This window comes from Xenopus laevis, chromosome 1L (genome assembly GCF_017654675.1).
Source record: "Xenopus laevis strain J_2021 chromosome 1L, Xenopus_laevis_v10.1, whole genome shotgun sequence".
Taxonomy (NCBI): Eukaryota; Metazoa; Chordata; class Amphibia; order Anura; family Pipidae; genus Xenopus; species Xenopus laevis.
The window spans coordinates 129,170,031-129,458,388 of record NC_054371.1 but is presented as its reverse complement, the minus strand read 5'-3'; the positions used below and the strand labels follow the sequence as shown (position 1 = coordinate 129,458,388).

The 288,358-nt window shown below is 38.8% G+C and overlaps 5 protein-coding genes and 1 pseudogene across 10 annotated transcripts; 4 read left to right on the top strand and 2 right to left on the bottom strand.

Annotated features, from left to right (window-relative positions):
- The first annotated feature begins 74,267 nt into the window (after positions 1-74,267).
- Positions 74,268-204,685, top strand: LOC108695376 (sodium/potassium/calcium exchanger 2). 4 transcript variants are annotated; one of them, XM_041563630.1, is made up of 13 exons: positions 74,268-74,549; positions 75,633-75,765; positions 91,174-92,257; positions 147,877-147,990; positions 152,451-152,483; positions 156,770-156,878; positions 169,072-169,122; positions 193,303-193,401; positions 195,424-195,542; positions 197,952-198,095; positions 201,073-201,162; positions 202,012-202,178; positions 204,417-204,685. In XM_041563630.1, the coding sequence occupies exons 3-13, from the start codon at positions 91,319-91,321 to the stop codon at positions 204,664-204,666; spliced, it is 2,115 nt and encodes a 704-aa protein (XP_041419564.1). In that variant the 5' UTR covers positions 74,268-74,549; positions 75,633-75,765; positions 91,174-91,318; the 3' UTR covers positions 204,667-204,685. The 4 variants fall into 4 exon arrangements, with proteins under 4 accessions (XP_041419564.1, XP_041419559.1, XP_041419571.1 ...); XM_041563625.1 differs by having other exon boundaries at positions 75,627-75,765; XM_018223854.2 differs by lacking the exon at positions 74,268-74,549 and having other exon boundaries at positions 75,429-75,765; positions 91,174-92,230.
- A 9,930-nt stretch (positions 204,686-214,615) lies between these two features.
- On the top strand, positions 214,616-214,961 carry LOC108713825 (annotated as a pseudogene).
- Positions 214,962-216,629: 1,668 nt separating this feature from the next.
- On the bottom strand, positions 216,630-245,750 carry acer2.L (alkaline ceramidase 2 L homeolog). Of its 2 annotated transcripts, none has more exons than XM_018257461.2 (6): positions 245,609-245,750; positions 230,439-230,553; positions 225,800-225,941; positions 222,859-222,996; positions 219,108-219,245; positions 216,630-217,924 (listed from the first exon to the last, which is right to left on the bottom strand). In XM_018257461.2, the coding sequence occupies exons 2-6, from the start codon at positions 230,512-230,514 to the stop codon at positions 217,738-217,740; spliced, it is 681 nt and encodes a 226-aa protein (XP_018112950.1). In that variant the 5' UTR covers positions 230,515-230,553; positions 245,609-245,750; the 3' UTR covers positions 216,630-217,737. The 2 variants fall into 2 exon arrangements, with proteins under 2 accessions (XP_018112950.1, XP_018112944.1); XM_018257455.2 differs by lacking the exon at positions 245,609-245,750 and adding an exon at positions 236,868-237,375.
- A 187-nt stretch (positions 245,751-245,937) lies between these two features.
- rps6.L (ribosomal protein S6 L homeolog) lies at positions 245,938-252,394 on the top strand. The gene is made up of 6 exons (NM_001086702.1): positions 245,938-245,973; positions 247,986-248,117; positions 249,063-249,273; positions 250,760-250,906; positions 251,927-252,084; positions 252,258-252,394. Exons 1-6 carry the CDS (start codon positions 245,968-245,970, stop codon positions 252,351-252,353), a joined length of 750 nt encoding a protein of 249 aa, NP_001080171.1. The 5' UTR covers positions 245,938-245,967; the 3' UTR covers positions 252,354-252,394.
- Positions 252,395-255,557: 3,163 nt separating this feature from the next.
- opn3.L (opsin 3 L homeolog) lies at positions 255,558-263,474 on the top strand. Its single transcript, XM_041563606.1, has 4 exons — positions 255,558-256,519; positions 257,898-258,217; positions 261,440-261,691; positions 262,894-263,474. The coding sequence occupies exons 1-4, from the start codon at positions 256,192-256,194 to the stop codon at positions 263,155-263,157; spliced, it is 1,164 nt and encodes a 387-aa protein (XP_041419540.1). The 5' UTR covers positions 255,558-256,191; the 3' UTR covers positions 263,158-263,474.
- Positions 263,475-269,931: 6,457 nt separating this feature from the next.
- Positions 269,932-276,557, bottom strand: plin2.L (perilipin 2 L homeolog). 2 transcript variants are annotated; one of them, NM_001088491.1, is made up of 9 exons: positions 276,434-276,453; positions 276,017-276,070; positions 275,560-275,755; positions 274,327-274,409; positions 273,742-273,994; positions 273,283-273,464; positions 272,195-272,308; positions 271,492-271,782; positions 269,932-270,239 (listed from the first exon to the last, which is right to left on the bottom strand). In NM_001088491.1, the coding sequence occupies exons 2-9, from the start codon at positions 276,050-276,052 to the stop codon at positions 270,108-270,110; spliced, it is 1,287 nt and encodes a 428-aa protein (NP_001081960.1). In that variant the 5' UTR covers positions 276,053-276,070; positions 276,434-276,453; the 3' UTR covers positions 269,932-270,107. The 2 variants fall into 2 exon arrangements, with proteins under 2 accessions (NP_001081960.1, XP_018090920.1); XM_018235431.2 differs by lacking the exon at positions 269,932-270,239 and having other exon boundaries at positions 271,089-271,782; positions 276,434-276,557.
- Positions 276,558-288,358: the final 11,801 nt, after the last annotated feature.

Genomic DNA, 288,358 nt, shown 5'->3' with positions numbered 1-288,358 from the left:
TTGTGAATTTTTATTACCTATCCTGTGCATATGTATATATTTATTCTTTACTTTGTGCTTTTACAATACATGCATTGCATAACACGATAACTATTCACATTCTGGATATTTTTGCATTAACGACTTTTATTCAATTTCCATATCCATTTGACAGTGGCGGATTTTATTGAAAGTTACCTCTTGTGCCAGACTTGCCTTTGCCGCCTTTAGACCAGACGAAGTGCAATAGAGTAGATAGGAATTCCTCAAAAAATAATTCCCAAAAAACGTTGGAATATTTTCTTTTTTTCAGGGTGATAGGCTGCAAAAGAGCGTAAATTTTTTTGGGGTAACCAGCTTCCCCTCTACATATCCTAACATAAGGCACATAAACTATACACTGGGCTCATGTATAGGGCATTATAACAACTTTATTTCTATTAATGTATTTGCTGCAACATATACGTCCATTGAACTTTAACTTCCCGCCGTATGCAAATTGGGCATCGCTAGTGCAACTTCGCTTCGCTTGGTGCAGTAACGCTAGCGCAACTTCGCCATCGTTCGGCGCCATGGACAAAACTTTGGATTTTAGTGATTTAGCTTTGTCCTGGCGAATCTATGTCTGGTGAAGTGTTGCGCTGCAAGCTAAGCCGTCGCTGGTGAATTTTCGGAGTTTAGTGAATTTGCCCCATAGAATGCTTTCTGCTGACTTGAATAATCATATTGAACTTAGTTAAATGTGAATTTCAAAATGTAGAATTGAACTATTTTTCCACTCAGACAGCAGAGGTCTACTCTTGTAGTTGTGTCTTGGATCAAAACCAGACTTCTGAGTCTAGTCTCTTACACTGGTGGTCAATAATCCAGTGACCTTCAACCTGAACCACTTCAGAAGCTAAACCCTTACATGCAGGTGCAAATCACATTATCCCTTACTTTACTTACTTTACTGCATATGTATTAGACTCAGAAACGATGACAGGCACTTGATTAGGACCTTTAATAAAGTATTAGTAGCATGCAAGACTTGTATGCTGCATGTTGCACAATTACTATATTTTGAGCCATATACAGGCACTAGTGATAGGCTGATCTACTAGGATATTAAAATATTTACTGTACTACCACTGCCAGCATCTGTTGTGTGCTATGCAAAATGGGCACCGTTTATTTAACCAAACTGCCCTCAGAGTGCTGAGAATCTAAGTAGTAGTTAATTTTTTTTAAGCATGTATTTAATAATTTTATGTATGCCCAAGAAGCTAAGTTTATTTAGTACATAAAGATTCCATACATGAAATGTACAAACTGGAAATATAAAACTACCGGTAGCTTTTTCATGCCAAATATTGTGTTCCTCATTCGTAGCTTACATGAATATTGAAAGTTTGCCAAAATCACAGAATCAACAATTAATAATTCAAATTTTTGGTTTCTTTTTGTTTATTGTATTTTTATGGAATTAAGCCTTCAACACCGGACTATTAAATATTGTTATTAGAATTTGTTTCAATAAGTCTCAAAGCTTTTCATAGTGCTGAGACTATACAGAATGAAAGAAATAAAAACAATGCAAACTCGGGGCACGGGTCAAAACAATTGATCAGAGGACCCATATTGTACAGAACTGAGCAGTAAATCTCTCCTTACACCTCAAATCCACCAGGAACCAAAACCTCTTTACAAAACACATTCCTTTCAGTTGCAGACTTTTAGGATGAAAACACTTCCCCTATTTTGTAGACCCTAGGCACTGACACTGCCATATATTTTTTTAAATGCACACTTTTGACTTCATTATTGCCCATTGAATAGGCGGCATTACTCACAGGTTCTAAAAGTCTTCAAAATACATAAAGAAACAACAGCCCAGTCTTTCTGGATTAAGTTAAGCCATCCTGCGTGGCTCACAGAGCTGATGAAATGGAGCCTCTCACAGCCTGGGACACCAGCAGGACATCCTGTTTTAGTTAAGAATGAGCCAACTTTCTCCCCCACCCAGCCATAAAACAAAGAAACCTGAGAAATAATCTCAGACAGAGGAGACTGTTCAGGCAGTGATTGTCACACTGGCAGAATGCCAAGGTTGGTGTGCCAAACACACAAAAAAAAACGCAAAATGAGAGAACTTCTGGACCATTAAACCTCTACCCCCCATCTCAAAAACTATATTAATTGTGAGCCATATTCTAGCTTTGTCTAAAAATAACACAAATAAAGAAACACTCCTCCTTCCGACTAAGGACAGTGACATGTTAGAAAACTAAGGACAGTGACATGTTTATAAAGTTACAAGGAAGTGTTCGTTTAAAGAAAATACTTAAAAAATTTGATATTGGTAGGTATGTGGAATGTTACTTTTATACCTTCACAATTGTATTACCTGATTGCATCTCTAAGAAGTCCATTTATTAAACCTCGAGTTTATCTGGTCAAGGTTTTTAAGGGGAAAACTCGAATTTTTCGTGGGAAAAAAACCCTCAAATTTTTAGAGATTTATTATACCTCCAAAGTGGCTAAAAATCTGAATCTGAAAATACTTCATCTCAAGGCCATGTATAAGTTAATGGCTGATGTCCCTGAAGTGGTTTCTTGACATCGTGATCTGTTCCAGATAATCTGATAAAATCAGGGCTTTCATCCGATAATCCAAAAAAGTTATGTTTTCGCATTTTGATAAAGTCGAGTTTCCAGAGCGTCAGTCGTGTATGATATGAATTGGATATGAATTTACTCAATTTGGTTGCAACAAAAAAAATTATTGATAAATAGTAAAGAGCGAATGTTTTTGGCAGCCATGGATTTGTGGCGCATTTTGGCTTTCTGCACATTTTTTGGCGAAACTGTGGTAAAAATTTGTCAAGACAAAACGACACCATAAGAAAAAACACCCATTGACATTTATGCATTTTGACAAAAAAGTCACAGCCGGCAAAGCGAAATGGGACAGATTGGCTCATCACTATTGATAAATAAGTTCAATTCGTGGAAGGGAGTTTAGTTGACTTTGTTTTAATAAAAAACTGAGATTAATTTAGTAAATAACCCCCTTAAAGTTTATAGAACAGGCAAGGGAGTATGTGCTAATATCAAAAGTAAGATCTGTAAATAAATTACAAAAGGTGGCGCCATGCCAATATCAAACTCAAACATTTGTCAAACAAGAAAATGCAGATCCTTCCCTAAAGAGCCCCAACCTACTTTATGATTATATTAATCATTCTGTATGTCTATAACACAGAAATGGCATATACAATATTATTTTACAATATTCACACAGGCACACATATACAGGAAAAATATATATAAAGTCATTCTGTATAAATATTAATTACATGCTAGAAAGCAGGAACAGGTATATCTGCTATACAGAATACTTGGGACCTATGGTTTTCCAGATAAGGGATCTTTACATAATTTAAATATTGAATAAACTCAATATGATTCATTATGGCACAATTTGAAGTTTCCACATTTCCATGGGCAGAAAGTCACTCTGTGTATCTTTAAGATATGAAATTTAAATTGTTTAATGGGGGGAAAGTTGGAATTTCAGCTCTTTTAGATAGATGAGACCCCTCTCCACCCCCTGAAAGAATGCAGAAAGTTGAGAGGGTTTGAGTGTGTAGGGTAGATAATATAAAGCACTGTGTATAGAACATTTCCTGAGTTTAATGTAGTCTACTGTACTGTGAGCTTACTAAACAATCTAAATATTATAATATTAGGACAAGCATCTCATTCCCTGCTTACATGAATATTGCCATTTTGCCAAATCCACAAAATCAATAACTGATTCAATTCTTTGTTCCTTTTTTGTTGTATTGTTATGGAATTAAGCCTGCATCACTGTGCAACACTTGTTTGATTATACCTGGCGGTTTAGAGGTGTGGGGGCACCCCCACGTACTGATTCAGATTTGATGCGTGCTCTCACCGCTTCCCGGGTTTGGGCGGGTGTGCTGTGTCTGCCATCATCACACTTGGCGCAAAATTTGAGTATTTAATAGTTTGTTGCCCAACTTAGGTCTATTTCTAATAGTTTCTAATAGTGTGATTTCTAGTCTCTCTTGTCTGTTTATGACCTAGCCTGTTCCTGACCTTACCTGTTCTGAACTCTGCCTTTTATTGAGCATTTTCTCAGATTTCTGTACTACGCTATGGTTAGTTTTTGCTCCCTGCCTGTGACCTAAAATACAATCCTGACTCCTAATTTTGTACTGCTCTGCTTGATTGGTATCTACTAGGCCTGTCCCCCAACCACGTTCCTTTTTCTGCGTTCTTCCTGCACACTTCTGGTTCCCTTGTTTGGTAAAGAATAACCTAGGCACTGACACTGCCATATATTTTTTTAAATGCTCAATTTTGACTTTATTACCCATTGAATAGATAGCATTACCCACAGAAGTAGTTTTGTCTTTACCAGGAACTATTCTGGGATACCTCTTTGTGATATTTTAGAGTGTAAACAATATAGTCTGGACCCCTACATTACTACAGGAGTCAGAGTAAAATGTTTGCTGCTTCTGCATGTACTGTAAATAACAAATTAATTGATACATTTTGCAGCTTATAAAGTGCAACCATTTCTACAGTTCAGTAGAGCACACTTGGGAACAGTCAATAAAACAGATACAACTGAAGAAAATATGTCAAATGCCCTGCTCATAGGAAACATTTGACATGAGGTTTGAGTTTGTGGGAAACAAAATTTAAAGGGGCCACCAGACATAATATAGCTGATGTATGTATGAAACATCTGAGGCTGGAAAAATTTAGCAAACTCCTCACTGTTACAATAGAGATGCAGTGTTGGTAACAAATGGTTAGAGTCCTCTGAAAAGGTTTATATTGAGGGCAACATGAATGTGTGGAAAGAGCATTCAAGACTTTTATCTTACTATAAAAAGGGAGAGGGTGCTGTTTGGGAACATGTTGGAGGCAGGTTATAAAGGAGTAGAAAGACAGGGAGTGAATGGAACACAGAGAAGTAGTTTGGATTTATAGCAGTGATGTATGAAGGACCAATGATGTAGGAAGCTTTGAAGGTTAGTGGGAATGTTGTTATAGGAAATACATATCCTGTGGCTTATCTTAGTGAAGTGCTACCTGACAGAAGAATACCTAGATATACATAAAGTAAAATGTTAAAGGCATCAACATTTTTTCAAGTTTGTCTATCTTTGTTAATGTTAGGATTCTAAAAGATAAGTCCCTTGAATGATCTTCCTGGGTACTCCCTACCTAAGTGCAAGCACTGTACAACTATGAATTTTTGTTTGCAAACATAAGATATTTTGGCCTATAATCACCTACAAATTGCCCATAGACCGTAAAAGACCCTCCGTGGCAAATTTACTAACCTCCGGAAATTCGCCAACGACGGCTTCTCTCACAGCGGTACACTTTGGCAGGTGAAAATTTACCAGGACAACGCTAATTCACTAAGTTGCGTCCAGGGCACTGAACAATGGCGAAGTTTCAATAGCGTTAATTCGGCAAGCAAAGCTAAATTGCGCTAGCGTTGGCTAATTTGCATACGGCGGGAAGTTAAATTTCAATGGACGTATATGTTGCAGCAAATACATTACACAAGCCCAGGGAACTTTAATAAAATAAAATAAAGTTGTTATATTGCCCTACACATGAGACAATGTATAGTTTGTGTGCCATATGTTAGGAAATGTATGGGGGAAGCCGGGTACCCTAAAAAAAATTTAGTTCTTTTTTAATTTTAATTTAGTTCTTTTGCAGCCTATCACCCTCCGTTTTTTGGGACTTTTGAAAAATGGTCTGAGGTCGCGAAGGCAAGTCTGGCACAAGAGGTAACGTTCCTTAAAATTGGCATCTTAGTGAATTTGCGTAGTTACGTCCATTCGCCAGAACGAAAATTTGCCTGGCGTTAAGAGTGCAAAGTAACGCTACAGTCTATCTCCTTCGCTAGCGAATTTACGCCATCGCCCGTTAGTAAATCAGCGAAGTCCCGAAATTATGTCGCCCTTTAGTAAATTTGCCCCTGTATGTTATCAGTAAAAACAACTCTGCAGGGTTTTGGAGTCAGCTTTCAAGTTGGGATTCATTATCAAGATGTTCAAGTCATATAACCACAAATACATGTTCAGAAAAGGAGAGACTCTTTTTAAAAATGATTTCAGCTCCACTAAAGAAACAACTTTAGGGTAATGTTATAAAACAAAGTTTTCTACTGGTCTAATCACCTAGGTCCTATGGTAATCAATCAGCAGGTAGCATTTCCTGGTCACCATTTTAAAGCAAACATTTTATTAGATTCTATTGTCAATTGCACTTGGGTGACCTTTGTGTCTTTAAGTACATAAGTGATGTAAATCTGTATAGTTTTGTTTATGTGCCATGAGCATCTCAGTTTTGTTTAAATAAAGGAGCATTTTCTTAATAGTTCATGATGTCCTTTTATGTACTAAATCGTTAAAATAATACAGACACATTTTTGGCCAAATGTATTTAGGCATCCCTTCTAAAATCTCGTGTTCTTAGTTGGAACACACATGGGCAGTTTCCAAACTGTCTCTGGAATCAATGCCAGCATATGAACTATTCATCAAGAGCATGGATTTTGAAGGGTGAGAAGCGAACATCAGTAAACATCACCAGACCGGAGCTCTGGAGTAGTGCATTCTCCTGAGTATTAAATGAGGTGTCACCATCTGGCAGTTGAGTCTGTGTTTTGGCAAAGGCTAGAGCACTAAGGGTCAAAAATAGCACCCCTTAATGCCCCATACAGAAAGTATTTGTGCTCCTATATATAGTACATTATTATGTATCTAACAGTAAAAATCTGGCACAAAGCACAATGTATCCCCATTATTTCCTTAACAGTATTTACATCTCCATGTTGTCCTCAATTCTTGTTCAATTCTATGTCTAACACCTCATTTCTTTTTTTGGATCCAGTTACTCATATTCTTTGTCCTGGAATCTGTCAGTGGCAGCACACGATCTTATAAAGTACCATGTATTGTAAGTATCATAAGTTCATTAGTAAGAAAACATTCAATCCTCTGTAACATCCCCCCTTCTTTATACTTAGATCTGTTTCTGGGCATAATTCCTCTAATAGTCTAATCTTTAAAATGTCTGCATGTCAAGAACACATCTTGCAAATAAAATGTAACTATGGTGCAATCCAAATATTTAATTTTCCAATTTATAATGCTCAAGCATAAAAAGAGTTAGATCTACTATACCAAAAGACAACAAGTATGGGGTTATTGAGCCCAACCTGATTGAACTGGATGTTCCAGTTGGGTGACAAAGGCCAAGAGTTTTGGCAATTGTTTATTGCAAATTCCTGAAGATATCCCCAAAGGTGCAGCTGAAAGATAGAATCACATGCATTTTAGACATTATAATGGTGATTATGCCATGGCAGGGACAGGTGTTTTTTCTTACAGATGTCTAATATAATATCCTTATTACAGTATGTGCAGTGAATATGTGAATTTATAGGCCATGATAGTATTAGAAATGTATGTTTTTTTTTTAGGAGTTTCAGAAGCGTATGCATTGGCCTGAAAGATGCTGTCAGCCACTTTGATCATCAAAAGGCACTACCTACAAATTATTATATGATTTTCTATGTAAATAATTTACTGAATAGAATATACCAACATAAATAACTGTTCATTATTTGCTCTAGCTCTTGAAGAAGGATCCCAGTGAACACAAAATTGGAATTGATTGATCAATTAATTGGGTGGAAAGGAGAGGATTTGTGCCCCCTGTAAGACCTATAATTGTAAGTGCATAATTTTACAGGGCAATCCCTTGAAATAGAAAATAACAAAAGGTGGTAGAAAAGTGATACCTTTATAAAGGTATGTAAATGTATAATTGTAATGTTTATGTCATGGTTGCTTGTTGTGATTATAAATAGATAGTTTACTGTCACCCTTCTCATCCGGGTTAGAATAAAGATTAGCAAGTCCCTAACAATTAAAATTGCCAACAATCCCCCCAATATATTATGTGTACTGATATATATTTGTATTTTACACATTAGTAACAAGTAGACAACCATATAAATTCAGAAACTCCAAGATCTCACCTAGAGAGGAAATGATGTGCAGAATTTTGTCTGAAAAACAGAACTAGGGCTTTTTGCAAAGAACTTCCACAGTTTGTTATTTAGACAAATACTTATACTTTGAGTTAATTAATTATTTTATTTTGAATTTGAGGTGATTTTTTTAGTATTTGTAATTTCACTTGATTTTACAGCAATAAACTGAAGTGTGATATGTTATGTTTCAGATAATACACAATGAATCAAATGTGTCAGAATGAAATATGAGTTCTTCACTGCTCTCTAGGTTTAATATACAGTATGCCAGTGGTTATTGCAGAATGGTTGATATTGCCTTGATTGAAGGGAATAATTATTGTACTTAGATTAATTAATATAGAGATCATGAAGGGGCTCAGCAAGAATAACGTTTCTGTTCCCAGAAGACAACTCTGGTGATCCGCATTCTGAAGAACTTGACTATGTGGATTTGAGCTGGCCAGTGGCGTAACTAGTAGTTGAGCCACAATAAGTCATATTGTGGGCAGCAGGGCAGAGGGAAATTTTTCAGCGCAATGCAATGGAGGGGAGTGGCTAGCTAGTTACGCCACTGGAGCTGGCGAAAGTAAGGCATCTTTGTACCTGCACAGAGGTAGGAGAGTGAGGCAGGATAAAATAATATTGATAGAACCAATAGGTCAGATTAGACTATGGATTCCAAAATAATTACTTCAGAATTGGCACATGCTTAACTATACAGTGCAGCGCCTTCCATTTATTTTTAGAATTCTTACTCTTGGTCTGTCTCACAGCAGACAAATCACTTTCCAGGGCCTGTAAATTCTGTAGTCTGCAGTATCGCAATAGGGAAGAGTCTAATGACCTGTGATTGGTCAAGAATGTTAGGAGGCAACCAGGGATAGGTCAGAGCACCGGGAAGATTTTAAACAAACAGATACCGTACAATTGAAGACAGTAAGTTGAATTCCCTGCTCATTGTAAGCCATACAAGTCTATAAGAACACAGACATATTTGGCATGATGTCTGAGTTTACTGGAAACACAACTAAAGGGAGCACCAAACATAATATAGCAGAATGTGTCTGAAAAATTTTAAGCTGGAAAAATGAAGTAAGTTCAGGACTTTGACAGTAATAGGGCTGGGAACAGCCAAGAGAAATGATTAGAGGCCTCTGAACAGGCTTATGTTGAGGGACAACCTGAATATGAGGAAAGAGCATTCAAGTTTTATTGACTATAAAAAAGTAAAGGGTGCTGCTTTGGGAGGGAATGAGTGGAACACAGGAAAGTATTTTGGCTTTAGCAGGGTCAGACTGGGTCGGCAGGACACTGGGAAAAAACCCGGTGGGCCCCCCCAGCCCAGACCCGATCCCCGTTCAGCTGTCCCCAAAAAAAAAACAAGTTGTGGGAAGGCACGACAGCATCCATACATGTATGCCTGCACGCTGTGCATTGCGTGTGCTGCGGGGGCCCTGGAGGTTTGGAACACGGTGGGCCCCCAATTGTCCAGTCTGACTCTGGTCTTTAGAACAGAGATGTATAAAGGAGCAATGTTATAGGAAGCTTTGAAGTTAAATATGATAAAAGTAGTGCTTCCAGCGCACCAAGCACTACTTTTATCTACTTTACCCTAAACGTGGATTAGTGGATCCACATACCGCAGGTGCTGCTTTTTTACACTTAAAAAGGAGAAAAAGAAACAAGGCGCGGTATCTTCGACCCCTTCAAATAAACTCTTAAATATGAATATTACTATAGGAAAATCACCTATCCTGTAGCTTATCTTAAAGAAGTGCTATCTGACAGAAGAAGACATAGGTTTATATTATATAATATTTTTTATAAATTTTGGATCTTATTATTGTAACATTGGGAAGTGTACCCTGCCTGCAATTACTTTTTGCCTACGAACATCTGTTTACTTACCCCCACATACAATAAAAGAAGCTATCAGTGGGTGTGGGGGGGGGCAGGAGGTATAGGGGCCCCATGGCTCTAATTAATGAGCAATTTCAACATATTTTGGTAAAACAGGACAGGACAACCTCTGGACATGTTGGGGCCCTAAAATGAATTTGCTGTGGGGACCAGTAACATCTAGTTGGTCTGCTGGTCTCAGTTAATTCAGCAGGTAAAGTACACAACAGCTCCCACATGTAGCTCCTGCTCTCTCACACACACCCACTCACCTACAGCTTACCTCCTAAAAACACCACTTGGATGTCCAGCCCACACCTCTTAAAGGGATGGTTCAAAACTTAAAGAATGGGGATATATCTGCCATCCAGGCTATATCCCCTCCAACTTGTACAATATATAAATACACTTCAATATCTAACTGATACATTGATCATGTTCAGAAATGGAGATAATCTTCCAAAAAGGTAAGATTCCACTCAATAATCAAAGTACAGTGTTATCATATATGTAATGTACTTTGAAGCAAATGGTCTGGTATTACTTTGCCCAGTTGTAAGGATACCTGGTGGTCTAGTGGGATACTCCATGCGGGGATGCCCGCATCTTTAATGAAGTGGCGCACTCGCTCTTTGCACATGTTCTTCCAAGTTTTCTTTTTTATTTGCGGTACGCTGTGTAACGCCATTGCACTTGGCACAAAACTCAAATATTTCATGGTGCCACAGCCTAATTCCAATCACCTTATGTAGGTCTATTGTTCCTGGGTGCAATTCTGGTTTGATGTACTGTTTCTAGGCCCTTCCTAGACCCTTGCCTGTTCTTGACCATTCCTGTCTGCTGCCTGAACCTACCATTGCATGTTTACTGACTACTCTTCCAGATCCTGACTCTGTACTGTGCTGGCTGACTGTTTATTGACCCTGGCCTGTTTCCTCAGCTATGCTTTACTCTAATCTCGTTACTCCTGTCACACATTTCGGTTCCCTTGCCTGCCCAGAACTCAGGCCGTATTTTTGGAGAAGCCACCAAGGACTAGGGCGGCAGGATTTTAGGGGGCAGCATGCTGCCCAACCACACCCACATTTGTTCAGAAACACTGGGGATGAGCAAGTGATACGATTGTTTTTAAAATATTCTGTGCGCCAATCCCCATTGCTCCGGTCCTGATGATGAAAATTTGAGCAAATAAAAGGGAGGGGTGGGGGCGACAAATAACAGAGGGCCTAGGGGCGCCCGGTATGTAAATCTGGGCCAGCCAGAACTCTCACCTTGGTTCTCTCACTTTAAGTCCTGGCAGCATCTGAGTAGCAAAGAGCTCCTCCCGATGTGAAAGGCGGCTGTTATAAGCAGAACAGTGAGCCGTGACTGGAATCTTGGCTTCTGTTCTGGGTTTTGGGATACCGAATGTGACTCCAGTGTTTTGTATCTGTCTTCAAACTTTGTATGAATAGCTTTCTTTCCTGTCCTTAGTAAACTATGGAAATCTTGAGCAAATAATCCCACTAATGAAAAGCCTGTTTTCCCTCTGTTCACAGACATTTCACTGTACTTTACTGTACTTCCATTTCACCACCTCATACTGGATATAAAACATTTTAATGGGCTCTTTCTGGATTTTGCCAGTGACATCGTTTTTTCAACAGGCGTTTTGCAGGAATTTTCCCAGCATGAAGGTTTCACTGTGGTTTGCTCAAGGTAACTTTTCTTTTTGCAGATATTTCCAATATTGATTAAAACTTGTTTGTAACCAGCAGTAGTTCTCATTGTTAATAAGAACAAATTCCAATATAAACATAATAAAGAGGAAATAACTATATCTATGTACCTAGGGACAACACAGGCTCACTGTTATGTTCTATTCTGACTAGAAACCAAAGATGTTGGCACTTAAGTACACGTGCCCTGAGGCTTCCAGATAGGGCTGAAAGCATGTGTCACTCTCTCTTGTGATTGGCTGTGGAGCAACACTGGAGAAGAAAACGGAGCAGCAAACACCACAGGTGCACACCACATGAGTGAGTAAAAAAGTGATTCCAGGAAGTGTGATGACAATTCTATGCTCATATCACATTCATCTTGTAGTTTACTTCAACATCTGTTACACATTGGGTTTGAATGTGGTTATATAAGATACACACATAACTTTTTTCTAATGAAAGAAGTTCTAGTTTATAGGTAAACCTACTATAGAGTATATAACGATAAATGACAGTGTGTATGCTTTGCATATTGTTTTAATAAAAATGTTCTGTTTACTCATTTCTCACAGTGACACCATCTTAGTTTGGCTAAATAAATGGATTTTTTTGTTATTAACTCCCCTCACTCTTAGTGATACCTTGGGGCTCATTTACAAATGTACTGAATGGGCACCCTATGTTGATAGAGAAGAGATAGTTGGGCTTTTTGTATTGAAGAGAGACAGCTGTGGAGTTGGCTAGGGGACATTTTGCTACTGCCGTTGGGCTGAGTATTTGGCTGAGGAAATCAGGTCCGGACTGGCAATCTGTGGGTTTCTGGAAAATGCCAGAAGGGGCAGCTATAAGGTGCCATAGAAAGTCAATATTTATGGGGCTGTTTGGGCCTCTGTGTGGGCTGATTGGGCCTCTGTGTACCTGAAATGCCAGGGCCTATTTTAATGCTCAGTCCAGACCTGGAGGGAAGTAATAGAAAGTAGCAGCTGTGGGACAGAGGGGTAATTCTACTGCAGAGATCTAAGAGGGGATACAGCCCCTGTGTCTCCAGCTGTTAACATCTGTGTGGGTTAGCCTGGTCTTGCCTAAAGCTAATTGCCTAATTCGGACTGGCAATCTGTGGGTTTTGGCAAATGCCAAAGATGCCATAGAAAGCCACTCTTTAGTGGGCTGGTGGGGGCTGCTTGGACCTCTCTGTACTTGGAATAGCAGGGCCTATTTTTACTCCCAGTCCAGACCTGATGGTAAAGGTGGTTATATGGATCAGGGCATACTTATGAGCACACACCAAGAACCTTGGAAGACATAAAGGATCTTTAGCTGTATAAGGTTGTTGCAGATTAATATAAGTACCCATGCTATAGATAGAAGAGTCAGGTTAACTTATTTTGTGCTTTTAGAAAACGCTTGACATTACATATACATCTATTGTTATCATTTAGATTGCAGGCTCTATTAAGCAGGGCCCACTTTACCTTTTGTATCGTTTATCTTTGTATTTTTCTATCTGATTTGTATGTTTAGAGTATAATTGTCACGTCTTCCATGGGGAGACGTCGTGGAGTACCAGGAAGTTGGGAGCTGAAAGACTGGGTTACCCGGGTGTAATCATACACAGCAGTACTGAGGTCAGAATCCATGATAATGGTGAAAGAAGTGATTACAAGTAACAGTACTCACAATGAATGCACAAACTTGAAATAGTAGAAAGAGGCAGGCAGAGACACAGTCCAGAGTTGAGGCAGAGTTAAGAGAGGTGACAGACAAGCGAAGTTGAAGGACAGGCTAGGAGTCAGAACCAGGGAATCTTCAAGCAGGCAAGGTAGGACATGAGGGTACAGGTACAAGGAAGGAACTGGAACAGGACTTGGAATCAGGAACAAGGAATCAGAGGGGGCAGGCCAGATTTATTCAAGTTGCGCCCTGAGGCCATCGCGGAAGCTTCGTGTGCGCGCCCCCTGCTGTGGCCACGCAGTCCTAGCGCTGGCTCCACAGACCTAGCGACGGCCCCTGTGCGCACGCAATTGTACTCTTAAATACCGGAGCACCCGGTGCTCCTTAGGAAGCGGCAGGGCGACATGCCGCCACCAAAGTTTTGCCACCCTAGGCCCGGGCCTTTGTGGCCTTGCCACAAATCCGGACCTGAGAGGGGGTCACAAGAACTTGGAGCAGGAACTTAGAACAGGATCAGAAAACACAGGAACCAGAGACAAACAACAAACATGACCAAGCACTGGGCAGGGGTCAGGGGCAGGCTTATAAAGGGTCAGGATTGGATTATGAGAAATAGATAGAGGTAACAAGATGGGTGGAGTGATGAAGCAGTAGACAGGAGTATAACAGGAAACAAAATAATGAACAAGACAACACTAAGGACCTCCAGAGGCATAACAGGTACAGTAAGTGCAGTAAGTGCATAAGTAACTTAGCACAGGGACCAGAGTGAAGTCCTGACACCTATTTATTGTACAGTGCAGAGAAATATATTGGCACATTATAAATATGTGTTGTTAATAATAATTATGTTTATTGGCATTTTTACAGTAAACAGTGTGAAAAGAATTGAAAAGACAATGACTTGCACTACAGTCTGTCAGCTTACATAATCGTTTTTAAGGAAAACATATTTGCAAGATGTTTAAACGTTATGCTACGGAATTGCTATGGAATTGTGGGTGGCAGCATCTATCTAAACTGAATATAAATTAAGTCCTGTAACATACTATAAAGTTCGGTAAAGAACAAAAGCAAACTGACTTCAAAAGTGCTGGGGCTTGAAGGAATCTACTTCTCTCATATAAAAGGTTTAACTGGCTTGTGTAAATAAGCAACAAAGCAAGCGGCTATTGGGCCTTTTTTCCTGTGGTTACATTACATAGGAAAAGCTATCTGAACAAATCAGGATAAAAAAGCAGAGCTTTGATATCAATTTGAGCCATCATGACTGTGGCTAGCAGTGCTTTGTTTCTGCTGATATTTCCCAGCAGCTCATTCAAGCGTGAGAAGTTCCCTCTATCCTATGTCTGGCCCAGCTTACAAAATTACAATAAAACACTGAAAAAGAATGTTCCTTCAAAAAAACAAGGCTTGACTGATTTGTTACATAATAAATACAAAATCTGTTCTGGGAGAACCATGAAGATTACACATTTAGTATAGTATCTTAATTTTTTTCCTCCTGTTCTTCTCGCATTGATTTAAGTGTTTGAACTCATTGGTCAATTGTTTTTATTCTTCCTTGTAACCAAATTATGAGCAAAAATGTGATGTTTGTTGGCCTTTGTATTCCACTAAGCTACTAACTTGCACTTAATTGTAAAACAGTAATGCAGATATCAAGCAGAACTAATATGAAGTAGGAGAGAGAAGGATTTTTCTTTTGTGAGCTGTGAGAACCAGGGAACACATAAGCAAACCAAGCTAGTAAAAATACAAATATGAGAAATAATATGTAGCATTGATTTCCAAAAACATACAGGCAGGTTAAATGGCTCCTGATAAAATTCACCATAATGTGTGTGCATGTAATAAGGACCTAAGAGGAACTGATGTGGATGATGTATAATCTCTGCAGGATATGTTAGCACTATATAAATAAAGAATAATAAAAAAAACACCCTAACATGCAGGTGATATACAGTAATACCTGTATCTAGAACTTATTCCTGCTGGAATATCTCATCCTATTTATGCAAGAGAGTATATAGTACGCATTTACAACATGGAAGGTAATTGCTATTTTTTTCACTTTGCACCCTGTATCCAAAAAAATACAATTCCTGCAGATCACTGTGCTATGTTTAAGAGAGTGGGACCTGCAAATACAGGGGCAGTTGGGGGTGGCACCTCGGGCCACCTCCAAGTGCTACATTCTTGTGCACCTTAGTGGTCTTGCCCTTCTGCCCAAGGTCATAATAAATTATCCACTATGCCTTTAACACCACCAATATTTTTGAGGAGTGCTATCTTAAATGTAGTACTATTTTACTGAGAAACATGTAAACCAACCCCACTGTAAATAATGGCACAGAGAAATGGTTTACACAGTTGCCTATTAGCCCAGGAACATCATCCAGACTTCCACTATGGTTGGAAAACAGAGTTGTTGCTCAGTAAGTGCAGTACTGTACTTAAGTTTTAATATCACCTTTATGTGAAAGGATTATGGACATTGGCCGTTCTGTTGATTTTAATAAAATGTTACAAATTGTAGTAGTAACAGGACCTGATATCCAGAATGCTCAGGACCTGGGGTTTTCCAGATAACAAATCTTTCCGTAATTTGGATCTTCATACCTTGAGTCTACTAGAAAATCATGCAAACATTAAATAAGCTTAATAGGCTGGTTCTGCTTCCAATAAGAATGAACTATTTCTTAGTTTGGATCAAGTACAAGCTACTGTTTTTACTACAGAGAAAAAGGAAAGAAATACATTTTTTTTAAAATTTGGATTATTTGGATAAAATGGAGTCTATGGGAGATTGCCTTTCTGTAATTCAGAGCTTCCTGGATAACAGGTTTCTGGATAACAGATCCCATACCTTTAATAGAAATGTTTATGTGCTGCTTCATGAACAAGGTATCCACAGTGAAAAACACTACAGTATATCATTTCTTTACATGGGACTAGGCCTTTGGACATGCCACTAGATGCACTATGTACAGTCCAGTCTTATCTATCAACAGCATAGATCTAATGTATATGTGTTTCTCTATGATTCAGATCTAAAGAATCTAAACTAATATACTGTAATATAAGCAATGTGCAAAAAAAATCATGACAGCACCAGTTCCCCAGAGTAACCCTTTGACCTATCTACCATGGTAAACTGTCATCTGAGGGTGAAAAAGGGCAACTGCCATGAACCGCAGCTCCTCTGAAAGGCCCTCTCTCTAAGTTACTTGTTAACACCTGAGGATACAGGCACCCTAGAGAAAGCTGCAGCAGGCGCAAATGTGCTCTCCAAAATCCACTCTTGTGCCCAGCCAAGGGTAGAAAATAAGTCAGTCCTTATAAAAAGCTGGCTTCTCACAGCCACTGGGAGTCTTCTAAGGCAGAGTCTCAGAAGCTTGTTAAACTTTACAGAGTCAGGGAAAAAAAGATTAAAAGAAAGAATAAAATCCCTGGGAAGAAATGCTGTGACTCCAAAGAAGTGGATGATCTAAAGGAAGGAAGAGATTCACTTTAAACTATAGACTCGACATGCAATGCAAATGATCCCACATGCAGCTGGCATTGGCAGACAGCCACCCGCCAGCGTATGAATAAAGTCAAAGGAACAGACCCTGCAGCACAGACCTTAAAGGAGAGGGAGAACAACAAGGAAAGGACAATTTTTTTGTCAACCTTTCCCACTAATAATGCTATTGAGAGGCTCTTCCATTTGGATGCCACTGAGGTTTACAGTACTTGCCTCTTTTACAAATTGCCAATGTATTCTTCCCAAATCCAACTAGTGCCTATTAGAATAATACAATTTATCATTCTGACCAATACTGTGGAACTTAGCTCTATGCCAGAAGATACTAACAAGTACAAGTATGTGCCTTTTCAAAGCAGTAATTCATTAGTGAAGGTGATGCCAATTAAAGTCTAGATAGCAAACGATCTCCACATTTTCTAATGGAAAAGTACATTTATACACAGGCACACATTTTGGGTGTTTGCTTATTATGCTATATGACTTTAACACGTGGGCATGTCATCAACTTGGGCAATGTTTTATAATGCGCATATCCTGAGACCTATAATACTTGAATGTGGGTGTACAGTAATTGCATATGTATGCCATATATACTACTTTAACTTTGAACTTTCCAAAGTGTGTGTAACTGAATCTGAAAGTGGTATTTCCCTATGGTAATCCTGTATTTGCCCCTGGAAATAATTGGTCCACTTCATTCCAGTGCAACATTTTCTAATAATATAGGGAAGAATATTTTCACTAAAAACAGCCCTGGTTATATGGGTTTATTTGGTTATGTGCTTCCTTTAAAAGCAGTGCATGTATTTCAGTGCAGAACAATTGGGCGTATTATGTCTAAGTTTTTTTTTATTAAACAGGACCAAATAATGCAGTCAACAGAGAAGAATAAAAATAAAAAAGAATCCACACATAATTCAACCATATACAATTGCATATGGTTAGACAGATATTTTCTTATATATTCAAAACATTGACAGATACAGTATGGTTGGCAGTTTGGTTGTTGTCATCCTTGAAATGACAGTGCTTATCCAAAGCAAGCAGTGCTAGTAGATCCCAACAGGTAGCTTGGACAGTAGCCTATACAGTAAGGTAAATTAAAAACAAAATGGTTTCAGGCTCTTTAGAATCCACATCTTAGTAACTAGGCTTATTGTTTGGTGCCCAAAGGATCTACCACGCTATGTTAACTGTAAAGCCGGCTTTTCATGCAATCTTTTGAAATCAAGAGCTTGAAAGATTCATGGAGTGAGCGAGAAAAAAAATAATGCCAAGAAAATTTCATGGCATAGACAGATGTGGCATTGCTCCCTTTCTTGCAGACTGCTGCCAATTTTCATCTATGAGGAACATTGCTGAATTTTTTCTTCCATGAGGGATTAGTTTATTAAGTAGTGGTAGGGCTTAGCCCTGTCTCTTACCCCAGGAAGTTTCATCACATTGCTATGGCTACTTGTCCCCTGCTGAGATTCTCAGTTCATAAGATTGCTAATTTACCCACAAGACATCTTAATAGGAACACACTAAAATCTATCATTAAGCATTATCATCAAGTGAGGCCCATCAGAGCACAGAATAACTAATTTACAGGTACAGGATGAACTGTATAGCAGGAAGAGTAGACAGAAGACCGGATAACCCCTAAATTCTAGTCTTTTGGTAAACATCCAAATAGCATCAGTGTTTCTGCAATGAAATCCACGCTCAGTGTGAACAAAGTGACTTAATAAGATAGTGTTCTAATACAGCTTCATGTAATTGCCCATAACAGTTTTTTTGCAAAATGAAGCTGTAATTCTTAATAACTTTGAGTTGTGATAAGAATAGAAAGCATTTAATTTTATATTTCATTATAGTCCCAGCACCCAGCTGATCTTGTGAAAACAAAAATAAGGTTTTTTAATCTAATTTACAAACCAGCCGCGCTCCCTGCAGGGTCGCCCTCAGCAGCTGCCACTACCTGGTCATTGTTGTCTGTTTCACCATCCCTCTTGTACACGTTCAATTCCCGTGCTCGCCCAGAACCTTCTCCCTGGTTTCCCACAATAAGACCCGGCGGCATCTGAGTAGCTCCACCCATAGTCAAAAGCAGCTGCTACAGGTGGAAGAGTGGGCCGAGACCAGAACCTTGGAGTAAGTCCTGGTTTTGGAATACCCTATGTTATACATGTTTAGTTAAATCCATAATTTTTTTTAGCATACTGTAAATGGATTATTATACTAGTGTTTGAAATTCAAATTTCTATTTTTTAAAATTTCCTCTGTCTACTTATCTAAAAAAGTATGTTACCGCAAGTTACAATACACAAAGAATTAAAAGTGTTAGGTTTGAAGAATTGATTTGTTTTCTTCCTTTATATCCCTTGTATGTCATTTGTAGAAAACTCTTGTAGTACTATGGTTATTGGTCATCCATGGTATATATGGAATTACTGCATCTCTCTTGAAGATATATATCTCCTCCCAGTGTGCTCATATACTATATACATATATATATAGAATCTTGACATTGTACTTTACAGAATACAAGTGATGTGCTTGTCATTATGTTCCATTTTAGCCACTGTTTACACAGAGATATTTCATCTATGCAAATGTAAATACACATATTTTCAAACTAGCCACAGCCTTTCTTGTTTTTCAGTATTGATTTCACCAGCATGGTGGAGCCTATAGGGTAAGTGGAGGAGGTATGATGTCACTGGTGCATGTTTATTGAAAAAAGAGCTGGTACTGATTTTCTGAAGAAGCTGTCCCCAGCGAAATGCATCAAGGTACATTTCACTATGAGCACTGCCTCTCTCTGCTTTTTATTGTCTTTACAGAAAAAGAAATACCCTGGAGTTGATGCTGCTATGCTGTTTTAAAATCATGAATGTTGTAAATTGTTAATCCCACCAGAGAGTGGAGAAGCCACATGCTTTTATTGTATGAAGAAAACACCATTGTACCTTGCTTTCATTCAATTTATCTTTTGAATAAAGCACTATAGGCACCTTGTTTTATTTAATTTTGGAGATAGCACTTTGTAAAAATCACTATAGCACTTTAGAACACAGAAAAATCTGTGTAGTAACACCCTGGCGACTGCACTGAACATTAACAATATTGTGCCAGGATCCAGTGGAGGAACTGCAAAAAATACAAGCAGACAAGAACAGACACACACAAAAAAATATTAAAATGGATCAACTGCAAAGTTTATTTTAAGGCAACCTTCCACTTCATATTCTTTTTAGTAATATGTCAAATATTTCAAATATTAAACCTAGCGTTCATAAATACTTACCAATTGCTATGAAAAGATCTTAAGAACATACAACAGTTAAAGAGCAACAGATGCTGAAATATCTTAAAGGAAAAGATTTTGATTATTTTCTTTCTTAAATACTAACAGACTATCCAAGTGCACAAAAAGAGGGGAATGATTTTTTCCCATATGAAGTATATAAATAAGGAGCAATGATTGTCACCTACTGATAGATGCAACATGGTGTTTAATTTTAGGGGTGCAAGTTTTGCTCAGTGGGAAACGGAAAAACTTTTACTATGACAAAGAATAGTTTACATTTAGCTTCCTTAAGAAAAACAATAAGATCGAGAGCTTTTTTTATTTGTCTAGACAGTGGGGCTGAAAATGAAAGCCATGGATAAAGGACCGTAGAGTGAAGTAGAATTTGATTTGTATATGGAAGGAAGGGTTATATGAAAACGTTTGCATTTCAGGGATAAGTCTTTGAGAGAATGACACAATTGGCAACAAGTACAATACACAACTTGGAGAGGAGAGCAGTGAAGGTAACTGAAATAATTATGTATAGTTACTACCCTGAGGAGAAAATTCAGGAGATTCCAGTGATGCTAGAAAAAACCCATAATCAAACCTATGGCCATCCTTGCTGTACTCACATTCAAAGTATTCAAAAGATATAAGGGGTCATCTATGACCACTAGCACAGTTTCAATTGGATGATTTTATACTGGACAATTTCAAAACAAGAGCACTGTATAGAAGTTTAGCAGTATAATGTTCTCACTAGTGCAAAGAGTGCAATAGTGCTTTCTGCACTAGAAGAGCCAAACTTCTGATTTTTAAATCAGTTTCACAACTGGCCTTATGGCAGCCATACCCCTTCTTGCAGTATATTCTCTACAGCGGTTTCCTCTGGGTACTCTGTTTTTAATTGAAAGAGAAGATGCCCTTAATACTAATTTATCTCTTCTGTAGATAGAGAGGTCTGATTCAATCAGTACAGCTTAGTAATAACAGCTGAATTGATGAATTTGATTATTAGAAATGGACCATAGGATTATCCGATAGAAGAGGGGTTCTTTCCTTTCCTCTCTGTTATTACTAAGCAGTACTCTGTTTTTCTCACCCTAAAGACATGTCAATTTGCTCCTGATAAAATTGATATTACTGCGAAGGCTGTGAGAATACCTTGTGATCCAGTGGGCTGGTGGGGATGGCCATAGTGGTAACTTCTTCTGCGTTGTGCTCCAATCTGTAAATGGCACGGGATTGCACAACTTCCGGGTTCAACACAAGCAATGCGTCTGATGTCATCGCGGTTGCCAAAAAATTTAAATATTTAAAGGCGCATGTCCCTTTTTCACATTGCCCAACGTAGGTCTATCTCCATAATTCCTGGGTGTGTTAATATTGTCTGATCCTTTTCCTTGACCCTTGCCTGTTCCTGACTTTGCTAATCTACTGCCTGTACTGACCCCTGCCTGTTACTGACCATTCTTCAGATCCTGAATTTGTACCACGCTACTGTTTGGTATTGACTACGGCCTGTGACCTTGACTATGCTTCTGTTTCCTGATTTGGTACCACATTGCCTGTTTTGTATTGACCTGGCCTGTTCCACTACTATGCTGCCTGCTTCCCCATCCCTTCTGTACACGTTCAGTTCCCTTGCCTGCCGAGAACTCTTTCCTTGGTCCTCTCCTCTCTGTTGGTACTATATAAATTACAGATATAGGTATGACACCTGTTATCCAGAATGCTCGGGACCTGGGGTTTTCTGGATAACGGATCCTTCTGTTATTTGGCTCTTCATACTTTAAGTCTACTAGAAAATCATGCCCAAAAGGCTGATTTTGCTTCCAATAAGGGTTATTTTTATCTTAGTTTGGATTAAGTACAAGGTACTGTTTTATTATTACAGAGAAAAAGGGAATCTTTTTAAAAAATTTGGATTACTTGGATAAAATGGTGTCTATGGGTGATGGCCTTTCCATAATTCAAAGCTTTCTGGATAATGGGTTTCCTGATAGCGGATCCTATAGCTGTATTTAAATAGATAGCACATTATTTAGATAGCACATTAGGCTAGGGGCACACATGGCATAAAAAATAGTGAATCCTTCCTACTGACACAAAAATGCATACTTTTGTGTTTCCAGGGAAGGGAGCAGACCAGCTTATTCTCCTTTTTTTTATGTAGGCAGAGATAATGTATTGTCTGCCTCCAGCCTTAGGCACCATAAATGACAATGTATTTTTATGGAGAATTTTTTCCACTGCATCAAAAGTGTTGTTGTGTGGTAATATCTATCTACAGATGAAGGGAGGTCAGCAAAACAAAGGACAGCTGTGAGCCACATTGTGCATAGGTGAATCCTGTAAAGCTATTGTTCTGCGCACAGATAAATATCTTTACTGACAGAACATTCTTCCATTTGGTTTCCCTTCATTTTTTTCTCTGGCTTTGTGGTTATATGAGTCAATAGTGAAAATGTTCCTAGAAATCAAAGAAATAAGCTTTCCAAGTGGAGCACGTAATTCCAAAAGATTTGACAAAAAAAAAGTTGGTGATATGAGCCTGTGTTATAAGACGGGTATCCTTTTTTTGTGGGAAAGGCTTAATGTATCATACACCTTTTCCTTCAGTTACATCACTGTTACTATGTTTGAGGAGGCTCCAAATGAAATGTGATGCCTAGTGCATGTTATTGACACTTTGCCTTGCATTTATACATCCTGTCGCTAACCCTGACAGGAAATAGCAATGCCTGAAAGGTAAGGTGAGAAACACAGATAAGTCAAAAGAGAAAGAAGATGAAAAGGGTTTCTGTAGCGCACAGCAAACTTCGGGCTCATTAAAATCTGTCACAGTCCATGAGGAGAAATGCATACCAGAACAGACATGCAGACAAATTAGATGCCAGGAGCTTCTGAATATATTGACACGTTAAAAAAATAAAAAAGGAGCAAGGCTGCAGCGGAAATCACCCGGCTCTGTAAATCATTTTCTATTTTTATAGAGGCAGTGCTTACAGGGATATCAGAAAAGCCCAAACAGACCTGTATTAGAGAAATGATGAGGCGATTCATTTTGGGCTTGCATAGAAACATTGCCCTACTTTATGTCTCTAGGTAATTTTTATTTTAATGAGACAGCCCAAAATGTGGCTGCAGCTGAAATTTCCCAAGCTATTTTTATAAAAATAAAGCTTTGTGAGTTCTGTGGGGCTAATAATTTATCTTCTTCAGTCGGTTATTGTATTCAGAATATCGCAGTTAAACATGCTTGGTGAATAATGAGATATTTGTACTGAAAAGAATACATTCTGACAACTATGCCACAAACTGATACCTTCTAATCAAGCCACACTTATCTTTTATTATCACGAACCCTGTGGAGTTGCTGTACTCACAATGCTAATGCTAATGAAACATGTCTGTTATTTACAGCACATTCATGTATATGGGTGAATTAAGCTTATTTTATAATATTTTACATTTACACAAGAGTTAGACTGAAAATAGGCGAACCTTTGGAAAACTCTTCTTTAGTTTGTAACAAGGGATACAAAACCCTGGAGTCAAACTCCAATTTTTTATATTTATTAATTTACACTTTTCACTTTTTTTACTGCCATTTATTTCAAATAACTACTACTACTACAGGTATGGCATGTATTATCCGGAATGCTTGGAACCTGGGGTTGTCCATATAACCCAGATTGTTTTGCCACCAATATGGATTCATACAGCTTAGTTACTATTAAGTACAAGCTACTGTTGTATTATTACAGTAAAAAACATAATCACTTTTAAAAACTAGAATTATTTGTTTAAGATGGACTCTATGGCAGATGGTCTTCCCGTAGTTCTGAACTTTCTGGATAATGAGTTTCCACATATGGGATCACATATAACTAATTTATAAAGTAAAATTGGCTTGGTGTCTTATTGAGTGAGCCAAATGGAGTTGGCACAAAATAGTAAATGTGCTTTTAACACAGAATATATCTATCTATCTATCTATCTATCTATCTATCATCTATCTATCTATCTATCTATCTATCTATCTATCTATCTATCTATCTATCTATTATCTATCTATCTATCTATCTATCTATCTATCTATCTATCTATCATCTATGTATCTAGAGAGAATAGAGATGATCTCTACTGATAATTGAGAATCTCCTGCTCATCTCTTTTCAGAAGGCAGAACCTAATCTTCTTGATTTTCTTGCTATAACTATGGAATTTCTATGAACCTCTTCTGGCAAGATTTAGAATATATTAATTTAATATATTTATTTTTTCAGTACTATCTTCTTTCTGGCAGTCCCTTTAAAGGAAAACTATACCCCCAAGCAATGTAGGTCTCAATAAAAAGATATTGCATAAAACAGCTCGTATGTAAAACCCTGCTTCATGTAAATAACACATTTTCATAATAATATACTTTTCTAGTAGTATGTGCCATTGGCTAATCATAAATAGAAAGTTGCTATTTTAAAAAATAAGGGCCGGCCCCTGGGATAGTATGACAAACAAACTTTACTTGTTAGGTCACATGAGCCAATTAACAGACAGAGTTCTGTCATTTGCTTCCACATTTCTTCCTGCTACAGTTAGAGTTGCAGTATTTCTGGTCAGGTGATCTCTGAGGCAGCATACAGACATCACAAAATGGTGGTGCAAGGCAAGAGATGTAAAACGGCAATATTTACTTAAACATTTATATTTCAGTTTGATAAGATTCTTTAATATGTCACAATTGTTCATGTTGGGCTAGAATACTGTAGTCCTGGGCCCTTAAAGGAATTGTTCAGTGTAAAAATAAAAACTGGGTACATAGATAGGCTGTGCAAAATAAAAAATGTTTCTAGTATAGTTAGTTAGTCAAAAATGTAATGTATAAAGGCTGGAGTGATTTTATGTATAACAAGTCAGTCAGAGCACTACTTCCTGCTTTTCAGCTCTCTTGGTTTACACAGACTGGTTACCCTGGTTACCAGACAGTAACCAATCAGAGACTTGAGGGGGGGCCACATGGGTCATTTCTGTTGCTTTTGAATCTGAGCTGAATGCTGAGAATCAATTACAAACTCACTGAACAGAAATGTACCATGTGGCCCCCCTTCAAGTCGCTGACTAACTCAGAGTTATAGAGCTGAAAAGCAGGAAGTTGGATTCTGGCTGTTTTATTAGACATCTGTTCACTCCAGCCTTTGTACATTACATTTTTTCCTAACTAACTATATTAGAAACATTTTTTATTTTGCACAGCCTATCTATTTACCCAGTTTTTATTTTCACACTGAACTATTCCTTTAAGGAAGACTAAGTCTAAAGGCCATTTATGGGTAGATTTGGGGAGAATGCCTGTGTTCTTCTAGATAGTCCTGGATGGCCATATCAAAGCTCAGTTAGAGATTTAGGATGCATACTTATTAGCTGTTCTAGATATTGACACAACTACTGCATTACAGATACAGCAATGTATATTTGTAAACTTTTTATGAACTAACTGGGTCTTGACTAACATTGGACCTTAAACTGACACTTCAACCCAAAAACTCTGCTTTAAAGGAAGTTGTAACTGATTATAACAAAGCTAAGTCTTGGCCTTATATATTTATTATATTTTTTAAATAAAATGTAGCAGAGGTTAGTTTTTTCCAGGCCCTTTCATCAGTTAGTTTGTCCCCAAGTTGACGAAAATGTTTTTCCCCCCCAGATTCCACTTGTAAGCACTTCTGGCTCCCTAGTTGATTGACGTCTAAGTGCTGGGCTACATGATACAAGGAAGACAATCTGACTTGTGCACAGTTGTGTGCCCCACACTAAGTCATAAAATCAAAATGATGCATACTTTTTCACAAGACTGTAAATATGTCTGTGCTCTTATCCAATAGTACATCTTCACCTTTGTGGATTGAAACTATTTTTGTTCAAATATATTAACTTAGCTAAAGCTATGAATAAATCTGGTTTGACTGAAAAAGAACTGGTTTCATCCAATATCAGTTGTATGTACATGTTGATAGAATTAAATGTGTTACAGCTTGAGGACCAGCCATAATGATCTTCCTGTTCACAGCTAGAAACTCTACTTTACAAGCCGCCGCAAGCATTGATTTAATAGCTGCTGAAATGGCTAGGGTTGCATCGTAAAATCATCGAAATGCCTTCAAATTATACAATTTCCAGTCACTTTACAAATTCTGGTAAAGTCTGTATTCCAATGTAACCCTTCAGGCACCAGACAGGTATCTGACCTAAACAGATCACCTGGGGCTAGAATCAATAAAGAAAATGAAGGAAATACTTTCTCTTTCAATACTGTATACATTAAGGGGCACAATTACTTAGCTCGAGTGAAGGATTAGAATGAAAAATACTTCGAATTTCGAAGTATTTTTTTGGCTACTTCGACCATCGAATTGGCTACTTCGACCTTGGACTACGACTTCGAATCGAACGTTTCGAACTTAAAATCGTTTGACTATTCGACCATTGTCTCTTTTAAAAAAACTTCGACCACCTACTTCACCACCTAAAACCTACCGAGCACCAATGTTAGCCTATGGGGAAGGTCCACATAGGCTTTCTATGCAATTTCTGATCAAAGGAAAATCGTTAGATCGATGGATTAAAATCCTTCGAATCGTTTGATTTTTCCTTCGATGGAACGAATTGCGGTAAATCCTTCTATATTCGAAGTCAAGGATTTAACTTCGATGGTCGAATATTGAGGGTTATATTAAAGCCCACACATTTGCCTTACACATATTATTTAGAATATTTTATTGTTATTATTTTTTAATCTTGTTTGTATTTGGGCTTTTGCAATGAATATTGGACAAAGGATTTCAGAAAATGTAAGTCAGGCTGGACTATATCTACTACTTTACAGGAATATTATGTTCCAAATTGTAACTGAAATTGAAAAAAAAAAAGATTTCAGAAAAAAAGAGGATACCACCCCCCTCCTAAGGCTCTGTGGTATAATAAAAATTTAGTGCACTCTGTACCAAATCCGTCGCAGGAGGATTGAACAGACTCATACAGCTCATTTGGTGTTCCTTATACAATAATTAAAAATAAAAACTATTCATACTCCATTTTGCTGAAATGTTAGTATGGGATCTGTTATTTGGATCTTCAATTTTCTCGTTACAGGGTAATTCACATAAATTTCCCAGGTAACTTTCCATAATTTGTCTCCTTCAGCATGGATTTATCCCAAATTATACAAAGTACAAAATCGTATCCAACGCCCAATACTTTTTGGCCAGAATGTACCTGAATGTACCTGACCCTGGCCCAGGCAAGAGTGAGTTAGGCAAAAATAAAGAAACTGTTATTCACAATTCATTTTTGAGTATTGTATTGACAGTTTTTAGGGTAGTCTAGAAAACTGGTTTCCAGAGATTTGATCTCAGACCTGTACCAGTAAAACCATCATCAAAGTCATTGAGTATATTTATTTCTCAGATTATTGATTTTCTTACTATAATGATGGAAGTTCCACAGACCTGTTCTGGCAAGATTTAGAATATATTAATTTAATATATATATTTTTTCAATAGTATTGTAAAAAATAAGTGGTAGTTAAAGATTATAAATTATTTGTGTTGAAATAAGTGGTAGTTAAAGATTATAAATTATTTGTGTTGAGGACCTTAAGATAATTAGTTGGTCTTCAGGGCAATTGTGCAGAAAGTGCATTATTAAGTGTTACTGAAGCTTACCCCAGGCAAGAAAAAAAAAGAAACACACTTTTATCATTTCAAGTTGAAATAGAAATGAAAATACACAGATGCTGACATGATTCTTCCAGCTGAATTCTTTGACTGGAAAAAAAAATCTTGAGTGACAAATGTGCAAGGTCAAGAGTTATAACAAGTTTGTCAGCTCTTTAAACTGTGTGATAGTTTTGTAAGAGTAATGGGTTTTTAGAGAGGAACTTTTATTGAATTTTACTTCACTCCTTTTATTTTCTGCTTTTTATCTTTGGGCTGCTTGTTAATTTGGAGCAGGGATTCTCCAAAGAATGTAGGGTCTTTTAAGGTTATAAGGAGTTTGTAAGCTATTCTTTGTTTTATGGGAAGCCATGATAAGGACTTCAGCAGAGGAGGAGCACGTAATCTCTTGGATGAGAGGAGGAGAATTCTGGCAGCAGTATTTATTACAGACTGTAGTGGGGAGAGATAAGAGTTAGGGAGGCTATTTAGTAGCAAGTTACAGTAGTCTAGTCGGGATACAATGAGAGCATGCATGAGCGTCTTTACTGTAGCAGGTAAAGAATGGGATAGATTTTGGCAATATTGTTTAAGAAGAAATGTTGACAGTGATGATTGTACTTTTAAAATAGGGTTTGTTATAACTATCACTACATTTCAGTAGTTTAATGTACAGCAGTGTATACACAAGTATTGCTATATAAATACAAATATAAACGCATACAATAGCCTGCAGCAAAATAAACCTATTGCTTTAGGTTCCTTGGCATGCGCCCACAGAATATAATCTTTTATTCCATTATTATTCTTAAACACCCACTTAAATTGAACAGACAAATTGTCAGGTAATTCAGTGAAATAATTTCTTACATAATGTTTTACCCGTTCTAGGGGTTTCCTTTGTCATCACAACAGCAAAACAGAAAAATAAATGACTTGTCCAAACCGTAACTGTAGAAATAATAACTTTGCTATAAAGAACCCTCTAGCTTGCAGGTTTTGTATGAATCAATATGATCTTAAAATATGAACCTGTTTGTTTAACCTAGATTCACTAACAATATATATAGAGAGAGAGTTTGAATGAAAGATGGTAGGCTTATATTGGGTAGTTTATATACAACATTCCCAGTATTAATGGATTATAGATACTTGCATTCAATACACTCTAAAAAGCCTCTTACACAAAATGGTCCATTGGTGGCCAAGCTGTTTTATCCTTCACTCTCTCTACACTTCTAGGGGGTATACTGAGCCTTGTCCTTGAGACATTTGCTTGTATTTGGGTATATTGACCCAGGATCTGGTGTTTTCCAGATAAAGGGGTTTTCCGTAATTTAAGTCTACTAAAAAAAAGTCACTTAAATATGAAATAAACTCAATAGGATTGTTTTGCCTCCAATATGGATTAATTGTATCTTAATTTGAATCAAGTACATGGTACTGTTTTATTATTAAAATGGGAATCTTTTCCCTCTGTGTAGGTGAACATCTGTTGTCTGCTGAAAATCAGAAAAATGGTTACTTTATAACAGGGGTGCCCAAACTTTTTGCAACGAGGGCCAGATTTGGTGAGGTGAAAATGTGTGGGGGGCCGACCATTCAGCCTGACATTCTTTGAACCATTAACATTAAATTACAGAAATCGAGTAATCGTAGCAGTAATATTTGGGCACATTAGTGAAATGATCTGCCACTTGGTCTATACTGCTGCCTGTGTGCTGAAGGTGTTAGCAATAGACACGTACTGGAACATTGTAACCCCATACATCTTTAGTTCACTGTACTGGCACGTCAGTACGTCTATTGACACCTTCAGCCCTAAAGAAGTATGTGAAAACAACGCATCTCTACGTGCCAGTATGTGTCTATTGCTAACACCTTCAGCACACAGGCAGCAGTATAGACCAAGTGGCAGATCATTTCACTAATGTGACTTAATATTACTGCTATGGGATTCTTGATCACACTGTGCTTGGGGCCTCATTATTATTAATTTCATAATGGAGGCTGAGGGCCGCTGTAAATTTGAAAAAGGGCCGCAATTGGCCCCCGGGCCGCACTTTGGACATGCCTGCTTTATAATGTGAATGGATGCACTGTAATAAACCAATAAAAAAGTTTTGAAAAAAAAAAAAATGGGAATCTTTTTTTAAATTTGTAATTATTTAATGAAAATAGAGTGTATGGAAGATGGCCTTCCTGTTATTTGGAACTTTCTGGATAACGGGTTTCTGGATAACAGATCCTATACCTGTACATGATAAATATAATGTATGACTCCAGAAAATATAATTTCTCTATTTCCAGGAGGAAACACTGTTGTTAATTCAAGAGTCATTTTAATGGTCAATATTTATTGAGGTGGAGTTTTTCACAGGAGGCTCTTTCAGTAAGTAGAGGAAGAGAATGCACAAAGAAGACTGCTATTTATGAAATAACGTATATATGGTCAATATTTTACTTTAACTTTACCTGTGCATTCTATTTCAATCTGGATATGTAATGTACATTTTCCCTGCATTTTTCAATAAGGCCACTATGTCTCCATGTCTCTAGACATTTCTAATCCTTTCTTACTGTAACAACAGTTCATTTTGCTCATGATGAATCCACTATAAAGTCACCTGTGCTCAATCCCTCGTTTTCACTTGTTCTCTATTTATGTCGGTCCCAATAGCTCTCATTTCTCAAGCTACTTTTATTGTTTTCCTCTTTCCTATTGTTTCCATCATCTTAGAGCTACATCTTCTCCAGCATCAGTTAACTGATATTTCCACTGCCTGCTAATATTGTTCAACTTAGGTTCCACAAAATGTAGTCCAGATGTTTATCCATATTATCTCCCCACAGAAACCCCCTCTGAGAGTTTTTGTCCGATTTATGAACCAGCAAAATATGTTGCATGGGAGCTCCGTTCACTCCATTCGGTAGGAAAAAGGTGTAATGCTGCAGCACATTGTGACAAAATGCTCCAATAATGAACTACCTACTTTTTTATATAATTTCTGTTGGACAAATTGGAAAAACTATAAGCTATTTTGCTATGCTTTCATAATTTAATTCTGAAAAAGATTTTTAGTTCTAAGTTTGCTAATACAAAAGCAAAGGCACAAAATATACCTCACCTACATGCTTAAAAGAAAACACCTTCTGCATATTTGCTTGATACTAATAACTTCCCTGAACACCCTAATAATAACTCCCTAAAGGATTTTGTAGCCATTGGAACAGATCATATAATTGTTCACCAGTTTTAAAGCTTCTGGTTTGATTAAGGCTACAATAACCACAACCTATCTTATATTGGAGTGTGACACATACCTCCGGCCTTTCCCCAGCTGGGTAATGTTCCCTCTAATATTCTCTTGCACATTACATTGTTCCCTGCAAACCAAATATTCTGCAATGAAAATTAATGCAAATACAAATTTGTATCATAATAGTCTGTTGTTTGATTATACTGTACTGCAATTCCACCTGAAACTAAAAGAAACTTAAATTTGCACACTTGGAAGAAAAGTCACATTTCTTTCATTGGCATCAGGCCACCATAGGGAGGTTTGAACCGTAAATCACCTGCTTTCTAGGTGGCAGTAATCTGTAGTTACACAGATTAACGCAGAATCATAATTACTGGAAGGATGTTCACGCTCAGCACAGTTCTATAAATTAATGAGTATTCCAATGTTAGGGATCATGTACACATATGATTTATTTATGTAGATTGTAATTGTGCATTATTTTGTTATAATTACTGTTGAATTCCGGTAAACACCTAAACATTAGATGCATGTTCATGATTTTCTCTGAGGCTAAGATATAACGGTATCTAAAAATACAATGTAAACATGTTTTAATTAAATCTATACAAATCTGTCATGCTGCTTCATTGTTTTAAGTTATGGCAAACAAAACAGAGGATTGTTATGGGTTGCATTTACTATTCTTGTTTCCCTCCTACAATCACACTGGGAGACACAAACTGGCACCGCTTCCAGTATCCCTGCACAAAACTGATGTCACTAAAGCTGAGTTATTTCCCCTGGAAGCTGTGCACTAGTGAACACATACACAGGTTTTGACCCCAACACACATTGTACACAGAAAATGCTTTATGTACACTTTACCAGTTGAGAAAACTCTGGAACTGTACTCTAACTCTAGAGCTGTCACTAGGAAGATGGCCGTTTAGACCCACTGCTCTGCAGCCGTGCATCTGTGCAGTTCAAATTAAGTATGGAAGATGTCTCAACCTATCCAGTGAACTCCGCCATTGATTTTCATTCAGCAGGCGTTCACTTGTTCTACATTCACTAATTTGTATTGACTAGAAAGTTGAGTACCATTGTCCATTCATGTGCACTGCTAACCTAATTACCCAGCTGCAAAAATGACAGAGAGGTATTTTGTTGTTTACAAAAAAATCACACAGAAGTCACAATCACATTATTTACAAAATACCTGCCATATGTTTGCTGAGTACAATACTCTTTGCGCATGGCCAAAAGACAATGGGTCTCATTTACAAAGTGCAGGGCTAGGTGCAAAGTTCAAGAAAAGGGAGCAAACGACCATGTTTTATGCATGTTTGCACACTGTTCTATACTTTGCACTACGAGTGCAGGTCTTTGCACTACCCATCTCCCTAAATTGCACCAGTACACTGCTTCATACAGGGTGTAGAGCAGTTATGCCTCAGATTCACTGGCTACAAATGCAGGTATAAGAGCACTAACAACATTGCATCCCTTAGTGCTCTAATTCTTGCCTCTAGGGCATTAATAAATGACCCCCTAGAATAGTAAATAAAGTTTCATTCAGCTTTAGTTGTCTTACTATAATTAAAAGGGGCCATTCACCCAGACATAAAAACCTGTACAATAAAAGTCATTTGAAAATAGAACATGAAACTTACATTCTTTTTTCTTAATGAACACATCCATCCCTGTTATAAAGGTAATTAAAAATCTCAGCAGTCAATCAAAATTGCCTGTCTTGCCTCTATGCCTCCTGTGTGCTCTAATTGTGGAAATCAAACAAATACAGGAAAAAAATGTAAAAAAAAGTTTATTTTGCTTGACTAACATCATAACAAAGAATTTGGAATTTTCTCTTAGGATGACAAGCCCCCTTTAATATAAATATATACTTTCTACGGCGATTATTAACTATAGTTCAACCAGTATTTTCAGGTATCGGAAACAAAACTAGGTCAAAACTCAAACAGCATATTATTATATATATTATTATATATCTATAATAAAAAAAAAAAGCAGAGCATTTTACCTTGCCAATACTTAGATGTTCTCTTACAAACAAATGAATATCTTCCATCCCTTAGTTGTCTTTGTCCTTTACTTAATACCATATAATCCAGATGGTCAGTCTGGGAAGCAGATTTTTTTCTCTCTCACAGAGATTGTTCTCATTCTTTTTACCCTCTACTGGTTTCTCCCCCCTTTTCATCAATTCATAGATTTCAGTCTTCCATTGCCATCACAAACTGAAACAGAGTACATGAAGGGAAACTATAGCTAAGTATAGATTCCGCCAAGGAACTGGCATTGAACTCTAGAAGGCCCAGTGCTTTTTTGGGTATCACCAGCTGTCTCTACCATGCTTCACTAACAGACAAAAGAGAGAGGATAGGGCTGATTTCAGATAATACATAAAGGGTAATGTAAGCAGGTGACATTTGTGACAGGCATTTGTTTAATTGCCGCTTTACTCTTCATTTCTTCCTTTTAAATATTTGAAAGGATGGGGATATACTTCATCTTTGCCATTACTTGTATATTCTCATATCATTTTACATTTATGTAGTTCAATAAACGCTATTAATTTGTCACTACCTCACAGCAAATGGAAATACGATTAAATAGGAAAGAATTGTGCCAATATGGTTAAAATCGAATTTGCTGTAGTCCAAGGTTGCGTTTTTCAGCACATTTGTTTTAAATGAACAAATGAAAATAAAATCTTCATGACTGATCATGTATCACTCTTTTCCATGCACATAAATTTGACAGTGGCTAGGATATATAGGTGGACATAAAATAGACAATATTTGATTTATGAAAAGAGTGTTAATGTGTATATTATTGTGCCTGAATTCCTACAAAATGGTTCCTAATTTTTCATATAAGAATATAAGTACTATCCATCTAAATTACTATCCATCTAAATTGCTTGTTCACTGCTCCCTAATCCCAGCTGAGTCCATGTACCAAATATCTGTCATAGTTACAAGCCCTTGGAAATTGACATGTCTCTGTATCTTTCTCTACACTGGTCCCTAGGTACATTCCCCTTCTCTTCGTGTCTCCGGCCTTACGCACTTTTGGGGGAATGTAATAAAAGTCACAAAGAGCAATACAATATGCACAAATAAGAAGAAAAAAATTGCATTTCTTAGGGGCAGATTTATCAAGGGTCGAATTTTGAGGGTTAAAAAACCCTTGAATTCGACCCTCGAAGTAAAATCCTTTGAATTTGAATATCGAAATTCGAAGGATTTACCGCAAATAAATCGATCGAATAAAAATCCTTCGATCAAACGATAAAGTCCTTCAAATCGAACAATTCGAACAATTTTAAGCGATCAATCGAAGGATTTTTATTCGACCACAAAAAACTTACAAAAGTGCTGGGGAAGGTCCCCATAGGCTAACATTGAACCTCTGTAGGTTTAAAGTGGTGAAGTATGAAGTCGAAGTATTTTTTAAAGAGCCAGTACTTCGACTATCGAATGGTCGAATAGTCGAGCGATTTTTACTTCGAATTCGATCGAATTTGACCTATTCAATGGTTGAAGTACCCAAAAAAATACTTCGAAATTCGAATTTTTTTCAATTCGAATTATTCCCTCGAGCTCAGTAAATTTGCCCCTTAATGTAATATTCGACCGTTGTTGCATTGTGAATTTTTATTGTGCACTGCCCACTTTTAAGAAGTGCTTGAAGGTGTCATAATCTTTTGAAACAAACAAGAAGTTGTATTACATTCAATGTGCACTGGCGCAGACTATAAAATTCACAAACCTTCTTTCACTATCGGGTGGTTGCTAAACAGTTTCCGGGTTCACAAAAGCTATATTAAATTCGGGCAAAGGAAAATTTGTTCGCACAGAGGCATAACTTTTCGCATTGCAAATATTTTTTCCGTTACCGACTTTTATTAAGTTCCCTATTAATGTTCTCCCATCTTGTTGGGTTTCTTGTCAATTTGCAGTAGGACAATCAACCTTCTTGAGGGATTATTAGTACATTTCTTTATAAAACGTCAACATATTCCAAAGCAATGTACAGTAAGGGGAATATTTATCAAGGGTCGAATTTCAAATTGAAAAAACATCGAAATTCAAATTCAATAAAACCAACCAAAATTAAGTCTGATTATTTTTTTTGTCGAATAGGTCCATTTTCGATCGAATAGGTTCGTATTCGTCTAAATTCGAATCGTACGAATCGAAGGAATAGTGCATTTGATCGAAAAAAAACCTTTGATTTTTCACCAATTGACTCCAAATAGGTTCGAGAAGGTCCCCCATAGGCTAAAACAGCAATTCGGCAGGTTTTAGATGGCGATAAATTTAGATAATACATGATAAATTTAGATAATAGCTCGAAATTCAAATTTTTTTCATTAGAAAATGCACCTCGACCTTTGATAAATCTGCCCCTAAATGAGTGTATACGTCAAACATACAAAATAATCAATACAAGAGGTAAAGATGGCCCTGTCCAGAAGAGCTCACAATCTAAAATGCACAATGCTTAACGTTATATCTAGTATAGGTAAATCTAAAACAACTGGATTTGCTGAGAAATCATTAAAGACGTTTCACTACTCATCCGAGCAGTTTCTTCAGTTCAACTGACTGGTGTGGGAAATTCTTGGCACATAAACTCTTCCACCAAGCCAAAGCATATTCATCTTATGAGTGATACTGCATTTACTGTAAATGACATTTGAAAAAGATATATTGTTAGTAGGGTTGATGGGGTCTCACAATAAAAAAAATGGTTGCCTTAAATAGCTGTACACCCAAGCAGACTGCTAGAACAATATAAGCTTCTGACTAGCACCCAGTTGAAATATAACAGGGAAGTATTGTGGCAGCCACAGAAAATGTGAAGAACTGAAGATTGTGAAAATCTATGACAGGCATAGTGATGAGATGAGCCTGGGCAATTTGCCATTCTATAGATCATTGTATATAATAATACTGAATCACCCTCAACAAATCCAACTAGGCATGAACAAAACGGGGCAAACAAGTTGCACTTTATATAAAAGGCTATAGAATACAAATATTTCTTACATCATTATTTGTTTATCTACTAGCAGAGGCTAAAAGCCATCAAAAGTAAACACACACCAGATGTCACAGATGCTGAAAACAGAACATTCCATGTGGAAAATAAGATTAGTAAAATCGACTCAAATAAAGTGCATTTGACACTTGCATATATATGTCACATTCTTAAGATGGCCATGGATGTAAAGATTTTTAAAAGATCTTTTTGTTATCGTGAGACCACGATTATCTCGAAACGATCGTTTAAATGTACGATCAACTAAAAAGACCATTTCAGGCAATATTGCCTGCTTGGCCCTGAAAACATAAATAGATTGCACTGGGTCCTAAAAAAATTTTTTAACCTGGCCAATCAATTTTCTGACAAAAACGGACGAAAAATCGTAAGATGCACGATTGCTCGATTCCCACTAACCTCACGATAATTTGACAGATTGGTCGGATTGCACTGAAATCGATCGATTACCAACGAAAAATCTTTGTGTCTATGGGGACCTTAAGGGGCCGATTCATCAATAGTCGAATATCGAGGGTTAATTAACCCTCGATATTCGACTGGGAACTAAAATCGTTCGACTTCGAATATCGAAGTCGAACGATTTTGCGTAAATCCTGCGATCGATCGATCGAAGGATATTTCGTTCGAACGATTAAATCCTTCGAATCGAATGATTCGAAGGATTTTAATCCAACGATCGAAGGAAAATCCTTCGATCAAAAAATCACAGGCAAGCCTATGGGGACCTTCCCCATAGGCTAACATTGACTTCGGTAGGTTTTATCTACCGAAGTAGGTGGTCGAAGTATTTTTTAAAGAGACAGTACTTCGATTATCGAATGGTCGAATAGTCGAACGATTTTTACTTCGAATCGTTCGAATCGTTCGAATTCGAACGAATTTAACCAATTCGATGGTCGAAGTACCCAAAAAATACTTCGAAATTCGAAGTTTTTTACATTCGAATTCTTCACTCGAATTTTGTAAATCTGCCCCTAAGTCTTAGTTCTGTAACTGCCTTTGTGCACTAAAAATCGTCCTTCATCTCATGTACTGTATGTATGTCACCACTCACTAGGTACTGTTAAACCCCTGATATATAGTCTGATATATAAATATAATGTCTGTTAAATATGAAATATATATAAAGTCTGATATATAAATACAATGTCTGTTAAATATGAAATATATATAAAGTCTGATATATAAATACAATGTCTGTTAAATATGAAATATATATAAAGTCTGATATATAAATATAATGTCTGTTAAATATGGAATATATATAAAGTCTGATATATAAATATAATGTCTGTTAAATATGATATATATATTTAAAGTCTGATATATAAATATAATGTCTTAAAAACGAAATATTGTACTCTATTGTAACAAGAACAACTGATATTGTTGGGAAAAGAAAAGAGGCAGTGCTAATTGTGAATTGGGCGAATCTGTCCTGTTTCGCCAAAAAAATTCGAGAAACATCAAAAAAATTGCGAAACGCTGAGAAGTCAATGAGAGTCAAAATTATTTTGCACGCAATAATTTTGACACGATCGTCAGGTTTTTAAAGCGAGCCTTTTTTGTCCAAATGCATTCAAGTCAATGGGCGTCCAAATAATTTTGACGCACATCAATTTTTATGCGTCTTGACACGAGTTTTCGCAACGGTTTTATGAAAACATTCTCGGGTGACGAAGTGCGGAAATTTGCCGCGATTCCATGCCTGGTGAATAAATTCCCTCATCACTAATGCACATGTATTCCTGGTTCAGTTTAAGAATTCTCTTGTTGATGTCCCTTTTTTAATGTTTCTCTTGGTCTAGGTTCATCTGATTGAAAAAAAATAGGCTTTTCTTATTCAATGGTTTTCATTAAATGCTTGAAGAGTAGCGGCCCATTTGTAGTACACTCCTGGCATTGCACAGCAGCAGTTGTAAAGGTCCTAAGTGCAGAGAAATTCAGATAGCAGTCAAAGGAATTCCTTCATACTGAAAATGTACACTGTACCCAAGTTATGCAACACTAGCCCTTTCATGTCCTGGTAATGTTTCTTAAGATAAATTAAGGTAAGGACTCTAAGAATGTGTTTATAAAAAATAAGCAGCCAGAGATACAGTATGAGACAGAAAAAAACTATTCAGGTTAAAAAAAAGGTCAGTTCTTGCAACATAAGGACAAAGGCAAAATGTGAAGGATAATTCTACTCATTAGAAACCTTTCATCTGATAAGAAATCTTCCCTTAAACCAATTTTCTTCTATGATAAATTGTTTTAGCAGATTAAGCTTTGATGGTAACTGGTTTTCGTTGTAGTCTTTATTGGTGTTTATGTAATCTTGCCTGTGGCAGATATTTAAGCATTCTTCAATGTATTTACGAGAATCACATTTATATTCGGAAACTGCTTTGTGCATGCCATGTAGTAAAAAAGGTTTATTGGCTGAAATCGGAAATATTGTCGTTAGTAAATGAGATGCAAACAACAGAAGAGTACAAACGGAACAAAGCAATAGTAACCCCTCCTTGTCTTGCTTCATGCAGTCTATTAACTCAACCGTTGTGGTCAAAGTTGATTTAAGAAATGGCTAGAATGCTCTTAATCAGATTACTGGTGACAGTGCAAACTGTAAATAGATTTAAAAACTGACAATTCAACTTGAGATTCAACATGAAAATAGATTGCAGAGAACTGAGAAGAAATCAATTGATTACAGTACATCTACATAGTACATCTTAAACAATGATATTGACAATACTCTAGGCATCATATAAACACTGCTTGCAACTATTATGCCCTTACATTGTCTTACATAGTATCTTAAAGTGGCCATACACAGGGAGATCCACTAGTTTGGCGATGTCGCCAAATGAGCGTATCTCTCCCCGATATGCCCACATTGAAGTGGGCAATATCGGCTGATCCAATCAGAACAGAGGCCATATGGGTGGTCGGATTGCAGGATTAAGCAATCTGAATCTGAACTTCAAATGTATGAACGTATTTGATTAAAAAAAACTTAAGAGAATGAGGGGGCATGTCTACCCTAGTCATAAGAAAAGGTAGTCTCAAAGTCTCAGGTCACAATTCCTCAAGACAGCAAGGTTCCCTTGAGACATCGAAACATATTCAAGACACATAAATAAATAAACATATTCAAGACAAGATAATATTATTATTATTATTTATTACAGCAATAAGTTGTCTAAACCAATATAGAATGTTATGATTCAATTATCAGTTTATATGCATTAATTTGTCCCATTCAACATATATCATGCATAGCAGTTCCACATTGTTCAATCATTTTTATGAGTACGGGAAAGGGGAATATTTATACAGTATAGCACTTTTCTCCTATGGGACTCAAAGTGCTTTTACAGCAAACGAGGCAAGCATGATAGGTGCACTAAGTATGCCAGGAGACCAGGAGATTGAGTGGCTTGTCTAGGATGGCAAGGAGTTAAAACAGCAAAATGTTGTGAGTTCTCTCCAAAAGTAAAGACCAAAATTATGATAAAAAATCAAATAATTTATTAGGACATACAGATGACCGCCTAACGCGTTTCGTGCCGACTGGGGTACCTATAAGAGCCTATGAGTAAGTGCCCCTAACGCGTTAGGCGGTCATCTGTATGTCCTAATAAATGTGAGAACTACCATAAGGAATAGGGCCTTTAATAAGATCCCGCATCAATTCTCCCTGCTTAGAAATTTATATGGTATATGTTTTGTGTGGATGAAGGAATATAAATGAAACAAGGATTTTGCAGAATCTTTTAATAAAAACTAATTAGAATGAAATACAGCTAAAACAGTCAAGTGAAAACTCAAATCTATAAAAGCAGGGGCTGGAAAACACATTATCATCATTAAAATTGTATCTGCCTTTTTGTAAAGTATTTGCTCAATAGAATGATTTCACCAAGGTGACTTGGTCATCGTGTATTAAGATGCTTTATGTTTTTACTTTTTTATTTGATGGTAAAAGTAGGTTTTGGGTATTTTATCCACATTTGCTATGGTAATGCTATTTTAATTGAAAGGAATAATTCATGTGTCTCTACGTCCTTTATTCCATGCAAAAAATAGCACCTTTCATGCTTTATGGCAGCACTTTTTGATAAATACTGAAGCAGAGGTGTGCAACAAGGGTCATTTATGACCACTAATGCAGGATACAAAGTGCAATTTTGAGGACAATTCACCATGGTTTTTCCCCCACAAAGCATCAGGTTTTTTTTGTGATTAAGGAGCAGTGATTAATCTGACACAATTGTGGCTGGTGCCTTAAAATAAGCTCAACTGCATTTTGCTTCAACACAAATCAGATGCAATTACATTAAAAAAAGTTAAAATAACACCATGTATTATATGGCACAGGCCACTGTAGGTACCCTCAAGCTTCCTTTTAATGTTATCATTGAATTTTCTTCCCTTGTGCCTTCTTTCTCCTGCCTTACTTTTTAGTCCTGATGGCCCTGTGGCCCTTACATTTATCAATACTGGATCTCACCTGTCACCTAGAGGCACAACACCAGCCTTCGCTGTATTAAAAATGGCGTAAAAAACTGAGTACATTTTTTATGTAATGGCGACAACTCTGACGTTCGCATGGTGTAAAATAAAACACACATAAATTTGCGATTTATTTTACACAACTTTTTAAATATTTTTGGCGAATTTAGTTTTACACAGCATAATAAATATGCCCTTTAGTCACCCAGCTCCCCCTTAAAGAAGGATGGCACATCTTGGTTGAATTGGTAGTCCTTCATACAGTAGTTTAGTGTCATTAATGAGCAAATGCATTAAAAGAACAGAACCTAAAGCTGGCCATAGATGTTGAGATTTTTAAAAGATCAGATCCTGATCGTGAGACCACGATCTTCTCAGAACGATCGTACGATCGTACGAATCTACCATCAACTAAAAAGACCAATTTACCAGGAAAACAAAGGGGAGCTGCCTGCTTGGCCCTGCAAACATAGAGAGATTGCACTGGGACCGACAAAAATTTTTTGACCTGGCCGATCAATTTCCCGACAGATGTCGGCCGAAAAATCGTAAGATGTACGATCGTTCGAATACCACTAACCGCACGATAATTTCGAAGGATTGGTCGGGCTTCCCTAAAATCGATCGTTCGGCAAGAAGAATCGTCGCGTCTATGGGGACCTTAAGGCACTCCACTAGTAAGACTCCAAGAGTATGCATAATTGACAAACCACTCTATGTTCATGATCTTTTAGTGTTTTTTTTCCATGTACAAAAAGTATTAGCATACATTTATGTATCAACAGTCAGCAAACTCCAAGGTAATCACTTCTGCTGCAAACCCACTGCCAGGATTTACTTACAACATCATAAAAAGCCAGTAAATTTGATTAACATAATCTGTTCTTCATAAAGAAATCCTTTGCTGATTACTACTTCTAAAGCCATTCTCCAGAACATTGATTTCAATGTGATGTCTAAACAAATTTTCAGATAGCGTGCCCATTACTTGCACTTAAAGTCCTATAATAGATAGTACTTTCCTTATTAAATAATGGAATTTCATCTACTATCCTAAATTCATTAATACCATACCATTAGTGATGGGCGAATGTATTCGGCAGGCGCGAATTTGCGCGATTTGCCACCATCGAATTCGCGAAACGACCGCAAAAATTCACCCGAAAAAATTCGTCGGCATCAAAAAAAATTTTAGTCGGAGTCAAAAACAACAGACGCCGGCGTCAAAAACGAGATGCTGGCGCCGTTTTGCAAAAAAGTCACCTGACAAATAAATGACAAAAACTCTGTTTAGTATGTAAGGGTGTATTTGACAGTGCTGTATTGAGATGTGCAAATCATGTTATATGATATGAGTCACTAAAGGCTGCAGTTCATGCTACAAATGCTTCATGCAAAATGCAAGGGCTGAGTTGGCATGTACTGACTTGATGAAGGGGAGACAGGCCTGCATTTGATCTACTGTGGTCAACAATCAACTTATAACATTCATACAGCTACTTCTTTCTGTTTCAATAAAGGAACATGCTGTTTACATAAGGCTTAGGTTAAATAAACAGTTGCCAAGGGTCCTAAATAGAGCAGTAAGCCCCAGTTCATGTCTGAAAACCCCTTTCTTTGCTTCATAATCCTTTTTATGTTTTCCGCTTCAAATCTGATTTTGGAGGTTAAATTGCAAATCCTCATAAAACTGGTAAGGGAAGTGTTACAGAGAATTTATTCCAATTTAAATCACAGGAAAAAGGACTATTTAATACAGGCAGCCCCATAAAAAATGAAAAGCCAAGGGAATTTTTTAGTATGCCACTAGTTACACTACGGTAGTACATTTATCCCCGACCCATTATTAGATTTGCTCTATTGGACAGCTAACTTTGTAGACTACAGATTTTATGTACAGACTGGACCTTTTTACTTTCATTAATATGTGCCTTTTTTTGCAGTGGAGATTCAGTAAAGTTATTAAAGGGAACTTATTGGGAGAAAATTACTTCCCCTATTGGAGGTGCTGCATTGAACAGCCTGCACTCTGGTTGGGGTGTCAGGCTCTGCTGGGCTTTGATGCGGGACTTCCTGGTTGCGGGCTGCTCATCCTAGTCACCAGTCCAGGGGAGAAGTTGGGGCAGGGTTAATCAGGGCTGACCCTGCCCTATATATAGCCCAGCCCTCCTCACAGGCATTGCCTGAACATTAGCTACTGTTGGAGCACTGTGGCCTGACCCTAGCTCCAGCTCCTGTGCTCTTGCCGCTCCTTCTCCTTGTTTTCAGTCCTGTCTGGTCTGACTTTTTGGTTCCAGTCCTCCTTTTTTCCAGAACTTCTGCTCCAGTCCTCCTCGTCATCCCCATCCTGACCTGGTTCTACGCCCGGACCAACCCGTTCTGTCCAGAATCTTTGTCCTAGTCTGGATTTGTTTTCTCCTGTCTACATCCAGTCACATGTTGACAGGCCTTCAGCCTCGTGTTTTTATATGGTCATGGAACTCCTTGACAACTTATACTATCCTTTTCAATAGGGGGTACTTTATTCACTATACATAGTGTAGCAAATATTGAATTTCAGTTACCTACTGCTGTCCTTTCTGTACCCTGGGAGGTTATTACTACTATATCTGGTTGATTTTAACTAGATGAATTTTAGTAATGTATTGAATGAATTGAGTATGTGTAGTTAGAAAATCCATTGTTCATAGTAGAGACATATGGGGTTTTAGTGGTATTGCAGGTTGTCCAGCCACAGAATTGAATTGTTCTAAAAAAATTTAAATAAAATTGGACTACATAACCTGTCGTATCTCCTAATTTAAAGTACAGAACTGTAGGAGCAACGTGAACCACTGTTACAAAAACACTGGCCTGTCCTTACTGCCATGAGTAGGTATTTAAATGACATTATGCTGATCCTTTTCCTGCTACCATTTAGTCCCTTGCAGGCACTTTATATTGATATCTTTGGTTATGTCCTCCTTGCACAGCATTGATGTGACATACAAGATATAATACAATTCCTTTTGGTTTGACTTCATATGCTTATGTCATAATGAATATTAAACTCAACTTTAACTTTTTTAACTTTTAAAATTGAAATTCTACCGTTCTCTCTTACGTATGTGTCTTTGTTGTGGGTACCTTATTCAAGCTCCAAATATTTAATGATCTGTTTTAATCTCTGTTGTACACCAAATCAAACACAAAAGCATAATGAGCAGAGTGAGAAAAGCAGCTGCATATTAGTTAAGTGAAGTCTACCCCAAAATAACTGTAAAGGAAAAACAATTCTGTGATTTATACGATGTATACAGATAACCTAAAGTGTGCCAGACATAATATTGAGAAATTCTAGTTTTAGATGTTTTTTTACCAAAACATATCATGTTTAGAAATGAGCTTCCAAAAACAAAATAAACGTGAAACAAAAGATAAAAGAAATTGCTTTAAAAAAGGGATTTTGATGGCCATTACTCAGTTCCTTGAAGAAAACTGTCCTTTTAGAACAGGAAGAAAGAAGAAGAATTTAATTTTGGCTCCCAATAAAAAGTGAATAGGTTGTAGAATAACGTCTTTTAATCTTGGTCGTAAACCGTGGGTGGGCAAAAATGTCCCCATCCTCAGAGAGCTGACTGTTTTGAGGTTTTTATGGGGATGGATGTAGTGATCTGCCTTTAGAAAGTGCTATTTTATGCTCTGTCCTGACTTTTTTCTATAGACAGCACACATCACATTCTAAATTTTCCTCCCCAATCTTTTTCAAACATTTATGGAAACTCTTAGACTGCCTGGACCAAAAGCTGTTGACCCACATGGTGAAGAACACAAGGTGTCTGCACCCCATAGTGCACAATTTTTTTTCTACTCCTTGGAACTAATGGAAATACGTTAATACAAAAACAAAAATGACCCTTTAAGCTCCATAGTCTTGTCTCTAAAATTTCACACACTTTGAACACAATGAGAATAAAGGGAAATGATGACAAAAAAGACGAATTTGAACCTATTACAGCTAAATCATTAGAAAAAATCCTTCATTTGTATATAACCTAAAAAAACAATTTCAGCAGTACAGTATCACAATCAGTTACTTTAACTTAGCTATATCAGGCATAATTATCATACAGATATACTTCATCTTAAAAGAACAGTGATACCAAAAAAATGAAAGTGTTTTAAAGGAATGACAATATAATGTAGTGTTTCCCTGCACTGGTATAACTGCCATGTTTGCTTCAAAAACACAACTATAGTTTACATAAACAAGCTTCTGTTTAGCCATGGGGGCAGCCATTCAAGCACCGGATTCATAGTAGATATCAGATAAATTCTGAAGAATGAATCACACGCACTCCCGCTGAAAATGTCAGACTCGGAACTGAAGTTGCTACAACTCAATTTTGATTACAAATGGGAGACTAACTCCATTACGTACCTGGGGATACAACTGACCTCCTCTTATGACACATTATACAAGGCCAACTACCCCAAGCTGTTGGATAAACTTAAGAAGGACTTACTCACTTGGCACACCTTCCACCTCTCTTGGTTTGGCAGGATTGCTGCAGTTAAAATGACATTACTACCACGATTGTTGTATCTGTTTAGAACACTACCGTTACACTTCCCTGAACAGTCCGCTCGTATCCTCCAAAAGTCAATATCAGACTTTATTTGGAGTGGTAAGAAACCTAGAATCAAGGCGGAGATCATGACTAAGCCGAAATCTATGGGGGGACTGGGGGTCCCTAACGTACACCGATACTATATAGCTAGCAGATTGGAGGCTATGATACATGTGCATGCCCCAACCAGCGAACCCTGGAAAGAAATTGAAAATCACTTTATCTCCCCCCTCCAGCTAGCTTTTCTGGATACCTAAAGCTTCCAGAAATGCCTCCCTGAATATTCTACCCACATCACAACAGGCTTTGGATCTTTGGGATGCAGTGTCTATAAAGTTGGGTTTGAGTAGTTCTACTTCCAGATTTAGGACTATTTTTCACAATACTGATTTCACACCGGGTTGCTCTCCACTTGATTTTACTCCATGGATAGCGGCAAATCTGACTACCCTCACTGCCTTTCTGACAGACCAGACAATGCTCTCGTTTCAACAATGTCGAGAAAAACATGACATACCACACTCACAATTTTTCAGATATCTACAAATCAGACATTACGTGGAAACTGCCCTTAAGTCCGCCACGAACACTACACTAACGTACTTTGAAACCATTTGTCACAACCGCTCATACCCGACTCATCTAATCACCAGCCTCTATAGCACCATTGCATCAGACACCACTACTTATCGCCAACCCTACATGAAGAAATGGGAGGAGGACCTTGGTTTTCCGGTTTCGGACAAAACATGGTCTTGCATATGGGACACGGCCAGAAAGACGTCCATTTGTGCAGTCTCTGCCGAGAGAGCATATAAGATTATATTTCGTTGGTACTATACCCTGTTACGCATCAGTAAACTCAGTGGCAATCCTGACCATGCTAACTGTTTCAGAGGCTGCGGAGAACAGGGATCATTTTCACACACCTGGTGGACGTGCACCGTCGCCCGAGAATTTTGGGGGAGGGTGGCCACTCTGCTTTCAGAGGTCCTCCAGGTCACTATACAAGCCTCCCCACACACCTTCCTTTTAGGCATGAAAATCCCAGAAATTCACTCGAAAAGCTCACACAAACTGGCCACACATATTCTTACAGCAGCAAGATCTTTACTGGCAGCTAATTGGAAAAAGCCGCTAATACCGGGGGTACAGACCCTTGTGACGAAAGTTAATTGGATCAGAGCGATGGAGTCCATTCGAGCCAGGCTTTTGGATAGAAGTTATGAGGAGGAGCTGGAGTGGCATCCGTGGACCCGTTACTTGGAAATGCCTCAGCTGGGGACAAATTTGGCGATGTGAGGCATTGCACCTGGACGGTGTAGGACACGTTATCTTTATTTCGTTGTGCTTTTATGGCCGAACGCACTGCTATTTCTAACTTCTTTCTTCCTTTCTTTATTTTCTTTTCCCTTTTCTCTTTATCTTTCCCTTCTCAACCCCCATCCCCCCTTTTATAATTGACGATACAGTCACTTTAGCTTTTTTGAGGTATTGATTCATATGTGGAAACTGCATTTATTGATCTGCTGTCTAGGTACCTCCCTTGTTCCTACCTCAGCCGATGTCCTTTTGTTGCATTACGTTCTGCAATCTATACTGTATTGGTGAAAATCAATAAAAATTTCAAATTTTAAAAAAAAAAAAAAACTCTGAAGAATGCCATTATATACTACATAGATTATCTAGTATCTGCTATGTAACCTGTGCCATTCCTCCTTTTTCAGCTTTCAATGGCTGCGCCCATGGCTACACAACAGCTTGTTTATATAAACTATAGTAGCGTTTCTGAAGCAAACAAGAAGGGGTTTCTTCATACTTCATTATATGGGATTGCCTGGAATACACTCTGACTTTGAAGCTTTCAGCCAACTTATGGTGCTCTAGTGGCACATGTTTGGGGGCACTGCTGGTTATCTGTTGCAGATTTGGTAATGGTGCATGTTTGATAAAAAAAGTTTTAGGATCAGGTTATAGGTAAGTTAGCATGCAGGTATGGACAGTTGGTGGGCTGCCATGCTTATGTCATAAGTAAGTACACTTTTGCCTGATTGCCTCTTTTTTCTCTTTGCTGGCCAAACTGTGAAACTCACACAAAGTCTGATTACGGTATCACCAACAAGGCACTATAACTTTTGCTGACTGCACATATGCTAATATGCTCAAATAACTTACACAAGGGCAAAAGTGTTTTTTTTTGTGCACTTTGCATACAAGACAACTAGCCTCTGATTTCAGTGAGTGCTATTGATCCGTCAGGTCATTTACACAGGAGTAAAAACACTTGTGCTACTGAAGAATAGTTCCTGCCTTATCGTTCCTGTATTAACTACGCAGTGATTACAGTTGGCATGTAGTACTGTAGGCATCCCTATGCAGTATGTTAGCATCCCCTAGTGAGTCAAGGGAAGTGGGACCATCCTCAAGTCAAGTAGACTAATGACTTTAGGTAGCAATAGTGTGAAAGCGTAGTCTAGCCCCACCGGTGATGCAGATCATGTATTAATGTATTCCAAGCAGTCCCAAAAGAATGAAGAAACCCCTTTTTGGATCCCCTTAAAGTAGCAGTTCAGTGTAAAAATAAAAACTAGGTAAATAAATAGGCTGTGCAAAATAAAACATGTTTCTAATATAGTTAGTTAGCCAAAAATGTAATGTATAAATGCTGGAGTGACTGGAGTCACAGAACAGAACACATCTTCCTGCTTTTCAGCTCTCTAACTCTGAGTTAGTCAGCGACTTGAAGGGGGGCCACATGGGACATAACTGTTCAGTGAGTTTGCAATTGATCCTCAGCATGCAGCTCAGATTCAAAAGCAACAGATATGACCCATGTGGCCCCCCCTCAAGTCTCTTATTGGTTACTGCCTGGTAACCAATCAGTGGAAACCAAGAGAGCTGAAAAGCAGGAAGTAGTGTTCTGTTCTATTATGTTAGACATCCAGTCACTCCAGTCTTTATACATTACATTTTTGTCTAATTATATTAAAAAATATATATTTTGCAGAGCCTATCCATTTACCCAGTTTTTATTTTTGCACTGAACAATTCCTTTAAGAAGATTGTACCATGTAGGAATGTGTCATAGTTATAAGTTATAGAATCCTGTGAATGTGAAATAGCTAGTTTTAGGATAAGATTCTAATCACCCCCCAGCTTTTACCTTTCCTGTTCCAGAGGGGGTCAAGGGGGGAACCGCATCACCAGTACAGAGAGTGCAATTTAAAAATTAAAAAAAAAAAAAATGTCTCTTTAAGTTACAGGAGCAAAATGTTGCTGCCCTTGGTAATTTGTTTGGTGCTGCCCCCTGAGGTGAGTCTCTCATCTCACCTCGTGGCAGCAGCGCCCCTGGTACTGTGCCTAGCCTATGTTTAATTATTGGCAAAGAACTCTGATTGTAGTCAAGATTGCATGTGTAAGTAGTCAAGTCTCTATAGATGTTTAATGATATATCATGAAGCCATGTCCAATCTATGATGGAGTCTCTTCCGTATTTACGGTGACTAGTGGGTCAATTTCAAGGCAAAACAGTTGCAGTTAGGATTGGGTACCCCAAGCAGATTGTGGGTCTGAATGCAGACATTTGGGTCTGCTATCTCCCACTGGCTCCATGTAAAAAAATCTACTTTTTGCCACCCATATGTGACATCACAGTGTTCTGTGTCATATCTGTAACTTATTCCCTCATACCATAATTACCAAAAATATGATATACTGCTTCATGCTTTATGTACTCGGTGCATACAAATGGGAAGGTTTTAGCCAAAGAAAAAAAATAACAAATCAATTTTGTTGCTCATTTTAAAAAAAATAAAAGACTTGAGTATTGTAACATTGGTACCTGAAATATTTTCCCAGACTGTCATTGATGAATGAAGCCGGTTTCATTGATTATTTTCTTAAAAGTCATGTTTATGCCAAAGCTCAAGGCAATTAGGCTTTGATTCTATATATAGGATCCAAGTTGACTTGCTGCACAATAGCTGTGATATGTAGCTTTCTCTGTCTCTGTAATATCTGTGTACTTAAAGGGATCGTGTCATCAGAAAACATGTTTTTTTTCAAAACGCATCAGTTAATAGTGCTACTCCAGTAGACTTCTGCATTGAAATCCATTTTTCAAAAGAGCAAACAGATTTTTTTATATTCAATTTTGAAATCTGACATGGCAATAGACATTTTGTCAATTTCCCAGCTGCCCCTGATCATGTGACTTGTGCCTGCACAATAATGCTTTCAGGCAGGCTGCTGTTTTTCCTTCTCAATAACTGAATGTGTCTCAGTGAGACATGGGTTTTTACTATTGAGTGTTGTTTTTAGATCTACCAGGCAGCTGTTATCTTGTGTTAGGGAGCTGTTATCTGGTTACCTTCCCATTGTTCTTTTGTTTGACTGCTGGGGGGGGGGAGGGGGTGATATCACTCTTTTACTTGCAGTACAGCACTAAAGAGTGATTGAAGTTTATCAGAGCACAAGTCACATGACTTGGGGCAGCTGGGAAATTGACAATATGTCTAGCCCCATGTCAGACTTCAAAAATGAATATAAAAAAAATCTGTTTGCTCTTTTGAGAAATGGATTTCAGTGCAGAATTCTGCTGGAGCAGCACTATTAACTGATTCATTTTGAAAAAAAATATATTTTCCCATGACAGTATCCCTTTAAAGATTAAAGATTCCCAAGTGGTGATTTTTCTTTTGAAAAAAATTGCAGTTTTACCGAGCAGTCCTATAAAAAAAGTTTTTTCCCTGATGATTCTGCAAAACTCCATACATTCTGTTTCCTTGAAATGTATTTATTCAGAACAAGTAAAAGCCTGAAATAAAATGTTCATATGGTTTCACAGGTTTATTACATGCTGTATGTTCCACAGGGGATATTTGGATTATCCAATAAAAGGTACAAAATGTGCCCATGGGCAGTAATGCATAGGGACCAGTCAGCAGGTAGCATTTACTGGTTGCCTATTCAAAAACAAACATCATTTTTGCTATTGGTTACTGCAACTGGGCATACTTAGTACCTTTTATGACATGTGGGTGATAAACTTTTCTATATGAAAGCTAAAGTACTGCAAAGCTAGGAGCTCCCGCAGGGCTTGAGGTTTGAAACAGAAACCCTTCCATTATGCTAACACTCCTCACATGCTCCTATTATTTTTGCTGAGGTTATTCATCAAAGTGATAATGATATGCCTTAGAATAACATGGGGTCTGTTGAGACTTTATTCTCTGGAAAGGCGACTGACTGTGATGGGAATTAACAGGTGGAAACTAATCTTATTTTCATGTTGTATGAACTGGTGTTTTAGCTCCATGAAGAGCAAAGATCAGCAACTTGTGATGCTCCAGCTGTTGCTAGACAGCAGTATAACTCTTTGTGGTAGAGTACTGAGCATGTTCTGAAGTTAAAACCTCCTATTTAAAGGCAAACTTATGCTGTAAGTTTTACTGTGCAACATTTTTTGTGTACCTTCAAGCAGCTGTTTGAAATTCAGATTATCTACAGATCCTATCAACGCCTATTCCTATCTGTGCTTCAAAATCCAGTGAGAGATCATCACCTTATAAGGTATCAATGTAAAACCATTGCAATAAAATGTGACTTTTCCATAATTCCTACTGTTAATATTGATAAACTCAGGTTGGTTGTGTAAAATAGCACATGTATACACTGTTGCTATTGTTAGACTGCTGCATCACCCTCAGATGCAAATTTAGTTGCTGTTTCAGTATAATAAAGAATTACAAAATCTTTAAGCAAGACAAGAATCTAACAGTATATATAGTATTATTTGTGCAATTATGTTTGAGCATGGCTGTTTGCAGCACAAAAGATCATTTAATGTTTTGCTGTATTGCTGATGCACGGCAAGCAAAGCTCTGTTACTGCAAGCAAAGCTCTTAGGTTTAATGCTACAAATTGCTACAGTCATGAACGCTTAAAAGAGTATTTGGGAATTCCGCCAATGCTTTTTTTGTCAAAAGGCATCTCTCTCTCTCTCTCTCTCTCTCTCTCTCTCTCTCTCTCTCTCTCTCTCTCTCAAGCTCTTTTAAAAGGAGAAAACAGTGAACAATTATTTCATCAGTTATTCATGCAATAATTGTCATTTGTATTACACTTATAAATAAATATGTGGATATATGCAAATAACTCCAAAGAAAATACTTATTTTAGCTTGGTTAGTGTGACATAGCTTGTTATACGTAAAAGTACAACAGAAATTCTAATTATAAATGATTACCTATAAAGTTGTAACATTTTCTTATTTAATTAATTACATGGCTTCCATATCGTTAACATGTGGAAAGAATGACTCCTGATGTTAAATGAATGTGTCTTTGTCTAAAATGCACTGCCAAGATTGTATTCATTGCTTGGAGTCATAGAACATAGACTGTTGGGTACATGAGCTGTGTAAACAGTGACATCTACTGATAAAAAAATATGGTGCAGGACATAATATTCACTGCTTAAGTAATGAATATTGATGAAGAAATGATAATAGTGCTAGAGGGAATATTTTTTCATAATATGAATTCTTTAGGCCAACTGAAATCTTAAAATAATAATTAAAATCAGTATCAAAAGCATCAAGTTTGATAATGTAGCACTGATTTATTTGCATGAAGCAGGTTACAAATCTTAACATAAGATCTCTGTGGCTAACATTGTATTTCTCAGTGATGACGTTAATGAATGTGTTGTCAATTTTTTTAGGCTGTACACCATATGAAAGCTATCAATTGAGTAGCTATCCCAGTGCTGAACAGGCTGTCATCCCAATCTACTTTTGGAATTTCCATTGCAGTACCCTGTACACTGATGCTTTAAAATCATTTTTTCAAAGATTAAAAAGAACAGCCACGAAAGGTCAACAGGCTTATGAGAAAACTGGTCTTGAGTCTGAGATATGTGTCTGATATATGATTGTTACAATAGTCTAATGTCTCACCAACAGAGACCAAGGGGCCCATTTACTTAGCTCGAGTGAAGGAATAGAATAAAAAAAAACTTTGAATTTCGAATGTTTTTTTTGGCTACTTCGACCATCGAATTGGCTACTTCGACCTTCGACTACGACTTCGACTTCGAATCGAACGATTCGAACTAAAAATCGTTCGACTATTCGACCATTCGATAGTCGAAGTACTGTCTCTTTAAAAAAAACTTCGACCCCCTACTTTGCCACCTAAAACCTACCGAAGTGCAATGTTAGCCTATGGGGAAGGTCCCCATAGGCGTTCTAATGTTTTTTTGGTCTAAGAAAAATCGTTCAATCGATGGATTAAAATCCTTCGAATCAAACGATTCGAAGGATTTAATTGTTCGATCGAATGATTTTTCGTTGGTGGCAGCTCAATTCTGTCTTCTCACCTTTCCCTGACACAGACTACTGTCTCTTGATGTATCACTGCCAAACTGGCCACCGCATTTCCTGCACCTGTTTTATTCACTTTTCACTACCAACAATCTCACACTTCACAATTTAACTCACTGCCACATAGTGGCCAAACTGATTATACATTAATCATTATCTTAACTCACATTTTGCCTCCTTACAAGCACAAGATAAATTTTTTGCTTGCATTAATAGGAAACAACCTTGCTTAGAGTATAAAAAGCATTAAAGGAGATGTAAAGGCAAAAAAAAAAAACAAAATCCAATTTTGACTTTCTTTAATGAAAACTAAATCTATCTCCAATATACTTAAATTAAAAAATGTGTACAGTTTTTATAAGAAACCTGATTGTATGCAGTGAAATTCCCACTTCGTTTTACTTGCTCTGTCTGCTGCGGATAGGAAACTTCAGATGGTCCCTAACTGCTCTGTAGGGAAACTAATCATACTTTCAAACAGCAGGGGGGAGCCCCCACCTTACTTCCCAGAACTGGAGCAGCTTTGTTTGTTTCCCTGTAGAGCAGCCGGTGACCGTGTAGAGATTTGTATCTGTAGACCCAGTGCAGTCTGCATATTCTGTTTATTAATCAGTCTTGCTGTATCGGCTTTTATGGCAGATATTATTTGACTTGTGCTGTTTTTTTTTCTATTTTGTTATATACAGTGCTGCCTTCAGTATCCAGCTTCTCCAGTACCAAGACACAGTGACCTCCAGCAAGTTTGGACTGAAATCAGGGTCTAACTGGCCCAGTGGGATACTGGGAAAGAACCTGGTTTGCCCTGGCCCTCATGGGTCCTGCTGACCCAGACCGGATCCTAGCCTGCCCTCCTGCTTCGTTCTCTGCTGACCTCTCACAATTGTAGCAAAAGTAAGTGTAAGGTGTGGTGTGAGGGGCTGCTGGCAGTGGGTAAGCAGATGGGATCCCTAGAGGGGGTGAGGGGGCCCCCTATGGTAGCAGCCGTGGTGGGTCTTTCACACTCCAGTTCGTTCTTGACTGAAATTCAAAATAGGGCTTGGCATTTCAGATACAACCATCTACAGGTCTACTAAACTGTAACTTTGTATAGCATTTCATGCGTCCCTTTGGCATTTGCCATATAGATAATGTGCCAGAAAGAAACAGGGCAGTATGAACTTCTACCAATATTGTCTATGTCTTGTGACTGTATTACTTATATTGCCAGCCAATATGTTGAATGGTATACTAATGGGTTGGGAAAAGACAGGCCATGGACAGTAGAGGAAGATTTTACAACCCTATCTTTTCCAGACTACTTCAGGAATGGCACACAAAAATAACTTTGAAAACACAAAGCACATCACACAATACAAAAACTGCAAGAATAAGGACAGGCAGTCTGAGTATAATTAAAGTATCTACTATAGAGTTTCCCTTTAAATTGTTTGCAGTTGGATATTGAACATTAACGTGCACAGCTCAAACATAGGAACTAGTACAGCAAGCCAATAGGAGTGCCTAATTGTGAACCTATATCAATTCATAATTAGAACAATAAAAAGGGTATAACGGATAAAAAAAATGATAAAAGCAGCAATATAATTTTTGTTAGCATTTTTCTTTTATTGTTCAAGGGGCAATTATAATACCACCTGGTTTTCAAGTCACTAGGGCTTATTGGCAATTGCACTAAAAATTGCACTTTGCACACTGCCTGAAGCAAGGTATGTAAATGTGCCCTACTGACTGTCCATTCCTTTTCCCAAATATTTTGTTGCCATTGCCTTTATAAATAATGTTACTACCATTTTAATTACTTACTACCTGATGCCATGTCTTGGTTTAACAATGCATTGCACCAAAGTTCTGAATACTGTATCTTGCAGTCCATCTTGCATGGACTGTGTTTAGTTCCTCACTTTGGGGCAAATTTACTAAAGGGTGAAGTGGTTAACGCTGATGAAAAATCGCCAGCGTGACGTCATTTCGGCACTTTGCAGATTTACTAATGGCGCTGGTGTAATTGTGCTAGCGAAGAAGATAGAATCTGGCGCAACTTCGCACTCTTACGCCAGTCGAATTTTCGCTCTGGCGAAAGAGCGTTACTACAATTACTACTACACAAATTTACTAAGTTTTTCATTTTACTGAACGTTACCTCTATCACCAGACTTGCCTTCGCCACCACAGACCAAGCAAAGTGCAACAGAGTAGATAGGACTTGGTCCAAAAAAAGTTTACATTTTTTTCTAAGTCTCAAAAAATGATGGCGTCTTTTGCTTTTTACAGGGTGATATGCTGAAAAAGATCGTAAATTATTTTTTGGGTACCCTCCATTTCCTTACATATGGCACATAAACTATACTGTGGGCTCATGTGTAGGTCAATATAATGTTTTCTTTCATTAAGGTTCCCTGGGCTTGTGTAGTGTACTTTATTTGCTGCAACATATACGTCCATGGAAATGCACCGTATGCAAATAAGCTAATGCTAGCGCAACTTCGCTATGCCTGGCGTAGTAACGCTAGCACAACTTCGCAAGCGTTCGGCACCGTTGACGAAACTTTGCGAAGTTGCGCCTTGCGAAGTGTGGCAAAGGCGCGAAGCTGTCACTGGTGAATTTTCGACTGTTGGTGAATTTCACCCTTTACCTAAAATAAATAGAAACTTTTAAAAATAACGCTAGGAAAAATATATACAATATATATTTATATAAATATAAATGTAAAGCAGAGGGAATTCAGGAGACTTTTCTATTTTCTCTGTCCAGAAGATGGTGCCAGGTGTCTGATCAAAATGTAAGGCCCACTAATGACCATTTACAAATGTTATTATATGTAACCTAATATACAGTATATACTTTATGTATTCTCACAGGCAGATTTGTATTCCATCTTTATTGTACAGGGAGTCCTCAAGTTACTTACATCTGACTTACATACAACTCACACTTACATATAGAGGCTATTACATACATGGTTACATTAATACAGCTTTAATAAGTACTTCAGTTTCAATTTCTTTCTTTCTACTAATGGTGTTTCTATGAACCCTTGAAAAAGTACAGCGTTTTTTGACTGGCCTCCACCTTGTGATCATAAAGTAGTTCAAATATTTATCGGATTCAATAACTTTTCCAATATTCTATCTCCCATTACTAATCTCATGAGTTCTAAGAAATTTATTTAATCTTCTTAAGATCAATACACAGTTATCATACTTAAATGTTTTACTGCTGCTCCAATTTTGGTTCACCCTGATCCATCACTTGAATTCATACTAGAAGTTGATGCCTCTGAAATCACTAATGGAGTTGTCATTTCACAGAGCGTCCGTCCCAAATGTCAATAGCTCCCAGTTGCCTACCTTTTCAATATACTTTCTCATTGTGAACAGAATTAAGATGTTGGTGACCATGAGTTATTAGCTAGCAAATCTTTTTTTGAAAAGCGATAGCAACTTTTAAAAGGTTCAGGTCATTCCATCTTGGCTTTTTTCCAAGACTGGAGTCTCCAGAACCTGTAATTGCTCCAGGCCATCTTTCACTCAAGAATTGAATATCTGATGCAGTTACTAAATCAGATGCAAATCAGTTTCTAAACTGTTAGGATATTTTGGGGAAACAGTTTTTCCTGTATTTCAGAGCATGCTAGACAACAGATATCCTGATAAAATATCTCCTTTTTATACTATGCGTACTGTATTTTATTTGCCAACAGTGCAGTAGTTTTAACAGCCCTTTTTAAATATCTGATTTCAAATATCAGATTTAGATCTTCTGTTTGGTCTAAGGTTTATGGCTCACAAACTTTTGACTACAATTGGATTGCTTGGAGAATGGCAGTGCCTCACTGTACCTGTAACTGCTCTTAAAGGAGAATAAACCCTAAAAGTGAATATGGCTAAAAATGCCATATTTTATATACTGCCCTTATTGCACCAGCTTATAGTTTCAGCTTCTCATTAGCAGCAATGATCCTGGATTTCAAACTTGTCACAGGGGGTCACCAACTTGGAAAGTGTCTGTGACACTCACATGCTCAGTGGGCTCTGAGCAGCTGTTGAGAAGCTAAGGTGAGGGGTTGTCACAAATTATCAAGCAGAAAATGAGGTTGATTTGTAATATAAGCTGATGCTACTGGGCTGATTGTTAAATTCTGATGCTAGTTGCACTGGTTTTTGTGCTGCAATGTAGTAATTATCTGTATCAATTGCTAATCAGCCTTATATTGTGACATTTATATTCTACGTGTACTGTATATTTTCAGTGGCTCCCTAAATTCAGTAACTGACATCAGCACAGAGCATAAGTATCCTTTGGATTACAATTTCTAAAATTGCTTGTACAATTGAGATGAACAAACCCATTAAAGGCAGTTCTTTATGAGTTAAGCTTTCCATTTGCCAGGACTTTTTGCATGAGGCAATTTTACATATATCACCTCTACAAAAATAATAAAAACCTAATTGTGAAAAACAAATATATAAGTATTCACTACAGTTTAATATATATTTTATAATAGTGACAGCTCAACACGTGCAGGAACGCTAAGGGGTTCAGCTTTACAAATTTACCATACACAAAGCAATTGCACTTTCTGCAATTTGCGTCTTGTGCTGTGCCAATGTGCTCCCCTCAGTCTCTAATGAATTATTTTGGATCCCCAGGAATATCTGGTTTGTGGAATAATCCACAAAGGACTTGCCACATCGAATCTCCTGCCTCTCCTGTATGCAGCATTGCTGAGGCAGCACCACATAAAGAGAAACTTGAAGCAAATTCCATGGGAGTAAGGTGCTAACTGCTGTTACTTTACATCTGTATACTTTGCATCTTGTCCCGAGTTTTTATACACGGTGAAATACGTAATATTAAAAATAGATTAAAAATAGATTTATAAAAAAATGAATTATTGCAAAATGTGAAAAAGTCAGATCAGCGAAAATGTAAGAGCATTATTTTTTCAAAGGAGGCAAAATAGACGTTATAATTCTGGACAGATGTGATTGTCATACTAAAGGGATTATTTATAAATTAGAATGTTTCTGTGGATTAATTTACATACGGATGAGAAAAAGGGACTTTGTTAGGATTAGCGGCCATGTGTGGAATATAAAAAAGATTTGAAGAACCACAGTGTGCCTGTGTGTTTTAATACAGTTAGGACTCAAACGTGTTATTTTATCTATAACTGATAATGCACTATACGCTGTTAGGAGGGGAAATTAATTAGTGCTTGTGGAAGTGAATTTTGGATTTTCCAGATGGATAGGTTGGTGCTTAATGGATTTAAAATGTAAGACTATTTTTTATTTATAGATTGCTCTAATTATTTCTTGTATTTTTCTTTCATATTTTACCATTGTTTTCATAGAGTTTTCCATGTCTGTCTTTGTTGGTTTATAAATATACTAAAAATAAAGTAATTACTTGGGATGTACTTGGATATAAATCTTTAATATAGTTATAGAAGGTTGTAAGGCATCATGAGGATTCAGGATTAGAGCCCTTCAGAAAGTCCATCTGGAGACAAATTGCTTTGGGAACTCCTTCCTATTAATGCTTGTTCACTGTGTAGGGGAGAAGAGAAATCCTTCCCCTGCTTTTCTGTCTGTGACATCATTCAGCCCAGTAACAGGCTGGAGAGCGACCTGATTGGCTGGACACCGCAGTGCATCCTGGGAGGAGAGGGTGTGCCAGACTGTGAAGCTGTGTGTGTAGGCCCTGCTGGATCTGTGTGTGTAGGCCGCTAAAGCTTCAGAGGAGGAAAGTGCCATTTGAGAAGAGTTTCCACTGTTATCTGCCTCTGAGAGAGATTGCTGAATAAATCCCTTGAAGAGAGGATTTGCCACAGTACTGAGCCTAACAGGAAGACAGGCCTTGTGTGATTTTGCCTGCTACGTGGGAAGCTGCTATTTTCCAAGGGAAAAGGTACTCTGGGGAAAGGTAGCGCTACCAGGGGAATAAGAGCTCTGGGGAAAGGGACATTGCAATTTGAACTGTGTGCTTTTAACCCTTCCAGACAAGTGGGACTGTGATACTATAAGAACTGTGTTTGAACCGATAGTTAAAACCTAATAGGGATTTAGGTGGTGTCCCTTATATTCCCATACAGGCGTGACTTGTGTATTAGTTACTACTTTACAGTTTATATAAAGTTAAATATTGTTATCCGCAAAGTGTGTGTTTATTATTTCCTAGGGGATTCCTCTGAGGTAAGTTCCTCAGTGCTCCCTAGGTGGAGGCACTGCGCTGTGATTCCTAGTTCCCAGTACTTTTCGACTTGCAAAAGGGACTCAGGGCCCCTGAATTGCCAAGGAAGCTATTATTTAAAGGGACAGTAACCAAAATAGCGTTACATTGGAGGCACTGCTGAGATGTCGACTGGGAAGCTGGGGATGTTTGATGAAAATATGTCTGCCTTTGAAACTCCACAAAGTGTTCGCCAATGGTGTACTGCATTGGGACTTAACCCCCGAAAGGTTGCCGCTGTTGGGCCCATGGTGCTCAGAGTGAAGGAAGAATTTATTTATCAAGTTCTGGATGGGGAACAGATTTTTTACCGCCCAAGGGTGGCTGCGTCACGGCGGGATTCTGCCGGGGTCCTGTTGAATGTTCTTATAGACAGCCCCAGAGAGATAGATCGTGACCGTGTTCCCCCTGATATTGATGCTGAAAGTGAAGGGCCCTGGAAGATTGTTCTGCCTGATATGTCTGATGACGCAGATGAGTTAACTTCCCAGGGTGATGCCCTTACTACCCAGTATGCAGTGAAGGCACCGGAGAGTGTGCAACTGAACAAGACGTTGTTTGATTCGCCAGCTGAAAAGAGTCACATAAAGAGATGTCCATCCTGTGAGAGCGTGGTCTCCAAGGGGAGTCGCCATAGTTCTGGTGGCCGGCTGGATACCCCAGAGATTGTGAGCGCGCTGGGACAACTTACTGACCAACTGACACAGCTAGCCTGGAATGGTAATTTTAAGAGACTTAAAGTGTTTTCAGGTACCAATCCTGTACCCTCAGGTGAAGAGTCCTTTGAGTGTTGGAGAGACTCCACTGTTGTGTCCGTGAGAGATTGGACTGGGCCCGAGACTACTATGAGAAGGAAGATCCTTGAAAGTCTTCGCAGCCCTGCCGTGGATGTTGTTAAGTCCTATATGGTCGGTCACCCCGATGCTACTTCGGGTGATCTGATTGAAGTCCTGGAGGTGACGTTTGGCCCTGTAGAGAGTGCTACAGAGATGCTCTATCGCTTCCACTCTACCGTCCAGAAAGAGAAGGAAGATTTGTCTGCTTATCTTGTGCGGCTAGAACAAGGCCTGAGACTGCTAGTGAGCCGTGGTGCAATTACAGACAGTGAAATGGATCCTCTGAGAATTCGCCAATTGAAGAGAGGGACCCTGAATAGTGACCCTGTTGCCATGACAATTAGAGCACACTACCAGGATAAGCTCCCCCCTGGGTACATTGCTCTGATGGAGAGAGTGCGGCGAGAAGAGGCGGATGCCTATGTGAGGGTCAGACGAAGTATCACTTCAGGGCATACAGAGAAATCCACTGCTGATGCTAAACTGTTGGAGGAAAACAAGAAGCTTCGCAAAGAGTTGGAGGAGTTAAAAGCTCAACTGTCTGAGAGAGCCAAACCCCCAGCTGAAACTAAGAGAGTTCCTACGTGTTACCGGTGTGGAAAGCTTGGCCACATCCAGTCAAACTGCCCAGTTCCTGATGAAGGTGAAACCCAATCTGCACTGTGTAAAGTACGCCGTAGGCGTAGAAGATTCCATGGGAGATGTTACAAGTGCCAAGTGATGGGTCATCAGGCCCGAAGTTGTAAGACTTACAAAATTTCCACCATACAGAAGTCTTATTATGAGCCTTCTGTCTGTGAGAGTGACTCCCCTGAAGAGGATAGGGTGTTGAGTCGAGAGAAGACTACTGTGGAGAACCCTATTGGCATGAAGGTGGCCCCTGAAACCTTTGATACCCCCGATAGATCTAAAGTACTGGGTCTGGGTGAGCGCAGGTCTCCAGGTAAGGCCAATGTTAGGGTCCCAGGTAACAATAGTGATAAAGACATTTTTGACTGTTTTGCTGTCCAGGCATGCCAGGGCATACGACAAGCGAGGACGTTGCCGATTTGTCCAAGGGGAGAATGTAGGGGAGAAGAGAAATCCTTCCCCTGCTTTTCTGTCTGTGACATCATTCAGCCCAGTAACAGGCTGGAGAGCGACCTGATTGGCTGGACACCGCAGTGCATCCTGGGAGGAGAGGGTGTGCCAGACTGTGAAGCTGTGTGTGTAGGCCCTGCTGGATCTGTGTGTGTAGGCCGCTAAAGCTTCAGAGGAGGAAAGTGCCATTTGAGAAGAGTTTCCACTGTTATCTGCCTCTGAGAGAGATTGCTGAATAAATCCCTTGAAGAGAGGATTTGCCACAGTACTGAGCCTAACAGGAAGACAGGCCTTGTGTGATTTTGCCTGCTACGTGGGAAGCTGCTATTTTCCAAGGGAAAAGGTACTCTGGGGAAAGGTAGCGCTACCAGGGGAATAAGAGCTCTGGGGAAAGGGACATTGCAATTTGAACTGTGTGCTTTTAACCCTTCCAGACAAGTGGGACTGTGATACTATAAGAACTGTGTTTGAACCGATAGTTAAAACCTAATAGGGATTTAGGTGGTGTCCCTTATATTCCCATACAGGCGTGACTTGTGTATTAGTTACTACTTTACAGTTTATATAAAGTTAAATATTGTTATCCGCAAAGTGTGTGTTTATTATTTCCTAGGGGATTCCTCTGAGGTAAGTTCCTCAGTGCTCCCTAGGTGGAGGCACTGCGCTGTGATTCCTAGTTCCCAGTACTTTTCGACTTGCAAAAGGGACTCAGGGCCCCTGAATTGCCAAGGAAGCTATTATTTAAAGGGACAGTAACCAAAATAGCGTTACAACTGTTTACTAAAACTGAGCTACAGTGTGTCCATATGTGTTCCTCCAAACTACACAGCTCCTTGGCATTAACAGCACATACAGGACTGGGGGCTATTTACCTATACCAGGGGATCTACCAGTAGACCTTTAGCTGTTATCAGTAGATCTCAAGGCAGCCAACAAACAGCTTGTCCAAACCACCCTCCTATTTTATGCTTTTCATTCAGATATTAATTATGTTAAGGCTACATAAGAAATAGTTGTTAAAATATAACAATATAAAGTCTCTCATGAATCAATATAATATTTAAGTAATATTTTACATGGAACAGAATGCTAACAATGCTTTTATGGATGTAGATCATTATGGGACATCATCACTAAAAGTAGACCTGGTATTAGTAAAGTATGGGCACTCCTGACCTATACACTTCAGTTGTGCTCCAGGAACTTTTTCTGTATATCTAAAAATACTTGGTTGGTCCATACCTTTCATTCTCCATATTTTGCAATGTGTTTATTTTATTTTCTGGCTTGAGCCAAATACCAGCAATAAGTAAGGGGACTTGAACATAGGGAATGAAATTGTTGCATTGCGGAAATGCCATAAAACACCAAATAATAATGCCACAATGACATGTAAATAAAACGAGCAGCCATCTTAAAATACGCTTCATTTATATGCCACATGTGCCAGCAATACAGGCAGAATAATTTTATAGATTATCACATGTTCCGTTGTATTAGCGCCTGCATGTGGTGTTTTCAGAGCTGTCAACCCCTCTGTTTTTTCGGGAGTTACGTGACTTTAGCCCCTTCCCCAAGTCTCCCATCACTAGGGTTGCCACCTTTTCTGGAAAAAAATAGTGGACTTTCTATATATTTATATTTTTCCCTATTAATCACATTGGGATCAGCTATCATTTTTACCGGCCAGGCCGGTAAAATACCAGCCAGGTGGCAACCATACCCATCACCCAACGGAATTCTCCCGATTTTTTAAGGTTCATAGCAAATTCCATGGTGGTGCATGGATGGATAGAGTTTAGCAACTTCAGATGAGTGTGTGCCTTGCATGAAGTCACTTCTGGCCTGGGCAGCATATGATGTGTGTGTGTGTATTTTACTGCAGTAACCTGCTTGTGTGGACATTTTGGTTCAGGGCATTCCTGATGTGTTGCCATTGTCTTATGATTCATATCCTGGTTCGTTTCCTCTTCCTGTCTATGCAGAGAGCAAGTATGAAGTCATACCTGCCATTTTATAATACATGTACCATGAGTGTCTGTGGTTGTCTGGCTGCTTCAACTGAACTAAAACAGCAGAATAATTTAACCCACTGCTATCCAAGCAGTTTATCACATTTACAATATGCTTATTACAGTGTTTTCTATAGTAGTACTTGTTTGCCTTTTTTCTCCACATTAATTCTTTAAAGAGGCCTGCAAAGAACTGAATGTAGTATTTAAACATCTTGTTAAGTTTAGTAACCCCCCTTTTTTTATTTACAATGGATGTGACAGCTACTACTATTAAAAAACATTAATGAGCTGTTCAGATTTACAGGTCTTTTCCCACATTACAATCATGGAAAATGATTGGTACCGTATATACTCAAGTATAAGCCGAGTTTTTCAGCGTCCAAAATGTGCTGAAAAAGTCTACCTCAGCTTATACTCGAGTCAGTGGGTAGTAGCTGAGATTGCAGTCACTTTTAATCATTCCTATACCAACAGTTCGCTTGGGGAGAGACAGCAATATCACACAGCGCCCTCTGTTGGTTATATGAAAGAATAACAGTGCGCCCTCTGTTGGTTATATGAAAGAATAACAGTGACTGCAATATCACACAGCGCCATCTGTTGGTTATATGAAAGAATAGCAGTGCACCCTCTGTTAGTTGTATGAAAGATTAACAGTGACTGCAATATCACACAGCGCCCTCTCTTGGTTATATGAAAAAATAACAGTGACTGCAATATGACACAGTGCCCCCTGTTGGTTATATGAAGGATAAACAGTGATGGCAATATCACACAGTGCCCTCTGTTGGTTATAAGAAACATTAACAGTGATGGCAATATCACACAGCACCCTCTGCACATGGTAGTGGGACAGTGGGACAATGTACATAGTAATCCGTTTGGCAATTCTCTGTCACCATCAACTTTGCAAAGAAGTCCGGTTGATCACTGGGGGGGTCGCTTTGGCGGAATGTGCGCTGCTGGGAGACAGGGTTGTAGTTGTGTCTAGGCTTATACTCGAGTCAATAAGTTTTCCCAGTTTTCGTAGGTAAAATTAGGTACCTCGGCTTATACTCTGGTCGGCTTATACTCAAGTATATATGGTATTAATTAAAAAAGTCACCAATAGATTTGCATTGCATTAAAATGAACACAATGTTCATCATTTGTTTGGGGAGCACCGTCACTGAACTCTAAAACTCGATAAAAAAAATTATCTTCAATGCTTTGGTACATTTATGGAATTCAAGAAGCTTTGATGAATGTGGCAGTTTGTTAAAAAACTTTTCTGAATTTTAGGAAAATTATCTCACTGGACAAAAAAGTGTTAATAAATTCAAACAGTTGACAAAATTGTCGAACAGTTGGGAATCCATCATCAGTCCTAGTTCTAATTTTTATAAATACACCCTTTGTAAATGTTGAATTCTATTTAAATACTAAGAGGAAACATAACATAATCCACCAGTTGTTAATGCTATATAAAGAGATAATGATAAATAAATAATAAAACCAAATTGCTTCCAAACCTTGGTGTTTTCTTTTATTGTTTTCCAAGTAGCTGTTTTCTGATTTATTCATTAGACCAAGGACACTTTGAAGGCTAGTTGGTCTTGCCTTGATTTTTTTCAGTATAGGACCTGTGAGATATATATATATATAAATTCCAAGGTTTTAGTTAGACTTGTTCAATCTTATTCTCCCTAAAATCAATGCTGTGCAGACACAAGTAATCAGTAGACAGACACCAATTGTGTTGTTGAGATATAATCGTGATCCAGCAGTGGTGACACATGTTCAAAATAGGCAACCCATGTCTACTTTGCTTCAGTATAGCACCTAAGCAATTATACTAATTGATTCACTGTGCTTAGATGTGCATATGGAGTTCAGCTCTGCATTAGTACATTAGGGACATTAAAGCTTTAATTCTTGAAGCACTCAGGCAGATGAGTAAAATATATGGATTTATTTTATGTGATGATCACACAACTACAAATAATGTGTAGAACAGAAAAACATTACATAGGTTTTCACACACTGATCCAGATAATGCACATTTACTTAGCTCGAGTGAAGGAATAGAATAAAAAAAACTTTGAATTTCGAATGATTTTTTTGGCTACTTCGACCATCGAATTGGCTACTTCGACCATCGACTACGACTTCGAATCGAACGTTTCGAACTAAAAATCGTTCGACTATTCGACCATTCGATAGTCGAAGTACTGTCTCTTTAAAAAAAAACTTTGACCCCCTACTCCGCCAAGTAAAACCTACCGAACCTCAATGTTAGCCTATGGGGAAGGTCCCCATAGGCTTTCTAACAAATTTTTGGTCGAAGGAAAATCGTAAGTCAATGTGCCCCTAAGCATCAAGTATAACTGATGACATCACTAAGGATATAATTTAAGAATATCCATGGCTCTTCCGTAGTATGAAGTTATAACACTTACTCCTGAGCAAGTAATAGTAAGAGGTAAAGGTTTCTTGACTCTTTCCTCAGAAATCAGTTCTGGAAGTTTTGGGTTATGTCTTCCTCTTATTTCGACCCATTTTATATAATGCCTTGTTTCACAAAATTTCTTTGTTGTTGCTATTTTTTCCATTGGTTATTATTAAGGGTTTATTTAAAGATTGTGTTTTGTAAGGCTTATGGGACACATGGGGCAGCTTTATCAAAATGTAAGTTTAAAGCTTAATAAATAAAATCTCACCTATGTTTTTATAAGTGGGTGAAAGTTAGAACTCGCCATTTGATAAATACGGATCTAAAAATCCCATAGGAATTAATAGAATGTAGGTGAGGTTTTATTAAGCTCTAAACTCACATTTTGATAAATCTGCCCCGTGGAGTAAAAACTTTGATAGAAGCTGATGGAAAATACCCCAAACCAACAGTACACTCTGTAATAAACTGCATCTTATGACTGGAGTGGTGACAGGAGAATTTGAGCCTCTTTATTCAATGGGCAGCATGGAAGGTTAAGGGTTGGCACTGCATTTTGCCTTGATGCTATAGAACTCTTTCCTACTGTATATGTATCCATTCATTTTTTCAAACATTGCTATTTAATGCACTTTATCTTTAGAGGATCACTGTTCTTGAAAAAAAAAATAGACCATATGAAATAAAAGCTACTCACTAAAATTTTATAACAAATGTTCTTTTTTATTTGACAATGTCAACATTTTTCAAGGCATATTTATCCAGCGTGATATTTTTCTAGATTGTTATTGGTGCGTTTGTTAAAAGTATTATCTGTTATTTTCATCTGTTTTGACCTGACTGATCTTTATATGGTACAGTAACTCTACCCAAGTATTTTGCCTTCCATGGCAGCCGTTTTAACATCTTGCAGAGAAGTTGGAGGCAGGTACAGGTGAACTGGGCACTCACTGAGGTTAGATACTGATTAAATTAGAGGCCCATTTATCAACATTCTCATTGTAGCAGTTTAAGAGGTCTTTGAAACCACAAATAGACTCGTTTTCTCTGAAACCACAAATGCTGTGTAATGTATTAAAATAATTTTTATTAAAATATTTATTATCATAATGTCTAGAGAAAATAGCATTTGTAAAAAAAAAATAGAATTTGAACATTATGAGTTTGTTTTATAATACTAAAAATATAAAGTCTAGACAAATGGTAAATTATTGAAGCAGCCTCCCATCCCCCACTCTCCAGAATCTCTGGCTCCCTGGCTGGTGTCAGTGACTAAGAAAGGTTCGAGTGACGGAGCAGTTTTCTTCTATAAACATATCAGAACAACAAAAATAGCTTTCAGTAGCAATAACAGTTCAGTGGCAACACAATGGCAACACCATTACAGACCTCTGTGCATGCACCTGTGTGTGTACAAGCACATAGACTTCTGTATGTTGGTTTCAAAGACAGCGCTCTATGCCTTCCTCAGTCAGAGCTCCTTGTAGACTGACTAGCCAGGCTTTAAGGCTTGTTGATTAGGCAGCTGAGGCAAATCAGGCCCAGTGGGTCCATGTGTAGTATTTACTCTGCTACAGGGAGGGATTTGTGCCCATCTCATTAGACTGGGGGAGAGGCTGAGCTGTACTGTACAGTATATACAGTATAGGCAAACAAAGGGAAACCTCTGCAAAAATACTATATTCCTTCTCAAACATGCTAACATGCATAAGCAAAGTGACTGATGCTCTGTGCCACAGTTTTCTGTCTCACTATAATAAATATATCCCCACCCAGTTTGTGTATGTATTCTTAGGAAATAGTATATTCTGTTATATAGCTCGAATACATATAAAGAATGATTACAATGTGCTATTGCACAAATAGTAACGCAAGTTATTGTTCCTTCAACATGTATTTGTAAATTATGCAGAAGACAAATTGTAGTTTTATGGGAATGTGCAAGTGGATGCTCTAAAGTTATTGTTTAACAACAACTGTCAGCATCACCTGCTAGCTTACTTGGCATGTATGTATTAAACTGCTGGGCCTTTGTGCCAAATAACTCGATTGCTGCTGCTCAGAAAAGAGAAATTAAGTGATATCATAAATATACAAGAAATAAAGTTTGTTGTGTCTTGAGTTGGATTTTTAGACTGTCTTCAAAGTCTTTTCCAGGTTTTCTATCAAATAGGAAAGATGGGCAGGTAAGGGTGGAAATTTAGATGTCAGTCAAGAATGGTTGGACCACTCGCACTCCTCTCTGCTCAGAACACAAACTGCCTGTCAGTACTGGGCCAAGTTAAGCAGATTCCCATTTATGATAGTTCCCTTTCAGAAACAATACATCATTTTTAATTGATTGTATTTAGAAAGTTTCTTATTTAACTATGATGAATCTTATATTAAATTTTAGTTTTTGTGATAGTTCCCCTTTGGAATTAAAGGAGAACGAAAGCTTACCCCACATAGTTTGCTGGAATGTAAGACCTCCTGATAGTGTCCTGAATCGCTAGGTTTTTATTGCTGTAAAGTCATTCAGCTACCCATATATCATGACTCTAGCTGTCCAAACTGCAGACCCTTTTGCGCATGCGTTAAAGCCGCTTCTACAGAGGGAGCATGAAGGATCAAAAGGAGCATGCGCCATAATTAGAGACAATGGAGATACTGCCCGTGGCAGTGGGGGTGTGGAATTCTAGCAATGCAGTGACGTCACTGTACTTCTACGGAGAGCTTTGGAAGACTGGAGCGTGCAGAGAGAAAGGAAGCAAAGTAAGGGGAAACAGTGAGTACTTAGAACAGACTTAAAATAAAACAGACTTAATTTTAAGCTTTCCTTGTCCTTTATACTTCTTCTGAGAAAATCAACTATACAGGGAATAACAAGCTCTCAGATCATGTTCATTCTTGATTTACTGAATTCAGATAAAAAGAAGTTGCAAATAAATTTTCAAATGAATTATCTGCTGTTCATGGCTTTACTTGAACTAAGCCACAAATAAGATCCTAAAAAAAGATAGGACAACATACTACTGAGCATCCGTGTTTCTTTTTTGTGTTCTTTTTACACAGATACTTGGTTTGTCTCTGTGTTTCTTTTTTGTGCTCTTTTTACACTGATACTTGGTTTGTCTTTGTGTTTTTTCAAGCTGAAGGTTGTTTGCTTCCTGTGTAGTAAAGATTAGGTGAAAAAGAATTACTGCACCCCCAATGTAGTTCTAGAGCAAATATAATCAAGATTATTCCTCAATGTTCACAATCACTGTTGCAAACACTGTAAAACAATGGTATCTAATTGTTCCATGTTAAAAATATACAGCTGTGATATATAGGTATTTTTAAGGAATCAGGGACCAGGGATATAGGTATTGCAGGGGACCACTTCATCAGAAGAATTAGTGTCACCCCTTAGAAAGATCTATACATATAACATAAAAAACATTAGCCCATTAGCTTCAGTTATCAAACCCCTCAGTCAATATCACAGAGAACTGTATTAGATTGGTATAAATTCATATCGATATCAATCAAAGGCAGCGTGAGAAAGAAACACGAACGTGAAAGCTCTATTGAAGTCTATGAGAAAAAACTAGAACTGAATAAGGGGAAAAGATTTTTCTTCTCGGATATAATCTCATCTATGAGTTTTCACGTGATAATCCATATGATGAGTTTTTTTCACTGAACTGAATCTGGCCCCATATGTCTTAAATACGTGTTATTGAAATCTGGAACCCTAGTATTTTAAACAGGCTTTTGGTCCAAAACCACTTTGTTCTTCACATTACACCTGGCATAGTAAATCTTTATGATCAGTTGTCACTGTCATTTTGAACAATAATATGCTTTGTCAATAAAACAATGATAGAAATATTTCTAGCATCTAAAAAGAGCCAAGAGGAACAAAATCCAATTTAGATACAAAAACTAAAAACCAAAAGGATTGATAAGGATTGTACACTCCTATATATATATATATATATATAAAAAGTCAAATTTTTATATTATCAAAAACACTTACATGTTGGTAACTGGCCCAGCGATTGGCCCTACACACCACAACGGTGGTCTTCATCAGGAGAAAAATCCATATAATACAAAAAGGAGTAAAAACTTTATGATCATAAAGTTGATAAGCCACCATACCACATCAAGGTAAACCCCATACGGTGGTCACTAACTTGTTCACCTCTGTTCATAGTATAAAAAGATTTGTACCTCTGCATAATAGCATTACTTGTAATCAGCGTCTCCTTGGTTTCAGTCTGAGGGCTAGATCCTCCCCTGCCACTGGCTTTTAAGAGAGAGAGATTGCCCAAACCAACACCCATTTTTTAAAAGCATAGGACCACCATTAGTTTAAAGGGGTGGGTATGAGGGGCTACAAACCACATGAAGCTTAGCCTGCAGCTTCTGGCTATAATATAATATACAAAAAGGGGGGTTGTGGGAGCACTCAAAGGCTGAATTAAAACATGTTTAAGTACAATGGAAGTGCTACTGATTTGGCCAGAAATGTGCAGTCCTAACTTAGTTTCTAGAATTTTTGTATACAAACTCCACTTTTCCTTTTTCACAACAAGGTTACACCCTTGCTATTTTTTGGGGATGACAAAGACAGCAAATAAGCACACTTTAAGATGGAAGCCCTGTAACTGGTTCCAGTAGATGAACAGCAACACCCCAGTTTGGAAACCTTGGCCTTAACTCATATGATTAATATTCAATCTGCATAATTGGTGTATATATATATATTTTTTTTTTGTTTTTGTTTTTGTTTTTTTCTTGAAACTAACTATACTATTCTTTTTTTTCTTTATTTAAAATCTGTTAATACAAACCTATAAATCAGGAGCTATGACATCTTGGATGATACATAGTGACATAGGTTTATTTCCAACTTTGTTTAATTTGAAAAAATGCATCATGGACTCAGAAAACTGAACTGCCCATTTCAAACAGTTCCAGCACTGAGGTATTGGTCATGTGAACTTACCTTAGCAAACAGTACATTTATACAACAATATACAGGTATGGATCCAGAAAGCTTGGAATCTGGAGGTTTTCTGGATAAGGGATATTTCTGTAATTTGGATCTTCATAACATTAAAACTACTACAAAAATCATTTAAACATTAAATAAACCCAATATGATTGTTTTGCCTCCAATATAAAATGCATTAGCTCTTTGGAAACAAGTACAAGGTATATATTATTATTATTCTGATTAGGGTACCAGAATATTGAGGGAATCTAACTGTATTCCTGCTGTGTTGTATGTGTAATCGCCAATTCTTATCCCAAAAAAACACACTAACAGATACATAATGATTTTGCTTTGCAGTGACATATTTTACGACTCACTTAACAAAGCAACCAAAAATGTATCTTTGTATATTTCATTACATAATTTATAATTATAGTTGCTGACATAATTTCCAAAGTAAAAAGAATTTGGATCAGACCCTGTTTGGCAAATAAAAACTGATACATTTAAGATGTATACCAGTGCTTGTTCTAATTACCTAAATGTTCTGTTAACAGTAAATCATCCTATTTCTACTAATCATCATAAGGCATTTACATTTCCAGCAGTGTGAGAGCCAGAAGTAAAATGAACGCATAATCACAAATAGATCCATTCTTGTAACTTCACAAATAGCACATTATGCAGAATAATATATTATCAAACAGCTTGAGAGCTCGTTTTAGAGTTCTGGACAGGGACCATTACCAGCAGGCCAAGAAGTGCTTTGGTAATTCTATGGTACGGGACATGTGGAACACTTCAGCAAGTTCAGCTTGGCATGTCCATTATTTATATGCTATGTAACAGTATAGGAAGCGTGTCCCCAAGCTCTACGCAATTGTGCACACGCGTCCTCGGTTGCGCACACGTGTCCATGTGCCGGTGGCTTTGGTGGTCTGGCCTGGCCCTGTATGAGATCATTGGTGGTGGATCAAAGTGGTGCGAGATGCTATGCTAGTTTGCTTTTAATAACCAAGTACACCAAACAAGCCAGTTTTTGGGGTCCCCAATAGTTTGGTTTGGGAAGGAGACCTAGGGTTTTGAACAGGCTTTCCTTTTCCTCTTTTGGCATAATGTAGTTTGGCTATCCATAATACTCCATCTTTACCAGAGGGCAAATGTTTGAAAAAAGTTTCTAAACAACCCCCCCCCCACTGCTAAACTGTCACTCGGAGTTGCTGGCAGGTGGCTATGAGTTGCCCCTTCTGAAGATTTTTCTGTCCCTGTTAGGGTTGCCACCTTTTCTGGAAAAAAATACTGGCCTTCCTATATATTTACATTTTTTCCCTATTAATAACATTGGGATCAACCATCATTTTTACCGGCCAGGCCAGTAAAATACTGGCCAGGTGGCAATTCTAGTCCCTGTCCTCCAGATAAGGTACTAAGCATGCTTTCGCATCCACACATTTTGTGATTGTGGCACACCAAACTGATTAAGCTTGGTTTCCTTATACCTCTTAATATGTTATGATATACCTCCCAACTGTCCTGTTTTTAGAGGGACAATCCCTCTTTTGACAGCTCAACCCGCAGTCCCTCATTTGTATTGGCAAGCCCCTTTTTTCTCTGCGCTGAACAGCCAGAAAAAAAAACAAAGTTTCTACCTTAACTTGACTTTTGGCAAAGAGCCCAGAACAAGCAGGAGGTTCAGATAAGATACTTTTGTAACAATTTTGAGATAAGCAAACAAGTAATTGTAACAATATAAGATAACAGGTCACTTGAGAGAATTTAGACTCACAGCTTAAAGGGCAATTGACCTTCATTACCAAAACTGTAATAACTGAAAAAAACAGAAATATATTCAAACTTTCATAACCTGCCAAATTTAGTAAAATGAACATTTTGGGGTGTGACCACAAAGCAGGCATGGTCAAAAAAAGTTGCCGCGTTTTGCGCGCCAATTTTTTTGTCCCTCTTTTTATTTCCAAAATATTGGGAGGTATGTGATGCATCCCCTTGTTGTTCTATTTAGCTGTTGTAATTAGCCAGGTATGCCACATTAATTATTCTATATACACATGTGCTTTAACAGGAGTTTGGGTAGATCATTAGTCACTAAATGCAAGTGTGGATACTTAACACAAGTTTGGGTTTATGGAAAATGTAGTATGGGTTGAACATCCAGGTTACCATGGCTACAAAAAACTACTAAATAGGAAGTCTCTATTTGTTGATTTCTTTACTGTGTGCTGTTTAGTATGTCTCACATGATAATAGCATAGACCATAATTCTTTGGGTTTTTCTCTTGTTTTTTCAATTTCCCCTTTTTTATTGTTTATGTTTAACGCATTCTAACTGTGACAAGCTTTTTTGGTGCCTTTTTGGGCTTATTCATGTGGGGGGAGGTGGTTTCTCTCACTGTTTGTGGATAGACAGGTCCTTGAAGGGGAACTCCACAAAAACATAACTTAAAGGAAAACTATACCCCCAAAATGAACACTTAAGCAACAGATAGTTTATATCATATTAAGTGGCATATTAAAGAATCTTACCAAACTGGAATATATATTTAAGTAAATATTGCCCTTTTGCATCTCTTGCCTTGAGCCACCATTTTGTGATGGTCTTTGTGCTGCCTCAGAGATCACCTGACCAGAAATACTACAACTCTAACTGTAACAGGAAGTGTGGAAGCAAAAGACAGAACTCTGTCTGTTAATTGGCTCATAAAGCAAGAGACCTGCGGCACAACTGATGCAATTGATTAAGTGATCAGCATTTATTCAGCTTACAAACAAAACGGCAACGTTTCGGGCCTCCACTGGGCCCTTTATCAAGCCTGTTATTTGGCTCATGTGACCTAAAAAGTATGGTTTGTTGGTATGTTTGTGTGCACAGTGAGTCGGCCCTTATTTTTTAAATTGGCAATTTTCTATTTATGATTACCCAATGGCACATACTACTAGAAAAGTATATTATTACAAAAATGGTTTATTTACATGAAGCAGGGCTTTACACATGAGCTGTTTTATGCAATATCTTTTTATAGGGACCTGCATTGTTTGGGGGGTATAGTTTTCCTTTAAGCTATTTGAAAAGTAAACATAATTTCAAGCAACTTCTTGACAGTGCAATGCATTGTGGGTTATGTAGTTCCTGCATGCTGTCTGTAATAGCTGTGTTTAAGTCCCTCCTTCCCTGCCAGGATATGAAATGATGCAGAAAGAGAAGAACTGTTAAACAAGCTGGATTTCAACATTGAAAATAAATGGCATTTTATTCATACTTTTTATAGAAACAGGTAACTTTGATGTATATATTAATGGTTTCTGTGTTATGTTTTGCCTCCAATATATAAATGCATTAGCTCTTTGGAAACAAGTACAAGGTATATATTATTATTCTGCTTAGGGTACCAGAATATTGAGGGAATCTAACTGAATTCCTGCTGTGTTGTGTTTCTGTGTCATGTGGGCCTCTTTATCAAATTTTGGTTTGGAAGCCGGAGTTCTCCTTTGAGAAAGGTCACACTGTAGTGACTGTGATATTTAATTATATAGTAAATAAAGTACCCCCTTTTGTAAAATATAGGGATATTATAAGTTACCGAGGAGTTTCATGACCATATACAGGTCATGGAACTCCAAGGTAACTTCTAATATCCTCATATTTTACAACTGGGGGTACTTTATTTATTATAATACACAAATTTCAATGAGTCATGTGACAGAAATGACATCAGAACTCACCGTTTATAACTGATGACATCAGAACTCACCGTTTATAAGGATATAATTTACAGGATATTCATGGCTTTTGTGTATTATATATGTATATATCTGGTACAGTATACACATTGTTCTTTAAAAAAAAAAAACAATGATTAAATCAACAAGCAGGCCTTTCCGGCACATACACATTTAATTAACATGTGTCAATTTGCTCCTTTATCCTGTATAGCTTTATTCAAATATGCCGCCTGTGTCACCATAGCAACCACTCCATTTTTATCCAGCTTGCTTGCTTTTGCAGCCAGAATGCAGGGGACACAGGTTGAGAGCAGTGCTGCAGCTGGCCAAGGATAACATATGCTCGCCTTTAACAGGGATTTACAGAAGGGGGGAAAAGAATTCCAATGTGTGTCCTTTCCAATTTTCTGCACTGAACCGCAAAGCCAGACCTGTACAAAAGCAGCAGGGGCAGCAGTGAACTGATTCCTCTCGCAAAGGAGAATATCATGAGAGCAACCCAGCTGAGAATTAGGTTCTCCCTCCCCTCATGATAAAGGGTGACACGGTGAGTATGACAGAGGTGGGTATGCGGCCATGACGTATTTTCAGGAATGGGATGGAGAGGGGAACAGCTTTGCATTATGACACTTATAATCTATTGCCCAAGGGCATATGTGCTTGTTTTGTCAGCGTGGGAATAAGCGAGAAATGAGCCAGCCTGTTGTGTTTTGCTGCCAGAGCTACAGCCTGTCATTGCAAGTTGTTCTTTCCAAAGGAGGAATAAAAGATAGAAACCAAGCTGATTGATTATCTGTCAGTGGTTCTGGAACTGCTTGCCTTGCATGTTGGTTTAAACATGGCAACCTATACCCCAAGGTGCATGTTAATGCTTTGTTTAAATGACAGAGCTCATTTAACAACCACAAACATATCCAGTGGAAAGATGCTTGTGGATTATATACATATAGTCAGATAAGTAACACATAGTTACTTATCTGACTGGCAACAAGTAGCATTTTGCTTCTGACTGATAAACCTCAGATATTTTCTGTTGCACTGTTTAGTAGAGTATGTCTTGATCAAGTCTTGGCAAATGCCTCAAAGTAAATCTATGACCTTGGGCTCCTATACTAAAAATATATTTACATGTCCCTACATTTCATTATGCCATGTTATGTTGGGTTACCTTAAACCAAATTGAGAGGAATATTTGTGCTCCCAAAATCAAGGTATACAACATACTGACAATATACATGTTGGCTGAAGCGTGAATGTCAGCGAGTAAGTGCGTGTAACATGCTACTCTGTTTACTTTAACTAATTGCCGGAATACTCTTAAGGGAGAATCTCAACAAGTATGTTTATTCTCTAAAGAGAAATACATGGATTGCAAGAAGACTTAATGGTATATTCCTAACTGAAAGCTGTGCTGAGAGGCGGGAGTGAATGCTGTGAAGGGGAATGGGAGGAGTGTGGGCAGTAGATAATAAGGCAGACTCGGGATTCAGGTTCAGAAATGGAAAAAGTGATGCAGAGCAGAGGGTGAGGCAGAGGGAGGTAGTAAATAGTGATTTCCAGCCTAGGGATAAGAGAACTGGATGACACTGCTGCTGCTGATGCTGCTCTCTCTTTCTATGCTAAGCAACAGGGCAGCCAGCCCAGAAGCTCCCGCTAATAGCTGCTTGGATGGTGGAATATGCACAGCCCAGAATACTATCGAAACCCTATAACTTTCCAAACCTGAGTTAGACTTAGAAAAAGAGGACAACTGTTAACAGAGGGTAAGTGCCTTCATTCCTTGCCATATGGCTCTTTTTGTCATTGCCCTTCTTTTGTAATTGATATGTTTGGTACCACGTTCTAGGATCAAGAACTCATACAAATGCCTTACTTATGTGAATTGATTTTTTAAAGTCCAGCTGTTAATAGTGCTTGTCATAATTCTGTATATTCTTCACTCGGTAGTACCGGTAATTCACAGCAGTGTGTGAGCAAATCAAGGTTACTTTGAAACTTGAAAGGCTGAAATGTGTGTACATTGTATAAGGAGCAGTTGTTTATTTCACAGCCAGCCTGAAAAAAGCCTTATGTTTGATATTAAGACCAGCAAAGGAATTCCAACGGCACACAGGACTGTAAGAAATCTTCAAAATTTATTTCAAAGCGGAGTGCAATGCAACGTTTCGGGGAGTAAAACCCCTTTGTCAAGCATAGACACATTGTATTAAGACCACACATACTCACGCACAAAACATATTTAGCTGCCCCTTTTGCAATGTTTAATCAGCAGTTATGATTTTTAGAATCTAACATTAATGATTCTGAATATTCTTTACTGTAATGTGACAAGGAAAGTAAGTGTGGTGCTGTCATTTCATTTGATCTGGTTCAAGAAAGTCTATCATCTATCTATCTATCTATCTATCTATCTATCTATCTATCTATCTATCTATCTATCTATCATCTATCTATCTATCTATCTATCTATCTATTTGTCTATCATCTATCTATCTATCTATCTATCTATCTATCTATCTATCATCTATCTATCTATCTATCTATCTATCTATCTATCTATCTATCTATCTAATCATTTAACACACACATAAATATATAAAGTGCATTCTGCATAGTTATGCAAGTGGTATAATCAGCCATCTGCTTCCAAAGGCATTTTACATACGCTTCTAGTATTGAACTGAATGTACATAGAGGGATATACAATTTTGTTTGAGGAGCCTACCAATATATCAGATGGTATTATTAAATTTGTATTATTCTCCACATTTGTGTGCTTATACATGTGCAGGTATCTTGGGATTTGTCTGTACTTGAATCCTGTTGAAAGTCTGACCTGGAGTGCATTAATAATCATTTAATCCTATACATACATGTAATATTTTTAGACTTGGTATAGTTTATGCAAATTAACTTAAATTTTGGGAAGGCATTGTTTCTAAGTGGTTGCAGGTCCGCTGCCTTTGAAAACATTGCAAATAACTGGACTGCAAGGAGCATCACACGAAATGGCATTGTGGCTGATCCTCCTTTGACTGAAAGGAATGATAGAAAGTGTAGATGTAGTGAAATACAACCCTTCGCTGCTGGGTGGGAAGCTTCATGGAAAGCTAAAAGTTAAACAGAAGAAGATTAAACAGATTGCAGGCTTTAAGTAGCTTACTGATTCTGTGTTCCACGAAGTCCACGTGAGATCAGCAAAACACCCAGACTGTTTGGCAGAGACTTTCTGTATAAATTCATCGCATGCATATAACGTGTTCCTCCATACTGGGCTACATACACACTGCATGTTTTAATACCCGAGTTCTTAATAACAGGGTAAAAAAAATACTTTTATTAAAATGTGAACTATTTTATCATATTGCATTTTCTATGAGTGCTTACAAGTCAACAGTCATCGTTTCTTTATACTAAGCTTTACAACTGTGCCACAGAACAAAAGCATATACAGACCTTAAATTAGACAATAAGCAAATAAGTTCCCTGGCCAAGAATATTTTCTGAAGCACACAGCAAATTCTTACACTTATTTTGAAAATATATACTAGATTGTAGAAAAAACAATCGCATCTACAGTAGAAAACAAACCTTAAATTAGACAGAGTTGTTCCACACTATTCATATTATAATACATGGAGCATGCCACACTCAAAACATTAGAATAATAGAGATTACCGAGTATTCAAAGGCCATATGATAGCTAAAGGTCACTGCTCAAGTACTATTCTAGGTGTAGCATTTACCAAAACCATTAATGGCAAAAATTTTTTACCCACAATGCAGAATTTTTTTGCCAATGATTCCAGTGTCATTTGTGACCTTTCATGAATGGGATTTTTTGTGCAACTGAATGCAGGGAAAGTGTGCTGCATTCTTCTGCACCACTGACATTGCCATTAGAAGCAAACATATTTCTATACAGCATGTTTGAAAATATGTTTGGCCAATAATCACATCATCCCATATTTATGGCTGTATTGTAAGCAAATTGTAGAGCCCCCTCAACAAGTGGCCACTGGTCTAGTTCAGAGGCCAGGTTGGGACTGGTGGGCCCCAGGTCCAGATCAGCTCCCCCCCCACATTGGCTGCCAGAGTTAAGTAGAGGATGCAATGTCAACATAACGGGGCGCATGGGAGGTGGACATTGGGGGGGGGGGTCCTGTTGGCTGCAAGGAGGTTCCTTGGTTTCGCAACCCTGCCCCAGTCAGATGCTGCCATAGGCTGCATTACCTATTGTTTGGTTAGCACTTTTAATAAGAGACAAATGAACAGATTAACATAATGCACCATATAAAGAAAAAGGCGGGTTTTTAAAGTTTTATTTAGCTCAACCCAGTGCAACGCAACACATCCTTTTTTCCTGCTCTTAGGAAAGGCATCCATAATGCATACTAAAAGCAAATCCTCACTTTTTTACCTCTGCTCTTTATAGACATTAAATAATAGTTATCCTTAAATTATATTGAGCAAACACTCAAGTCATTGATCCCCTCCTTTTACTGAGACTACTCATTGCCTAGAACAGCACTAACAACACTACAACACCCTGCTCATATGGGTGGATTAGCTGCCCCAAACCTATTCTTATACTACTTAGCAAATGCCTGGTGGTGGTATGCACCAACTACACACAACGCTGCCACTACTCTAGAAGCACAGCTCACAGGCTCCTATGAAGCATTAAATGCTCATTATATAGTGGCACCAAAGGCCTTAATTCCACAACCCCTCTCATGAAAAATATAGTGCAACTCTTGAAGATAGCTCTGCAATACTTCTCTAAAAAAGAAATGAACATTCTGGCTGCATACCACTATGGCACAATCCTCCACTACCCCAAATGCAGACAATCCCTGATACTCAATCATGGGCCAAATATAAAAGTAAGTACCTTGGGAGCCTATCCTACAAAAATTATACATCAAATGGTTAGCGGACATCCCTCAGCTTACCCCACAAATTTGAAAGGATATTCTAGAATTTCACATGGCAGTGTTGATAAGTGCAAAAGACAAAATTATACAATTCATATGATTAATCCCATTATCCCTGATATCTGTCCGAAATGTGCTTTCTCCCCGGCCAACTATTTTCATATGGCATGGGAATGTCCGAACATCCGTAGGTTCTGGTCTAAGGTAATAGAGGAAATTAGTCGACTCCTAGCCATCATAAAACCCTTAGACCCAATGATACTCCTATTGAACCAAGTGGCAGAAACTGCCCCCACAGTGGCAGAAAGAGCCTTGCTATGCTTTCTATTTATACAGGCCAAAAGGTGGATTGCCCTCAACTGGAAATCTGGACGTTCCCCTAAGAAAAAACAATAGATAGAACTGTTAATAGCTCAATACCACTTTACCAAATAACATATATGGGAAGATGATGCCCAAAAAAGTTTGATAAAGTCAATCATTGCTGATCCATGACACACTAGAACCACGGATCTCTCCCCCACCCACACCTCAACCCCACAAAGGAACAACAAAACTTGCAATTGACAGGGCAAATTGTTTATTAGTTGAAGGGATACTGTCATGGGAAAAAAAATATTTCAAAATGAATCAGATAATAGTGCTGCTCCAGCAGAATTCTGCACTGAAATTCATTTCTCAAAAGAGCAAACAGATTTTTTTATATTCAATTTTGAAGTCTGACATGGGGCTAGACATATTGTCAATTTCCCAGCTGCCCCAAGTCATGTGATCTAAGATCAAAGAACAACACTCAATAGTACAAACCCATGTCTCACTGAGACACATTCAGTTACACTGAGAAGGAAAAACAGCAGCCTGCCAGAAAGCATTTCTCTCCTAAACGCAGGCACAAGTCACGTGACCAGGGGCAGCTGGGAAAATGACAAAATGTCTAGCCCCATGACAGATTTCAAAATTGAATATAAAAAAATCTGTTTGCTCTTTTGAGACATGGATTTCAGTGCAGAATTCTGCTGGAGCAGCACTAGTAACTGATTAATTTTGAAAAAATTTTTTTTCCCATGACAGTATCCCTTTAAGCATGACACTTAGGGGCAGATTTACAAAATTCGAGTGAAGAATTCGAATGTAAAAAACTTCGAATTTCGAAGTATTTTTTGGGTACTTCGACCATCGAATTGGTTAAATTCGTTCGAAGTCGAACGATTCGAAGTAAAAATCGTTCGACTATTCGACCATTCGATAATCGAAGTACTGGCTCTTTAAAAAATACTTCGACCACCTACTTCGGTAGATAAAACCTACCGAAGTCAATGTTAGCCTATGGGGAAGGTCCCCATAGGCTTGCCTGTGATTTTTTGATCGAAGGATTTTCCTTCGATCGTTGGATTCAAATCCTTTGAAATCCTTCGATCGATCGATCACAGGATTTGCGCAAAATCGTTCGACTTCGATATTCGAAGTCGAACGATTTTAGTTCCCAGTCGAATATCGAGGGTTAATTAACCCTCGATATTCGACTATTGATGAATCGGCCCCTAAGTTGTCTATACACACAAATATGAAAAAGGTATGGAATGTATTCGTATTATGCAATAAATGTAAAGATAACCTCAAACTAAATGAACACTTTGTCAACATAGAGATGTAGTCAGCTGAGTATGTTGTAAATCGCAATGTTCTAAATTTAATTTCTTTTCTGTTTTGTTTAATTATTCTTGACAATGACACTGAACAAAACATAAATTAAAACTCAATAAAAACGAATTTGAAAAAAAAATTATACTGTGCAAGCATGAAAAATGAAAATATACTGATCAAACGTGAAAAATTCAGAAAGTATTAAACAGAGTATGCCCATATTTCACGAACGGCACCCAAAATCCAGAACAAATGCTAGGCTCCCTGGTTTAGGCTCTTGTTTCTGCCTTTAACAGCCGCCTTTCACCTCGGGAGGAGTCCTCGGCTAATTGGATGCCGCCAGGTCTTATAAAGAGAGGAGCCAAGCGAGGGTTCTGGACGAGCAGAGGGGAATGATCGTTTAGCAAAGTCTTCGGGCAGAGGGTTATGGTACAAAGGGTAGGCAAAAGTGTGGTCAGAGAGACAGAGGTCAGCTCAGGCTGAGTTCAAGTCAAAGTCAGACAGGCAAGGGTCAAAACCGGATGATCAATCAGAATGGTCAGACAGGCACGGGTCAGATAACGGAGTCGGATAACAGGCATGGGTCGGGATCACAGAAGTCAGAGTAGTCAGGCAGGCAGGAGTCAAACAAAAGATTCAGATACAGAATAAACAGGAAACCGCACCCAGGAAACTACCAAGTAGAACGGGCATGGATCAAAGCTCCAAAGTCCCCTTAAATACCATTTAAATTTTGCACCATTGCGCAATTACGCCAGCGTCATTGCGCACAGAAAACTAAGGCAGAGAATTGCAGACAGCCAAAGAGGAAGCACCACTTGGCGGGCGTCCCCGCCTGCCCACTGGACCACCAGGGTGAGTGCTGCTTACACCATACCTGAGAAATATTACACTGAGTATTTGAATCTTGAGCTCGGACTTACAGTAGGGTTATAACTGGTGTGTCACCTCATATTGGAACTGAGCAGCTCACCTTTAGCAAAGCATTTGTGCAAAATATTTTTTCCCTAATGCAGTTCATTAAAAAGGAATTGTGGTATTGAACAATGAAAATGAGGATCGAGGCCCACCGCGATTTTTCCCGGTGTCCCCCCGGCCCAGCCGACCCTGTAGATACAGATATGGTATGCGTTATCTGGAAAGCTGCAAATTATTTCCCATAGAGTCCAGTTTCATTAAATAATTCAATTTAAAAAAAAAAAAAAAAATATATATATATATATATATATATATATATATATATATATATATATATAGAAGTGACTATACTTTTTTTTGTATAAGGTTAGACATTAATCTTACATTTTTGGATGTCATAAGATATCTATGGTCTATAAAAGTTTAACTTATGCCTTATTTTGAACATTCTCAAGATCTGCCTCTAAAAAGTGCTGTATGGTTCATTATAGGTGGCGTTATACACATACAGTACTGAATATCAAGCTTGTATTTATCTAGTTAATTAGTTATGAATGCTTGTGTTTCCTTGAATATACTAGTTAGTGTATAGGCTGTTTTTTTACTTCACTGGCTACATTGTAGGGATTTCTGAAAAGCCATAACAAAACAGTGCCAGAATGTTCTCTATTGATTCAGCTAAGCTTTCTCTGTGTTCCCATTTCCAGAATGCCTATCCATGTGCACCTTTACTTTTTTTTTTGTTATGAATGCCAGCCTATGCAGTCACTTCACAATCCACAGTAAAGCAGATACAGTACATATAAAATAAAAGACTTGCTGTTCTAAGGGATGAAACAAACCAACCTTTTGTACAGGATACAGATGGGGTAGGTTTATAAAATAGAGCTTAATAAATAAAAACTCACCCACGTTCATTTCATTCCTATGGGATTTTTGTATTTATCAGGTGAAAGTTAGAACTCACTATTTGATAAATATGGCTTTAAAAATCCCATAGCAATGAATAGAAAGTGGGTGAGTTTTATTTATTAAGCTCTAAATTCACATGTTGATAAATCTAGCCCCTTAAACGAATGGGCAGAGAAATGCAGTAGGTTTTTTACTGCCCTGTAATTAGTGTGTAGTAGTGCCCCTGTTGAACTGAAAATAGTGTATTTTCACTTAGTCTGTCTGCATTTCTAAAATAGGCAGTATACAGTATGTGTTCTGGAAAAAGCTGCACGTAGCAAAATGTAACAGCATCTAATTAATGATGTTCCCATAGCTGGGATGGAAATTTCCAATAGTTCTCTAGACTGTGACAAAAATATCTAAAAATGCATTTTATCAGTGTCAGGGAGCCGGGAGGTCCCTCCAGGGAGGTAGTCGGGATCGAGGAGGAAGCCCTCTTGAGGGAGCAAGGTCGCGGTGTCAAAAGGGTTAATAAAAAGAGTAGTCAGGATCCAGGCAAGAGTTCAAAGGCAGGCAGAATATTAGCAAAGTCCAAAAGTCCAGGCAAGAGGTCAGCAACTAACAGGAACAAGATATATCTTCAACAAAGCAGACAGGAAACCCAGGAAACTTCGCAGGAATGAATCCTATACTTGGGCGCCATTCTGGCGTCTTGGTAAGGCTTTTATATTTGAATTTGGCGCCATTCCGACGTCATCGGCGTCCTTGCGCCGACGTCGACGCGCTGACGTCATCGCGCCGGCGCCGCTACCCACGTGGCGGCCATGGGCGCCGCCATTTTGGAAGCGACGCCGGCAGGGAAGGATGCGCCGCCCGGAGCTCCTGGACCTGCTCCGGGCGGCGATCGTGACAGTACCCCCCCCCTCACGGGGGGCCTCCGGACCACCAGGACTTGGCTTCTGGGGAAATTTGCACTCAAAATTTTTTTATTAGTTTCACAAAACGAAAAGAAAACAAAACAAAATAATACGCAATCACATAGTGGACAGCATTCCACATAAAGCCACATAAACATTGCATGCAATACAATATTAAGAGCTTAAGTTATCACAAAATAATCGCAAAGTGAAACAATGCCACACAATCTCCAATTATTGAAGAATAGAAAAAAAAATAAATAAATAAATAAATAAAACAGATAAGAGAGGAAAAGAAAGAAAGAAGGAAAGAGTTCAGAGAATAGGGTCCCCCACACATGTAACAATAAACACAGGGATGTACACAGAATATCTTTCAAAGATCCATTATAGAGACAATGCTATAAAAGGAGCTGTGCAGTTGCCACATAGCTAATCCACGGAGCCCAAATTTCCGAAAAAGCCATCCAAGGTTCCCTGAACACGAGCTGAAAGCTGTTCCATGACATAGATAGCCTGTATTTTCCGCAAGGTCTGTTGCCATGCTATGACTGGGGACAACCAACTAATAGCCAAACTCCATTTAGCAGCCGAAAGGACATGCTTAGTTAACTGCCTGGACCGTTTCTTCAAAGCTGTGATTGGATGATTATGTAAGAGCTCCCAGGGGTTCAGTGGAAATGAAACGGAAAACAGCTCTTGTAACAACAAATGTACCTTAATCCAGTGAGCTTGTGCAATAGGGCAATCCCACCAAACATGAACCAAAGTACCAACATCAGGACAACCCCTAAAACACAAAGGGGAGTGTACAGCAGAAATTTTGTGCTTCCTTTGTGGGGTCATGTACCATCTAGTAAGAAGTTTATAAGAGAGCTCCTTAGTCGCCACATTTTCAGAAACTCCTTTGGTGGATGCCCAAATTTTATTCCAGCCATCCCCTTGTAACGGAACCAACAAGTCACGTTCCCAAGCAGCACAGTACGCAGGTTGTGAAGCAAGAGTAACCCCCAGCAATTGAGTATAAAGTAGAGAAATCATCCCTTTGGCCAGCGGACAATTATGACAAATGGTTTCAAACACCGTTAGATCCCGAGAAGCCATATTCTGTATCGTGGACTGCACAAAGTGCCGAACCTGGGTATAAGCATACCGATCTGCCTCCGTGAAATCATAAGTATACTGAAAAATCTGAAAAGATTTCATATTAGTCGTGCTCAAAAGGGATCCAATAGAGACCAGATGATGCTGTGTCCATTTTTCAAAAGCTCGGGATTGCAATCCAGGAGAAAATGAGGGGTTGCCCACTATTGTTTGCATAAGAGAACCAGGTTTGCTAAGTGAATAATGAAACTTACAAGAGTCCCAAATTTGTAGAGAATGGCGAACAATCAAATTAGAATTCGGGTATAGAATTCGAGCCTTACGATCCGACCAAAGCAAATTAACTGTTGAAACTGGATGACAATCCAACGATTCCATTTCGACCCAGACAGTTGAAGAGGGAGTGAGCTGCCATTTAACCAATTGCCCAATTTGCGCCGCCTTGTAATATAGCGAAATGTTTGGAACACCAAGTCCACCATTGCCGGGTTTCCGCTGCAACACAGTAGTGGAGAAGGCTTCTGGGGAAATTTGGAGTGGAACTCCCTCACCAGACGAGGAGCATGGACATCAGAGCGTCCTTCCTAGGAGCATTCTTCAGGTCCAAAGCCTTTCCACTTGATGAGGTACTGAAGAGAGCCCCTGGAGATTCTGGAGTCAAGGATCTTCTCCACCTCATATTCTTGTTGACCATCCACAGAGATAGTAGGAGGGGGAGGCTGGACAACGGAAAAGCGGTTGGAGGTAGCGGGTTTCACCAAGGAGACATGAAACACGTTGGGAATTCGCATCTCAGGGGGAAGCTGAAGTCTGACAGCCACAGGATTGATCACCTCCGAGATGGAGAATGGACCTACGAACCTCGGACCCAATTTAGGAGATGGTACCTTCAACCGAATGTTCCTGGAAGACAACCAAACTTTATCACCGACCTTGTAGGGAGGAGAGGGTCTACGTCTACGATCTGCAAACGTCTTATGAACCAGAGCACTCTTCTCCAGGTTTGACTTGGTTGCAGCCCAAACAGCAGACATATGGGCTGCATGGTCATCAGCGGCCGGAACATCAGACAACACAAAATCTTGTGGGAAGGCTTGAGGATGTTGACCATACACCGACATAAATGGGGACCTTCCAGTGGAAGTGTGGCAGGCATTGTTATGAGCAAATTCTGCCCACGGGAGGAGATCAGACCAATCATCTTGACAAAGGGAAACGTGGTTCCTCAAGAACTGTTCCAAGGCTTGGTTCACTCGCTCAGCCGCTCCATTTGTCTGGGGATGATAAGCTGAGGAGAACTGAAGATTAATACCCAGATCTTTGCACAGGGAACGCCAGAACTTTGCCGTGAATTGGGACTCTCTGTCAGAAACGATCTCGGCCGGGAAGCCATGCAGGCGGAAAATGAACTGGATGAACAACTGTGACAACTCCACTGCAGATGGAAGCTTCCATAGAGGGATGAAGTGGGCCATCTTGCTGAAGCGGTCAATGACAACCCAGATCACGGTGTTCCCACTAGAGGGAGGAAGTTCAACAATGAAGTCCATTGCCAAATGCGTCCAAGGACGAGAGGGAACAGGCAACGGCTGTAGTAACCCACTGTGGCGAGAATGGCTGGACTTGGAAGTGGCACAAACAGTACAGGCAGAAACAAAGTCTTTAACATCTTTACGGATTGTCGGCCACCAGACTAGACGCCGTAAAAGTTCAAGAGTTTTAACAGGACCAGGATGTCCCGCTTGTTTGGAACTATGAGTCTGTTGCAGGATAGGCAGACGAAGCTCAGGTACAAAAGCCATTCCGATGGGGGTATCAGGAGGAGCAGAAGATTGACCAGCCAGGATTTGATCAGCAAACTGAGGGTACAATGAAGCGATGATCTTGACAGGAGGAATAATTGGCTCTTGTCTTTCAGGAGAACAATCCACCGGAGAGAAACTTCGCGACAGAGCATCAGCCTTCCGATTCTTGGAGCCAGGGCGATAAGTCAAGATAAAGTTGAATCGAGAAAAGAAGAGAGACCACCTTGCCTGTCTGGGATTCAGCCTCTTGAGAGACTGAATGAATTCGAGATTCTTATGATCGGTGTAAATCGTGACTGGAATCAAAGAACCTTCAAGGAGATGACGCCACTCTTCTAAGGCGAGCTTGACAGCCAGGAGTTCTCGATTTCCTACATCATAGTTATGTTCAGCAGGAGAGAACTTCTTAGAGAAATATGCACACGGGTGCAGCTTTCCATCAGAGGGATGCCTTTGGGACAAGATAGCTCCAGCTCCAACTTCAGAAGCATCCACCTCAATGAAGAAAGGTAACCCCGGATCAGGATGGCGGAGAACCGAAGCGGAAGTGAAGGCATCCTTCAGAGATTGAAAGGCTTCAATGGCAGATGGAGGCCAGGAACTGGGTTTACCCCCTTTTCGGATGAGGGCCAGGATAGGAGCTATACAAGAAGAGAACCCCTTAATGAATTGCCGGTAGTAATTGGCAAAACCAATGAATCTCTGGATCGCCTTGGTGCTCAGCGGAAGGGGCCACTCTTGGATTGCGGACACTTTAACGGGATCCATCTCGAAACCCTCTGGAGAGATGATATAGCCCAGAAAAGGAATCTTGGACACTTCAAATACACATTTCTCCAACTTGGCAAAGAGAGAGTTCTTCCTCAAACGAGAGAGTACTTCCTTCACCTGGGAGCGATGGCTTGCAAGGTCCTTGGAGAAAATCAGGATGTCGTCTAAGTATACGACCACAAACTTCCCCAAGAGATCCCGGAAAATGTCGTTCACGAATTCCTGAAAGACAGCGGGGGCATTGCAGAGACCAAAGGGCATTACGAGGTACTCATAGTACCCATCACGAGTGTTGAATGCTGTCTTCCATTCGTCACCTTCCCGGATGCGGATAAGGTTGTACGCCCCACGGAGATCCAACTTAGAGAAGATTTTAGCCCCCTTCAGTTGATCGAAAAGTTCAGCGATCAGAGGTAAGGGATACCGGTTCTTAACAGTGATTTTGTTTAGACCCCGGTAGTCAATACAAGGACGTAGGCCTCCATCCTTCTTCTCCACGAAGAAGAATCCAGCCCCTGCAGGAGAAGTGGAAGGGCGAATAAACTCCCGCTGTAGATTTTCTTGAATATACTCTTTCATGGCAGAGGTCTCTGCTGGGGAGAGAGGATAAGTGCGACCTCTAGGAGGCATGGTTCCAGGCAGGAGATCAACTGGACAATCGTAGAGATGATGAGGAGGGAGAAATTCTGCAGACTTTTTACAGAAGACATCAGCGAACTCCTTGTAGAAGGAGGGAAGCGTCTTCAAATCTGACGAAGAAATATTCACCCTCTGGATGGGTTCAGCAGGAAGGCAGTGCTGTAGACAGTAAGGACTCCAACGGGAAACCTGCCCCGAGGACCAATCAATAATAGGGTTGTGCAGGCGTAACCAAGGAAGCCCCAAGACGACTGGAACAGAAGGACAGGAAATAATCAGGAACGATAACTTTTCTTTGTGTAAAGTCCCAACCTGTACAGGCAATTCCCCAGTCGTCATAGAGATAAACTCGGATTCAAGGGGTCGATCATCAATGGCGGTTACACGAAGTGGAGGAGTCAATGGAAACAGGGGAACATTCATGTGCTTGGCAAAGAGAGCGTCCATGAAATTGCCGGCAGCTCCAGAGTCAATAAAAGCAGAGCCAACAATGGTCTTAGAGGACAGACGGATCTGTAAAGGCAGAAGAAACCTATGAGAGTTCTCTTGTGACTTGGGAGTAACACCCCCTACATGGGTCTTTGCAAGGTTACCTTGAAGAGGAGAACTCTGAGGCTTCACAGGATAGGAGTTGGCAAAGTGAGATTGACCCCCACAGTAGAGACAAAGTCCAGCCGTACGTCTCCGGAGTTTCTCCTGTTCAGAGAGACGAGCTCTTCCGATTTGCATAGGTTCCTCCGGAGGAATAACAGAAGGCTGCTGGGAGGTAGGAGGTAATAGAGGTCTTTGAAAGCGAGGAGCCAACATGGATTGAAATTTCTTGACTCTGTCCCTATCAGCTTGATGTTCTCTCTGACGAGTGTCCACCATGACAGACAAAGCAATGAGGTCTTCAACCTGCGTGGGTAATTCACGGGAGACCAGGTCATCCTTGAGGCGGATAGAGAGACCATTGTAGAAGGCAGCATGATAGGCATCATTGTTCCAGCAAGTCTCTGCAGCGAGGGTACGGAATTCAATGGCATATTCCGCAACACTGCGATTTCCCTGGCGGATCTGGAACAGACGAGAAGCAGCGGTCGCCACCCGACCAGGAGCGTCGAACACCGTCCGGAATTCATGAAGGAAGGCTTTGGAATCGTCAATTAAGGGAGACTCCTTCTCCCAGTGCGGAGATGCCCACTCGAGCGCTTTCCCCGCCAAACGAGTAATTACGAAACCAACCTTTGCTCGTTCAGAGTTAAATTCCGCAGGTTGCAGGGCGAACCGAATCTGGCACTGGTTCACAAAACCACGACAGGCTTGAGGGTCGTCACTGTAGAGAGGCGGTGCAGGAATTCGCGGACCAGAAGTGCAGGATTGTGTAGCCATATCAGCAGCAGCTAGCGTGGGCGTTGTCGGCGTTGGAGTAGTCGGCGTGAGCATGGATAACTTTTCCAAGATCGACTCCAGTGTGCGTCCGACGTAATTTTGCCGAGCTTCGTACGCCTCCATGCGGGTATGCAGACCTCGAAAGGCCGTGCCGAAATCTGGCTGAGCTTCCTCAGTGGGATCCATGGCCCAAGTATAATGTCAGGGAGCCGGGAGGTCCCTCCAGGGAGGTAGTCGGGATCGAGGAGGAAGCCCTCTTGAGGGAGCAAGGTCGCGGTGTCAAAAGGGTTAATCAAAAGAGTAGTCAGGATCCAGGCAAAAGTTCAAAGGCAGGCAGAATATTAGCAAAGTCCAAAAGTCCAGGCAAGAGGTCAGCAACTAACAGGAACAAGATATATCTTCAACAAAGCAGACAGGAAACCCAGGAAACTTCGCAGGAATGAATCCTATACTTGGGCGCCATTCTGGCGTCTTGGTAAGGCTTTTATATTTGAATTTGGCGCCATTCTGACGTCATCGGCGTCCTTGCGCCGACGTCGACGCACTGACGTCATCGCGCCGGCGCCGCTACCCACGTGGCGGCCATGGGCGCCGCCATTTTGGAAGCGACGCCGGCAGGGAAGGACGCGCCGCCCGGAGCTCCTGGACCTGCTCCGGGCGGCGATCGTGACAATCAGAACTTCAGTAAGGCCTGCAGACACGATATAGCCAGTGGGGCTAATGAAGCTCAGTGTGGTGTAAATATCTCAATAACAGGTGAGAAGAGACAGGAAGCTTTTTTTAATCACCGAAGAAATATATGGTATATATTGCAATCATTGCTATAATCATGGCATCTCAAACTTAATTCAGATATACCAAATGTATCTCTCTGCTAGACTGCCTTTAAAATGACATGTCAGCATAATGAAAGCTTTGAAATCAGACAGTGAAAAGAAGATCCTGAAACCCTGAGGCTAACACATGAGCTACCAGCAGCAGAGGAGGGTGACATTTTTATTTAGGAAGGTTACCATAAAAGGTTTCCAGTGGAGAATTTATAATTATATATCAGCATGTCTCATTTTCTGGAAACTACGCCTCCCTAAAGCTTAATTCTACACCTATGCCTACATGTTGAATTCGTTCTGGAAGATACGCCTCCCTAAAGCTTAATTCTACACCTATGGCTACATGTTGAATTTGTTTGTGTTGTTTTGAACATGGTCTAATTATACTAGTGTAATTTGCCCCCCCCCACAAAATGTAAGTAGCTCAGTGACAAATATTTTATGTGGTTAAGCCCTTGAAGGGAACACGAGTCATATAATGGTAGCCTGAGTTTATTATATACACGAATGCTCCAGCCTTAATACTAGGAATAAGCATTAACAGTAAGTAAAGGAGCCGACTGCATAGTATAGAGAAGATTTACTAAAAGTTGGTAAAATATATTTCCATCTTCTTACCCTTTCCTGTATATTTCCTGGGGAGAAAAATTAGTTTTCCTCAAAGTCTACTGTGATTGGTGACAAAATTGCCCATGCAAAAATGAGTAAAGATGTTCTCATTTGAATGAAGCTCTCTTGTAAATGTTTATTATAGATATTTCTTAATGAAAGCAATATGCAAAAATTACTTGCTGTACAAACTCAATTTACTGAACTAATGTTGTGGTACAGTATATACAGGTATGGGACCTGTTATCCAGAATGCTTGGGACCTGGCTTTTTCCAGATAACGAATCTTTCTGTAATTTGGATCTTCATACCTTATGTCTACTAAATATTTATTTAAACAGTAAATAAACCTAATGAGCTGGTTTTGCTACCAGTAAGGATTAATTATATCTTAGTTTGGATCAAGTACAAGGTACTGTTTTATTATTATAAATAAAAAGGAAACCGTAAAAAATTGGATTATTTGGCTAAAATTGAGTCTATGGCAGATGGGCATCCCATAATTCGGAATTTTCTGGATAACAGGTTTCTGTATAATGGATCCCATACCTGTACTGCCCCTTTAACACAGGGCTATGAATTGACTTTACGCATTGTCATGCATTCCCAGGTACGCTATATGGAATAAAAGTGTTTAGGTTATAATGTTTAGTTTTGCTCTTTATTGTGTTCTATGAAATATGAATTGAACTTATCTTTTTTTTTTTCTTCTTTTTCTTTTCTTTACTTAAGCCTGAATGAAGAGGATTCTACTATTGAAAGCTATACATCTGAAGTATTTTTAAAGCTGTTAACACAAACCAAGGACTTACAAAGCATGCCCGTATATTTGGTCTGACTTCATAAAAACCCCTGAACCTTTCTTGGAGATTACAAGATGAATCTTCATAAAAACTCTGCTGGGGCTATCCTTGAAAGCTGCTGTTTAAGAAAATCATGGTCTGGTTATAGTCAAAAGCATCCCTTTATCCACAAGAAACTGAGACTTATTCGAATACTGGGTCTTCTTATTAGCATAACAGCCATTAGCACTCTTTCATTTACAATTGTTGCCTTTTTTAGTAAAGACAATTATAGAAATGATGTAGCCACTGTTACAGAAATCCAATCTCTGCCACGAAGGTATCTGCGAACTCTGATGGACTTTCCCGAGCAAATCCAAAATGACACCCCTGGTTCGGGGGATTCCATGGCACAGAAAACTAAAGACAATGAAACTGAAGGCCATGCATCCAAAGGAGAATACCCAGAAGATCTTTTTTCTCTGGAAGAAAGACAGAAGGGTGCTGTTATCCTCCATATATTTGGGATGATTTATATGTTTATAGCTCTAGCTGTAGTCTGCGATGAATTCTTTGTTCCTTCTTTAACGGTAATCACTGAAAAACTGGGTATTTCTGATGATGTGGCTGGAGCAACTTTTATGGCTGCTGGTGGCTCTGCCCCTGAGTTATTCACATCATTAATAGGAGTATTTATTTCTCATAGCAATGTTGGAATTGGGACCATAGTTGGATCAGCAGTGTTCAATATCCTCTTTGTCATTGGTATGTGTGCTTTATTCTCCAAGGAGATACTAAACCTGACATGGTGGCCACTTTTTCGAGATGTGTCATTTTATATTGTGGGCTTGATTATGCTCATAACATTTTTCTTGGACAATTTTATCCAGTGGTGGGAAAGTCTGTTGCTGCTGGTCACCTATTTAATGTATGTTACCTTCATGAAGTACAATGTCCAAGTAGAAAACTGGGTGAAGAGGAAACTCAACAGGAACAAAGTTGTTAAGGTACCATCAGCCAATACCGACGGAAAGGTTGGTTGCTTTTGAAGATGTACATTTTACTACATGATTTATTTCAGACATTTACAGATGCGGCAGACCATATTGGTCAACTTGGCACACATAAAGTACCATGAATTCGAAAGCATTTGATTGACTGCCAGATGGTTAGATAAGTTATTTTACATGTGTGTGTGTAATACTCAGGAGATACAATTAACATTTAATTGAGAAAAATAATACATTTCTTTCAATAATTGTTTTCTTTCTCTTAAAATTCCATAACTGATCCCAATGAGATCCACAGTGCATAATTCGTAATCTGAAATGCCAGTTTAAAGGGGGAGCTCAGGTTTGCACATTTGCACCCTGTTGCCAAAATGAAGTGCAAAGACTTAAGGCCCCCTATGAATACAGTGCTGCTGGTGTATTAGATTTAAGTCTGTTATAAAGGGGACACTAAATAATAAGTTGAGCAATTTTGTTATTTTGCATACCTGACGACGACACCTGCTTCCTAAATTGACAGTTCTGTTTAATTCCATGTTATAATTTCTTAATAAATGCTAGCAGCTCTGACTGAGCTTTAGCCATTACCTTGATCCAAGCTGAATAAGCTTCAGTTTTCCATTTCATCACTCCATTACAAATCAGGGACCTGGAATAATACTGTCAAAGAGTATATTTTCAAACTGCATTGTCTTAGCTTTCATCCAAGGACATAGTCTATGACCTTACTGTATGCACCCATCAAGGCAATTTGTGTTGTGAGACATGATCCCATGGTTTATTTTCTGAACAGCGACTTCAGTTACACTGAAAGGGTTACCAACCTAACTTGAAAAAAATGATGCTTGATGCCAATATTATTAATAGGGAATAAAAACAAAAGTATAGGAAGTTTGGTATTTTTTTTTCACAAGAAAAACTGGCAATGACAACCCCATTCATTTTAAACAAAAAAGCAAAAACATTCCTTTACTATTGGGTTTCATTGTCTTTAATATGCATTACTTTTTTTAATATTTTGTTCTTCTGACGTCAGTCTGGAATTTAAACTGTTACATGGTACCTATGGAAGATGAATACCAAAAGGATCTGAATGAACAAATTAAAAAAATGTAAGAATAATTCTGCTATCTGCTTGGCAAGCTTTACTAACACCAGATAGTATCTTTAACATTGCTGATTAAAAATATGAAGAATAGAAAGATCTGCATAATACTACTTCACCCCCCCAGTGGGTACATATAGAAAATACTTATACATCCCCATATGATGCATCCACTTACTTAGGTTGCCTAAAGCTCACAGGCCGAAACATATGAGCCCCTGTCTTCACCATTCTCTTACGTTGTGGGATAATCCCGTAGCTCAACAAGTTCTGTCAATATTATATACTCCAGCTGCTTCAATATTAGGAAACCCCTTATTCCCACTGGGGACTTCTAGAAATCAATTTTCATGGTGGACCCATAAAAACCTTAGTACGGTAAAGTCCTTAATTACACCAAGGAGACCTTATACTTTGGAGGGTCTTAAAGAAAATTTTCAAATGCCCGAATCTGAGTGTTTTTGAGCGCTTCAAATTCTCCATTTTATTAATGCATGTTGGAAAACAGGCCCACCCTATGAGAGGCTCTATTCCTTTTATGAAAAATGGTGTCTAGGGGGAATTTCACCGCAAGGAGCTATTTCTCTCTTATATAAGCAATTTAAAACTCCACCCCAAATTCTAGAAGTTAAGGCATGGGAAACAGATATTGGGCATTTTCTCACTGAACAAGAATGGTTGAAGACATGGGATAATAATTGGAGAAGTTCTATTAACACAGTTATGTTGGAAGCAGGGTACAAAGTATTGTTTAGATGGTACATGACTCCTGCTCGGATAGCTAGGATTTATCCACATGCTAATGGTAATTGTTATTGAGAATGCTGCTTCATAGGCACTATGTACCACATTTGGAGGACTTGCCTGAGGGTATTGAGGTATTGGATTAGGATCTATACTGTGATCTTCTCTGTTTTAGGTGTCAATTTGAAAAGGCACCCATATGTTGCTCTTCTGGGAGTGGTTCCTGAAGGGATATCTAAGTCCCAAAGTCGCTTGTTAAATAATATCTTACTAGCATCCAAACAAGTAATTGCTAAGTCATGGAAGTCACCATATTTTAAAGTGGAATGGGTAAAAGCTAAATTAGATTGGATTTTCACTAATGAAAAGATTCTGCTTAACCTGGCAGCCTTGGATAGATTATAGGTATAATGGGTCTTTACCCAATTACCTCCTGCCTTTATAGTAGTTCACAGATGTAATGGGGGGTGTTCTGGGTAATCGGATGATTGGAGGGGTTCATGCTATGTTAGCTTTTCCATTCCTCGAGGGTAAACTTAATGTGCAAAACTTTATGACTAGTTCATTTATATCCATATAGCTAGCAATGTGATACCAAGAGACACAGGTTTTTCTTTTATTTATTTTTTTTAATTACATTTTTTTTTTTACTTTTTGGATTTATCTTATGGTTATATCTTTGTTGTTTTACAAAAATTATGTCATGAGAATGTCTGTTAACAAGAGATATTGTAATAGGGTATTACCTATGACTTATGAATCATATTGGACACATTGTCTCTATTGTACTGTTTTTTCTTGATGATGCATTAATAAAAATATTGAGAAAGAAAAATATGAAGAATAGAAAGGCTAATCATAGAAAAAACAAAACAGATGCATACAGCTTGTCAGACAAGCATGAGCAAACAAAACATTCTGATATCATTTGTATTACTGTAAGACGTGATGGGATGAAGGAAAAAGAAATAAAATAAATGTTATTTAAAATGCTACCAAAGAAATTTACAACTCCCCTTTAACCCTTTAAGTGCCAAGAACGTAGCTCCTATGTTCTTTTAAAAAAGGCTTTAAGTGCCAAGAACGTAGGAGCTACGTTCTTTACTAAGTCAGCGCTCCCTCTGCACGCGCAGCAAAAACAGCGTGCAGAGAGGAGCGATCAGCGCCACAACCCCCTAGGCAACGAGCTTACCTGCAGCAGATCGCCGATCCTCGCCGACACCCTTCTCCAGGAGCGACACAGACGCAGCAATAGCTTCCTTGTCGCAGGACCCGGACCTCACGTGTTCCAGCACCGCCCACGCACTTCCTGCTGCTCTGACTCATCGATCCTGGACCCTACAGCTCTGAAAAGGACCCCCTTCATCTAGATTTCGGTAAGTGCCCCTTTTTTTTTACTTATTTAGTACATTTACAAGCATTTACATGTACACAATGCACATATTAGTAAAAGTTTTTTTTTTTGCTTTTCTGACTTTTCTGATTTTTTTGATTTTTCACACTTTGGCACTTATTTACACACTCACATACACATATGCACAAATGTATACACTTTTTAGAGCTGTACATCCATGCATACACAAACACACACTTATAGGGGTTTTTTGTATTTTTGTTTTTTTTTAGCTCTTCATTTTCAAGTTTCCCTCTTGTTATTTCCCCAAAAAACGTTAGATTTCATAGCGTGACTACTGGATCAAGCATTCTGACCACTAACCACGCTGTCAGAAAAGTTATTTTGTTATTTCGTTGATTTTCCTAATTGTATTTGATTTTTTGTGATTTTTATTGCAGTTTTATGCTTGCATTGTTTTTCCTTGTGTCATTTTTTAGCATCGTTTACACTTTGATCATTTGGGGTAGAAACACATTTTTAGCAATTCTGTGTTCGTCAGAATGTGTACTTTACAAAAATATATGGTTTTGGGGGGTCTTTGTACTGTTAGGGGGTCTTACGGCACATTATATGCAGTCAGGGATGCTATGTTCACAGAAGGCGAATTGACAGCCGAGAAAATTCTTATGCACTATTTTCATTTGGGGTCCGCACGTGCCCACCTGCTTTGGTATATCTATGCATAATGGGCATCAAACTGTTCAGTAGACTCTTGGCGTCAATATTTATGGTGTTTTCTAATTGTATGTAAGAAATTGGGTGAGATAAATGCGACCAACTGCAATATTTTTAGGCGATTTTCAGAAATATCATAAAAACTGCTGCCTTTAGCGTTGCTTTGCAGTATGTACGTTTGGAGTAGAAACACAGTTTTAGCTAATTTTTATTCGGCAGAATGTGTACTTTCCAAAAATATATGGTTTTGGGGGGTCTTTGTACTGTTAGGGGGTCTTACGGCACATTATATGCAGTCAGTGTGCTATGTTCACAGAAGGCGAATTGACAACCGAGAAAATTCTTATGCACTGTTTCCATTTGGGGTCCGCACGTGCCCACCTGCTTTGGTATATCTATGCATATTGGGCATCATACTGTTCAGTAGACCCTTGACGTCAATATTTAGGGTGTTTTCCATTTGTATGTAAGAAATTGGGTGAGATAAGTGCGACCAACTGCAATATTTATAGGCGATTTTCAGAAATATCATAAAAACCGCTGCCTTTAGCGTTGCTTTGCAGTATGTACGTTTGGAGTAGAAAGACAGTTTTAGCAAATTTTTATCTGGCAGGATGTGTACTTTCCAAAAATATATTGTTTTGGGGGTCTTTGTACTGTATGGGGGTCTTACAGCACATTATATGCAGTCAGGGATGCTATGTTCACAGAAGGCGAATTGACAGCCGAGAAAATTCTTATGCACTGTTTTCATTTGGGGTCCGCACGTGCCCACCTGCTTTGGTATATCTATGCATATTGGGCATCAAACTGTTCAGTAGACTCTTGAAGTCAATATTTAGGGTGTTTTCCATTTGTATGTAAGAAATTGGATGGGATAAGTGCGACCAACTGCAATATTTTTAGGCGATTTTCAGAAATATCATACAAACCACTGCATTTAGCATTGCTTTGCAGTATGTACGTTTGGAGTAGAAAGACAGTTTTAGCAAATTTTTATTCGGTAGAATGTGTACTTTCCAAAAATATATGGTTTTCTGGGGTGAACGTAATTTTTTGTACCTTTGCCTGTCACAAAATGCTGTATATGTGCTGATTTTGCAGTATCTGGAATTACAGAACTCGTATGGGGTGTCTTCTTTCTGGGGCCCCTATATGCCACATACTTAGGTGTACCTATGCATATTGGGTATCATACTGTTCAGCGGACCCAGACTTTCAAGTTTAGGGAGTTTTATCTTGGTATATAATGATATGTAGGAGATACAATGCTTTAGAGTTGGAGTATTGAGGAGATTTTTGTATATGTCATAAAAACTGCGAAATGTAGGAAAGCTTTGCTGCTTGGTAATTTGGAGTAGAAAGACATGCATACCCATTTTAGATTCGTCAGAATGTGTACTTTCCAAAAGTATATGGTTTTCTGGGGTGAACATGCATTTTTGTACTTTTGCCCCTCATAAAATGCTGTAAATGTGCTGATTTTGCAGTATTTGGAATTACAGAACTGTCTTCGTTCTGGGACCCCTATACGCTACATACTTAGGTGTACCTATGCATATTGGGCATCAAACTGTTCAGCGGACCCTGGGCTTTCATATTTAGTGTGTTTTATTTTGGTATATAATGATATGTGGGAGATACGATGCTTCAGAGTTGCAATATTGAGATGATTTTCGGTAATGTCATAAAAATTGCCAAATGTAGGAACGCTTTACGGCTTGGTACTTTGAAGTAGAAAGACATGCATACCCATATTAGATTCGTCAGAATGTGTACTTTCCAAAAATATATGGTTTTCTGGGGTGAACATGCATTTTTGTACTTTTGCCCCTTGAGAAATGCTGTAAATGTACTGATTTTGCAGTATTTGGAATTCCAGAACTGATAACTCATATGGGGTGTCTTCGTTTTGGGGCCCCGATACGCCACATACTAAAGTGTACCTATGCATATTGGGCATCAAACTGTTCAGCGAACCCTGGGCTTTCATATTTAGTGTGTTTTATCTTGGTATATAATGATATGTGGGAGATACGATGCTTCAGAGTTGCAATATTGAGATGATTTTCGGTAATGTCATAAAAATTGCCAAATGTAGGAACGCTTTACGGCTTGGTACTTTGGAGTAGAAACACATGCATACCCATATTAGATTCGTCAGAATGTGTACTTTCCAAAAATATATGGTTTTCTGGGGTGAACATGCATTTTTGTATTTTTGCCCCTTGAGAAATGCTGTAAATGTGCTGATTTTGCAGTATTTGGAATATTATTCAAATTACAGGTGAGTGATTGCTCACCAAAATGAATTACACCTCAAAGGAGATATTGATGATGAATATAATAGATCTGTCACTTAAATTAAAGTGCACTTAAATATGAAGTGTGAGAGTTGTCTTAACAGAAACCAAATCTGGGGATACTGAGCAAAGCAACCCATCTATTGCCCACTGGTCAGCAAATTCACTCAACCGGCCAGTAAACACTGCCTGGGTGTACTCTGCTCGGATGCGGGAACGCACCAGCACCCGGAACAAAGCCTCTACCGGTAGAGGATTCCCACCCTCCAAACATTGCATTCTAGACTTATGAATGGCTAGTTTGGCTAAAGCTAGGAGCAAGTTGAAGAGAAGGTCTTTCTCTCGATTGTCCCGGGATACTGGGCGTCCAAAAATAAAAATGTGAGGGGAAAAATGTAACCAGAACTGCAGGTGAAGTTTCCTCAAAAGAGCCAAAAGAGGTTGCAGTCTGGAACACGAAAAATAAGCATGAGACACAGACTCCCTTTTGCCACAGAATGGGCAATCAGCTGTGGAGTCTGTAAAATGGACCAGGTACTCTCCTGTGCTCAAAGCACCATGGAGCACTCTCCAACTCAAGTCCCCAGTGGGTCTGGGCACCATGCTGGAGTAAAGGGCTCGCCACTGGGGTTTCTCACCCTCATTAAACACCCGCCTCCATATGGTATCATAGCGGGAGACAAGAGCAAGAAAGTGTACAGTGTGGAGCATGAGGGAGTACAATAGCTTTCTTGTCATGTCATAAAAGCACGTCGAGGTAAAATTCTCCAACTGGCTCAAGTTGGGAGAAGGAGGTGTGTCAGGGGATTGACGGGTCTTGGGTGCTATTTTTATGGCTGGAGGTGGAGAGTTCCAAGGTGGATGTGGTTCTCCACCACGTAAAACCCCATCAATAAATGTGTGAGATTCAGGAGAGAGGTTATTCTTGATCTCCTGGAGCAGACGATGTGGAACTCTAGTGGTAAGGTACCCCATGCGTGGCATAACTGCCCGAGCTTCCACCCAATCTGACCTCTCGAAATCCAGGAAATCCCCAACTCTGGTTAGCTGAGCCCTGCAAAGGCGGTGGCGGATGCTGGTGGACTCCAACATTCTAGTCTTTAAAGATGGATTGTAAAGTAGGGGCTCAGTTAGAATGTCCTCCCCCTGAATGTTATTTGTTTTCGATTCCCCTTCTTCTTCTCCAGAGCATAGAAGAATCGTGAGCCACGATCCATATCGCAGAGTAACTGCATGCGGCTTCGCACATAAGCACCACGAGCCTGTCGATGTTCCATGTTACGCAGAGTCTCTTTCTTTTCTACATAATCATACTGCATGGCTTGGTCTTCAGACCCTGACAGCCTTTGCTCAAGATCAAGCACCTCCCTATTCAGAGCCTCAATCTCTGCGTTTTTCTGTCTGCTCAAACATTTTGTATATTCTTGACACAAGAGCTTTAGGTGAACCTTGCCTACATCCCACCATTGACTCAGTGTGGCAAATTCATCCTGATAACCCTTCCAGTCTGTCCACATTTCCCGGACTGCCTTTGCAAACCCTTCATCCTTTAATAAGCTGTTATTAAAGTGCCAATAGGCTGCTTTGGGCAGAGATGGTGCAACTGCCACTATCAAAGAAGCACAATTGTGGTCCGAGAAAGGTGCCAAGCTAATATTACTGGACCGAACTCGTGACATAATATGGCTTGATATATAAAGCCTATCAATCCGGGACTGAGACACACGGCCATCCCTCACCCTAACATAGGTGAAAGCATTGGTTTCTGGATGTTGTTCTCTCCAGATGTCTACCAAGGAGAAACGGGCAATGAGTTCCCGCAAAGCTGACTCAGATGAATCCCTTTTCTGGGGAACATTTCGGTCCCTAGCCTCAAGGGTGTAATTGAAATCACCCCCTATAATCACGGCTTCATCTGAGTCAATTGTCTCCATATAGGCTGATAAACTTTCAAAAAAATTCTTTCTCTCTGGTCCAGTAGTTGGGGCATACAAGTTTATCAGATTGTATGTTCCACTAGACTCCCGGACCCGGAGATGTAACAAACGGCCTGGGATGACAGAATTAACACTCAGTACCTCTGGCTGGAAGGATTCTGAGAACAAGGTCACCACCCCACATGACGTCCATGTGAGGTGATTAAAAAAAACTCTGCCCTTCCATTCCAGATGCCAGGTCGCTTTAAGCTCCTGAGTGATATGGGTCTCTTGAAGGAAACTCACAGAGTACCCTCCTTGGCATAGAAAGGAGAGTACCTGAAACATTCTAAAAGGCTCCCGACAGCCATTTGTATTAAGAGTGCTTATACTTAGAGCCATTATTGTGTGTTAGTAAATGCTTTAGCCCTCACAGAGGCCTGGTGAGACAAACACTTTTTGTGGAACTTAACACTACGGAGATATTCTGCCGTTCCATAGTTTTTGGCCTCTTTTATGACCTTGATGTATTGTCTCACAGAACTGATCACCAAAGTCAAATCATGCCACTTCTCTAGAGCCATATGTAGCTTCTTCTCCAATTTAACACCAAGGGTGCTCTCAAGAAACATCTTGAGTTCCTCAGCTGGGATGATTGGGGTAGAAGGATTTGTCACAACTGTGTCAACCTCCTCTTCGATGTCCCCCTCCTCCATGAACTCTTCTTGGCTAAGGGATTGATAATTCCCCCTCTCCACTGGAGCTTTGATAATATCTACACAAGAAGTTTCAGGAGAAGGATCAGAAGCACCTGCTATCTGGAGACCCTGCAACGGCTCAGATAATACTTGGATTTTGCTTGGAACACCACTGGAGGTGTTTGGCTCAGGGGTAGCAGATGGAATTGGCTCCTTAACAACAGGAGCTTTAGAGGCTCGATGGGCAACCTCTGCCCTTTCCACTGCCTCCTGTGCCTCCTGAATGGCAATAACATTGGGATCAGTGGAAGAGAATGGAGGAGAGATCTTAACATGCACAGTAGACCTTACAGAGTCTGTCTGGCTATCCTCCATATTTACAACTCTAGCCTCATTATCCTCCCTCGCAGCATTGTCTGCGGGATCCTGTTTGGGGGTTGTCCCAATGTTCTCCATTTCTTGGAGTGAAATATCCTGAGGCACTAAACACTGAGGCTGGTTGTAGTTCCCAAAGCTCAGCACCTCAGGAACACTTACGGCCCACTCTGCAGGGGTTTCATTAGCTGTCCCTTTATACTCCAGGGGAAGATCCCCTGTTGGAGACAGATGCAGCACCCCTGACTCTGTGGGGAGACCCATAATCCCCTGTTCAAATTTCTCCAGACCATTTATCTCCTCTTCCCCAACTGAGTCTATAGGTGCATGGTCTGGCACCAGTTGATTGCATCCAACAGTTGGACCAGACAATATCACCACATGAGGAGCAGATGTTTTGCTGCCCTTTTTGCCCTTGGATGGGGGTGCTCCATCATTGACCACTGAAACCCATTCCTCAGGTATCAGCCTGTTGGATTTAAATTTCCTCTTCTTTTTCTTGTCATTTGAAGAGGAAATGCTACTCTCTGCTTCCACCATGACAGGTGTTACAACCACCGGCACCCCCACACCCTTAGGATTGCTCATAACAGGGTTAAGTTGGTTTTTGGCAAAAACAACTGCAGCACTGGGGGATGCATTGACATTCCTCCCCCCTTCTCTTTTGCTGAAATTGAAATGTAGGCTGCATCCTTAGATAACTTGAGTGAAGAAGGAGGAGGTTTGGAGGTTTCAGAGGTGGGTTGTGTAACAACCACCTTAAGGTTCTTTACTGAAGGGGATTTCTCCTTTGAGGAGCCTGCAGCAATAGCTGTAGCAGGGTATGATGTTGCATTAGAGGTACTGGGGGCAGGAACAGGGACTGTGGTCTTAATATGCCCTTTGGGGCAACTCTGGCGAGTGTGTCCCAGGTTCTTGCAAAGGAAGCACCTCACTTCTTCTGTGCAGTAAAAAATTTTATACAGCACCCCCTCAAATGGAACACCAAAGGACCCCTCAATAGTATCTTGACCCCGAGGCAAAAGTAATTGCACCTGCCTTTTAAAAGAGAGGATATGTCTCAATCTGCTCTCCTTGCAACCCAAGGGAAGTTTAGAAATAGTTGACTTTATTTCACCGAGGGCTTGCAGGTGGGGTAGCAATAAATGGTCTTGCAGGAAGGGGGGCACATTAGATAGGACTATCTTTATGCCTAATCCTTCTAGGGGTTCTACAGGGATATAACTACCCCCTACTGTGATGCCTCTCTGCACTAGAGTATGCACTACAGTTAGTGTACGGGCAAATATTATGGCTTTCCCATACATTTTACTTGCTGCCACTATTACAGAGGGGCCCACCACTTCAGCTACAGCATTTATGTAAGCCTCTATGCCATGAGCTCCTGTCATTAGACATCTAACCCCATGCTTCCTTGTAAGCTGCTCTACCCCAGCAGTGACTTGGCTTGGGTTGTTGCCAGTAGCCACTGCCTGTGCAAAACTTTTAGCAGTGGTCACATTGGCTGCAGCAGCAGCAGAAACAGAAGCAGTGGAGCTTTTAGACAAAGGCTGTGACTGGTGTTTTTTAGCATAGCTACAACCAGGGTTTTCAGCTCCTTTTCCTTTAGGAGCCTGAGGTATTTTTTTATCATTTTGTTTTTTATTCCCTCCCATTATTTTACAAAACAATCCACAAAAAAGTAAGCTTAATTCTATTAATCAGCAAAAGTAAATGCAACAATGAGAAGCTTTAGCAGGGAGAGGGTTAATGAGAGCAGGTGCCTGGGAGTTGCACTGCTACTAGAAAATGTTTTATTTTCTTAAATCCTTCTCACTTTAGCTTTCTCTCCTTACAAAACAAGGATAAAAAAAAAAGCACACACACAATCTGTGCAAATAGTGATAAATTTCAGCTGAAACTAAATACAAAAAAAACCAAGTGAAACTGACACCCAGGTGTGGGGGAGGGGTAGGGGATCTGTCAGTGAGTTTGTAGCCCACAGGAAGTGAAGGGAACTCGGCTAGCAATCACTCACCTTCTGGATCAAAATAAAAATCGATTTTCAATAAAGTAAATCAACTCAAAACTTCCCAAAATTCACACACCAAGTAGCTAACACCTTCACACACCAAATGAGAACAAAAAATCCTGCCTTAGACAGGGATTTCTCTGCTTAATTTGAAATCAAACAGAGAGCTTTCTTTTTTGTGGCTTCTGCAGTATTTGGAATTCCAGAACTGATAACTCGTATGGGGTGTCTTCGTTCTGGGGCCCCTATACGCCACATACTTAGGTGCACCTATGCATATTGGGCATCAAACTGTTCAGCGGACCCTGGGCTTTCATGTTTAGGGAGTTTTATCTTGGTATATAATGATATGTGTGAGATACGATGCTTCAGGGTTCCAATATTGAGGTGATTTTCTGTAATGTCATAAAAATTGCCAAATGTAGGAAAGCTTTACGGCTTGGTACTTTGGAGTAGAAAAATGTGCATACCCCTATTAGATTCGTCGGAATGTGTACTTTCCAAAAACATATGGTTTTCTGGGGTGAACATACATTTTTGTACTTTTGCCCCTTGAAAAATGCTGTAAATGTGCTGATTTTGCAGTATTTGGAATTACAGAACTGTCTTCGTTCTGGGGCCCCTATACGCCACATACTTAGGTGTACCTATGCATATTGGGCATCAAACTGTTCAGCGAACCCTGGGCTTTCATATTTAGTGTGTTTTATCTTGGTATATAATGATATGTGGGAGATACGATGCTTCAGAGTTGCAATATTGAGATGATTTTCGGTAATGTCATAAAAATTGGCAGATGTAGGAGCGCTTTACGGCTTGGTACTTTGGAGTAGAAAGACATGCATACCCATATTAGATTCGTCAGAATGTGTACTTTCCAAAAATATATGGTTTTCTGGGGTGAACATGCATTTTTGTATTTTTGCCCCTTGAGAAATGCTGTAAATGTGCTGATTTTGCAGTATTTGGAATTCCAGAACTAATAACTCATATGGGGTGTCTTCGTTTTGGGGCCCTGATACGCCACATACTTAGGCATACCTATGCATATTGAGCATCAAACTGTTCAGCAGACCCTGGGCTTTCATATTTAGGGTGTTGTATCTTGGTATATAATGATATGTGGGAGATACGATGCTGTAGACTGGACACTTTGAGGTAATTTTTCAAAAATGTAACACATTTTTATAAAAACTGCTAACTTTAGGAAAGAATTGCAACTTGGTAGTTTGGAGTACAAATATATATTTACCCATTTTGAACTCGTTAGAATCTGTTCTTTCCAATAAGGTGTAATTTTTTTAGGGTAAACCTACTGTTAGTGGAATGTTTGGTCTTGAAATCAGATGTATGCAGTTTTGTAGAGCAGTGCTTTGGAAATTTGGTAGTTTACTGCTTCGAAGTTTTTGATCTATAGAAGTAAGAAATCTCCATAAAACTATATATATTTGGTATTGGCGCGTTCAGGAGACACAGAACTTTCCAAATCTGCCATGTCCTCATGCATAAAATAAATTATGCTTCTTATATATGTGTTTTTATCATGTGAAACTGTTTTTTTTTGTTTTTTTTTTATACATTTAGAAGCCCATATCTTTTTACTGGAGTGGAATGACAACAAAATACTAGCATATTTTGAAAGCTTAGGTTGTCCTGAGAAAAACGATACCTTGTTTTCGTGGGTAAACTAAAAGACCCCCCCAGGCAAGTCCCCTAAAGTGAAAGAGCAAAAAAATTTCAAAAACGGTCTGGCAATAGAAGTTTCAACTTGGCCAAATTGGCTGGCAGCGAAAGGGTTAAAACAAAGAAAACAAGGCGAATCCCTTGTGGTTTAATACACATATTAGCTTTGAGAGTTGTAAGAAAAACATGTGCATTTACATTTTTTTTTTACAAGAATTGTTATTCTTAGTATGCAAAAAAAGCACTAAAGCAAGCAAAAGAACTGGAAATAAATAGCTGAAAATAGCTATCCTAACACCAGGTAGCCAACCAAAATAATTTCAGGGGAGGGCGGGGAATATGTTTTTTGTAAAGGTCAGTTCATTTAGTAGATTTTACAGAAAGCTACCCTTTACAGTAGCCAAACAAAATAAAAAAGGGGAACTGTTTGTGGAATATGTTTTTTAAAGGGACAGTTCACATTTGAAAACCATATTTTCAAATGTTTTCCAACACATATTGATTGCTTTCTATTTTTTTGCCCTGTAGCAGGTCAGTAAAGCAAAGCAGTAAAGCAAGTGGCCGACTTTCTAAACTGTTACAATTGAATACCTAAGTGGTCAGCAGCAAATGTTTTAGAACCTACTGAGCATGCAGCCCATATTAGCTACTGGCCAGGGCCGTAAATAGGGGTAAGCAAAAGAGAAATGTGCCTAGGGTGCAAGGATGAGGGAGCACTAAGTATGTACCTCTTCCTTTGACCTACCTGTTTCAGGCTCTTGTTCCCCCACTGCTGCTTGTCTCTGGAATGCCTCTCTGCATGCTCTTCCCCACCAGCTGGGGGCAGGGGGCGAGTGGCTGGCTGGGTTGCCTAGGGTCCCCGGCCGGCTTGGCCTGGGCCTGTTACTGGCATTTTGCTGATGCTGCTGAGAAATTTTTTCAATGTAAACACAACTTTAGATGGTCCACAGCCTAGGCTATACAATGTGGCTTATGAAAAGACCAAATTTCTGGACTGCTTCTTCTGTTTATATTAATGATGAAGCAGGTTATGAATTATTTTTTAGGTAAACAGCTTACTCAGAAAGAGGTTCATATGAGACTAGATAATTTGAAGGTAAACCAAGAATCATGTACAGTAATGAAAGTATTCATCCCAGGCTACTAATGGAATGTAACTCTAGACCACTTTACTTATTTTTGCCAGATGCAAGACTTTGTAAGAGATTGACAATTTGCTATTATGATGCCATTATTCAAAAGGGGATCTGATTCTTAGCCAGGGAATTACAGCCCTGTAAGTTTCAAATTGCTGGTAGGAATGCTCTGATAGGAAGGGATTCTAAAGGATAAGAGACTGGAATATAGACAATGTAGCTTTTAATCACAAGAGATTGTGCCTCTTAAATTAAAGTGTCGTCTGAGAGGTTAGCTTAGAAACTGAGACCTTAGGGTGACAGTAAGGGGCCTATTTATTAAACCTTGAATTGTTCTGGTTGAGTTTTTAAAGGGAAAACTCAAATTTTTAGATTTTTTAGAGATTTATTATACCCCAAAGCTCCTATAAATCCAAATCAGTAATACTCAAAACCTGTCAACGTCATGTAGAAATCAATGGCAGATTTCCCTGAAAATGTTTCTTGACCGTGAGTATTCACAGCGACAATTCGTGAGTATTCAAGTTGAGTTTTTGTAGCGTCAATTTGAAAAAGTTGTACAAATCATATGACGCTCGATGCAGCGTTTTTCCACTCCAACTTTTTCTAGAAGAATTATTGATAAATGAGTTCAATTTATGCATGGGAGTTAGGTCGACTTTGTTTTAATCTCATAAAAATGAGACAAACTCGAGTTTTAATAAATAACCCCCTAAATGTAATTTATAAACATTTGGCTAACCAGAACCAGACACAAATTTATGGATTAAACTATTGGCCTTGAACATACTATTTGTTCTAGGATACAAAAATGGCCAGAAGATTAGAGACTTTTCACTCATGTTTTGTCTGCAGATTGATGGTACCAGATGTTAGTTTGCCTCTTCCTGTTTGTATGAATAAAAAATGAAATGTGTTTTAGCATTGTAACACCTCTTACTAATCTTTCAAATACACCTTAACTTGAACTGTAGATAGAAGGGAGCAGGAGACACCTTCCATTTTCCAAGCGTAATTCATGTGACAACCTGACACATCCGTGGTGTGAATTATTTTAGCAATCACATCCTGATTCTTGGTTGCACATATTCTCAGCCCTTTGTTTCTTTTCTTAAGAGAGCTTTTTGAATAATAATGGATTAAATTAAACACTGCAAAGTGTAAGTGTATGCGTGTGTGGTGATAAACAACATTAATTTTAGCCATCACAAGTTTCACACTTCATCCTCGTATATTGGGTTGTATTTCACCTACTTTTCTTTTTATTGCTCTACTACTGCTGGGATTCTCTGGCTTTCATTCCTTCTGCTCAGACACTTAATGGCATATCTTGCAGTTGTTCTTACTCTTTTCATAACTATATTGGCATAACTTTTACTGCAAGCCTTCAGTAGTATAAACTCAACATTTAGGGGCAAATTCATCAAGGGTCGAATTTCGAGGGGTTAAATCCCTCGAAATTCGACTGGGGAATAGAATCGAATAGGCAATTCGGGCGAATTTACGCGCTGGCGAATAGTTGAATTGGCGAATATTCGCCAGGCGAATAGGCGCTCGATTGAATATTCGCTCGAAGGATTTTCATTCGATCGAATGCCTTTTTATTCGATCAAAAACTTGGAAAACAAGCCTATGGGAGTTTCCCATAGGCTTTTAAAGCAATTCGGTAGGTTTTAGGTGGCGAAGTAGGCAGTCGAAGTATTTTTAAAAGAGACAGTACTTCGACTATCGAATGGGCGAATAGTCGCAGCGTTTTTGCGCTTGATCCAGTACTTCGACTATCGAATGGCGAATAGTCACAGCGTTTTTGCGCTCAATCTATTCGAATCATTCTACTCAGGCGAATTTACGCCAATTCGATAGTCGAGGAGCACAAAAAACGACTCGAAAATCGAAGTTTTTTTACTTCGAATCCTTCACTCGAAGTTAGTGAATCGGCCCCTTAGTCCACATTCAGCACTACTTTATTACAGAGAACATCTGTTCCTGTATGCCTATGGAGAAAGACATTTTAGTGGGCCTGAATTCAACATAGTTTGGATCAGTACAACAGGGATAATGACTAAGGGGCAGATTCACTAAGGGTCGAATTTCGAAGTAAAAAATACTTCGAAATTCGACCCTCGAATTGAAATCCTTCGACTTTGAATATCGAAGTCGAAGGATTTAGCGCTAAACGTTCGTTCGATCGATCGAAGGATTTTTCGTTCGATCGAACGATTAAATCCTTCGAATCGAACGATTCGAAGGATTTTAATCCAACGATCAAAGGAAAATCCTTCGATCAAAAAAAGTTTAGCAAGCCTATGGGGACCTTCCCCATAGGCTAACATTGACTTTGGTAGGTTTTATCTGCCGAAGTAGGGGGTCGAAGTTTTTTTTAAAGGGAAAGTACTTCGACTATCGAATGGTCGAATAGTCGAACGATTTTTCGTTCGAAACGTTCGAATCGAAGTCGAAGGTCGTAGTCGAAGGTCGAAGTAGCCCATTCGATGGTCGAAGTACCCAAAAAATACTTCGAAATTCGAAGTATTTTTCATTCGAATCCTTCACTCGAGCTTAGTGAATCGGCCCCTAAGAGTTTGGTGTATCGAGGGCTGTTAGAGAACTGGACTGACTTTTCCATGGGATGGCCTAAATCTCATTGATTGTGGTAGTAAGATGTTGTACCATGTTAGCCATTGAAAAATTGCAGAAAATGTGAGGTTAGGTGATAGCTTTTATTGGCTAACTGAGTAAGTAAAAACTCCAAGCTTTCGAGATGATAGTAATACATGTCTTCCTTAGGCTTAAAGATGTTACATTGAATGAAACATACCAAGACAGAGTAGGGGGGAGGTTTACAAGGGTTACAAAAGTTGGAAATTGACAAGAAAAATGTGAAAATACAAGATAAGGGTCCACTAGGTGGGATAACAAATGGTTCTCAATCTTAGTTCTTATCTAGTTCACAAGTCCATATCTGACTGTAATAATAAACTACAAAAATGTAAAGACAAGATAATATTTCGTCCCAGATATTGCCTTGCATTATTAATTAAGCTTCACTCGCCAAAGATGTAAATACTACTGCAATTAGCACCTTGTTGAAGAGGTGAAGAAAGTGTCCTTAGCTATGTTTTTCTAGGTGGCAGATCTCACATCAGAAAACTCTTGTCCCTGTTGAGACTACATTCTAGGGTGTTGAAATGCCTCATCAGTTTAAATTCCCACTCCTTGTGCTCTTGTTGTGTCTTGAAGTTGCCCATTAATATTGTGACCCGCAGATCTTTGATGCTGTGGTTATTGCTGCAGAAGTGTGCTGCCACAGGGGCCTCTGTGGTGCCATGCTTGATGTTAAACCTGTGGGAGTTCATCTGTTGGCACAGTGTTCGTCCTGTTTCTCCCATAAAGTCCTATAGTAGGGTATTTCATTATTAGGTACACCATATTGTTTGATTTACAGGTACCAGTGAATTAACCTTTCATCTGGTGTTCTCGATGGCAGTGTAGTATTAGTACCCGGTCTATTGCGTGTTTGTGCACAGGTTACTCTCCTTTTTTGCAGGCAAGGAGATGTGCAATTCACCAACCGCAAATAAATTCGCGAAACCACCGTGAAAATTCACCAGCGAAAATTCTCCAGCGTCCAAAAAACTGACGCCGGCATCAAAAACAGGCACTGGCGTCAAAAACGAGACGCCAACGACATTACACTAATTTTTGCCGTCCAAATTTGCCCATCACTATTGAGGGCATAGCATTAGACAGGCCACTGTTTCTAATGTTCTCAGACAGACTTTTATCTGGTATGGTACCTAGAGATTGGAGGAAAACTGATGTAATCCCAATATTTAAAAATGGATTACAAATACAACCTAGTAATTCATTTAAAGGTATGTTTCAAGATTATGTTCTGAAAAATGTCATTTTAATTAGCAATAAGCATGGAGGACAGATTGTGTCAGACAAATGTAGTTATTTTTTACAATGAGGTAAGTATGTACTTGGACAGTTGGGGTGCAGTAGAGGTCTACTTGGCCAAAGCTTTTGAAACAGTGCTACATAGAGGATTAGGGATGTAGCGAACGTCGGAAAAAAAGTTTGCGAACATATTCGCGAACTTGCGCAAAAATGCGAGCGGTTCGCGAACGGTTCGCGAACCCCATAGACTTCAATGGGAAGGCGAACTTTAACATCTAGAAAAGACATTTCTGGCCAGAAAAATGATTTTAAAGTTGTTTAAAGGGTGCAACGACCTGGACAGTGGCATGCCAGAGGGGGATCAAGGGCAAAAATGTATCTGAAAATCTGCCTGTGTGTGCTTGGAAGAGATAGTGTAGGGGGAGAGCTGTTAGTGATTTCAGGGACAGATGATAGTAAGTTTGCTGGCTAGTAATCTGCTTGATACTGCTCTGTATTGGAGGGACAGAAGTCTGCAGGGATTTGAGGGACATTTTAGCTTAGGTAGCTTTGCTGGCTAGTAATCTACTGTTCTCTTTAAACAACTGCCATACGTTGACCTTGTAGGCATTGTTTGCCCAGTTTTTTTGGACGCAGCCACTGAAGCACAGTTGCCAGAAAAAATATGCCATATAAATGCTGAAAATAGTTATTTTTCGCCATACGTTGACCTTGTAGACATTGTTTGCCCAGTTTTTTTGGACGCAGCCACTGAAGCACAGTTGCCAGAAAAAATATGCCATATAAATGCTGAAAATAGTAATTTTTCGCCATACGTTGACCTTGTAGACATTGTTTGCCCAGTTTTTTTGGTTGCAGCCACTGAAGCACAGTTGCCAGAAAAAATATGCCACATAAATGCTGAAAATAGTCATTTTTTGCCATATACGTTGAGTCAACGTATGGCAAAAAATGACTATTTTCAGCATTTATATGGCATATTTTTTCTGGCCTCTGTGCTTCAGTGGCTGTGGCCAAAAAAACTGGGCAAACAATGCCTACAAGGTCAACGTCGTTGACCTTGTAGGCATTGTTTGCCCAGTTTTTTTGGCCACAGCCACTGAAGCACAGAGGCCAGAAAAAATATGCCATATAAATGCTGAAAATAGTCATTTTTTTGGTCGCAGCCACTGAAGCACAGAGGCCAGAAAAAATTAAACCAGTAGGGTTTGCACCCTAGTTTGTAACGGTGGCGGAGGGAGGAGGAGGACGCTAAAGGACAGCTGTGTGTGGAGTCATGAGGCTTGAAGAGAAGGACAGCTGCATAGAAGTCAGAACAAGTCTTCCGGCGTGCAGTAACCCTCCGAGATCCACCCCTCATTCATTTTAATAAAGGTCAGGTAATCGACACTTTTGTGACCTAGGCGAGTTCTCTTCTCAGTTACAATCCCTCCTGCTGCACTGAAGGTCCTTTCTGAGAGCACACTTGAGGCTGGGCAAGACAAGAGGTTCATGGCAAATTGTGACAGCTCTGGCCACAGATCAAGCCTGCGCACCCAGTAGTCCAGGGGTTCATCGCTCCTCAGAGTGTCGATATCTGCAGTTAATGCCAGGTAGTCCGCTACCTGCCGGTCGAGGCGTTCTTTGAGGGTGGATCCAGAAGGGTTGTGGCGCTGCCTTGGACAGAAAAACATTTGCATGTCTGACGTTACAGACTGGCCAAAGGGCTTTGTCCTTGCAGGTGTGCTCGTGGCAGGATTACTGGCACCTCTGCCCCTGGAATGTTGATGAGTTCCTGAAGTGACATCACCCTTAAAAGCATTGTACAACATGTTTTGCAGGCTGGTTTGTAAATGCCGCATCTTTTCGGACTTGTGGTATGTTGGTAACATTTCTGACACTTTATGCTTGTACCGAGGGTCTAGTAGCGTTGCGACCCAGTACAGGTCCTTCTCCTTAAGCCTCTTGATACGGGGGTCCTTCAACAGGCATGACAGCATGAAAGACCCCATTCTCACAAGGTTGGATGCAGAGCTATCCATCTCCGCTTCCTCATTATCAAGGACTGCATCATCCACGGTCTCCTCCCCCCAGCCACGTACAAGACCAGGGGTCCCCAAAAGGTCACCACTAGCCCCCTGGGAAGCCTGCTCCTGTTGGTCCTCCTCCTCCACAAAGCCACCTTCCTCCTCTGACTCCACTTCTGGCACCTCTCCCTGCGTTGCAGCATGTGCCTGGGTTCGTTCTGGTGATTCCGACCAGAAATCGTGCGCTTCCAGCTCCTCGTCACGCTGGTCTACAGCCTCATCTGTCACTCGTCGCACGGCACGCTCCAGGAATAAAGCGAAGGGTATTAGGTCGCTGATGGTGCCTTCGGTGCGACTGACCATATTTGTCACCTCTTCAAAAGGTCGCATGAGCCTGCAGGCATCGCGCATAAGCACCCAGTAACGGGGGAAAAAAATCCCCAGCTGTGCAGATCCAGTCCTACCACCCAGTTCAAAAAGGTACTCGTTGACGGCCCTTTGTTGTTGCAGCAGACGTTCCAACATAAGGAGCGTTGAATTCCAGCGAGTCTGGCTGTCAGAAATCAAACGCCTGACTGGCATGTTGTAGCGCTGCTGAATGTCAGCAAGGCGTGCCATGGCTGTGTAGGAACGTCTGAAATGGGCCGACACCTTTCTGGACTGGGTGAGAACGTCCTGGAATCCTGGGTACTTGGAGACAAAACGTTGGACTATTAAATTTAACACATGTGCCATGCAGGGCACATGTGTTAAATTGCCTAGTCTCAACGCTGCCAACAGATTGCTTCCATTGTCACACACCACTTTTCCGATCTGCAGTTGGTGTGGGGTCAGCCACCGATCGGCCTGTGACTGCAGAGATGACAGGAGTACAGATCCGGTATGGTTTTTGCTTTCCAGGCACGTCATCCCCAAGACAGCGTGACAACGGCGTACCTGGCACGTCGAATAGCCTAGGGGGAGCTGGGGGTGCACAGGTGTGGAGGAGGAGAAGGAGGACCCAGCAGCAGAGTAAGAAGAAGAAGAAGACGAGGTAGAGAGCGATGGAGGAGTAGAGGTGGTGGCAGAACCGCGTGCAATCCGTGGCGGTGACACCAACTCCACTGTTGTTGTTGAGCTACCCATTCCCTGCTTCCCAGCCATTACCAAGTTCACCCAGTGGGCAGTGTAGGTGACATACCTGCCCTGACCATGCTTGGAGGACCATGCGTCAGTAGTCATATGGACCTTTGGCCCAACACTAAGTGACAGAGATGCGGTAACTTGGCTCTGCACATGTTGGTACAGGTGTGGTATTCCCTTTTTAGAAAAAAAATTGCGGCTGGGTACCTTCCACTGCGGTGTCCCAATTGCTACAAATTTGCGGAAGGCCTCAGAGTCCACCAGCTGGTATGGTAAAAGCTGGCGGGCTAAGAGTGCAGACAAGCCAGCTGTCAGACGCCGGGCAAGGGGGTGACAGTCAGACATTGGCTTCTTACGCTCAAACATGGCCTTCACAGAAACTTGGCTGGTGGCAGATGACTGGGAATGGGAACAGGTGGTCAAGGTGGAAGGCGGAGTGGAGGGTGGTTCAGACGGGTCAAGGAGAGCAGAGGTAGAGCAGTAAGATGCTGGACCAGAAGGAGTGTGGCTTTTAGTTTGCCTGTTGCCTTTGAGGTGTTGCTCCCAAAGTGCTTTGTGCTTGCCGCTCATGTGCCTTCGCATAGAAGTTGTACCTATGTGGCTGTTGGGCTTACCAAGGCTCAGTTTCTGACTGCACTCATTGCAAATTACAATGCTTTTGTCAGAGGCACACACATTAAAAAAATCCCACACTGCTGACTTTTTGGAAGTGTGCGATCTGGCGGGTAACAGTAGAAGTTGGCGGAGTTGGCGGTATTGGCGGCAATGGCGGGTGCGTTGGCCGGCTGAACACAGGTGCCGATACATGTTGTTGCCCTACTGATCCCTGCGGGCTGTCCTCCCTGCTTCTTCTAAGTCTTATTCTCCTACTGCCTCTCTGACTCTCCGTCTCTCCATCTGAACTACCCTCCTCTTGCTCTCTTCTACTAGGCACCCACAAAACATCAATCTCCTCATCATCATTCTCCTCAGATGCATCAATTTCTTCTGACACATCACAGAAGGAAGCAGCAGCGGGGACCTCCTCCTCATCACTCATTATGTCCATCTCTATCGTGTTCTCTGCCAGAATTAAATCTGGTGTAAGGTCCTCATCTCCTTCATCTTCTTCTGGCAATAATGGTTGCGCATTACTCAGTTCAAGAAACTCATGGGAAAATAACTCCTCTGACCCCAGTGAAGAAGGGGCACCGGTGGTGGAGGAAGTGTTACGGGGTGGCCATAGCAGTGGAGGATGAGGAGGATGTTGTGGTAAAGTTAGAAACGGTAGAGGATGGGGGTGTGCTGTGTAAGCCAGTCAACTACCTCTTCAGCATTTTGGGAGTTCAGGGTCATTGGCTTTTTAAAACTGGGCAATTTGCTAGGGCCACAGGATTGCATAGCAGCACGGCCCCTAGCACGGCCTCTGCGTGGCGGCCTGCCTTTGCCTGGCATTAATTTTAAAAAAACAACAACAACAACAAAAACTCAGTTGGTTTTTCTGGAAACGATAATACACACAGCTAGATGGCGGGTTGAAGAAAACACTGTGCAAATAATGCCTACAAAGTCAACGTATACACTACTACAGCGGTGGATACGGATTACGTAAAATATATGAATGCTGCTTGAAAAAAAGTAACTCAAGTGGTTTTTCTAGAGACGATAATATTATCAATATTTACACAAAATGTGAACAAGGTCACACAGCTCGATGGCGGGTTGAAGAAAACAGTGTGCAAATAATGCCTACAAGGTCAACGTATACACTACTACAGCGGTGGATACGGATTACGTAAAATATATGAATGCTGCTTGAAAAAAAGTAACTCAAGTGGTTTTTCTAGAGACGATAATATATCAATATTTAGACAAAATGTGAACAAGCTCACACAGCTCGATGGCGGGTTGAAGAAAACAGTGTGCAAATAATGCCTACAAGGTCAACGTATACACTACTACAGCGGTGGATACGGATTACGTAAAATATATGAATGCTGCTTGAAAAAAAGTAACTCAAGTGGTTTTTCTAGAGACGATAATATTATCAATATTTAGACAAAATGTGAACAAGCTCACACAGCTCGATGGCGGGTTGAAGAAAAACACTGTGCAAATAATGCCTACAAGGTCAACGTATACACTACTACAGCGGTGGATACGGATTACGTAAAAAATATATGAATGCTGCTTGAAAAAAAGTAACTCAAGTGGTTTTTCTAGAGACGATAATATTATCAATATTTAGACAAAATGTGAACAAGGTCACACAGCTCGATGGCGGGGTTGAAGAAAACAGTGTGCAAATAATGCCTACAAGGTCAACGTATACACTACTACAGCGGTGGATACGGATTACGTAAATATATTATGGCTGCTTGAAAAAAGTGACTCCGGTGTTTTTTCTGGAGACGGTAATATTATGGATATTTAGACAGAATGTGAACAAGGTCACACAGCTCGATGGCGGGTGAAGAAAACAGTGTGCAAATAATGCCTACAAGGCCAACGTATACACTACTACAGCGGTGGATACGGATTACGTAAAATATATGAATGCTGCTTGAAAAAAGTGACTCCGGTGTTTTTTCTGGAGACGGTAATATTATGGATATTTAGACAGAATGTGAACAAGGTCACACAGCTCGATGGCGGGTTGAAGAAAACAGTGTGCAAATAATGCCTACAAGGCCAACGTATACACTACTACAGCGGTGGATACGGATTACGTAAAATATATGAATGCTGCTTGAAAAAAGTGACTCCGGTGTTTTTTCTGGAGACGGTAATATTATGGATATTTAGACAGAATGTGAACAAGGTCACACAGCTCGATGGCGCGGTTTGAAGAAAAACAGTGTGCAAATAATGCCTACAAGGCCAACGTATACACTACTACAGCGGTGGATACGGATTACGTAAAAATATATGAATGCTGCTTGAAAAAAGTGACTCCGGTGTTTTTTCTGGAGACGGTAATATTATGGATATTTAGACAGAATGGGAACAAGGTCACACAGCTCGATGGCGGGTTGAAGAAAACAGTGTGCAAATAATGCCTACAAGGCCAACGTATACACTACTACAGCGGTGGATACGGATTACGTAAAATATATTATGGCTGCTTGAAAAAAGTGACTCCGGTGTTTTTTCTGGAGACGGTAATATTATGGATATTTAGACAGAATGTGAACAAGGTCACACAGCTCGATGGCGGGTTGAAGAAAACAGTGTGCAAATAATGCCTACAGGGCAAATAATGCCTAAAAGGTCAACTTATACACTACTACAGCGGTAGTAAAATAAAAAAAAGTAAAATAAAAAAAAAATGAATATTAAAAAAAAAAATTAAAGTTGGTGCTGCTGAACTACTAGGAGCAGCAGATTAGCACACCAGTCCCACTCCCCAACACTGCTAGACTAATAGCACTGGCTCTTATAGTAGTAGTAGTAGTAGTAGTAGTAAAACAACAAAAAAATAAATAAAAGCAGTCCTTACAAGGACTACTGTTATTGCAGCAGTCAGCAGATGAGATCAGAAGCAGGACAGCTGCCCACTGCAGCTACATACAGAGCACTGCAGTAGAAGGTAGATTACTAGCCAGCAAAGCTACCTAAGCTTAAATGTCCTCAAACCCCTGCAGACTTCTGTCCCTCCAATAACAGAGCAGTATCAAAACGATTACTAGCCAGCAAACTTTCAACTGTCCCTGAAATCACTAACAGGCAGCAGCTCTCTCCCTACACTATCTCTTCAGCACACACAGGCAGAGTGAAAAAACGCTGCAGGGCTTCGGTTTTTATAGGGAAGGGGAGTGGTCCAGGGGAGAGCTTCCTGATTGGCTGCCATGTACCTGCTGGTCTGGGGTGAGAGGGCAAAAAAAAGCGCCAACAATGGCGAACCCAAAATGGCGAACGTCGCGCGACGTTCGCGAACTTCCGGCGAGCGCGAACACCCGATGTTCGCGCGAACAAGTTCGCCGGCGAACAGTTCGCGACATCTCTATAGAGGATTCCTTTCCAAACTAAGGTGTGTTGGTCTTGGAAATGTTGTTTGCACATGGTTAGGAAACTGGCTAAAGTATTTTGTACGTTTAGTATTGTGGACAACGGTACATTCTGTGTATGGAGTAGGGTTCTTAATGTGGTGCCACAAGGGTAGCTACGTAGTAGATGTGGACCTAGGGGTACTTGTGTATAATAAACTTGGCTGTAGGGCCAGTCAATGGCTTTAAGTGTAAACAAGGTTTTGAGCTTTATTAAAATAGTTATAGATTCATAATTTTACACCTTTACATGGCACTGGTAGGGCACCATCTCAAATTAAATTTTTGGCATCCAGTGCTTAAACAGGGTATATTATTGAATTTGTCCAAAGAAGGGCAACTAAGCCGGTTAAGGCTATGGAAAGTGAAGAAAAGCTGGCCAATATGGGACTGTTTACACTGCAGAAGAGTTGATTAAGAGAAGGTACGATACATACAGTATGTATATGCCAGCAAATGTAAGGACATCTATTCAGATGAGTAGACATGATGCTTAATTTTTTTGCTTTTTTGCAGTAAGAGCTGTGAAGTTGTGGATTCTTTCCCTAATCTCGTTGTGGTGGCAGATATATTAGAAAGCTTTAAGAAGCAGTTGTATTGCTTTTTAGTGTAAGAAATACAGGGTTATTGAAGCTTTTAGCACAAAGTTTATCCAGGGACTAGTACAAATGCCATCTTGGGGTAAGGAAGGAATTTTCCCCCCTATTTGGCTGATTGAAAATACTTCAGATGGGCTTTTTCCCATCCTCTGGATCATCTAGTGGTTAGACGGGTTTAATTTAGACCAATGGATTGAATTTGATGAACATGTGTCTTTTTAGGGTTGCGGCTTCTTAGGGTCACAGAAATTCTTGCAGTATGGACAAGATAGAGCAGTGCGAACAAACCATTGGTCACATTATCGAAATGCTCATCATAGGGTTTCTCTGCCAAGTCTTTCAATTTTTAGTAGTTCCAAGTCTTGACAACAAAGTAGGCAGCAAACATTGGCTGTATAATGAATAGCATCCTCAACAGTTCCTTTGTTCCTCATTCACCAATACCAATGTATTTGTCATAGTAATGTTTTGAGATGTTATAGCTGAGAAGTCATGAGTTGTTTGGGCAGATACCCCTCCATTGATGATTTTTTTAGTAAGTGAAAAAACAAAAGGCTACTGAGTCAGTATTTTTCTCCTTTCAAGGCAAGTTGGTTACTGCCACATTGTTCTTTTTGTTAGACTTCCTCTTATCGCATAAAATCTGGCCATAGTTAGAAATTATATAACTGAAAGAAAGAACTTTTTGTCTTTTTCGGCCTACACTGCTATCTATGCATGTCACAGAAATAAGCTTGTTAAAAAAAGCTTTATTGTTTACTGCTAGTTGCAGTACAAGATTTGTTCCAGACCATTTCCCCGTCGATACATGATACATTGTACATATATATATATAGTAAATGTTGGATACGGTCAACTCATAAAAAGGTGAGAAGCAAGGTAATTTGAGATACTACACAACCCTCTTTTCTACTTGAATGCTTTTTTTACACCCACATTTATAATACTTTTCACTTTCCAACAGACTTGTTGGTTACCATCCGAATCCTATGCTCTCATGGATAACAATAGTCATACTCTGTCAGACGACCTCAGATTTGCAGGAACATAACCTGATTAACTGAACTAAAAATTAGCAACAGTTGCACTAGCATTATTAGTCATTATTACTTATTTAATTTATATGTGATTTCTGTCCTGTCCAGAGAAATATGCTCAAATGCAAGTGAAGTTTTAGTTATTTACTAAAATCTGAATTTATCTTATTGTCCCAATGAAAAAAGCTTGACCAAACTCCCTTGCCCGATGTTGCCTTATTTATTAATAAATTAACTCGATTTAATTGGATCAGTAAAATAATCGAAAAAATGTGTAAATACCTGAATCGTACAACTTTTTGGGGTGTTTCTCCTGAAAAGCTAACTTTTTTCTTTGAGTATTTGCCCGAAAACCCTGAAAAAGTTGAATTTTCGGTCTAAACCCACCAAAGACCATCATAACTTAGGATAGGTGCCTCTACCATTGATTTATACAAAACTTCGACCGGTATGAGATGGCGGATTTTCAAATTCTGTGTTTTTGCAGCATCGGGGTATAATAAATCTTGAAAAAAAAATATTTTTTTTTTCCCTCGAAAAATTACCCCACAAAGCCTGACTAAAAAAAATAATAAATAACCATCCTCTGACATGTTCCTTTTTGTGTAATAAAACTTTTCATTTGCATCTATTTTGGAGTGAAATCCAGTTTCTCTGCCAGCTTACCACAGAATTCTACATTAATAAATAACCCCCTTAATGTTTTCCAGGAATGAGGTAGAAAACAAAGCAAAATAACACAATGACAATCTATTATACTGGAATTATGAACTCCTGCAGCCATACAGTGCCGCTTTATAGAGCAATCTTATATCTCAGAGGAGACTTGGTATACGTAAAGATGATGCAATTGTTGTCATGGAGAGAAACTGTTTTTACTGAATGCACAGCTGCTTGAATCTGTAGAATTCTAGAAGTCTAGATGGACAGAGCTGGTGCTTTGTCTTATGCAGGTCCATCAGTTTCTCGCTTACACGTTGGTTTAGGCCTTAGAAACAACCAATTTTTGTTTTCTAGCAGCCCCACTTTCTGCTGTTAGCTTTCCTCCCTGTGGAATGGATGTATTAAATATTTGCACAAGGGAAAATATGAGATCTGTTAATAGTGTCTATTTCTGGTTCTCTTTCTGCTAAAACACCTGCACAGTTTAAAACAGAAATCTAATTTAAGCACAGATACCACTGTCCTTTAACCAACAAATGTAATTAAAGGTAAACATAGGATCAAATTGAGATCCAAATTTAGCATCTAGTTTGCTGGAAGTATACTTATGTATTTCAAATGTAGCATGTTATAACTAAATTAATTCACAGATTAAACCTGGGTCCAGACAAGACACAGTCGTTATATAACATAGGCTAAATAGACTCATGCCATCATTTTGCTTTCCCTTCACTGAAAAAATAGTAAATGCTTATTTGGGCTTGTAAGACCATAAATGTATGTGCGCTGTAATAGAAGTCACCCATTCCCTAAAAAAAAAGAACAGAAGGTGCATAATAACACCTGCTAGCATTATATAGCCCGATGTGCCTAAATCAGTCCCAGTTGGAATCTATGTAGATTACAAAGTCCATTTTTTTGAAATAAGAAATTTTCAGTATTTGTACAGTTCCATAGAAGCCTGAAGGTCAATAAACTAAGATAGAAACTCTTCACAGAAAAATATATAGAGGGGTGCTGTGCATCAACAGATGGACTGGGATTATAAATAAGCAGAGCTTCATATGGTACAGCTTGCACACAATCAAAGAACCATTTGTCATTGTATACGGACAGTCTACCTTATGTCCTTGACACAGTTCCATAATAACGTATTCCAAATGGCTGAGAATCCAGTGATAGAAACTTTTATTACCTAGGATGTCCTCACAGCATGAAGAAAAAAGTTAGCAAAAGCAAGTGTTGGTGGGGGTTCTTACTTTGGTTCATAATCTTTGGTTTAGAATCAATGAAGGAATGAATTTAAAAGACCAGTAATATTTTTGAATGTGGTGCATACAGTAGTGATGGGCAAATTTATTTGGCAGGTGCGAAAATATGTTTGACGCCGGCGACAATTCCGATGCCTGTGACAATTCTAGGTGCCCATTGACTTTAATGGAATTGACGCGGCTTCAAAAATATTTTGCCGTCATCATCAAGGCTCATATAGACTAAAATTCAATGAATCAGGAGACAAAGCACATCCAGTAACTACCATTATATACTGTATCTACTGTTAGAAGAGAGGCTACAGAGCAGTAAGGTTTTAAAGTGGACCTGTCACCCAGACACAAAAATCTGTATAATAAAAGTCCTTTTTAAATTAAACATGAAATCAAATTTCTATTTTGTATTAAAGCATTCCTAGCTGCTGTAAGCTCATTTAAAAACCTCAGCTGTCAATCCATGGGCATAGAGGCGGGGCAGACAATTACTTTCACTTTCCATTCAGCACTTCCTAGATGTCACTGCTCTCCCCACATTCTCCCCCGTTCTCTTCACCATTTAATTGTGTATCCAGTGCATGGGGATGGACACCAGGTCCCCCATTCTGGTCCACAAACAAGATTCTGAGATGATACAAGAATTGCCTTAAAAACAGTGTCCACAAAATGGAGCCTGCCTGCTTGTTATAATTATGAATTCCCAGACTGATGGAAACAAGATTCAAATAATTTATACAGTGTAATTAAAGTTCATTTTGCTTTACTAATGTAATAAAATAGGATTTTGAATAATTTTTTTGGGTGATGGGTCCCCTTTAAATACAAAACGTTTTCTCCAAAGCAGTATCAGTACTTTCAATGTCATCACGGGAAAGGTCCCTGATATGTTAAGCCTGCACCGGAACTAGACCTTACAGATACCCCATCCCCCTAAGCCTTATTGACAACTTTAAATAGGAGTTTTTTTGCGAAGGATTTTTAACATGAAATGAACATGAACATCAGCATGTTGCTCAAAAAGCATTCTTCAAAAGCAAAGCCATTGTTAGTGAATGTGGGATTGCAGGCGCCAATGTGCACCTAATATTACTTGCCTTAGTTCTGGGTATGTCATCCAGGGAGAGGGAACAGCCACACATTCACATTTGTTTAGCATATTCCAACATAATTTGCACCAGTAAAGTTTTCCATGAGTGCGCCTATTATCCTAAAGTCATTAAAGATATTAAAATACAGAAAGGTCCAGAAGAATCTGTCTTTGAGAAGTCTACCTGGATAGCACTGATTGACTTAATTTCACTATGGCCATCCACAGTTCAGGCATGTTGAAAATGAATATCTGTGAATCATATGACTATGTTACTATTCCATAAATAAAATATTGCTCATTAGATACCATTTGCTAAAGCTCCAACATTTTCTTGTGAAGCTTATGGTGTGAAATAATTTTAACCTGAGGCCTTTAAGTTATTAACGTTTAACTCTATCCCTGTGAAATGTATTTAATTCTGGGCCAGGCCAAAGACTCAGTCTTAACCTCTAATGGATTTTTCAACATATGTCAGCCCGTATAGATTTAATTTATTTCTCATTGATTAGGATTTTGTTTAATTAAATGTAACATCAGCTATTACACACATCAGTGGAGATGCTCAGAGCTCTCACGTTATCCCACAGAATACAGGTATTAAGAAGCTTTAGAGTTAGACTGTATTATTTTCAATGGGAGCTGCGTTGATCCTATTGGACCATTTAAAATCAATTTGGACTTTTAGATGTTTTCCAATTTCTATTTTTTGGGCATCATTTAGCGTTTTTTTTTTCATTTGTACTTTTTATATTCTGATCTTTTAATACATTCCCTGGCATTTGTAGTTTTAGAGAAATCGAGTTTATTTGTGGTTTCAAAATCCACTGAGATGAGACTGTTGATAAATAGGCCTCCATAAGTCTGCCCTTGGTAGGTTTTATCCCCTGCATCTTTGTACGCAGTAAATCAAATTGACTCCTAAAGTGCATGTGTTGATAGATTACATAAATGCCCTAGTAATACTACCTAGTTAATGTAGGAAGGTTAGTGACAAATGTAAATAATAAGGACATATACCATATATGATCTCACAATGAATAAATTGTAATTATAGACACTAACAAAATCTTAAAAATTAAAACAATTTGCTGCTAGAAGGTTTCTCAACAAAATAGAAATTATTTATCCAAGAGTGCATACTTTTGGAATATCTTCAGGACAAGATATATAGTATAGGCAGATCTATCATAAAACTGCTGAACCTTTTTCTAAAAAAACATTAATTGGGTGATTTCCCCCCCCCCAATATTTTGTTGAAAGCAAAGTTGCAAAGTTGTGAATTTTTTCCAGGTTCAGTAAAACAATTTTGCCTGAAACTATTTTTATAACATAAAATAACACCAGTGGTATAAAAAAAGAACTTTTGCCCTCAGTGCTTGGTGGCTTATGTTAAACTCATATGTGCAACAAACTGATCATGCTTTCCAGCTGCACTGTTTTTACTGCCCAATTTCAGATGGTTTGATATCAGCTTTCACAGTAGAACCCGCATTTTACATTTTTCAGGGCACCAGGAAAAAAATATGTAAAATCCGAAGGAAACGTAAAATCAGGGAAAATGTAAAATCAGGGAAATGTGTTCAAACAACTTATTCTTCAAGTACTCAAAGGATATTAGCACAGGAGTCCGTTTTAATTTGAAATACAATATTTACTATATTTATGAGAAGGGTTAAAGTGGACCTGTCACCCAGACACAAAAATCTGTATAATAAAAGCCCTTTTCAAATTAAACATGAAATCCAATTTCTATGTCTTATTAAAGCATTCATAGCTGTTGTAAGATCATTTAAACATCTCAGCTGTCAATCAAATATTGTCCGCCCCTCCTCTATGCCCTGGGCATAGAGGCGGGGCAGACAATTACTTTCACTTTCCACTCAGCACTTCCTAGATGTCACTGCTCTCCCCACATTTCCCCGTTCTCTTCACCATTTAATTGTGTAGCCAGGGCATGGGGATGGACATCAGGTCCCCCATTCTGGTGCACAAACAAGATTCTGAGATGATACAAGGCTTAATAACAGTGTCCACAAAATGGCTCCTGCCTGCTTGCTGTAATTATGAATTCCCAGACTGAAGGAAGCAAGATTCAAATACTTTATATAGTGTAATTAAAGTTCATTTTGCTTGACTGATAAAATAGGATTATGAATATTTTTTTTGGGTGACGGGTCCCCTTTCAGCATTGAAGTATTAGGTGGTTATTTATCATTTTTTTCCTGAAAAATTCAAGGGTAGTTTCAGTAAAAACTCAAATTTTTCGGGTTTAAAAAAAAAACTTGAATTTTTTTGAGATTTATTATGTCCTGAAGCTTGAATCGGAAAAAACTCCAGCTAATACCTAGGGCATGTAGAAATCAGTGGCAGAGGTCCCTTAAACCATTGTAAAACCATATTTGTAGCCTTCATGATGTTCAGGTTTTTTTTTGGTGGTTTGTGCGACAAAACTCGAAAAAAATTCAAGGAATTTGAGGGGTTTTTTTCTGAAAACTTGATCACTTAGAATATTTGGGGTTCTCCCCAAATGCATTGATTTGATTTTTTTACATATTTTACAATTGAGTTTTTTCATAAATAAGAAATCATTTGAGTTGTGAGTTTATTTGAGGTAAAAACCTTACAAACTCAACATTTGATAAATAACCCCCTATATGTTACACTATTAGGGGGCATGTGCAAGGCCTCTCTGACAATCACATATACAACCTAAAGTAATATGCAATTCGTAACTGTATAAGGTGCAGACTAATTGGACTTGACTATTTACAGACAGAACCATGCCAAAGTATGCATCTGGTTAGTGTTTTAAACCTCTTTATTTCACTAATAATATCATACTGCAATTATTGGGAACATTAGGACCAAATTTTTATGTAAACTCAGAGAACACACTATGGGGCAGATTTATCAAGGGTCGAATTTTGAAGTTGAAAATACTTTGTAATTCGACCATCGAATTGAATTACTTCGACTTCGAATATCGAAGTCTGAGTTTTTTTTTCATCGAATTTGGCCATTTGTGGTCGAACTAAAATTGTTTGATCGAAACGATTAAATCCTTCAAATCAAACGATTCGAAGGATTTCAGCAATCAATCGAACGATTTTTCTTCGACTTCAAAAAACATAGAAAACTGCTCTAGAAGGTCCCGTGGGCTAACATAGCACTTCAGCAGGTTTAAGTTGGCGAAGTATTGAAGTCAAAGTTTTTTTTAAAGAGACAGTACTACGATTATCGAATGGTCGAATATTTGAACTATTTTACTTTGAATCGAATTCGAAGTCGTAGTATCCTATTCGATGGTTGAAGTATCCAAAAAATGACTTTGGGGGGAATTCACAAAAGTGTCGGGAACGAAAAAATGTCTTTAAAATGTCGTAGAAAGTGTCGTAGCAACAGCCGACAAATTCACAGAGCATATCTCCGCCAATTTTCCCGACATGTGCGACACTTTTGAATTAGTGTCGTTAAAAGTGGGCGTGGTTTTTTCGGCGCCACTTTTCCCGCCATTTTTTAAATGTAAAATGCTGGAAAACTTAAAATCAGGGTCTGTAAAATTGAGGTTTTACTGTAATTTATCTTATGTTGATATTTAGTACTGAAGTTATTAACGCCAGTATTTCAATTTTGAATAAGTTACCCCTAAGGATTGTTGACTTCTTAAAAAGTTTCCACCACAGCCCAAACACATTTAGAAGTAAAACCTGCTTTAAAAAAAGGTTTCCTTTTCTCTGTGGATTTTGTCACCACTTGTGTACTCATTAGCACTGTCTGATTCAGCTGGCTCAGAAACTTTCCATACACATTGAGATAAAGCGAGAAAGCAGTAATAAACATTGCTATTTGCTTTTGGCATCAAAAGAGGGTAACTAGTCTTTAGGACACTTTAGGTACTGTTCATGCACAACTGTAATTGATTCTGGGCTGCGATGAGTTGTATAAGGAGATTGCCTGTTTTGCTGGCAACAATGTATCCAAAAATACTATTTAATTCAGGTAAATGGGGATTGCCGCATGTAGAATTATTAAGGTTTGAGTTGTTTTATTCCACAAAAATGTGCGTTTTTTTAGGTCAAAACTTACTTACTTAAAAAAACTTGAATTGTTCAAGTTTTTATTTAAAAAAAAGACTTGAATATTTTCATATTTGAGATTTATTATACCTTGACCCTGGGGTCCAAAAATACGGCACCTAAAACCTGTTGAGGTTATGTAGAGGGTCCCTTGAAGCATTTGAAGAGTTTAACAGCCTGCTTGATGTACAAGCTCTTTTCAGAGGGTTTTGCCCAAAAACTGCAACGATTTGAGTGATTGAAGTGTTTTTTTCTCGGAAAACTCAATCAGTTAAGAGTTTTCGGGTTGCAAGACTCGCACTCGCAGAATCAGGTTTTTTACATTCGAGTTTTCTCTTAAATAAGATACCATTTCGAGTTTCAAGTTCATTTGCGATAAAATAAATCTCGAAAACTCAACCTTTGATAAATAACCCCTACATGTGCAGATTCAGCTTCATTGCGGGAAAATGCCTACTGAATTTTACAGAGAATAAGCCAAACTGACATATATAAAGTGTTTTACAGACCAATTGTCTCCATTTCCCTCTGATCATGGCACTGACTGAGTGATATTGTCTTATATGGCTACCAACATGGATAACCAAAAAGCACTGGTAGAAATGTTACAAATTCATGGCTGAACAACAGATTTAAGGCATAATGGTGACATGGCCCTTGTCACCAATGGCATAGAAAGGAGGCAGACTGTGATCTGATGGGTAGTGATGGGCGAATTAGTTTGCCTGGTGCAAATTCACAAAAAAATTCCACGTTTCACAGACGGCAAATAAATTTGCAAAAGTCCGGGAAAATTCACCTGCGGCAAAAAATTTTGGATGCTTGTCCGAAAAGTCACTTGCGTCAAAATCGCCGCGTGTCAACACTATTCGGACACCCATTGACTTTAACGCCGGCGTCTAAATTGACGTGAACGACTGTTCGGACAGGCGTCAGTTTTGAACTTTCATAATTTTTTTTCGAATTTTTCGGGAGACAGGAGAAATTCACCCATCACTACTGATGGGGTTTATCCTTCTGAAACTGTTGTCTGAGTGGCTAAAAATGAACTGGTTATAAAAGTGTGCGTACTTTGAGAACACATTTTATATGCTTATTCTGCATATACTACACAAAAGCCATGAATATCTTGTAAATTATATTCTTATAAACGGTGAGTTCTGATGTCATCAGTTATAAACGGTGAGTTCTGATGTCATGTATGCATTATGTTAACTATATAATTGTTAAGAATTGTGAATCTTTTTCACAGCATAATGCTTTGGTAAACCTGCTTATCAAAAAGAGATGCTCAATTCTTCCCTTTGCCCAACTATGATCCTGGAGGGATCATAAATATGCCCCTGGAGTAAACTAAAATGTGTCAAAGGTGACGCCTACAATCTGCTGCAAAAAATAAAAGCAAGGAATATGTGTAGTTTTGATGATTTGTCGCTGACACCAAATGGATGTTATTAGCTGTTTTTTGTCACAAGCAGTTCTTGTTTCAGACGAATCCTCCTGGTTTTGATTCAGAGACATCAAAAGACTTCTGAATTTTGTTCCCAGCTAGGGGTGAGGCATTACACATCAGAAGAAAACAGCAGGGGAGTAAACAGAGCTGCACAGCTTAAAACAGAACACTGAGCATGTCCACAAAAAATAAATATCACATTTGACAAAAAACAGTGGTGAGATTATTCGTCTGTCCCTTTGTCTGGAACACAGAATGATTTAATTTTCTTGTTGAATTTATCCTGCTATATGGTTCTATATGAATTTTGCAATCAGAATCTTTGTCTCAGCACAATCCTCCTCCACTGTGCATTTGATAGTGTAACCGTGGAGATTTTCAAAGAACATAAATCCTTGATCTTTTGCAGGTACTGTGTTTTTATTCTTAAAAACTGAGTTTTAGGTCCTATAGAAAGAATTAATTTTGTGTTTTTTTTCAGTTTCCCCAGAAGACCAAATAAAACTCTTCTTTAAGCAAGGCTTTCATATCTTGTGTTTTTACTAGACAGAGTGTTGACTTTACATTATTTAAAGGACCAGTAATGTCAAAAAGTGAAACAAAAACTTGTATAGGATAACTCTGGTGAAGATGGTCAGTTGGGGTGCCAGCTCAAGAGCATGTTTCTACATTTCATCATGTAATTTAGGTATATCCCCACTCCATTATTGCTTTTAGGGATGCACCGAATCCAGAATTCGGTTCAGAATTCTGCCTTTTTCCCCAGGATTCGGATTCGGCCGAATCCTTCTGCCAGGCCGAACCAAATCATAATCTTAATTTGCATATGCAAATTAGAGGCGGGAGGGAAATCGCGTGATTTTTTGTCACAAAACAAGGAAGTAAAAAAAGTTTTCCCCTTCCCACCACTAATTTGCATATGCAAATTAGGATTCAGATTTGGTTCGGTATTCGGCCAAATCTTTTGTGAAGAATTCAGGGGTTCGGCCGAATCTAAAATAGTGGTGTGATAAAAACTACTCACCCTGGTAGTCTAGTGGGGGGACTGCAGGGAGGCCCGCCGCATGAATCTTCAGCGCCGCAGGCGGCGGTTCCTTAGGCCACGCGCGGCGCGCCTCCTTGTGATTTAAAGGCGCAGGCGCGCTGGCGTGATGACGTCAGAGCGCAATGGCGTGAATTTTAAAAGATATTTAAAGATACATTTTCATTTTACACGCTGCCCGTGATAGGAGTTTGTTCCTGGTGCTTTCTAAGTGTTTGCTATCCTGTTTTGAACCTGTTTTGATTCCTGTTGTGACCCCTGCCTGCCAGGGTGCTTGGCATTTGTTCTGGTGTTGAGTGCCGACCGTGACAAGTGGATTCGGTGCATCCCTAATTGCTTTGTTGAGCTTGGTAGTATCTAATTGCATCAGAATAGCATACATGTATCTTGCTAAGTTGGGCTGTAGAGGATATATCTCCAGAGTAGTTTCCCTAACTGAATCACATGTTTGGAGAAAGTTTTTTCAGACTGTGTATACCTAAAGAGGGAGATTTGCAGCTCTAAGCTGGCAAGTAAAAGCTGTTGGGTGTCCACAACAGGGGCATAACTACAGAGGAAGCAGACCCTGCGGCTGCAGGGGGGCCCAAGTTGTATAGGCCCTAATTCATATACAATTTTAATAAAAATTGGTAAGCCAGGTCAACGTCTAGATATTTTGTGGCCTGAAAAATAATTTGCTGTGGGACCCTGTAATATCTAGTTACACCACTGGTCCACAATAAAAAAAAAATTCTGTTAGGAAAGAGTGCGGTTCACTTTGTTCTTAATTACTAATAAAAAGCATCATAGATGATTAAAAAGTCTTCTTTTATTCTGGCATTTCTCAGGAAATTATTATTTTTGAAAATTCTGTTTGAACATATTGTTTTGGACATAAAACCTTGCTACTAAAGGCATTTTCTAAATTGTCTCCAAACTGCTGAATGCAAGATTAATATTGATTTAGTGAACCGCCTACCTTAGAAAATCAATTTCGTATTTCAAAAAAATAGATGCTTAATAATCTCATCATGATGATGGCACTGAAATGGAAAACCTTTAAGTATATATATATATATATATATATATATATATATATATATATATATATATATATATATATATATATATATATATATATATATATTAGTATTGAAATTGATGATAAATTTATTGTTTTTTTAATAGTGTTTTTATATGGAGTGATCTTATAGTAGTTTTATATATGAAAAATGTATTCACTGTTCATATTTCAGGACATATTCAAATTTGAACACACTCTTTGCACAGATATTGCAAATATGCCAATAAGCTCACTGGGATGCACAGTGAAACTAAAACATTTCCCCTTCTTTAAAAGAGAACTAAAGCTTAACTAAAGAAGCAGCTAGAATTCTTGTGCATTATGCTGTGGGCTTCTGTACCAGCCCAAGGCAACCACAGTCCTTTAGCAGTAAAGATCTGTGCCTCCAAAGATGCCCCAGTAGCTCCCTGTCTTCTTTTCTGCTGATTTACTGCACATGTTCTGTGCTGCTGTCACTTAGTAAGGTTAGGGACACACTCAAAATATACAGTATATACAGTACAACTAGCATCATAATGTAATAATCAGCCCTGTAGCATCAACTTATATTACAGACTAACCTAATTTTCGGCTCGATAATTTGTGACAACCCCTAAGCTTAGCTTCTCAACAGCTGCTCAGAGCCCACTGAGCATGTGAGTGTCACAGACACTTCCCAAGGTGGTGACCCCCTGTGACAAGTTTGAAGTCATGGATCATTGATACTATTGACAAGCTGAAACTTTAGGCTGATGCAATAAATTCATTAAAATATGGCATTTTTAGCCACATTCATTTTTAGGGTTCAGCTCTCCTTTAAAAGAGTCAATTTCTTCCCGTCTACCTCCAACTGTTAGCCAAGCTATATTTATAAGCCCCCTGGGGCAGAGCAAGAGTGCCATTAGGTGTAAAGTGTCATGGCCAGAGAGAGGAAAAGGTATGATGAGGATGTGGCCAAGAATATATTTTGGTCCTGGAAAGATAGTAGCTGCTGCTTGCAGATAAATAAAATAAAATAGAACTTCACTGAACTGAAGGGCATGCATTATTCACACTGGGCAAACCACAGGGGACACAGCTTTGTCAGAAAAAACGTTTTTGTAAACATACTGTATGTGTATATTTTTCTAAAAGGAGAGAGAAAGAGTAAAAATTATAGCACTCACAGGAATTTACTTGACTAAGGTTCCTGCGTGGGGACCAAAACTTTGGATTAATAAACCTCAGGGCTGGATTTAGCAGACGGCATGCTGCCCCCGAACATTGTCTCCATTGGCTCAGCCCTTTGTGGCCAGCTCACAAATGTGGGCCAGCCTTTACCTTTTGATCATTTGTATGTATTAATTCCAGTGAGTGCTGTAATTTTTACTCTCTACAATTCATTTTCTGCACAGGCAGTCAGGCACTCGGTTGTTATGAAATACTTATGGTGTGCAGCCTGAGGCCCGGATTTGTGGAAAGGCCACCAAGGCCCGGGCCTAGGGCGGCAGGATTTTAACGGGCTGCATGAAGTCCAACCACACCTGCATTGGTTCAGAAGCTCTGGGGCTGATCATGAGATATAATCGTTTTTTAAATTTCCCATGTGCCAATCCCCAGTGCTCCCGACCTGATGATGAAAATTTGTGCATGTGCAGAAATGAAGGGGAGGAGAAAGGGGAACGGCAGCGGGCCTAGGGGCATCCGCTATGTAAATCCGGCCCTGTGCAGCCTACATGTTGTAGATAGGAAGATGATAGACAAACTACATATTGCAGAAAGGAAGATGATGATGATGATAGATAGATGATAGATAGATAGATAGATAGATAGATAGATAGATAGATAGATAGATAGATAGATAGATAGATAGATAGATAGATAGATAGATAGATATGCCAAGCAATATAAAATGTCCTTTGTTATATTAGCAGTTTTATAATAAACAGGTTATGTGTACAATACCTGCCTGGTGCCTAAAACAAGCATACACACCTCCATGCCTTTACTGGCATAAGTGCATGTAATTTATAGTATATTTAAACCTCCTCCCTTACAATGGAACATTAATCTAGGGTTATCCGGATGTGGTTTAATTCACTTTTTATTAGAGTAACAACATACATGGCTTTTGTGTCATTGTTCTTTGAGGCTAAGAAGTATTTGTTCTCTCAGGGATAAACCATGCATTGCGCTACAATATCTTCCAAACTCCTTAGGAAATCTAAGAATTAAATAATATATTCCATATTAATGTGCTCGGCTCTTCATTTAAATGTTTGTTGGTAAAAAGTGAGAAGCATTGTGTGGTTTTAGAAACAAGGCAAAACCTATGAGCTATGTTTTAGTTTCAAACTAGTGAGTTAAGTATACTTTCAGGTACATGTGACATAATTGTTTTATTATTATTATTAGCAACATATTCTGCAGTGATGTACAAAAATAGACATATACAATAAATAAACAGATTACACACAACAAAAAAATAACCATAATCCATACAAGAGGTAAAGAGTGCCTTGCTCAAAAGACCTTGCAATGTAAAAGTCAAATAAAATATTACTGCCCAATAATAGAATTTTCTTCTCCAAGGATACGTAGCATAAGGATGGATCAATACTCTATCTAAAAATTAAATATGCATATATTCAGAGCTTATTTAGCATGACACATATGGGTACACAATGTAGAAAGACAAACAAGTATGCAAAGGCAGTGTCAGTGCTGGCAGATGTATACTAATATGGAACACAGCATATTGTATAGTCATGAGTTAATGAACATGACGCACTACTTAACGATGTTCTGGATCAGAATGATGATAATCAACATGCTGTACTGTATATGGAAGAAGAGCAAAAACTTCTAATGTGTGTGTTATGATGAGTACACACACACTTATAATGAGATCATATGGCATCTTATAGTCATGTCAAAGGGAAGAGACGCTTTGCAGTATAGAAATTAATGAAGATATATTCCTGTGCAGTAGATGGTGACAGCAATCATTCACCCGCAGAAAAAAAGATTTAATGCAGAACAGCCATGCTATTTATAGATTCACTGAAATGGCAATCACTGTGGGGCACAATATATGGTCTCTTACAGACATTACATGGGGCATTTACTAAAACTCAAATTTATCTAATTTTTTTAATAAAGCCAAGTCAACCTAAATCCCATCCACAAATTGAACTAATTTATCAAATAATCAGCTCAAAAAAGTCAGTATGGGAAAAGTCTCGACAAAATCAAACTAAAAGTCGATTTGTATGACTGTATCAGATTTGACCCCGGATCCCTTGATTTTTTCGAGTTGTCGGCCAAAAACTCAGAATTTTCAGATTATCCTATGAAACCCAGTGCAGGTCACGATATCTTGTATAAGGGACCTCTGCCATTGACCTCGACAGGTTTTAGCTGGAGTATGTTCGGATTTGGATTTTTAGCAACTTTAGGGTATAATAAATGTCTAAAAATGTGAGGTTTTTTTTCTCTCTAAATTTTTTTCCCCTTTAAAAACTTGACCAGAAAAAACCGAGGTTTAATAAATAGGGCACTAATTATAATGTAGTGAGAAATATATTTAAGGTGTGGACCTTTCCCCATAATGTTAATTTAAAGGAGCTGTTCACCATCCGAACACTTTTTTCAGTTGTTTTCAGATTGTTCACCAAAAATAAAGGCTTTTATTTTTAACATTTGATTCCAAAATTAAGTTTAAAGTTGAATATTCCTGTCTCTGGCAGCTCAGTAATTCAGGTGTAGATTCTGAACTCTTGCAATTTGCTACATTTTGTGCCTACATTTCCAGTAGTATCTGCTGATGTCACATTTTTACTTTAAATACTGTAAATGATGTTTGATTAAATGTTTATAGTTGAAACTGCTAATACCATCTGGTAAAACATATTCAAATGGAATATGTTTTACATACAACCGAAAAGAAGCCACAGTGTGTAGTGCTTCCTTAGTTTGGAGAGAGAAATAAAATGACATATTACAACTTCAGTAACTGGTTTGATTAAATGTTATCTTGTTATTATTAAAACCTTTACCAAATGCAGTAAAATAGAGTTTTTCTTGTAGAAATTTACCTTCTCCGTGATTCAAAGTATGAACGCTCAGCACTTGAAAAAACACACACACAGTAGCTTAAAGGAGCTTAATGGAGAAGGAAAGGCAAAAATTAAGTAAGCTTTTTTAGAAAGGTCTATATAAATACACCAGTAAACCCTCAAGTAATGCTGCTCTGAGTCAAAAGAAACACCATATTTCTTTCAGCATAAACCACCAGGGCACGGCTTGAGCATGCTCAGTTTGGTCCTCTCTCCTGCCTCCCTCCTGTAATTTGAGCCCAGAGCTATGAGTGAGCAGGGAGAGACTCAGGCAGGAAGTGATGTCACACCAAGCTTATATGGCAGTTGCTATCCTAAACAACCAGATAGAGCTTCTACAGCTGTTTACTCTGGTATGGTTAAGCATTGTACAGAATAAATATAGTCTTATATCTTACACTATTATGGCTAATCTATTGGCAATAATCTGCCTCAGTAGATTTCCTTCTTCTTATAAGCACCAGGTTCCCCTGCAAAAAAAAAAAATGCTCAGAGGGGCTGATGTGAACACTTGCTTCTACTCTGCCCCCCATCCAGCCCGGCTCAAACAGCCCCTCCTCCTCTGTCCCCTTCTCGTAGCACTTGTTAGATTTTCAGTTAGCAAGTGCTGGGACCCGAGGGTCTGGAAGTGAAACCACAATACTATCAAAAGCTTTTTAAAAACAAAAAAGAAAGCAAAGTGCAAAAACCTTGTGCAGTTTGCCCATTTGTCTCATGTGTTTTTGTTTAATGTCAAGTTTTTATTGCTTAGTATACCATGCAATCTTTAATTTCATGACTATTTAACCACATTAAGATCCTCATCATGCCCAAACTGTTTTGTGTAATACAATTTTTTTTGCATTAAAAGGGTCTAGGTGTAAGCATCTAAACCAGAAACCAAAAAAAAAAAAAACATTTTATTTAGTGAATTTCTGATAAGATTCTCTATTCTTGTACTGAAATTTGAACAGCGTGAAATTGCTATTTCTTGAAAAAAGAGGTGTCAAGGTCACATCATGTCTCAGACAACCTTATGCTTTCACTACTTTTTCCCTTGGTAAAGCAGAATACTCAGACTAGGAATTTCTAAATGCTTTTTATCTAGTTTCAATCAAACAGTCCTTTCAACTATAATATCTCTGTTACAAATGCCAACTGTGAGGGAAAAAAGATAAGAAAGATAAGAAAAGATAAGTCTGCTTTGCTATCAAGCTATATGCTTTGGGTTCCATTCTTGGCCTTTATTACCAGCAATAGCTCCCACCATTTCCAGCTATAGTCAGGTGATCCCAGTGGTGGCCAATAAAAGTGCAACCATGTTTGGGAGTTTTAACCTTGAAAGCAGCAAGTAAGTTGCAGGTAAAACTTAATCCCTTTATAAAATGTATTCTGAAGCAATAGAATTCATAATGAATCAGATGAAATTTGAGTGTAGAACTGGCCATACCAGGGATAACTTTGACGTAGTTGACCATCTTAAATATACTGCAATATATGGACCAACAATCCCTGGTTTGTTTAAAGGACAAAGAAAGTTAAACTAAAGAAATAGGTAGAAATGTTGTACATTATGTTTTGTGCTTCTGTAACAGCCCAAGGCAACCACAGCCTTTTAGCAGTAAAGGTCTGTGTCTCTCCAAAGATGCCCCAGTAGCTCCCCATTTTATTTTCTGCTGATTCACTGCACATGCTCTGTGCTGTTGTCACTTACTGAGCTTAGGTACCCACTCACAATAAACAGTACACATACTGTAGAATAGAAATGTCACAGTATAAGGCTGATTAGTAATTAATACAAATAATTACTACATGACAGCACAGAAGGCAGTGCAATTTCTCTCTATCTATATATCTATATATATATATATATATATATATATATATATATATATATATATATATATATATATAGTTATAGTAATTACCCTATGCATTTAAGATTTTTTCCAATTGAGTATAATAGAGTCAAGCTTTTGGCAATGAAAAAAAGAAAGGTCACAGAATAAATGAACAGAATTGTCACCTTAAAGGGATACTGTCATGGGGAAATTTTTTTTTTTCCAAAATGAATCAGTTAATAGTGCTGATCCAGCAGAATTCTGCACTGAAATCCATTTCTCAAAAGAGCAAACAGATTTTTTTTATATTCAATTTTGAAATCTGTCATGGGGCTAGACATATTGTCAATTTCCCATCTGCCCCAAGTCATGTGACTTGTACTGTGATAAACTTCAATCACTCTTTACTGCTGTACTGCAATTCGGAGTGATATCACCCACCTCCTTTTCCCTCCCAGCAGCCAAACAAAAGAACAATGGGAAGGTAACCAGATAGCAGCTCCCTAACACAAGATAACAGCTGCCTGGTAGATCTAAGAACAACACTCAATAGTAAAAACCCATGTCTCACTGAGACACATTCAGTTACATTGAGAAGGAAAAACAGCAGCCTGCCAGAAAGCATTTCTCTCCTAAAGTGCAGGCAGAAGTCACATGACCAGGGACAGCTGGGAAATTGACAAAATGTCTAGCCCCATGTCAGATTTCAAAATTGAATATAAAAAAATCTGTTTGCTCTTTTGAGAAATGGATTTCAGTGCAGAATTCTGCTGAAGTAGCACTGTGATTTGAAAAAAACATGTTTTTTGATGGCAGGATCCCTTCAAACAATGCAAACGGTTCTTCACCATGAGTGCAATAAGGTTGTGAAATGCCCTTCCAGTTGATGTATCATAATGTCAGATTCCCTTTATATCACAAAGTGTCTGCATTCTGTTGATCCTTACATGAGGTACGTGATCAGATAATTACACAGGAGCGTAATTATAGAGGAAGCAGACCCGGCGACTGCAGGGGGCCCAAGGGGTATAGGGGCCCCATGAGGTCCTAATTCATATACAATTTAAATAAATATTGGTAAAACTGGTCAACCTCTAGACATTTTGGGGGCCTGAAAAATAATCTGCTGTGGGTAATATCTAGTTATGCCACTGTAATTACATATACATATATCTATATAATACACAAAAGCCATGAATATCCTGTAAATTATATCCTTATAAACGGTGAGTTCTGATGTCATCAGTTATAAACGGTGAGTTCTGATGTAATTTCTGTCACATGACTGACTAAGACTTGTGTATTATAATAAATAAAGTACCCCCAGTTGCAAAATATAAGGATATTAGAAGTTACCTCGGACTTCCATGACCTGTATAAAAACACTCGGCCTTCGGCCTCGTGTTTTTATATCGTCATGAAACTCCTCGGTAACTTATAATATCCTTATATTTTACAAGAGGGGGTACTTTATTCACTATATATCTGAAGGATCGGCATTTTCTCTTTGATCAATGTGTGTCTTTTATTTTCACAATATCATATAGTATTTATTGTGCGTTGTTTCATTTTATTGTGTTCAGGTCAGGTCTGCATTCAGTGCTATAAACTATAATCATCTATCTATCTAGTTATATATCTATCATCTATCCATCTATCTATCTATCTATCTATCTATCTATCTATCTATCTATCTATCTATCTATCTATCTATCTATCTATCTGTCTACCTTTTATCTCTCTATCTACTATCTATCTATCTATCTATCTACTATCAATCTATCTTATTATCTATTATCTATCTGTCTAATCCAGGGGTCCCCAACCTTTTTTACCCGTGAGCCACATTCAAATGTAAAAAGAGTTGGGGAGCAACACAAGCATGAAAAAGTCCCTTGAGGTGCCAAATAAGGGCTGTGATTGACCAATTGGTAGCCCTATGTGACCGACAGCCTACAAGAGGCTCTACTTGGCACTATACTTAGTTTTTATGCAATTAAAACATGCTTTCAAGCTTAGAATTCGAAAATAAACACCGGCTTTGAGGACCCTGAGAGCAACATCCAAGGGGTTGGAGAGCAACATGTTGCTCACGAGCTACTGGTTGGGGATCACTGGTCTAATCTATCTCTCTATCATCTATCTAGCTCTATCAATTATCTATCTGTCTAATCTATCATCTATTGATCTATCTATCTATCTATTCTAATCTATCATCTATTTATCATCTATTGTGTCTCAATATATCTATTATCTATCTCTCTAATCTATCTCTCTGTCTATCATCTATCTATCTATCATATATCTATCTATATATCTATTATCTATCTATCTATCTATCTATCTATCTATCTAATCTATCTATCATGTATCTATATATCCTCTATCTCTCTATTTATTATCCATCTATCTATTTATCAATAATTTATCTCTCTCTCTAATTATCATCTATCATTCTATCTTTTTATCTATTATCTATCTCTCTCTATTTATCATCTATCTTTATCATCATCTATCGTTCTATCTATCTGTCTAATCTATCATCTATTGATCTATCTATCTAATCTATCATCTATTTATCATCTGTCATCTCTCAATCTATTTTTTTTATCTATCTCTGTCTATCAGCTATCTATCTCTATCATCTATCTTTTTATCTATCTATCTGTCTAATCTATCATCTATTTATCATGTATCTATCTATCTATCCATCTATCTATCTATCTATCTATCTATCTATCTAATCTATCATCAATTTATCACCTAGCATCTTTCTATTTATCTGTCATCTGTCTCTCTAATCTATCATCTATTTATCAAATATCTACCGATCTGTGTATTTCTTTATTGGTTTCATGTTTCATTTGATGATGTATATATCTGCCTGCCTTTTCATCTTTTCTGTATCATCAGACCACTTGGATTTGATTTCAAATAAAAATTGAAAACTCTATGTAGCAAATTCCAGTTTTGCATGAATCATTTCATTATTGGGTACATTTCAATCAGTATGTGGATAAAGAACCCAGATAATGTATATGCTAAATCAATCCAACAAATCTGTCTCCAGAGCCGATACTGAAGAATAACCTGCCTCTGCCTTATTACCCTTGCTGCTAATAAAACTAAATAGAAAAGATCTTTAATCTGCAGGTGAAATTCTATAAAGAACAGTGGAAAATTGCTTGGGTGATTTAGTGTCCTTCGTGAACATCATAAAACTGTAGCCCACACAGAGTGAGCAAATGAGATTGATTCCCATTATTATGTCTGGTGAAGCAAACGCTTATAATAAAAATGCTAATAGTATGTTGAGTTCTAAGAAATTGTTTTCTGCATAAAATATATTCCTTATAAAATTGTATAACCTTGTGTACATAGTTCTAACATGGGGAAAATTATAATGATAATTTATCTGATAACAGAAAACAGAATGCAATTCTTTTTTTTTAAATTTTGTTATCATTTATTATTTATGTAGAGCTGACACATTTATGTAGCGTTTTATAGCTACTAATCATCATTCTGGACAGTCCCTGCCACAGGGCAGGTTCCAGTCTAAGGTTCGGTCTAATTAAATGCAGAACAGGAACAGCACAAGATGCTGTACTCTTCTTAAGGTATTTAATTTATTTATTATTAGTGTTCATTATAATTATCATAATTTATTAGTAGCCACAGCACTTTAGGATGGAACTGCTTTCTGGCAGGCTGTTGTTTCTCCTACTCAATGTAACTGAATGTGTTGCAGTGGGACCTGGGTTTTACTATTGAGTGTTGTTCTTATATCTACCAGGCAGCTGTTATCTTGTGTTAGGGAGCTTCTGGTTACCTTCCCATTGTTCTGTTGTTAGGCTGCTGGGGGGGGGGAAAGGGAGGGGTGATATCACACCATCTTCCAGAACAGCAGTAAAGAGTGACTGAAGTTTATCAGAGCACAAGTCACATGACTGGGGGCAGCTGGGAAACTTACAATACTTCTAGTCCCATGTCAGATTTCAAAATTAAATATAAAGAAATCTGTTTGCTCTTTTGAGAAATGGATTTCAGTGCAGAATTCTGCTGGAGCAGCACTATTAACTGATTCATTTTGAAAACAACATTTTTTCCCATGACAGTATAATTTTAAACTGTTTTTGTTTTACCCAAGAAATGGGATGACATAGCTTTTTTTATATTGAGAGCTCAATAGTCCCCCTTCTATTGCACTTTACATCTATTTCTTAATTTTCATAATTTAATAAATTTAATACCTGAAATATTAAACTTTATGCTTCCTGGAGCCTAAGGACAATACATTAACCTAGCAAACATGTATGTCAGTGTAATGATGTTGCAGTTGTAATTACAGCACTCAGCATAAAAGAACTGGTACTGTACAATGTAAATATGAAAGTTAGTTCCTACAAAGTTAAATAAAACCAAAATATTACATCTATTGAGCAACACATTTTGATCTCAACACGCTGACCACTGAGTTGCCTTTGAACCTTCTCATCGCACAGTCTGTCATTAAAGATGTTTCAAACTGGGGACAAAAAATATAAGTATAGTATGTAGATTGAAGGGTCAACGGCATATTCATTTATACTATGATTCGGCCTCTAAAATAAATAATTTACAACACAAGTTTTGTGAACAGCTGCTTTTAAATAATAATGCCTCTTTCCTTTGTGAAAGTGTGCCAGTCACATCAATTTAAAGGAGTTTTAAAGCATAAACAGTAACATGTCTAGAAAGATTGTACTTTATACATTAATCCTATCGAACTAGCCATCAGCAGTCCTATAACTTTAATGGCACAACTTCAAAGTTGTTCACAGGAACTCACTATCTTGGTTCTTGTTTGAATGTCACTGTCACTAGTTTAATCTGGGCAGGTGGCTAGAAGGTAAGCTAAGGGGTTTGTTGGAAATCATGAAGCAGTAAATGGAATTCAGGTGTCTTAAAGGCTACAGGTAAAGGGAACCTGTCACCAACAAGCTTTATTATAATAAATTTCTTTTTCAAATTTTTTTTTATTTTTAAACATTATAGCTGTTAGAATGAACACCATCAAGGTGATTTTCTTGCCCAAAATGCTTTACCTATGCAGACAATCCCAACTTTTCTTCCCAGCTCTTTTTCTGTTACATTTAATCAAAAGATTATTGATTTTGGATGCTCCACGAAGTAATATAGATTGGGTGAAAAATATTTTATACAGACCAAAATAAAAAGGAAGCTTTGGTCTCCCCAATATCAAACAGTATTACCTCAGCACTTACACAGATTTTGAACTGCTTTAATTATAAGGACACTGAGCAGAGGGCTCAAATGGAACAAGACCAATATCTAATCAATTTCCGTGCTGGATTTTGTCTCACACCCCTTTATTTATTTTCATACCCTAAAATAGTGGGATTGTTTGCTAAGACAATGGCCAAAGGTCTCAACAACTGACCTATGCCCCCTATAATAGATAATCCTAATTTTATCCCTGTCTTGCATAGGAGGGATTTAGGATTTTCCAAGTGATGGATGGACATAGGCTTAAACCCCTAATGAATATCCAGCCATGGCTCAAGTACCCTTGACTGGGTCATACAAGTGAAAAGGAAAAAAGTTTATTTTTTTACTGTCCTATAACAAGAGAGAGGGTGAGAACCGTGCACAGTTATAGACACCTTGGGTTTTGTCTGGAATCTGATAATTATAAAGAGACCATCCAAAACATGTGGATATTGCCTGGGAAGACAATATAATGTCCTCAGATGGGCCTCATCGCTACTTCAGTACCTGTTATTCATTTCAAAATCTCAGCTGTCAGTCACACATTGCCTTCCCCACTTCTATGCCTCAAGCAAAGCTTTTGCTTTCACTTCATTTCTGTATTTCTTTTATGTCACTTTCCTTCTCACATGCACTCTCCCTCTCTATACTGTAATTGTGAAGCCTGTGTATTGGCACGTGCATAGCTGGTGTATGTATTAGATTTTGAAATACCTTGATAACAGCTTTTACAAATGGAATTATGTTACCATCCATGTTACACTATGTTACATTTACTTAGAAAGCCCAGCTGTTCCAAAATTAAACTGTAAAGTCCGTGCTGCAGTTAATGTTAAGCTCAGTTATACTATACTAATACTATACTGATGTATAATGCTTATCTTGAAATAAAAGTTGTGTACAGATTTTACTGTTTAGTAGACATCACAGAAGAAAGCCTGGGCATTAAAGGGAAAATGTATGTTATGTTGGCTTTAATAGGACTTTATTATTGTATTATTATAGAAACTATGAACACAAATTTTTCATAACTAAATAAATTGTACATATTACTTATAGCTCTTGAGACTGTATTTATAAAGCTGTGTAAAAATGTAGTGCAGAATTATAGTTACATTTTTTAATACATCACAATTCAGACTTAAAAACACACATAGTTATATTCATTTCAGGACAAACTTGATAGTAGGGATGACATCACCGGGTCAGGAATCGGGGAAACCAGACTAGAATAAAATGAATAAATCGTTATTGATCCATATTAAAATACAGAAGTATAAATGGGCAGGGGAACTAGCTTTACACGTTTCGTGACTGAGCGTCCCTGATTTCTGACCCCGTGATGTCATCCCTACTATCAAATTTGTCCTTAAATTATGTGTCCGCAGCCAGAGCGGAAGTAGAGGGATCATCCGGATATCAGGTCATACAACCTCTCTGCAATGTGCTGTAATGGTGTTCACCCTCACACATCAATAGTTATATTCATGCCAGTGTAGCCATCAGCAGTAAATCAATCTCTGCTGGGGCCTTGGGCTGTGCCTGACCCAGCCAAGTTCAACCCTGTTGCCAACCAAGCTCAGCCCCCTGTCACCAGTGTGCCCCCCTTCAAGTTTTCAGCCCAGATTGCCCATATGGCAATGCGCCATTGGTGAATAAAAACTTCCATTAAAAACTTGGATAGAAACCATAACTGTTAATAATAAAATTGTGTAGGGTATGATGCTTTTTACACTTGTAGCTTTTTGAAATTGATTTTAGTATAGTTTGCACATTTATTTGGTATAGAACTAATACATCAAGCAAACAGGACCTCTTTATGATTAAATGGGTGTATGGTTAGAATGCAAATGTTCTGTTTTGTGTTGATAAGTATTGCATTTTTATTAATACAGGGTTGTACTGGGCAGACAGGACACTGGGAAAAAACCCGGTGGGCCCCTGTGCATGTGCGGGGGCCGGTGGGCCCAAAATGCGCCAGTCTTACCCTGCATTCATGCACCTATTGTTACAAAGCCCTGCTACTTTTTGGATATTGTTTCATGAAAAAGCACATTTCATGAAAACATATTATTTTGTCAGTTGTGCCTTTTCTAAAGTGGAGAGAATACAACTGACTAGAAAAGATGCAAGTAAATTAACGTATTCAGTCATAATTGTACAAAGTGAACATGGAGGCCCATTTATCAACAATCAAATTTTAGTGGTTTCAGAGTTTTTAAAAACTTTTTTTTAAACTCTATTTCTCTAAAATCAGGAATGCCTTGTAATTTATAAAACAATCCAAATATAAAAAGTACAAAAAAAAAAAAAAAAGCTGAATGGTGAACTAAAGAATACAAAAACCTCAAAAAATCTGAGTTCTCCATAATTACTAGTGAAAAAAATCCTAAAACCTCCTATGGTCCAAATGGCTAAATAAGTCATTTGTGCATGCACTTGTTCACATTGGATGTTTGCCCTCAAATCATCCAAAAACGTCAGAAATCGGGTTGGGGAATGATTAAGAGTGACTGAAGACCTGGGGACAGAGCCCAAAATCTAGTAACTAGTAATCGGGGGGGGGGGGGGTTTGACAGCTCTGTAAGTGATTTAGGGATTAGGTGGTACAGTACAAATGTCACATAACAAACATACAGTGCTGGGCTTCTGAAGTAAATAAATGAAGTTTGTTTCCAGCCTGGTAGCTGAAGTGTAGAATTAAATTATACAGATCAGATAAAGAAAACATATTGCTTTATTTTTTGAGCACATCTGAAGACAGGCAAATGTAGGTATCAAATTAATGCCACCTGTTTTTTTAATTTTTCTTCTAAAGTGTATCAGACAGCTGATTTTCTACAGCAGATGGCATGTTAGTTAAGAAGTTGTGATTTGCCATGAAAACAAACCTTTTTTTTAATTTTATTTTCTTTTTCTCGGCTCTTTGATGGGAAGCTGAATAAAGGTGTTGTGTGATTTTCTGAGATATAATCTGTGACCTCCAGTCTCAGAGCTAATCAATTCAGTGTTTATGTCAGAGTACTGAAAGATAAGAAGAGATATTATAGCATTGATTTTCATCTCATGAAATATCTAAATCCTAGTTCAACCTTTCTGGTAAATCATCTTGTCTAGTATTTTTCAGAGTAATCAGTGTATTACAATACACTGGACAATTGTTGCAACGGATAAATAATGCTTCAATAAAACTTGGTGTAGAGATGGTCCAAACCTGATTACTACTACTACTGGTAGCTGAGACTCCACTTTAACGATATTCTTAGTAATTTTACAAAGGTCCATTTTAAGGATTCCATTTTTAGAGATCCATAAAACTTGTTTTTGTTATGTCTGTAGTTCCTTGTATAATAACTCAAATATGCATATATATTTTACAGAAAATACACAAGTTAAGATTTAGTTAACCAAGGAACATAAATGAACCAAACCTTATTGAAAAAATATATGTCTATAATAAGTGTACAATTTTCATTTCATTTCTTTGTTTCAATACATTTTTAAGTAGTATAAGTGTATAATATAAAATGGATATACAGTATTATAGATTTCAGAAACAATGAGTATATGCTGAACAGTTCCAAAGAACATTATAAATCATGCACCTGTGCTTATACATATGTAACCCTTTCAACACCCCTTTTTCGGTGTTACACTCCACGTGTGGCACTTACCTGATGTCACGGGACAAACGTAAGCCACTCCGCAGTAATTTTGGGAGAGACTGGATACCTGGTACTTACTAGCACAGTGCCTCCACCTTGTAGGATCCAGGAATGCACCTACGGGTGGCCCCACTAGGAATACATTAATAAAACACAGTATTTGTTAAACTGAATTAAAATTAAATGGTCAACTGGTACAAATAGCACTCCTAACCAGGTGGGAATAGGGCCTCACTAACTAACGTGCACTGACTAACTACCTAACTAAAGAAGGCAAAGTCCTTTAATGTCCTTCCACAAAACCGTCTCGGTATCTTCAAAGGCTTCTTTAGTTTACTGTCCCTTTAAGCAGGATACTTACTCCAAATCCTCTTCAGATGCTTTACAGAGTTCTCTTCAGGTGAGTCCAGCACATTCAGACATACAGTGTGACTACCAGCCCCTTTGGATGCTCAGATGGAAATCCCCTGCTGATACTGGTTTCTCCAATCTGGATTTCTTTCACGATCTGTCCCTCCAGGCACAGTATCTGGCTTCCCTGTGAAAGCCTGATCAAAATGAATGCTTTTGGTGAAGCCTCTCAGCTCTCTGGACCCACCAGCAGCTCTCTAGTCTCTCTCTCTCGCTCTCTCTGTGTGTCCACCATGTGGTTCTCTCTGCCAGGCTTTTCTCTTCTGCCAGCATCTGAGACTTCCTCTTCCTGCCAGCCACTCACTACCTGCTGTGTCACTTCCTGCTGCACTGAGATCACTGAACAGCTTATTCTAATGGACTCATTTTGCTCAATTGGAAAAGAGAACTTTTTTGATATAAATGCTTCCTTAATATTGCAGGAATGTTGTTACATGCCAGCATTCCAGAGGTTGTAATACAGTATACAAAGTATACAAATAATCCCTGATTCTTGTGGTTGGAGTTAATCTCCAAAAATTTTTTGGGGAAACCCAGAGAAGGAACAGAATGCAAGTGATTCAGTCAAAGTCTGAAATAGAACTAATAAGGAGAAAATTAGGTAGGATGGTAGGTGGTCTGTATGCAAACCCAAAGGATGACCAAAACCAGTGATTTCTTGGGAGGATTGTCCAAACATCAGCGTTAGTTAATTACATTCTAGAGGTTGGTCAATGAGTTAAACAAGAGTAGTTGTAGGTCTGGAAAGGTTCAGCATCAGGCATTCCTATTGTAAATATCAGAACAATGCCATGGTTCAGCAATATGCAGTAAGAACGTATTATAGGGTGCTCTGGGCAATAAATGATGAAATATATAGGGAAAAAAATTGGGTCTCCTTACTGGAGTAATTCAATAAAAGAAATGTGAAATGCTACATTGATTGTGTTTCATGGGCACATGCACAAGGAGAAAAATTTCCATACCAAAATAAAATCATTATCCAAGGTTTACAGGCATAATAGGTTAGAAAATGATGTGATTACCTCCAACCCGCTTCAAACTGTGAATAAATGTAGCCGTCAATCAGAGTAAACAACAGAGGCAGCCGAGAGTAAACCAAAACCAATTTTAATTTTAGATGCTGTTTATGTTAATGCCTTGTCAGAACAGGCCTTGTAATTTGAAGGCTGCATTCTACTTCAGTAGCACTATTATTTATAAATAAATAATATTAATTTGTACCATAACAAAATATTTTGCAACTTGTTTGTGGACATGCTAATCACTGGCACCCAGTGGTAATTCAAAGTACATAGTAAATTTCATCTCTCAGCTTTTTTTCCATTTAATTTCATACCTAATATACCTAATATAAAGCAGGAATATGAGTACTTTACTGTAAGATGCTGATGCGCCAGTTGATAGAGCAGCAAACTTGTTGCCTGTGGACAATTTTAGGCCTCTATTGCCCTTGAGCTTTAAATAAATATATATATATATATATATATATATATATATATATATATATCCGGCAGTGCCCGCACTCAGTCCAAGACGAAGCCAGAGGTGCACAATCAAATATGTAGTAGTATATGAATAGAAGATCAGCACACTCTGTGTAGTTTGGTGAAAAAACGTGTCCATTTATTCACACACTTTTACATCTTATCTGACGTTTCGGTAAATCGACACGTTTTTTCAAGGTCCCCATGTGGGACCGAACGTCGGATACGATGTAAAAGTGTGTGAATAAATCGACACGTTTTTTCACCAAACTACACAGAGTGTGCTTGATCTTCTATTCATATATATATATATATATATATATATATATATATATATATATATATATATATATATATATATATATATATATTGTATGACTGGATCTACTCTACAGATTTGCATGTAAAATAAAGTCATATAACTGTATTGAAAAAATGTAATAAATATTACTGGCTGCCCTCCTAAAAGTTATATTGCATACGAATAACTCTTCGGGACGTAGATTCCCAGACAGAGGATCTGCCCCTCTAGAGGGGTTCAGCCTAAAAGGCAATTGGATTGAATGCATTAGAGGGTCTCTTGGACCAGAATGGACAAGAAGGGAAGTCATCCCTATACAACATAAAAAATCTAATTCATAAGAGGATCACCAGAAGGCCAAAAATGTTTGAAACTGACAACATCTTTATAAAAGCAACACTTTTACAACATGCTTTTGATCCATCACGTCTTCCTTGGGTACTACCAACTAAATAGCATAAGAAAGATTGAAAAATACTTGGAGAGACTAGAGATGGCCATAGATGCGCAATTAATAATGTACAAAAAAATTTCATACGATATTCTGTGCGTGTATGGTGGGAGATGAGCAGAACGAAATCAGCAGAAGACTTGGATATGGATTGGCTCATCAATTGGGCAGGCCAGAAAATTTTGATCAGGTGCCTTTGAAGGCATACTTAACATAGTCTGTTGTTAGTGCTGAATTGTCACATACAGGTACAATTCTATTGTTTCTACCTGTATATATCTGACGATTCAGCTCTACATGTGTGTGTTGAAATGAACAATCTTTCTGGGTAAGATATTTTCCAGGAAAGATTGTAATTGTTTAGTCTATGGCCACCTTAGGGGCTTAGAAATGTCTTACGAGGGATGTGGATCTTAGTATAGACTACCTGACATTGCAAGAGCCTTGATGGAAATTGAAATTGTCATTCTGTATGTAGTTACCAGTGTCTGTAGCCCTTTTGTAATGCATTTACTTGGACTAAGGGGTATATGGAAATATGGGATTCAAGCACTGTGGGCATACTAACGTAACTCCTGTAATACCCTATAATTTTCTAAAGGTGCAAAATATTTTGAAAATATATTAAAATACAGTATGTTTTGAAAATATTTTAAAATGTATTTTGTATTGGTCTATATTGTGCTTTGGAAAGCCAAATCTATCAGTTTGCATTCATACTGAAATACTTGTTTTAGCAAAATAGATTCTTATCATTTCTCTTTTACTGCAGGATCACAGAGATCAACCAAACATCCTGGTGGAGTCAAGGGTTCCCCAAGAACAGGAAGGAGTTGCTATGGACATTAGACACGGAGAATTAAATGAAACAGCCGGTTTAAAAGAGGTAGGAGAAAAATAACTTAATTTTCTGTATTTGTAAAATACTCTGCTAAATTATTTACACTTGACATATAACTGAAAATATCAAAGAACATTACTAATATAATATAACTTGCAGCATAAAATAAACATGCAATCCTGCAATGAGCATGTGCATGAAATAAAGAAATATTTCAGTATGTCTGTATGATAAAAACATTCTATTTTCCATAAATAATTGTGCATTAATCAAGTCAGTTGTTTAATGCTAACTGCAGTGCCTCTGTGTTCATAATACTCTGAAGAGTACACTGAGATAAATTGCAGTTCTGGCATCCCCTATACTCATAGGGATTTAATATGTATGCCCCATATATATAATCCACATAAGAGCTTGTCTCTCTGTGACGGGTATGTGTTATTATTATATAGGGAATAATATACCCCCTAATGTAAAATATAAGGAGTTCCCTGTTCATATAAAGAAACAAGGTTGAAGGCCAAGTGCTTTTATGCATGTCAGGGAACTCTAAAGTGCCTTTGTTTGTTTTAATACACAAGTCTCAGTGTGGCTCATTTGGTTGGTTGGTTTTGTTTATGCGCTTTGCGCAAAGGATTGGGCATTTATGTTGCGAACTATGCCTTGTTTGTGAGGGGTGTGGCTACAAAGTGCTTGCACTGCGGCCGTCGCAGATTTGCATCTGTATATGCGCAAAACTGCACCCGGGCAAAAGCACCACCATTTTTACGACTGCCTCTTCCTGCCCAGCTGCGCTAGTATATTCACATTTTTGTGTTTCATGTTGCTTGAAAGAGAATTTGATATATGTGTGCAGGGCCATACTGCTAAACTGAGTTCTGGCAAAAACACTAATTAGGGCTGCTTTTGGTGGGGATGTTTGTTAACTCAAAGGTGAACAACCCCTGTAAAGTGCAGGTTAACCACGCCTTCCCCCAACATGTTTATATTAACCAAGGTTCATTTAAGAGTACCAGGTAGGCTAAACACCTTTGCAACCAAACAAATATTAGCACAGACACAAAAACAGATGCGGCACAGTGAATGCAATATGCGTGATATGTAACGCAACTAATTAAAGCAGCGCATTTATACATGCGCACAACTAATCCTTACCTTTGCAGTATCTTTCTGTGTGCACAATTTATTATAAGCATTGTGACAGCTGATATGCAGTTTCACGCGTCGCATCCTGTCTGCATCTTCATGAGCGCACAAATTGCACTTTTAAGGTATCGTGCGCTACATTATTAAATACTCGCATGCGCTGGGCAAATATCAGGCCTCTGCGCTCTTTTTAGCACTGCGTTAATAAATGAGCCCCAGTGTGTCATGAAACAAATGACTTCACAAACACCGATTATAATTGATGACATCACTAAGCATTGTTTTTAAGGATATATGTTACAGGATATTCATATGAAGTTAGATAAAGAGGAATGAAGACTGGGAAGTTGAACTGCACTGTTACCAAAGAGCTGAGTCTTTACTCGGACACCTTAATATCTTAAAAGGCCTCAAAGGATTGCTATTCTTACAAGCACTTTTGAGCCTTTCTAGTGTGCTGGCTGGGATGTAGAATGGAGAATACATGCATGTAGTATGTCTCTGTGTCATGAAAATCATAAATTGTGAATTTTATAGAAGAAATGTATTTAATTAGATCCATATGCCTGTACATTGTGGATTTATTCATTTTTCTCTGAAAACTGAATAGGAAATAAAACAAAACTGGATAGGGAATGAAAGTAAAACAAAAGCACCAAGAGTAGTGTGTAAAATGGACACAAGTTGAAAGAAAGAATGCTCAGGCATCATATTATAATATACTACAGGAATATACACAATTACTTTATATTGAGTTTCCATATCAATTCAGAGGTGAAAGAAAATTAAATAGGCAGAAATAGGCAAAAATTACCTTTCTTGAATATGGGGTAACAATTGGCATTCAGGCTGCCAGCAACTTTTTTACTGATTGGCCCATGCCGTGAAAGGGCTGGGCAAAGCTAGTTTAATAAAGCAGAATCTCTGGCTAGGGTCTTTAAAAGTAAATAAATAGTGATGGGTGAATTTGCGAAACGGCGCCGGCGTCCGTTTTTTGGAAAAAAAACATTTTGACGCCGGCAAATTTTTGCCGCAAATTTTCGCGGGCGTTTCACGAATTTATTCGCTGGTGGCGAATCACGCAAATTCACGTAATTAAATTTGCATCACTATAATTAAATAAAATGCACCCCTAAAAATTCAATATTTAAAAAAACTGGGATTTGCTGTAGCTCTTCTATTTCGATTAAGGACAATAAAAAGTGGAATTCTAAATCATGCAAAATGGCAGCAATATTATAATAGAATACTCTGATTTAAACAGTACTAATCAACAGATTGAATACAAAGGTGCAAAATCGCCAAAAACAAATTTCATCTTCAAGACTCTGAATAGCCAACTCCTCCTGAGTTAAAATGCTAAGTCAGTGGAGCTCTTGAGCAGAATGATAGTCATAAAAAATTATACTTGGCCAGCTGGCTTTAGTTGAATAGCTCTGTTGTGCTAAACTGGTAATAAAGAAATGAAAGCTACAAATCAGAGCATATATCCATATATGATCATTGGGAACTTCATTTCTTTTTAAGCATTAATACAATTATTAGAATCTACTGGGCCCTTTATTCATTAGAGGTGGAAGACATATTGGCAGCCACTACACCAATGATCACAATATAATCCACATGATCCTAATTTCAGCAGTTATCTTTGTTACAGTCTTTTAAGATTAGTAATGTGCCAATTCCAGGATTTGATACAACCTTAATCTTGAGATTAGGGTCAGCTTTTACCCTTGCTGCACATGCTGAGCTAAGTATATCCCCCACTTGGGGTTGTGTAAAAAGGACAACTTTGCTTGGGTCTAGTAATCAATAATAATTAATCATTACCTACCAAGCTATTGACAACAAGGGAATCATGGGGGCTCAGTGAGTAGCGTTGCTGCCTTGCATAGCTGGTGTCTAATTCTAGCCAGGGCACTGTCTCCTTGAGCACTACAAAGAGTTTGAATGTGTCTGCTTGAGTTTCCCCTGGCTCCTCCAGTTTACTCCCACTCACCAAACACATACAGGCAGATTAATTGACCCTTAAAAATGTATGTGAATGTGGTAGGGAGCGTTGACTGTAAGATACACTGGGGCATGAACTGAGTGCTGCGGTACTATATATATACCAAAAAATAAACGTATTTGCAGCTTGAAAATCATTTCTTGCAAAATATTTTGATCAGTTAGATGTTCACAGACATTTGCGTACAAAATGATAGTTATATAATTTGAAATGGAAAATAAACTTAGCAATCCTATAGAAGTATGACTTTAAAGCTGTGCTCCGGAAGTAATGCACCTGATTTGCATCAAAAGTGCAATTGCATTTGTTCTCACGCATCTGAGAGCACCCGCAATTATGTTGGAATGATGCTTAAAAATGCTGTATTAAGAGTATTAAACATGCTGACTTGTATATTTATTATAAAGTATATTTTAGACAATAAAATAAATATTTTATAACGCATAACATACAGTAGAACCAGTTTCCCTTAGCCCGTAATAAATATATACAAGCCTCAGTTTGTCCCATTGCCTCTTTTTGTCAACTTAAAGGGATTGTTCACCTTCAAATTATATTTTATCTTGATGTAGAGAGTGATATTCTGAGACAATTTACAATTGGTTTCATTTTCTAATTAATTGTTTGGTTATTTAGTTTTTTTCGTTGAGCAACTCTCCAGTTTGCATTTTCAACAATCTGGTTGCTAGGGTTAAAATTACCTTAGTAACCATGATTAGGTTTGAATAAGAGCCTGGAATACGACTAGGAGATGACCTGAATACAAAGATGAGTACTAAAAAGTGGCAATAACAATACATTTAGAGCACAGTGTCCCCCATTTGAAAGCTGGAAAGAATCGGAAGAAGAAGGCAGATAATTCAAAAACTACAAAAAAAAAAAAAAAATGAAGTCCAACTGAAAAGTTGCTCGGAATTAACCAATCTATAACATACTAAATATACCCTTGTTTTTGTGGAATATTTGCTGCATAGAATGTTTTTTTCAGACATATTTTGCAGATGATTATTGGGAAAATAATTTGTTCTTATAATGATTCCTTGAACATACAGATAATTATATTTACCCTTTATAATTTACAAAAGCTGCAAGTTCCTTGGGCAAAATCCCATTGAAGACCTCAGTGCTGCACAACAGCATTGCTAATCATTGAGCCCAATGATAACCAATGCAAATATTCTCAGAGCTGGCACTGCTTACAGTTACATGTTTGTAGTTTATAAAAAAGCTTTTTGTGTGCATATTTCAAATATAGTATAGCGTATGCACTACACTCGTTTACATACTGTATTTACTTTATGTTTATATCCTGTATTTAACATCCATTTATCTTTTTCCCATTTTGTAGACTTGGACTGAAACAGCTACTTCCCCGAGCAAGGTCAGTGTTATTACCAATACATTTATGCACTGGGTAATCATAGCAAGAATTAGTAAAAGTAAAATAATATGCACTTTGGATAATGCATGCATGTCAGTATATACACACACAACATTGTAAAACTTTCAATATTAGGGGGTCTAAAATCATAAAAGCATTAAAGAACATTTATTCTTAAAAACCCCTTGGAAAGGAATTGTGGAAGCTGATATAAACAAAGGTACAGTTATTAACACCCTCTCACATACGAACACATACAGTTATTAACTCAATTTTAATAATTCTATTAATTCAACTATAACATATCAGAAAAACTGTTTGCACTAGTACATTGGTATTGTCAGGGTGATGAAGTAGTGAGGGGAGAATATTTTTCTTTAGCATTAATATTTCAGGCAAAAAGGTATTGACAAATGTTATTCAAAAGGAAGTTTTAAACTAGAATTGTGTTTTATATATTGTATATATAAAAAAAATAATCATATTTCAGCTTTCCTGATGGGTTTTCTTTCTTAATCATACATCTACCTAGAGAGCTACATATGAATACAAGTAACACCTAGCATCATTGAGATGTTCATGTAAAATGATGGTTATATTTCATGGCATCCATCAACCTTCTATATGATTTTTTTTAAATGTGAGCTCACTAATCTTAAAAAAAGAACATTTAAGAAATATACTATTAAAGGATTTTGTACCGGCTAGAGAGAATTTGTAGTTGAGCAAAAGCACAGATAAAATGAAGTAATTCTTACTCTTTGATGGCAATAGCATCCTGACTTTTGAATGCATAAGGAAAGATTAACATTAATCTGCTTCCACTGAGGATTTCCTAGGTCTTGTATGTGTGTCACGTGACCACAATTAACTACAATTCCCAGCATCTAGTGACATTCATAGGGTTGCAGTCAACTTGTTTTTTTGTTTTTTTTCACCATGGTTTTGCATAATGGAAATCTTCAGTGCATATGTATTTTTCCAAGTAATTCTATTCTGAAAGGTACTTAAGTGCATACATGCTCAAATACAGGGAATCAAACATGTGCCACAAATTGTGAGCTATTTGCCAAACCAAATGCAATATTGCGTGCATGTTTGAGCTTTGTGTACACGTTATGGTGGACATAATTTAGCTGGTATTTGAAATTATGCAAAATTCTTTGGTGAAAATGATGCATTGTGGATAAAAAAAGTGGTGATTTGCACCAAAGTTTTGCACCTCATTCATAAATATGCCTTCATATGTATGTGCCTGTGTAGGTATTAGGCATGTAGCAGAAACACAGTCTGAAGGTATATTGCCCCCCTAATCTGCTAGTGGTTTAACAGCAGTTGAATTGACAGAGGTTGCATAACCAAGACAAAAATACTGCTAATGGATCTGCAACATCCTTTAGGTGGGAGATCCCAAATTGGAAGCAACATCCAAGGGGTTGGTGAGCAACATGTTTCTCACAAGCCACTGGTTGGGGATCATTGCTTTAGATACTGCCTACAATTTTAATCAAATGCCTTCTAAGATGGTCTGGCAGTTGTAGTTTAAGCAATAGCATAACTGGCCTAGGTTAGCAGAAAAGATCATGGATTAGCATCATATAAACTGCTGAAATTTTAGCTTTTATTGGCTGCCAGAAAGTGTTGGACGATCTGTAGGATTCTGCAGATAAATGACCTAGATGGAAAAGTAAGGAACAGGACTGTGATCTGAATGCTCAATGCTAAATGAAACTGCAGTCTATTAGCTTGAAAGTGTTAGGATGCTTATTAAAAAAGGCATAACACTCTTTTCAAACTAAATATTAGTATCAATATTAGTAGATGTGCATTACAGTATATATATATATATATAAATATATATATATATATATATATATATATATATATATATATATATATATATATATATATATATATATATATATATATATTAAGGTTCTACATAGGCAAAAAATAAAGGTAATGAAAGAAAATCCTTGTTTCTGTATTTAGGCAGGTGAGTGCAACTACCTAGGAGAAGGCTCTGTGTCTCCATCACACCTTTCTGGTTGGAGTGGTAATACAAAAAAACAGGAACACTTCTTAAGACAATTTTATATTTTTGTTGTTAGATGTGTCCTTATAGGTGCATCAAATTATATTGGAGATGGGGCACAAAAATAAGATCAAATAAGCTTATGTAGAACAGAAGGTCTTTTGTTCTTTTCACACTTAAGTGTGAATTATAATTGTTTTTCAGAGCTTATAATAATGCTGGGAAATATCTGTATAACGCAGGGTGCAAGAGTATATAGTTCATTGTACTCAAAAACAATTAGAGGATAAACACATGAATATTGCAAAAGACGGAGACTCATCAATAAACTTCATGGTATAATTCATGCTACAGTATAGCTACATTATAGCTTTAAGCTTTTGAGATTTCTCAGTATCCTTCATGTAATCAGTAGATCTTTGTCCTCATTCTGTAGGGGGTAGATATTTAGTCTGCTTGCATCTGCAATTCAACACTTGTATCACGCAGCATTTGATTAATCATCATCTTCTTTTGACACTTGCACATTCATTTTTAGTTCAGTTAGATACATATAGATCTGGGCTGAGAAAAGTGGAGATTTTAGTAAAAATGTGTCATTACATTACATTATTACATAAACTATTCAGTTAGAAATTACTACTGAGTTCAACCATGACCAATTCTCAATTTTTTACTGCACATAAATTATAGGTACTAAAACTGAGTAACGGAGTGACAGATATAAATTTATCATACAAATTCACTTTCCACATTTTAATAACAATTGTCTTCCTGCTATGATCCCAATCTTCACACCATACCCATGGTGAAGTCTGGTGGTATTAACATCAAGTTGAAGGGCTGCTTTTAATCTGGGACTGGGTGTCTTGATAAAATAGAAGGAAGAATGGATGGATCAATATACAGGGAAATACTACTCACTGAACCCTAGGATAAAGTTCATCTTTCAGCAGGACAATTATCCCGAACACAAGGCCAAAGTAACATTGGAGTTGTACTACCATGGGCCAGTCAATACACAAGGATTATATGATTTACAAATCTGCATGAAAGTGGTTTGGATGAGGGCTGGGCCAAAAATGTTAATTTATATCTGGTGAATCTGACATATCTACAATAGCTACCAAATGTTCCAACAACTTTTCATCATTGAATCTCAGTCCCACCCACTGGGTTTTTTATGCGGCTCTCGCAATATGTCCCAGCTCAGCCTTAAATACTATAGAGCCTACTGATCCCACTTGCCTGAATTACCTAATGTCTAATTAGTATTTATGCCTTAGTGCCATTTCTGCACATATCAGTTCACTCTCAACATTTCAAAGTTCCGAGCCTTCTTGTGAATTCTACTGTTCTTCTTCACTTCTCCAGCCAATTGAATTACAACCTAATCAGTTATTAGGCAGGATGGCATCATGGCACATAGGATAGGAAAATGCAAAGTGCAGAAAAAGGAGCAGAAATATCAAAACAGAATGCAAGTGTAAGAAATATGCAGACTTGTAACAGGAAAAAAATCCATTGTTGATTCACTTGACCTTAAAGCAGACCCTGAGATTAAAAATCTATAATGTAATCTATAAAAGTACTTTTCAACATGAATTCCTTTTTAATGAAAACATCCATACCAGTTGAAAAAAGTCCTTAATATTTTCAGCTGTCAATCATACATTGCCTGCCCCCCTTCTATGCCTCAAGCATAGAGGTGAATCAACCAATTACTTTCACTTTCCATTCTGCACTTTGTAGATGTCACTGCGAACTTCACCCCTCCCTGCTTACTGTTTATAATTATGTAGGCTGTGTATGGGCATGGACATCAGGCTCCCCATTCTGGTACACTTGCCTTAATAGCAGGCTTTACATCCCTGCTTGCTGTGAATTTCAAGATTAAAGGAAACAAGATTTAAATAATTTATATAGAATAAGTGAAGCTTATTTTGCTTGACAAACACAACAGGAAATATTTTGGAACAATTTTTTTAGGGTGACGGGTCCCCTTTAATGTTATACATAACTATCCTCAAGGGTCAGGCTTATTGTTTAATAAAGTCCTATATTCACCTCTGCATACGTAAATAGATGATCAAACTGTACATTGCAAAACAGAGAGATTTAAGCATGTAAAACCTCACAATGTAACATGTTTTCATCATTTAAAGCACTAGCTTCTTATTTATGTAAAAAAAACGAATTGTCATTTGAATCTTTTTTTTTAAATGATTCCATTTTTAATGTTCGTTTTCAGACAAAGCCACGTTTACAAAGAGGTGGTAGCTCGGCCTCTCTGCATAATAGTTTGATGAGGAACAGCATTTTCCAGCTAATGATACACACATTGGATCCTCTTTCCGAAGGTAATCTCTCCTTAATTTTGAATTTTTTTTTCTTTTAATGTCCATGTTTGTTATTTCTAGCCAAACAAAGGCTTTCTTTTTAAGACCTGAAATCAGGTTGACCTAGTGATGCTTATTTTTTAAACAATGCAACAGATAAAAAGTGATCATATTAATGCTGATGCACGCTCTTTTATATTTTAGGACTTTAACGCTTCCCTGCTTTCCTGATTTCTGCTTTATTCATAGCCTCTGGGTGTTCTGTGTGCAGACCTGCCACGTTCTTCTCTTCACACATGGAGTATTTATATTACACCCTATACTTATGCTAGAGCAGCCCAGCTGAATTCATGTGAATATCTGGCAAGGGAGAAATTGCTTAAGGCAAATAGAAGCAGCCACAATTGCTAAAAGCACACAAGCAAAGCTTAATCAGCATTAAAAATAGATTGCTGTTCCTAGTATTTTTGAACACTAGGTTATTGAAGACTTGGTAAATCCCTTAAAAATTAGTATGTATTTATGGGCATCAAATATGTTTGTGCACTATCAATCTTAAACTCTATATTTACTAAAGAATGCTGCAGAGAACCATAGCCTCTTGTGTATGGGCTGTAATAATCTGCTGGTTTCCCTGTCCTGACTTTGCACAGTATGGGTGTTAGGAACAACAAGTTTAGTCTTGTTTTATACTTTGTACAGGGCCTCTTGTTGAATGCTATTTCTGCTCTGTAATATTAAAACCTATTGTGGAAAAAGTAATAAGAGTGTTGTAGAATAATCCATTAGGTTAACATCCAAAGTTTAGTTTATGATGTGGTCAGGCTAGAGGGACACTGGGAAAAAACCTGGTGGGTCATGGCCCCGCCAATGCAAACACACTCACGTGCACACCCGAGCCCTATGAAGTAATAGACCCGGTGCTCGGACCCTAGGAAGTCGGCACTTCCGCAATACGACAGGAACGAAGAAAACAGGTACCGGCACACAGGTGCGATTCAAGTAGGGGACTTGACCCATACGTGTTTATTAAGTCGACACATGGCCCCGCCAACCCAGATGAGCTCCTTCTTCTGGCCCAGGACATTGTGCACTTATCCCCCATCCCTATAGTAATTGCAAGTAGAGGTACGTGTGATATGTGGTGTACAGGAGGGCGTGGGGGTGAGCATAGGCCGCAGCTAGGGTGGGGGAACTGGGGGGCTCTGAGGTGACAGCCCCAGTGGGCCCCGTACACCCCAGTCTGACACTGGATGTGGCGCACAACATGTTTCAGACCTCCATCAATGCTTTCTCAGAGATGTATTGTGTCTGAACATTGTAGTAGACAATACTACAGTGTATGTCAGTTCATTTAATGATTTTAAAAAAAGATTACTTTGGAAGTGGGTTAGGGGCAAATATTCATGAAAAAAAAATGAAAATAATAAAATAAAAAAATAAAATAAAATAATAAAAGTAGGTACAGGAGTGTATGATAAAAGGACTGTTTACATAAAGAGGAGAAGAGACAATCACTACTGAGTGGCAACCAATCACCCATTAGCTTTCACCAGTATTTGATCTGAGTGACATCAGCATTACAGGTCAAGACATTACCAGCACTAAATCAGCTTAATAAACACGATAACTGGATAACTGACCCTAATACTTGCAGGCAGCTATAATGGAATCTCACAGGCTTGATTTTTGTGCTTATATTTATAAATATATGTATGTATATATATATATATATATATATATATATATATATATATATATATATATATATATATATAAATATATAGTCCATTGGGTGGCACACCACTTATCTGTTTAGTACCCAGGTGCACGGTAAAAAAACATGTAGCATTCAAAAAGACCAGCAACACTAGGGGGCAGATTTACTAAGGGTTGAAGTGAATTCGATGGAATTTTTTAAGTAAAAAAATTTGAAATTCTACGTAATTTTTGGATACTTCGACCATCGAATAGGATACTACGACTTCGAATTTACTTCGACTTGAAGTAAAAATCGTTCGAACATTCGACCATTCGATAATCGAAGTACTGTCTCTTTAAAAAAACTTCGACTTCAATACTTCACCAAGTTAAACCTGCCGAAGTGCTATGTTAGCCTATGGGGAACTTCTACAACCATTTTCTAAGTCTTTACACATCGAATAAAAATCGATCGATTCGAAGCATTTAATCGTTCGATCTAACAATTTTTATTCGATCGGAATATTGCCAAATTTGCTGTAAAAACTTCGAATTCGATATTCAAATTCAAAGTTTTTTCATTCGATGGTCGAATTTCGAAGTTTTTTGTACTTCGAAATTCGACCCTAGGATTTCAGTGAAAAAAAGCTAAATGTTGTATTTGACTGTATAAGAACTCATAAATACAACATTTTGCTTGTTTCACTGAAATTTCCGTGTGTGTGTGTGTATATATATATATACATATATATATATATATATATATATATATATATATATATATATTTGGAATAATGTACACCCCTTGTCAAATATAAGGATATTAGAAGTCATTAAATAGTCAAAGCTGGAAAGGGAGTGCTTTTTCACAGATGATGTGGCAACCTGTGATATCCTTACATTTTATATTGGTTTATATTATAGTTTTATTCTTGCAGTACACAGTGTTTAATGAGTTATCCAAAAGTAATCCAAACATGACTTATATGTGATGCCATTATTTACATAATAATTACCATAATTGGGTACATCATGCTGGAATTACTGAATGAAAAGATCTGACTGCAGTTAGTAGATGACTAAATAAAATGAGCTTTAATAATATATGTTATTTATTTTCAATTTTGTCAATATACCTGTAACACCATTCAAATTATAGAATTAGTTTACATAAAGCAACAGATAGGCACAGGTGATTGAAGGTGTTACATAGGAGGTTATATTGTAGCTAAATATTTATATATATGTAGCAGAGAGTATTGACAATATCAGTGTTATGTATGTCATACAAACATCCATCCATCTTTGAATCTGCTCTGGTGGGATGGAACTCATCTGGTAGGAGGAAATTCATAAAAATGTAATGTTTCAGTTTATTGTTTGGGCCCTAAGCTTAGGTAATTGACAGCTGCACAGAGCATGTGCTGGGAATTAGCAGAACACTAGGTTCATCTCCAGAGACACAGATCTCCACACCCCAAAACATAATTGTCAGCATTATGACTTCTTAATGTTTTCGTTTTTTTCATTAGGAGCAGTACTTATGCTGCTGTAGAATTTTGCTTATGCTCCCCTCTATTTCATCTACCTGGTTGCATCTAATTTCCCATTTACCACTTATAATTATGGCCCTGACATTGATTACCAGTTGACAGATGGTGAATAGTGCCAGAATACAAAACTTCAGCAGGATGTACTTATGGTACTGAAAACTGATCTCTATTGCTTTCATATTTCTTTGCACCCTTGATTTTCCCTTTCTATGGCAATTACTGTTAATAAGAAATGTAAGTAATCAATGCATTTTAATATGGTCTTACAATGAATTTAAGTTGTACTTTTGCCCCAGTTCCAGGTTTAATATGCAAAAGCAAATGTTGATCAATATGTGCATTTGCAGGATCTTGCCAGACTGAGAATGAGAAAATATGTGCCATAGCATTTAAAATATTAAGCAGAAATGGTATGGGTGTGTCAAATGTTCATCCATTATTGTAAAGCATTAAGCAGGGTATGGACCCTGAGCAGTATAAACCATTTATTTAAGCTTTTACAGAATCTGAATTGCCATTCTGCAGACATAGCAGATTTGTCTATTACAGCATAGCAGCAAGATGTATTAAAATATTTGTATTTTATTTGATATAAGCTGCTTTAAGCTGAGTTGCAAGATCTTTTAAGGCATCCTGTATTAAAATATGTACATTTACGCCGGGCTAACTGACTGACTGACTGCCCATCTTATAAAAGGGCATGGATGTTGTGCCTGGAACTCTCACATTTAAGAGTTTGAATTCAGAAATATTTTTTTTCAGCTATAGGGACTTTCATATTGATGCTGGCATTATTCATTGGGAATAATGTGTTTATATATAGAATGAAAACAGCTGACTTCCATCCATTTAGAAGACGATTATTTAAGAGTGTGCCAACAGTACTGATAAAATATTTAATTTCCCAACAGGGGTAATATCCTGATAAGTAGCATCTAACTGATTATGCCAGCCCAACTATAAATTGCTGCATTGTCAAATAAAAGAAGGGAATGAATTATACATGACTAAAGTTTACATTAGTAGCTTACAAACTGAGCTCATTCACCCCAGGTGTTCTGCTCAACCCAGGTTATCCTTTTCAGTTGTGTTGACTGACCTTTCTACTACACCTTCCACTGCTCTAGCCTAGAAATGAAAAATTAATCATTCCAGTTCCTATTTTTGATATTGTGTTTATAATTGGCTAAGCATTTGTGAGCACTCCCTGCAGAGCAAGAGCAGCGTGAAAAATAAGGCACCAGGTACAATTGTTAAAGCGGAAAAATACACCCCGATTTAACATAATCTCAATCAGCTATTGTAGTTTGGCAGGATACTAGGGATGTAGGTAAATGCTTGTTACAAGCAAATAACTTCCCCAGTCTTCAATAGAAGGCAGAATCATCCTGTCCCTGCCCAACAATGATATGTATGCTTTAATGACTATGGGACTTTGAGAAAGGCAAGGTAGCTAGCCGAAACGTCAGTCACATTTTTAATAAATTAAGACTTTTTCTCCTCTATAAGACCTGTGAGTACAGCCTAATTTTAATAATAATTTAACATAATATACACCCAGATAAACAAACTCTTGGACCAAACAAAACAGGACGTTTTCACTGCACAAAATACTCTTCTCCATTTTGCTCTCCTTCGCTCCCTGTTTTATATTTTTCCTGTTCCCCAGGTATACTCACTTATATACTTTTATATATTGTATACATTCCTGCCTCCAGTTTCCTTCTTATCTTACTCATGTGAATTTTTCTTACCCTTTTTAGCCTGTTCTTTTCTGCCCCTAGTCATCCATACATCTTCTATTTTCTCTTGTGTTTTGTGCATTGTCATTCAATTCCCCTGTTTTAATTTTTCCTCCCCTCTGTCTTCTACCTTGGCTTTTAATTCTTCAGCCTGTCTCCTTTTTCATCTCTCCCTTTTCCCCTGCCCCATGCATTCCCATGCTTATGTTGATCGCACTGGCGCTGAAAAGAAGAGTGAGTGCAATAGCTGATATTCGGGAGATGGGACACTCAGTTACAGGCACAGTGAATTGGCCTGTACACATTTCTCTTGCTTCTCCTGATCTGGTGGTGATGTTTTATGTGTCACGGGGTCAGGCACCAGGTCAGGGACTGAAAGTGTATTCTAACTTGCTACTTTACTTGCTAAAAAGCTGTTTGTACTCTTTGGATTGCAATGTCTCTCCCCTGGGATTCTGGGGTAGGTTGAGATTGTGGCATGCAGGAGAACAGAGCGGGAGAGTTGCATGTGAGGTACAAAATTTGGAGAGGGGCCTATTTGGGGATGTCCATGGATAGAGGTGGTTATCTTGGTGAAGATCTGATCAATTGGCTGGTTACTATGGGCCACATCACTGATGATGTTTGTCTCCAATATTATCACTTGAATTGGTAATTGGGGAGGGTTGTTGTTGCCGATAATGCTCCAAACATGTAGGAGCCTATTTATCATTCTTTGTAAAACAATTAACACCTGAAAAATGGTGTCAAATAAATGATGCATTTATTAAGGTGTGTGTTTTATTTTACGGTGTCCAAACATCACTTCAGACACCTTGCATAACCCAATTAAATTAATGGGAAAAATTCAAGCAGCAAGTTGCTTCTGGTTACACTGGATTTTTACACAGATGTACGCGATCACTGAAAATCAATACACAGCTTTATAAATACACCTTTTTACACAGTGATATATATTGATGTATGTTTTGTCGCTGTTTTTTACATGACATGATAAATAGGCCTGTAGTGTGTTTTCACTGCTTCAATAAATTATTCAGCTGAGCTGTTACTTCTATTTTGGTTTATTACTATGACAAAGAGTACTTTACAGACACCCTTGGAATAGCAGTCATACTTTCTGTAAGTAAGGGAAGCCTGTGACTTTGCTGCATAGCTTAGCTCTTGACTTGCTAAAAATGTGCCTATTTTAGAACAACAGAGAATATGCTGGATTCCTCTCCATCTTCACTTAACGCAAACATCAGCCTTGGAAATATGCCTATGCTCCAGATTTGGAATACTAAAATGTGTTGAGCTTTAGGCTGAGTGTATGTTTTCCTGCATGACTGGGGTCAGTTTTGACACTGGAATTACAGCGGGACCTCAATTTTACATCCCACATTCTACAGTTATTCTGTGGTCCCATAATTTACATAATGTTTTTACAGATTATTATCCTGATGTTCTCCAAAATGATTGTCTTCTGTGAATGTTATTATAAGTGAAAGGAAGAGGTGTAAAACATTAACCAGATGTATATTTTGCCATGGTTCTGTCGGTAAATAGTCAATTCCAAATAGTGTGCACCTCATAAAGTCATGGACAAATCACTTATTACTTTACATTGTGCATGTAACTGTCAATAAGGTCTGAAGCTTGATAAAAGGTCAATGTAGACCTGAAACATTGTTCTGTTGGTCTGTGCCAAACCAATAAATGAAGGCATTTTAACCATTTAAAGATGTTTGTTTTACAGTGCTGTCCAGAAATCCAATGTTGATGAGGCCTTGCACATGCCCCCTCATAGTGTGATATTAATACTGCAATGCCTAACCCATATTGAATTTTAAAGTAAAACTGTGTGTTAATCTTTTGAGTAATTGAAGAATAAGTTGCTTTAACACAGTTCCATTTTCACAGGTTGTACACATTTTTTTCCTGGTCCCCTGAAAAACATAAAATATTGGTTCTACTGTATTACTGGATTTGTACTACAGTAGTTCTTAGGGTAAATGTAATAAATTGTCTTAAGTCAATCAGCAGGTAGATTTTACTGGTCAACTGTTTGAAAAGAAATACCTTTTTGGGATTTTATAGGCATTATATTACTCCTATTATTTACTGTAGGTTTTGTTTTGTTGGAAGCTGTGTTTAGTGGCAGACGTACTTTGCAATCATGAGGGTTGATGGAGTCAATATTGGGGCTGCTGCCTCCAGCCCCTTGTGCCAGGGGTCTGTGTGGTCATAACTGGGTGTTGCTAGGGTACTCCAGGACGTTTTCACAAATGTGGCAGTTTCCAGTAGAACTTGTATAATAACATTGCAGATTTCACGGAGCATCAGGCAGCTTAGATCATAAAATCCTCATTTTATAAGAAATTTTATACAATACATCACCCGCAGTAGTGGATCATACCCCATTGCTTGACACCACGAAATGCTGCCTGGTGCTCTGTGAAATCTACAGTGTTGTTATACAAGTTCGTCTAGATCCAGAGGCGTGATCATGTGTCGGCACAGGGAGCTTGTTTGTCCCTTGGCGTGGAAGTGAGTGCTCTCCCCTTCAGTTCTGTTTTTGCAGTTTTGCAGTAGGTAATATTGCTAGACAATGCAGTGTTTGCTCCTAGCATACTGATAATTATAGTGATGTGGTGCAATGTGCAGTCGTGGCACATTTGAGCTCAGTAGGGCGTTTGTATTCTAGTTGCTAGGCTTTTTCGATATTTTCATATGTAAGGAAGGCTATCATCTGACAGTATCATGTGTGGAATTTACTTATGCTACGGATATTTTTTGCTTTGCGACACAAACACAGATCTTTTAGAATGTTATAGTCGACCAACAAATGGAGAAATGCAGGTTGGATGTTTCTCATCCATTACAAAAATGTAAAAGTCATTGCCCAGCCAACCCTTGTGAACTACAATTCCCAGCATGCCTGTTCTGCTGGAAAATTGCATTTTCAGTGGCTAGAGAGGCAACCCTTAAGATTTTTTCCATTTCAGGAGAACTGCTGTCATTTCCTTATTTCCTCCAGATCAATATTTTTTTTAGAATCAGATCTAAAATTAAAGCATATGGAAATTAACCAGTGTTGCATTTATTGTGAATCAGTAAAAAAAGAAACACATTTAAACACACTAACAGAAGAATTGACAAGCAAATTTTAATTCTGTCTTTAAATGGACTTTCTGGTCTTTTTGCATAAACACAGACATGCAGAAGTGGCTTCCTTTGATGGAATTGCCTTATGTCTATAAAGCAGAAATGTCTCCTCCTGTGGAGAGCTTGGCGATCTGAAATTGCTTCTGACAAAGGCTCGTTCCATGGCTCTTAATATCTGGGGACAAGTGATTAGAAGTATGAATAGCACAGTATGTTCTGTAGCACTTGCAGTATTTGCTGGAAAAGCAATTTTTTAGTCCACTGAATATCTTTTAATAAACTTTCACTTTAACCTTTATAAAGGCATTTTAAAATTTGCTTTTTATAAAGTATGTTCAAAAAAAGTATTTGCTGTCTTCTGATTATTTTATAAATGTTTACTTATACTGTAATAAATTGAAGAACTGGCCCTACCTCTCCTAGCACTTTAAGCTTTTAGCCCATAACCCCTTCCACAATGCCTATCCTTTTTGGGCCCTGGAAATAATTCATATGAGAAAACTCAACTAGGAAGGTAGAATATATGTTTATCACATTATCATTCATAATATGTTTTGGCTGATAATTCTTTCATATTTCCATTTTTGGGAGTCATTCAGTCTGTTGGAAATATTTGTTTAGACCAAGGAAAAATCAAATGTAAAAAAATCTTTTTATTCAAAAATAATTAGGGGGGAAATTAAGTAAAAATTAAGTACAACATACAAACTGTTTATTGCAGTGCTGGGGTTCCAACATGAGCCCTTTTTCCAATAAATAAATTCTCCTTGTGGCTACTATAAAATGTTATATAACATTATAGCAAAATAATAAACATAAATTCTTGGGTTTTTTTTATCACATTTTTATTTGTATTGCTCCTTCAGCAGGGTTACCTCTAAGTATTTTAATTTTGAGGCATATTTATTAATGGTTGTGGTTTTTGAAGCCACAACTAAACTCACGTTCTTTAAAACCACGAATGTCATGACCTTTATTAAAAGATCCAATAAAAAAAATAAGAACATAAAATTACGCTGAAAGAGCTGAAAAAAATAAGGATAAAAATCGGAAAACTTCTGAAAGTCCAAATTGATTTCAAATAGTCCAATAGGATCGGTGCAGTTCCCATTGACTTCTATAGGACCTCGACAATGTTTACGTGGCAAAGTTTAGTTTTACACTTAATAAAACTCAAATTTTGGTGGTGGATTGGTGGAAAAAAATTCCATTGTTAGTAATTCAGCCCCATAATTACTTGGCAATAAAAGCATATCTGTGTAGCATTGGTGCCCTTTAATATATTTGTCCAGGATAGCTTCAATTTTTGTCTACCATTAAAATTGTGTTTTCTCCCTGAAGCTGTAGGTAGTGACTTGGAGTTCGTTGTCATTTACAATTCTTCTACAACTTTTTTCAACAAGCTGGGTTTGTTGTATTTTTGATCAATTCCATAAAAGACAAAAAAGGAAACCATTTGAATAATGCACCACCTTACCCTTCCGAAGGCCAACAAGGGCAGAAAAAGCTTGGCTAAAACATAACTTTTATTAATAATAAACTAAAAAGTTCACGGAGAAGGGAGAAGTTCACAGTGAAGGGAGACTGGATTGTAAAGTTTGTCAGGTAAGGAGGATGGCAAAGAAAGGCAAATCATCACATTAAAATACAGTGGTTATATGGGTAAGGGAATGGTTTACCAAGGTTAAAGGGCATCTGCCCAAACTCCCAATAGAAGCCACTTGTGCAATCAGAACCCCCACCCAACAAGAGATCCAATAGGCTAAATATATGAATCAAAAAGTGTTTGTTGTATTTTTGCAAAAAAATTGGTGGTGCTACGGGGGAAACATAAGACCTAACAACAATCAATTCCGAAGTATTTTTTTGGGTACTTCGACCATCAAATAGGCTACTACGACCTTCGACTTCGATTCGAACGATTCGAACTAAAAATCGTTCGACTATACGACCATTCGATGGTCAAAGTACTGTCTCTTTAAAAAAAACTTTGACTACAACCTGTCTTTACTGATCCTTAACTTCTCACTTGACTCTTGCTGGCCCTTTCTGCAGCCTGAGGTACTCTGTGCCATATATATATACATAATATGCTGTACTCCAGTGTGGTCCCAGCGCATATCTCTTTGCTGCCACTTTTATCTGTAGTTCTGAACAACCCTGTATATTCTGATCTGCTGTCAAGTTTACCCCAGTCTGGTGCCCAGTGATAAGGGCGGTGCAGCTCCGTGATGCAAGCATAGACAAGCCCAGAACTGGCATATGACCTCTTGATACCAGGGATTCCCTGGGAATCTCACATGGGACATCAGCACACAGATGGACATGGCTTTAGTGAGAAATAGAAACCTTTAAAGCTCATTGATGCCAACGCACTCAACCAGTTCATTGTGGTCTCAGTGCTGCTGGTCACCCTGTCCATGGTAGGTACTCTCTTGCAGAGACACTGGTTGTATTACCAAAGGTCCTAAACATATTATGAAACTTCGACCGGTCATAGTATACAATATATACATATTCTATATTATCTTTTAAGTATTATCACAGCCTAATATATTATCGATTTGAGTTATTCATCTCTTTTGTATTGACGTCTACCTCCCGCAATGTGTTCAATCAACACCTGTTTACCTCATTTTATCACTGGAACAGTAACTACATAAAAGTTGTATCATGGATGGATTTAAAAAAAATAATAAATCTGGAAGGCGTCCAGCAAGTCAAGCTGCAGTAGGTATTCTAGTAGTAAAAATAGCAATATTTTAATTTAAAAATGAAAGGCTTGTTATTAATGATGTTTTGAAATAGCAACTGAAATGCTCTTAAAAAACAAAACGTTGCTACAATAACTTCATAAGGCAGCAGATTTTGCCTAATGATGAAATCACCGCAGTAAGCCTGTTTTTTTTTTTAAACCACCTTTGTATTAAATATTATAGGATAAATCATCCTTTTACTGTGTCAACTCTTAGATAATCTGCACATGGTACAGCTATGGAATTACCTATCCAGAAACCTGTTCTCCAGAAGGCTCCAAATTACAGGCAATTTCTCACTGAGTACATTTTAAGCAATTTTTTTTTAATTATTTAGATTCTCTCTGTAATAATAAAACAGTACCTTGTACTTGATCAAAACGAAGCTGCATAAATCTATATTGGTAGCCAAACAATCCTATTTGTTTAATGTGCAAATAATTCTTATTAAATTTAATTTATGGTGATCCAAATTACAGAAGACCCCTTGTCCAGAGAACCCCAGGTCCTGAGCATTCTGGGTAATAAATCCTATACCTGTATTATGTTTAGATATTATTGCTAAACTTTCTCCATCGTATTAGAATTGAGTAGTACTTGCCTTTGACATCAGCAGTCACATGTCCATCTGTTGTAAAAAATGGTATTACGCCAGCCTGTTTTTTTTCCAGTGAAGCAAATTATTTTTGTCATGCAGGTCTGCTACCAGATATGAGAAAATGCTTCAAATATTATGTACAATTATTTTAATTAGAATTTTCTACAGCAATGTTTAAATGTTTATAAAACAAACAATAGATGGAGATGCAAAATAAGGCAGTAGTGTTTTCACATGACTTACTATTGGACATGTAACATCTGTAGTGACTATAAAAAAGATCCTTGATTCTAAGCTCCACCACACATACCCACCACAACTCCATATCCAAAATCTTTGTGCTATTTTGCTAAATGCTACAACTTATAAAACATTGGTGAGCCAAAATAGAAGATGCATTACAAATGAAATGTTAAACATGTCACAATTCTCCTAAAAAAATTCAGTTTCAACTATTATGGTAATATATAACTTGCACCACTTTCTATCAAAATGTAAGCTGTCTCCAGTGTTGCTTCTTTAGACAAGTTGCTGTATATAAATGGAATAAAAAGCAACACTAATAAAAAAAAATCTGCATCTAAAATCAGCACACTGGCTTAATAAGAAAAAGTCACAATTATGTTACATGGCATATTTTTGTCAAACCTGTATTTTACTTCCAGTAAATTTTTTTCTGGTCCCTTACCCTTCTGTTTCTTTACTGTAATGTTGTAGAGATTGGAGCATATGGAAAACTAAAATATTATGACACTATGACTGAAGAAGGTAAGACTCTTTGGCAATACCGCACTCACCCTAGCATTCTGTTTGTTTATAAAAAGTATTTTTATTTTGCACTTCTGTAGTTTTGTATTTTATTTTCTTTTTTTTTTTTCATGCTTGCATGATTCACCAAGAGCTGCAGACATTTTGTGTCATTTTACTTGTAATTGTATCTGGTTTTCTTTTAAGACAGGTTTCATAATAATGATTTAAATGTGATACGGTAACTCCGTGTTGAGTCTGCTTGGCTATTATACACAAGCTCTGTGTTATGTTTTATGCATATCCAGAAAGGTTGCATGTATAATGAAGTGGTTATTATTTGTATTCATGGTATGCAAAGTATTGTACTGATTATTTCTATTGTATTGCCATTTGGGAAAGACAATGCTGATTAGTAATTACAGTGAAGAGCATAGTTTATTGCTTGTTTGGATTCCTGCACTTTTCATTTGAAATTTTGCCAAATAACTAATATGTTCAGCGAAAACTAAATCTGCATTTAGATCATAGGGGGTGTTTAGTATTCCCCTGGGCATCAATGCAAGAGCACTAAAGGGTGCAAGAGCTCAACCATGAGCACACTTTTGCCCAGAGGATTGGATGAGCTGTGCATAGGGTAGGTGGTAAGGACAGGTCCCCATTGCAAACTGAATTTTCAAATTTTAACTTGCATGAGTCTAGTGATGTGTGACCACTGGTTGGGCTGGTTCAGGTAGAAATTTGGCCAACCACTGCAAGTTGGGGTTGGGTGCAGGTCAGACTGGAGAAGTACACTCCTCCACTTCTCCTGAACAGTCACTTTATTGGAACTAAAGGTTGCACAGAAGTAGCATACAGAGCGAGAAGATGTGGGTACAGGTCCTACAATGGCAATATTTTGCGGGTTAAGGTTTTGCAGGTTAGGGTCGGGTGTGGGTTGAGGTCTTGCAGGTTAGTTTTTCCTGATCTGTACATCACTATGTGAGTCAATGATGCACAAGTTAGGGGGTGCCTAAATGCCTCACCCACACCCACCCAGAGTGCTGAAGGCAAGGGGTATAGATGCAGTTCTCTGTACAGCAACAGCAGTACAGCAAGGGGATAGTGCAACAAAATGACTGATTTTGCATTTTGCACACTGTCTCCCCACTTTGAAAATGTGGAGCATAGAGACCTGTGCCCACCCTGATAAATACAGCCCTGCTGTATTCATGAGGGATGAGCAGGGGGAAGTATGTAAGCTTTCTCCCTCCCAACCCTATGTCATTAAAACAACAAAAACCGAGAAGAAAACTTACAGCGTATTTTTTACAACATTTTCTCCCAACATTTTTAACATGGAGTAAAACTCAGTGTAAAATTCTTCCCTCTGCCCTCAGCTCTGCATTGTTTCACCCAATCTCCATTCACCCCCATTTTAGGTGCAGTATGGACTAATTAGCATATTCATGTGGATTAGCAGCCTACCGTATTGTCAGGGTACAAGCCCTGTTTTCTGTCTAATCAGAAATGAAAATTTCTTGTTTATAAATTAGAATAAAGTATATTTTATAAGTAGTTTATTGCCAACATTAAATAGGTGACAACAATGTGTGCTTACCTCACATTTGCATTATCTTGCTATGCTTTGATAGTTATTTTGAGAAAATATACCATATAGATTTTTACTTAAAGGGGAACTATCGCGAAAATGAAAATTTACTATGAGCTTCATTATACTGAAATAAGAAGTTCCCCATATTGATCTTTAAAAGAGGTAGGAATCTCTTCTCTGAAAGGCCCAATCATTAGCACAAGGCACAAGACCCTTGATAAATGTGCCACCCAGTCTTATATAAACATTAGCACCACCTGTTAGGAAACCTAACACAACATGGGACAAGTATAAAATGACAATATAAACCAATCCAGTAGACAGGAGAAGAAAATATATATTATAATTTATAATATACATTTTCAGTGAAAACTTGGAAAATTAATTACAGCAAATCTAACTATAGCCTGATTACATTTGATACCTTTTAGAGAAACAATCTAAGGGGACAATTTCTTCCAATATATTCAAAAAGGTTAGAGGTCTTTTCCCCATTCATATTATATCGTTTTAATGCATAATATGGATGTGCAACCCACAACCATTGGGGATGCTAGTTTTCCCAAAAGTTCTGTATATAAAATCATAAGAGTATGTAGTACATATGTCACATTTTCAGATGTTTATGGATGTCCTGAATTGTCCCATGCATGAAAGAATTGGGCCATCCAATACGGAAATGTGTGTTTTGACAATCTTTTTTTTTTATCCAGCCATCCAGTAATCAAATACCTTGCTTACCACAGTGCAGTGAGATGAATGTTTATAAAAATAGAAATAGAAATATCAGTCAACGCTGTTGTGTTCCACCATAGACTACACCATAGAAAGCCCTTGACATTTCTCAAGCACTCTATTGTGTATGGGTCACAGTGGAGTTATAAAAAAAACATCCATAATATGATATAAAATAAACATCATAATATTTTGTTACCTGGATGCAATTTATAGTCCAAAAGAAAAATGAGCTTTAAAGGATAAATTCTTTCTCTCTGTCTGTGCTACTGTATATTGTAACAGTTATTCCCTGTACCTATTTTGGGCATCACTTGCTGCCATCCTTCAGTGCTGTGTAGGGGAATTAATGAACATGCAATTAGAGATAGGGTTTATTTTTCTTCCTGCTCATTCTGATCAAATCCATCTTTCAAAAAAATAAAGAATTTGCAAAAAAATCATGGGCACAAATTACAATTTAAAGCAAGTTCGGGATATAATAATTAATAATTTATTAAAATATGGCCATGTTTATGATCATGGGTACAACTTTGCACCAGTGCAGTGACCCATAGTAAGCAAGCTATGATGCAAGTATCAGAAGTTAACGAAGGTGTGATCCTGTAAGTAAATTCCCATCCAATATTACTTTTACCAAATCATTTGAAAAACCAAGGATAGTCTGAAAAATGCAATCTGCAGTGTGTGGTTTGTTCCAATCTAATACCTAGGTGGATATTTTCTAAAACTCGGTTTTTCTGTTGAAGGTTTTAAAGGGGAAAACTTGAATATTTAGAGGAAAAGACTCTAATTTTCCGAGAGTTTTCAAGATTTATTATACCTTGAAGTGATTAAAATCCTCAAACCTGCTGAAGTCATGTAGCAGATGTCCCTTTTACATTTTGAAGATATTGTGTACTGAAAAATTCCAGGTTTTCAGGCGATACTCTGAAAAAAACAATAGATTTGGGCATCAAATACAAAAATGTGTACGTTTTGAGTTTTCTCTTCATTTTATCGAGTCTTTTCCCGCACCAAGATAAAATCGTGGATGGGAGTTTAGTCAAGCTTGATTTAATAAAAATATTAAAGTTTTAGTAAATAAACCCTCTAAGCTCTCTGTAATGGTTATTCCCTGCACCTACTGGTATTGTGTCAGAGTTTAAAAAGGTTATTTACTAAAACTCAAATTTACCCCATCTTTTTAGTAAACCAATAAAATAGAGCAAAACTTCAATTGTAAGATTATTTTTGGATTTGACACCCAAATCGCTCGATTTTTTTTTCAGGTTATTACCCAAAACCCCCAAATTTTTGGGATTTTCGGACGAAACCCAGCGCAGAGCACAAACATTAAGCAGGGGTGCAATGAGATTGTGACCACAAAATTCACGAATACAAGAGGTCCTCTGCACTCAACCCATTATCAATATATTAAGGACATAATCATGATAAAGGGTTGAGTGCAGAGGACTCTTGTATTTGTCTATGTGAATTTGTTTATGTGAATATGTGCCTAATGTTTTTAAAAAATAAGCGGTGAGCACAACTTTCCCTTGTTTGTTATAGTTATACAGGAGCAGTGACCAGCTCCATGTTGTAGCTCCCACCCTTTCAGCTATAGTCAGGTGATTCCACTGGTGGCCAATAAAAGGGCAACCGAGTTCGGGAGTTTTTACTTTTGAGAGTAAGTTGCGGGTAAAACTTAGTCCCAGTGTAAAATGTATAATGAAGCAATAGAATTCTTAATGAATCAAATGCAAGTTGAGTGTAGTTGGCAAGCTTAAATATATTGCAATATATGGACAAACAATCCCTGTTTTGTTTAAAGGGTAAGGCATTTTTAGTAGCTTAAGGCACAAAATGTTTCAGTGTCCTTAATATATTGATATATATTGTATATTGTCCATGTATTTTTGGATTTGGACTTTTAGCAGCTTCAGGGTATAATAAATCTCGAAAAATGTGAGTTTATTTTTTCCTTTAAAAATTTGAGTTTTCCCCTTTAAAACTTCCCCTAAGTATTTGAGGTCCTACAGGATTCTCAGATTGACATTGATAAATTTGCAGCACAGTGTTTAGACAAACCAAAATCATGTGACTGAACAAAAATTAATGACTTTTTTGTAATGTTATTTGGGGGGATATAGCTCAAGATTGAATAATTAAATTTGTGTTTAGATGTTGTTCAGTGTGTGTCCTTATTTTTTGTAGAGGATTAAGCTGAATGACAGTATTATGAATTAGACGTGGCTCTCTGTAACCCAGTTTTTCCAAAATCACCTTGGGTTTCTTTGACAAAACTTTGCTATACTTAAGTTGTTATTCTGTTTAAAAAAATAGTTGTTTATGCTTAAATTGTCTGTAAAGATATATCCTCCTCCTATCCTCCTGCTTTATGTCTCTACTCAGTGGTGAAGTCATTTTATGGGCTGTAAGCGGGAAATCATATCTGCTGTTGTATCTGATATGTATTGTCCCAAAGGAGGAGCACTTGTTTACACAACTTGAGTGCTGTATTTTGTGGGACTAATAATACAGTATATATTATTTATATAATCTAATAATACACACCGATGTCACAAAATCTGTGCCCCACACCTAACCTGACTTGCACCCACCCAAGAATTTGTACCTCTACTTTTTTCCTGGACCAAAACCCACAGGTGACATCATGGACATCTTTCAGGGGGAGGGCTCATGGTAAAAGGTAGCTGGGGGAGCAGGGCTTAAAATGGTAGGTTTAGCAATACTAATAATCAAGGGGGTTACATGGGGTACTGCAGTCAGGGGCCCCATGGCAGAGGAGGCCCCAAGAGATGAAAAAGTGTGATTTGTGGGTAATAAAGAGGGTGGGGTTTGTAGGAGAGTAGCTGAGGTTTGGGTGGATCGTGAACAGTGTTTCATCAAAATGGGTCATGTTGGATTAGGGTGTTCTTAAAAGTGCAGTGTTCTACTTGTTGGCTAGAACCTCTGCCCAGGGGACCAGGATGACCAATTGGTTAATAACCAGGGTAGGGAATGTCCTGCTAACATAGTAACATGGAGTCTTGCAATTCCTGATGGAAGCTCTGCCAGCAGCTGCAACCCCCATGCAACATAGGCAGCACACAATACATTCAAATGTCTAACCAAATACAGCTACTGCTAATTGCAAAAAATAATAGTAATTATTTGCACAAAGAACATTTATCTAGATCAATATATATGTGTCCAAATATATATATATATATTTGGACACATATATATTTATGCAACAAAGAACTACTGGGAAACAAGTTGCTGTTCCAGCTGGCTGAAGTGAACCCACTGGGACCATACCTATGGTACATGCTGATCTCATTCCCATCGAAAAGCAGGTATTGTGCTAACCAGTCTCAAAATGGGAACAGATTATCAGCTCATCTAAAATTCAGTGACCTAATAATCATGAACTATACAATTTGCTTTTTGAAATGCATAAGTACATGTTAACTACATTTTCCTTTCTATAAAATAAGTACAAATTCTGTAGCAATTAGCAAAAAAAACACAATATTACTATAAAAGATAAGATTTTTTTTTTTTAATATTGATTGCTTGCTTAGTCTTGTAAGATGATAAAATGATGTTCGATTTAATGATTTATGTATGAGGTTTCCCTCTATTTAAACACATTTTCATGGCTAGCATTATACTATATCATCTCATCATTTCAGGATAAAATTCTATCTTATTTTTTAATACTTTTCTGGTTTCAAAGCTGCCACCATCCTGAAACATCTGTGCATGCCCAAGGGTGACAGCTCCAAATCCTGGCATCATGCCACTGACAGTGTTACCCTTCTAAATAACCTTCATCTACAAATTAAATGTATTGCATAAAGCAGGCAGGGAGGACAGATGTCAGCCTATGAGCCTATCATGCTTGGCAGAGGAGGGGTGAATTATACAGCAAACCCTTTAAAGCATTTTCTAGAAACAGATATGCTTTTATTATTTAGATTTTTTTTCTTTATTGCAACTATAAATGACAAAGGCTTCTACCTTAGAAAAAGCTGTATTCAGCGTTGGAGATTCCAGCTGCTTTAAATTCCTCTCTTTTCCCCCATATATATATCCTACATTTACTTGTGACTTTGAGAAAGGTTAACTCCCATGTAAAGCCTAGTGATTATCTCAGCCCTACATGTTCCAACAATTAGGGGCCGATTCACTAAGGGTCGAATATCGAGGGTTCATTTGACTAGGAATTAAAATCCTTTCGACTTCGAAAATCGAATCGGATTTAGCGCAGATAAATTCCTTCGATCGAACGATAAAATCCTTCAAATCGAAAAATTCAAAGGATTTTAATCCAACGATCGAAGGAATATCCTTCGATCAAAAAAAGTTAGCCAACATTGACTTCGGTAGCTTTTAGATGGCGAACTAGGGGGTCGAAGTTTTTTTTAAAGAGACAGTACTTCAACTATCGAATGGTCGAATAGTCGAACGATTTTTACTACGAATCCTGCGATTCGAAGTCGTAGTCAAAGGTCAAAGTAGCCCATTCGATGGTCGAAGTAGCCCAAAAAAAACTTCGAAATTCAAAGTTTTTTACCTTCGAATCCTTCACTCGAAGTTAGTGAATCGGCCCCATAATGTAATATGACCAGTTAAATCAAAATATTTTTCCTGTGTGTTCCAATGCCAAAAATGTAACACTAAAATTACTGTACGTTGTAGAACTGTGATGACATGTTTTAAATGAATAAAGCTAGCATATGTATAAATAAGAATGGAACTTTCAGGATTGAAGGATCAATTTAAAACCACTTAAAAGTTTTGATAGTGTTTTTTTAATTTCAATATTTTTGATTCTTTGTGTCCACATAAACATTCCCATTTCGATGTTAAGCATATACTGTATATGTAAGACTGATTGCCAGGGTGCCAGATTCACACCATCCACATCCACTGCCACCACTTGTCTCAAACCCTTTTCTTGCTGCTCCTTCCCTCTGGAATTCAATCCCTGAATTCCTCCATAGGGAACCCTCTCTATGGGTTTTATTTACTAAACTCCGAATGCAAAAATCATGAAAAATTCGTAATTTTTTTTTAATAAAATCTGACTTTTAAAAAATCATGAATTTTTCAGAATATATTAAAACCCGAACATGGAAAAGTCTGAATCTGAAAATCCAGCATCCCAGACCTGTTGAGGTTGCATATAAGTCAATGGAGAAGTCCCAATGATTTTTTGATGTGCGCTGGGTTTCATGCAATACCCCAACGTTTTTGGAGTTTTCGGGCAAAAATCGGAGTTTTCGGGTGAAAAATACGAAAAAAATCATGAAAATCGGATGAAAAATCTGAAAAAATCATGAAAATCTGATTTTGAGGAAAATGGAATAAATAAATAAGCATTCAAACCTGAGCGGATTTGATCAGAGTTTGTAGTAGATAATATTGAGATAAATTTGGACTTTGATAAATAACCCCTTAAGAGTCTGCCTTTTGGAGCACTAGAAAATTAGCCTAGTCCTGTGCGTACTGACAATGCCTTACCTTGTGCACTTTTTCATCTCCAATGTTAGGCCTCCCATCCACTTAAACTGTATGGGGCAGGGACCACCTTCCGACTACGTCTCTTACCACATAGCGCTTAAGCTCTTTGTCCTGATATGATTCTGTATATATTTATTATGTGATTTGTCTTCCCTGTGTATACTTTTATTTATATTGTACTTTTATGCCCTGTACAGCACTGCGGCTCCTTAATAGCGCTTTACAAATAAAGTTATACATACATACATACATATTATTTATGGCTAATGTCAAATATACATAGAAACCTTAGAAAAAAAACATTTGGTTTGGAGACTTAAATGAATTACAGCACTTTTTGCAGAATTCTGATTTGGCAAAATTCTTTTGAATTTAGCTCAACCAAATCCAAAGGCTAATGGCAAATGAGGCCTGTTTTCTTTGCTGGCAGCACAATTTCATGTGCAGACACCCTGTGTCATACCTCCCAACTGTCCCATTTTTTGTGGTACAGTCCTGATTTTGACAGCTCACCCCACAGTCCCCTGCACTGACGCCAAAAAAATATACACATTTTCTAAAACTTAATTAAATAAGAGGCTTTTTGGCAGAGATCCCAGAATACTCAGCACCTGCACTAAAATATAATTGTAACTGTTTAAGACAAGCAAAGATACAATTGTAACTATTTCATGTAAGCAGGTCTCTTAGGAGAACTGGGACTCACATCTTAAAGGGCAATTCACCTTCATTAGCAAAACTATTATAACACATAAAAGATGGCCCTAAAACCCCCAGAAATGTGTTCAACGTTTCCATAACCTGCCAAGTTTTGTAAAATTGATGTGGTATTTAGGGGGTGGGGTCATAAAATCAGCGTTGTCAACAAATTTTACATGCAGTAGAATTTTATTTCCCTCTTTTTGATTTCTGAATTTTGGGAGGTATGCCCTGTGTCTGTAGTGACAGCAATGACATGAGTGAAAGCGTTCCATCTGTCACTGCACACATGGGGTGGATTTCAGCTAGAAAATGCACCAATAAATCTACCCATGCACAGTGACAGACTAGTCTTATTTATTGTATCACTGCACACATGGGATGGTGTAGCCTCAGTTTTCTTCTTTCCCTGTTTAGCTCAAGAAATAGCAAATTCTTTTTCAATCATTTTAATTTTCAATTCATTCCATTTTTAAACTATGCAATAAGGGGAGATTATTAGCAGACACTAAATGCATAGATGCCTCAAAAGTTGCAAGCAGATACATTTATAAGTATTAAAGAAATGTCAAAAACCTCCTTTCAAAACTTTGCTATGTTCCCTGAATGAGTAGTGACTGTTTCCTGAGTCATAACAGGTTACCCCATGTCTAGCTATAAAAGCGTGACTTTCAAATGAATTAAAAAGTACTTGACAGATCTGGTATCAGATGCCACTCTTAAGTGTACTTTGGCTCCACTGAGTCATTTATACATTCAGATAATGCCATATAGGCAGGCACAGGTTGCCTACTGAGACAAACAGTTGGCCAAACAGATTGCAATAGTTGGTTCGTACCTACAGCAAAACAAACCAAAAATGTGAATTTGCCTTGAACAGTAATGGCATTATTAAAATTTGAGTTTTGTGTAATGTTAGAGGTTTTTTTTCTCCTTCAAATAAAGCCTAATTAAAAAACATAAATATCAATATCTGCCCAGATTAGGAGGCACAGCCTATGTAGCAGTGCCCAATGACGCAGCCCAGTACTAATTACTGTACATACAGGTAGAAGATCAGTTATTCAAAAATCCATTATTTAAAAAGCTCCAAATTACAGGAAGGCCAACTCCCATAGAATCCATTTTTAAAGAAATCATTTCCTTTTTCTCTGCAATAATAAAACAGTACATTGTACTTGTACACAGATATAATTAATCCTTATTGGAAACTAAACAAAGCCGTCTTAAAGACCTCTTAACCCAAAAACCCCAGATCCTAAACATTTTGGATAACGGGTCCCATACACGTACTTTAATATCTTTGAAATAAATAATCATAGTTAATTATATTCTCATAAAGAAAAGATCCTACCAATCACTTCAAAACTCATTATTATGTGCCCACTGGTCTCCTTCTTCTAACCTGTGTGGGATGGGATAGGGGTTATTAAATGAAGATTCAAATGTGTAAGAGAGAACAAGGTGCTCCAGAATTAAATGTAAAGTAACTCACCATACAGTGAAAGTGGTCCGGGTGCACCAGCCCCAGACCCCCAGCTTTAGGGAGCGGTACAGCAGAAGATAAGGAAGCAGAGCTGTCTGGCACTCAAACGGATCCACAGGACCAGAGATATTCAGTTAAAAGATATTTTTATTAGTAGAAAAATATATTTGCATCTCCATCCACCCTACGCGTTTCGCACCTTTTGGGGTGCTTAGTCAAGGAGCCCACGACTAAGCACCCCAAAAGGTGTGAAACGCGTAGGGTGGATGGAGATGCAAATATATTTTTAATTTTTCTACTAATAAAAATATCTTTTAACTGAATATCTCTGGTCCTGTGGATCCGTTTGAGTGCCGGACAGCTCTGCTTCCTTATCTTCTGTTATTAAATGAAGACCCATTTGACCCAAATGAAGGCTCACATCTGAAAGGGTGAAGGAAGGGAGAGTCATGGCTTCATAATTGTTTCACTATCCACTTTTTGGTATTATATCAAGATTAGAAAGCCATTATGCTTACTGGCCTTGAAACCAATTAAATTCAGTTATTTCCGCATCTGTGTATCTGTGGGTGGAATTTTGGCTCCTGTTCCCTTTAAATAATAAAGGCTAACCAGGCTTGATTTCCATTAAATGCTGCAAACTTACTTATTCAACCTCCATTTGATTAATGTTCTGCTATACAGGAACAAATCTGCTTTAATTGGCCTTTGAAATCTTAAAGCAGAATGATATCTTGCTGATTGTAAATCATTATCGTGCCTGAGTAGTTTTTTTAGAGTGCCTCTTTATTACTGTTGTACTGACTCATGAAGAAGCAATCACATACAGCCATCACTTGGATTGCTCTATTTGCATATTGAGCAGGTACAGAAGGTAGGAGAGCAAAATGGCTGTAACTTTGCTTTGCTCTGATCTGCAAAATCTGTCTTTTTATATTCCATTTAATTACAATATTTCCACTCATGGATGATATCTCAATGACTAATTCATTCTTTGTATCCTCAACACTAAACAATTATTTATAACTTTATCTAGACATATGGTTTACCATATCTCATCATGTCACTTAAAACAGACAATCACGAGGCTTCGTCTAAGTCAAATGTCTACATAGTTTGCACCACCGTTTTCCCATTGAAATGTATGACGTTTGAAATGTAGTTCACGTAAAGTCTAAACAGCCTGCTTTACCTGTATTTTCTCTCGGGAAAGGTGAATAATATAGATGACAGGTATAGGATCCATTATTCAGAAACCCATTATCCATATATATTTTTAAAAAGATTTCCTTTTTCTCTGTAATAATAAAACAGTACCTTGTACTTGATCCAAACGAAGATATAATGAATCCTTCATGGAAGCAACACAATTTGTTTGTTTTAATAAACGGTTAAATTATTTTTAGTAGATTTGAGGTATGGAGATCCAAATTATAGAACAACCCTGAGAATTCTGGATAACAGGTTCCATACAGTCATATGAAAAAGTTTGGGAACCCCTGCATAATCATTTACTCCGCTTTCAACAAAAAAGATAACAGTGGTATGTCTTTCATTTCCCAGGAACATCTGAGTACTGGGGTATTTTCTGAACAAAGATTTTTGGCGAAGCAGTATTCAGTTGTATGACATTAAATCAAACATGAAAAACTGGCTGTGCAAAAATTTGTGTACCCTTGTAATTTAGCTAATTTGTAACTGCTCAATACTGATTACTGACAACACCAAATTGGTTGGATTAGTTCCTTAAAAGGGACCCATCACCCAAAAAAATTATTCAAAATCCTATTTTATCACATAAGTCAAGCAAAATTAACTTTAATTACACTGTATAAATTATTTGAATTTTGTTTTCTTCAATCTCGGAATTCATAATTATAACAAGCAGGCAGGCGCCATTTTGTGGACACTGTTATTAAGACAAGTCTTGTATCATCTCAGAATCTTGTTTGTGCACCAGAATAGGGGACCTGATGTCCATCCCCATGCCCTGGCTACACAATTAAATGGTGAAGAGAATGTGGGAATGTGTGGAGAGCAGGAAGTGCTGAATGGAAAGTAAAAGTAATATATGCCCAGGGCATAGAGGAGGAGCAGACAATATTTGATTGACAGCTGAGATTTTTAAATGAGCTTACAACAGCTATGAATGCTTTGATAAAAAATAGAAACTGGATTTCATGTTTAATTTGAAAAGGACTTTTATTATACAGCTTTGTGTGTCTGGGTGACAGGTCCACTTTAAGCCTTGAACTTCATAGGCAGGTGTGTCCAATCATGAGAAAATACTTAAGGAGGCTCAACCAGAGCCGGGCCAACCCGGCCAGGCACCCTAGGCAACTTGGCGGGCCACGGCACCGACTCAGTGCGCGCGAAACTGCGCTCCTGCGCGCATGCGCAGAAGCGCATTTATGCGAAAGCGACAGTCTAGGAGAGACGGGGCCGGACACGGGGTAGGCGACAGAGCAGGTACGTGCCTGGCGCCCCCCCAGCTTTGCGCCCTAGGCACGTGCCTACTCTGCCTACCCCTAGTTTCGGCCCTGGGCTCAAGTATTCATGTAATATCTCTGTTGGGGTGTCCACATTTATGCACCTGTCTAATTGTTATGATGCATATTGCATATTTTCTGTTAATCTAATAAACTTTATGTCACAGTTGAAATACTACTGTTTCCATAAAGCATGTTATATATAAAAAGGAGGTTGCTAATTTGAAAGCTCAGCCAATGAAAAACAAAACTCCAAAGTATTAAGAGGGGTTCCCAAACTTTTTCATATGACTGTACCTGTACTAATTTAGTTATTAACACTACCACAAAGACTCTAATAGCATGTCTATTCTTAATTAGTTGTAAATAATACATGCAATATAGCTGCCAGGGAACTACAAGTTAAATTTTAAGTTAAAAGATAATGTAGAGAAAACTGTTATTTTTTCACTTATCCAACAAGTCTAGCCAGACTAAATAGTAATTATAGGACAGTAAAAAATGCTCCACAGAGTTTACTTTATCAGCATTTTAGGGTCCTTTGTTGATGGGGACCACCATCCTTTGGGGATCCAAGGATGCAGAGCCAATCCCTTAAAGAATCCAGAACAGGAACAGTAAGTGCTGAAATCAAGGAGCATGTAGTAATGTGACTTCAGAGTATTTAGAAATGCTAAAATTATGCAGTGAAGCCTAAACAATAATTTTATTTTGGCAAGGGATCCATGAAGTAAGAGTCTAAATTAGGTAAACCATATTAAAAGGAAACTTCTGCTAACAATCCATAATTGCTGCATAAGAAAATGGCATTGTGTTATGCTGCATCACTTCAACTGTAATATAACAAAGGCAGGTATGATTGAAATTGAAAGCATTCAGCACTCTGTAACGGAGGACTGTTTAAAGTTGTAGTCAGTACCCGGTAAACAGATTGGCTCGTAAAATACAGACTCTTGGATGTAACAATGTATGTAAAGAAGGCAGTGATTATATTATGAATGTATTATATTGTTTTTTGCACCGGATTTGCATTTGTACAGCAGAGGCAACTCATTAAGATACACCTATGACTAAGCGCCGGAAGGTGCGAAACGCGTAAGGTGGGCCTGGGGGGACTGAATGTAACCAAATATTTTTAATGATAATTTAAATAAAGAAATTTTTTACTGAAAAGTAAGCCTTTGGGACAGCTATCTTTTGGATACAAGGAATTTTGGTAGTTCTAAGGGATGCAAAGTTTTGCCAGTTAGACTCCATTTACTTTCCTGCGCAGGGTCCATTTTACTGAGTTTTGTGCCTTGAGCTACAGTGCAATGCTGACTGGGCAACAGAGCCCTGTGCTTAATGTGCAGGGCTTTTTAGTGACTTGTGTTCCTGTTCTGATGTCTTGCATTCCCTCAATAACGTTCAAACTAGGGGTGTGTCCGGGTGTATTCACTATATAAGCACTGTGCCTAGAGTGGGAGTTTTAAGGGGCTGGCCCTTGAATACCTATAAAAAGTTTTAGGGTAAAAACCTACTTCCCCCTGCTTCTTACTAAATCCAGCAGCAGAAGTGGGGCGTCCATCGTTTGGGGTGCAGCGGAAGTGACGTCACGTGAATTTGCACTGCCTAGAGCAGCAGTGGACCTGAATACACTACTGGGTGAGTCAGAGGATACCCACATGTTGCCTACATTCACCCCTCCTCTATGCAGCACCACATGCATTACATATACCAAGAGAGAGAGGCACAATCCTTAGTGCTCCATTTTCACATTGGGCACTTCTTATAAATTATGGGCAATGTTGGTGCAAAATCCAAAAAACATGGAGCTTTTTTCTGCACTGCAACCTTATCCTCTTCCCCACTTATGGATGAGCCTTCAGATGTCAAAAATACAGAACTCATAAATTCAGTGTAAAAGTTATCACAATAGGGTTTTCTGAGCAGAAGCTCTAAAAGTTGGATTCATTATCAGATAATAGTTTTTTTTTCAGTGCTTATCTAAGGGTTTTCTAAGAGCTTCTTGAAATTTGCATGTGAATCATTGGCTGATTTTTATTATTTTCGCAAATCTTGCCAAAAGTTCAAGAGGCATCATTAAATCTGGGTAAAGAACTTTAATTTGAAATAATGTTGAATGAGAATAAAATAAGAAATGCTTGCCATGAAAAAGGGGCTGATTGAAAGAGAGAGAGAGAAGTAACAAATGGTCGTTGTTTTAGAACACACCACTGATATCATTAAAGCTATCTCAGTCTATTTTATTTAAGGGTTATTGTGAGCAACCAATTTACAGATTTGATTCCATACCAGTTGCAAGAAAATAGTGCCCAGGAAAAATGCAACCAAAATTAGCAGAAGTTCTTTAATTTTCAATATACTGGTGCTTAATGTTTTTTCTTTAAAGTAGGATTTTTTCAGTCTTGGGAAAGAAATGTATATGGACAGAACATTAGTTAGAATTGTAGCTAGGGTGCACTAATCTTCTGTGAATCCTTTAACTGGATTAGGGTTTTAACTGGTGGTTTGTTGCCTAGAGACGGGAGGGTTTGTCTGCATGAATTTTAATTACAACTATAATACATGTCATATCCGAAAATATAGCTGAGCCATTTTGACTGAATGCTTGCAGTTGAAAAGAAGGAGAGGGGGAAATAAAATATAACATTTTATGATTTACACAGATGGGGATCTGGATTAATTGGAAAATGGATGTTCTAAAAATGTTCCTGCTAATACTCAGGACAACATTTCAATTGAGTGCCACTCTAGCACCAGGTCTCAGCCTGCCCCTGCCCAAAAGGACCTGTTGTACTACACATGCACCAATTGCGGAAGTTCGTGTATCTCCCAGGCTCCACTACCGGATTTAGCCAACAAATATCCAGTCACTTTGGGGGAGATCTTTTCTGCACATTTAAATATTCCCTATAGGTACCGGAGTGCCGCCAACCTAAAGATGCTGTTTCCCTAGGAATAGGCCCTCAAGTACATATATACAGTATTGAACATACCAGCCCTGTTAATACTGATATATTCCCATCAATTTTCATGGGAACGTTAGTATTAATTATATCTACTAATGATTGTTATGGACTGTTAGAGTTCAGAATCAATAGTTTCAATGCAGACAATGCAGTAAACATGTTAGTGTGTGCCTTCATACAGTCAGACCTGCTGAGACCAAATCTGTTGTTTATACAAGATTAACCAGATTTGGTTTGAAGGCTTTGCAAATGTTGACCATACTGCCCAAAACCATATATGGTGCCTTTGAAGGTGCAGTTTTCACTGCCTGTTCTGCTGTTCAGTAATGCTAATGGCACAATGCAGACTAATGTTTGGTACTTGTACCCATCTGTAAATATGAAGATAATATACTACACTTCAGGTGGCATCCCTGTTTTAAACAAATATGCAATTTTTAAAAAAAAAAAAAAAAATCCATATTAAATAGGGTTAATATTAACCTGTCTACTCATACAGGATAAGTTGTGCAATATACAAGCTGTTTCATGTAATGACTGTATAGAGTGGGGATGCTGTCCAGTTGTGGACCAATCTGGGTCAATTGTTGGTCCAGATTTACATTTTGATATTCTAATACTTAGCAGACATGGGTGTCGACAGAAAATTTTCTGTAAGCTAATATAACATAGGGTAGCATCCCATTGAAGATGAGCCTATTCATGACAATTAAGGCTTGCCTTGGGGTGGGAAGTTTAAAAAACGTTTGCGTTGTTGGATATTACATTTACAAATAATTTCTTTGAACTAGCTGGAAAAGTCTGGGTGTGGCAACTGCCCCCTATTTCCCCGTTCTGCGGACACCCATGTTAGCAGACATTTATTTTTTACAAAATAATTCTATTTAATATTGTTAAAATAAACAATTACATTTACTAGAAATGATGTTGTTAATCAGGAGATGTTCATTAATCATAGATAAAGTAAGTCCAATGAGACAATGTGCCTTTTAGATTTCTAAGAATAAAGGAATTATTTATTAATAATATAAAACTGGATTATTGTTATCTACAAATTACATTTTCCTCTCTGCCTTGGCTGGGTAATTGTTTACAATTAATTGAAAAAACATGTATGCCTTTTAATGAAAAGAAAGGTCTCTAGAATGGTTACATTTTGCCTAGAATTGGATTAAACACTATAAATGTATTATACGATATGTACAGCCTGTGTCACAGCTATGCCTCAGTGGGGTTTATGTACTTAATCTGGGTAAATTTGCACCACTGTAGCAACAATAGCAAACAATTATTAATTAGATATGATCAGTCTACTGAGGAAGAAAATTGAATGCAAATCTGTGGTTGCTAGGAGTTACTGCATTGGTAAATCCATGTATAAATAGTTTAGGCTTATAATGTATTGTGCATGGCACTCAAAAAACTGTTTTTCTAACACATGTTAGGAATACTTTCATTTTTTATTTTGCCTACATTTATCCTAAACAAAAGTATAAACATGTTTTAAAAAACTAATTGGAAGTTGTCTGGACTGTACTCACCATAACAGCTCGTCTCTCTTATTTGCTCTTACCATAGATTAGTCTCATTCTATCTTTAAGAAATCTATAGAGCAATTTGCTTCAGGTTCAGGTGTTAAGAATGATGAGAAGGGAATTTCACAATTCACTATATGAACCCTCTAGTTTTTTTTTTTAACAGGTGTTCTTTTTATTGAATTTTCAAAAAACGGGGGGGGGGAATACAGAAAGGAAGGGAAGGGGGAACAGATACAAGAAAGCAGAAAATAAAATAATAATACAGCAGCAGTCATGACATCACAATCCGTCAAAGTACAGCAATATAAGGACCACACAGTTATGGCAAAGTTAACATATGTGTCTCCATCCAGACACCCCATATCCTACCAAATTTGTCGGGTTGCCCTCTAGCCTCGTAGGTCAACTTTATTAGAGGCAGCATCTTATTAACATAAGCAAACCAGATCGCTTTCTTGGGTGGAGCAGGGGCCATCCAATGCAGTACAAGTACCTTTTTAGCATAAAATAGCAATGTCCTCACCAGAACCCTGGTATTACTGGCCGGTATCATATCGTCTAACAGACCCAGGAGGCAAATTTCCGGTGATTTCAGAGGGGGTAACTGCAGCGTATCAACAATATAGCCTACCACCTTAGCCCAGTATCTAGCTATTATAGGGCACGTCCAGATCATATGCCAGAGAGAGCCATCACTATCCCCACACCTTTTACACAATGGAAGGGGTATTTTCCCCATTCGATGAAGTCTATTCGGGGTCAAGTAAATCCTCATTAAAAATTTGTACTGAATAAGTCTGTCCCTGGTGCTTATTAGGAATTGGTAGAGCCTATCCGTTACTTCCTCCCAGTGCTCTTCAGTTAAACTGGGGATATCAGCCTGCCACTGACTGAAAAGGGAGCGGAAAGGGGGGGACCTGGAGGATTGCAGACAGGCATAAAGCCTGGAAACCATTTTAACTGGGTCCTCCTTCCTCAGTTGGACCAAAAGGGAAGGATCCCCCAAGACCAACTCCCCAGACCCGAATTGTGCCCTAAACATATGCCTCAGCTGTAAATAACGGTACATAGGGAGGTCTGGAATGCCCATCTGATCCCTCAACGGAACCATATCCATGAATCTCCCATTACACACAATATCCCCCAGGTATTTGACATTATGCTGGGCCCAGAACCCCATGGCCTCTGATGGAAGGAAGTGCTGGAGGTGTGAATTCCTCCAGAGAGGCAGCCGTGGAGACAGGATAGGGGATGGCATTTTGAGTGTTCTCAGAGCAACTAACCAAGCCGCACGGGGGGCTACCATGCAAGGGGGCAGTGCAGGCGAGTCCCTAGGTTTCCTGAGGATGCAATTACGAAGGGCTTCTAGGGATCCCACTAGACGGGCCTGTAGAGGTACATTAGGATTACTCAAATCCTGCGTTAACCACCAGTTAATATAACTAAGCTGACTAGCAATATAATAGTCATGAAAACTAGGGAGATTCAATCCTCCATTCATTGACGTGGCCATCAACTTGAGTGACGAGATTCTAGGAGCTTTGTTACACCAGAGAAAGGGGGTAATCAGAGCCTGTATGGCCTTACAGGTTTGCTTGGGTATAACCGTTGGGGAGTTATGAAATAGATATAAGTACTTGGGTAGATAGACCATTTTCACAATATTGATCCTGCCCCAGAGTGTTAAAGGGAGATTACCCCAAGCCTGTAACACCGTGGCTAGCTGATGATTAATGGGAGAAATGTTCAAGGGCACAAATTGTTCTGGATCCAGATGGATGGTGATCCCCAAATATTTAAATGAATCAACCCACTTGAGGCGGGAGTCAGCCGCTAGCTGGGGGTCTAAACCCGGGTCCAGTGGAAAGATCACAGACTTAGTCCAATTGATACGGAGGCCGGCATAGATTGTAAATCGGGCAAAGATGTTTAACACTTCCGTTAGAGAGGGACCAGGGTCTGCCAAATAAATTAATACATCGTCCGCATATAGTGAGATTCTTTCCTCTATGCGGCCATACTTAAGACCAATGAGATTAGTGGAAATGCGAAATTGAGTGGCCAGTGGCTCTATCGCCAAAGCAAACAGGAGGGGCGACAGGGGGCAGCCCTGTCGCGTCCCCCTGCCCAGAGAAAAGGACGGAGTGACAAAGCCATTCACTAAGACCTGAGCCGTGGGATGACTGTAAAGCAACTTGATCCACTTAATAAATTGTTTACCAAATCCAAAGGACTCCAACACAGCCCACAAGTATGGCCATTCAATAGAATCAAATGCCTTTTCGGAATCTAAAGAAACTACCACTCTGGAGCCCAGGTTGTCATGAGGGACCTGCAAATTATAATAGAGCCGTCTTAAATTAACATCTGTGGACCTCTTGGGCATAAAACCAGTCTGGTCAGGCTCAATTAACTGAGTAATAACCTGTTGCAATCTGACCGCCAGCACCTTCGCCAGGATTTTGGCATCTACATTTATTAGAGAAATGGGACGGTATGAACCGCATTGCTCCGGATCTTTCCCTTCCTTATGGATCAAAACGATAAGCGCATTAGCAAAGGAGGGTGGGAGTTTACTGGCTTGGTTGGCCTGATTCAGAATTTCACAGAGTGTGGCCGGTGTTTTCTCCCCCAAGGTACGGTACCACTCCAGGGGTAGCCCATCTGGACCCGGGGCCTTGGCTGGAGTCATAGAGGCTATAGCTTCGCGGATTTCACCTGGTGTAATAGGACTGTCAAGTAACGCTACATGTGAAGGGTGTAAAGTAGGCAGGGGAATATCCAATAAAAATTCTGTTAGCTGGGCCTCAGTATAAGACACCCGGGAACAATATAGATTGGCAAAGTACTCAGCAAATACGTCTGCTACTTCACGTGTATCTGTTATCGGATGCCCGGTAGCAGACATTACCCTGTGAATGATTGTTTGTGGATTAGTAACTCTGGATAGATAGGCTAACAGTTTGCCCGACTTGTCACCTTGCTCAAACCCCCTCTGGGAAGCATATAGTAGCTTTTTCTGGGTAACAGCTGTCATTTTACATTGCAGTCTGGTGTGGGCCTGCATCAAGCCCTCATGTAGGTCAGGGGAGGGGGCCTCAACATACGCCAATTCCGCCGCCTCCAACTCCCAAGATGCCTGCTGAACCTCCCGTTTGGCCTCAGTCCTCACTCTACTAATGGATTGAATCAGGGCACCCCTCGAGACCGCCTTAAACGCATCCCATAGCATAGAAGGGGAGGCTGAGCCCTGGTTTTCATCCCAATAAGTTTCTGCCGTCTCGCAAACTTTCTCCGCCACCTCTTTGTGCGTGAGCCACAAGGGGCTGAGCCTCCTATCCCCGGACCCTGCATAAGGTTGTATAGTGACAATTAAGGGAGAATGGTCGGAAAGGGACCTAGCACCATACTGAATGTGCCCAATTTTGTTAGCCATCTCAGAAGACATCAGGGCCATATCTATTCTCGAAAGAGTTTGGTGCGAGGCGGAGTGACAGGAGAAAACTTTAGTCCCAGGATGCCTGGCCCTCCAGACGTCCTGAAGCCCCATTGAGTCCGACCAGGCCTTCAATTTAGTTGGTTTAGTATCAGCTGAATTAAGCCTATCCAACACAGGGGTCATGCCGCTATTGAAATCACCCACCCAACACTGAGGGACCAATGGAAGAGCCGCCACCCTCCGCATTACCGTATCCAGAAGTTCCGTTGTGAAGGGAGGGGGTACATATAGATTGATCAATATAAATTCAAAGGAGTAGATAGTACAGTGCATGACAAGATATCTACCATAGTGGTCCACATGAATGTGATGAAGCGAAAAATGAAGGCCCTTCCTGACTAAAATGGAGACCCCCCTCGCATGAGTGGAAAAGGTAGCGTGGTACGCCTGAGCGACCCACGCCCTTTTCAGCGATAGGACTTTTTGGCCCGTTAAGTGGGTTTCCTGGAGGCATACAATCGCCGGGGACCATTGCTTCAATGCATTGAATAGGAGTGCCCTCTTAATTTTATCATTAAGGCCTCTGATATTCCATGAAACCAAAGTAACCTTAGCCATAGTCAAATAGAAGAATGCTACTGTATGTCAAGACCTCGCTGCTGCACGAGTAAGTAAGAGGGTGGGGGCGAAAGGGGGAAAAACCTGGGGAAGACCCACAACACCCTAGCCCGCCCTGCCCACCCTGGAAACTGGGGTGGGCCTCGACCCCTAACAAAACCTCAATAGCCAGCGCCAGGGACATGGCGACTATAGCATAAACACTATGTAGTTAAACAAAATACTCAACATAAGCACGGGCCCCCAGTCCTCCGGGTTTTGGTGAGTGTCCCCACAGAAAAACAGATGGTACCAATGAGAGACTGTCCAGTAAAGACATGAGTGGTGGTCAGTACATAGGAACACTGCTTGGCACACCACGGGAGGAGGGTATATACTCACGAACCCAAGGCCACAAGTCCGCATCTGAAGAGTGGACAGAAGCCCCCAAGGGTAGGTACACCCCAAGGGGTGAGCAGGATGCAGGAGGGCCTTATCGCCGTTCCAGCCAGTCCATGGCCTCCTGTGGCGTCACAAAAAATCTGGTGTTGTTGCCGTCCACCACTCGCAGCTTGGCTGGGAAAATCGTAGAATAGAGAATGCCTTTATCCCTGAGCCTCTTCCGGACCTCTGCATATTTGGCTCTTTGCCGCTGGACTTCCATAGTATAATCCGGATAGATCATAATCTTGGCATCTCCGACGTGGAGGTCCTCTTTAGTGCGCATCAGCCGCAAGATGGCGTCGCGATCCCTGTAATTAAGGATCTTGGCAATCATGGTGCGCGGGGGAGCCCCCGGGGGCGGTTGCCGCGATGGAATACGATGGGCCCGCTCAACCAGGAACATCTGAGATAGTTGAGCAGCCCCCAGGTGGTCCCTGAGGAGGTTTTCCAGGTACAGTTCAGGAGTGGCTCCCTCCTGTTTCTCGGGTATGCCGACAACGCGTATATTATTGCGTCGCTGCCTCCCCTCAAGGTCGTCGGCCCGCGTCTTACATAGCTGCAGCTGGTTCTGGAGATCTGCAATTGCGCGTGGGACCTCTCTGGTAACGTCCTCTAGGTCCGAAATCCGGCGCTCTGACTCCGCTGTGCGCTCCCTCAAATTTTGGAGATCTTGGCGGAGCAGCGCCAAGTCAATCTTCACCTCCTCCACCCTAGTATCAATCTTTACCTCCACTGCTGTCCGAGTATCCCGAATCGCCTGCAGGACCTCCTGGAGTGTCGGTTCTGGTCGCTCAGGAGGCTCAGGTCCGGCCGGATCAGGAGGGGGTGGAGGTGGCGGGTCAGTCCTACACAAGCGGGCGCCATCTTGGTTCTGATGCCGCACATATTTATCCAGCTTGCTGGTCGTTGCTTCGGCTGACTTCTTAACGCCTCCCATCTAGTGGCATCAGGGGGCACTCGGGCACCCACAGGGAAAATTTTGTAGCCCGTGGGGGCACAGGATCAGCTGTGACGGAGCAACTGCACCGGAGCTCTGAGCAGACGCGTCTCTCTACATCGGCAGTTAGGCCACGCCCCCGAACCCTCTAGTTTTGAAGTGCATTATCTATAAAAGGGCACCCACCACCTGAAAATTGTTCCTCACACTGGAGGTGCAGGCAGACAGAGCATGGATAAGGGAATCAAAAGTTATTTTCTACGAAAATCTCCCCATTGAGTGCTCTGGCCCACTGCATCAGGAGGGAGCAGGCAGCCATGTTGGGAAAAATCCATATCCATAATGAGCAAGTGCCCCAACTAAGGCCATTTTTTGCTCATTTTCTATTCTAACTTAGCAACCATATAGTAGTCAAAATGCTGAACCTGGAAGTCCCAGAACATGTAAATCTTCTTGAATCTATTGTCTATATCATACTAGATAAAAAAAAGTATTAAAGGGTATTTTTACTTCAATAGATTCCCCATTTCAAATAAAATATATTTCTGGTTACGTACAGTATATAACTCAGTTTTCGCAAAACGCTTAAATAATTAATGGATAATCTATTGATGTAAAATACCCAAAGGTAGATATACTCCTGTGTTACAATACAACATATATAATGGGCTGTGTTAATAATGCCTAGGTGCAAAAACAAAAGCGAAAAATATAAGCTGGGAGAGAGAGTCTCGCACTCACAGGTCTTAAAAGTCATCAAAAATGGTTTATTATTTCACAGAGGAAAACTGACATTTCGGTCAGCAATCTGACCTTTTTCAAAGTGGAAAAGGTCAGAATTCTGACCGAAACGTCAGTTTTCCTCTGTGAAATAATAAACCATTTTTGATGACTTTTAAGACCTGTGAGTGCGAAACTTATATATATATATATATATATATATATATATATATATATATATATATATATATATATAGTAAATAGAGGATCAGCACTCACTGTGGTTGAAGTGAAAAAAGTTGCTTTTATTTTTCAAACAGGTTTACATCTCAATAGATTGAGATGTAAACCTGTTTGAAAAATAAAAGCAGCTTTTTTCACTTCAACCACAGTGAGTGCTGATCCTTTCTTTACTATACAAGCCATTTGATCGTGCACCACTGGAATCGCTATGTTTTGAGTGTGGGTACTGTGGGACAATATATATGTAAATAAATAAATATATATATATATATATATTACATATATAATATATAATGAATATACAGGGATATTATAAGTTACTGAGGAGTTCCATGACCATATAAAATACAAGTCATGGAACTCCGAGGTGACGTATAATCTTCATATTTTGCAACAGGGGGTACTTAATTATAATACACAAGTTTCCGTAAGTCATGTGACAGAAATGACATTACTAAGCTCCGATTATAACTGATGACATCACTAAGTACCGTTTGTAAGGATATCATTTACAGGATATTCATGCCTCTTGTGTATTATAGAGCATTATCAGCCACAGGCAATCTGTGAGTTCTGGCAAATGCCAGGGGGCTGCTGTAAGATTCCATAGACAGTCACTATTTAGTGGGCTGGTGGGGGCAGAAGTGTTAAATTGACAGGTTTAGCTGCACTTTTTGTACTTGAATCCTAGTCCAGACCAGATATCAGTTATTCCAATTCCTATCTTGCTAATTTAAGACCTGTGGCCTTCATTTCAAAATTATGTTGACTTGTTTTTCCTCAATATTTTAAAGGCAAGTTCAGAGAGAAAGCATCAATCCTTCACAAGATGGCTAAAAAGAAGTGTCAGGTAGAAGACAGTGAACACCTAAATGGTGCTGCCAGTTATACAGGTACGTCCTGTTTATGTATTTTTTCATATACTTGTGCTCACCATTCTATAAATATGCATTCATAGAATGGTCTATATATGTATCTGTGTGTTATTACTTAGTACTGTGACAATAAAGAATATTTTTGTTAGCCATTTATAATTCATGATCTATATGTTCCTTAGGAGTAAGAGTGCTGGTATTATAATCATTGTATATTGATGCATAAAAAACAATATTATGTACTTGCTCATTGTACCTTGCAAATGTCACTGTATGCCACTACTTTTTCTTTCAGCTTGTCTTTATGCCAATGAAAGCAGTATTGAATTTAAAAAAAAAAGAATATTTTTGTTAATTAATTATAATTGGTAATAAACGGTGTAATAGGCCAGACACAGACAGAATGAACCTTTTCCATCGTACCACTATACTTAAGAAAATGGAAATATGAGTGTATTGGGCCTTTAAATAAGACCACATGGTTAATTTATTATTAAATGTTTTAAACTACATTAGTACAGTTACCAATAACAACCCATATTTGATCAATCTACTAGATGTTACAAATTTAACACATGGATCTGATTCACAGATGACTGTTAGCAAATAAGACCCTCAAGAGTAAACTGAACTGGTCCACTGTAGTATAAAAAGTATTAATCTATTCATGACATATTCATAGAAATGCATCCTTGGTACTGATCATTAAATCTAATACTATAGTGAAAGAAATGCCTTTGTCATAATCAGTTAAAAATTGGCATTATGGTCCCTTTTAATGTGAAAGGTGCTTACTGGGTTCTAATATGTCCAAGACATTGTTAGGTGAAAGATTGTCATTCATATTAGGGCCATTACACCAACCAATGAGGATACCTATATAATGTATGTAAATAGATGATAGATAGATGATAGATAGATAGATAGATAGATAGATAGATAGATAGATAGATAGATAGATAGAAAGATAGAGGGATAGAGGGATAGATGATGATAGATGATAGATAGATAGATAGATAGATAGATAGATAGATAGATAGATAGATAGATAGATAGATAGATAGATAGATAGATAGATAGATTGATAGATGATAGATAGATAGATAGATAGATAGATAGATAGATAGATAGATAGATAGATAGATAGATAGATAGATAGATAGATGATAGGCCTGTTGAGTGTGGTATGTTTTAGTTTCTTTATACACACTTAACTTGCACCCATGCCAATGAGGATACCTATATACTGTAGATAGATAGATAGATAGATAGATAGATAGATAGATAGATAGATAGATAGATAGATAGATAGATGATAGATAGATAGATAGATCGATACTTTGTTTGCTTGCTTATTTCTTAAAATCAGTTAACTGGGCCTGTTGAGTGTGGTATGTTTTAGTTCCTTTATACACACTTAACTTGCACCCACGCAAGTTGTATTTTTGTTTGGTGAGTGCTCCTCCATGCTCTCTCTCCGTATATGTTTAAAGGGGACCCGTCACCCCCCAAAAAAATATCCCAAATCATATTTTATCAAGTTATTCAAGCAAAATGAACTTTAATGACACCATATAAATTATTTGAATATTGTTTACATCAGTCTGGGAATTCATAATTATAACAAGCAGGCAGGAGCCATTTTGTGGACACTGTTATTAAGACAAGCCTTACATCATCTCAGAATCTTGTTTGTGCACCTGAATGGGGGACCCGTTGTCCATTCCCATGCCCTGGTTACACAATTAAATGGTGAAGAGAACGGGGGAATGTGGGGAGAGCAGTGACATCTAGAAAGTGCTGAATGGAAAGTGAAAGTCATTGCTTGCCAGGCCTCTATGCCTAGGCATAGAGGAGGGCAGGCAATATTTGAATGACGGCTGAGATTTCTAAACGAGTTTACAAATGCTATGATCGCTTTTATATGAAAAAAAATTTGGATTTCATGTTTAATTTGAAAAGGACCTTTATTATACATCTTTTTATGTCTGGGTGACGGGTCCACTTTAATTAATGCGTTTGTTACATTTTTCATTGCAGAAAAGGTTGATATTCCTAATACTGCTAATGTAGAGTTTGAAGTGACACCACCAAAAGAATCCGCAGGTCCAGTTCAAAATGGAAATATGGCACATAATACTGAAGCTGGAGAAGCACAGGTTTGATATCTTTTCAATTTTTTCCTTAAGTTTAATCCATTGCCTTGTTACAAAATGTTCTCTTTGCCTTTCTATGTTTCACTTTACTATTTTAAAATAACCTTCCCTTTATTACATGGTACTAATCACAAAGGCATCCCCCATTTATTGTTATCACTTACCTGATACACTAGATCGGTGCTCCTGTTAGCAGAAAATTGCACCAGCCCAGGGCACTACTGTATGGGCATCATGGAGAGATTCTCTTCCTGCTTCTTCAATATTCTGAGTAAACTTCAGCTTTTCACTGTATTGCTCATGCTCACCAGCACTAAGAAAGAAGAAGGAAGAGGATGACTCTGTGTTGCTTGTACAGAAGTACCTAAGCCAAGGGCAGTTTTGTGTTGGCTGGAGCACCAGATTGGGGTATCAGGTAAGTGATTAAAATCACTGGGGTGCTTACAATTTGGCACCCCTCGGTGATTTAGAATTTCCTTCCCCTTTAAAGGAATGATTTCAGTTACAAGAAAATGCATACAAACTTAGAAAATGTAATTTCATCAATCCATACGCAAAAAAACAACTAATGTCAAGGCCATGGTAGTTTCACATTCCTTAGCAAAAACTCACAAAACACTCACCCCCACCAAATGGAAGAAATGAACTAGCCCACGTTATTTGCTGATGATCAATGTAATATCATCTGCCAACAAAGTGGAAAGGGCTGCATCTCTCCCACACATCCCAGATGATCCGATAGTTAAGTTTCCTTGCTCACAGTAATTTGGCCATCCATGTGTGAAGCCATATTGCATGCAATCTGGTTGTTTGGCTTAACAACATGTCTTTTTCCAAAAAAGCTGGTGCTTCTCATTTCATATTTTCAACCAGTTCAGCTGGCAACAGAACTTGTCAGTGAGGATTTGCTGGTGTTCAGAATGCTTTCTTTTCTGTTTCTCACAGTGGCAAACAATTGTACCTAGAGCACTCATATAGCCCTTGACTAAAAGAGTCACACCTGATCCATGCAGCAGTTACTTCTCACACGCAATGCACTGTAATCAATGTATTTTTTGGGTCAAAAAAAATTCCCACAAAAGACTGAGCTGTCGGTTACCTTGGTAAATTTCATGTGCTTTTGCTAAGGCCAACATATATACTGTATATAAGCTCAATACAGTAACTGATCTCTTTTGTGGCTACTTGAGTAACAAGATATATGCCGGCTTCAAGACTATAGTTTATTCCTTAGGGAATTTGATCTGCTAAGGGTTATATATATATTATATATATTATACATTATATAACTTTGCCTTGTTTGTATATATATATATATATATATATATATATATATATACGGTATGTATATAGAGACAAATACAAGAGTCCTCTGCACTCAACCCATTATCAATATATTTAAGACAGAGACATTTTGTGCATACTGCTACTGAAATATTTTACTTGTCCATTTTAAAAACAGGCCAACGTTTTGGTCTCCGTCTAAGACCTTTATCAAGACCTAGCTCACAATAAAAATATCAAGTATAAATAGGTAACAGACATGACACTCACCCAATCGTGCACGATCCCACCAACCATGTGACAGGAAGGTAAATCCTGCACCAAGAAAATGTATTAACTAGAATTGTAACTAGTAAATGATACAAGAAGGATACCTTGAATCAAATCAAATCCGCAGGGACCGAAATCATTACATTGTTGCCAACTAAAGATAACTGTGTACAACATTATTATAGAGCATAGGCAATGATTAGCGCTGATTCAGGAAACATAGAAGGGAACAGTGTTCATTCAAGCCATAAGGGGCAAGTGTATTTAATTTCTTGATCCAGAATGCCTCTCTCTCTGTCTGTAGAGATGCCAGGGGCGTAACTATAGAGGAAGCAGACCCTGTGGCTGCAGGGGGGCCCAGGAGGTATAGGGGCCCCATGAGGCCCTAATTCATATACAATTTCAATAAATATTGGAGAAACAAGTCAACCTCTAAACATTTTGGGGGCCTGAAAAATAATTTGCTGTGGGGCCCAGTAATATCTAGTTACGCCACTGAGAGATGCCTTTGGGGGGGGGGGTGTGATCAATTGCTATATATCTAAAGGTAGGCAACCTGTGTCCCTTCTCAAGATAGTGTCTAGCTACAGGTTTATTGGTAATTCCATCTCTAAAAGCAGTGCTAATTGTGGACCTATGGCCATCCATCCGTAAACGTAATGTCTGGTCTGTTTTGCTAAAATAGGATAGACAACATGGGCAAGTTATTAAATATACCACGTAGGGTAGTGCAAGTAATATGTTGTCTTATCCCAAAAAGTTACAAGTTTTTATTCAGTTTCATGATTAATGTTGCTGATTATCCTCAGATTTTTGTTTTCGCTTATATTTATTTGGTGTATTATGAATTGCCCTCAGATGCCAACTGCAGAGCAAACTGAGGATGATGACCAGCCTCTAAGTCTAGCATGGCCAACAACCATTCGCAAGCAAGCTGTGTATCTCGCAGTTCTGCCGATTGTATTTCCTTTGTGGGTCACCTTACCTGATGTTCGAAATCCAGTAAGTAATCGATAATATTCTCTGCTCCTATACTTCTTTTCTGTGGGTTTAACTGATACTGACATTCTATACCCATAATTACAAAAAAAGTCCCAAAAATTACACCATATAACATTTTAGCTCATAGCTATCCAACACTTCTGCCGGCAGCCAGCCTTTTTCATTGGCTAAGTAGAACATTGAATGAGACCATCCTAGAGACATAGCCCAATGTACTAGAATATTTACAGTAAGAACTAAGAATGCTCTGAATCCAGTCTGAACCACGGATAAAACTAAAATGTTTTTGTACTTAATGCAAATTTTTATTCATCTAAAATTTGAATATGCAAATTAGGGTTCAGATTTGGTTCACAATTTAGCCAAATCATGATGTTTTTTTTTCTTTTACATTCCATTGATCCTGCAGATGAAAAAATTATGATACACGCTTACTATACTATTTAGACAAACTTTGCACATGGCACATACATCTTATAGCTTCATGAACGATATCATTTTTTTTTAATAAATTATGAATAATTTTGCATATCAAAAGAAAACTGGCGAGGAAAATGCATGAAACTGGTCAATCTGAAATTTGCATACAAATGTTAAAAAGGATAAAGTAATTAATAGAAGTGTATTTAAATTCTAAAAGAAGTAGCAGAACAATACAGATAATGCCATGGCCTGGGCTCCTAAGCATAAAACTTCAAAGAGATAATTGCGCACACACATAAAAACATACACACTCACACATACAAACAGATTCAGCTAGTTAAGCCCAGTGAATGCAGCACAGCTGATGAAATTCAACAATAGTCCATAAATATTCTTCTTGCAGCTTGCCTGGCAAGTGTCTGGCATTATTTCCCATTCTAGCAAGTTGTGGAGAGCCGGAACACTTATGTCAAGTATTGATTGTCATGAAAATTATCAGCATGAAAAAAAGCATTATGATAATTCAAATGTGCACAACCTAATAATGAACTGATTATTCTCCTATTCTGTAACAATCTGGAAATAAAGATTAAAACATTAAAATACTTGCCCTAATATGATATATGTAAATCTCCTAGATTTATACTTGTGTAAAAAATTGAGTGATCAAAAACACTTCCCATAATGTAACATGGATATTCAGAGTTGGAACTATAGAAGGATAGTCTGAGTTCAGTTATTCTTAAAGGGATGGATCATCTTTAAATTAACTTTTAGTATATTATAGAATGGCCAATTCTAAGCAACTTTTCCATTGGTCTTCATTATTTTTCTACAGTTTTTGAATTATTTGCCTTCTTCTTCTTCTTCTGAAACTTTTCCTTTCAAATGCATGTCACTGGCCCCATCTAAAAAAAAGAAATGCTCTGTAAGGCTACAAGCTTAAAGTTATTGCTACTTTTTATTACTCATCTGTCTATTCAGGCCTTCTCCTATTCACATTCCAAAATGTTATTCAATGCAATGGATGGTTGCTAGGGTAATTTGGACTCCAACAATTTTCAGATTTCTGAAATAGCTGGAGAACTGCTGAATAAAAAGCTAAATAACTCAAAAACCACAAATAATAATAAATGAAAACCAATTGCAAATTGTCTCAGAATATCACTCTCTACATCAGTGATCCCAAACCAGTAGCTCGTGAGCAACATGTTGCTCTCCAACCCCATGAATGTTGCCCCCAGTGGCCTCAAAGCAGGAGCTTATTTTTAAATTCCAAGGTTGGAGGCAAGTTTTGGTTGTATAAAAAACAGGTGCACTGCCAAGCAGAGCCTTGATTTAGGTTGACAATCCACATAGGGGCTAGAAATGACCAATCACAGCACTTATTTGGCACCCAAGAACATTTTTCATGCATGTGTTGCTCCCCAACTACTTTTACTTCTGAATGTTGTTCATGGTTTCAAAAGGTTGGGGATCCCTGCTCTACATCATACTAGAAATTAACTCAAAGGTGAATAAACCCTTTAACTGCTTGATGGTGCAGCAAATCACTCATCACAAACAGTCATAAAACATTACTTAAAGCTTTAATTGGGCTTGAGTTTTATTGACAATCCCCTGCCATGAACACATATTCCCAATAATATGGAAGAAATTTAAGCATTTCCAGCAACATGCATCATGAAAAAACCTATGTTGTCTAATTCTCAGAAAGAAATTTCTAGCATAATTTCTGTTTTCTAATGTCTAACATGGAGATGGAAAGCTCTGCTTTGTTGTGGGAACTTTGGTTGGGTCTAAAGTATAGCAACACATCAAGAGGGTCTCACTGCACTAACAAAAATGGATTGGTTTGACTTGTCAAACTTGTCGTTTGGAGGCTGCACAGCATTTTTAACCATCTCTCTAGACACCAATGTGGAGCCCTTGGGATTAGGACGATGGATAAAGGTAGTCCTTCTCTGTCAATCTGAATCTGCTGGAATGACAAAGAACTCTGCCAGTGTTCACCGATGGTCCCTGTGAACACTGGGAGGGGCTTAGATAGGTGAAACACACCTATAAAGAGTCTACTCCTCTCAGTACATTATATATCCAGATCAAAAGAACAAGGAACTGGTCAGAATCCATGGAAAGGCAATCCAAATTCCTGCTTTGACATAGAAAAGAAGATTGGCTATAGAACTTCACCATGCCCTGGGAATGACAAAGGGCATAAGTGCCCATGTATGCTAACACAACTGGTAATAAGTCCAGTAACATTCTGCTAAATTTTGAATATATTCCAAAAGAATAAAACAGGCAAACATATGTGGCAATTCAAGACATTTTCTGCCCATGTACAGTCAGGTTAAACAGAGCCAAGTGAAATCTCATGGCTGCATTTGATTGCAATTATGGGGGTCAATGTAATATACAAGACAAGTCTTGCAACCCATTAGAGCCAGCAGGTAGCATGTATTGGTTTGCTGTTTGAAAGAAAAGGAGTATCACGCATTTCTAACTGGTGATTCTTAACACGTTTTTCCTGTCTTTCCCACTTCACTTGCAGAAATCTAGAACATTTTTTCCAGTAACGTTTTTTGGATCTATCACCTGGATTGCAGTTTTTTCTTATTTAATGGTCTGGTGGGCTCATCAAGTAAGTTTAAGTTGTGTTTTGCATAGCTTGTCTATTATTTCATATAATAATACAGATATAATTGAACACATCCTTTTACCCGTGGAATTGTTTTCCTGTGTCAGGTTTTACTTTCCCTAGCATGTAAAAGTTGATGTATTAAGTATAGCTTCCCTTGGTTGCTTGGTCCCCAATAGGGCACCCCCCTCCCCCAGTAGTCAAGGGAAATAATGATATCCATTTAAGATAAGGTTAGATATCGAGCTCAGTTTTAAATTTGTATGATGGCTTAAGTTTTCAAGTTCCAGCCTTTGCTGATTTTTAGTGCAGCTCAAACGCAAGTCATCAGTTAGTGAATCCTATTGCAGAACTGGATTTATACATTTAAACAAATCATAATTTCTGCTTCTTTAGCTCCCAGCAAATCCCCCAACAGAGGTGACTAAAGTTAATTTAAGATGTTCAGTGGCAACCTTCAGGTAGGACACACCCTGTATCTCAGGGTAAGATAACTGGGCTGCTTTGTCACCTGCAGGAAATATCCTTTCCATGTCTCCACAGGCGACAAAGCACCTAAATATATCTTCTTCTTCTGATCCATTAAAATCTCCACATTTAAAAACGCTGTTAAAACATTTAAAATGGGCCCACTGCTTCCCAGGGTTGGCACGTACTAGAAACCAACCTTTAGTATTCTGCCAGTAAAGTTAACTGTCTGTAGGCTTTGGGTATGTGTTTAGATATTTTAATGTTCTGACCAATATAGAAAGGAGATATGCAGAACAACTGACACAATATGATAAATAAGTTTTATCATGGCTTTTGCCCTTGCTTTGAAACCAATTATATATTAATTTCCATCTGTTTCAGGTAGGAGAAACTATTGGTATTACAGAAGAAATTATGGGACTCACTATATTAGCCGCTGGCACTTCAATCCCAGACCTTATAACAAGTGTTATTGTTGCACGCAAAGGGCTAGGGGATATGGCCGTATCTAGCTCTGTAGGAAGCAACATTTTTGACATCACAGTTGGGTGAGTAGAGTTTTGCATAGGCAGAGCATTACGGAAACAAGGTGCTCTGAATACTCCATGGAATTTAATATTAAACAGATAGTGTTGTTTCAAATTACATGGTTGAATTTCTAGCAAAGCAGTTGATCCTGGTTTCTCTTGTGGGACAGTGGCACTGATTCTGATAGCATAGCTAGATTCTCTTTCATAAAGTATGACACATTGGGGCAAATTGACTTATGGTCGAATATCGAGGGTTAATTAACCCTCGATATTCGACTGTCAAAGTTAAATCCTTCGACTTCGAATATCGAAGTCGAAGGATTTACCACAATTCATTCAATCGAACGATTCAAAGGATTTTAATCCATCGATCGAACGATTTTTCTTCGACCAAAAAAAGATAGCAAAGCCTATGGGGACCTTCCCTATAGGCTAACATTGACTTCAGTAGGTTTAAGGTGGCGAAATAGGGGGTCGAAGTTTTTTTTTAAAGAGACAGTACTTCGACTATCGAATGGTGGAATAGTCTAACGATTTTTAGTTCGAATCGTTCGATTCGAAGTTGTAGTCGAAGGTCGAAGTAGCCCATTCGATGGTCGAAGTAGCCAAAAAAAACATTCGAAATTCAAAGTTTTTTTTATTCTATTCCTTCTCTCGAGCTAAGTAAATGGGCCCCCTAGTGTTGATTGTTAAAAAGGTGGTTCACCTTTAAATTAACTTTTAGTATGTTATAAAAGGGCCATTTCTAAGCAACTTTACAATTGGTCTTTATTGTTTTTTTCTAGTTTTTTTTTTTTTTTTAAATATTTTCCTTTTTCTTCTGACTCTTTCCAGCTTTCAAATGGGGTTCACTGACCCCAGTTAAAAAAATGCTCTGTAAGGCTACAAATTATTACCGCTACTGTTTGTTACTCATCTTTCCATCTAGACCCTCTCTGAATCATATTCCAGTCTCTTATTCAAATCGATGCATGGTTGCTGGGTTAATTTGGACCATAGCAACCAGATTGCCGAAATTGCAAACTAGAGAGGTGCTGAATAAAAAGCTAAATAACTTAAAAACCACAAATAAAAGAAATGAAAACCAATTGCAAATTGTCTCAGAATATCACTCCCTACGTCATACTAAAAGTTAAAGGCAAACAACCCCTTTAGGAGATGGAAAAGGTAATGAGTGCCACAAAATGGATTCCTTCAAGCTATCACAACAAAAATATCATTTGGTTACCATTTTCCAGTATCGAAAGCTTTTTCCCTAAAACCAGACTGTATTAAATAATATTATACATTGCTTTCAGGCAAAAGTAAACACGTTTTAGTCTGACAACAATATCCTTAAATTACACAGCTTGATTACTCATGATTTGCATTGATTTGTAAGTGTATTCGAAAGGAAATAATGACATCACCGTGATGCAGCTTTGCAGGTGTGTGTCTTCATATAATTATACACCAATAGCCAATAAGTAGGATTTGTGTTGTAAGCTCTAATGAGCAGGGCCTGCTGCCTCCTGTATCGATCTGTATTTGTATGTCATTTGTATGTGTGATGTATACAACCATCTAGTGAACACTGCACAGTGTTGCCACTTTATAAATACACATCAATATTGATAATTTAAGCTTACTATTATGATGCCTTTTGCATTTTTGCAATAATATAATGCACTGGTGGGAAGGAAACAGGTTTAAGGCAAAAATGGCAGGCAATTGTTGTATAAGGAACATAAACATACACTTCTATATATATTAAAAATAACAAAGCCCCAGACCCTTTGCCTCACTTCTTAGTCATTATTGTTGTAAGAGTTTTCACACACAGCAAATGAGAGTGGACAAATGGTATGATGTACTATACAGGTATGGGACCTGTTATGCAGAATGCTTGGGACCTGGGGTTTTCTGGATAACAGATCTTTTTTAAGTCTTCTAGAAAATGATGTAAATAGTCTGGTTTTGCTTCCAATAAGGATTAATTATAGTTTAGTTTGGATCAAGGTACTGTTTACTAATTACAGAGAAAAAGGAAATCTGGTTTAAAATTTAGATTTTTTGCATAAATATAAGAGACGGCCTTTCCGTCATTTGGAGATTTCTAGATAATATGTTTCAGAATATGGTTCCCATACCTGTACTATGCATTATGCATTATTTTGTTTAAAGCAGGAGCAAACTGTAAAGGACAGTTGCTTTGGTTTTGGTGTACTTTCTTTTTTTAAGGAAACCAATGACATTCTTATTTTGTTTTCCCTCTAGCCTTCCAATGCCGTGGCTCCTTTATTCTGCATTTCACAACATGATTCCTGTAGCAGTTAGCAGCAATGGCTTATTCTGTGCCATCGTCCTCCTTTTCATTATGCTGCTCTTCGTCATCCTTTCCATCGCTTTATGCAAGTGGAAGATGAACAAGATCTTGGGATTTATGATGTTTGGGCTCTATTTTGTTTTCCTAGTGGTCAGCGTTCTCCTTGAGAAGCAAATCATCACCTGTCCTGCAACAGGTTGAAATACTGCATTATTATTATTATTATTTTTATTATCATAAGCCTCTGTTCGTGAGAAGAACAGGCTGTGTCACCTACAGAGCGGTTTGAATCAATATCTGACTCAGAAGAGGAGTCTTAAAAACCTATGATGGTTATAAGATCAATCTGAGGTTTCTTTTATGAAAATTCTAGGAGAAATATGAAAATACTCTACATTTTTCAAATGCACGTTGTATTACTCTACTACTCTTTTGACATATAATCTAAATATGCAGGGTATATTTAACAAAAGAATGGCAATATATTAAATGGAATTGGTAGAAAGTGCTCTTGTTCCTCTGGAATCCCTTTGTATCTATTAGCCATAAATAGAGTAAACTTATTGTTCTGCCAATGTGCTTATATTTAAAAAATTGTATGCCTACAGTAGTTAAGTCTTGTATGAAAGAAGCATTTTAATAGCACTTCCAGAACATACAGTAAAATAGAAAGTATTCTGGAATGAGTACTACCTAGGCATTATGTAACTGAATGCCAGGTAGGTAAATGGTACATAATGTTATCAATCAAATACTTACTCAGTGGCAGTATTGCATAGCTTTAAATAGATGAACAGTTTCCACTCCAGTGTAGACACATATTTAGTCATTCACAGGCAAAGTCACCTTGAACCGTACTGCAGGGACCATGAGATCAATTCACATCTTCAGTATCCTATTATCGGGATATCATCTTCTATGTTAAGTGAAAAAAATGAACAGGAAAATGATTGTGTGTAAATATTTTTCTGTGGTTTCTCATTCCACACACCCCTCCTATTTAAATCAAAACTCCTAAAATATAACGGACAAGTTCAGATATCTAATGTCATTCATTCGTAAAAAAAATATAGCAAGCTTTTCTATATAGGTGATTAAACCACCAAGCTAACAGCTAGCAACAAAATGAAAGCAACTACAGAGAATCCTAACAATTTTCCATCAGATTCCCTTGTCCCTAGGCACATCTGAGGAGGTAGAGTGGGTGGGGCTTATAAAAAGTGGGTGGGGCTACAGCATTCAGATATTCACAATGCAAAGCCTACTAAATTTTCTAACGGCGAAAGCAACAAAATATTCAAAAGCACTTTAATATTACAGTTATTCATCCAAATAGTTTGTCATACAGATTACAAGTATGACAATATCTATAGCAGCACTTTCTCCATTCTGTCCTAAAACATGTTTCTCTTATGCCCCTTTTCTTTTGTTATTCACTGTTAGGAATAACTTTACTTTTATCATGAAACTGTGTATCACATCAAGGTGAAAGTCATTGGAAATTCTTAAAAAAAAAAAGAGATAGTTCTGTTTCTTTGATCATAGCCTTGGGAGATGTTTCAGGCTTACAGCAGAAGAAGAAATATACATTATATCCCAGAAGGCTCAAAGGAAGGAGGATTAACTGGCAGAACCAAGGCTAATTGTGTGATTGTAACAGGTGAGCCCTTATTATCCCTTATCAAGCTCTTATTGCAATCTACTGCTCAGAGCCGTATATCCAAAGTTCCTGCACAGGACTTGTTCTGTGCCAGCTTCCTAACTTAGAATTGAGATGCACCGGAATGGTTAAATAGGCTCTGGCATCTCTGAATTGGTAAGTATTACTGTAATTACCATTAAATGGTTGTGGCAGGCAGTTTGTGTGTTTATACCGCCTCTGTTCAAGCCCCTTTGAAGTATTTAAGATTTATGTCAGGCTCTACATAGTATTAGTGTATTGTCTGGGTATTTCATTTGGCAAATTTGGAAGAAATTCTGTTTTTGATCAGAGGGCCACTTAATAATTGTAGTCTATATTTTTAAAGGTACAATGACTTCCTGCTATCATTGCTGTTCAATGGCATTTAAAATAATACATTTTAATCTGTCTAAGATTAGGTGATTGTGTCTTTAGGGCTCATTTACAAGCAGGAAGGCAGGGTGCAAATAACAGCACAAACCGACTGGGATTTTGCACTTTGCACCATTCCCCCACCAGTGGCCATACAATGAATACAATGCTGTTTGTGTTCTGCAATGCCATATTAATAAGGGGTGGAACTGGGGAGGCATGTGGGCATTTCTCCTCCTGCCCCCTTACCAGTCCATTAACTTGTGCATTATTCTGGCACATATGTTACTGAATGGCAACAGACGCAGGCCACAACAGGACTAGCCTGCGGCAGCTCTATAAGTTGCAGCATATTTTTTATTTGGCTTTACTGCTGAATGCAGCTAGACATGGGGCAAGAAAAGCTTTAAGGGGTGCACTCCAGGGGTAGAGGGGTGCCTGGTTTTATCCATGGTACATAATAAAATAAAGCATTATATATATATATATTATAAAAGAAATGTTGTCTAGAACAAAGGAAAAGGAAAGTATAGCCTTCAAGTGGATGTGTTAGGCATCCAAGGGCATTTTGTTACCCGCAAGGGAGGCAATATCATGCAGGAAACCTAATGTGATGTGTGACACTACCCTTAAGGCCTGGGTGACATCTAAGCAATTCCAAATGCAAAAGGTAGATATGTCCATTGTAAGAGCTTTACAAATATATCATCACTGAAGTCTGCGTATTCATTACAATTCTAATCGCCTAATTTCAGCAGAGTGTAGATAATCTGTTAGGAAACATAAGATGCAATTTTAGAAAAACTATTTATATAATTAAATGTACCTTTATCATATTTTTATCAAGCAGTCTGCATAACGTTTCCTCACTTTGTTATCTTATTCTGAAGAAGTACAATATATTGTTATGTGATGATTTAAAGGGGTTGTTCGCCTTTAAATTAACTTTTAGTATGATGTAGAGCGTGCTAGTCTGAGACATTTTGCAGTTGGTCTTCATTTTTTATTTGTTGTGGTTTTTTAATTATTTAGCTGTTTGTTCTACTGCTCTTCAGCAGCTATCCGGTTGCTAGGATTTCTATTTTCTTAGTATATCGGGCTCCCCCCAATGTAATTATTTATTTGCTAGGTCTTTGGGTCTCACCGTTCAGTCCGTGTGGCCCCCGGGTGCACTCAGCCCCAAGCCCTGCACAAATATTCAAAGTTTAATCCACCCTCTCACTGGCCTTCTCATCATTCATTCATTGTTAGAATAAATCTGTTGGTTTACCCGATATGTAGATTGACCCAGGTGCTGCTGCCCCGAGTCTGTGCTAAGGGAGGCAGTCAAATCACATAAATCCAAAGAATGTTGCAGCGCACTCCGAAGGTCAAGGATCGCTCAATTCAGCTTCAGTTTATACACAGTTATCTTTATTATAACATTTGATTAAAAGACACAGCATCCTAGGATCCAAATGACCCTAGCAACCAGGCAGTGGGTTGAATATGAAACTGGATTATGGGTAAAAGAAGATCTGAATATAAATATAAGTAACACAACAAAACAATACCCATAAAATTGTAGCCTCATAGAGCAACAGCTTTGGGCTGCAGGGGACAGTTACCCTTATTTGAAAGATGGAAAGAGTCAGAAGATGATGGCAAATAATTGAAAAACCATAAAAAATTTTTAAAATGAAGACCCATTGATGGGCTAAGAAATGCCCTTTCTATAGCATATTAAACGTTACCCTGAAGGAGAACCACCCCTTTAAATAAAATAGCACCAAAAAGATAGCCAATAAACTCAGATTCAGGGACTTGGCAATTACTAATAAAACATGGGACTGCTATAATAGCTAACTCGTATGAACAACAACTGTGGTTGATTTAATTATAGGATACAGAGGGCAATTGCTCTGGGACCATGGCATCACTCTCGGATAAAAATACAAATGGCATGTGATATTGTGCAACACATTTATAAAATTTTACCAAAGTTGTGCTTAAATCATTATCATCATCATTTATTTATATAGTTTAAATGTAACAAAGTTACAGACTGGACCCCTTGGGCCCACCAGGGAAGCTCTTATGTTGTCCCATTCTCACAATTATTATATGCAGAAAGTGCTGTTGTGGAAATGTGAAAGTGAATATGTTTCTAGTCTGGGCACACTAATGACTCTACCCACCACTAAATTCTTTGCTGCTCTGGCAGGCCAGGCTGGCCCATATCACAACTATATTCCAAATAATACCTGCAAATATAATAGCTTAAGGTGGTTAAATAACGCCGTTCTATTAATTCAGTATTATATATTCTTAATGTCTATTCTAATGTTGTGCAGTTATTTTCATTTACACAGAAAGCAATAACAATATGATAGCTGAAACCTTGATGTGGGGGTTTTCATTAAGTGTTTTACTAGAGGACATCATATAGCAGGGCATATTTATCAGCCTGGCTAAGCACGCACAAAGACGTCAATCAGGCAGTATTGTAAAGCAGAGGATTATGGGTCTGATAATCACAGCCAGTGCTGTCTGAGTGATGGCTTTGTATGGGGTCTATCCTCTGAGATAAACCCCATCATGTTGTGCTCTGTTTGTGTGTATCAAGGTGTTTTGCAGGATCTTCTGACAGTCGTCGGTATTGCATGTCAATCAACGCCATCTTCTTAATAACATTGTACATAGAACAAAATGTATATTATATAGTATAGTAGAGAAATTATATTTTAACTTGGAGAGTTTTATTTCAACATTGTTCTGTACATATGGACACCTGAATGTAAAACGTGTGTAAGATATATCTAACGCAGTATGTATAATAAACACATATAACCCTTTCAATGTTGGCAAAAGAATATAATAATGTAATAAAATTTTATTTGAAATCTATAAATTGTCTATCGTCTATACCAGCCAACCAACCTTTTTCACCCATGAGCCACATTCAAATGTAAAATGAGTTGGGGAGCAACATAAGCATGAAAAATGTTCCTGGGGTGCCAAAAAAGGGCTGTGATTGGCTATTTGGCAGCCCCTATGTGGACTTTCAGTCTACAGGAGGATCTGTTTGGCAGCACACCTGTTTTTTATGCAACCAAATCTTGCCTCCTAGCCTAAAATTCAAAAATAAGCTCTTGTTTTGAGGCCACTGGGAGCAACATCCAAGGGGTTGGTGAGCATGTTGCCCACAAGACACTGGTTGGAAATGATCTCAGACTGAGCAGGCGCCCTATGCAACCTGCCCAGCCACGGCGCCCCCCAGCTTGCGCAGATCGGTGTGTATGGAAGCGCACATCAGCATGCGCGGAACCATGATTTTGGGTGCACGAATGCGCAGTACCGCAAGAAGATGCTGAAATGCTACACTTAGTCGAGGAGAGAGGGAACCGGATATGGGGTAGGCGACAGAGCAGGTACGTGCCTGGCGCCCCCCCAGCTTTGGCCCTAGGCACGTGCCTACTCTGCCTACCCCTAGTTCCGGCCCTGTCACAGACATCCGATATTTTTTGGGGCAGCCCACTGCTGCGTGGACAATTGTTTGTGCTCCTGCCTGCAATTAGCCGGTTTTAATTTTAGTTTAAAAGGCTGTAGCTGACTCAACAGGTGCAAAAAATGTTCTTCAAAGGTGCAGAAGAAAATTACTGCATCATCCAAATATATGAGCAATGTGGCAAAGTTAATATTCCCCAAACAGCACTCCACTAGCCTCTGGAAGGTGCTGGGAGCATTTGTTAGCCTGAATGGCATGCGGTTGAACTCATTCCTTTTATGGCCAAAGTATGTGATGTCCATCCAGGTGATGCCCACTACCTCAATGTACTGTTGGCAGCTTGCAGGGTTTGTCCTGACACTTCGTGCACCAGATCCTGAAATCTCCCCTGTTTAAAAAAGGCAGCAGTCATTGTGGTTTCCTTTGAGCCACTGTCTACTGGCCCTTCATTTCCCAAATTCTGCAGTCACAAATGGCCTGGCCCCAACCATTCCCTCTGTATTCTCAATATGGCACATACTAGCTGCTCCTGTGGTTAGCCATCTAACCAGTGGTTCTTCTAGTTTAAAGGTAGGTTTTCCACTTTAGGACCCATCTAATAGTTAGGTCATATCTGTGTCATGTGCCATGGAGTTCTGCAGTTCCAGCAGTGAGGGGGCCCTCCACCCTGACGATGCCAGCCTTTCACCAGTGGAACTTGGTCCACACTTCCCCTACAGAGGTGTGTTAACAACCTCTTCTTTAATGGCAGCCAAGGACAGTTCCTGTACCATTCGTCTAGGCTGCCTGTTCATACCCTTTAGATTGAGTTGGAATTTCATTGGCCTTTGGAGGTCCAGTAATTCTGATATCTAGTTGAAAATTCGCCAGATATCTATTAAAGGAAACATATTGTGTAAAAAAACAAGAATGTGCCAGTGTATTATACTCTTTTAAATATAGAAGAAAGGTTTTGAAAAAAAGTAGTGATCTGATAGGGAACTGAAGCCTGTCTTTGAGCGTGTGACTCAGGGCTGTAATTGGCTGTCCCCCTTCTACTGTGCTTGTGACAGGGACTGTTAGAACACACAATTTCTCATTTGAAACTTGGACAGGGACCACAGTAGATCTATAGGGAGCTCCAATAAATGGGACCATTTTTGAAGATAATATAAATGTTTAGCCTAAAGTAAAAACCAGAACCCTATATTATTCATTATTACCTAGAAAATTAGTCTGTTTGTTTTTTACCTTATACTACAAGCAAGTTTGGGTTAATGTATACCCACTTTATGATCCATCCGTTTTCCCGCATCCCAATGGTCAGATCAGCCCGATACAATGCCAAATATTGAGATGTTATCTTCTGTCTATGGGGCATTGGCCAACAGGTCTAATCAATATTGCAATATATTTGATGAGGTTTGAAAATTGAGTTTGTGGGGGTCTGCTTTTGGTATTGTTTGTGCTAGGCCCACTGTAAAGAGCTACCCACTGAATGTTATTGAACTTAAGCTCCCAGCAGCCAGGTACATACTTTGATGGAATTATGGGAGTCCTAGTGCAACACTATCTGTACAGCTATTATCTATGGCTTCTTTACTGAGCAGTAGTTACCTATAGAGCCCCCTGGCAGTGTACCTTTGTCCAGTGGCTTCACTCCAGTTCCAGTATTGCTGGAACAACAACCAGGTATATATAATATATACACACATACACAGACATTTTTTTCAGTCTCTATCTCAGTTGACTGAATTGTAATCCTTCTAGGGGTGGGTTAAATAAGATATGGCTCAGATCAATAAAATGCCCCTTTCACCCTTTAAGAAGCACCAAGAACTGCCACATTGGAAACATCCTGTTGCTAGGCAACACACTTTCACCATTCATTGAAATAGACCGTGGACATAATTCTACGTTTCTGCCATTCTGTTAACTCCCTTGCCAACAAGAGTGACTGCGTTGTCAAAGGGTAAGATTTGAGGGAATTAACTGTACAGCTCGTATACAACCGTGCAATGTCTCCTACATGGGATCATTCTCTATTAACGTTTGAGGAAATTGTTTATAAAACTCCAACAGGCATGCCAGGTGCTATTACCACAAGGCACTGTATGTGACATTTACTCCATAAATCCTCAGTTATTTCTTACATCCTGTGGTTTTCAGGTATATTGTTTTCAGTTTAACTTAAAATTAGAAAAGAATCCGGCATCCTCAGGCGCACACTGCCCTCTAGTGGAAAGTCATCTCCACAGAACATAAGTATGCACAGAACACTTCCTCATAAATACTGAATGTCACAGTGAGAGCACCAAAGAGCAGACTATTTAATGAAATACAACAGGTAAAGTTTAGCTACATAATAGGACATCCGCTGGTGATTGCATTGTCCCACATGCACTTTTCACTGTGTGAGGTTTGGGTTATCTGTGTATCTGTTACTCTTTCTGCTCCCTTCCTCCCTCTGTAGCCAGATCTCTTTTATCCTGCATCTGGCATCACCACCCTAACCCTAACTCTTACCTTATCTCTAATCCTAAAAGTACACATTTACAGTTAGGGTTAGTGTTTGCAAGAGTTAAGGTGAGGAGAGAGAAGGATTGAATGTGCATATCAGAAGGCTGACAGAGGATGGAAGGAGGAGCATGGAGGAGGCCTGACCATGAAGTTAGGCATGCAAAGCACTGACAATTGATACGTGGAATATGTGCATCTGGTTCCTATGAAGAGATGTACCAGTTAGGTAAGCTAGCCATACACTTTAATATCTACTCATTTGGTGAGGTCGCCAAACTAGCAGATGCTTGCCCAATTTGGCCACCTACATTCTGATTCAATCGTTTGTCCCTAATGAGCCTATGCAGATGAGGACTGGCAATCTGGGGGTTCTGGCAAATGCCAGAGGGGCTGCTATAAGATGTCATAGACAGTCATTATTTATTGGGCTGGTGGGGGGCTGTGTGTGCATCTATGTACCTGAAATGCCAGGGTCTGTTTTGACTCCCAGTCCAGACAAGAGTCAATGCATGCCTGTTGGGAGAGGACCACATCAACAGGCCAATGCGGTACATATCTGATGGGTTTTTCAAACCAAACCAGTATATATCTGCACAATTTTCAGCCAGATTTCTATTGAGGAGGCAATCAGGGAGGTCCCATACATGGCCAACTTTAGAAGGGCCATAACTAGCAACTTAAATCTGCGTATGTGTATGGCCGACTGTAGACCTGAAACTAAATGAGAGGCACACGTGAGACATTGGAAAAGTCCTAATATGTACATGGTAAGCTTCTCTTAAGTCTACTGCCAGTCAATGTGGTGCTTGGCCGCTCCTCCGCTGCTCCATGTGCCTGTACCCAAATGCATTGCCTTGGCTCATGTGCAGACAGATGCAGTGTATTTGGTGGAGAAATGCGAGATCTTGCATTTTGTGCTGAAATCTGCTGCGTCTGCCTGCACCTGAGCCAAGGCAATGTATACAGGTGGCAGTAGGGTAGCAGAGCAGAAGCGAAGGAGCGGATTCTCTGCCTGCGTTTTTCCACAGACTGAGATCCTCAACGTCTGGCCCTAGCCTAATATAGAATACCCCTGCCATTGTATTGTAAACCCCCATTCCTGAGCCAGACACTTTTGTGCTCAAACTGGGAACAAGAGGGGGGTTGTGGGTGCACTACTAAGGCCATATAAAAAAAAAATATTTAAATACAATAATCCCTTGTCTAAAAAAAGAAAAACAGGGTTTTTTGTTACAAAGTTATGATCATAAAATTGGTAAGCCGCCATACCACGTCAAGGTAAAGCCCATACGGCGGTCCCTAACCTGTTTACCTGTGATCAAAATATAAAACCTTGGTTTCAATCTGTGGACTAGATCCTCCCCTGCCACCTGCATATGCGGCTTCTTCTAGCTAACAAAATAACAAATAATAACAAAATAGTTGCCTTTAGAGTCACTAGTCCATAAGGGGCTGACAAAAGTAAATGAATGGCACCTTCTGCCAATCTTTTAAATTGTGCACATATGGGCAAGCCCCACACGTTTCTCCTACATGTCCAGTTGGCAAGGTAAAAGCACTCCTCATTACTGTAAAAATGCCTTTATTTTAATGCACTTTGTCAAAACAACAGGTATGGGATCCGTTATCCGAAAACCCGTTATCCAAAAAGCTCTATATTCAAATAATACCATTTTTTTAAATGATTTCCCTTTTCTCTATAATAATAAAACTGTAGCTGGTACTTGGTCCAAACGAAGATATAATGAATCCTTATTGGGAGCAAAACTTTACATTATTATCTAGTAGACTTAAGGTATGAAGATCCAAATTAAAGAAAGGTCCCATGCCTGTATAATAAATTGATGAAATGGTACATACATGTACATTTTACAATCTAGTGGTCATTCAATTAACATACTTCATTTGTTTGTTTATATGTTCTTTATGAGTTGGGAGGGGCCAAATGCAACATTTCAGGGACCCTCTCTGGCCTGAGCTACTGGCCCCCTCCTGCAGTATCAGGAGGGGTTTTATCCAAAACTATCAGCACCCCCACCCACAACATGGCCCACCGTAAGGCGGTCGCTCTTTGTGTTGTCGCTGTACTCCCCAGGACGGATACCGCCAGGATGGACGTGTTTTTGAAGATCCGCAACCACAAGATCACCATATTTACAGATGCTAAGGAGAGCACCACAGTATAGGAACTAAAATAGATTATTGATGGAATTATAAAGAGACCTCCTGAGGAACAGAGGATGACCAGCTACTGGATGACAAGACCCTAGGAGATGGTGGTTTCACCAGCCAAACTGTTAGGCCACAAGCATCAGCCACAGCAGGGCTGGCATTCCGCAGCTCAGAAGACTCCTTTGAGCCACTCAGGGTGGACCCCTTCTCCAGCCCCCTGAGCTGACAGATGTTACAAAGCCACAGGAAACAGGTGGGAATGCTAACGAGCAAGCCGTGCAGTAGAGCCTGGGAGATGCCGCTCTGTGTTTGTACCGATTAGACTCCACCCACTCAGTGTTTTTCAAGCTTTGTGATCCCCCCCAACAAATGAAGGGAGTAATATTTCTTATCCCTGACAGCTCACAATATGTTGGCGCTCTAACAATAAATGTTAATAATATATGGCTAATCAGATTCAGAGCTGGATTTACATAGCAGGTGCCCCAAGGCCCACTGTCGTTCATCGCCCCACCCCCTCACTTTTATTCAATCAAATTTTCATCATCGGGACCAAAGCAATGGGGATTGGGTACATGAAATTTTAAAAACGATCGTATCTCCTGCACCTCCCCAGTGTTTCTGAACCAATGTGGGTGTGGTTGAGCAGCATGCCGCCCCCCTGAAATCCTGCCGCCCTAGGCCCGGACCTTGCTGGCCTCTCCACAAATCCAGGCCTGATCAGATTTCAACATTCCACTGAATGTGAAAAAATGCACCTAGGGTTTTTAAAATATGCTGAACTTATTTGCCATACTTTACCCCAACAAGAGAACCACAGTTGATTTTGACAAGAGGTCTGTCTTCAATGAATTTGTATGTTCTCCCTGTACTTGCATGGGTTTCCCCACACTCCAAAACACACACAGAAAGGTTAGTCTGTGTTATAAGGACATTAAAGTGGACACTAGGGTCAAGAATTGGATCATCCATTGAGGCCTACACAAACTGTAACAATGCGGCCCTCATCCAAAGGGATTTTCAAGTATGCAGAATTATCTGGTCAATGTTTGCACTCAGGACCGCCATCAGAAATTGCAGGGCCCCATACGACAAAAATTCCTGGGCCGCACCCACTGCAAGCTCCACCTACAGGTCCGCCCCCCACCACACAGTAAAAAAACAAAAAATATTGGTGGCTAGGGTTCCCACGTGTTAATTGTTAATAAAAAATAAAAAGATATTGGTGGTCAGGGCCCCCCATAAAAAAACATTTGTGGCCAAGGCCCCCCCCATTAAAAAATATTGGTGGCTAGGACCCCACATGAGAAAAAAATTGGTGGCCAGGACCCCCACATTATGAGAAAATTGGTGGCCAGGGCCCCCTTAAACGTCCATGCCATCCCGAAGTCTGCAGCTCTCAGAAAGAAGGGGGGCCCAGCTAATCAAGTAAGTGTGGCGTGACCGGGCCCCCCTTGCCCTCGGGGCCCCCTACAACTCTCCCCCCTGATGGCTGCCCTGTTTGCACTGGGGCATTACGAGGGTCGCTGGGCCTGTAGAGTCTGGGAGAAGTCTTTTCAAGCTTCTGATGTTACTAGATTACAGCTCTCGGTATACTTTAAAATAAACTGAATCATTCTACTAGGTGAAGTCTAGCACCATTTTGGAGGAGACATTTCTGTCCACTTACATACATACACACAAATATGTGTGTGGTACTGCCAAGTGACCCCCGTATGTGCTGGAGCGCACCAGACAAGTGTCCATGATATCCACCATAACTGGCTGCTGGCTTGCAACACCATTGGCTGACTGTACAGGTATTGTACACCATGCAGTTTTGTTAACACTTCTTTCATGCATTCAGATAGGCAGAGCAAACAGCGCATTCAATATGAAATTTTACATAACGCACACACTTTCCTCATACACCACTTCAATATTCACTCAATATTACACAACAGTCATGAGGTGTGAATTTAACATATTATTTTATATAATAGCTTTTCGTAAGAGAAATAAGAGCAATTTGCACTTAAATGCTTGACTAAAATAGATTTTCATTTGTCTATTACACCGTTTCAAAAAAGAAAAGAAAACAAAGTTGTATTAACCCTATTTAACATTTTAAATACAAAGTATATAAATATAAATGTTCAATAAAGGAAACTCAATATACTGACTCTTCATCCTTTTCTTATTGGTAAAATTTAATACATATTTTCAAATGAAATACAGCAATAGAAAGAATGTAAAAATTGTCCTTTTGTCGGGTGATTTTCCATGAACTTCAAGCACCATCAGAGTCTGTCATTCAAATTAGACTTAGTTGCAAAAGGCAGCCTTATTAAGGGGTTGATTTACTAAAATCTGAATTTATCTCATATTTTATTAAAAAAAACCACGCCCAAAGCCCATGCTTGATTTGACCTTATTCATTCATAAAATAACCAGAATTAATTCAGCTCGCAGAAAAACTTGATAAAATCGAGTGAAAACCGGAAATTCACTAAATTTTTTCCAGTTTTTGCTTGAAAACCCTGGATTTTCGGGCTAAACCCACCGAAGACCATGATAAATTAATTTTGCGATAGGTGCCTCTCCCATTGACTTATACAGGACCTCAACAGGTCTGAAACGGCAGATTTTTGGATTTGGGCTTTTTGCAGCATCGGGGTTTTATAAATCTCGAAAAAGTATTTTGTTTCCTAGAAAAATTTGAGTTTTGCCATTAAAAGCCTGTCCAAAAAAATTTGAAGTTTAATAAATAACCCTCTAAATGTACTTGCCATGCTCAATCCAAAATACCTCCAGGGATTTGCTATGGACAAATAAATGTAATAATAATAATAATGTGAAGGTAAATGTACTACCATCATAGACCATGTACAAACAACAAACAGAATACTTGTAAATAAATATTATTTGATGGCAGTTGCAGCACTGCTGTGTAGAAGGATTCACTGGGAGGATGAAGAATTCATTGTCACCAGCTCTTATTTATAGGATTTATAGGGGAAAATCCCAACATGAGTCTGTTCAGGTGAATGCGTAGATTACCGTCTGATCTCTTTGCCAGCATTCATGTAATTTTAATGGGCGATTTCTTGTTTGCACAGAGTAAAGTGACATAAGGTACTCCAATGAAGGCCCACTTTTCACTAGGCCAAAATTTGATGGCAGGTCCCTGTTCTGGGATTTCAGATGCGGCATGAAAGTAAGCGAAGCAGACACAGCCGAGATAAGCAGCCAGGCAGATAAGGATGTGCCTGCAAGGAAAAAGATAAGTGATCATCCTTCCAGTATAAGTTCACTTCAATGTGATGATACTTTCTCTGTCATGGGGGATTAAAGCTCCATACAAACAAATATCACAGCTTCTAAAATATGGGCTCATGGTCTCTAATCACTGAAAGATGTTTAAAGACTCCTGCACATGGCTGAATTCCTTAAAAAAGAATTTACCTTGGAATTCACTTTTAGTATGATGTAGAGAGTGATGTTCTGAGACAATTTGTAATCGGTATTCATATTTTATTATTTGTGTTTTTTGGGTTATTTAGCTTTTTATTCATCAACTCTCCAGTTGGCAATTTCTGCAATCTGGTTGCTAGGATCCAAATTACCCTAGCAACCATGCACTGATTGGAATAAGAGAATGGAATATGAATAGGAGGGGCCTAAATAGAAAGATGAGTAATAAAAAGTGCAGCAAGAATATATTTGCAGGTTTAAAGAGCCTTTGTTTTTTAATATGGGGGTTGGTGACAAATAATTTAAAAATAAAAACCTATAAAAAACAAAAAAAATGAAGACCTATTGAAAAGTTGTTTAGAATAAGCCACTGTATAACATACTAAAAGTTAACTTACAGGTGAACCACCCCTTTAAATGTTGTTTAGTTGTCCTGTTCCACTCCCTCCCATCAAGCCCATTCTAAGCTTTACTGCAGTTCAGGAGACAGAACAGTACATTTGTGTTTCTAAGATCTTAGGCCCATGCCAGACTAGACATTATCTTTGCTGGGTCAGCCATAGACAGGCAGCCGGTTACCATTCACTTCAGTGGCAGGCACCACAAATTTTGGGCAGGTGTTCTCTGCTGGTGGAAATATACTGGCTGAGTATACGCAGTAACCAGCACATTAGAGCATTTTGCAAGGAGCTTGTATAGGCACAAGTACCTTTGTGAAGCACTTTAAATACATAAGAAGTGCTTGTAAGTGCGCAACATTGTGCCTTTCCTAAACTGTACTGCATATACAAACGGAGTGGATGTTTACAGTTTGTGCTCTCCTGTATTAAATGCAAAGTACCTTCTTAATCACAGAAACCGCTTGAGCCATTTGTTCGGATTTATCTGAGTGCTGCCAAAAAAATTGTTGTTTCATAACAACTAACACTAAAGAACGTCAAGTTCGTGCAAATATGAACTAAAGAAAACCACACTCACCATACACAGTGGAGGTAGGGAAAGTTGAAAGAGGACCATATTTCACAAAAAGCTTTGTCACTGATCCAACAGGCCAACGCCAGCGTCCACCAAAACCCAGACATCACTCCAAGCTTAAAAACCCGCATGTTGTCACATCTGAAATATCAAGGCATAAAGGTGGTTTTCACGTGCAGCAAATGTGTATGCAATGAACAGTAACATGGTTCAACAACATCTTGTGATTCCTGGTGATTTAAAACAAAGCCAGGGATATTCAGTTGCACTAGTTAGTTGGTTAGATTGATACCACTTCTGGCAGCATTGAGTAGCTTAGTCTAGTTGTGAGTTTCAAAAGGGAACCAGTTTGCATGAAAAGAATTCTAGGGTATCTGTGAATATTTCATTTGCTTAAAGGGGTAGTTCTTCTTTAGGTTATACAATGGCTAATTCTCAGTGACTTTTCAATTGTACTTCATCTTTTATAGTTTTGGAATTATTTGCCTCCTTCTTCTGAATTTTTCCACCTTTCAAATGGATCTCACTGACCCCATCTGAAACACAAATGTTGTGTAAGGCTACAAATGTATTGTTATTGCTACTTGAATGGGCTGATGGGAGGGAGTGGAACAGGATGCCCAAGCATCAGTTAAAGGGGTGGCTCACCTTTAAGTTAACTTTTAGTATGTTATAAAACTGAACTTTTCAATGGGTCTTCATTTTTTGTTTCTTATAGTTTTTTAAAAGTTAATTGCTTTCTTCTAATGATTCTTTTGAGCTTTCAAATGGGGGTCATTGACCCCATCTTAAAACAAAGGCTCTTTAAGATTGCAAATGGATCTTTCTATGAAACTTTATACTCATCTTTCTATTCAAGCCTCTCCTATTCATATTTCAGTCTCTTATTCAAATCAATGCATGGCTGCTAGGGTACTGGGAACTAAAAACACACATGTTTTCCCCAGAAAAAACATCTTTAGATGCCCCTGAAATGTATTTCTTGTTTCTCTTATCATCAATGGAGAACACATGGTTTTCAGTTTACAAAATTAGTAGCCTCTATTTTATTTTTGTGTGTGCGTGTGTTTTTGCAAGTGATTGTGTATCGTAAAAGACAAATCCTGAGGATTTGCGTAGATGGACAGACTGAAGGCTTAGATAGAATTGAGTCACGTGTCCCATTTCCAGGAAGCTTCTTAGCAGTGCAATGAGCGGACATGTCCACGGTCAATGACACTGCTGAAATTGCACCATATATCACAGTTCCCAGAGCTGGAAGGAAACTGATGGACAATGATAAAGTCTTTGGCACTGTTCAGTGAATTAAATAACTGCTGCTCCTGCGGTTCACCAACAGTTCCATGATCACTAAGCAAAGCTTAATATTACATTTAAAAAACAGTTGACAGTTGGCAATTAGTCTTATTTTAGCACATACAAAATGTTATTCAGATATAATTAGAAAGCATTAAAGTACAACACTGTGTAATAATAACACGTTTAGGCAATTGAAACACACAAAATGCATGACTAATAGCACAAGTATTTCTTGTCATTTCTAACTTTAGCCATAAATAAACTCTATAAATGGTATTTAAATGTATAAACTGTATTATTAATGTATGATTCTGCTTTAAAATATGAAGACACTAGAAGCCACCTTGGAGTTCCTTGACCAATAAAAAAAATACTTGTCTAAACTCTTGAGTTTTTTATATGGTCATTGAACTTCTTGGTTTCTTGTATCATTATATTTTACAATGCAGGTCCATTTATAACCTTATAACTGGCTACTGCTACCATTAGACAGAGCAAATTTAGTGCATTACAGATGGTCAACTCCAGACTGTAGTTCAGCATGGCACAGGCGTGTTTCTTCTGGTCAATGCTATGGTTAGACAAAGTGCTGGCGATTTCTTTCTTTGTTTCATTTTAAACACATGGGGATTTGCTGTATATTATAATGAGAACACAGATATGGGACCTGTTATACAAAACGCTTAGGACCTGAGGTTTTCCAGATAGGGGGTCCTTCCGTACATCTCCATAAACTAAGCCTACTAAAAAATCTTTCAAACATTAATTAAGTCCAATAAGATTTTTCTGCCTCCCGTAAGGATTCATGAAATCTTAGTTGGGATCAAGTACAAGGTACGTTTTTATTATTACAAAGAAAAAGGAAATCATTTTTAAAAATGTCAATTATTTGATTAAATTGGAGTCTATGGGAGATGGCCTTCCTGTAATTTGGAGCTTTCTAGATATAAGGTTTCCAGATAACGGATCCCATACCTTTACACGCCCTACCCGAATAAGTCATTAAGCTACATAAAACCTCTTGAGGAATGATAATATCCTTATTATTAATTATATGAACTTGCTATAATATTTTCTTAAAAATCTCTTACAGTAAAGCTTAAATTATATTAGGCTAGAGGCACCAATAATATTATTCCATTGGGGGTAAGTAGAAGTCAGGAGTCTGCTCCCTACTATTGCTACACTACTGGCCACCAACGTGTTCAATGTTCCAACTTCAATTTTAATTTTCACCTAAAGAAGCAAGTGTTAGAATTTATAGCTATACTTACAAAAACACTAAGGGGCACATTTACAAAGCTCGAGTGAAGGATTCGAATTAAAAAAACTTCGAATTTCGAAGTGTTTTTTGGGCTACTTCGACTACTACTTCGACTCGAACGATTCGAAGTAAAAATCGTTCGACTATTCGACCATTCGATAGTCGAAGTACTGTCTCTTTAAGAAAAACTTCGACCCCCTACTTCGGCAGCTAAAAGCTACCGAAGTCAATGTTAGCCTATGGGGAAGATCCCCATAGGCTTGCCTGTGATTTTTTGATCGAAGGATATTCCTTCGATCGTTGTATTAAAATCCTTCGAATCGTTCGATTCGAAGGATTTAATCGTTCGATCGAACGAATAATCTGCGCTAAATCGTTCGACTTCGATATTCGAAGTCGAACGATTTTAGTTCCTAGTCGAATATCGAGGGTTAATTAATCCTCGATATTCGACCCTTAATACATCTGCCCCTAAGCTCTATCACTGCTACAACAACTAGAATTTGCTAGGTTCTGCATTGTGAAACTGGAAGCCCCATACTGTTATCTGCCAATTACTCGGAGCCTGTCAGCACAAGCCAAGATGATCATGTCTCACACTTTCTGGTCCCTGGAGTGTCTATATCACTGTAGCTGAATCAATTCTGGACTCCATCTCAAACTTGATTTTCTTTGTCTGAATATGAACCACTTGAGCATTATTACTTATTATAATTTATAAAATATTTTTCTGTGCTTTGGTTATAGCAGTCCCAGTGTACTATAGGTTTCAGTTCCTAGTTCCCACTTTATTAAAGAAATACAAATGGCATAAAATATTCACCATATTTCTATGATTTACTGCTACAATTATAGGATCCGTTTTCCAGAAGCCAATTATCTAGAAAGCTCTCAATTATGGAAAGCTGTCTCCCATAGACTCTATGTTACCAAATAATCCAAATTTATAATCCAAAATATGATTGCTTTTTTTCTCTGTAATAATAAAACAGTATCTTGTTCTTGATTCAAACTAAGATATAATTAATCCTTATTGGAGGCAAAACAATCCTATTGTCTATTTAATTTTAACATGATGTTCTAGTAGATTTACTGTATGAAGATCCAAATTACAAAAGATCCCTTCCTTGGAAAACACCAGGTCCCAAGTGTTCTGCTTAACTGGTCCCATATCTGTACTGTAACACTTACCTCTTGAGCTCAGCAATGAGTAAGACTGTACAAGGTATCCCAAGAATCATCAGAGATATGCTGTTAATGGCAGGCTTGATAAACGCTAGGGCTGTGGTGACTCCCGAAATCACCCCAACAACTGCTTTAAACCTCCACCTGTGGATTGAGTATAAACACTGTCATGTTCAAGAAATTGCAACCAATTTAACACATGAAAAATCCAACCACTTATGTTCTGATACCCACAACATGAAAAGTCTTAACTTTGCTAAATATATAAATTGCAGATGCATAAAACTTCTGCATCTGTAATTTATACATTCAGCAAAGTTGAATAATTATGATTTAGTTACATAGGGCCTCAAGTTACCAGCAGTTAACATTAATCTATAATAATAGCATCATTTAACAAAGGTTACAGAGTAAAAATAGAATCAGAGGGCTCACAAGAGCTTACAATCTAAAGGTTAAATCTATGAAGAAATTGCAATTTGCCAGGTGTGAAGCAATTTGGAGAAAAATAGTTGAATGTATGTATAACTACATCAAACTGAGGACACACATCTGACTGGAGTCTTGATGTTCCAGGACTACAGTTCCCAGCATGCCTGAGCTAGGTAAGGTAGCAAGGGAATATATATATATATATATATATATAATACACATCCAGCAATATCAATGTGACATATTAAAGGAATTGTTCAGTGTGCAAATAAAAAAATGGGTAAATAGATAGGGTGTGCAAAATAAAAAATGTTTCTAATATAGTTAGTTAGCCAAAAATGTAATGTATAAAGGCTGGAGTGACTGGATGTCTAACATAATAGCCAGAACACTACTTCCTGCTTTTCAGCTCTCTTGGTTTCCACTGATTGGTTACCAGGTAGTAACCAATCAGTGACTTGAGGGGGGGGGGGCACATGGAAAAAGCTCTTTCTATATATGCTCAATACAACACCCAGCACCCAAAGAGCCACAAGCACTCAGTGAGCCACAAGCCTAACAAAAGAAGCTATATAAAGAACCTGACATATTTTACAGGCTATTAATTAGTCAACTTCAAACATGGTGCATAAAATGGCTGCCTTTTATAGATTTGTTTTTTTTTTTTTAATGGGGCATCAATATTTAAGCTGTCCCATGGCAAATCCTAAACAATTGCTAGATGTCACAGGCAACTGCCTGCCTTTGTATGTTAAAATGGAGCTGTTTAAGCTAAATACCATAATTAACCCAGTACTGTATAACTAAAAATCAAATTTTTTTTTAATCTGGTGTAGTAGGCATTTATTGCAGCAATGAAAATGTCCTAAAGGGAATATTCACTAATATTGTTGGTCGAAGTTATACAACTAGAGACGTGTAGGTATGGTTGCCACCTTTTAGCTTTTTTATTTCTGGCCTTCGGGTCAGGTGGGGCATGATGTCACTTCGGGTGGGGCTATGATGCATGGGGCAGGAAAACAGCCGGGTCGGATGGAAGAAAGGTGGGTGAGGACTGGAAAAACATGATGGGGAAATAGATGGGCCTGTAATTAGTAGGAGTGTTTGGCAGCAGAGAGTGGAAGGGAGGGATCATAGGGTGTTTCAAATTTACCAGCAGTGTAATTTTTAATACCGGTGCTGGCCCTAGCTAGTAATTTACCGGACGGTCTGTTCAAATACAGGCCAGGTGGCAACCATACCTATAGGTGAGATGTGGCCATCCAAGAGATTTTATGACCCCATAAAACATCAACAGATCTTAGGTAGGGAACATTAGCAATAGAGAAAAATGTAATATTGTCTTGTCAGTATTGCTATCACTTTGTGTTACATGTAGCAAGTGGTTAGGACTTACCAAATATATTTGCCTAATGGGATGGTGCCTTGTGTTGCCATGTGTTATAGCTAAAAATCTGGAGTTCTGGAGTAGGCTGCATATGTTTTAACATACTCCTACACAATGAATTTTAATATAGAGGATGTCTACCATATATGCATAAGGAAAGGTTGCAGCTGAGATTATTAGCAGTTAATTGAGATGTGTAATGTAGAACATGTGGGTTCCAAAACATCCTTAAAACGGACAATGCTGCCAGCTCATCACCTTAATAATATAATATATGTTTATGAACACACAGAACAAGAATGCCTACATTCCTACCCCACCTAGAAATGTACATGAGTTGTTTCAGTAATTAAACAGATGAGTGGCCAGATTTAGCACAACTCGTGATGGTTTTTTATAGTGTTCCTATTTACTAAAAAAAAAAAACATGACAAGTTGCTACTTTGCTACATTAGTACCGATATGTGTGTAAAGCTTACATGTTACAAGGTTAATTAATACATAGTATATATGAATGTTGCAGACAACACTAGATAAGCAAAATTCTTTTGAAGACATTAAAGGAACAGTAACACCAAAAAATGAAAGTGTATAAAAGTTATTAAAATAGAATGTACTGTTTCTCTGCACTGGTGAAAGTTCTGTGTTTGCTTTAGAAACACCACTATAGTTTATATAAACAAGCTGCTGTAGAACCATAGGGGCAGACATTTAAGCTGAAATAAAGGCACAGGTCTACAGGTCTTATCAGTTATCTGCTATGTGACCTGTGCCTTTTATCCAGCTTCAATGGCTGCCCCTTTGGTTACATAGCAGCATGTTTATATAAACTATAGTAAAGTTTCTGAAGCAAACACAAAACTTTTACCAGTGCACAGCAACAGCACATTATATTGTAAGTACATTGATACACTTTAATTTTTTTGGTGTTAGTGTTCCTTTAATAATCAGTCCTACAGTACGTGGATCCATCCATGGCCGGCATTGAGGGGATGAGTTCAGGAGCAGCTAGTGAGAAGTTGTGTATTACTGGTATATATCATACAAACAAAATTAGATTATTAGATACACCTAATGCAATAGGAACACAATGAGAAATGCTCCACTGAAAAACAAAGCATGCTATACCTGTCATTTCGAAATACCCTTGGCAAGTGTCTTTTAGGGAACCACATGGCCAACGCAGACATTAGCACCCACAGGATAGCCAACTCATCCAGCATCTGCCCGAGAAAGCTGAGGGTTGCATGGAAATACACTGACCCAATACCTGTACACATAAAAGAAAAAATGTCAGCTATCCTATACAAAAATAGATAAAATGCAGATACTAGTCCATAGCCGTATATCAACATGTACATTAATTAGAACTCTGATTTTAAATGGAAGCTGTTAAAATGACAGTAGTCAGAACAGAGGTATTGTTAAAGGAGAATTAAAGGTGTAATCACTAGGGGGCGTCAAAAGTAAGGCACTCTCTAGTGATTGTATTCACTTACCTGGCACCACAGAGGGATCCTCTTCCTGCTTCTTCTTTCTTCGCATTGGCACACACGCGCAGTAGAGTGCAAAGCCAAACTGTAACAAAATGGCGGCTTTTTCACTTTACTACACATGCGTCAGCTCTGGGGTAACAATTAAAGATGAAGTGAAAGAAAAGGGTGGCTTTGTGGTGCTCGCTGAGAAAAACCCTGGGCCAGTGAAGTTGTATGCTAACAAAAGCACTGGCCCAGGGTATCAGGTAAGTGAATACAATCACTGGGGGTTGCTCAACTTTTGGTACCGTCTTCTGATAACACCTTTACTTTTCTAACAGGTTTACAAAAAAATGCAACAATGTATATTGTGAGGATATTAATATTCATGGTTCAGCGGGTCATGGGCAGGTGGTGTGCAATATTCACAGCCACCCAGCTGCTCCCCGACCCTGTCTCAACTCAACTTCTAACATGTGGACACGGATTGACACAGGTATACACTGTTATATAATACACTGTTATATATTATATACTTCGGCGTGGGTAAATAAATCAATGAGGTGGGTCGGCCAGGCTTGGGTTAGGACAGGTTAGGATCAGTACAAGTTGAAGACATTTCTCACTAGAGGCTATGTAGTAACAAGTGGAAGTGGTTTGCTCTGGTCCAGAAAGTGCATTTGGTCACTTGCCAAATTAAGGGTGGGTGATGGAACGATTATTGGTGCCCCTCCACCATAAGCTTTCAACTCTCCCCCTTTTAGTTGAGTCCTGGAGGCACAGGGAAGACAAGCTGCAAGTTGTAAGTTCAATGCCACTGTGACAGTGGAAAAATAATGCTTAGGGGCAAATTCACCAGGCGCAACTTCGCCGCACTTCGCCAGGCGTAGTTTCGCCAGCGCTCCGCAAATTCACTAAAATCCGAAGTTGCGCACAGGGATAGCGTAAGGTTGCGAAGTTGCGCTAGCGTTGATTCGCTATGTAAAGCGAAGTTACGCTAGCGAAGGCTAATTTGCATAAGGCGCGAAATTCAAATTTCAATGGAGGAATACGTATCAGCACTACAAATGCCTAGAAAACCTTCAAATCATCAAATAAAAAATTTATTTTGCCCTACACATGTGCCCACTGTCTAGGTAAGTTGCCATGAGTCAGGAAATGTAGGGGGGAAGGAGGGGAGCCCCAAAAAAAATTTCGATCTTTTTCAGCCTATCACCCATAATGTAGAAAACACGCCAGCGTTTTTTGGGACTTAGAAAAAATTTTGACTTTTTTTGAAACAATCCCTATCTACTCTATTGCGCTTCGCCAGGTCTGAGGTGGCGAAGGAAGTCTAGCATAAAAGGTAGCGTTCAGTACACTGCGCAAGTTAGTAAATTTGCGTAGTTACATCGCTAGCGAAAATTCGCCTGGCGTAAGGGTACGAAGTAACACTAGCGAAACTACGCCAGTGTTCGTTAGTGAATTTGCGCAGTAAAGAAAATGCCAAACGCTAGCGAATTAACGCTAGCGTTCGGCGCTTAGTGAATTTGCCCCTTAGAGTCTCAGGGACAGATTTATCAAAATGTAATATTAAAGCTCACCACAGAAAAATTCCCCTACTTTCTATTCGATCCTTTAGGATTTTTAGAATTGTATTTATCAATAGGTGAAAGTTAAGGTAAAGTTCATCGTTTGATAAATATGCTTCTAAAGATCCAACAGGAATGAATAGAAAGTTAATTATCTACACATTAATAAATCTGACCTTTTCTCCCAGCTACGCCGAAGCTGAGCAGGGGGGTGTCCTATGTGGTAACCATATATATAGGAAAATGCAGGGGCATGAAAGGGGAGCAGAAAGAAAAGGCAGGGGTCAACAGTATTCTCTTCCAGTTTAGACCCTGTCCTCCTCACCATTCTTATGAGGTGGAGTTCACAGAATTAAAGCAAGCGGGTTGTTACAACCAAACATATCTTCATGAATATGTAACATAGTTGGTCAAAGATGCAAATCCATTTGTACCAATGCCAACTTCTTGGCGGCTTGGGAGTAGAGGAATAAAGTATTACCACCACATGCCTAAATACAGGCATACTAATGATTTCATTATGCACCTGGCACTGCAATACATGTATGGCATCCATAAAAAGGATCCCGTTCTCAGCCTCAAAATTATAGGCCAGTTAGTCTGACATCAGTAGTAGGAAAGCTTTTTGAAGTTTTATTAAAGGATAAGATACTGGACTTTATAGCAAATCATAATACTATGAGTGTATGCCAGCATGGTTTTATGCGTAATAGATCTTGCCAGACTAACTTAATTTCTTTTTATGAGAAGGTAAGCAGGAAAAAGAAAAGGCGCTTGCGAGGGGACATGATTACACTTTACAAGTACATTAGAGGACATTATAGACAAATAGCAGGGGACCTTTTTACCCATAAAGTGGATCACCGTACCAGAGGCCACCCCTTAAGACTAGAAGAAAAGAACTTTCATTTGAAGCAACGTAGGTGGTTCTTCACGGTCAGGACTGTGAGGTTGTGGAATGCACTGCCGGGTGATGTTGTGATGGCTGATTCAGTTAATGCCTTTAAAGGGGAAGGAAACCTAGTCAGCGCAAACCCCCCACCCCCCCTCCCATTTGTTGCCCACAATCGCGTGGAAGAAGATGTCGTCGGTGAACTCCCTGGACTGGACCTGCGCAGAAGGGTAAGTAACAAGTTAGGGGCATTTGCCCAGCGGGACAGGTAGGTCAGGGGGGAGGAGGGAGGGTGGGCAACAAACGGAAGGGGGGTGGGGGGTTTGTGCCGACTAGGTTTCCTTCCCCTTTAAGAATGGCTTGGATAATTTTTTGGACAGACAGAATATCAAAGGCTATTGTGATACTAAACTCTATAGTTAGTATAGGTATGGGTATATATATTTTATGTGAAAGTAGGGAGGGGTGTGTGTATGGATGCTGGGTTTTCATTTGGAGGGGTTGGACTTGATGGACTTTGTCTTTTTTCAACCCGATTTAACAATGTAACTATGTAACTATAACCCAGAAACCCATTATCCAGAAAGTTCCGAATTACGGAAAGGCCATTTCCAATATACTAATAAATAATTTCCTGTTGTAATAAAACAGTACCTTGTACTTGATCCCAACTATTATAATTAATCATTATTGGAAGCAAAATCAACCTATTGGCTTTATTTAATGTTTACATGATTTTCTAGTAAACTAAGAAGCAGATTTATTAAGGGTCAAATTGAAAATTCGAATTTGCATTTTTTTATGGTCAAAACCCTCAAATTCGAATTGTGAATTATCCAAACTCAATTCGAGTTTTAATTCGAATTTTGAGATTAATCCCATTTTGAACTTGAATTTGACTATTTGCCACCTAAAACCTGCTGAGTTCATGTATAAGTCAATGGAAGAGGTCCAGGGACCAATTTGGACACGTGAGTAGCCTTCCTGACATTCAAGTTTTTTTTCCCGGCGAAAAAAACTTAAATCCAGTTTAGCTGAATTCGATTCGAGTTTTCGAGTCTGTAAAATTTGTAGTTGAGTTTTTAGGTATTCGATTTTTATATCAAATAACCTCCTAATCGAATTTTGATTATATTTGAATTTAAAGGAGTTTAAAAAAACTCACATGAATTCAAAATTTGACCTTTAATAAATGTGTCTCTTGATTTATGAAGATCCAAAATCCGGAAAGATCCGTTATCAGGAAAAACCCAGGTCTGGATAACAGGTCTAATACCAGTATAAAGACTTTAGTTTGCTTGAATTTACTAGTTATCCCTTGTCTTCAGACACTTCTCTAAATTAAATATGCTGTTAAGTATCCACAGTGATTATGCAGTGGGAAAGATATGTTTTTGCTACTGCCTAACATTACTTTCCCTAACCGAACAAAATGTACTATGAACTTTAACTTACCGTTCCATTTTTGTTTCTAAATTAAAAATTATTTTGAACAACCTATGTTTTAAAATTGAACCAAAAATTCAAAACAAAAAAAAAATGTTTCTTTTTATTTTACATCTTATTTTGTATATTTACAGCTGAATTTCACAATAGCCAAGACATCACATCAGCCATAGAAAAACAACTGCTTAGCAGGAATGTTATATGCTGAGGTCCAGGATGTTAACTCAAACGTGCCAGCAAACATCATCTTGGCACAGTGAGTTTAGTCAGGCACTACATTGTTGACGTCACAATATCAGAACATGCGGTACAGGAAGCAAGAGAGAACGCACTTTCTTTTCTCATACGTGTCTTGTTTAAATGTCCTCTATTGTTCTACTTACCGACAACAACCAGCAGAGTCCATATTAAATATATCCCACTGTTGAAGCAGGTTGCGTACTGACGGAACAGACACATGCATATGGGCGGTAACACAAAAAATAAAATGTTGCTGATCTACAAGTGAAACAAAAAAAAAAAGAGAACAAGGGAGAAAAAAAAAACAGAATCAGCAAATGAAGAAAATATGAGTAATAAAATGAATGCTAATGCATTAATACATTTAAAGCAAACAAAACTAAAAATGAAAGAAAATAAACACTTCCTTTGCCAACACATTACTAGCACTGGAGCATATGGTAAGGAAAATAGATCAGCTCTGTTAACTAAGAATAATTTGTCATTTAAAGGGACAATAATATGTCTTTAAACCTGAATACACCCTGTGGTTTTTTTCCCCTCTAAAAATTAAATTCAACCCTTTAAACAAGGACATGTTGAGGATTCCTCCTCTTTCTCACTAATGTACAGCATTATCCAATATCTCTGTTGTAAAATCAGAAGATAGAAAAACGTCACTAAACTATGAATGCAAAAGTCAAAACACGTGTTTAAAAAAAGCCGTTTAATTGTGCATATTTGCTGGTTGTTAACCTGGTGAGTATAAACAATAGGGAAAATGAATGTCTTTAAAGGGGTGGTTCACCTTCAAATTAACTTTTAGCATGTTATAGAACCAGTGTCGGACTGGGACACCAGCGGCCCACCCAAAAACTTAGACATTACTCTTAGTAATATTATTCTTCCTCTCCTCACTCAACCTATATTCTCCTAGTCTCTCTTCTTTACATAATATAATTTATTATTCCATCTAGTCTCCTTGTTCTCATACAAACAGGGAATGACCATGAAATAGAACGAATGTTTAGCAGCAGGAGGGCCCACTGACACCTGGGCCCACCGGGACTTTTCCTGGTATCCCGGTGGGCCAGTCTGACACTGTATAGAACAATGCTAAGTAACTTTTAAATTGGTCTTCATTTTTGTTATAGTTTTTTAATGAGTTGCTTTCTTCTGACTCTCTTCAGCTTTTACTGACCCCATTTAAACAACAAATGCTCTGAAAGGCTACAAATATATTGTTACTGCTACTTTTTATTATCCAACAAACACAAAGTAGTGCTACACACACACACTCTCACCACTCTTTGCAGCGTCGGGTGCCGTCTGTGACTCGGTCTGCCCAGGTCTGATTCACGTACAAGAAAATACTTCAGCAGCACTCCGATTATGGTGAAAAAATTGTTGCTTTATTCGTGAATCAAGCTAAGCTACTTTTTATTCCTCATCTTTCTATTCAGGCTCTCTGCTATTCATATTCCAGTCTCTTATTAAAATCAATGCATGGTTGCTAGGATTATTTGGACCCAAGCAATCAGCTGAAACTGAAAACTGGAGAGCTGCTGAATAAAAAGCTAAATAACTCAAAAACCGCAAATAATAAAAAACGAAAACCAATTGCAAATTGTCTCATAATATCACTCTCTAAATTATACTAAAAGTTTATTAAAAGGTGAACAACCCCTTAAAATCATGCAGCCTACTGGCAATCTATGCCAGAGATATCCCTCTTGTGTCAAGCAGAAACAAATATTCCCCGTCCTTTCTGACATTGCAAATAGTTAAAGAGTTGGCTTCCTTTCATAGCTCACAGTGCAAAAAAAAAAAAAAAATCATAGTGACAGTAGCAAAATGCTTAACACAGTGACTTGCATATAGAAATGAGTTCCCAGCTCACTCAGGAAGGTATCTCTATACATAACTTTGTCAACGTAAGCAGAATAAATAGGACATGTATGAAAAATATAATATATAAATAAACATTTATTAATTAAAAGAATATTATAAGAAGCACAAGTGTTATTTTTTTTACATGCTGAACAAGGGAGAATTTGTTTTAGGCACCCTCCAATAAATCTTTAACCCTATTGTTTTCTAAATAAAATAAAACCCTGGACTGGTGGTACTATTCATTGAAAAATGCACAGGCCTGGGTGATATAGCCCTGTCAAAGCCAAATCCCAGCAGTCTCCTATGTTCCCACTATAGACAACTTGATTTTCGTTCATTTGCAAAGCAGTGTTAATATAGTTTTTTCCTTAAAACACAAGATATTAGGTTAGGGTGCCCCATAAAGTGCCTCTTAGTAAAACAGGAAACCCTAATGCTGCAAAGGAAATGACCCCTGCCCAAAACAATGGCCTGTACAAACACTGACCAATCCTTTTCACAGGAAAACAAAAACATACAATATTGCATCTCCCTGCTTTGGTTTGGAAGGCCTCCTCCACACCACAACATTTCTGTGCAGCTACTGCTCAACTCAGTCTAAACAAGCCAGTCCGTCTGATCAACAGGTATCAGAAAGTGTATGTCATATTATGTGATCACATCTGATCAGAGGGGTCTAATGTTCTGCAATTGTGTTGTGATCTGACCTGCCTGAACAACATTCACTTATGGTGACAGCTCACTGCACAAGCACCCAGGGCAATAAAAACAAATATTATAATAAAAATTCTCACTAGACAGGTCTACTCCCTTTATTTCTCAACAACTACTTCCAGATTAGTGATGAGAAAGTCAGAAAATTCCATCCTGCATCCAACACTAACCCAATACTTAAAAACCTGCAACCCTTTTTTCCCCAAAGCCTTTTCTTCTTTTTTAACCAGCACCCAGTCCAACCAATGAAATCATAAATTGGTGGGGTTGGCATGATGGCTTCACCAGAAAGGCTTGATGCAACGTAATTGTGTGAGTATTCAAAGTGATACTAACCAAGCATAAACACGCAAGAGTAATAATCACACCATTAAAGATTTTCCTTGATACTATCACAGTATTCTGTCACAGTTGCGTAAAATAATCCTCATTAATTGTAAGGGTTCCTTTTCCTTTAACTACTCAATCCAGTTCTGTTGGATGATAAATCTGAACAGCTTATTCCTGATTATTTCTACAAGGGAAAACTAAGCTGTAACTTCAATAAAATGTATAATGCAGGAGGGTCTAAAGTAGGAAGAGTGCGGTGTAAGACACACAACCTGTGGGTTGGTACCCAAACATGGGTCCCCCTGCTGTTTTGGGTGAGTCTCCACAATCCACTGGAATTTTCACTACAACGTTTATTAAAACAAGGTCCATAACGCTGGTGTATTACTTTATAACTATAAGTAGATAAGAAATTGGTATTCTAGTATTCTAGTATTCTATTATTCAGGCTTCTGTGCTTAACTAACTATCCAATTCTCCCAATATAACACTTTTTAGTAGATCTCACAGCACTAAAGAAGGGATCGTACACATTTCCCCCCAAATCACATTTACTGACTTAATAGGTTGAACATATTATTTCACCAAATGTATTCTGACACCTGGGTGTCTCAGCATCACATCCAAGATGAAGGTGTTCCTCCATTTACTGCTGTAGCAGCTCTACTCTGGGAAAGCTTTTCACCTTATGGTCCAGATTCAATTCAGTTCAAAAATTTTATATTCCCTTTTATCATGTGAAAAGTCATATGACAAAGTCAGACCAGATTCAATTGGAGGAGAAAAAAAGTTTCTTCTAATTCAGTGCCAGTTTTTCCCTATAGACTTCAACAGAGTTTTCACATGATTTTTAAATACATTTTTCTAAATTGAATTGCATCTCAAATTGAATCTCTTCCATGACATTTCACATGATAAACCTTTATCTCACTGAACTGAATGGGCCCATTGTTGAAACGCCAATGGTGGTATCTGCCATAACATTATTAGTGAGGTTGGACACTGATGTTTGTTACATGTGCACTTGATGCTTGTTACATGTTCATTTAGAGAGGCTAAATTTGAAAGACTTTAGTATTTTTTTTTCAACCCAACTAAATGATGTAACTATCAGGCCTGGTACACAATAGACATTCTAATTTATACTACAATTGTTCAGTTTACTTGAGGCCAGTCAAGTCCTTCCACTCCCATTTTAGCAAACCCATCCTACACACATCTCTCTTTGTTCATGGGGTCATTTTATACCAAAAAAGAAAAGAGCATTCACCAAAGAGTTTCCAAGTAGGACACAAAGAATCCCTTTTCAAATGCATGGGAGACAAGCCCAGACCAATTATTCCTCCTCCACCAAACTTTACTATCAGCATTACGAATTAAGGCAGGAAGCGATCTCCTGACATCTACCAAACCCATACATAAACATATCTTAAAAAAGAATAAGAATCATAAAAAGATGGTACATTGCAGTGCTTAGAATAGCACTCTTATCGATTTTACATTAACACACTTTAAAGGTTTACATATCCTTTAATAGGATTATTGATAAGTGTATGGCCAGCTTTAGAGGCTTCTCCTGGTGTTGCTATAGCCCTGATGCCTCTAATTGTGTTACATATGTGTTCTTACTGTGACAGAGCTGATCATGAACATTTGCTTAAAGTTAAATCATGTTCCTAGGACTAAATAATCCAGACCTGCCTTACAGTGGGTATAAGCAGGGACAATTGCCCTGGTCCATACCAATTGTGGAAGCCCATCTGGACAAGAAAATAGGAATCACATCCATACTGAATTGTTTTTGGGAAGGGGCTGCATCTCTGGCAATGTGTACACCACGGCAAAATGGTGTTAGTTATTAATCCAAAAATTAGTTATTATTATTATTAACATGTATTTATATAGCGCCAACATATTGCGTAGCACTGTAAAGTAAATGTGATTATACAACTACATCACATGAATTACATATATAGAATATATGGAGTAACAAACATCACGATCAATACAGGTACAAAGAGGTGAGGAAGGCCCTATGCATAGGCATACAGTCTAAAGGGAAGGGAGTAATACACAAGGTGTGGGAGTGGGCAAAATCGAAGTAAGTGGGTGAGAAATGTGGTACTGTATGTGGTGTTACGTTTGGTAGTTAAGCAGAGTGAGGGTAGGCTTCTCGAAAGAAGTGCGTTTTCAGAGATTTTTTGAAAGCAGAAAGGTTGGGAGAAAGTCGGACAGACCGTGGAAGAGCGTTCCAGAGGAGGGGTGCAGCCCTTCCAAAGTCTTGAATGCGAGCATGTGAGGAGGTAATGAGAGAAGAGTTGAGTAGCAGGTCAGTAGAGGAGCGTAGTAAGCGAGTGGGTGAGTATATAGATATGAGTTCAGAGATGTAGTTCTTTTGTTTACCTCACCAGCATAAGCCTTTATATCGCAGCTCCAACTATGCCATCTAATGTTGGAAGGTTGCAGTTTAATAATAGCTGAACAGCTAGACCCCACACAGGAAACTTTGGTTAAAGCATTGTCACCACTAAGGACATTATCAGTGTTGCACTCAGTAGGAGTCTGGAGTAACGCCTCTGTTCATCCAGCACCAATTTCCACTATATTCTCCTCCACAGGCTGATGCCACCTGTGCGCCTTTTTGATAAAAATGTTATGGCATCAGAAGAACAGAAACGGCCTCGGACACCGATGGAATTCGATTTTTTACTTTTAGCCATGATTTTCAGGTCAGCAAAGCTATATGCATATATTTACAAAGATATCTGACATTCTTCTCTCAGCTGTTGAACTACTGAGCACAGTTTGAACATCCAATGAAACCATGTGCTTTCAGAAAGTGTGGAGAAAGTCTATCTGTGGTTTTGTTTATCTAGGGACGCCTTTGATGAATATGGACACTGGGTTACTGGCAAATTCAGGCGATAGCAGGTGCTAGTCACACCACTATATTGTTTACCACCTCTGATGACCAACTGCTGAAGGGAAGGTTTTTAAAGTTGGACCTATTTTGTATGATCCCAACAGTTAAACACATGGCTGTGAGGCGTCAATTTGTTGTTATTCTTTTTTATTATTATTATGGGCCCAATACTATTCATCTTCCAATGCAGATAGACAGTTTACATTCAATACCTGAGAGCTGAAGAACAAGAAAAGTTGTTGAGCAATGACAATCACTACATCTGCTACTTTTATAGGGCAGTCCTGAAAATCAGATAGCATTTGAGGTGAGGGGGAGCCAGCATATGAAGTTACTACTGATTCCAAAATCATATAAAATAAGTCATGAATACAGGTTCTGCCTTTACTTCACCCCCCACAAAAATGTTATCATCGGACCCCACTTTAAAAGAATAATCACCCCATGTCATTAGGGTGATCATGATGCATTTATGACCCAGGACTGCGCCATTATGACTCAAATGGCAGGGGGGTACTTCTCATAAATCTGAACAATTGCTATGGCCAAATAAGTAAGATTTTCTAAATAAAAAAAAAGTAGAAAAGTCTAGGTGGGACAAAACTTCAAGAAATGGGGAAACTGGATTAACAGACATTCGTTCCATGAAGTATGTAACATTGCACATAGCCAACGTGAGCAGGATGCCAGACTGAACCCATTTCAGACACCAGACAGAGAATAGAATACAAACCGTATTGTAGAACTCGGCAATTGAAGACACTATGGTGTAATTGTCCTCGCACCAGTCCACTTCTGAGCTGCCTGCCTGAAGATGCTCCCAGATCTTTAAAGCGCCCATTGTGCCTGATCGGGTGAGCAAGTGTAGGGACAAGAGAGCGGAGAGTTCCAGCAGGCTATTTTCCCAGCATGCTATTGTTCGTCCCGTTCAGCGAGGATACACATCAGCTGAGTGCGCTGCTTGGCGGCTGGGGTGTCGGTGAATGCGGGTCTGTATGGCCCCAGAATACTCACACCAAACAAAGAAGTGTTCCAAACTGGCACAAAAACGCCTGACACTAACTCTGCGAGGGGAAAGATCCCGGCCTTCTAGTAATGGGTCAGCAGCACCGGCTGGCAGAGATGAATGATAAAATTAAGTCCAGCCAGCTGCTGTACCGTCTCATTAGTCCTGCTACCACTTGTCCAGCTTTTCCCTGCCAGTGCCATCTGGCTAGCGCGGATAATAATAATAATAAGTACAACGGGGCCTCCCCTATGGGCGGTGTGATTGGGCGACACAGTCAGTGCTGGGCGGGGTTAGAAGCGCTTTGTGTATCTCTGGCTGCTGGGTCTGTACGCGCTCCCCCTAGTGGTCATTCCTTAGATCGCTGTGCTGTGTTCTCTATTGTCTCTACTGTTTACTGATAAAAGCTTGACATAGACGTGCAGATTAAAGCAACAGTAACAGCAAAAAATTTTAAAAAAATTAAAAATGACAATATAATGTAATGTTGCCCTGCACGGGTATAACTGGTGTGTTTGCTTTAGAAACACTACTATAGTTCATATAAACACACTGCTGTGTAGCCATGGGGGCAGCCATTCAAGCACAGGATACAGTATACAACAGATAAATTCTAAAGAATCCCATTTTATACTACAGAGCTTATCTGTAATCTCCTGTGTATCCTATGCTTTTTCTCCTTTTTCAGTTTTGAATGGCTGCCCCATGGCTACACAGCAGCTTGTTTATATAAACTGTTGTAGAGTTTCTGTAGCAAATATACCAGTTTTACCAGTGCAGCACAACAGTACATTATATTTTCATTACTTTGAAAGTCTTTAATTATTCAATGTTACTGTTCCTTAAAGGATCGACATCTGGCAAACTTTTGGCCACATATCAATCAGGGAAGTCCAATGGAGGGCCCCATACACTCAGCAATAAAATGCTGGATTAATATGTTGGTAGCTTATATCTGCCTGTGTATGGGGGCCTTAAATAATAGTGACAGTCTCCATTGATATCATCAGATAGGCAATACATGCAGAGATCTTATCGTTAGCTGATATAAATCTTTTAACCTTGCCGATCGATTGAACGACCAATGGTCATGGTACGAAAAATGTCAGGACACTCCGCACACAGTCTGAAAATCGTACGAACCATCGTTTCATATGATGGTATCTTTGCGTCTATGGCCAGCTTTATAATCGCTAGGCCCATTCTCACTATGACAATGTTGTTCCTTTCTGTGTTCCTTTAGCTCTTGTTGACCTGCAAAAAATGGTGGCTAGGAAAGTCAGAGGATGCAGAGGTGTGTGAAAAAGCAACTGCTGGAGGGCTGCAGGTTAAAATCCTCCTTCAAGACTTCCACTGGCCATTGAGCATTTGAGCAGCATGATTATAATTCAGCTAAATAATGATTCATCATTCACAAACAAGGTCTTTTTTTTATACACCGGCACATTCACCAATATAATGTGGGACAGCAACGGGGCAGTTCTACAGGTATTTCATTACAGGATTTCCTTGAATAAAGTGCTGCAGAATATGTTGGTGCTATATAAGGATAATAATAATATAAATAAAAAAGTAATAATATGTAAAGATGCAAGGCCAGGTCTGTTTCCTCTGTAGTCCACAGAATGGCATTCAGTGTCATATGGGGCCGTGTATAAGATTTTGGTCTCCACCTCCAGATCCCATCAGACCCCTCCCCAGAACCGCCAGGACATTCACATGTGCTTTCACCTTTAAAGATCTCTCTTGGATCTCAAACACTGTTGTGAGATGCCCTACGTGGGGTGTGCCCAGGTGCAATCTCTTCCCCAGTAGACACACCTCTAGTCCTATGGCAGACAGTAATTTAATGGCTCTCAGTCTCTGTGCATGCCCATTATACATAAAGCACAGATTATCTGTGAAAGGTGGTCTGTTCATGGAATTGACGCATAATCCCCCCAGAGAAGTTGCACTATGACTCATTACTTATGCTGGTTAATTGCCTGAAAGATGCTGGCAAATAAGATGACAGATGATTCTATTATGGTTCAGGTTACTGTTTTGTCAGATATGAACATAATTTATAAACTACCTAGTTTAAAAATGAACTAAAGCCCCACCAAAACTAGCCTTTGCTTATAGTAAAGGGATAGTTGTTTAAGTTTAAGTATGGGGTAGACAGTGATATTCTGAGACAATTTTCAATTGGTCTGCAGTCTGAAATGTTAGCAGTTCCCTGGTTTCTATGATCCAACTGATTCTAGCAACCCAATCCTAGTGGCCCAATCAGTTTAACTCCTATCAACTCCTGGTAGGGCATGTGTTACATGCAACTCTTCTCTTAGGTGGATCTTGGCATTACTGTTGGAGAAAGGGTTACACACACACTGTTCCCCACCAGAAAACAGTTCTTTCAAATAACTTAGGTGCTAGTGGTTCTTTGAAACAAATTAAACTCTGATGTTTTATCATAAATCACTTAGTAAATGTGTCAAGTTCTTTCTCAGATCAGATGTAATTCTCAAAGAAGAAGTACTTACTGCCTTGGGGAAACTATTCCCAGTGCTAGGCAAAGTTTAGTGTTGTTTTACTCCAGGGATCTATCTATTCCAGAACCTGGCTACTTGAGTACCTATACCGGCAGCATTGACACTGCACTGTACTAATCCTTATAGCCTCCTTACTAGAGCTTCTAACTGTTCTGCTGACAACCCTAATTCTGTCTCTTACTCCTAGACTGAACTATTACACATCTTTCCTGTCACTTCACATACTGGAACCTACCGCTATTCAAGGCCCTCCAGCACCACCCCCTACAGTAGGAAACAAAAGTTGCCAAGCATATGTGGGCTGCTGTTTTTTTCTTTAAAAGTTAGGGAAATCCTAATGCCCTATGACCAAATACTGAACTGCCAAGGGACATACTCCCACTCCCAATGTTAATCTAGGCCAAACCCTAGCTGCCCAAAACCCTCCTGGGGACTAAAGGAATTAAAGGTTGCAAAACCTTTACCCTCCTACAATTATAACTATTGGGAAGTAAAGAAGAGGGCTACTGTGCTTTTAAAATGTTGCAAGGAGAATAATGATATGCACATAAACAGAGCAATCAATCACTGAGTTGTCTGTAGTGAAAAGAAGGAGGAAAATGTGTGACCTTCACCTCGGCTGAGGCTAAGGGCACACTAGGCGATAGCGCCGCGATTTGACTCGCGGCGACTTTTCGCCGTGACTTTTAATCCGCAATCGCTGGGGAAACTTTGGCGCTGGCGTCTATGGGGAATCGCGACAAATCGCCAGCGTAAAAACACACGCGGCGATCTTTTTTCTATTGTCGCTCGAAATCGCCTAGCAAGGCGATTTTGAGCGACAATAGAAAAAAGATCGCCGCGTGTGTTTTTACGCTCGCGATTCCCCATAGACGCCAGCGCAAAAGTTTCCACAGCGATTGCGGATTAAAAGTCGCTGCGAAAAGTCGCCGCGAGTCAAATCGCGGCGCTATCGCCTAGTGTGCCCTTAGCCTTAGCCATGACTGCCCTATCTTTGTTTTTCCCTTGCAGGAATGCCCACTGGGCATCTCTCCATGTTAGCTTGTTATTATAAAGACTAATATCATGAGCATTTCATTGACCCCCTGTGTCTTCTAGCAGTGCAAAGTGCATAATTTTTTATATAACAGACCACATAAAAAAGCATGTCTTATTTATAAGATTGCTATATACAGTGTATTTTATCAGCAGCTTTTGCAGAACCCCAGCTCCCAGCATGCATCTGTTCCTATCTGTTCTTAAACAACTTTTTTGCCTCGGTGTGCAAACCGCTACACAATTCTGTCAGGGTGGACATAAAGGTACAATAATAAATTAAATATATCAAACTCTAATGGACTTCTATCATGGAGGAACCTCAAAGTCAAATTAGTGGAACAGACCAGGTAAAAGCAGAACATTGCTGCTAAAATCCTTTTTATTGACACTACGGGGCACATTTACTTAGCTCGAGTGAAGGAATAGAATAAAAAATACTTTGAATTTCAAATGTTTTTTTTGGCTACTTCGACTACGACTTAGAATCGAACGATTCGATCTAAAAATCGTTCGACTATTCGACCATATGATAGTCGAAGTACTGTCACTTTAAAAAAAATTTGACCTCCTACTTCGCCACCTAAAACCTACCGAACCTCAATGTTAGCGTGTGGGGAAGGTCCCCATAGGCTTTCTAAGCTTTTTTTGATCGAAGGAATTTCGTTCGATCGATGGATTAAAATCCTTCGAAACGTTCGATCGAACGATTTTTCCTTCCATCGTTCGATCGAACGAATTGCAGTAAATCATTCGACTTCGAAGGATTTAACTTCGACAGTCGAATATCGAGGGTCAATTAACCCTCGATATTCGACCCTAAGTAAATGTGCCCCTACATGTTTCGAGCAGAAATGCCCTTTCTGCTCGAAACATGTAGTATCAATTTTTGCAGCAAAGTTCTGCGTTTACCTGGTCTGTTCAACTAATTAGACTTTGAATTGATTGCCAGTACCGAGGAAGGGTTACAGGAACTGACCATAAAGGTTATAAAAATTGACGGGAGAAACACCACATCCAGTGGAAACAAGGCACACTATCATGCAGGAACCTGCTAGTGTATGGAGCCAACTTTAAACCTTTAGTCAGAAAAAGGTATCACATTCTACAGGTCACCTTTCAAGGTGGATTTCCAATGGACATCTGCTGGATTTTAGGAAGTACATGTCAGTATTTAAACCTCTTTCAGTGTACACAGTGATAGAAAATCCCCCATGACAGGTCAGGCATCTGCATTCCAATTCCCAAGTAACTGATTTATTTTGCTTCTGGGTTCTAGAATGAAGACACTTACTTTCTTTTAACAGTACATAGGAGGCAATGATTTTCCATCTGCTTCTAGTTTCTTTGAAAAATGAGGATGAATCTGTTGCACTCAGGGCTAGTTTTATGCATGTCAAGGATTAGAAGTATGTACCCCCCCCCAATTTGCAGTCTGATGCCTACTTATGCTGTAAATTAATAATCAGGGATTCAGTATGCTTTATATAATAAGACTGTCCAGGTGTTGGGATCTGTTATCTGGAAACCTGTTATCCAGAAAGATCCGAATTACCGAATGGCCATAAAATCAATTTGTATCAAATAATTGAAATGTTAACATAAAACTTAATTTTTCTCTGTAATACTAAAACCGTATCTTGTACTTGATCCCGACTAAGATATAATTAATCTGCACTGGAGGCAAAACAAGCCCGTTGGGTTAATTTAATGTTTAAATTCGTTTTTAGTAGACTTAAAGGGGTTTTTTGCCTTTGAGTTAACTTATAGTATGATGTAGAGACAATTTGCAATTGTTTTTAATTTTATTTAATTTGTAGTTTTTGAGTTATTTAGCTTTTATTCAGCCAGCTCTCGAGTTTGCAATTTCAGCAATCTAGTTGCTAGGGTCCAAATTGCCCTACCAACCATACATTGATACGAATAAGAGGCTGGAATATGAATAGGAGAGGCCTGAATAGAAAGTGGAGTAATAAAAACTAGCAGTATCAATAAAGCAATGCAGAATTTCTTAGAATTTGCCATTTGTGTTAACTTAAAGATGAACCACCCCTATGGAGATTCAAATTATGGAAAGATGCCTTATGCAGAAAACTCCAGGTCCTGAGCATTCTGTATAACAGGTCCCATACCTGTATAGGGAATAACCAGACTAAACTAAAGATCAAAAATTCCATTGTGTTTTTGCACAATAATACTATGTAACTATGTAATCGTGTGGATTTCATCTCAGGCAGCACTAGGGCTTGTATCACCCTCTAAATATAAGATAATAATACAATTTATTGTCGAAAAGTTGTTTAAAAAAGGAATGTGACCCCTACCCAGAAATAGCTTATGTGTTCCCTTTAACAAAGCTGGACAAAACTCACAATAGATCCTGATATGGACATCTGAACCAGTGTAACTGTAAATACTGTACAAGTATGGGACCTGTTATCCAGAATGCTCGGGACCTGGGGTTTTCCGGATAACGGATCTTTCCGTAATTTGGGTCTTCATGCCTTAAGTCTACTAGAAATTAATTTAAACATGAAATAAACCCAATAGGCTGGTTTTGCTTCCAATAAGGATTAATTATATCTTAGTTGGGATCAAGTACAAGCTACTGCTTTATTATTACAGAGAAAAAGGAAATCATTTTTAAAAATTTGGATTATTTGGATAAAATGGAGTCTATGGGAGAGAGCCATTCCGTAATTCGGAGCTTTCTGGATATTGGGTTTATACCTGTACAACGCAGCAGAATAAATATCTACACTGTGCATGAGAACTCCTGGTTTATAAGTACATTTGGAGCTGCTGCCTCAATGGGGACATATAAGATATGCAAAGTGTTATATTAAAATGTAAATAGAATATCCACTCAATGAATATTTTTTTTAATCTATATTGAAAAAAATTATCCAACACAACATTCCAGTATGTATTGAACTGGAACTATTACATAAAAAATGTCTTAATATAGAAATCTTTGGCCACTTACTTCATCAGGGTGCATTCAACACCTCAAGCTATTTCCAAACTAGCCAGCATGTTCAATTTCCAACAGGGAGGAAACACACCAATACATTCGACAATGCCTTTAAACACAAGTTTTCAGGATCGCCACCTTTCTCAGGTGCACCTGAAGGCTTGTGCCACATTCTGCTGAATAAATGTTTTAAAGGCATTGCCAAATGTATTGGTGTGCTTCCTCCCTGTTGGAAATTAAATACAAAATGTTTTTGTCCCTGTAACGTACTTTTTCACCTTGCGGGTCTCAGCCTAGGACTCTCTGACACATTGGTGTTGTGTATACAAAGGTAGATTTATTTTCTTTTCTGGTTTATGTTTAAGTAGACTTATTAAAACAACGTTTGAGCATTAAATGTAAAACTATATGCTTTATATATGTTTCAGGACATCATGTAATATTTCAGTCTTGCATGAATACTGTATGTTTTAAAATGCAATAAAAAATTATTGATGGAAAAATGTTTTTGTCCCACCACAGTAGACAGAGTCCACACTCCAGATGGGGAAACAATAGAGCGCCCTTTTCAGCCAGACAGCCACATACTGTGTCAGCCTGTGTGGATGATTAATGTGTAAATGTAACCGCACACCTTTGGTTCACTTGGTAACAAAATAAAACTTCAAACAATTGTGTGTGTGCGAATCCATTTCAAAACAGCCTGTGTGGATGGCCATACTGGGGCACACACATATGCACACTGAACGAGCAGGCCCTCCCAGAGCACAGATAGGGTTGCTACCTTGTCTGGAAAAAAATACCGGGCTTCCTATATTTTTGTGGTTTTTCCCTATAAATAACATTGGAATCAAGCAACATTTTTACTGGCCAGGCTGGTAAAATACCGGCCAGGTGGCGACCATAAGCACAGGACAGTAGATCAATAGGTACATGCATGTGACTTAGAATCTTGGTGATTCCTGGTAAGTGCATGTCTGTTATCTAGATTCTATGTCATGTACATATTGAGTAAGTGTCTTGGGCACTGGGATACTTGTTCAGCTTGCGCATGGCATGTAACCCAGCATGGCCGCCCACACTGGAGGCAGGAAGTCAATTGGGGCTGCCATAGCATTCAGCTGTGGGGTGAAGTTTTCAACTGACAGTATGACACTATTGTTTCCCTTATCCGGAGTGTGGGCTCTATCAGCTGGCAGCTGTGGAGAGGGCAACTATTTTTTATTCAACAGATGCCCTTTAATTAAAAATACTGCAAAAGTTTTTTTTGCAACCTTGGTGACAGTTTGGGCTGTTTTGGGCAATTAAAACAGGACTAATTCACCTTTTCAAAAGAACATTTTTGTTAAAAATAGTCCCTATTGCTATAATGGATAGCATATAGACAAACTTTTAAAGGAGACATTTTATGTCAACCACAAGAATGTACCAGTGCATTTTACTCATTTAGATATAGAAGGAATGTGCTTTAAAAAGTAGTGTTTCTGGTTACTTTATTGTAAATTTCTGCAAAATCCCTACTAGTCCCACTCATCTGTTTCACTTGCTGCAGCCTCCTTTCCCAGGACACTGCACTGTAGGACAGGAGCCAATCAGCAGCTATCAGGACCTGACAGGGAACTGAAGTCTGTCTTTGTTTGTCTGAATGCAGGGCTGTGATTGGCTGCCCCCTCTTACTGTGCTTCTGGCAGGGACTGTTAGCACAACCCTCATTTGAAACGGACAGGACCATATCAGATCTATAGGGAGCTCCAATAAAGGGGTAATTTTTGATTATTTTTTTCCAGAAAAGGTGGCGACCCTATTTGAAAGACAATATACCTTTTTGAGCAAAAGTAAACCAGCACCATATAGTATACATTAGTGCCTACAAACTTACTTTTATTTATCCTATATGTCTCCTTTAAAAAGTAAAAAAAGTGAATTACCGATAAGCCAAATACACAGCACTTTGACTAGTCAGCCGCCTGAAAAATCTTCTGTTTGCTTTTCTTCAGGATCCTAATAACCTTCCGCGTGCTTTTTCAGGCGACTCTTGCCTGCTACAAGCGCTTGTCAGAAGTGAACTGCTACTATAGACGGATGCCGCTGTAGCGTGGAAATAAATGTACTCTCCGGTATCACGGTAACCGGCTAAAATCACCTCCACCCAAAAGAGGGCGCTCACCCAGCGCACGAATATGTCCCATGACGTCACACCCGGCCTCCCCGGCGCTCTATGTGAGTTGCCTGCTCAGAGGAACGCCCTCTTTCCGGCGGGGGACCCAAGACTGACTGGTTGTTGGCCATGAAGGTGAGCTGGGATAATAGACGTAAAATCCAGTGCGGGGAAGACTTTTCATGGGAAATATTAGCCGGGCCTGGGAGATAAGAATGTGTTCTACGCGACGAGTCCCATTTGGGGACTTTATTATGCTGCTCAAGCGCCCGATTGAGATGGATTGAGAGAAGGCCGGAGAATCCGACATGGCGGCGGCCAGGGAATGCTGCCTGCTTATTCTGTTACTGAGTGCAGGCTAGTGTTGTACATCTGGAAGCGACACGTAGTATGTTTATATTGAATGACTACAGTTCCCAGCTCCTAGCAGTCCCTCTTACTAACACTTACTATCTCCTGTCACTCGTCTCTTAACTACATCTCCCAGCATGCTCTCCTAAATTCACGTTTGGTTGTTGTCTAAAGCCCAGCCGGCCTATCTACTTGTTTGTAAGCGACGTGCCGGTGCAGGGAATCCTCCACATCTTGTGTGCCTTCCACTACTGACATTATTAACGTGGCCAACAAGTAGACTTGTGCTGTGGGACTTCTATGGGCAGCTTGTCTGTTAGCATGATTTTATATCGTTTGTTACCAGGTATACATTCGTTCTCCTGATGCCCCCCCTGGTGCATATGTGGCATTAGATTGTTAGCTCTGCTGGGACAGTGACAGAGGTTGTTTATGTTGTATGAAAGTAACATCTCTGTTGGTCTCTCTAGTCCCTTCAATTTTCACTACTGAGTCGGTCGGTGCTCCGGCTCTTCCACAAGTTGCGTCTTTCATTTTAGAAGGCGTGCTTATATGCCTAAACGAGGTGGTCTGTCTATTGCCCACAGTAGTGAACAGCAAAATAATTTGTTTAATAAAACACAAACGCATTCAGTACTGTACATCAGTGATCATTCAGCCTGCAGTGGTCACGATATGATCATGACTTACTGTATTTACTCTGTAAAATGTTAGTTTACCCCCCCCCCCCTTTGATGGTATAAGCTGCTGTCAAAAAATGTTCACATGCCCTCGTGCCATAAAGTTCTAACTGTCTAGCAATGAAAGCACATCTAGGAGAACAAAAGCCATTTACCTGACCTGGGGCCCCTGCAGCAGCCTCCCTCCACCAGCCCAAACCTTGCCACTAATATGCCCCAATACAGTTTGTGCCCTGCACCTTCGTCAGGGCTAGATTTGTTGTATACATAGGCTTTATCCAGCTGAAAGCACCACTCAATATAACCCTGCAGTCTTCAACTGCAATTGCACATCTGCCTTTGTATTAAAGGAACAATAACACCAAAAATAAGTGTTTTTAAGTACTTAATATGTATTGTACTGTTGTCATGCACTGATAAAAGTTATGCGTTTGCTTTTGAAATACTACTATAGTTTACATAGAGTACTGTGCAGCCATTCAAGCTGAAAGAGGAGAAAAGGCACAGGCTACTTAGCAGATAACAGATAAGCTCAGTAATAGAATACAAGGCGATTCTAAAGTGCATCTGTTATCTGCTATGTATCCTGTGCTTTGAATGGCTGCCCCCATGGCTACACAGCTTCTTGTTTATATAAACTATAATAGGGTTTCTAAAGCAAACACACCCGTTTTACAAGTGCAGGAAAACCATTCATTGTATAGAGAATAAAGTACCCACTATTGTAAAATATAAGAATATTATAACTTACCTGAGGAGTTCTGTGACCATATAAAAGCACGAGGCCCAGTGTTTTTATACAGGTCATGAAATGACTTCTAATTTCCTCATATTTTGCAACAGGGAGTACTTTATTATAATACATCATGTGACAGAAATTACATCAATAGGCTCCGATTATAACTGATGACATTATTAAGCACCATTTATAAGCATATAATTTACAGGATATCCATGACTCTTGTGTATTATATTTTAAGAAAATAAATAATTTTGTTGTTGCTGTTCCTTTAATGTGTTGACTGAGACCCATGTTCTGCAACTTGAATTTACTTCAAAGACAGTCGGAAATCTTCAAGCAAATGTTAGCTACTAATGATCACATTTTATTTACAGCTTAATATCTCCTTCCCAGCCACTGGCTGCCAAAAGCTCATTGAAGTGGAGGATGAGCGCAAGCTGCGTACCTTCTATGAGAAGCGCATGGCCACAGAGGTCTCTGCTGATCCCTTGGGCGATGAGTGGAAGGTAAGCTTCCTTGCATATCTACATTTTTGTTTAGTTTGCTTTTGATGTTGCTGAGATGACACCGCCTTGGGACCAGATCAGGATAAGTAGAAAAATATAGTATAAAGGACAATGAAAATCTAGTTCATTGGTTGATGCCAGTATGTACAGTATAGAATAAGGTTTACTTCTGCACATTCACAAGTCTGTCTAGAGAACAAGGGATCCCTGGGAAATACTTAAGACAGTGATTTAATTAACTGATTTGCGTAACATGTTGGTACCCTCAGTAAATTAAAGGAATTGTTCAGTATAAAAATAAAAACTGGGTATATAGGCTGTGCAAAATAAAAAATGTTTCTAATATAGTTAGTTAGCCAAAAATGTAATGTATAAAGGCTGGAGTGACTGGATGTCTTAATAGAACAGAACACTACTTCCTGCTTTGCAGCTCTCTTGGTTACCAGGCAATAAGAAATCAGAGACTTGAGGGGGGGGCATATGGGTCATAACTGTTGCTTTTGAATCTGAGCTGAATGCTGAGGATCAATTGCAAACTCACTGAACAGAAATGTACCATGTGGCCCCCCTTCAAGTCACTGACTAACTCAGTTATAGAGCTGAAAAGCAGGAAGTTGGATTCTGTTCTCTTATATTAGACATCCAGTCACTCCGGCCTTTATACATTACATTTTGGTTAACTAACAATATTAGAAACATTTTTTTATTTTGCACAGCCTATATATTTACCTAGTTTTTATTTGTATACTGAACTAAACACTTTCTGTCTTTGAATTTCTCCTTTGAATCGCAATCTTCCTATTAAGTTCTAATTTGATTCCCTCAGTTTTGTAAAGCTCTTAGCCCTGCAGGATGTAAAAGTAAAACTTTCACTGAAATATTTTCATGTACTTGGCCAGTGTGTTTTTTGGTCATGGTTTAGATTCATATGATTGCCTTTTCTAGGGATATGTTGTTCGCATCAGCGGTGGAAACGACAAGCAAGGCTTTCCCATGAAACAGGGAGTGCTAACTCATGGTCGTGTTCGTCTTCTGTTGAGCAAGGGTCATTCCTGCTATCGCCCCAGGAGAACTGGTGAACGCAAGCGCAAGTCTGTACGTGGGTGTATTGTGGATGCTAACCTAAGTGTCCTGAACTTGGTTATTGTTAGGAAAGGTGAGTACTATATAAAAATAAATTTATTGTGTATGTACCTTATGCTTGGGAATGTGATAGGAAAGTTAGGAAAATTGGATTTTGTTCATCTGTAAAAATTTAAATATTGTACTCTTAAAGGGCAAGGAAAGGCTAATTCACTTGGGGTGCCAAAATGTTATAACACCCCCAGTGAATTACTAAGTTTTCTCCTTTTTATGTAGAACAGAAAAATTGCACCAGGCCGGCTTTCTTAGCCTGAGCCTATGCAACGGGTAGAATTATGATGAAGCTGTGGCGCTTCCTTAAATTTTTTTTTTTTCTTCCTGAAAATGGACCACTCTTCCAGGGAATTGAACAAATTAAAACATATTTAATGCATGGTAGCACTCCAGTGAATTAGCTTTTCCTTGCCCTTTAAAGGGGTGGGTCATCTTTAAGTTAACATTTAGTATGTTAAAGAATGGCTAATTCTAAAGTTTTCAATTGGTCTTCATTTTTATAGTTCTTGAATAGTTCTTGAATTTGCCTCCTGACTCTTTCCAGCTTTCAAATTGGGGTCACTAATCCCATCTAAAAAAAACATGCTCTGCAAGGCTACAAATGTCTTGTTGTTGCTGCTTTTTATTATATTACTTATTTTTCTATTCAGGCCCTCTCCTAATAACATTCCAGTCTCCTATTCAACTTGTTGCAATTTCAGAAATCTAGTTGCTAGGGTCCACTTTATCCCTAGCAACCATGCAAACTGGAGAGCTGCTAATTAAAATGTTAAATCACTCAAACTACAAATAGTAAAAAATTAAACAAACTGTCTCAATATCACTTTACATCAGTGGTCCCCAGTCAATGTTGCTCACCAAACCCATGGATCCTGCTCTGTGGCCTCAAAGCAGGTGTTTATTTTTGAATTCCAGGCTTGAAGGCAAGTTTTAGTTGTATACAAATAAGTGTACTGCCAAACAGCCTCCTGTAGGCTGCCAGTCCATATAGGGGCTACAAAATAGCCAATCAAAGCACTTTTTCATGCTTGTGTTGCTCCCCAACTCTTTACATTTGAATGTTGCTCACGGGTAAAAAAAAAGGTTGGGGATCCATGCTCTACAACTTACTAAAAGTTAATTTAAAGGTGAACAACCCCTTTAAGGTTGGCCATACGGATATGTTTAGCACTCCACCACACCCTTCCCCACACACACACTCTCACACTCACACCTCCTCATGCAAATAGCAAACGCCCAATATCCATGGCGTGATATTTGTCTGGCTTGTTTATTCAACAGAATATTATACAATATTTTATATCCAATGATCTTTAGAACTGATGGATAAGCTAAAGAACCACTACCTTGATAAAAAAAAAAAAAAACAATGCTCCACAGTATTTTACATATAGCATTTGTGTGTAATAATAGTAAGCATACACTTGTGAAAGAACTTTGCATCCATTGGATTGAGCATCTGCAATATGTTTATTTAATTGGAATACTGGCTTACTGTGTTTTAGGTGAAAAGGATATTCCTGGACTGACTGACAACACTGTTCCTCGTCGCCTGGGTCCCAAAAGAGCCAGCAGAATCCGCAAACTATTCAACTTATCCAAAGAAGATGATGTGCGTCAGTATGTAGTGAGGAAGCCTCTGTCTAAGGAGGGTAAGTCCCCTGGCTGCTCTATGCAAGCTACAAATTCATAAAGCTACTAGATCTTTTGATATATTTTTTTGCAAATAAAGTTAGCACTATTTTTTAACCTTCAGTTGGAAACTAATTGTTTAGGGTGGAAACAGGATAAGGATTGATGCAACACTCTTGTTGCAATTTTCAAACAGACGTACTCCTTAGATGGCTGTGTTTTTGTTCTAATGATCAGCTTGTGCTCTCTGAAAGCCCTCGTACTGGATATGCATAAATAACCTCTTCTATGTTACATTAAGGGGCAATATACACCTCTGTTCCACAATATGGCTGTATGCTATAGTTTTAATTAAAACCTACACCTTTAAATTTGTTGCTTTAATTGGTGCAGAAAAGTGAAATGGAAAGTACGTTTTACACTTCCTCCTTTGTTCTTTACAGCAATAATTACCATTCCCAGACCCCCAGAGTGAGAAAAGGGATATTAGTGTAAAAACATAATTGTACAGCTGTACTTTACATTAAAGCAACTTTAAAAACAAGACAATTGTGAAACCATTGACATTTTCAACACCAGCTGTATTGATCTCTTGTGCTGGACATGGGTGAATATACCTCTATAAATACATAAACTACAGTGTAAAATAGAATTTCATCCCAAACTTGCCTGGATTTAGCCTAAATTTATTTTTACTAACTCAAAGGTAAACTCTACTCCTTTAATTATCTTCAGCAGCACTGCTTATTGTTTTGACTTGATTCTTGGATTATATATTAGGAGCAGTGTAGCGGTATGGGGCACTGCTGCAAAAACAAACCATAAAATAGACACCATTCACTTCACAAAGCAAAACTGTGTGACAAATGAAAGGTATTTTGGCTAATTAGATGCCATAGTGGCTTTCCATGTATACTTGATAACAATCTTTTACAACTTCTTATGCTATAAAAAAGGCATTCTGTCACTTCATTTGTCTTGGGTAGACATTGTATACAAATACTTGGCATGCATTTTACATTTGTTTATATTATGTTTAGGGAAGAAGCCCAGAACCAAGGCCCCTAAAATCCAGCGTCTAGTGACCCCCAGAGTTCTGCAGCATAAGCGCAGACGTATTGCTTTGAAGAAGCAGCGTACTCAAAAGAACAAGGAAGAGGCTTCAGAGTATGCCAAACTTCTGGCTAAGAGATCAAAGGCAAGTACCATAGTTTACTGTAGTGAATTGCTGTTTTAGTCTGGTGGGAATAAGCACTTAAGCATTAGCTTTAAAAATGGCTTTGTAGGTCACTAGTGTGTTGTGGAGCACCTTTGGTGCTAATGAAATATAGAACAAGAAATACATCTTTGTTTTTTTGTTCTTTTGTGTAGGAAGCCAAGGAAAAACGCCAGGAGCAAATTGCGAAGAGGCGCAGGCTGTCTTCTTTGAGAGCCTCCACATCCAAATCTGAATCCAGTCAAAAATGAGGCTTCATCATTTAAAATAAATACATTTTGTTGTAAACTTACTTTCTAGCTTTTCTTTTCCCCAGTTTTGTCACTGTCAAAAACATTACCTCTGCTAAAGACTAATATAAAAATGTTGTAATGCGCAAAATAATGGTTGTCTTGGCCATTTGACTCCTACAGTGAGATAGCAAGCATGCTTGTTGGGATATTATAGCATGTAATCCTGTAAAGGAGAAATACATCAGATTTTCACTCCACTTTCTTGCATAGAAATTGCATTGAAAAAGTAAATCTGTTCCTAATTGGTTTCTGAGAAAAGCTCTTGCCTGATGCAGCAGTGATAGATAGCAAAGCCCTTGATCAGCATAGTATAGTATCTATAGAGAACCATAGAAATACATTGGAGATGAAAATTGTTAAAATTAGGTCCAAAGAGAAACCATATTGTCAGTCTCCGTGAGTGTATTAATTCCAATTAATACTAAGCATCTACCCCAATATAACAGGTGACTGTTCCATGGAGACTAGAGGTTTGAAGTAACATTTACCTCAAGTGGGGGGTCCCCACTACTTTTTTTTTCTATCTGGGTTAAATATTCACATGTAAAAAGAGTTGGGAAGCAACGCAAGCATGAAAAATGTTCTGGGTGGTGCAAAAGAAGTGCTGTGATTGGCCATTTGGTAGCCGCTATGTGGACTGTCTGCCTGCAGGAGGCTTCGTTGTGGCAGTACACCTGGTTTTTATGCAACCAAAACTTGCCTCCTAACCATGGGAGCTATAGACGGCATTTCCTTACATACCAGATATACCTGTGGGAATCCGATATTAATGAGGTGTTTGAAATCACAATTGAAATTCAGCCAAGCACAAAATGATGATTCACAATCACTGGTTGCAGAGTTTAGAAGATATAAAAAAATGAATACAACAATGAGAGTAAGCTGAGAAATCTCAAGCCTGGAAAATTCTTAAAGCAAAAATGACCCCAAGGGTGTAAACTGACAAAAAAAAAAAGTTCAGGCCTTAATTTACAAAGAATTGGTGGGAGTGAGTTTGTGGAAAGATCGAACTTAGTACTATTAGAATGTTCTATTTGACTCATGCAACTGATTGAAGAAAATAATAAATATATTAAGATGAATAAACTGGTTAATGAGGTGATGTTCCAACTAAAAGTAGTTTTTCTTATTAAATTATGGAATAAAGAACACATGAAATTAAGATAAGGAAAGAAAATTCCTGAGGGGACAACAGCTGATTAAAAATGTATACAAATATAATCATTTCATACACAAGAATTGACCAGTGATAGTGAAATTGATAATGAGGGAAAAGGAAAATAATCAAAACAGGTGCCAAAAAAAGACCAGTTAGGCAAAGAAAAGGAATAGATGCAGTACAGTTGAGGGACAGGTGAGGGTATCCTCAACAAAGGAAATCAAAGCTGAAAAAAAAAAACAGTTGACCAACTGCAGGTAGTAAACTTGTCTGACTTTATGCTGAATGAGGCACATTTATCACTTGAAAAAGGGTTTGATTTTTCAGTCCCACACAAAAGTTAGACAAGTTTACAGTAATTAAAGATTTACATTTATCTGCTTGAAAATGTAAAGACTATTTACAAAGATATCCCTTCAGAGTACATTTAACAACTGACTATGGGTGTGAATATATTGAATTATTGTGTGAATGGGAGACAGAGGAGAATGAACTAAATACAGCAGTAGGTTTTTCTTCTCTACAATAAGTATGTGCCCGCTTTGTCTTTGGTACCCAGCATGAAGGCATTTGTATATAGTTGAAAGGGACATTGAACAGTTGGCTAAAAGACCTGGATAATTTAACCTTACAAGAAAGATGCACCTTATGGGAATTAAAACAAAGTCAAGGTTTGATTATTAAGGTGGCTGAAAGAGGAAATGTGTTGATGGAAGAAGTAAAATACAAACAAGAAGTAATGAGACCGTCGAATGATAAAAAACAGTATGTGAGACTGCATTTAGATTCAAAGCTTGCTATAAAGTAAAAGTTGGAAAGATTTTGTAACCGCTTGGGAAAATGAAATATCTATAAAAGAATTTGATTTTATGGCACACACAGGGAGCATAGGGCAGGCAGAATAGATCATGAGACAGGGAAACCTATCGGGACCACTCTTAAGATGAACAGTTCATATTGTGCTGCATAAAGTGACACAATGCCCCTCCAGAAGTTTGTATGAAATGTGAACAGGAAAAAACCCAGTGGGCCCCGGCTCTTTTGGACCCCACCGTCCCAGACCCGCTCCCCGCAATAGCCTCTACTTACCTCCCTACCTGACCCCGGTCACACTGTGGCACTGGAAAGAGGTATGTGTGTGAGCGAGGAGTGCAGAGAGGACTTTGCAGCTGGGCTCCTCAGTCCAACGTTGCTGGCGCACATTTCACCAGTGTCACCAAACAGGTTTTATCAAGGCCAGCCCACACTGTTTTTGTATAAGTTCCTATAGTGCTGGGTTTCCATTTTCTGCACTAAATTCTATTTGTATTTCCCTGTATTTTGTATTATACATTATTCCTACTTTTTAGATACCTAGACCCTAGTGATAAGAAACAGCTGCACAGCAAAATGTGACCATTACCATAGGTCCCTGTAAGCTTTGTGTGTTTTGCAATGTGCCTTGCTTTGAACTTTGGCCAAAAGTCATTTTGTCTCAAAATTTCTCTCTCAATGTCTCTGACTTCTGTGCTTCTATCCTTTGAGTACACATTCCCTTGAATTTACATTTCCTCTGATCTTACGCTATTTTTCCTGGTCCCCTATAAACTGAAAAATAGGGGTTCTACTTTGTGTAAGTAAGAAAAGAAAAAGTCCCATCATGCAACAGTCCTGCACTAAGACCAACACAGACGATTCTGCGCACTCGAGCAATAAGAAGGCATCGCATGCACATTAAACAGGGCTTACGAGCGCACTTTCACTATACTTAGAACCAAAGCTCCAGTCAGCCAAAAGCTTTCGGGTGGGGCGGAGGAATAATTTAGATGCATGAACGTTTGATTCACCCACGCCATCTTGCTTACGCCATGAAATAGAAAATGTTGGCGCCGTTAAAGGGTAACTCGCTAAAATGAAAATTTTATTTACGTTTCAGCATACTGAAGTAATAAACTTTCTAAATACAGTCAATTAAACATTCTGTACCGTTTCTGAAATAATCAAGTTTATCTTCACTATTCCTCTCTCAGCATCTGTTTCTCTTCATTCTGTCTTCATGCAGGAGTTGGGTGTCAGATATTCATTCACAGTTAGATCCAATATATCTTATAGGGGGGTCTCCTTTTATTATATATAAAGATATATAAGAGCTCACTCTCTACTTACAGGATTTGTTTGTACTGGAATCAGTTATTTGAGTGAGCTCTAATACATCTGCTAGGAAAGGAAGCCCCCTTATAAGATATATTGGATCATTCATCTGACACTCAACTGCTGCATGAAGAGGGAGTATAAACTTGATTATTTCAGATGCAGAATTTTCTTACTTCAGTATGAGGAAGCTTATATTCAATTTTCATTTTCGAAGATATAATAATGTTAGCTTCAACAAAGCACTACAGGACAACAGAGTGGTTTATCGGAAAAAAAAAACTTGTGATCACATACACCATGGGGCACTCTATTAAATGATATGGTAATTATTCAAATACTTTCCTTGTCCTTTAATAACAATTCATAACTGTAATGGGAATGCATATAAATCCTATTAATTCACTTAGTAGCAGATGTGTGTTGGATTAGGAATAGAGCTGCCAGTCCAACCTGCTGATAAATACAGTTGAGATTTCTTCTGCAATGACACCATAAAGCACCAGGATGGCTGCAATCAATGAAAGTCACAATGAATCCATATCTTGGCTTCACAGTGAAGATGTGTTTACTGAGGACACTTATCATTTTCTGGCTCTAATAGTTGCCATGGTTGGATGCCTTGGGCTCATTATTAATTTGCTTGTATTGATACTTTACTGCAAATTCAAACGACTGCAGACACCTACAAATCTACTTTTCTTCAATGCCAGCCTCAGCAACTTCATGTTTTCTCTTTTGGCAATTATTTTCACATTTCTATCCTGTATGAGTGGAAGCTGGGCTTTTAGTGTCACAATGTGTGTTTTTTGTGGATTCAGTAAAAATCTGCTGGGTAAGTGAAATATTCCTTTATACGGCAAGCACTTTTCTCTGGATTGCATACAAAATACTTGTGCTCCAAAATAATATATTCTAGTGATGTTTAATTTATAAACCTTTACAATAAGTCCTTTGTTTTTACTATTAGTTGTATTCATTTTACCCCTAAACTGCTCATCAAATGTCTACATTCTATCAAGACTGTATAATTTAAGGTGGGCATAACCTCAATTCAAAGCATTTTTGTCACATTCTAGTAGGTATATTTCAAGAAAACCACAACAAAATGCTTTAATCAGTCCCCATGACATAAAGGGACATGATAAATGCAGGGTTACCATTGTTAAGCCTTTCTAACTAAAATAAATTATTTGTTGAAGTGAAAGCTCATGCAACACAGAATTGCACCTGGTTCTATCAACTGACAGGCTTGGATGTTCTTCAAGGGATCATACAGATAATTAGAAATTTAGACAAATTGTTATTTACTTGTCATCTCACAACAAAAGTGTGGTGGCACTGAAATTTACTTACAGGGGTGGTTCACCTTTTCGTTAAATTTTAGTATGTTATAGAATGACTGAGTCTAAGCAGAGTTTCCATTCTTTCTTTTTTATAGTTTTTGAACTATTTGCCTTTTGAACTAAAAACAAATGTTCTGTAACACTACACATTTATAGTTATTGTTACTTTTTATTTCTGATCTTTCTATTCAGGCCCTCTGCTATTCATATTCCAGTATCTCATTCAAATCAATGCATTACTGAAATTGCAGATAAATAAAAAATGAAAACCAATTGCAAATTGTCTCAGAATATCATTCAGTGATCCCCATGCAGTAGCTTGCGAGCAACATGTTGCTCACCAATCCTTTTGGATGTTGCTCCCAATCACAAAAAAGTGATTATTTTTGAATTCCTGGCTTGAAGGCAAGTTTTGGTTCTATAAAAACCAGATGTACTGCCAAACAGAACCTCCTGTAGACTGCCAGCCCATATAGGGGCTACCAAACAGCCAATCACAGACCTTATTTGGCACCTCCTTGGACTTTTTCATGCTTGTGTTGCTCTCCAACTCTTTTTTACATTTAAATGTGTCTCACAAGTAAAAAAGGTTGGGGACCCCTGCTCTATATCATACTTAAAGTTAACTCAAAGGTGAACAACCCCTTTAAGGAGAAACAGCAGTGACCCATTAAAAAAAGAACTATAACCCAAATAATAGCAAATGGAGAAATGGAATCCTTTTTCCAATTTTCATATTGAGATGAAGTTTACAAAGACTGGAACCTAGAATGGTTTAATATAAGCATGTCTGTGTTGGAGGTGTTGCAAAGAGAAAGCTGAAATATAAAAATCCTTTCATACAAATTATATTTTTCTTTGTTCCAGGCATTGTCTCAGTCGTTACACTGACAGTTGTAGCGTATGAGCGATATATACGAGTTCTATATGGCCAATGTATTGACTTTTCATGGGCCAAGAGAGCAGTCTCCTTTGTCTGGGTTTACTCACTAGCCTGGGCTGGATTCCCATTGATTGGATGGAATCGTTACACATTTGAAAGCCATAAACTAGATTGTTCTTTGGAATGGATGGCTACTGGTCCCAATGACACAGCTTTTGTGCTACTGTTCTTCCTTGCCTGTATAACACTGCCTTTAGGTATCATGGCTTATTGCTATGGCTATGTTTTATACCAAATCCAAAAGGTGAGTAAAACAAAAATATATGAAAAGGCTTCCTTAAACTTTTTCAGGTACAGTTGTCCTGCATGTAATATTAGGCCCATGTTCTCCCCCCACTTCACTAAACATACAAATAAGAGGGGACTGATCAATTCACATCCACTGCCATCCCAGAATCGAGGTACCTACTTACATAAAAAGAAATTAAGTTAGTCTGGCAAGATCTATTACGCATAAAACCATGATTGCACAGACTCATAGTATTATGATTTGCTATGAAGTCCAGTATCTTATCTTTTATTAAACCTTCAAAAAACTTTCGTACCACAGACAGACTAACTGGCCTATAGTTTTGAGGCTGAGAATGGGATCCCTTTTTGAATAGTGGTGCCATATTAGCAATTCTCCAGTCTCTCTGCACCATGCCAGACCTCAATGAATCCTGAAAAAGTAAGTAAATAGGTTTGGCAATCACAGAGCTATGCTTGCTAAGTACCCTGGGATAAATACCATCTGGCCCCAGAACTTTGTTTATCTTAACATTTTCTAGTCTATTTTGAATTTCCTCATGTGTGAACCATGCATGTTGTATTACTAGAATTGGGACTATTAAGAAAGAAACCTTCATTAACTGGTTCCTCATTTGTGTAGACAGGTGAAAAAGTTCAGAATCTCAGCTTTTGTTTTGTTCTCATCAACCAGCTGACCCCCCTCTGACATTAATATATATATATATATATATATATATATATATATATATATATATATATATATATATAAACCAATTATTGTACAAAAAACCGCACACTCAGGTCTTCTCAAGGGTGAAAAAAAAAAAAACAAACATATTTATTACGACGTTTCGGCTTCTGTACTGAAGCCTTTCTCAAGCTTCAGTACAGAAGCCGAAACGTCGTAATAAATATGTTTTTTTTTTCACCCTTGAGAAGACCTGAGTGTGCGGTTTTTTGTACAATAATTGGTTTACATAATTTTTGAATACCGCACCTAGGCAGCTGTTTTGGCGTACATGAGTGCTCCAGTTTTGCGAATATATATATATATATATATATATATATATATATATATATATACATATAAAAGGAGGGAAAGTTGTGCTCACTACTATTTTTTAAAACCATTAGGCGGGGGTGCAATGAGGCTGTGACCACAAAATACATATAGTCAAATACAAGAGTCCTCTGCACTCAACCCATTATCAATATATTTAAGACAGCGACATTTTGTGCATACTGCTACTAAAAAATGCCTTACCCTTTAAACAAAACAGGGATTGTTTGTCCATATATTGCAATATATTTAAGCTGGCCAACTACGTCAAAGTCATCCCATATCTGGCCAGTCCTATGCTCAATTTTATCTGATTCATTAAGAATTCTGTTGCTTCATTATACATGATAATGGGTTGAGTGCAGAGGACCCTTGTATTTGACTATATGTATTTTGTGGTCACAGCCTCATTGCACCCCCGCCTAATGGTTTTAAAAAATAGTGGTGAGCACAACTTTCCCTTGTTTGTTATAGTTTATACAGGAGCAGTGACCAGCTCCATGTTGTAGCTCCCACCCTTCCCAGCTATAGTCAGGTGATCCCACTGGTGTCTAATAAAAGGGCAGCCAAGTATGGAGGTTTACTTTGAAAGCAGCAAGTTAAGTTGCAGGTAAAACCAAGTCCCTTTGTAAAATGTATAATGAAGCAACAGAATTCTTAATGAATCAGATAAAATTGAGCATAGGACTGGCCAGATATGGGATGACTTTGACGTAGATGGCCAGCTTAAATATATTGCAGTATATGGACAAACAATCCCTGTTTTGTTTAAAGGGTAAGGCATTTTTAGTAGCAGTATGCACAAAATGTCGCTGTCTTAAATATATTGATAATGGGTTGAGTGCAGAGGACTCTTGTATTTGACTATATATATATATATATATATATATATATATATATATATATATATATATATATGCCCAGATCACCACTCATGCATGTTCCTGCATGAAAATGTATGCTGCCAAGACCCTGTGTACTATAGACAAGCATACAGAAAGGGGAGTTATCAATTATTCAGAAGTTGAGAGGGCTGAGTCTTGCACTACAATTGTTCTTGCATATAGGTGCTGTACATGGGAGGGAGACAACTAATTTTGGTTTCTGAGTGGCTTAAGTTCCCCTTTGTATTACATATTATTTTGTAGTGTTTTGCTTTTGTTATTTGTGATAATTTTATTCTTTGAAATTTGACCTCCCTAAAGCATTGATTTGAAGTCAAAGGGGTATATTTATCAAAGAGTGAAGTTAATAGTGAAGTTCCGCCACTAGAGTGAAATTCCGCCACTCTCCATTCATTTCTATGGGATTTTTCTAGGCGTATTTATCAATCGCCCATTGATAAGTACGCCTTCCAAAATCCCATAGAAATGAATTGGGAGCTACGGAATTTCACTCTAGTGGCGGAACTTCACTCTTTGATAAATTTACCCCAAAGAGACCAAAGTTGTGCTGGGAGTTAGTTCCCACTTCATTTACTAAAATTGGCACTGAATTGCACACGTCCATTATCATATAGCAACCAATCAGCTATTATTTACTATAAGTCAATAAAAAGCATAGATTTGACTTGCTGCGCTGATTAACTGAATTGGTGCAGTTTTAGCAATCATGTAACATCAAAGTCTTGTCAGTCAAGCCAGTTATAATATGTTTGACCAATGCTGAATGTTGTTGGACCAGTGCACGAATAAGCGACTAAAAAACAATTGGAGGTCATTCATCAACACTGGGCAAATTTGCCCATGGGCGATTACCCTTAGCAACCAATCAGATTGTTGCATTCATTGTTCTACCTTCAGCTGCCTGAAAAAAGCATTGATTGGTTGCTATTGGTTACTGCCCATGGGCAAATTTGCCCAGTGTTGATAAATGAGCCCCACTGTGAGTTTAGAAGGGAAACTATAATACTGCTCTATTATTAGCCTATAAAACCATGCTATGGTGGTGAGGATTATTTTTGCAATTTGCACAGAGGGTTTTTTCCCAGACACAAGAGATTTATATCACTTCAGGACGACCAAAGGATACTATTGGTGGAATTCTAATAATGGCCCCAGTCAGAGCTGAGCCTATAAATATCCAGGTTAGTGCAAAGGTGACAGATCTTCCTGAGCTTTTCATGCTGTCAGTTTCACAGAACATTCAGTAATCCATTTCTCTCTTTTATTTTAGCTGCGCAGTGTCCAAAACATTCAGAACTTCCAAGAAATCGCAATTTTGGATTATGAAATTAAGATGGCCAAAATGTGTTTGTTAATGATGCTGGCATTTCTTATTGGCTGGCTGCCTTATGCTATACTTTCTCTTCTCGTAGCAAGTGGCTACAGCACGTTCATCACACCAACACTTACCATCATGCCTTCTTTACTTGCCATGTCACGTGCTGCCTACAATCCAGTCATCTACATATTTACAATAAAAAAGGTATCACAGCCATTTTACTTTCAAGTTCTATTTAGAGTAAAATAACATGTGCTCTATCAATGATTTATTGAATGTGGGGACACAGAGGACCATAAACAGGTTTAGGACCTGTTATCCAGAATGCTCGGGACTTGGGGTTTTCCGGATAATGGATCGGTAATATGGATCTTTATAACTTTAAGTCTACTACAAAATCATGTAAACATTAAATAAACCCAATAGGCTGATTTTGCTTCCAATAAGGATTAATTATATCTTAGTTTGGATCAAGTACAAGATACTGTTTTATTATTACAGAGAAACTTCCTGTAAGTCGGAGCTTTCTGGATAATGGGTTTCCGGATAACGGATCCCATACCTGTATTGCTACACAGGGAGGCTGATTTATCAAAATTATGATGTTAGTGGTTTTAGCAACCACAATTAACTTATTTTCTCTGAAATCCTGAGTGCCAAGTAATTTATTAAAACAACCTAATATAAAAAGCACAAATTAATAAAAATGCACAACTAATCTGAATGCTAACATGAAAACGTCAAAATCCTCTCATTTTTGTGCAAATACGAAATGAAAAGAACCTTGAATTAAAGAAAGATCTGGAAAAGGACAGCTCCCATTGACTTCTACATGAACTTGACAGCTTTTAGATGACTAGGTTCTGTATTAGTGTTTTGCTTAGTTTTTTTCTTCTAATAAATTACATATGTTTTGTGGTTTAGAGTAAATAGTAAAATCCACAATTATCAGTGCTAAAACATAAGATTTGGGGAAACAAACAAAATACGAAGTTAATAAATCATGCCCATTGGACATCTATGATTATAAAACTATACGTGCTCCATGGCTGTGAAACCCATGACACCTTGGTTAATACAAAGAAAGTAGAAAGCATTGTTTATGTAAAAATAGAAATGTACCTGCCATTTGTAGTGCTGTAGTGCTATGTGGGTATAGCAGCCATTTTATTGCCCTTTGCCAGTAAAAATGGCTTCAAATGAAACCACTCACGTTAGCCAAAAGGCTCAGAACTGATGTTATGAACTGATCTATTATACTACTACATAACACAGAAAACAAGTGGCTGATTTTCTATCAACAAGAACTGACTACCTTAAGTATAAATATATGAATCTCTGATAGGCCTTTCCATTTAACACAAATTCCTTAAAACATCTTTCGCTTAAGGCTTTTCTCTTTGCAGTTCCAGCGATGCCTGATACAACTGGTATGCTATCATTTCTGGAGATCACTAAAAAGGCTGAATGGCAGACTTGCTATGAAGAAAGTAAAGCCCATTCTGGGAAAGGGGATGTCTCACAATGCTGGAAGGAAGAAGTTTTTTTCCAGTTCATCTGATATTTTCACTAGAACTACCAGTGATACGGGAACACGTGAGATAACAGAAAGCCCAAAACGCAGGGGCACTAATGTCAGGCTGATACAAGTGCATCCCCTATATCCCTAGAGAGCATTGGGATTTATCTATGCCTTGAGATCCATAAGTGGAACTGGAACTAAAGAGCCACTTCATTTAAATGTGTTTTTACAGTGCATAAAATACTGCATTACGTATAATAAATGGATGTCTTCGAGAAAAAGTAGAATACTTTGTAAAACTGGATCTGTGTGTCCACCATGAAAGTGGAGTAAGCATGAATAGCCCATGGCCTTATACGTGTACTGATCAGATTTATTGTGTTAAATGCGAACTAAATCCTAAAAAGAATATGGTTAAAAATGCAAAATTTGACCAGCCTAAAGTTTCAGCTTGTCAATAGCAACAATGGTCCAGGATTTCAAATTTGTCACAGAGGGTCACCATCTTGGAAAGTGTATGCGACACTCACATGCTCAGTGGGCTCTGAGCAGCTGTTGAGAAGCTAAGTTTAGGGGTCGTCACAAATTATCAAGCAGAAAATGAGATTGTACTGTATTATAAGCTGATGTTACAGGGCTGATTATTAAATTCTGATGCTAGTTGCACTGGTTTCTGTGCTGATATGTAGTAATTATCTGTATTAATTGTATAATTCAGCCTTATACTGTGACATTTATATTCTATGTGAACTGTATATTTTGAGTGGGTCCCTAAGCTCAGTAAGTGACAGCAGCACAGAGCATGTGCAGTGAATCAGCAGAAAAGAATATGGGGAACTACTTGGGCATCTTTGGAGACACAGATCTTTACTGCTAAATGGCTGTGGTTACATCGGGCTGGTACAGAAGCCCAAAACATTAATTAACCCTCGATATTCGACTGGGGAATGAAAATCATTTTGCGCAAATACTGCGATCGAATGAATAATCGTTCGATCGAACGATTAAATCCTTCGAATCGAACGATTCGAAGCATTTTAATCCAACGATCGACGGATTATCCTTCGACCAAAAAAAGTTAGCCAAGCCTATGGGGACCTTTCCCATAGGCTAACATTGGGTTCGGTAGCTTTTAGGTGGCGAACTAGGGGGTCAAAGTTTTTTCTTAAAGAGACAGTACTTCGACTATCGAATAGTCGAACGATTTTTAGTTCGAATCCTTCGATTCGAAGTCGAAGGTCGAAGTAGCCCATTCGATGGTCGAAGTAGCCAAAAAAACACTTCGAAATTCGAAGTTTTTTTTCTTTTATTCCTTAACTGGAAGTTTATGAATTGGCCCCATAATGTACATTTTAGCAACTTCCTTAGTTAGGCTTTAGTATAGTAAAGGGTGTTATCTAACTTTGTATAGACTAATTATGTTTTGTTAATGGTCCTATAAATTAGAGGTATGACTCAGGCATTTTTTTAAGGAGAAGGGAAAATTGCCAGTGAGGAGTTACATTAGTAAGAGTGAGAGTAAAAATAGAAGAGAATGGTATGTACCAAACTGAAGGCCAAACATCAAGGTCACACATAGCCGGTGTCGATGAAGAAAGAAGTGCTTACAACACTACCTATGTTAAAGGGTAGAAAGCTACTAAGGGGCACCAAACAACTATAATGAATAACAGGATGAGGGAAAGGACAAATGGACAAGTGCATAAAGTCAAGACCAGTTGGCGGTTACGATGTAAGGAGAGAGTGAAGGCTGAGAGAGAAAGAACTGGCCTCAATTCTTAATAGCTACATGAACAGGTGTTTATCTGAAATGATTATATGCTGTGGCGAAAATCTTAAATGGCAAGAGGAAGCTCTGGTACCGAATCACAGCTCTAGCTTTATTTACCCCTGGAGAAATGAATTTACTGGGGAGAAGGGGGTGCCCAGTGTTGGTCTTTGTGCCTTTTGCCTTGATAATATATGAAGAGCTAACTATCTGACAGAAAGCCTGCATACAGAGACACTGCTTTTAATGAATTATATTCAGAGAGCTTTTATTACAAGATGAAGTATACAAAGTGACAGACTAGGTCACCTAGGACCCCCCAGTCAAGCTAACTACACTGGGCCACCTTCACAGCAATTACATATAGATATAGCCAAAAATGCATAGGTTTTTAGGTTCTAGATCCATGATGGAAATAAGGATGAACTCATGCCAATGCCCCTGACATAGACCAGGTAGAGAAGGTAGGAGGAGTCACTGCTCTCCAGTTCTGGGTAATTAATCTCTTAGCTAGTAGCAATGCCTCAAAGAGGAAGAGTGACTGATATTGATTTAACTTCAGGTTTTGTATTATGGCCAACACACATGTTTTAGGTGTTCTGGCAATTGTCACCTGAAGCACCCCCTCTAATGTATCTAGTACTTCCCTCCAGTATGAAGTAAGCTTAGTGCAGCTCCATAACATGTGTAACAGAGTTCCCCTGTCCAAAGCACACCTAGTGCAAACATCTGGGGTGTTGGCAGTAATGTAGTGAAGTCTAACAGGGGTGTAGTAAGCCCTATGAAGAATGTATAGTTGAATTAGCCGTAGTCTGTAGTTGAGGGGATTCCTCTGCTTCTTGCCATTCCTTGTCTAGGATCACATCCACTTCCCATTTGGAATGTAGCCCATCTAGGTTATTTCCATGCACTTCTTGTAGCAACTTAGCATATAACATAGTGACCAGACCTTTTGTATGTCCCCTCTTAATGTATACCAAAAGGGAGTGCGTGGACAGCGTTATGCCGTGGCGCTTGTGTGTGACATTGAGAAAGGCTGAGCTTGTGGAAGGTCAACAACTGGATATGTGGAATCCGGAATTGGTCCTTCAATTGTGCAAAGGAGATTTGTTTACCATTATGCCATACATCACCTAGCGTATTCACACCACGGTCCGACCAAAGACTCATTGGGCCTAATTTTACCAATAAGGGGTAATCTTGGTTGTTCCATAGTGGTGTAAGTGGGTCTATGGCAGGAGATTTAAGAAGTGCATTTGCCGTTTACCACACCTTACGTAGGGAACTGATGGGGGGGATGTAATGCCTGAGATGTAGTGGTAGATTTCCCTAGGATCCAGTTTACCGGATCAGTGAAGCCAGTCAACTGAGGCCAAAGTGAGTGCAGCACTCTATGATGCGAACCTTCCACCCACGTATTTAGATGGCACAATTGTGCTGCCAGATAATATAGATACATATCTGGAAGGGCCAAACCAGCTTTGTTTTTAGCACACATTAATGTTTCAAGTTTGAGTCATGGCCTGGAGTGAGCCCACACCAGTTGCCTAAATATAGCATTTATTTTAAGAAAAGATTTTGGTATTCATACAGGGGTTTGTTATAGTACATAGAGTAGCTTGGGCAGAATAATAATTTTTTAAAGGTGGACCCGCCCTGCGGGGCCTACCAGTAGGTTAGCCTACGACTTAAGTTTTTGGGATACCCAATCATATAACGGGTCTAAGTTAAGGTGCAGGTATTGTTGGGGAAGGGCTGTGACCTTAACTCCTAGGTAAGTGAATTCCGAGACTACTTTAATATAACTCCCTTATTTAGTTGTCTTAAAGGAGAACTAAACCCCCTTGCTAATAAAAACCCCTACCCTTCATAGTCCCCCCCTGCTCCCCCCCACACAGGTGTTATAATCTGTAAATGCCCCTAAACCTAAAATTCCCCCTCGTTGCTGAGTCAGCACATTGGCGCTCACGGGAGACATCTGCTGGCGCTTTGGTAATCTTCAGAGGTTTCTTCCGGCCCTTCTGTAATTTTCGTTACTTTCGGCGCATGTGCAGTTATCACGAAGAAGCCCGATCCAACTGCGCATGCGCCCATACGGCACTTACTTAATGAAGATTACGGAAGCTCTGAAGATGGCGCCGGTGAGCTGCGAATCACTGACTCAGTGAGGGGTAATTACAGGCTTAGGGGCATTTACAGATGTTAACACTTGTTGCGGAGGGGAGCAGGGACTATGGAGGGTAGGGTTTTTTTTTATTAGCAATTAGTTCTCCTTTAAAGAGGTTGTTCACTTTTGAGTTAACTTTTAGTATGATGTAGAGATTGATACTCTGAGACAATTTGCAATTGGTTTTCATTTTGTTGTGGGTTTTTAGTTATCTAGCTTTTTATTCAGCAGCTCTCCAGTTTGCAATTTCAGCAGTCTACAAGGGTCTACCAGGGTCATGAAATACAATTCTGGTAAGTGCAAGGTGATTTGTTTTATAAAGATTAGAAAAACACACAACCCTTCCATCTAAACACTGGCACATTAGCCAGTATGAGAACTTAGTGCAGGTCCATCACTCTACACGTAGGTCCCATATTAAGTCAACACAAGCTAATAATGGGATGCTCCAGAAAACTACATGCAAAGATTTTTTCTAACTTGTATTATCACTGTATGCTTAGGTCCCTGTCTTCAAGGTTGGTTCAAGGTTAGCTAATGAAAGACATAGATCAACTCTTCAGGCCATGTTCAAAACTTAGAACCAGACACAAAGCATAACAGGCAGCAATGGATCCAATTTGAAACAAGAAATCATGGCCAAAATCTCAGAACTAAACCAAGTGAAGGTACAAGATGTAATTGTGGCAGGTTCCTAGAATATAAGGGTATAGAAGGATAGTATGTCTTATATACCAAGTCAAGTGTAGAGTCAATCGTTCTGATTGACAACAGTCAAACAAGAGATGGCTCAACTCCCTAAAAGGTTGATGGCCTAAACTGCTGCACTGAAGCAGGTAAATATACAAGATGGAAACAGGCATGGGCACACTGATACAGGACCAAATAGGATAAGCTGTGAAGTCAGTAACTCGACTGCAACAGATCTCTAATAACACACATAGGAGCTATAATATTTTTAATTCCACTTCAACCAGAACCATCCCAAATCCTGTAAAAAAATTAAACAATTTTTACTTGTTATTTCAGCTGGAAAATCTGATGTCTGTGCCCAATGGATAACGCTATTTTCCTTGTGGCAAAGTTCTATATATAAAAAATTTCCTCTCTCCCATACCAGAGTGAAACTGAAGAACACAGCTCTCTTAATTCAAGGAATGTATCAAGTGTCTTGATTGTTCGAAGTTCTTTGGCTCTAAAGGTTTCCGAAGATTCTACCCTGGACCAGTGCTCCATTTCTTTAAAAAACTTACTGGCCTGGGGTACTTTTGTGCAGAGTGTGCTGCCACCATCTTATTCCAGGCATTCTCTGTGTTGCTCTCGGCAGGTGTCAAAATAGATGAAATTTATACTTATTTTTTTCCTTGAAGCCCATACAAAACCCCTTAGCTACTGATAGGGCAGGCACAATGAGGCAATTTGAGAAACTCAGATGGCAGCCCCCTCACAAGTTACCAGGGGCGGGGAAAAAAAGAACACTCCAGGTAACTTTAAGAGCTGAATTTCCATTTTTCAAGCCATAGACGTGGACCTCCTCTGCACTGAAAAGGTGAGCGTGGTGGGGAGAGGGGTGCAGCAGCAGGAAAGGCCCTTCATGGGAGGGGCCAGGATCACCCCTGAGCAGGCAAGAACCAATTATCAAAACAAAAAAAAGTACAGTCATGCTTGGATTGGTGTGTAGTTGTATGGACTTTTAAAGAATAAATGTAATCTTTCCTTGACACACTAGCACTTATGGGGATATAATAAGCAACAGGGTAGGCAAAAAAAAACCCAAAAAACGAACAACTAAGGATGGCTCTCCCAGCGGTTGCTTCCTGTGAAGCCTTGATGTCCAGACTGTAGTGCTTAGTAAATGTATGAACATTAGGCAGCCTTCAATTATAAATTTGCTCAGTTGGAATTAGTAGCATCTCTGCCCTAGAAGTGGCTGTTGCTTGGGTAAAATGAGGTATAAAAAAAAATTGGAGATAGGCCTGCTAATATGCAGCTTGTCTAAATCGTGTCATTGATCTATCATGACAATGTTGGTTTAGATACTTTAAAACTTAATCTTATCTCTCCTGTTTTAAGCAAGTATTCTCCGAGAGTATGGCCAACATCCAGAGACCGATATCTTTTCTACTCTTCAGAAGAAGGATCAGGAGGAAAAAGCAGGTAGCTTCATCTCCTGATTAATATTAACTTCTGACGCTGCTTTTGGTGTGCAGCCTGGAACAGTCCTTCGAACCACCTGATTTGGGAAACACTGAAGATATGGTTCTTTTGATGATAGGGCATGTATTTCATGGTCTTTGCTGATGTGATTTCAGTTAAGAAAACTGCTTTAAATGACAAGTGATATTACGGTTTTGGTTTTATAATTGGTTCTTGCCTGTCCTAGCACTGCACAATGAAAATTATGTAAATGTTGTAATTATCTTAAAACCAATTTAGATTTTTTTATAATAAATAAGGCGTCCACTATTTTATTTTCTTAAATAGAAACATCTAATTGGGGCCTTTGGGGAGCAGCCAGTACTAGGTAAACATTGGTACTATACTTTTCTATAAGGGCCGATGACTAAGATTAAGCATTACTGAACTAAATATGGTTGTTTGCTTTATTTTCCTACTGTTGATTTACATCAATATTTACACTGCTCATCTCAGAACATTTCCTTCAGTCCTTTCCCAAATATCTGATCAAGGAGACCGTTGGATTCTTTCAAATATGTAGTATGTGCCTAGTTCCAAGAGAATTTGGAGACCAACTGTGAAGTAGGCAAACAAATGTGGATATGGCAGCCTGGCAACAGTTGCTATTGTGAGCAGGCATGGGGTGCCAATCAGCAGCGTAACTAAAAGTTACTGGGTCCAGTAGCAAATTCAATTTAGGCCCTCAAAATATTGTTAATCTGTTATGCCAGGATACATTGAAGTCTCTCATTAACTAGGCTCTCTACATGCCTGATTTTATTGACCTCTCCAGTCATGAGAATGAAAGATACAGTAAATATTAAGTTTATTAAATTTACAAATGCAAAGAAAGCTTTTATAGACAACCAATACCTTAACTGTGTCACAAACAGATCAGTTTAGATGAAAAGCTGGTTAAATACGCAGTAAGAAAATTTGGTATAGTTAACACCCAAGGGAGGGAGAAGAAATGTTCAGTCTGTTACTAACTTATGTCCCTGTTTACTACTCTGCCATTCAAACGGGAAAAGTCTTGCATTTCCATTTCATCCTCTTCCAAAACATCTGGATTTTCGTCCATTTCTGAGGATAGGTCAGTGATGCTGAAATCAGGAACCTAATGAGAAGAGAAGAGAGGTTTAGGGACCTAGAGCAGTTGAGTTTTTTTTTGTTTTTTTAAAAACACCATGCAGTTGACTTTGGGATACCATTGCTTAGAATACTACTGCTTTGTGCTAGTGACATGTACCCTATAATGTGGATTGTTAATGGCCTATGGTTGTAAAATATTTTCAACTCAAATCAGGCAAGTAATAAATTTAAATGGAGAACCAGGAGGTGCATTTATGCTTCATGCCAACAGGTGTTTTTATACACAGTTCTGTCTAGGTGAACACTTTTTATAAATCTGCTGCTGGCAAACCAGTTGAGTTCATAGTCTAAAAAAATTATTTTTTTTTAAACACCCTAAAAAAAAAAAAAAACCTGAGCAGTTATTGTACAGACATTTGTTTTCTGCAGATTGTAGTGCATTCTCTATAGGGGCTTTCCATACATGTTGAACAGATAACAGTTATGCTGTTCCCCACAACTTTGTTCATTCTTCTTCAATACCAGGACTAAAAGAATTTAAAACACAATGTTGATGTCTTAACTAGAAGCATCAATGTATTTTCAGTTGCTCTTGAAAGCTTAGTTTAAAGTTAAATAACTAGAAAACTTAGGTCACTTAAGAGAATCCCTTTTGAGTTAGGAAGTTGTAATGGAGTTTTGGAGTTTGACCCACTGCTCAGGATAAGCTTCAGATCATGAATTCATGTACTTTAATACATGTATTGTATGAAATGCTGAAGTAGAACATATCAGCCACCACCCAACCGTTTCATTGGTTACTACAAGAATAAAATCCACACTAGATTGTTTGTACCACCATTATGTTTAGTCTTTAAAACAAGCTAGAGACACCTCATGCTTAATTATTTATTGCAAATACAAAAAAAAAAGTATACAAAATATGATTCATAAGACAGTGATGTGTCTGAACAATGAAACTCCACTCTAAAATGTGAAAAAGGTGGTATAAAGTTATTGGTGGGCTATTAATACTTTGTGTGAATTGGCCAACGCAGTATTAAACTTATGCCTCAATAAAATTAATCTTTGAACACGGGTACTGAAACCATTAGTATAAGCCTTATTGGAGTTTGAGCAGTGCTTTAACAAACATTACAGTTCATCTGTGAATAAAAAAAAAAGTGCATATTGTAACTTAAGACTTAATGTAGTCAAGTCAGTCTTTAATCCTTGTTGGTTTCCGCTGCCTCATGACCTTCTTGCTCACCAGCCAACTGGGAGTAAAAGGGACCTACCAGCCAATTAAGAGGTGTGTTGTTGACCAGATAATCCATTACATCATCCATAGAATCCTTCATTTTCTGGAGCTGTCCTCGGCTGTTTGTCAAGATGTTATCAGACACTTCTTTGAGGGAAGAGGCAGAGCGAAAGTTGTGGTACATTTCTCCAGCCATGGCACCAACACGATGAGTTTTGTCTTGGATATTCTGTGGTAGCCCTTGTACACTCATCACCAGGGAATGGCATGTTGTCTGAAGTTGCTGAGTCAGGTTCCGAGTCATTGATAAGATGCGAGATTCAATTTGCTGGGGGGAAGAAAGAATACATTTAACAAAAATATATCAAGTCAACCTATTGTAAGGAAATCGCTACAAATGAAACATCCCCAAATCTCTCCTACTTTGTACAGCTACAATTGCTACTAATGTTGGCAACAGCAACACCCTTATATGGAAGACATGTATGCACAAACCAAGTTTGTAAGCATTTCACATAGCACTTTCTCATATGTAATTGAGCGAGCAACATACTACATTATATTTAGCTCCACTGCATTAAATATGAAATTAAAATTAGTTACAATAGGTTTAAAGCCCCATTAAAACAACCAAAGGTCCTCAGTATTAGAAGTCACCCAGACAGTAGATCATACTTGTGGAAATTCTTAATAGGGCAAGTAGAATAACTCATGTCAAAAAGCAATATGTCAAACCTTACCTCTGCACTCTCATTTCCCTCGTTTGCAGGGTCACCGGAGCTTTTAGTCCAGTCAACCCAGGTGTTGTACAGCTTCTGATTGGCACTATTCACATTTTTCTTTGCAAACTCAATCTAAAAAAGAAAGCTCAAGAAATTAGTTTGAAGTCTGTCTGGTGTAAACACACATTTGTGACAATGCAGGCAAAACAGCTGCAAAATTCCTTCAATGTAAACAGTGGTCTAGGTTCCAAGATTCAGCTAGACATTTGCAGTTCTCTATGGAATGAGTTTGTTAAAGGGGTGGTTCAACTATATCAGTGGTCCCCAACCAGTAGCTCGTGAGCAACATGTTGCTCTCCAACCCCTTGGATGTTGCTCCCAGTGGCCTCAAAGCAGGTGATTATTTTTGAATTCCTGGCTTGGAGGCAAATTTTGGTGGTATAAAAACCAGGTGCACTGCCAAACAGAGCCTCAATGTAGGTTGACAATCCACATAGGGGCTACAAAATGGCCAATTGCAGCACTTATTTGGCACCCCAAGAACATTTTTCATGCTTGTGTTGCTCCCCAACTCCTTTTTCTTCTGAATGTTGCTCAAGGGTTCAAAAGGTTGGGGATCCCTGAACTATATGTTCCATATTACTTTGTTTCTCATAGTTTAATTTGCACTCTTCCAGCTTTCAAATGGGTCACTGAACCCCATGTAAAAATATAAATGCGCTAATGCTACAAATTTGCTTTTTTTCTCATTTTTCGATTTAGAGCAATGCATGGTTGTTCGGTTAATTTGGACCCTAGCAACCAGATTGCTGAAGTTGCAAAACTGGAGAGCTGCCGAATAAAAAGCTAAATAACTCAATATCCCACAAATAAAAATTGTAAGTGGCTTCAGAATATCAATCATACTAAAACTTCATTTAAAGGTGAACACATTTTATGGTTGAATGCTCCCCACCCTGACAAGAATTCCAACACAGAAAGTCTAATTTTATAGATCCTAGAAGTTTGTTTATGGACTTGACCTTTAAAAAAAAAAAAAAAAAAAAAAAACGCATTTCCCCATCCCACAATAAAAATGAAGGTCTCTTAAGAAGTTATGTACTTACAAGGTCCATAGTCTTATTCAGTTGAGCAATTGCCTCCTGGCTCCTGCTTTTTGCATCACTTATTCTACCCAGAGCTTGCTGATAAGCACGCTTGCGAGCTTTTGTTGATAGTGATCCCAATCGGACGTAGTAGTTGGGCTGCTTTCCAGATTCAAATCCCTCAGTTTTTGCGGCTTCTATAGCTAGAAAGAAATGGGTACAATAATAGTCAGTGTGGTTGACTTTTCTAGTGACCAGAAAGGACAACTATCAGTAGTTTCAGCTTCAATGTTCATAAATGAAAATGGTAACAGGTTGCACCGTCTTCTCTGCAGCTCAGTGGACAGAGCTAAAGCTTTAAAGGGCACCATAAGCTAGTTACAGTATGTATATATCCATCTATATAAATCGACACAACCTTTTCTACTACTGATTACTATTTTTAGTGGTGCAGAGAATGCTACTGATGACCAAACTTACCCAGCTCTTCATCTGTTGGTGGCAGATACTGTTCCAGTAGGTTCTCAGATGTGGTCAGTGCAGTATTAACACCAGTGTTCATCATTTGTACTACACCGCTTCCCAGGACAGTGTTTATGCTGCCATTCACAACAGCTTTAGTCATCTCAACGCTGTCATGCACAGCCCCTTTGGTTTTATCAACAACCCCAGTAATGCTTTGCAGGACAGTCTCTTTGGCACCAGCCACAGCATCGGATGCATTGGATACAATCTAAAATAAGGGAAAGGGTGGGGGAAATTAAAAAAAAAAACAAAAAAAAAACACATCATTTAAAAAAAAAACTCCAAAGGCCAGGGTTAGAGACAGGTCCGGACTGGCAAACTGTGGGTTCTGGCAAATGCCAGAGGGGCTGCTGTACGTCTCCATATAAAGTTACCATATAGTGGGCTGGTAGGAGGCTGCTTGGGCCTCTGTGTACTTGGAATGACAGGGCCTATTTTGACTCCCAGTCCAGGCCTGGTTAGAGATCAGTGTAGACACCAATATTACAGCATAGTATTTCTCAAATGAATATGTGTAGAGGGGGGAGCAGTTAGTATTACCTTGTCACTGGGCTGATAAAGTATAGGCAGTTTCTCCTCAATTTTGTCCAAACCTATGCAGGCAATGTTGTTGGCAATGGCAACTACAGGGAGTAGGAGGGAGAGCAAAAGAAAAAAAAGTTAGCCCAATACTTTCCACAACCTATAGCATTACAATGAAAACAGCCTGCTAAACCAGACAATTAACACATTTTTAATCCAACCTAGCAAGTAGGGAAAGTAGCTACATATGTATTTCTGTTACAAACATTTGACACTTTTCTGATGGTATGCAGGTGTCTATTGGGGGGGGGGGACAGCAGAGTTGTAAATTCCCCCCCCCCCCACTATACATTGATTTGAATAAGAGACTGGAAAATTAAACAACAAGATAACAAAAACATGTTATATGGTGTCACAAGTTGGTGAACTACAGTCAACTCACTCCTACTGAAAACAGAGAGACTATCAGAAGACTTGGATATAGGGATGCAGGTCCGGACTGAGAATTAAATAGGCTCTGGCATTTCAGTTACACAGAGGCCCAAACAGCCCACTAAATACTGACTTTCTATGGGACCTTATAGCAGCCCCTCTGGCATTTGCCAAAACCCACAGATTGCCAGTCCGGGGCCTGTAGGGATGCACAGAATCGAGGATTCGGTTTATGCTTCAGCTGAATCCTTGTGTCTGGCAGAACCAAATTTGCATATGTAAATTATGGGTGGGGGAGGGAAATCATGCAACTATCACAAAACAAGGAAGTGGGAAAAAAATTCACTTTCCCCACCAGTAATTTGCATATGCAAATTAGGATTCGGTATTCAGCCGAATCCCAAATAGTGGATTTGGTGCATCTCTACATAAATATGAACTATAGGGTTGTTCCCTCAACACTATACATGCAACATTTCTACTGCATTGCTTTAAACCATGTGGACCTGTATAGAATGCATCAATAGATCACTAACTAAATGCCATGAATGGATTTCCTGTGGTCAGTTTTAATGGAATGAGGTGGAAACCCTACTGGATACAGCAGCACAGTTAGTATTACTGCCCTGGGGTCCTAGGTTCAGCTCAAGGCAGAGCATTATCTTCCAATTAGGTCGTATGTTCTCCCTTTGTGTTTGTTTCTACTGGTCTCTTACACCCGCCCCCCCCCAACCCATAAGATACAGGCAGGTTTATCAAATGTATATAGTATTGCAGGGAAAGAAGTACATAGTTGATTCCATAAAGAAGCAGCCTTACTTTGAGGTTCCAGCCTGTGGATGATGGGCATGGCACTGGTTAAGGCCACTGAAGTGATACTCTTCACACTCTTCTCTGCAACATCACACACTGACTTTATATAAGGATGGTTCTCCTTGGTGTTGGTGTAAGCAGAGGACACCATGTCATAAGTGGAGCTCACAAAGGGCAGGTTAATTATCCGATCCACCACGCTCTACAATCAAAGAGAAATACATTAGACAGGATATCCATCAAGAGGTTTCATTGATATGAAGAATAAACAAATAAAATAAAAAAAACTAAAAAGCAGGCTGACCAGAAACCCACACCCCATGAACACAAAAGGGCAAAGGGGGAGGAGAAAGGAACAGCGGATTAGAAGAAAGGGGGGGGGGGTGTATTTTGTGGGTCACAAGACTGTCAGATATTAGCTAAATCTCTCAGAAACAACATGCGACTAAATAACAAACTGTACCTGTTGCTGCTCCTGCTGTTCCACTGCCGCCGACATGTTTCCAACGCAGGACGTCTACAATCAAATACAGAGTTAGAAGGGCATTATAGGAAGTGGGAAACAGAACGTGTAGAGATATAGACAAGTCAGAAGGCGACTCCTGTAGCGTTTTAGTTACAGAACTATAAGTCAGTGGAGCAAAGGCCTGGCAACAAGCAGCAATGAAACTGAAAAGCTAGCAAAGCCCACGGGCCTCACAGTCTCAGGCGTCCGGACATAAAAAAAAAAAAAATCCCTGTAAAGCCAAAGCCGCTTATTGGCAGCGTTTCAGTATTCGCTTGACAAACAGCCACAGAACAGAACTCGAAACAAATCCTGGCCCTACATACAGGTACCGCTTGTAATAACCCACTCCTCGTTAGCCTCCCCAAAAAGTACCTGAATTTATACACGAACTCTCCAACACAGCCAAAACCGACAAATGAAGACAGACTGATAGCTAGCCCCGAATTCCCGTATTTATATCGGTTTGGCCACGCCCCAATCTCGCGATGCTGCCCCTAGTTCTCAGCTGACTTGGTAGGATGACGTGATGCATTGGCTGTGACTGAGGGATCTTTGATCGCCTCGAAAGTGACGGTCAAGGGCACGTTCATTGCCTTTATCTTTAAACCGTTTAATTCGGTGCTGTCTCTGCTGCTTATCATTGTCCCTGCGCTCTCAGCCTTTGAGCTGTTGAGGAACATCAGACAACAGCTTTTCTATAAATATATAGAGTAGTACCTGTTGCACATGTATAGCATTGCTATTCTATTAGTGACACAAACCCCTTGTTTGGCAGGACAACATTTGGTATTTTCTACTTTCTTAACAAAATTACTACCCAGAGGTTTGTAGAATGTTATTCCCTCTAGAGTTCTAGTTACAACTAGATGATACATACAGTGAAGCAGTGTCGGACTGGCCCACCAGGCCCAGGTGTCAGTGGGCCCTCCTGCTTCTAAACATTTGGCCTATTTCATAATCATTGCCTATTTCTATAAGAATAAAGAGGCTAAATAGATGGAATAATAATATGTAAAGAAAAGAGAATAGAGGTTGAGTGAGGAGAGGAAGAAAATAATACTTAGAGTGCACCCCTGGTCTAAGGGTTTTTGGTGGGCCCCTGGTGTCCCAGTCCGACACTGCAGTGAAGCCTCCATTTTACATACCCTCATTTTAAGTACTTCCATATGTTATACAACTTTTTGTGGTCCCACAAATATTTAATGCATAATACATTTCACTGACTTTACACCATTTTTCTGGTCTATTTTTTTACATATGGCAAGAGAATATCCTATTATGAAGTGTGTGTGTGAGAGAGGGAGGGAGTGTTTGTGAGAGAGGGAGTGTGTGTATGTGAGAGAGAGGGAGTGTGTGTGTGAGAGAGAGAGAGTGTTTGTGAAGGAGTGTGTGTGAGAGAGGGAGTGTGTGTGTGAGAGAGTGAGTGAGAGGGAGTGTGTGTGTGAGAGAGAGGGAGTGTGTGTGTGTGTGTGAGAGAGAGAGGGAGTGTGTGTGTGAGAGAGAGTGTGTTTGTGAGAGAGGGAGTGTTTGTGAGAGAGGGAGTGTGTGTATGTGAGAGAGAGGGAGTGTGTGTGTGAGAGAGAGTGTGTTTGTGAGGGAGTGTTTGTGAGAGAGGGAGTGTGTGTGTGAGAGAGAGTGTGTTTGTGAGGGAGTGTGTGTGAGAGAGTGAGTGTGTGTGTGAGAGAGAGGGAGTGTGTGTGAGAGAGAGGGAGTGTGTGTGTGTGAGAGAGTGTGTTTGTGAGAGGGAGTGTGTTTGTGAGAGGGAGTGTGTGTGTGTGTAAGAGAGTGTGTTTGTGAGAGGGAGTGTGTGTGTGAGAGAGAGGGAGTGTGTGAGAGAGAGGGAGTGTGTGTGAGAGAGAGGGAGTGTGTGTGTGTGTGAGAGAGAGGGAGTGTGTGTGTGAGAGAGAGGGAGTGTGTGTGTGGAAATATTATGCAACAAACAATTTGTTTTTCTCTCAGTCCTCATTAAAGGAAGCACTGCATGCAAACACTGTCCTTGTCAGATTTAATGAGAAGGTGGATACCTTCCTCAGCACCTGCTACAATATTGTACATACAAAATATCTGCGGTTTCCAGAAACTGCTTCTGATGTGGGAGCCATGTTATCTCTTGGAGAGGACAGGGGCATATTTATATGAAGGCACCCGAGGGCCTGTGCCTAAGGCAGCAGGTTTTGGGGGCAGCCTATAAATTTATTTTTTAAATTAAAAAAAAAGATTCCCCAGCCTCTGTCACGGAGTTCAAAAACTGGGGGGATGGTGAGGGGTTAGGGTGCACGGCATAGGGGGAATGTTTAGGCCCTTGCTTGGTCTGCTGCACCCTACTTAATCATATTTGTTGGGTGCAGCTCTAGTCAGTGGCGTAACTAGATATTACTGGGCCCCACAGAAAATTATTTTTCAGGCCCCCAAAATGTTTAGGGGTTGACTTGTTTCTCCAATATTTATTGAAATTGTATATGAATTAGGGCCTCATGGGGCCCCTATACCTCCTGGGCCCCCCTGCAGCCGCAGGGTCTGCTTCCTCTATAGTTACGCCCCTGGCTCTAGTCTCAGTCGCTATAGACAAGTGACAATAGGCTGTGGCAATAGGCTGCAAGCTTCAAGGGATACTATGCCTTTCTATGTCTATTTAAGCCTCTGCCTGGTTGTTAGGGAGGTAGTGAGAAAAAGGCACACTGGCACACAAGTTGTGAATGCAGGTGAAAAACCTTGCTAAGATTTATTACCGGAAGTGCAACGTTTTGGGGCAAGCCTCTTTGCTTGACAAAGGGGCTTGCCCAGAAATGTTGCACTTGCGTTAATAAATCTTAGCAAGGTTTATCACCAGCATTTACAACTTGTGTGCCAATGTGCCTTTTTCTCAGTATCTATTTGAGGTTGCCGGTTACCTCTATCATTGAGCACCAAGTGGACTTGGATTTATCTGTAAAGACAGGTTTGCGGGAGCAATTACACATTTGCTAGGGAGGTAGAACATTTAAAACAAGAAAACTATTCCAATTCAAAAATAAAGAGCTGCAAAAGAGTAAAGTGAGAAAACATATTCCCAACAGAATACTACTGTCTGCCTCAGTGACCCCATAACTGTATCTCTCTAGCCACTGCTAAACTTCAATTTCCAGCATTCAAAGCCAGAAGCAGTAGCAGAGTTGTAGCTGATGGGCTAAGAAAGGAGATCTCAGCAGGACCTTCAGTCATTGGGCATGGGAGAGTCCAGTCAGGGACCAATGGGTTCTGATGGTGGCCCTGGTTCTGGGACTGCTTATGTTTGATGTCTATTTGTTGTATTAATACACACATGTGTGTAACTGATGTGATTGGCTGCCAATTACTGGTATATCATGCCTTGAGGATGACATCACTCCCAGCTCAGCACTGATTGGCTGAAAGCTACCAGGGAAGGTGACTTAACGGCTCAGGCACAAGTGACCAGTATTTCATTTCTGGATTCAGAGGTAAGTGGAGCAGACTTTATGGGGGGGGGGCATAAAGTCAATGATACAAGGGGATAGTTTGGCCAGTGTGGCTTCCATGATTTATAGTAGTTTGGGGACTAGAGCCAGGCCCGGACTGGCAATCTGTGGGTTCTGGCAAATGCCAAAGGGGCTACTGTAATAGACAGACACTATTTATTGGGCTGCTGGGGGGCTGTGAGTGCCTCTGTGTGTCTCAAATGGCAGGGCCATTTTTAAATCCCAGTCCGGACTTTAGTCTAGATCCAAAGCTCCCAAAATTGCCCCACCATTGCCTGCTATTGTAATTGTCTGGGGAGGTGCTTGTCATGAAATTGTCCATTGGAGATATCAGTTTGTCTTTCCAGTTCCATCTTTTCCAATTTCATTGGAAAAGGGGGGGGGGGTAAACCATCAGGGGGTTCAAAGGGATACAACTACAAGGAGTAGGACAATCAATGAAAATGGTTTCTGGTGGCAGCCCTGCCCCTTCCCAAACTACTAAAACTTGTGGGTGCCAAAGTACCCAAAATCTGCCTGTGTGCCATTGCTAAGGGGAGTGAGACAACATGAGAACTTGCTGTCCCACTGACTCTAAACCTGTGCTTATCTAGCTGTGCCTTAACTACAATTCCCAGCACCCCCTGTGGCTGACTTGTAGTTACAGAATATAGTGTGTTTGGTATTTTGTGTTTACTTGTTACAGCTTTTGAAGTGTTAGACCATTTACTCTGCTGCTCTTTAGCTGTTAATGTCAACTGCCATTTGCCAACTGCCATTTGCCAACTGTCCCACTCATCACTCATCCTAGTGGCCTCAGCGTTAGAGTAGATGATGGGTAAGGGAGGACCCGAGAAGAAAGACAAGTAGCACAAACCAGAACAATAGTTACATACTTAGAATTAGGGTGCCTTGTGTTATGGGTGCAGGGGCACTGATCAGAGCTTGACTGGTTATGAAAAGCCCCAGTGGGCCCATTGCTCACCTGGGCCTCTAATGGGAACCAGTGTCTTCTGCCCCTATAACACCCTGCCAGTAACATACAGCTTTACAGTAATGGCACAGAGGGTGATTTGGGATGTTTTGTCCCATTGTGATTTCCAGTTCAGTGTATGGCCAACCAAATGCTCACTCCCAAATGATGACTCCTGTTCATTTCTAAATTCAATTTAATTGAGCCCTGGTGAAAGCAATTGGCATAGAAATGAATGAGGGTGATTCCAAGTGTTCATTTAAGTATTAGTTTGTGCATTGTGTCACGAGGACCCAACCTTGGTTAGCTGGGATGTCTAGGGCCCCTCATTGCACCAATAAATTCTGTCTCTCTCAATCAGCTCCTTCATTCTATTAAAGTTGCTGCTAATTGGTGTTACTGGTTATTTATAAGGCACAACCATATTCAGTAGCGCAGTATTGAGCTATTAAGGGAAATCCAGTATATACAGATATATATGGCAGAGAGGGTTCAGTTCACAATCTCTTTTCTCTCTTTCTCTCCCAATAAAGTGAAATACGAGAGATTCCTAGTGATTCTCAGCGATTGCCAGTGATTCTCAGCGATTCTCAGCGATTCCCAGGAGCAGAAGGAGATAAAGAAGAAACACAAAAGTCTTTTTAAAGACTATCAACTTTCGTCAGGAGCAGAAGAACAACTTGCCCAACCCATTGTGGGTTATTTGGAGAAAGGTAAGGATCCTGCATTTTCCCATCCAGGGCCACCATCAGGGGGGGACAGGGGGGACAAGTGTCCCGGGCCTGGGCATGAAGGGGGGGCCCAGCAGTGCTGCACTTTTGAAAGAGCCGGGTCCCCCCTTAAGAGCAACCGAGCCGTGCAGCCATTTTTCAAGTCCTGAACAGCCGAAATGTGGAAATGCCGAAAAGCCAAACAGCCAAAGTTGAACTCCCGAAGCGGATAAAAGAACCAAAGCAACCACAAAAACAGCTGAAATTAAGGTCCTGAAGCGGCGAAAAGACCCAAAGTCACGAAAGGAGGGGAAGTTGAAGTCCTGAAGCCATGAGTTCAATTCTACTGAACACCAATTTGTGTTTTTTTTAAATCCCCTGGCCACCAATTTATTATTTTAATATTCTATAGGCCCCTGCCAACAATGTTTTTTTTAAACTTGTAAGGGGGGCCCTGGAGCCAATGTTTTTTTAAAAAAGAATTTTTGGGGCCCCAATTTTTTTTAACTTGTAACGGGGGCCTTGGAGCCAATTTTTTTTAAAAAAAATATTCTTTGGGGCCCCAATTTTTTTTTACTTGTAAGGGGGGCCCTGGCACCAATGCTTTTTTAAAAAAAACTTTTATGGGGGGGCCCTGGTGCCAATGTTTTTTTTTAACTTATAAGGGGGCCCTGACCATTAATAGCTTTTTATAACTTGTGTGTGTGGGGGGGTTACTTTTTTAGCGCTGATGTCTGTCTGGTCTTCTAACTGTGATGTGGAGTGGGGTCTGGGGTGGGGCTTGGGTGCAAGTGTGGGCAGGGCCCAGGGGGCCCCAAAAAATTTGTTGTATGGGGCCCGTGATTTCTAATGGCGGCCCTGTTCCCATCTGTAATATGTATTATACAGCAGATGAGGCTGAAAAATGACACACGCCCATCAAGGTCTACCTTTTTATGTAACTGCTGATCCAGAGGAAAGTAGGGCCCTGACAGAAATAATGGGCTGATTTGTGGACCAAATAAAATGGGACGGTATTGTCTTAAAATGGGGACATGGGGAGCTCGTGGGGAGTTGCATTCTATATACATAAGTAAGCATTTGTTTCTAATTGGAACCATATTAAAACCATAATTTCCGAATGAAAAGGGTTCTTATTAAATAAGGTGTAAATATGCTGCTGTTTTTATCTCTTTATTGTGTTTATTTGGGGGTCTTACATCTTTACGTTAACTCTAACCTTTCCAAATCTCTATTTTATATTACAGGAACATCAAAGATGGGCATGAGTGCAAGTAGCAGGCTTTACTACCAGTGGCGCTATGAAAAGGTAAAGGTGCTCACAGCTAATTTCCTCATTTTATTTTCTGACTGCTGAGAAAGGTATCCAAGGGGTTAAAGGAGGGGCTAACCCAATGCTAAACATGGCATATATTCTGTGTAAATACAATGAAACAGAAATTTGACAGGGTTTAGCATAGTGTGTGCCCTGACCTCAATGTTTTCTTGCTTCTTACATTTTTCTAGCCCTCACCGTGGATCTCGCCTGATCTGGACATCTTTGAGATCAGGGATTTTGAGGATCCACTTGCGGGCCCTTATCTCGAGTGCATAAGGGACAAGATCACCTGTGACATCAAGTTTGCACTCTACGATCTGTGGATGGCCAAGGACTGTGTGAAGATTACAAAATGGTGGAAATTACACCTTAAGAACGAGTTCTGGCAGGACTACAGATACATCAAGGCCCACGTGAAGCACCTCTACAAAGAACTAGAGAAGATCAACAAGGCCATACTGATTAAGAACAATGAGAGATATTCAGGTGCGGTATATAATCCATCCTTTTCTTTCCCACACTTGTTCAATCACTTTGCTTCAACACCTGATTTGTGCTTAATGTACTCCTAAATAGTACAGGTGTGGGATCCATTATCCGGAAACCCATTATCCAAGAAGCTCCGAATTACGGAAAGTCCATCTCCCATAGACTTTATTTTATTCAACTAATCCAATTTTTTAAAAAATTTCCTTTTTCTCTGTAATAATAAAACAGTTTCATGTACTTGATTCAAACTAAGAAATAGTTATTGGAAGCAAAACCATCCTATTGGGTTTATTTAATGTTTACATGATTTTCTAGTAGACTTGAGGTATGAAGATCCAAATTACAGAAAGATCCATTATCCAGAAAACCCCAGGTCCCAAGCATTCTAGATAACAGGTCCCATACCTGTATAAGGATTTTACAGGGATATCAATTGCTAAGGTAAAAAATACATAGTCTAAGTTATCTTGTTTGGTTTTACAGATGGTCCTCGGAACAACTCACAAACGGCACATGATACCAGCACCACCAGCAGTTTCCTCGGTACCAAATACAGATGCACCACAGTCTAGGCACCAGATCCTCAAGAAACAGCAGTAAGTATGGGGCATCTCAATTCCACCAGTGATGCCCCCCTTTCATCCACTGCACTTTCACCAGCGGTGCTTTCAGCCACCGTAGTTCCACCAGTGGTTCCTCCCCTTTAACCAAAATATGGTGTTATACACATGAACTCCTTTAAGCCACTTGGTAGACCCTGCATTCCTTTTCATTCCATCCCTCAGACTGCAAATGCGTGGGGTCTGCAGGCTGCTCGGAGTCCAATGGAATGGAAAGGAATGCAGCATTCATTGTGCGTCTTAAATGTCCCATGTTTATGCTGCCATATTCCCTTCTCTTTCTCATCCTTTCACCTAGGTCCCTTAAATTACCATATCCACCCCCCCCCTCCGCTTCCCTTGATTCAATGTGGCGCATTGATTGTGGGAGCAAATCCGATCGCCTTTAAGGGGTCAGGAAGGAATTTTTTCCTCTAGTGAAGGAAATTCGCTTTTCAGAGGTTTTTTGCCTTCCTTGCGATCAAAAAGCGCAGTTTATATAATTATTAATAAAGCTGTGGATTACACAGATTAATCACAAAGTCGTTGTCTGTATCTTTATTGTGGGTATTGGGCTAGGGATTTGGCAGGGATAACATATAGAGGGGGAGAAGTTAGAATAAGGCTCTTAGGGTAGGACTCCACGAGCGATTTTGTCGCGATCCGACGCGCTGCCACAAAACGCATGCGAATTGTCGCATGCGACAAAAATAAGGTAAGAGACAGAATTGTCGCATGGTGTTGCAGCGTTGATCCGATGCGACACGATTGTCGGATGCAGACGCAGCGCGCAGCTTCTGCATCCGACAGTCATGTCGCGTGCGATCAACGCTGCGACACCATGCGACAATTCTATCTCTTACCTTATTTTTGTTGCATGCGACAATTCGTAGCGCATCGGATCGTGACAAAATCGATTGTGGAGTTCTACCCTTATAGAGCAGGAAATGGTTGCATTGGTTATGTTTCTCCTTGGTTCCTAACAATGAAACTGAAACAACATATAACTGCTGTGTCAGTCCCAGTGTCGGACTGGGACACCAGGGTTCCACCCAAAAACCTTTGACTAGGGGCCCACCAATTAATCTTAGACCAGGGGCCCACTCTTAGTAGTATTATTATTCCTCTCCTCACTCAACCTTTATTCTTCTAGTCTCTTTTATTTACATACTATAATACTATAATCTACTATAATCTATCTCTTTAGCCACTTTGTACTCATAGAAATAGGGAATGTCTAGCAGCATAAGGGCCCACTGACACCTTGGCCCACCGGGACTTTTCCAGGTATCCAGGTGGGCCAGTCCGACACTGGTCAGTCCTACTATCCTCCATAGGACTTATAGGAACCTATGTAATACTGAGAGCCAATAAAAATCCTTCCCAAATCTCACCATAACTGGCCTTTGGATAACTCTTCCCCACAGTTTAGAAGGGCTCTGATGGTCTGTGTTGGTTTAAGGAAGCCATGGAAATTGAATATTTAGAGAGAAAACCAGTTACATGCAGATCTGCAACCATCATGCGCTTTTACCTTAGTTGTCTAAAATTCCCTGGAATTAGGAAGGAATCTACTAATTTAGCCTCTTCAGTAGATGATAACAAAGGCAAGTTATACTGGGTTGCAGCTGGATCACGTGGGATATGTTTATAGACTTGACACTGCCCAGCCTTTATCACACCCATGTATTAGTGTAAGAAGGTATAATCTATAGAGGTTTTATGAAACAGATGTTGAGAACACAGGGTTGAACATAGCTAACTATATTGTATGGAGGAAGGTTATACAAGCTAAAAGTGCATTACACAATTCCCTCTGCAAAAAGCTGATAAAGCAGTTTAGACATACAGCATGAACGAGGGTTTTATAGATAAAGGGATCATGAAGGCAATTGGTTGGCGGAAGTGATGTCATGCGCACAGTGTAGGGGGCGTGTTTAGGTCAGGTGCCTAGGGTGGCATCGGTCTTAAATACAGCCCTAGGAGAGAAACAAATTATCTGAAATTAAATGTTACTACCTTAAAATATTCAATATTATGAAATCTTTACAAGTAGTAAAGGGAACCAACAGCACTGCTTGTGGTATTTATTTCACAACATAGAGATCAGAGCTAATGTACTATTCAGTTTGCAAGTGATATGTATTGTTAATGTGGCTACACTTTCAAACAAGTTAAGCCTATTGTGTGTCAGTGCACTGGAATGAGATACCTGTACTTGGATTCTTTCTGGCACATCTAGATAAGTACACCAAAAGGGATTATATACACTTACATATTACAGCAGAGTTCTGGTAAGCCCAGAGGAATGCCCAAGATGACCGTTTTATGGTATTTCTCTTCACCAAAATGCACCATTTCAGGGGCCCCTAACTACTCAAAAGTGCTGCACATTATACTTCATGTTTGTAATTCAACACAATACCTTTTTAAAAAAAAAGAAAAATACTAATTTTTGAAATACTACCTAGGTGTTTTTTTTATTGTGCAGCATAGTGGGATGTCTAAGCATTTATTGAATGAAGCAACATTGCAGTGTGTTGGTGAGTTTACTTTATATAAATACTTGAAGTCATATGGCGTCTGAGCAGCACATAACATTTTCACAGACAACACAAAGACAAAGGAGGTATGATAATAAAAATGTTTTCACCAGGTGTAATTACCTAGAGTCAGTGTTGGACTGGCCCACCAGGATACCTGGAGAACTCCCTGTGGGCCCAGGTGTCAGTGGTACCTCATGCTGCTAAACATTTGGCCTATTTCATGGTCATTCCCTATTTCTATGAGAACAAAGAGACTAAATAGATGGAATAATAGATGATAGTATTATATTATGTAAAGGAAAGAGACTAGGAGAATAGCGGTTGAGAGAGGAGTGGAAGAATATTAGTACTGATAGTGGGCCCCTGGTCTAATGTTTTTGGGTGGGCCCCTGGTGTCCCAGTCTGACACTGATGATCGTGTGGCGGGGTGTCTTCTCCCTCAGGCTGTGCCATTACAGATGCACATGGGCAAGATAGGCATGAAGTACAAGTCCAGGGGGGGGGGCAGTGCCCCCCTTGCCCCTATATGTGGACGCCCATGGCTTGAACACATTTAGAGTCAGGTTTTATGTGTTATTACAATTTTGCCAATGAAGGTGAACTGCTCTTTAAACTGCAAGTCACAGTTTCCCCAAGAGACTTGTTTATCTTAAATTGTTACAATTGTATCTTGTATGCTTGTATTGAATTGTTATACATGTGTCTAATCGGGGCTCTCTGCCAAAAACCTCTTGTTTAATTAGTTTTTAGAAACTTTGTATCTTTTTCTGGCTATTCAGTGCAGGAGATCAAAGAGAAAGGGGACATTTCAGTAACAATCTGGGACCGTGGGTTGAGCTTTCAAAATCGGGACTGTCCCTCTAAAAACGGGACAGTTAGAAGGTATAGCATATATGCCTAAGGCCAGGGATCCCCAACCTTTTGAACCTGTGAGCAGGTCTGGACTAGGAGTTAAACTGCCCTTGTGGTGTACCTGACATTTCAAGTTCAAAGAGGCCCACACATTCTCCCACCAGCCCACTAAATAATGACTATCTATGGCATTGCACAGCAGCCCCTCTTTGCCAGAACCCACAGATTGCCAGTCTGGGCCTGCCTGTGAGCAACATTCAGAAGTAAAAGGAGTTGGGGAGCAACACAAGCATGAAAAATGTTCTTGGGTGCCAAATAAGTGCTGTGATTGCCCATTTAGTAACCCCTATATGGATTGTCATCTGGTTGTGGATTGTGTTCTGATTTTTATACAACCAAAACTTGTCTCCAAGCCTGGAATTCAAAAATAAGCTCCTGCTTTGAGGCCACTGGGAGCAACATCCAAGGGGTTGGAGAGCAACATGTTGCTCATGAGCTACTGGTTGGGGATCACTGCCTAATAGGGATGGGTGAATTTTTTCGCCTTGTTTCGCAAAAATGACGCCCATAGACTTGTATGGCATTGTGCGTAAAAAAAAAGACGCGTCAAAAAAATTTTGCCGCGCGACAAAATTTTATAAACGCCCATAGACTTTAATGATTGTCAGCAACATTTCGCCGGTGGCAAATTTTTGGCGAAACTGGTCAAATTCACTCATCCCTGCTGCCTAAGGCTCTATGGTTCTTGGTACAACTAGTGACTCTAGTCCCTGACACAGCAGAATCATTTTTGATCTCCCCACCCTCTTTGGGAAGATCTTATATTTTGAGCTCTGTTATTGAAACTGTACATCAGCCACGTTGCCCTTCACACTTTTTCTGGGGACAACGGGATTAAATTTAAAAATTTTTCCTAAAGTGTATTTTATCACATTCTAGGTAGTAACCTAAGCAGTGCTTTATTAGCAAGGGGGAGGGAAGTATACAGTTACCCCTCCTGTCCCCGAACTTGCATGTCATAAAGTAGAAGGAGCAGAAAACAACATGACTGCCCTATGTCAAGGCAGTAGGGAGAGGGATGGCATGCATCTCCTGGATTTTTTATTATTCATTAAGTGCACATTCCCCAGGTAAGAGTGCAGTCTGGAAGAGAACTAAGAGGTGCCTCCCTATGCTTTTAGTGTCCTTGCACTTCTGCCCAGGGGAAATTGAAATTCCATAGAGCAGAAGTTCATAAAATGTGGGATTCCCTGGAGTAGGGAGGTAGCCTAGGGATTTATTTAGTACTCTACATATTTCTGGCGAAACAGACAATGCTTTCTGTAGATCCATCCTTGGTTTAAGATAAGGGGTTC

Excerpts from the sequence above, each read along its gene's own strand:
- LOC108695376 (XM_041563630.1), top strand. The coding sequence starts at position 91,319 with ATGAATCTTCATAAAAACTCTGCTGGGGCTATCCTTGAAAGCTGCTGT. Across the intron at positions 92,258-147,876 it reads CAGCCAATACCGACGGAAAG|GATCACAGAGATCAACCAAA; the intron begins GTTGGTTGCTTT and ends CTTTTACTGCAG. Across the intron at positions 152,484-156,769 it reads CAGCTACTTCCCCGAGCAAG|ACAAAGCCACGTTTACAAAG; the intron begins GTCAGTGTTATT and ends GTTCGTTTTCAG.
- acer2.L (XM_018257455.2), bottom strand. The coding sequence starts at position 236,975 with ATGGGCGCTTTAAAGATCTGGGAGCATCTTCAGGCAGGCAGCTCAGAA. Across the intron at positions 230,554-236,867 it reads TTGCCGAGTTCTACAATACG|ATCAGCAACATTTTATTTTT; the intron begins GTTTGTATTCTA and ends TTTCACTTGTAG. Across the intron at positions 217,925-219,107 it reads CCCTACCTCCACTGTGTATG|GCACATCCTTATCTGCCTGG; the intron begins GTGAGTGTGGTT and ends TTTTCCTTGCAG.
- rps6.L (NM_001086702.1), top strand. Across the intron at positions 250,907-251,926 it reads GAAGCCTCTGTCTAAGGAGG|GGAAGAAGCCCAGAACCAAG; the intron begins GTAAGTCCCCTG and ends TATTATGTTTAG. Across the intron at positions 252,085-252,257 it reads TTCTGGCTAAGAGATCAAAG|GAAGCCAAGGAAAAACGCCA; the intron begins GCAAGTACCATA and ends TCTTTTGTGTAG.
- opn3.L (XM_041563606.1), top strand. The coding sequence starts at position 256,192 with ATGGCTGCAATCAATGAAAGTCACAATGAATCCATATCTTGGCTTCAC. Across the intron at positions 256,520-257,897 it reads ATTCAGTAAAAATCTGCTGG|GCATTGTCTCAGTCGTTACA; the intron begins GTAAGTGAAATA and ends TCTTTGTTCCAG. Across the intron at positions 258,218-261,439 it reads TTTTATACCAAATCCAAAAG|CTGCGCAGTGTCCAAAACAT; the intron begins GTGAGTAAAACA and ends CTTTTATTTTAG.
- plin2.L (NM_001088491.1), bottom strand. The coding sequence starts at position 276,052 with ATGTCGGCGGCAGTGGAACAGCAGGAGCAGCAACAG. Across the intron at positions 275,756-276,016 it reads AACAGCAGGAGCAGCAACAG|AGCGTGGTGGATCGGATAAT; the intron begins GTACAGTTTGTT and ends CTTTGATTGTAG. Across the intron at positions 273,995-274,326 it reads TTTATCAGCCCAGTGACAAG|ATTGTATCCAATGCATCCGA; the intron begins GTAATACTAACT and ends CCCTTATTTTAG.